The 255,505-nt window shown below is 42.4% G+C and overlaps 4 protein-coding genes and 1 long non-coding RNA gene across 19 annotated transcripts in view; 3 read left to right on the forward strand and 2 right to left on the reverse strand.

Moving 5' to 3' along the window:
- CNDP2 (carnosine dipeptidase 2) overlaps positions 1 to 4,303 on the reverse strand; it is an 18,997-nt gene extending 14,694 nt beyond the window's left edge. The window contains exons 1-2 of one of the 5 annotated variants that reach the window (XM_084973166.1): positions 4,260 to 4,303; positions 1,401 to 1,489 (exon numbers count right to left, since the gene is read on the reverse strand). In XM_084973166.1, the coding sequence (XP_084829292.1) occupies positions 1,401 to 1,460 (60 nt within the window). In that variant the 5' untranslated portion in view covers positions 1,461 to 1,489; positions 4,260 to 4,303. Of the gene's footprint in view, positions 1 to 1,400; positions 1,668 to 3,889 lie in introns of all 5 variants that reach the window. The other 4 variants (NM_001243707.1, XM_021062445.2, XM_021062486.2 and 1 more) reach the window with 4 other exon arrangements.
- Positions 4,304 to 30,769: 26,466 nt separating this feature from the next.
- DIPK1C (divergent protein kinase domain 1C) lies at positions 30,770 to 49,790 on the forward strand. 4 transcript variants are annotated; one of them, XM_084976981.1, is made up of 5 exons: positions 30,770 to 30,877; positions 33,725 to 33,828; positions 36,991 to 37,671; positions 42,319 to 42,483; positions 47,209 to 49,790. In XM_084976981.1, the coding sequence occupies exons 2-5, from the start codon at positions 33,787 to 33,789 to the stop codon at positions 47,410 to 47,412; spliced, it is 1,092 nt and encodes a 363-aa protein (XP_084833107.1). In that variant the 5' UTR covers positions 30,770 to 30,877; positions 33,725 to 33,786; the 3' UTR covers positions 47,413 to 49,790. The 4 variants fall into 4 exon arrangements, with proteins under 4 accessions (XP_084833107.1, XP_084833093.1, XP_084833100.1 ...); XM_084976967.1 differs by lacking the exon at positions 30,770 to 30,877 and adding an exon at positions 31,368 to 31,607 and having other exon boundaries at positions 33,722 to 33,828; XM_084976974.1 differs by lacking the exon at positions 30,770 to 30,877 and adding an exon at positions 31,368 to 31,607.
- A 10,058-nt stretch (positions 49,791 to 59,848) lies between these two features.
- C1H18orf63 (chromosome 1 C18orf63 homolog) lies at positions 59,849 to 145,096 on the reverse strand. 5 transcript variants are annotated; one of them, XR_014815728.1, is made up of 18 exons: positions 144,860 to 145,096; positions 143,759 to 143,819; positions 141,325 to 141,492; positions 138,947 to 139,025; positions 136,484 to 136,540; positions 127,892 to 128,003; positions 126,967 to 127,008; positions 125,783 to 125,859; positions 118,587 to 118,696; positions 117,672 to 117,768; positions 117,477 to 117,562; positions 115,831 to 116,014; positions 107,920 to 108,936; positions 107,635 to 107,724; positions 106,092 to 106,192; positions 88,630 to 88,731; positions 79,104 to 79,238; positions 59,849 to 61,944 (listed from the first exon to the last, which is right to left on the reverse strand). XR_014815728.1 is itself a non-coding variant. In XM_013993265.3 (15 exons), the coding sequence occupies exons 3-14, from the start codon at positions 141,456 to 141,458 to the stop codon at positions 107,668 to 107,670; spliced, it is 2,052 nt and encodes a 683-aa protein (XP_013848719.3). In that variant the 5' UTR covers positions 141,459 to 141,492; positions 143,759 to 143,819; positions 144,860 to 145,096; the 3' UTR covers positions 103,676 to 106,192; positions 107,635 to 107,667. The 5 variants fall into 5 exon arrangements, 4 of the variants coding, with proteins under 4 accessions (XP_013848719.3, XP_084833082.1, XP_084833074.1 ...); XM_013993265.3 differs by lacking the exons at positions 59,849 to 61,944; positions 79,104 to 79,238; positions 88,630 to 88,731 and having other exon boundaries at positions 103,676 to 106,192; XM_084976956.1 differs by lacking the exons at positions 59,849 to 61,944; positions 79,104 to 79,238; positions 88,630 to 88,731; ... (1 more) ...; positions 107,635 to 107,724; positions 107,920 to 108,936 and adding an exon at positions 113,119 to 114,305.
- Positions 145,097 to 157,688: 12,592 nt separating this feature from the next.
- Positions 157,689 to 193,239, forward strand: CYB5A (cytochrome b5 type A). Of its 2 annotated transcripts, none has more exon segments than NM_001001770.1 (5): positions 157,689 to 157,893; positions 183,619 to 183,747; positions 185,877 to 185,906; positions 189,976 to 190,010; positions 191,909 to 193,234. In NM_001001770.1, coding segments are annotated over 5 exon segments (405 nt in total). In that variant the 5' UTR covers positions 157,689 to 157,764; the 3' UTR covers positions 191,991 to 193,234.
- Positions 193,240 to 204,078: 10,839 nt separating this feature from the next.
- Positions 204,079 to 242,078, forward strand: LOC146406822 (uncharacterized). 3 transcript variants are annotated; one of them, XR_014815747.1, is made up of 6 exons: positions 204,079 to 204,237; positions 206,042 to 206,104; positions 210,802 to 210,917; positions 212,063 to 212,282; positions 239,101 to 239,370; positions 240,435 to 242,078. It is a non-coding gene; the product is annotated as an uncharacterized LOC146406822 (long non-coding RNA). The 3 variants fall into 3 exon arrangements; XR_014815752.1 differs by lacking the exon at positions 206,042 to 206,104; XR_014815750.1 differs by lacking the exons at positions 210,802 to 210,917; positions 212,063 to 212,282.
- Positions 242,079 to 255,505: the final 13,427 nt, after the last annotated feature.

Consider the following 255,505-nt stretch of genomic DNA (forward strand, 5'->3'; position numbering starts at 1 on the left):
GTATGTCCTGACCCTGGACCAGGAACTATAAGCAGGACCGAAAATCCTTAACCACAACAAAGCACGACATGAGTGCAAAATGTACAAAGTTCCATAAACACATCAGTAGCTGAACCTAACAAAATTGCAACTGAAAGATACAGGAAATACCCAAATTTTCACAGTCCTAAGCAGCTTATTTATCATACTGACAATGGCCAAGTTCTCTGAAACATAAGTTTTAGAATGGGAACTATAAAGATTTCGTCTGAAATAGGACTATCAAAAATAATTTTAAAGCATGGTTCTTTAAGTTAATTTAACATCAAGAAACATTAATACGAGTTCCCACCATGGCACAGTGGTTAACGAATCCAACTGGGAACCATGAGGCTGCGGGTTCGATTCCTGGCCTTGTTCAGTGGGTTTAGGATCTGGTGTTGCCGTGAGCTGTGGTGTGGGTCTCAGACGCGGCTCGGATCCCATGTTGCTGTGGCTCTGGCGTAGGCCGGTGGCTACAGCTCTGATTAGACCCCTAGCCTGGGAACCTCCATATGCCGCAGGAGTGGCTCAAGAAAAGGCAAAAAAAAAAAAAAAAAAAAAGAAAAGAAACATTAATAGGTAACATTATCAAGTCATTTAAAACATGTTAAATGAAAAATAGTTCTTAATCTATATCTACCACAAAAATAAACAAAAATCTTGAATTAGCTTTGCTATTTCTAGAAACATGTATTAAGATTTTCTTTCAAAAGCCAAGAGTAACTTAAATACTGTAATGAGAAGGCAGAGGAAAAGACCTCTAGGAGTTCCCGTCGTGGCACAGCGGAAATGAATCCGACTAGGAACCATAAGGTTGCAGGTTCGATCCCCGGCCTCGCTCATTGGGTTAAGGATCCAGCGTTGCCATCAGCTGTGGTGTAAGTTGCAGACGTGGCTCAGATCTGGCATGGCTGTGGCTGTGGTGTAGGCTGGCAGCTGTAGCTCCAATTAGACCCCTAGCCTGGGAACCTCCATATGCCACGGTTGGGGCCCTAAAAAGACCTCTAGACAATCCCCATTTTTTAGTTACCTTTTTTTGTGTGGTGAGAACACCTAAATCTACTCTCAGGAACTTGCAAGCACCACACAGGGCTGTGAACTGTAACCACCATGCCGTGCACTGGACCCTAGAACTCACTCACCCTGCAAATGAAAGCTGAACCCTTAGGCCAACATCTCCCTGATTCCCTGCCCCAGTCCTGACACCCACCCTTCTACCCTCTGCTTCTCTGGGTTCAACTTTTTCAGTATCTGTCTTTCTCCACCTAGACAATATTTTTAAGACTTGATTAGAACGGCATAATTCTTATTAGCCTCTTGAACATTTCTCTGAGTTCCATGAGACTAACTGCACTTTATTAGAACAAATATTCCCTTACCTTAATGTAGCGATCCTGATTCTCATCAATGTACTTAAACAGAGCAGCGAGGGCTGGCATCTTTCCCCCCGACGCAGACCTTGGAGATTCTAGGAAGGAAGAACAACCTGTCCGTGCAGTCTCGAGAAAGGACTGGGAGGCACTTGTTCAGGATCAGAAACTGGACTCCACCCACCGCCAGCACTTTGAAGCAGTCACGAGGATTCCAGGAAGTGACCTCGGCAGAGACAAGGGCTCTAGGAAGCAGTCATAGGCTCAGGCTGATCTCTTTTTTTCAGAAGGAAAATGTACAAAGAATCACGTTTCAGAATGGCAGGTAATTGAAGGAAGGGCCCCAGGGGAAGATAATCTGATGGAAATTAAAAGGAGGTACTTCCCAGTAGCACTGACACACCGACATTTTAAAATACTTTCTAAAATTTAGTTTTTCTCTCTTAAAGCACACAGAGAACTTTCCCTTATTATCACCACAAAGGAAATAATCTCTCCAAGGCTCCCAGCAAAAATGTCACATCTGTCTGCACACCACAAGCCGACAACACAGTAAATAAGGCCCAAGGAGGGAACGTGGATTTGGTTTAGAGAAACTAACAACCAGAGTCCAGAAACCACCAAGACAGCGTGGGAAACTCCACTGAGGTCTGATGAAAATAAAGAAATGTCTGGCCTCCCACGGGCATTTTCTAACTCCAGTGTGAGACCCATTATGTCATGCTCCACCATACAGATTCAGGGGAAAAGAAATCATTTGATTCATCATCTTTAAAAACTGCAATCAAGACGAAACAAAGATAATAATCCCAGAAATGGGGCTTTCAAAATTGGTTCTCCCCCACTTCCTTCAATGGACAACTCAGATTCCATCAAATGGCAAAACCCAAACCTCAGCACTGACTGAAAGGAGTTCAGTGACTCCTTTCAGAGCAAATTCAGCACTGCAGGGACAGGAAGAATTTCACAACTGCAGCTGTGGAGTCACAAGACCCTACCACATCCATGTAGCTCTGAAGTGGGACACCAGAGAAGTGGCTGTGTATGGACACACCGAATTACAGAGAATTTTCTTCTTGGTAGAGGATTCTGAAGTGACTTCTAAACAGAGGACAGACTTTGTCCACTGAGATAGTAAGCTTGGTAGCTGCTCAACAGATCAAGGATGTGCAGCTTGAGTTTAGTAAAGGCAATCCTCTTCCAACAACCACAACAGAGCATGAAACAGTTAAATATCTCCCTGCCAACTCAGATTGTTTCAGCCTTTTGGAAGACAAGGTTCATAAATGCATACACTGCATAGAAGTCAGATTTTCAATCATAAAGGAAAACCTATTTAGCAGAACAATATGCTACACCAGATACTCTTCATTTGAGTTCCTGGTCATTACACAGCACAAATTCCATGCTCACTGTGATATATTCTCATTAGCATTATGCTTTTTGCAGCCCAGTTAACCAATCGCCTTCCAGCTAAAGTCAAATATATAGCTATCTAAGTTGAATCTTTAACCAAAGGAGAGTAAACAGAGACTGGATTATTCAGCTCTTCCTGCCACCTCACCAGGTGGAAAAACAACATCTCTGAACTGCTAACTGGGTCAGAGAGGTTAGGCCAGAGCCCCTTTCTCCCTCCCATGCACAGTTATTCCTGTTTCACCAACTGGCCAGTACCAAAGCCATTACAACGGACTACTTTTTTCTGGGGGGCTAAGGTGGGGGGACTTGCACCATGACATGCAGAAGCTCCCAGAATCCCCACCACAGCAATGACTTGAGCCACAGCAGTAACAACGCCAGATACTTAACCTGCTGAGCCAGGAGGGAACTCTAAATGGGGACCACTTTTATATGCCCTGGTGAACCCCATTTATTAGGGTAAAAGCATTGAGTTGGAGTGAACAAAAGCAAACCCTATTGTCTGGAAGTAAACACCAGCCTCACTCCCTTCTTGGAATCTAAGGTTCCTGGGGAGTAAAGTAACTTCAACACTGAAACTCCAGTGAGGGGAAGAAGGGCTGGTGGTACCACCTGGAACCACCCAGCAATCCCTACAAAGATTCTTTCAGTTCTGAGGCTCCATCCTGACCTCCTTAATTCAAGGCACATGCAAAAGTAAAGGGACTCTTGAATGAGGGCTTCAGCTCTGTGTAAAAACCACTGCAACAGGAGTAGGAACCTCTGATTTGCTCAATCTAGAACTTTAATCCCAAACATACAGTTCTACAAAATTATTCCTCACCACCCCTCCCTGCAAACACCAGGGATGACAAAGGCATAAATAAAATCTCCGCCGGGTCGCTGAGTCAGCACCAGGTTCCCGCGCGGGCGAGGGCGGGTCGGAGGCCCAAGGACTCAGGACAGGCCGACGCAGGACCAAGCATCACTCCCGGAGACTGCCTCAGGGCAGCCACGTGCAACCTCCCAGCCTTAAGTGAGGGTGGAGACCCTGACCCCGGGCCTCCGACCCTGAGCGCAGGCCGTCCTGCAACACCAACCTCAGGCCTCCGCCAAAGGTCTCTGCAGCCGAGAGACAGGCTTTAGTTTTCTGCGGGCCTCACTGTTGCGGAGGGCGGGGGTGGGGAGGGGTTGCTCACAGGCGGGTCAGTGTGCGTCCTCCCCGCCGCCGCCCCGGACCCCATTCTGACTGGAGCGGGCCGCATTCTGAGTGGACGCCCTCTTCTCCCGTCAGGGCCGGCCACAGGCCCCTCAGAGCTGGCCTGGTCCCTGGCCCGCCGCGCAGCGACCGGTCTCCCCTGCCTGCCGGGAGGCGGCCTGGACCCCACGCTCCCGGCCTCGGCCCTGCTCCCGCCGCCTGCAGGAACCTCCCTGTCCACAGGGACCTCCTTCCCCGGGAAGGCCGCTCACCAGCCAGCTGCTACAGCTCGGGTTCCGCACCACGTGTCTCGGTCACGCCCCCTGTGCGGGCCCGCCCCGCAGCCGCCCCATCCACCAATCCCAGACCTCGACCGGAGCACTGGCGTATCCCCGCCTCGCCGCCGTGCAGTCCGCCAATCCCGGACCTGGCCGGAAACTGCGCCGCCCCGCCCTCCGCTGTTCGGAGCGCGGCGCCGGCAGGAGGCGAGGCTGAGACCTGGGAGGCCAGGGCTTAAAAGCGCGAGCCCCGGCGGCGATCTACTTTGGTCTTCCGCCTTTTGCCTCAACCGTGGGGTTGGAGAGGTAGTGTTTTGTGTGAAGTGGTCCGGGATTGAGGTGCCCACACCCCCCTACCCAGAGTCCCCATTCCCGCGGGTTCCTGAAGCATGTTTTCCTGGTCACACAGGTTTCCGTTTCACGTATCTTTGGCACTTTGTTCACCAAGCCTTCACCGTTACTAAGAGGAATTATTTTAGTATTTAGATCCAGTAATCCTAGGAATTAATGAAGAAAGTAGACCCACCATTTACTTATTGAGCGTCTACTATTTCTCCGAGGGTGTGATTATCTCCTTTAGAGCATCACCCAAAAAATTTGGGAAAGATTTTACCCTTCCCATATTCTATGTTGTTGTTGTAGTTTTAATGACAATTTTATAGTTGGAATGGATGTAGTTCCTCACATCCTGTAAATATTTTTAAATAAGATTACTTAAATTTTTACATGGTTTGTTTTTCCCTTGAAATTCTGTTTTCATCAATATCCGTTGCAGAATTTTTTTTAATTGCAGCATTTCATTTATAAATCATTAAATATCATTTATACTTGATACTATTAATGATACTGTTATACTTTTATACATTTGTACAATATGTATAAAAATTTAAATCAGTATTTACTTTCCTGTAACTAGAAAATTCTGTTAATTTTTTTCTCTTCTAGATTAAATTCTTATTACAATTATTAGTAGTACATGATTGATTAAAAACCACCTACATATATTATACACTTTTGTAAGTAATTTGAATTTATTGGACATATATCCTTCACTCAAATCTATTAGGCTTTAAAAAAATTAGTTCGGCTATCTATAAATGAGATTCTTGATGGAATGAGACTGAATTTGGTGAAAAACATGGCAAAAAGTGATTTAGAGTAAAATCTGTAACACATTACCTGTTTATTAAAATTTTACGGGTATGTGGTGGTACTAAATAAGAGCAAAGAGGAAGCTTGGGTACAAGTAAAAAGTGAATATGCCCACAACATTGTAAATCAATATACTTTAATAAAAGATAAAATTAAAACTGAATATGCATTTACAGTACCTAATAATCATTTGAGAAACGTTAATGAAAATATTTCTCCTGCAAATCTGAATAAAAGTTAAGAAAATGCAAATTTTTATCTTGATGTAGAACCCTTATATTTGAAAATATAATGTTAATTGTCAGCAGATGGAACTTTCTACCTCCTGCCCTTGAAAGAAAGCAAAATATGCAACAGACAGGTGGCCTTGAGTAAGGAGGCATTCTCTAATAGCATACTTTCAAATTGTATTTCAAATTGCCCTTTCGTTTGGAGAATTTTGGCTTTTAAAGAATTAGTACAGAACTTAGAACATGCCTGGCATTGAGTATCTTGATCTCTTCAGGCTGCTATGACAAAAATACCAAAAACTGAGTAGCTTATAAACAACAGAAATTTGTTTCTTCTGATCTGGAGGCTGGAAGTCCAAGATCAAGCTGCTACCAGATTCAGTGAGCTAGCTTCTCATAGATGGGGGTGGTCTTTTCAACATAAGCAGAAAGTTCTCTGGGGTCTCTTTTGTAAGGACACTAACCCCATTCATGAAGACTCTGTGAATAGATGTGAAATTTGGGCAGCTGGAATTGGTGATCTTAAAACTTTTGGATCCTTCTTTAAAAGTCTTCTGCCCCTGGCTATTTCTGTCTGAAGACCCCTGCCTTACAAAGCGGCTCATATTTAAACCCAAGGGTGCGCATCTGAATATCTCCAGCAGGCGGCACTGCAATCCATTCCTTCTTGAGTAAAGGATGCTTTGCAGATTGCTCCCTAGCCACAAACCTGATTCCTCACAGGTTACACTTTGCTCCAGGGTAAGGACCATAGCCAGTGTGTCTTCTGAGCCCCCAGTTAGGCTCTTAGATCCCAGGGAGAGAGGGAAGCACGCAGGGGCTTGGTAGAGGTGCCCAGGGACAGCTGGGTGCCTCGAGGGCCAGTGTTCCCTCAGATGACTCACTGTCACCTGGGGAGTCCACAGCATTGGTGCCTGTTTTGTGTCCTCCATGAGTCTGCTTCCACTTTCTGCTCAAGTTGAAATTTGTCTCAAGTTGAAATTTCCCCAAAGAGAGAACAGTTGGTTTAGTAAGCCACCATTTGGAATCAGTTCACCTGCAGGGCAGAAGGCCTGGCCAGGTTCCTACCTCTCCTGCCTCTGAGTCAGTTCCCTTGGGTGGCACCTGAGCTGGCCAAGGGGTCGACATCATAGCTCAGCGGGTGCTAGGTGCTGCAGGAACCCCAGAGACAGGCATGGTCTAGGCTTGACTAAGGACGGGGCAACTTGACTGTGAAAGGGGGCCCTGCTTGGCCTGCTCTCCAGCCTCAGAGGATGAGTAAGACAAGTATTCAATGTACTCTGTATATAATTTACTGTATGTATCACTTTGCTGCTGATGCTGGAAGCCGGATGTGCAGGGTTGTGGAACGGGGAGGCAGAGCATTGTGACTCTTCTCCCAGGTCACTACACGCATAAGATACACCTTGTTCAAGAGGACAATCTGAGGCAGCAGAGGAAAGGACAAAAGAAAGAATAGCTTTGCATATACATTCACCGTCCACACACTCTCCCAGTTCTTAGTGAGCACCTACTGTGCGCTGGGCACTAGGCTCATTCGGGACTTGCAACCCATTCTGTTACAGTTTGTGCAACACAACTGCAACTTTCAGAACACTTTCCCAGAGTGTTAGGTTGTGAAGGTCTGTGTGGCACTCTCTGGGCTTCTGAATAAATGCATAAAATTCTATTTTTGAAAGTGATAAATGTACATAAATAAATCTAACACCTTGGCGACTGCATCCAAGGCAAAAAAGTATGACTTCCCCCACCCCACCCATCCCCTTTCCCCTGGCAAAATGTGAATACAAACCACAGTTTCTGCCATATACACAGTCCTTGGACAGAAGGAGAAAAAAGCCCCCTCCCCCCAATTTTCTAGATTTTGAGAGCCTATGACCTGTTACTACATGGATACTTGACAGCTGTTTATTTTTTATTTTTTAATTTTTGTGGGTTCCTGGGCCGGGGATAGAACCTGCTCGACAGCAGTGTCCCAAGCCACAGCAGTGACAATGCCAAATCCTTACCCTGATGAGCCACCAGGGAACTCCGGTGACAGCAGTTTAAAGAGCCTAAAAATTGGTTTTACATTATCAGGTACCCTTGAACGAAATGTTTAGATTTAGTCTGAAATGAAATTGAAGTCACCTCCCTTTAGGTTTCTTGCATTGATTAAATCTAGAGAAAATGCATAAACCCTCATTTAAAAGGATCATTTCTAAAGTATGCAATGTTTAATCATTCACAAGTCAGATTTCCATTCTTTATTTTATTTGATCTTCACAGCAAATATTGAGGCAGAATTTTTTTCCCCGCTATGTCCTGCTACCTTTCTGTTTACTTTTATTCAACCTGTGATAAGCTGTGGGTGGGGTGGGGATGACAAAGAGGAGTGATGTCCTCTGTCTACAGTTGTGACAGCATTGCCTTGATTCTTTCCCAAATGCTGAAAGACAATGGAACCCATGAATTGCTGCCTTTTTTGGGGAAAAAAAAAAAAGGTATATGATTCTCAACATACAAAAAAGTTAACTTGGGCAGAATTTCCGAAAGTTTCCTGTTTTATTATGGTAAGAATATTTAAAATGAAATCTAACCTCTGGAAAGATTCGTAAGTGTGCAAATAGGCACTATGTTGATCTCTAGGGTTTACTAATCTTGCATAACTGAAACTTAACCCACTGAATTACAGCTTCTCATTTTCCCCTATCCAGCCCTGGCAATCACCCATCTACTCTCAGTTTCTCTGAGTCTGACATTGTTGATGCCTCATCAAGTGAAATCATACCATCTTCATCCTTTTGTGTCTGGCTTCTTCCACCTAACATACTGTCCTTAACTTCATCTTTCTGTTGTACACCAAAGGGTAGGATTTCCTTTTTTATGGCTGAATAATATTCTCTTACACATATGTACCACATTTTCTTTATCTATTCTTCTGTCAATAACATTTATCTTGTTTCTAAAGCTGAAAAATAGAAGTACCATACGACCCATCATTCCCATTTCAGGTATTTATCCAAAAAAACTGAAACTGGAATCTTAGAAGAGATATTTGTACTTACATGTTCACTGCAGCATTATTCCAAAATAATGGAATTCCAAGATGTGGAAAAAATTAAGTGTTTTAATTACCACTTGGCATTTTTAAGTACAGACCTCACAGAGTCCTTTATTTGTGCCAGCACAGGGAGTGAGTTTTGGGAATTCATGGCCCTCGGTCATAGCACGCCATGGTGGAAAGGTCTGGAACAAGGGACAAGGAGGACTGGTTATCAAGTTTACTTTCCAGGGTTCTGCTTACACATATACCTTCACCATGAAACGCGTTCAATAAAAATGATTTATCTTTCCTTTCAGTCATTTGCGTCTATTCCATTCTAATAATGTGTGGCAATTTCCACACTGTTGTGAGAACTTCACACTGATTTTGGAGCTTTGTCACTAATAATGCTGCTTGTAATTTGCCATGTTTTATAAGGTGACAAACTGTCAGGGCTCACCTGTGAGCTGGTGATGAGTCTTTTGGGTTTATACCATCTCTCTTTGGCTGCAAAGATACCTTTATTCATTTCTCAATTATATATATACATATATATTTTTTTACTTTTAATTTTTTTTTTGTCTTTTTGCCATTTCTTGGGCCGCTCCCTCGGCAAATGGAGGTTCCCAGGCTAGGGGTCGAATCGGAGCTGTAGCCATCGGCCTACGCCAGAGCCACAGCAACATGGGATCTGAGCTGTGTCTGTGACCTACACCACAGCTCACGGCAACACCGGATCCCCAACCCACTGAGCAAGGCCAGGGATCGAACCTGCAACCTCATGGTTCCTAGTCAGATTTGTTAACCACTGCTCCACGACGGGAACCATAAGGTTACAGGTTCGATCCCTGGCCTCACCCAGTGGGTTAAGGATCCAGCGCTGCCGTGAGCTGTGGTGTAGGTCACAGACACAGCTCAGATCCCATGTTGCTGTGGCTCTGGCGTAGGCCGATGGCTACAGCTCCGATTCGACCCCTAGCCTGGGAACCTCCATATGCCAAGGGAGCGGCCCAAGAAATGGCAAAAAGACAAAAATAAATAAATAAATATCCAAATATTTAAGGATTACTTTACTAATTAATCAAGTAAAAACTTTTCAATGTTTAAGCCTACTCCCACATTCCCCATCTTCCACTAATTATCGAGAAACTCTGAATGCTGAGTTTAATTAAAAGCACGCAACACTTGTTGTTGCTTATTTCAGATTAAAAATAAAGGTTATAAAACATAATTGAAATGTGTTTGCTCACCAGAAATTATACCCACTTACCAATAAGTCACAGTAGATTTCCGCCCAAGCAGTTCTCTAAATACACCTTCTATTTTGTGGTCCATGATTGGTTACATCTTCACCTTTTTCTAAGGCAGCACAGTTAAGGGTTTCCATTTCCTTTTGTTGTTCATTTGTTTGTTTTGACTCTCTGACTCTCCAGTTGGACGCTCTAGTGAGATTTTACTTTCCTATTTGAGGAGCAAAGTGTATACTTTGGGATTTTTAAAAACTCATGATTCGTTTATATTTCATTGACAGTTTGAGGCTATTCTCCCAGTTTGTTTTTTAAGTAAGGGGGGGGGGAAACACCAACAAAATCTCCTGTTTCAGAACATAAACAGCTTCCCTGTATAAGCAAATGGAAATTGAAACAGTCTAACATTCCAGCAAATATCAAGAGTTCTGTGCCTTTGGGGTGATCTGTCCAAGGCTGGGGGAATAGCTGGGCAGGGGAGGCAAAGCCCACTAAACAATTCTCTAAATTTACTGCACAGAATCTGCAAACAGACTGAAAGTTTCCAGTTTCCTTTTTTTTTTCTTTCCGCTTTTTAGGGCTGCACCAGAGGCATATAGAGTTTCCCAGCCTATGGGTCTAACCGGAGCTATAGCTGCTGGCCTACACCACGGCCACAGCAACGCCAGATCCAAGTCATGCCTGTGACCTACACCACAGCTCACAGCAACGCTGGGTCTTTAACCCAAGGGCAAGGGATGGAGCCCACAGCCTCATGGTTCCTAGTCGGATTCATTTCCGCAGCACCACGATGGGAACTCCTCAGTTTCTTTTTTGAGAAAAGCCAAATAACCAAGTGTACAGAGAAACATTCGTTTAGGTGAGAGAATTTTCTGTGCACCTTCAGCGCGTGCAGAAAACTTCTGCAAGGCCAATGGCCCAGAGGTGTGCTCAGTTAGTCTAGGTCAAGTCAGTGGCTACCTCTCCTGCACCATTTGCTTAAGGTCTTACCTCTGACTGTGAAGCCAAGGCTGTGGCAAAAACTTGAGGCATCAACACAGGACGGGGAGGTGTTTTCCTCTTTCAGGACCACAGTACACACAGCCATCCTGAGACTATTTCTTAGCAGCACTTACTTACATGCGTGTTAAGTATGTGGGGCTCCGGTGGCAAATTGCCACAAACTAGGTGGCTGCAAACAACCAAAGTGCATTGGCTCACACTCTCTGGTGGCTAGAAGTCAGAAATCCATGTATCAAGGCATCAGCAGGGATGTAATGGAGGCTCCACGGAGTGTCCTTCCTTGCCCCTCCCAGCATCTGGTGCTCCTGGACTTCTTGGGGCTCCCTGGCTCATAGCACCCCTCTCATCTCTGCCTCTGTCTTCCTGTGGCCTCCTCTGTGTGCATACCTGTGGGGGTCTCCTCATAAAGACACCAGTCCCTGGATTTAGGCCACCCCACCCCAGTCAGTAAGACCTTATCTTAATTAATCACATGTGCAAAAATGGTATTTCCAAATAAGGCCCAGCTTTGGGATTCGAGGTAGACACGAATTTGGTGTCACGACTCAAGCCAGTAAGCATGCATTTCACCATCATGTACCGTGTGCACAGTACAAGCACCACACTGAGTGTCCCTGTCCTCCCAGGATGCCACAGCTGACCTCATGCCCGATGGCTCACAATACCTCTCTCCCAGGTTGCTCTCTACCACTCAGCCCAACAGACACCACAATATCCATGTCCAGAGCAGTATTTTTGTTTGTTTGTCTTTTTAGGGCCACATCCACGGCATATGGAGGTTCCCAGGCTAGGGGTCGAACAAGAGCTGTAGCTGCTGGCCTTAACCACAGTCACAGCAACACGGGACCCAAGCCTCGTCTGCAACCTACACCACAGCTCACGGCAACTGCCAGATCCATAACCCACTGAGCAAGGCCAGAGATCAAATCTGCGTCCTCATGGATGCTAGTCAGGCTCATTACTGCTGAGCCACAACAGGAACTCCTCAGAGCAGTTTTTTGATGTCTACTGTTCCTCCAGAAGGAAGAAGAGAAATAGAAAATGGGGAAATGGGGAAAAGAATACCGAGCAGAGAGAAGCATCGAGGCAAGGAGAGCACAGGGCAAGCCCGGGCTGTTGGGCTCACAATGGCTGTGTGGCACCAAGCCATGAGACCTTCCCTTCCTCCGGGCCTGCATGCACTTCCGGAGCCTAAAAGTGCAGGTGGAATGATGCCAGAGATGGAGTTTTCTGGTGATTTTACTCAAATGGATTTTTGCTCATCATCACCCCAGGTATGTCAGGAGCAGGCCCAGGAGCTCCGGGAAGATAAAGTTTTCCTGCCCACTTTCTAGAACCCAGTGAATGTGGAGCATGTACCCCCATCCCCCGAGGGTAAAGGCTACCACAGGTCATGCATGAAGAGAATGCAACTGAGGGTGGACCTCGAGCAGGTACCTGCCAAGTGGCCTCCCAGAGCTTCCCATTCAGGCCTAATGGGAAGATATTTGCCTTGAAATTAGTGACATTCAAGGCTCAAGGCACCTCTCCTACAGGCTCTGCTACATAAGTACCTGCTTTGGGGCCTGATTTTTCTTCTCACCTCTCTGTTCCTTTTCTCAAAGACGCCCCCCTCAGAGTTCCTGTTGTGGCTCAGTGGTTAGTGAACATGACTAGCATCCATGAGGACGTGGGTTTGATCCCTGACCTCACTCAGTGGATTAACGATTCAGCGTTGCTGTGGCTGTGGCTGTGGTGTAGGCTGGCAGCTACAGCTCCAATGGGACCCCTAGCCCGGGAACCTCCATGTGCTGCGGGTATGGCCTTTAAAAAAAAAAAAAAAAAAGACCCTCTAAATTCCAGGACCTCAGGTCCCACAGACCTGGTGCAGCCTGGCTAAGGAGGGAGGCGGAGCAGCCCAGGGCCACCAGACAGGATGCTTGAGGTCCCGCTCCACCACCACAGGCCTGGATCCCAGCTGCTGCCTGAAGCCCCATCCAGAGCACATGTGGGCTTCATTCCCGAGGTGTCTGTCATTCCCCTCACGATTTGTCTATTTTTAAAAGCCCATTTAGCTCTTCACAGCACTTAATTTTACAGAAAATAGAATGGAAAAAATCATGTGTACAGGCAGTTCCACTGTTACTTTTAGCTTGGCCTCGATTATCTTCAGAGCTATCTCAGTTTACTGACACCCCATTGGGAAGCTCTAGAAAACACGGCATCTGACTGCCATTCCAGTATAGCTGGCGGGAATGGGAGCTGAGCCCCAGGACTCCCAAAGCTCCCAGTTTGCTTACCGGTGAGGCTGCATTGCCAGGAGAGGCTGCTGGGGAGAGAGGCGGATTTCTGTCCACTTGGGGAGGGTGAGGGGTAGGAGCTGAAGGACCCAAAGCCCAGCTCTTCCCTCGGCACACCTCCTTCAGGATCAGGGGCTGAGATTCCTAGGCAAGGCCTTCATCCTGGGAGCTGTGGATCCAGTGAGGATCCAGGCAGGTGGGGGTGCGGGGGGAGGGAGGGCTCTATGTGCAGGTGGGCTCTGAGCATCTGTGGGAAAGGAGCAAGGACCTAACCAGGTGGACTTGCTTTCCTGTAGGCATGTGCTGCTCCAGGGCTGGGAGAGGCCATTCTCCTGCCTACAACCCCAGGCCAGCAGCACCCCAGCTCCTGAGCCCTTGACATCAGCTTCCCGAGGGGACACTGGTGCCCTCGTGATGGGTGAGAGTTTGCTGAGGGATTCTGCAGGCAGAGTGATAAGACAAGAGATGTCAGAGCTGAAGAAAACCATGGAGCTCTGGGGTTGCCTGCAGCCTGTGGAAAGTGTGGGACCCTGAAGACACTGAGAAGTAACTGGCACCATGAGGTGAGCATTTATAGCATCAAGCAGATGGGAGAACTGTGCCACAGTAACCCAGAGAGAGAGGAAGGGCACCTTGTTTTATATTCAGTGTCTGCTAAGAACCCAGCACATAAGGCCAACATGAATAGGAACTTCTTTTTCAGTCTAGTGGGTTTAAGAGTTTCCTCAGTTCAATCAAAGACAAGTTTCCAATTAAACCTTTTAATTGCAGGTGGGGTTGCACTATTAAATGCTGCTGGGAACCCTGAACAAAGTTTTATGTCTTTGGAAAGCATTTGTTTCCTGTTGGGTGAACATGGGCTAGATAAATTAAACACTGCATTCAAAGACATCATTGACTCATGGATTATCTTGCAGGTCTTCAAACTGTAAACAGTTGCCATCACTCACAATTCAAGTATCATTATTCACTGTTTATAAAGGGAAAAAAAAAAAAGGAATTGGAACTTGGAACTTGGAACTTGATTTTGTGGATGTAAGGAACTCATCCTTAAATTAACCCATGACAAATTTTTGCTAAATGTCGAAGCGCTCAGGTTTCCCTCTGGGTCTGCGGAGAGTCTTTAGGAGACTATTGAAACCCACCTGCTTTCAGCACCTGCCCTTTACATTCTCATAGTAAAAGAAGAGTGTGCTAGTTTCCCCTGGCTACTACAGCAATACTGCCTTAGGGACTTAAAACAGCAATTCCTTCTCTTACAGGCCTTTAGGTCAGATGTCTAAAATCAGGGTGTCAGCCGGGCTGGTTCCTCGGGGGCCTCGGAGAAGAATCCAAGTCATTGCCTTTTCCAGTTTCTGGAGGCTGCCCTTGGCCCGTGGCCCCTTCCTCCTTCTTCAAGTGCATCACACCAGCACCTGGTTTCTTGTCACATTTCCTTTTCCTGACTTTGACCATCTTGCCTTCCTTCTACAAGGATTCTTGTCATTGCATCAGGCCCTGGGATAGTTCAGGACCATCTCCTCATCTCAAAAGCTTTCCCTCAGAGTTCTCGTTGTGGCTCAGTGGTTAACGAATTCGACTAGGAACCATGAGGTTGTGGGTTCGATCCCTGGCCTTGCTCAGTGGGTTAAGGATCTGGTGCTGCCGTGAACTGTGGTGTAGGTTGCAAACACGGTTCGGATCCTGGGTTACTGTGGTATAGGCTGGTGGCTAAGGCTCTGATTGGACCCCTAGCCTGGGAATCTTCATATGCCATGGGAGCGGCCCTAGAAAAGGCAAAAAGACACACAAAAAAAAGCCTTCCCTTAGTCACACCTGCAGAGTCACATTTTCCAGGGAGGGTGACACACCGCAGTTTCCAGAGCTAAGGATGTGGACACCTGTGTGTGCATGTGTGTGTGTGTGCGCGCACACTGGGGGAGAGCAATTATCAGCCTCCCACCACATGTGAGTTATCCTGGGAAATGAACAAACTCAGATCAAAGACCCATCTTAAAAGTCCAACACTGCAGCATCCAGAGCCCCACATGGGGAACATGTTCCTGCCTGGCAAGTTCAGCTTAGCCAGGGGCTGCTTACTTTTCACTTTGCTCCCATGGGTGGAGAAACGAGAGAAGGGGCTGGGACAAGAATGACCTATTTCCAAAGTTTTCTATGGGCCAGATGTGGACCCTGCAGAAGGGAACCCAACTGGATCCTGTTGAGAGAGAATATACCCAAGAAAACCACCTGGAGGAGAGCTCCTGGAATAGGGCAGGCAGTAAAGTACAAGCTGCAGAGGGAGTATCAGATGATCTGGGAAATTGTGGGTCGAGGCTGCGGCCCTGGGAAAATTACCACCAAAGAGCTCATGAAAGTATCTCTCTCTCTCTCTCTCTTTTTTTTGGTCATTTCTTGGGCCACTCCCGTGGCACATGGAGGTTCCCAAGCTAGGGGTCGAATTGGAGCTGTAGCCACTGGCCTATACCAGAGCCACAGCAACGCGGGATCTGACCGCATCTGCAACCTACACCACAGCTCACGGCAACACCAGGTCCTTAACCCACTGAGCAAGGCCAGGGATCGAACCCGCAACCTCATGGTTCCTAGTCGGATTCGTTTACCCCTGCGACACGGCGGGAACTCCCCAATAACACCTCTTGAGGAACGAAATCAGCATTTAAAGTGTCATATCTCAAGGGCTCCAATGTCAAATGACAATGGTCCTCACCAAGTAAGGCCTCTTCCTGCAGAGGCCACCCTACACATGCAAGAGCCGCCCTGTGGGCTGTTGCAGTGCAGGACCTGCAGCAGGATTTTTCACCTTTCCTCCACAATGAAAGAAATAAGGAACTAATAAATGAAGATAATTCGGGAGAGGTACAAATGTGTGGAAATTAAACAACACTCTTCTTATTGACCAAAGAAGAAATCATAAGAAAGTTATAAAACACTGTGAGATGAATTAAAACCACAACATGCCAAAACTTATGGGCTGCAACTAAAGCAGTAAAAGGAGAGAAATGTGTAGCTGTAAATGCCATATTTAAGAAGAAAAAAGGGAGTTCCCGTCGTGGCGCAGTGGTTAATGAATCCGACTAGGAACCATGAGGTTGCGGGTTTGATCCCTGGCCTTGCTCAGTGGGTTATGGATCCGGCGTTGCCGTGAGCTGTGGTGTAGGTTGCAGATGCGGCTCGGATCCCGCGTTGCTGTGGCTCTGGCGTAGGCCGGTGGCTACAGCTCCGATTCGACCCCTAGCCTGGGAACCTCCATATGCCGTGGGATCGGCCCAAAGAAATAGAAAGAAAAAAAAAAAAAAAAAAAAAGAAGAAGAAGAAGAAAAAAGATCTCAAATCAATAACTTAATCTTCTACCTTAAGAGATAAGAAAAAGGAAATTAAGCAAAATCTAAAGCAGAAGAAAGGAAACAATTAGACATATAACTATAAATAAATGAAGTAAAGAATAGAATAACAAAGAGAAAATCAACAAAACCAAAATATGGTTCTTTGGAAAGACCAGTAAAATCAACAATCTTTAGCAAGACTGACCAAGATAAAAAGAGAGATGATGTATACTGTTAAAATTGGGAATAAAAGAGGGGACATCACTACCGATTCTACAGAAATGAAAAGGATGGTAAAGGAATACTATGCACAGCTGCATGACAATGAGTTAGATGACCTATATTAAATGGACAAATCCCTATGGAGGCAGAAACCATTGGAAATGACTCTAGAAGAAATAGAAGATCTGAATATACCTGTAATAAGAGACTGAAATTAGTCATTAATAATTTTAAAACTTCCCACATAGAAAAGCCCAAGTTGGCTTCACTGGTGGTTTCAACCATATATTAAAAGAAAAATGAAAATCAGCCCTTCATAGCTCTTTTCTCCCTCCAAAAAAAGGAAGAGGAGGAAATACTTTCAGTATCATTCTATAAGGCCAGTATTTCCCTGACACCAAAACCAGACAAAGGTTACATGGAAAAAAATTACAGACCAATATACGTTGTGGTATACTGACACTAGAACCCTCAAAAAACTAGCCAACCAAATCTAGCAATATGCAAAAAGAAGATTGTGGGTAGAGTGAACAAGATGCTTCAGAGCTTTCATATGTATACTATATATCTATATAAAGATGTATGTATTTATAGCCTTAAATACTTATATCTTTTTAAAAACATCATCTCTCTTTTTATCTTGGTCAGTCTTGCTAAAGATTGTTGATTTTACTGGTCTTTCCAAAGAACCATATTTTGGTTTTGTTGATTTTCTCTTTGTTATTCTATTCTTTACTTCATTTATTTATAGTTATATGTCTAATATATGTATTTATAGCCTTAAATACTTATATCTTTTTAAAAGCAGAACTCCTTTTTAAAAGGAGTTCCCGTTGTGATGCAGTGGTTAAGGAATCTGACTAGGAACCATGAGGTTTTGGGTTTGATCCCTGGCCTTGCTCAGTGGGTTAAGGATCTGGCGTTGCCACGAGCTGTGGTGTAGGTCGAAGATGAGGCTTGGATCCCACATTGCTGTGGCTCTGGTGTAGGCCGGTGGCTACAACTCCGATTAGACCCCTAGCCTGTGAACCTCCACATGCCACAGGTGAGGCCCTAGAAAAGGCAAAAAGACCAAAAAAAAAAAAAAAAGAAAGTAAAAGTGAGCTAAGTTTAAGAAATTAGAAAAAATCAACTATAGTTCAATTAAAAAGATGTTAGGACAAGAACAAGAGAACTCCAAAAAATCTAAAAAGGGAGATAATAAGCCAAAGACCATATATTACCAGAAAGAAAACAAAGCCATAAGAAGATTTGGCAATAATATCAAGCCAAATGTTGTTCCTTTAAAGCTTCTGGTAGATTCCTTAAAGAAAAAGAAGAGCAGTTGTAAATAAATAATGTTATAAATGAAAAAGAAGATGAGACTAGACAGAGGAGCTATCAGAAGCTATAATGATTTACTATATGTGGCAAGAAAAAATAGATAGCCCAAATAATACTGTAACTATTACAGAAAAGTAGAAGTAATTAAAAATCTTCTCACAAGAGAATAGAATATGCAAAAAAATTCTGCCAACTTTTCAAGAAACAGATCATTCCAATCTTATACAAACTCTCCCAGAACGAAATGGTCTCCAAATCATTTTATGAGTTCAGTGTAATTTTGATACCAATACCAGATAAAACAGTATGTAAAAAGGAAATCAGAGCCTTATTTTACTCATGAATATAGATGAATAGCTCTAATAATATATTAATGACTGAATCTGTGTATAAAAAGATAACAGGATATGTCAAGTTGGAGTCACAGGAATTCAAAGATTCTTTAATACTTTCATATCCATACATTTGATTTACTACATTGAGATCAATTGATCTATATGAATATATCAATAGATGCAGAAAAAAGCATATGATAAAATTCAACATCCACTCATGATAAAAAGCACCTTAACTTGATAAAAAATATCTGTAAAAAACTTACAACATAAATCATTGTAAGTGGCAAACTAATACAATTCTTCCTTCTAAAGGTAGAAACAACAATATGTGGAAACAAAAGGATCTGTGTGTGGAAAATACAGAATCTATATGCTGCAAACTAAAAATGTGATGAAAGAAATCAAAGAATGCCAAATAACTGGTGAAATACATTGTATGCATGGGTTGGAAGACTCAATATTGTAAATACGTCAAATCTTCCCAAAACAATCAGCAGACTGAATGAAATCACAAGCAAGATCCCAGCATGATTATTTTGCAGATATAATTTAATTTTAAAATTTGCAAAGGAAGGTGAAAGAATTAGAATATTCAAGTCAACTTTGAAGAAGAAGAAAGTTGGAGGAATCACACTTCCCTATGTTATGACTTACTATAAAGACAACAGTAATTACAACAGTATATATTGGCAAAGGGATAAGGACATAGATCAACAGAAGAGAACAGAGTCTAGAATTAGGTCACATTAAATATGGCCAAGGAAATTTTTGACAATAGCAAAAAAGAAATTCAATGGAAACTTTTCAAAAAATGGTGTTAGAGGAGTTCCCTTGTGGCTCAGAGGATTCAGAATCAGATGTTGTCACTGTTGTGGCTCAAGTTGCTGCTGTGGCCCAGGTGTGATCCCTGGCCCGGGAACTTCTGCATACTGAGATGCAGCCAAAAAAAAAAAAAAAAAAAAGGTATTAGAACAACTGGAAATGCATATGCAGAAAAGGGACCTCATGCTTAGACTTTATTCAAAAATTAACAAGACGGAAATCAGCTCTTAGGAGAAAGAAAAGACAAGCTCCTTACTGGGAGAAAATACTTACACACCACATATCCATTGAAGGACTTTTATCTAGAATTTGTAAAGAACTATCAAATTCAACAGTTAAGAAAACTTAGTTAAAAATTGGGGAAAGACTTGAACAGACTCTTTGCTAAGGAAGATCTATAGATAGCAAATAAGCACATAAAAGGGTGTTCAACATCATTAGAGGTTTGGGAAATGCAATCTAAGGCCGCAGTGTGTTGACTACAAGCCTTAGTTGGTTCTTCACAACAATGTTGTCTCAGACTATAAATTCCAAGAGGGCATTTTTCCCTGTTGCTGGAATAAACAAATATTTACAATCACAGGTCCTAGAGAGGATGCAGATGCCCTGGAACTCTCAGCATTCTGGTGATGAAACATTGTACAGCTACTTTGGAAGACAACTTGGCAATTTCTTATGAGGTTCAACAGTCCCATTCCTAGGTAAAGCAGTAAAAAAAAAAAAAAAAAAGTATGTTCACACAAAAACCTGGACATGACTATTTATAGCAGATCTGTTCATATTCACCCCAACCTGGAAACAACTCAAATGTTTTTCAGCAAGTGGATAGATAAACTGCAGTACTCCACACAATGGACTATGCTACAATAATAAAATGAATAAATTATTGACACATGCAGCTATCTACATGAATCTAAAAAGCAATATGTTGAGTGAAAGTTGCTAGTCTCAAAAATGTGTGGTTCCATTTCTATGACATTCTCAAAAGGACAAAACTCAATGATTACCTGGAGATGTTGGTTTTTTTTTTTTTTTTTTGGATGATGGAACTATTCTGTATATACAGGGACATGACTCTACACATGTGTGAAAATTCATAGAATGGTACACATGCCCACCCAAAAGTTAGTTCCACTGTATGTTGATTTTTTTTTTTTTTTTTTTTTTTGGTCTTTTTAGGGCTGAACCTGTGGCGTATGGAAGTTCCCAGGCTAGTGGTCCAATCGGAGCTGTAGCTGCCAGCCTACACCAAAGCCACAGCAACATGGGATCCAAGCCTCGTCTGTGGCCTACACCACAGCTTACAGCAACGCCGGATTCTTGACCCACTGAGCGAGGCCAGAGATTGAATCCTTGTCCTTGTGGATATTAGTTGGGATTGCTACCACTGAGTCACGAGGGGAACTCCTATATGTTGATTTAAAAATCAAACCGTAGGAGTTCCTGTCGTGGCTCAGTGGTTAACGAATCCGACTAGGAACCATGAGGTTGCAGGTTTGATCCCTGGCCTCGCTCAGTGGGTTAAGGATCCAGTGTTGCTGTGAGCTCTGGTGTAGGCCGGCGGCTACAGCTCCGATTAGACCCCTAGCCTGGGAACCTCTATATGCCTCGGGAGCAGCCCTAGAAAAGGAAAAAAAAAAAAAAAGACCAAAAAAAACCCTCAAACCATAGACTATAAGATCAGTTGGAACTTGCACAGATGATTATTACCAAGTGCTTTCCAAGATAGGTAACAGCAAGGCCTTTATTATAGCAGGATTCCTTAAAGCTTCCAATACCAGTTATCCGTTTTCTTCAGTTATACAAATAAAAGATCTGATTTAGTCACAGGGAAAAAAAATAATGTAGGAGTAGGACATGGATGCCTGCTACTATTGCTTCTAAACAACACTGAGAAGAGGTCCACAAAAATTAAAGACAGAAGGATTGGAAGGGAGGAAGTCAACCATCATTAAGCAGGAGAGGAGGAAGAGTAAGATATATGAAGAAAACAGATTGCACCCCCACCTCAGCACAGATGTCTGGTCTGAGGCTAACTTGAGCCCAGAAAGGAGGGGATTTGTAAACGAACTCTGGGGCTCTCCTCTTAAACAGGAGGAGACTCTTTACTACTTATAAAATAGGCTATTTTTCAGCATCGAAAGTGACTAAGCTGTGAGAATTGCCAAAAATGTTAGGAGCCAGGAGTATTGAAAACACTACGCTATGGAAGAAAACACCCACCCAGAAATCTGCTTTTTGATTGCTCTGTCCCAATACAAGCTAATTGGTTATGCTGGTGAGATGCTCATAATGTGACAGAAGCAACAAAGCTGTGGGGGCCAGGACCAGCTCTGAGGCTCTCCCCCGTACCCCCGTTCATTGCACCTACCACCCACTCTTGCTGAAAGCAGCAGGAAAAGCAGGCAACTTCCCAACTCAAAGCAAAGAAAACCAGTACCTTCCTGGTCTTCTTGGAATTTACAATCTAAGACAACAGTGATGTGAAAGGGCAAGCAAGGCTTAGAGACAGCTAACTAAGCAGATCATCCCCATTAAAACCACAATCTCTAAAAGCACAAGGGTAAGTGCACTTGGCAGAGGAGTGAGTGAGTAAGGGAAAAAAATTATATGACAAAATGAAAAGACCTTGGCAATGAGACTGGAAAGGGAGTTGAGGGAGTGCTGAGGAAACCTGCCAGCAAGGGAAGTAGGTGAGTTAATTGGTCTGCACAAGGAAAGGCAACTTTTTTTCCCCTTTTGGCTAAAGTTATTTGATTATTTGCATTGACTACCATTTGTTGTATGAGATTTTCTTCCTGAGTAATCCTGTGCCTTGGCAAGCATGAAAAATACAGTTTTTGTAACTTCTTAGAAAAGCATTACTGGTATATGTTAGTTGCAATCCAAACAGCCATAGTCTGCATTTTACAGAGAATCCGTTTTCTGACTTCACAGAAGAAAACACGATTTATCAGAATGCTAGCTTTCATTATTACTTAATATTTTCCTTTATTAACAATCATGCATTCTAGTAGTTCCTGTCATGGCGTGGCAGAAACAAATCTGTCTAGAAACCATGAGGTCTCTGGTTCAATCCCTGGCCTCACTCAATGGGTTAAGGATCTGGTGTTGCCTTGAGCTGTGGTGTAGGTCGCAGACACAGCTCAGTTCTGATGTTGCTGTGGCTGTGGTGTAGGCTGGCAGCTGTAACTCCGATTGGACCCCTAGCCTGGGAACCTCCATTTGCTGCAAGTGCTGCCCTGAAAAAAACAAACAAACAAACAAACAAAACCATGCATTCTAGCAGGGATCCACCTTCAAACAGTACATCCACCTTCATAGCAGCATTATTTGCAATAGCCAGAAGGTGAGATCAACCCATGTATCTGTTGAAAGATGAATGGATAAGCAAAATGTGGCCTATCCATACAACAGAATATTATTCATGCAAAGGTAGAAGTTCAGACTCACTCTGCAACAAGGATGAACTTTGAAGACATTATGCTCTGTGAAATAAGCCAGACACAAAAGGGTAAAGGGTTCCATTTATGAGGTACCTGGAGTAGTCAACTTGATAGAGACAGAATGCAGAAGAGTGGTTGCCAGGGTCTGGGGAAAGGGAGGAATTGGGGTTATTATTTAATGAGGACAGAGTTTCAGTTTAGGAAGATAAAAAGTTCTGGAGATGAATGGTGGTGTTTGTTGCACAACAAAGTGAAGGTACTTAGTGCCACTGAATTGTACACTTTAAAATGGTTAAAATGGGAGTTCCCGTCGTGGCGCAGTGGTTAACGAATCCGACTAGGAACCATGAGGTTGCGGGTTCGATCCCTGCCCTTGCTCAGTGGGTTAACGATCCGGCGTCGCCGTGAGCTGTGGTGTAGGTTGCAGATGCGGCTTGGATCCTGTGTTGCTGTGGCTCTGGCGTAGGGCAGTGGCTACAGCTCCGATTGGACCCCTAGCCTGGGAACCTCCATATGCCGCGGGAGCGGCCCAAAGGAATAGCAAAAAGACAAAAAAAAAAAAAAAAAAAAAAAAAACACCAAAAACCCAAAAAACAAAATGGTTAAAATGGCAAAATTCACATTATATGTATTTTACCATAATAAAAAATTATGTTCTGCATGTAACTTTTGGTTCATTTATCCAGTCACATGCTGAAGGACATCTTGGTTGCTTCTAAGTGTTGGCAATCATGAATAAAGCTGCTATGAACTTCCACATGCAGATTTTTGTGTGGACATAAATCCTTTGAGAAAATACCAAGGAGCTCAATTGTTGGATCATTTGGTCAGAATATGTTTAATTTTATAAGAAACTCCCAAACTGTCTTTCAAAGTGGATGGAACTTTTTCACATTCTCACTAGCAATGAATGAGAGTTCCTATTACTCCACATCATCATTAGCATTTGGTTTTATCAGTGCTTTGAATTTTGGCCATTCTAATAGGTGTTTAGTGATTTCTCGTTGTTTTAATTTACTGTCCCCCAAGGACATATGATGTTGAGAGCATTTTTCAATGGGGGTTGTAAGCACATGCTTAGGACACATGGATGGCACAAAACCTCAAAATATTTGTTGAAAGTACTTAATTTTACTTTGGAAATTTCATGAGAACAATGGAATAATCATTATGGGAAAGCCAAATCTGTTAGCCTTCTACGCAGTTGATTTATGGCTGAGGATTATTTTGACGCTGACTGAGTTTGGGGGTGGTGGTGCCACCACCCTTTCAGTGCTTTGGGCCATTGGAGGCCTTCGCTGGCCCTCTCAGACTTCACATCCAGCTAGGAAGTCCTAGCCAGGCTTCTGTGCAATGTCCCTTCCTCTCTCCAAAGGCTGCCTCAAGCCCCACCTCCATGGAGCTGTGAGTTACTTTCCTGGACAAGGAAGCTGACTGTCATGCTCCAGCTGCACGGTCGCTCGATGGCTCCATGAATGCTGTCTGCAGGGGGCGTCTACCCTCCCCAGGCCCTCTGTCTGCACCTCCATGTCTTCTCTGTGGAGCCCTCCAGTCTTCCTTCATCCCTGGTGGCCTCAGCTCAGCCCTCAAGACTCATGTCCAGTGCCACCTCCTCAGGGTCAGGGTGTCACCTGACTTCTTTCCTCTGAATACCTGGCGGGGGGGGGGGAGGCAGGGGGGAGGTGTTTTACACACCTGGTTCTCCCACTGATCAGGGACATCTTTTTTTTTTTTTTTTGTCTTTTTAGAGCTGCACCCACGGCATATGGAGGTTCCCAGGCGAGGGGTTGAACTGGACCTGTAGCTGCAGGCCTATGCCACAGCCACAGCAACACGGGATCGTAGCCATATTTGCGACCTACACCACAGTTCACAGCTGTGCCACATCCTTAATCCACTGAGCGAGGTCAGGGATCGAACCCTCATCCTCATGGATACTAGTCAAGTTCTCAACCATGAGAGAACTGAGCTGAGAGAGCTGAGCCATGACGGAAACTCCCAGGGACATCATGAGGGGAGAGCAGCATCCATCATCTTCAAGCCCTCAGCAGCGAGCCTGATACTCTGAGGAGGAAATGGTGGCTGAGGCTAGAGAAGGCCATGAAACACTTTCTGGGGAGCAGTGCTCAGGTGGCACAACCTCTTCAACACAGTAATGGGATCTTTTACTCACAAGGCCACCACTGTCTTCCAACAGCATTTGGAGAGCCAGTATTAACTGGGGTGAGGAGAGATGGAGGTGACAACACCCTGGCTTCTCATGTGCTGACAACCAATAACCCAGGTGAGAAGAATCTAATTCCACAACTCCCCATATTTTCAGGATATGTGTTTGGCAAAGCAGCTGCAGCCAAGGCGTCAGGCTTGTCCAACTTTAGCGACCTTGACCAATCAGAGTTAAGGGCCTTCTGCTTTCATCTGCTGGTGAAAGACACCCACTTAATTGGACCCAGTTCTGAGTCCAGTGAGCAGCTGTAGCTGTAGACTATTTCAGGCAAGCTTACCTGGTCAGGGTGGAACGTGCTCCTTATAGAAGTGCATGCCATTTGCCAAAAGGGAAATAAATTCTGGAATGTCCTTAGAACCCTTGTGAGGACTCCCAAGACCAAATCACATGACACATTTTTTTCCTTGTGAGGAGTTTTCACATGAACAGAACAGGCCCCCATCCTCAGAGCCCCCCCATCCTCAGAGCCCCCTTCATTCCTCAGAACCTGGCATCCTCAGAGCCTCCCCAGCCCCCATCCTCAGAACACCATCCTCAGAGCCCCTATCCTCAGAGCCCAGCATCCTCAGGGGGGAGAACCTCCTTTTCCCCAGCTGCTCTGACAGAGCCTGAGCACCTCGTCCCTCTCCTCTGGCTGGCTGGGGGCTCAGCCCAACCTTGCCACGGGGAGACTGTTGCTTTCCCCATTGGGTTTTCTGATGAGCCTCTCCCCCTGCATATGAGGAAAAAACCACAGGGACTGAGTGTGAGAGGGTTTGGTTTCCTAGGAAAATCTGGGGTATGTGCTGCAAAGTGAAGGGTACAGGGCAAGGGAAAGGATGGCTTCTCCTATGACTTCTTTCCTATCAACACAGACTTCACAGTTTAGAAAACCAAACCCTATGACACACATTTAGGAAACTTGTAGCTTGTTGCTATTATAAACTGTGCGTAAAGAAAATCCCGGGGTTCCTGTCGTGGCTCAGTGGTTAACGAATCCGACTAAGAACCGTGAGGTTTCAGGTTCAATCCCTGGCCTTGCTCAGTGGGTTAAGGATCCAGCGTTGCCGTGAGCTGTGGTGTAGGTCGGAGAGGATCCCACGTTGCTGTGGCTCTGGGGTAGGCCAGTGGCTACATCTCCGATTAGACCCCTAGCCTGGGAACCTCTTTTTGCCGCAGAAGCGGCCCTAGAAAAGGCAAAAAGACAAAAACAAAAACAAAATAAAAAAAAAAAAAAGAAAGAAAGAAAATCCCAACCATATCCTTCGACAACTCTTAATTCTCCTAAATCTGGGTAAAACAGCTATTGAACTTTATGAACAAGATGATTCTGTGACTCAAGGCAAAACTGTGAGAGAAGCCCCACTTTCTCCCTAAACACTCTAAGCTCCTGTCTCCTCACCTCTTGGACCCCAGGCCTCTAGCTGTAAAGGACCCCAGGGAGACCCAGATCCCCACCCCCACCCCAGGCTGGTCCTTCCAAACACAACTCTCACTTTCTTTCTTCTTTTTTTTTTGCCTTTTCTAGGGCCGCACCCATAGCATATGGAAGTTCCCAGGCTAGGGGTCCAATTGGAGCTGTAGCCACCAGCCTAGCCAGAGCCACAGCAACGCAGGATCCGAGCCTCATCTGCAACCTACACCACAGCTTATGGTAACGCCGGATCCTTAACCCACTGAGCGAGGCCAGGGATTGAACCCACAACCCCATGGTTCCTAGTCAGATTCATTAACCACTGAGCCACAATGGGAAGTCCCCACAACCCTCACTTTCAAATGGGGCTGATTTCTCTCTGGAAGAAAGCAAGGTAAGTATCTGGATAAAGTAAAACCCCAAGCAGCTGAGCTTCCTCGAGTGTGAGGTGAGTTTGAGGGAGACATTTCTGAGTGGGGAGGACGGTTGGTTGGCTCTCATTTTCTTTGGGCTCGCCTCCCATCTCCCACCCCATAAACCCAGGTGATCAGAAATATGCCCACTTTGGCAAGGTGGCCTCTTTTGTGCACTTCTACTGTTGTGCCAGTGTGGTGGCTGCTGATGGGATGGGGCAAAGGAGACTGTGGCAAAGCTAGGCATGAGCTAAACTCTTGTTCTGACTATAATTTTGCAAATGGCTGGAAATGTTGATAGATGTTTGAGACTTTCTTTGCTTGAGGCAGGACACTTCAATAAATGATTGTGAGAAGTACAGATAGCCCATCTGCTCACTTCTAAAGTGGGCAATTTCAACATCGAAACAGGAATTAGACTAGCACACCTTGAAGCGGATGAGTCAGTCTCCAACACTGTCACTCCCATGAACAGAGCATACTAAAAAAGGCCGGGAAAATTGTATGAGCTAATGTCTGGGAATATATCGAGTTATATACAAATACAGGTATATCTGTTGTTGTCAAAGTCCTTTTGGAAGAAAAGTTTTTTTTTTTTTTGTTTTTGTTTTTGTTTTTTGCTTTTTAGGGCTGCACCCGAAGCATATGGAGGTTCCCAGGCTAGGGGTCCAATCAGAGCTGCACCTGCCAACCTAGATCACAGCCATAGCAACACCAGATCCTGAACCCACTGAGCGAGGCCAGGGATCGAACCCGCCACCTCATGGTTCCTAGTCAGATATGTTCCCAGTGCACCACGACAGGAATTTCGGAAGAAAAGTACTTTTATAAGCTCATAGAAATGTAGTAGAATTGAGCATTAATAAACCTATTTGTCTGGTATAATCAGAGTCAAAACTATAGAATATTACTTTTTTTTTTTTCCAAGAAAGGTCAACAAGCAAAAGATTCCTATTCTGTTCTCAGTAACAAGTTCAACTGTCAATAGATGAATTCCGAAACCAAAGGATATGTTCAAACATATTCCTAACCCAGTGATATGTCTGGATTGCTCCATTCAGCCTCAGGAAATCAGAAAAATATTTATGCGGTTTTTAAATTTATGTATTAAAAGCACTTTCTCAAGAAAAATTCCACAGGGTGCTCAAGGTTTTCTGATATTTCAGAGGAAAAGATAAGACACTCATTCTTCAGCAGATCTTGAAGAACCTCCTTTGATTCAGGCACCAGATGAGGTGCTGGAATTACAAAGGAAATAAGACAGAGTCCTTAACCTCAAGTAGCCTCTAGTCTAATGGAAGGAATGAGTGAATAAATACAGTTAGGCTAAGTGCTTAGCTAAGACAGACACACTTGGCTGTGGTGGTGCCCGAGTGTGGGCACAGGGCCCTGGAGCCCCAGGTCCCATTTATCTGGCTCACAGGACTTTTTGCCTCTTGTGGTTATAAAGATGCACATTTCCATCTCCTTCAAGACACAGGAAAATTACCTTGTGAATTTCTGTGTGAATAGAGTATGATTGGCAGGATCATTGTACTCTGCCAGTTATAATGTTACAACTTCAGTTTTCAGTTTGGGTAATGGAGTAGAGAAAAGTGGTTCTTGGATTTCATATAATTTTTTTAAGGAGTCAAAGACTATTCAGATCAACACGGTGTGAAAGCCTGCACTGGGCCATGCCACTTCCCCAGCTCTGCCCAGACCCTAATCCAGACCTGTAGGCCCTCTGCTAGGCCAGAGGAGCCTGCCAGTCATTGGGAATTACCTGCTGGTGATACCAGGAGGCAGGACTCCTGGGAGGTGAGACCAAACTCATTTTTGTTTGTTTGTTAAGACAAAGCTTCACCTTTTATTGTTAATGTAATTATTTGTTTAGTTGTTTTCAGCTCCAGAGGAATACCTAGTACAGAGGATACAGCTGGCCTGTAAGGGACCTTCATGTGGATCCCCAACCCCACCCTTTGGACTGGTTATTTTAAAAGGTGCCCCCTATGCTCAGATGGAGCCCCAAGGAAAGGGCCTGGTGGCCTGAGCTCTGGTGGACTTCAGCCCCATCCACCCCTCTACAGCTCTGTGCACTGTGCAAACTGCACAATGGGGTGGCAGCTGATTCTATATTCTAAGCGTTTTGTTTTGGCTCTAGAGAGGACTATAACTTCTGTTTTAAAACAATGCTGGGAGTTCCCGTGGTGGCGCAGCGGTTAACGAATCCGACTAGGAACCATGAGGTTGCGGGTTCGGTCCCTGCCCTTGCTCAGTGGGTTAACGAATCTGGCGTTGCCGTGAGCTGTGGTGTAGGTTGCAGATGCGGCTCGGATCCCGCGTTGCTGTGGCTCTGGCGTAGGCCGGTGGCTACAGCTCCGATTCAACCTCTAGCCTGGGAACCTCCATATGCCGGGGGAGCAGCCCAAGAAATAGCAACAACAACAACAAAAAAGACAAAAGACAAAAAAAAAAAAAAAAAAAAAAAACAATGCTGGAGTTCCCGTTGTGGCTCAGTGGTTAATGAATCTGACTAGAAACCATGAGGTTGAATGTTCGATCCCTGGCCTTGCTCAGTGGGTTAAGGATCCAGAGTTGCCCTGAGCTGTGGTGTACGTTGCAGACGAGGCTCGGATCCCGAGTTGCTGTGCTTCTGGTGTAGGCCGGCAGCTACAGCTCTGATTAGAACCCCTAGCCTGGGAACCTCCATATGCTTCAGGAGCAGCCCTGGAGAAGGTAAAAAGACAAACAAACAAACAAACAAACAAATAAAACAATGCTGATGTATGTCAACTGCATTTCAATTAAAAAATGCTAAATGTTCTAAAGGATCTCTTTATTGTAGGATTATCATTTTCTTTTCTTTAGTATACTTGTCTTTATAAAATGCCAAAAGAAGTGTGATTAATAATGTATTTTTTTTTTGAAACTTACAAAAGTAAAACTTTGCAAATCCTAATGTTGATTTTGATTTCATGTACTGCTTTTCTGCCATGTCTTTTGTTCCTAGGTTTTAAAAGCTAAGTGGTAACAATTCTTTATCTCCTTCCTTGTCCTCTCCCTGCCCCCCCACCCCCACCTTCTTTGAAAGGGAATCAGCTTTACACCAATAAGTCAAGATTTTAGAGCAATGTCCTAGGATGCCTTGTTTGCTTCACAACTATTTTGAAAGGTGATGACCTTGATTTAATACAGCCAGATTAGGGAAATACTGCCCTGTAGTGTTTCCGGTTGGGTGTGCCCTAGGGGCGGGGTGGAGGTGGGAGAGCTGGTCTCACAGAATGAACTCCAACAGGCACTATTGTTACCAACAGAGCTATCCTCAAATCCCAAGTGTCTGTTGCATGAGGTAGTAGAGCACCAAGTGTTCCTTAGAGCTGAGCGTTTAATTTGATGTTTCTTAATTCCTGGAGACTTCCACCGCTGAGCCATGAAACAAAGTTAAACCAGTGAGCTGCAGAACAGACAAGGCTAAGACGCCAGTTCTTAAGGGATAATTACAGGATGCTTAATCAGGGCGAGAGTAATTCCTGTTATCCCCCCTTCCCCCCTCCTCGCACTGCACTCCCCTGTAAGGGGTGGGGAATATGTGAAATTTTGGCAGAGGGCAGTCAGGTAGGGCGTCTGGGATGGGCAGGCTGTATAATAGGCTTTGAATAAGCTTTTGTTGAGTGAATGCAGGAGCCTCTGGGGCGAGGCAGCTTTCAGAGGCCTTCAGCTGTGACAGTTCACCCGCCCAGGGCTCTCTCTTTAGGGGAGCAATGCTTTTAGGGATCGGAGAAGAGCTGGGGTGGGGTGGGGAGGGCTGGCAAGAACCAGGGACTGCTCTCTTGGCCAGGGCGCCTGCCTATTTTATATGTCGACTGCGACTGATTATCAAAGGATGGGTTACAAATACACATAACACAAATTTAGATACATTCAGTGAACAACTTCTCCTCGGCAGGGGTAAGGAAAACTTTTAAAAAGTGCGGTGCTTTTTTTCCCCCTGGAAAAGATGCCCTGGACTTTTTGGCGGCCCAGGCGACGGCGGTTGGATTCCGGAGCTGCCTGGGAAGGGAAAGCGGGGGTCGTCACGACATTCTCAGACTGTCCTGGACCGCGGATTCAGATCTCACCCTGGGGAATGCTCGGAGGAGACCCGAGTAGGGGCCGACAAAGAGGAGGGAGGGCCCTAGAAGAGAGGTAAATATGAGTTGGGGGACAGAACCGCAGCCCAGAGCATCCAGGGGTCTAAGGTGTAAAGGGACAGAGTGCCGGGGCCCTGAGCAGCCGCCCGGAGAAGGGGCGAGAGCTTGTCTGAATTAAAGAAGAGCGCGACGGAGAAGCCAGGAGTTTAAAACCGGGGGGGGGGGGGGGGGGAGAGGACGCGACTGAATCTACTCTGATTCTGTTCAAGAGGGGAGGTGGTTTTCTTAGGGGAAAGGTGCAATAAAAGAAAAAGTGGAAATGGCGACGGGGTGCAGTGGATGCGGCAGGGCGTCCCAAGCCCGGGCACCCCCCTGGCTCCTAGGTGCTTGGGCGGGTGCGGGTTGTGGGACACCCCACCCCACCCGCAGGACAGGACAGGCGTCTGAGACCCGGAGGCCTCTCCTCCCATCCCCTCGCGCTGACTCTCCTTTGCGTCCCCTCCCCCGCCCAGCCACCGGGCCGCAGAGACGCCAAGCTCAGACGCGAGCGCTGGGCGCGGGTCGCGGGCGGGCGAGGTGGTCTGATCATGGCCCGGGGGTTGAACGCGCGGGGCCGGCCCGGGAGGTGCGGGCTGCGTGGGCGGTGTAGGCTGGGCGCGCTGCTGGCTTGCGCCGCGTGGACCGCGGGCTGGGTGCTGGCGGCCGCGCTGCTGCTCCGCATGCACCCGGGCGTCCTCTCCGAGCGCTGCACAGACGAGAAGAGCCGGCGCATCCTGGCCGCGCTGGTAGGTCCTGCCGCCGCTCTGCCTCGCGCCGCGCACCCTTGAGGCAGAAGTGGGCTCCTCCGCGGGCCCCGGGAGCCGGGGACTCGGGCGCGGCCATGGATCCACGGGGAGAGGGCGGTCCAACACCGTGCGTGGAATGCCCGACGCGCACCACCCGGTCTTCAGTACGGTACTCTGTCCAGGAGTACTCTGTGCGCGGGGGGATGCCTTTCCCCATTTCGCCCAAGTTGGTCCTTTGTCCCAAGAGTTTTCTTGCCAGACTGTTCTCCCGCCGTCCCCGAGCCCTCGCTCCTAAAGAAGTTTTGCCGGTCTGGTCAGAGTCCCCCGACTCGGACTGCGGGCTCCGGGTCCGGCCCAGTGAAGCCTTGGGCAGGATGGGGACCACGCCTCTGCCTCTGGGGTCCCGTTCTCTTGCTCAGCCTCTGATCGGTCATTCTAACCTCGGCTACACCTTGCTAAGCCCATGCAGACGGCTAGTGGAGCCTCCCTGCACCCCAAAGCCTCGCCCCCCCCACCCCTTTTCCCGGAGCGGTGTGTGGGACCCAAGACAGAATGCATTCAGGCGAGCGGAGCGCGAGGCCCTGGGGCCCTAACGGCTTCCTAACAGGGGAGGCCTGAGCGCTGCTTACCTGAGCCTGGTAATTAGGGGAGAGAAAGAAATACTGGGCCCCAGATGCGCACTAGTTGATTCGAACCTTGGCTGCTCCTTAGTTGCTCTGTTAGGTTCTAGAGATTAGATGCATTAAGAGACTTTGATAGAAGTAGGAATTCCTAAAAGGAAGGCTGAGAAAAGTTAAGGTACCAGCCATTGCAGTTACATTAAGTGATTATTCACTTCCTAAAATAGTGACCATCTGAGCACTTGGTGTGAAGGGTGATCTCTTTTCTGAGAAATCTTCAAGAAATGCATGGGAAGTTTTCAGTCCAATTGCTTACATATGGGTGAGCTTTTTGAAATTGTAAGTTTTTCAAAACGTGGTAACATAAAGGCTTTCAAGTAAATGATTATTTTTTTAAGTGACATTGAAAAAATTAAAGAAATGAGATGAAATGGACAAGCTAAACCAAATCATTTTCCCTGAGTCTGACATGGCCTGATGAATTGATAATGTTGGTGAGACATTCATTCATCCATTCCCTCCATCCTGTCTATCAATCATCTATCATCCGTCTATCAATCTATCTATTCACTGTTACACTGAAGTTCTGCCAAGTTTTCTTTAAGTTGAAGGAGCTCATTGTATTTCTCAGTAACTCATCTAAAAATTCCTTTCACTGATAAAGTTTATTTCCCTCTATTTTAGGGAGACTGACTAATTATAGTAAGAATTAATAGTTTGTTAAGGATGGACTACCCATTTACAAAAATAATAGTCTTTTAGATTAAAATAGAAAAATAGAAAAATAGAAAAACAAACCCTGTTTTTTACCTTTGGTTCAGTGAGAGGAGGCCTAATGGAAATGAAATAGCCTAATGTAACTTAAGTAATTGCTAATCATAACTTTTCCAGCATTCCAGCTCATAAATTAAAACCAATTCTGTTTGGAGGCTTTACCAGTATATCTCCCATGCCAGCCATCTGGGCCTTTTTTAGTCTGACATAAAGCTGAAGAGATAGGTTCTGCCTCTGAAGGCTCTCAATCTCTCCTGCTGCCAAAAGAACAAATGATTTGAAGTGCCATGTCTGTCTGCCTGAGGTCCATGTGACATGGCCTCAGTGACTGACTTTGGGGAGCATCATTTGGAGGCTCCGTCTGAAGCAGCTGTTTCTCTTGCCATGTTCAGATCTGACTTCCCTCTCTACCCTCTCCATTCTGCATTTGCCGATGGGAGCCCCCTACAGTCCCGTGGCTCCCTTTTACCCAGGACACTGTGAACTAGACTGAGGTATGAATAGGACCCCAGTCTCCACATCCCAGACTCTGCTGGGCCCTGGCTGCCACGCAGAGGCTGGTATTGTGGCATTGTGGCCTCCCAGGACTGAATCAAGCCTCTGTCTCTCAGCTCCCGAGCACTCTGAATTCATTCTGCCTGGCTTTTATCCTTAATAATAAAACTGGCTGTTATTTTTCTGACTGGCCTCCAGACTCTCATTAGCTTTCACTCTGAATAGCAGGGCACCGAAGGAGTGCAGCTGAGCCCGAGGGAGCCCTTCTCTCCGGCGGCAGAGCCAAGAGAATGGTGGTAAACCTCTTGAGTGTGGCTGGGCCCTCCCACCAGGTAGGTGGCACTGCTGGCCTGCGGGGGAATTTGTAATAAAGTTGAGGGGCTGGTTAGGAGCTGGGAGTCAGTCGCACCTGGTGGCCCTCAGCCTCACCCCACTTCCAGAGGGGCCCACCACACTCCACACTCAAGATGGGGAGTTGGAAGAGCCAACTGGAATGGTTCCAGGGTCAAGCCCAGGGTCTTCCAGCTTTGGAATTTTCTAGGCAGACAGCAGCCCTCCTCTTTACTGTGGCTTTTTAGTACACTGCATAATCAAGACATCCTGAGAGGTGTCTAGAGCCCCATTTCCAGGGAACTGTGTCAGGAGGCTGTGCCAGGCCGAGGACCGTTGGGCCTGATCCCATCTACAAGCCCGACTTCCGGTTCTGCAGGCCGAGCACTTCCCACAGCAGTAGGGGGGACACTAGCTCTGGGCAAGCTCTGTGCTGAGTAGTTTCACATGTGTCATTTCCTTTAATCCCAGAGAACCTCTGAGGCAGTGCTTCTGCTCTCCCCATTTCACAGATGGTGAAACCAAGAGAGGTGAAGTAATTTGTTGGGATTCACAGTTACTGTGTCATGGGGCCAGGATGTGACTCTGCAAGTAGAGACCCCATGTCAGTAATTGGCTTTTCCATGACTGAAAAACCCTAAGTAACAAGTGGGCATTCTTAACCCTTCCATAGCACATCACTGTCAAAGCATCTCAAAAAGATTCCCACAGACTCTGTTATTCAAAAGGTTTAACTCCCTTTTGGCTAGTGAGGTCTCAAAGTGACTTAATGTAGTTGCCTACATCAGTGATTTCTTTTTAATAGAGCAGCATGATCTTTCTTTGTTCTGATAGAAACCTAAGGCCGCAGAGGGACTACAGCAAACAGGGCACATACCCAGAATGAGTTTACAGCAGGTAACGATGCTGCTGCTATTTTCCTGAGTGCTTTGGCTGTGACTGTAACATCCATACACTAAGGGTTGCATAGTGGCCTGGCCAACCGCTCTGAGACTCTGCAATGCCTGCAGAAGGACTGCCCTGGAGGAACTCCATTGTGAGATGTGAACGTTGCTAACCACACGGGAACTTAATGCTCTTTAAAGACAAAAACAAACACACAAAAGAAAACCCAGCCCTAAGACATGACCTCTGAGACCCTGTCACCGGTTTCCCAGACTAGAGGGGACAGGTTTTGTTTTTGCCTAAGAACCGTGATACAAGCCAGAGAGGTTCTAAGTAACCACCGCTAAGAACACGTCCTATAGGAATCGCTGGGAGTGTGTGTTAGTAATCTACAAGAAATATGAATCCACTGTGAGTTTCATTAATGAAAAAATACCAGTTAATGAGACTTTAACTTTTTTTTCCTCCACTGTATTTTAAAATCTGATACCTGTAGATTTTGTATGCACACCAATTTGGGTACAGAAATGTGCCTCATACTGGCAGCTGAGCCCTCCTCATATTCAGAGAAAAGTGATTTTTTTTTTTCTGTCTTTTTAGGGCCGCACCCTCGGCATATGGAGATTCCCAGGGTAGGGGTTGGGTCAGAGCTGTAGCTGCCGGTCTACACCACAGCCACAGCAATGTGGGATCCCAGCCGCATCTGCAATCTACACCACAGCTCACGGCAGCTCTGGATCCTTAACCCACTGAGCAAGGCCAGGGATCAAACCCTAAGTCTTCATGGATACTAGTTGGGTTCATTAACCACTGAGCCATGACAAGAACTCTTGAAAAGTGATTTTTTTTTTAATGGAGTTAAAGTATATAAACCACTTCTATTGAGTTAAAAAAAATTAGCTACCTCAATAGGACATGCTGCTAATAAAACAACTTCACTATTGTTTCCAATGTGACAATTTTTAATTGGCTTGTAAACTTGTAATTTGTACTTTAAACTTACTGTCATTTAAATGCTGAGCTAAGTCTTTCTCTGAGTGTAGCAGGCACAGGCATGCAAAAAGATCCTGCAGACTCGCTCCAACACTGGTAACCCAAAGAGCTACAGTGGACAGATTTTACATTCCATATCAGAAGAGTAGGAACTGATAGGTCAGAAACACTTCATCATAAAGGGTGATGACAAAGAACAGCTCTGTGCATAGTTTGCTTTAGTATAAACTATCTCCTATGACAAATGACATACCTGGACCACGGAAAGTTATGTCAGAAACCTGGGGCATCACCTATGGTAGCTGCCTGTATGGAAGAAAGATGCTTTGGTTGGGGAAACAGATGGAGTTAGAAAATATGCTCAACCCCTAATAAAAATGGGTCTAGAGGTTTAGGTTTCCTAAAAGAGAAGAGAATAATATTTCTCCTCTTCAATGGGTTTCACGCCAGTGTCTCCGGCTCCCACACTAGCATCCAAAGGGCAGAGCCTAGCTGCACTATCCTCTCAGGAGGCATGTTTGTAGTGTGGTGGTGGTGGTGGGGTCACCCCATTCCCCATGTAGCATGAGGGCCTGAGGGCCTGAAGTTTAGGAGAAGTTCCCATCCGAGGGTCCCTGGGTGCCTTCCTTCTTCCCCACTGCCAGCAACCAAACACTCCCTTCACTTCCAGAACTTACCCTACGGGGCCTCTTCTGAAGGGTGACCCTGGTGCCTCCCCACCACCAGCCACAAGGCCTATTCTAGCTCCTGTTTCCTGTGGGGGGCTCTCCAACCCTACCATCCTCCCAGAGCCTGCGGGCCTTACAGCCACACCACTTCCCGTCAAAAACCATGGGCTTGGAGAACAGGCCTGAAGGGAGGGTCATTCCTTTGGTCACTGGGACTGCACCTCCTGAAGTCAGGCCGAGCTGCACTTGGCTGGAGGTTAAAGGCTTTCCAGGTGACCCTGAGATGAGGCCAAGAGTTGAGAACCACTGGCCTTGCCAAGTCCTTCACTGACAGTGGTGGAAACTGAATCCCATGCAAAGGCCTTTGCCCGCATCACCCAGCTGGATGGGAGGCCTGCTTCCTAAGGCCTGGTCCCAGGCCTGATGGGGAAACAACCGTGAGACTCTTTCAAGTCCCTCACTTCAATGTTCCTCTCCGACCCAAGCAGCCCTGTGGTTCATCATCCTTAGGGTTCTCTCCACAGCTGCCAGGAGCACCTGGGTACAGGGACCAGTCCCATGCCCTTTCAGGCCAACCCCTCCCTGGCCCAGTGTGACTGACTTTCCCCTTCCTTCCAGTGCCGCGACTACCTGGGCGGTGCACTTGGGGGCGACCTCTGCGAGGACCTGTGTGTGGCGGGCCGGCTGAGGTACCAGCGCTGCCTTTACTATGAGCGGGGCAAGAAGGTGCTGCAGGCTGACTGGCGCGGCCGGCCTGTGGTCCTCAAGTCCAAGGAGGAGGCCTTCTCCAGCTTCCCACCACTTGGCCTCCTGGATGACCAGCCTGAAGATGAGGACAGCAGCCGGGGGTTCTCAGAGGCAGAGCTCCTCCCACTGGTGGTGGGGGAGGTCAAGAGCGCGCTGGGCCTGGAGCTGGCCAACGGCAGTCTGGGGCACCTGGGGCTGGGGTGGCCGGGCCCCCGGCTGCGGGGCCAGCTGGCCAGCCTGTGGGCGCTGCTGCAGCAGGAGGAGTTTGTCCTGCTCAGCCTGCTGCGCGGCCTCAGCCCGCACGCCCCGCCTGTGCTAGGTTCCTGCGGCCATTTCTATGCTGTGGAGCATCTGGCTGCAGGCAGCCCCCGCCACCGGGCCCTCTTCCCCCTGGACGGTGTGTCCCAGGGAGGCCGGGGCCAGGCCCGGGCAGTCAGCGGCGTGGCACTCAGCTTCTTGGACATGGTCAGCCATTTCGACCACGACTTTTCCCACCGCCTGCACCTCTGTGACATCAAACCCGAAAACTTTGCCATCAGGAATGACTTCACGGTGAGTGACACTGGGGACACATGTTTATCATGTGTAGGATGGATGTCAAGTCTGAGTGTTCATTTTTTTTTTTCCTTTCTTTTTAGCGCTGCATCAGCGGCATATGGAGGTTCCCAGGCTAAGGGTCCAATCAGAGCTGTAGCTGCTGGTCTACACCACAGCCATGCCAGATCCGAGCCACGTCTGCGACCTATACCACAGCTCACAGCCTGATCCTTAACCCACTAAGCGAGGTCAGGGATCAAACTTGCAACCTCATGGTTCCTAGTCGGATTCGTTTCCGCTGAGCCATGACGGGAACTCCAGGTCTGAGTGTTCATAAACAAGAGGGTTTATGAACCTTCTAGCCTAGGACAACTCCAACCTGTCAAGCCTGTGAGGGTGCCTGAGAGAATGCAAAGGACACAGGTACCTGCCACCCCAGGAACAGGAGCATGAGGCATTTTGTCTTCCTTGAGGTTGTTCAGGTTTCTCCAAAGCACTCTTCTTAGCACCTTCGTAGAGCTAATTTGAAAGCAACCTCTTTCTTTGTGTAGAAAACAAACTTCAGGAGTTGAGGAGCCTCAGGAAGGATGGCCTTTAGGGGCTCTTGTACAAACACCCAGTGGGGACACTGTTTTCAGTGATGATGGGCAACTTTTTCTAATACGTTCTTCCCTGAGAGAAGAAAGAGGCTGCAGTTAGCTTCGCTTCCGTGAGTAAAATTTCGACAGGGACACGTGGAGGCCTGGTGCCTCCCCCATGGGAAAACTGCCCAGGGGACATGTCAGCCTCTGCACTGCTCTGCAGAAGGCATATGAGTTTTATGTCCCACTCCAGGCAGTACAGGTGTACAAAGAATTACCTGAGGTGGAGAACAGCAGCAGGAGGACTTCAGTGTTTCACTATACGATCCCCGCCCAGGTTCCTGCAGCTAAGGGAAGCTGGCATCTCAGATGAACACTACAGGCATCACCGGTCATTGCATGGGGTCACTCCTCTGCTGCAGTGAGTTACTCCTTACTCTCACATAAAAGGGCTAGCTTTCCTCCCGCCACCTCAGTAGGCTGGTCATTGTGGCTCTTTACGCTCTTCATCATAGTTAAAAACATTAAGGGAAAAAAGGAAGATACTAATACTGCCAGCCATGGGCTTCCATGGCAGATTGCACAGGAATGCCTTCTTAAAAGAGCCTGAAATCTAGAAAGTGACACTTGCCACCACTTCTCCACAATCAAGTCTCTGTCACTGTGAAAGGCAATACAGCATCCTCCCAGAACTGCTTTGTCCTTACGCACTGTTCCAGCTTGCCCAGAGAGGCTGAGAGGCTCCAAGTGCGGAAGGGAAATAGTGGAGAGGTTCTGGGCAGTTCCAGGAGGGTCCATGTGCTGGCATGAGTTTTGAAGGCACTCAACCTTGCCTGCAGTACCCTGGACTCCGCTCAACCCCTCCAGAGGAGCTATGAGTGGGAGGGATCCCAGACTCACTTAGCTTATTGCTTAGAGCTGAGATCCTGTCGAAGGCTTCCCTCCATGGTGAGCAGGGGGATTAGATATTGAACATGAAGGCCATCTGGGGGACATGGCCACCTTAGGCCCTGGGAGAGGAGGTGTGCTGTCCAAAGAGCCAAGGCTGTGGCCAGTTCCTTTCATCATTTGATCGTGTCTGCTCATCCAGAAAGGTCATGGAGTGTGTGTGAGGAACTCAACAGGTGCGACGAAGCTGAGGGCACTGAGAGGCTAACTGGGCTGGATTCCCAGGAAAGGCTTGAGGAAGCCAGTGGGGCTGACACGTCTTCCCCAGGAGGGGGCAACATGGGACCTCCCTGCCTTATGTCCACTGGAATTGTGCCTTCCGGGATCCTGAACACAACAGGCATGAAATATTTGTTCCATGAAACTCTGACAGCCCTGAACGCTGTGGGCCCTGGTGCTGGAGCCCTTGGGCCCTTCCCTCTGCCCAAGCACTTGCTTGTGAGACTGGGAGGGAAGGACAAAGGATTCCCCTGTGCCACCCCAGCATTACTGACCTTTCTTACAGACATTGAGGTTCACAAAGTGAGTTTTACCTATGATTTCACAACTTTTAAGTGAAAACCAGCATCAGCATCACCGGAGAAGCTGTTAGAAATGCAAATTCTTTGACTCCACCCAGCCTCCCACACCAAGTCTGCAACAGGGAGTGGGATGTAGCTGTCTGTGTTTTAAAAGCAAGCCCTCCAGGTGATGCTGATGCGTGCTTACTGTGAGAACTTGCAAGCTAAGGGACCAGCAAGTAGGCCCCCCTTTGGCCCAGGCTGTGGTGTTGCCCAGGTGGAAGGAGGTTGTGTCCTTCAGGTGACAGACAGCTAAGAATTCATGACTCACAGTCACTCACTTTCTCCAGGTCCCCTTCGCAGGTCTTGAGAATTTGTCCAGTGGCTGCAAACGAACCAGGAAAACATCCTTACTTCATGCTCCCAAACTATTGCCAGCAAGTGCTCTTTTCAAACAGATAATGTTTCCTATTCAGGAGGCACAATTTTTAGTGGAGAATGAAATAATCCTTACTAATCCTTTTTAATCTGATGCCAAGTCTAAAGATGATGCAAGTTAGGTAATTTTGTGCAGGAAGAATTTTATGATTCTCCTGATGTTATCTAAGAAACCCCACACAGGTTTTTCTGTTCATTTTGTTACTGTTCTTATTTTAGGTTCATAGAGTTATGCTTACAGTAGCTGCAATCCATTCTACATCATCACCAAAAATTAAAAAATAAATTTGGCTCTTCCTGGGAGATGGAAGAGAGATGTATCAGGGAGCTGAAATTCCACCAGGGGTCCTAGGGAAGCTGGGGAGACAGCAAGGAACTATTGAAAGAAGAGAAGGATCTTGCAGCCCCAAAAATAAATTATGCAAGACAAGAGACTTATTAGCATAGCCTAATACATTTTTGGTGTATTAACCAGTATAAATAATGAAATGAGCTTTTTTTTTTTGGCTAAGTAATGAGATAGGAAGAAATTGATTAAAATGATCATTTCTGTTTGTGATGCCTGAATTAGTCATTTGGCAAAGCTCTTAAATAGGAAAAATGTTCCCTGTTCTTTATTGTCATTAGTCTCTACATATTTTGAAATAAATTATTTTCTCTCCTCTGCTTTACTGAATAATCTCCAAGAAACTTTATTGCCTTCCTGTATGAACCCTGAAGAAAAAACAAAGATAACAGCCTGGGAAGTGCCTCACAACTCTCATAACATTGAGAAGAAAATGAACCCTTTTTTGAGGTGCTACCAAAGGGAGGGGGCTAATAATTAGAGGTTGACCTGTGAAGGCTTGTGAAGTGCCACAGACTCCAGCAAATTCATCAAGTCTTCTAATAGCTCTTTAATACCTTGAAGCTATACACTGCTTGATTTGGGCAGAGTCCAGGTTTTTGCTCTTTTTTTTTTTTTTTTCTTTTTTTGCTATTTCTTGGACCGCTCCCGCGGCATATGGAGGTTCCCAGGCTAGGGGTTGAATCGGAGCTGCAGCCACCGGCCTACGCCAGAGCCACAGCAACACTGGATCCGAGCCACGTCTGCAACCTACACCACAGCTCACGGCAACGCTGGATCGTTAACCCACTGAGCAAGTGCGGGGACCGAACCCGCAACCTCATGGTTCCTAGTTGGATTCGTTAACCACTGCGCCACGACGGGAACTCCTGCTCTTTTTTAAAATTTATTTATTTTTTTTAATTCAGGTGGTGGAGGAAAATCTGCATAATTTAGATGTTATTTTTTTCTGGTTTTGAAGCCAGGAAGATAAATCTGAAGTTCTAGGGGGTTGTTTTCATGCTGACAGTGGGACTTAGTTTTTGATGCTGTTGGATCAGGGTCCATAGGTATCAACTCTACTTTGAGAACTTTGGCTCTGCCACTTCCCCATCAGCTGGAAACCAGTCCACTCAGGTAACAGGCCATAAATAGACAAGGTGGATCCATCGCACCCACAACATGCTCCTTGAATGAGGTTTCTTTTTGTTGCTTATATTCACAGGGATAGATTAGCTGTGTCTAACAGCTTTTATATTTCTGAGTCTTGAATGTCAGAAATCACAGTGATAAAGCAATGGAGGGAAAATCATTCTTAAGATATTTCAGAGATTCAACTTTTAAATATGAGAAAAATTTTAAAGAGGAAGAGTGATACTAGTTCCGAATTCTAGGCTTTCATTAGTAACAACAAAGGTATTTTTTGCAGTTAAAGTCTTTAAGTACAGTCTGTGCCAGTCTGTGTGTCCCCAGCACAGCCTGGCTCCTTTTCCCCGCTGGAAGAGTTTTGTGCACCCACACACCTGTGGGACACCTGCACCCACAAATGGAAATGGGGGTGCTGCACAGGCTCCCTCTCTGCTTAGCTAAGAAGGGGTCCTCTTTTTTTTTTGGCTGCACCTGTGGCATATGAAGGTGTAAGTTCCCAGGCTAGGGATTGAATCTGAGCCACAGCTGAGGCAATGCTGGATCCTTAACCCACTGCGCTGGGCCAGGGATCAAACCCGCATCTCTGCAGAGACCCAAGCTGCTGCAGTTAGATCCTTAACCCAGTGAGCCAGCTTCTCACTGGGTTAAGGATCTGACTGCAGATAGCCATGTGCTGTTTCTATTTTAGGTGGTGGCTATTTTTTCCTTTTTTTTTTTTTAGGTGGTGGCTATTGACGTAGACATGGCCTTTTTTGAACCTAAAATGAGGGAAATTCTTGAGCAGAACTGTACGAGAGATGAAGACTGCAATTTCTTTGACTGTTTTTCAAAGTGTGATTTGCAAGTACACAGGTGTGGAGCTCAGAGAGCCAACAGCAACCTGCAGGTGAGCAATGCTGCCAAACCAGTGGGGTCCCTGTCCTGTATAGGGGGCCCTGTTCTCTCTGGCTACCTCCGTCTGCCCGGTGATGTAGTGAAGGCTGGCACCCATTCCCTGCCACCTGGGCTCAGTGTGTGCAGTAGGCAGGGGAAGTGGGAGAAGGGGGTCTTTTGCTTTTTGCTGTCTACCGCAGGGTTGTTGGTCAAGGGACCCCATGGGCTAATGCACGGTGTCCCCAGCACAGCTGTGACTGTGCTCCCCAGCAGCTACAGGGCGCTTGGGTAGCTCTTCTCTCTGGGTCTAATTTCTGAATCTACACACATACACAGTGAGCACCCAGAGGCTGATCCACCAAGGATAAGAATGGAAAGGGGGCAAAGCAGTCCTGAAAACTGGCCAAATCAGAGATGCTGGGCAGACATCAAAGTCCTGACAGGTGAGGGCTTAGGGCTAGTGGGTGGTTAACAGAGGGAGAAAGTGAGCATCCCACGTCCAGGAGACCAGAGATCCAGCTCTCAGATCCAGTCTGGAGTTAGTAAGACCCAGGTACAGAGCTGAAGACCCCAGCAGTAGAAAGGCATCTCCCTTCTTTGGGCAGAAGCTGTCTGCTCCTGGCCTCACTCCAGACGCTCAGGTGTGTGTGGATGAGCACGAGCTCACAGGGGCTGATTACAACCAAGAAGAGGTCATGGCAGGAAGCTGGGCTCACCTCCACCACTGCTGATCTAAGCTCTAGCCTCAACTTTTCTACTTTTTATCCTCCTATCCAGTCCACTCCCAGTCTCACCTCCGTGCAGTCTGTTCCTCCCCACAGTCCTCCAGCCCGTAAGACCAATTATCCCCAGTGTAGACCTGTGATACAGACTTAGAGCAGGCCAGAGCCTAGAGGCACGTCATGCCACCACAGAGGACTGACCTGGGAGACCTGGACAGCTGTGGTTAACCTGGAGGTCCTGGACCAGGTCGGAAGCCCTGAGGTGATGTGGTCTTGGCAGCCCTGCATCGCAGCTTCTTTAACTTAACTTGGACCCAGAGGCTCTGAGAGTCTGCAGTGCAGTCATTCTTCTTCAACTATGAGAACAAGATGTTTCTGCTAGAGCGTCAACCTCCCCGGGACCTCATTCCACAAAGTGGGAATGTTAACACCTGCCCTCTGCAGCACAGTGGGGGACTCAGTTATATCCTTAATATATAAAGGGCTTTCACAGAACCGTTAAGAGGCAAGAAGCACAAACATATAAAACTGGCAAGAGAACATGTAACAAATACACAGGAGATAAAATGCAGATGGCCAGAGAATCTGGAAAATATTTAATTTTACTATTCAAAGACATGTGAATTCGAAACCAGCAATAATGGAAATTCCTATTGTGTCTCAGCAGGTTAAGGACTTGGCATTGTCTTTGTGAAGATTCGGGTTCAATCCCTGGCCTCACTCAGTGGGTTAAGGATGCAGTGTTGCCACAACCTGCAGCATAGTTCACAAATGTGGCTCGGATCTGGTATTGCTGTGGCTGTGGCGTAGGCCTGCAGCTGCAGCTCCAATCCAACCCCTAGCCCAGGAACTTTCATGTGTCACAGGTATAGCTATAAAAAGAAAAAAAAAAAAAGAAGAAAAAAGAAAAGACCCCAGCAATAATAGGAGTTCTTGCTGTGGTGTAGCAGGTTTCAGGATCCAGTATTGTCTCTGTGGTGGTTCAGGTTGCTGCTGAGGCTTGGGTTTGATCCCTGGTTCAGAAACTTCCATATGCCATGGGTACGGCCAAAATAACAACAACAACAACAACAAACACCTCAAAAAACAAACAAACAAAAAACCCCAGCAATAATAATTTTTTTTTTTTTTACTTTTAACTATTGGAAATAGTTGTTAAAATGCTATTAATTAATAGGTGAGGCTTCAGGGAAATAAATAAGTGTCTATATTGTTAACATGATTCTAAAACTCTACATCTCTCTGGAGGGTAGGTGACTGTTAGAAATATTCACTCTTTTTAGCTGTGCAAGTTCATTTGTACACATATCTGATTACTGCCTTTAAGCAAAGAACTAGAAATGAAATTATGCTTCCTTAAGGATATGAGAAAATATGAAGCATTCAGGAAGTGAAAAAATGCCTTGTTTTGCCTGTGTCTGAGGTATGTGGAAGTTTCCAGATCAGGGATAGAACCCATACCACAGCAGCAACTCAAGCCACTGCAGAGACAGATCCTTAACCTGCTGTGCCACAAGGAACTCCCATTTTTTCCTATATTTTATAAATTTTCTACAGTTGTATGTATTACTTTCATAACTTAAACTTTTACTCAAAAACAAAACCAAAAAAAACCTGCCCTGCATCAATTAACAGATCAAAGGAACAGAATTTTTTAAAGTTGCAGGAATAGACCTAATGCCATATAGGCATCTAGTATGTGATAAAGATAGCCTTTCAGGCAAGTGGAAGGGAAGCTGGGTTATACAGTGAGTGGTACTGGTAAAGTGGGTGTTTGGAAACAACAAATAATCAAATTAACTCCTGTTTCACCCCTTATATCAAATGAAACTCCAGATGGTACAAAAATTTACATTTTAAAAAATGAAATCCTAAATGTTCCAGAAAAAAAAAAAGAGAGAATTAAAAATATTATCCTAGAGCTTGGAAGGCCTTTCTAATTACAGAACTAAGCTCAGAGGCTATAAGAAGTACAACTGACAAATTTAATCATCTTTAAAAAAATCCACATGGCAAAACCAAAACAAAATTATAAGAGGTATAAGCAAATTTAAAAATTAAGTGAGAAAATTGGCAAAATACTTGCAATTAGTCTTACAGACAGAGTAGAGGACAGAGGTGGCTCTTATTCCCCAGGTGCTGAGACTCAGAGTCCCCCAGGATCGTCTCTGGCCCACCTGGGATTCTTCACCACGGTTACCCCACATCCCAAAAGCAGTGTCTAGTGACTGGTCAGTCGGGGAGAGGGGAAATGCAAAGCCCAGTCCCCTGGCCTCTATAAGGAAAAACTCTGTAGACCATTCTGGCACCAGAAGTTACCTTCCCCCTCAGTTCTATGGAAAGATAGTTCCTGGGAATGCCCCTCAATAAATCCTTGCATGCAAACGTCCATCTTATAGTCTGCTCCCCAGGAAACCAACCTAAGCAAGAAGCTAATGTCCTTGATATATAAAAAGCAGTTACAAATCAATATGAAAAAGGCCAGCAGTCTAAAGAAATGTGGGCAAAGTATATCAACTTAACTAAAAACTTCACTAAAAAGAGAGCACAAATACTTTCAACTTGACTGATAAGAACAACACGAATTAATCCATTTTCATCCATCAGCTGGCAAAAATGAAAGACAACACACATGTTGAGGGCATGGGGGAAGCATTCTTGTCAAACACTGCTGTGAGAGTGTAACTCCATACAGCTTTCATGGGGTCAGTCTGGCAATATCTATTAAAACAAAAAAAAATGCACATACCCCTTGGCCCAGAAGTTTCATTTCTAGAAATCCAGTCACATGAAAATGAAAATGACATATCTGCAAGATATTTACTGCAGCATTTTTCATAATAGCAAAAGTTAGTGAAGAACCTAAATTTCCACCAACAGGGACCTAGCTAAATAATTTATGATAAAGTTACATGTTCAAGGTACAGCTATTAAAACAAATGGAATATCCTTATCAGAATTGATTTGGAAGGCTCTCTCTGGTATCTGGTTAAATGGAAACTGAGGCTATAGAATAGTGTGGGTAATATACTCCCATCTGTGTAAAAGTAAAAGAACAAGGAAATGCATATATATGCATAAATTCTCCCTAAGGACTTTCAAGGAAGTGGTTGCCTCTCAGGGCCAGGAGCTGAGTGTCTGGCTGTCAGGAGTGGGATGGAGACAAGATTACAGTCTACCTTTTGGGACATTTTCAAGTTTTGCACCTAGAAATGTATTATCAACTCAAAAAAGGAGATAATTTGTTTTTAAATAGAATCCTCATCCTTGCAGGAGTTGGGAAAGAGAAGTTCAAGTTATTTATCTCTATGAAACAGCAGCTCTATAAAACTGACCCATTTGTTAAATGTCTAATGTAAACTGTGAAGTAGAAAAATAGAGCAGCATATTAACTATGCAGCTCTCAGTCCAGCCCTCCCAAGAAGGAGGAAACTCTGAACGCTGTAAAACAGCACATTTAAGTTGAGAATGTAATGAGATCTCTGCATTAGTCAATTCCATACCCAATGAGAATGAAAGGCGGTGAGATAGCGGCTTGATTTTTCTCCTAAAATAGCACATCTCAAAGGCTCCTCTGCAGCTTTTCCTTCCAATGTACCTTTTCTGCAGCGAGCCTCAAAATACTATCACATTTGCTGCTCCTTCTCACCATCGCGTCCTCCGACCTTCAGCACAGCCTGGCCAGGTGATGATCACTGCCACCTACATAAGGCTCAGGAGCATGGTGACCGATGGGCTGGCGGTCTCAAGCCTAACCAGGGCCCACTCCTTACCCAGCAGTTCCCGCCTGTGACTTTCTGCTCTTTACTCTCGGCAGGGTCTCCTGTCCTTTCCGAGTGTAGCCCAGGCCATCCCCACGGGCCCTGAGGCTGGGAAGGGCATCTTCACCGCCCCCGGAGGCGGCTAAGGGTCCCGGCGGGAGGCCACGGGTCTCCAGGAGACCTGGTAGGGGTTGCGGGGCGCAGGGGGAGCAGGGAGACCTGCTGGCCTGGCCTAACAGTTCCCTCTGCCCCCAGGTCGTCTGTGACAAGATATTCCGCCACTGGTTCTCCTCCGCGCCCAGCAGCCCCGCCATCTCCCTGCCTCTTCGGCTGCAGCTGCGGGAGGCGGTGCAGGAGTGCGCGGCCCCCGGGACCCAGGCGGCGGCGCCCCGCGTGTTCTGGAAGCTTCGGCACCTCCTCCAGGCCGCGCTGCGGGAGCTACAGGAGGAGGATCAATAGCCGCTCTGGCCTCTCGGAGGCTCCTCTGGAAAGTGGTCCCGCGTCAAGAGAGGAGTGAGTCCAGGCTCGGGAAGCCCCCGTCTCGGACACCGTGTGAGGAGCGGATCCCCGCGGCCTTCCTCCTCTCCCGGCTTGATTCCTCTGCTGTGAAGCCACCGCCGCTCTCTGACCTCTCACTCTTTGGAAGTGACATGGGGGGTGGGGCGCAGCAGCTGTGTGTGAGCAAGAGTTGCAGCCGGGCCCCTAAGGACCTGCCCGAGTGCCAGAGTGTGCGTGCACGTGTGTGCGCAAGGGCAAGTGAGTGTATGTGAGGGCGAGTGCGCGTGAGTGAGGGTGAGAGTGCACCTGTGAGAGGTGTGCAGGTGTGTGAGTGTGCCTGACTGTGTGCCCCTGTGTGGGAGGCGCTGCGCTTCCGAGCAGGGAAGGTGCTTCCTCCGGCGTGTCTGCTGGGACCAGGCCTCGGTTGCCAAGAAGAGTCGCCTTTCTCCTGGAGTTGAGTACAATGAAACAAGTCTAATCTTCGGGACATGTAATTTGTAATGGCCAGTGTGTTGACGTATAGTTTTGTTTTGTTTTTTTGAAGAATGCATGGATTTTCAGGACTGTTAAGTGTAATAAGTATTTATCCCAGTACCTCTTACTTCCTAGCAGGGGTGGCAGGCTTAGGAGTTCCAAGGTGGAGCCAGGGCCTGGTGATTGGGCCTCAGGGCAGGGTGATGACCAGCCCCTCTCTGTGGGTTGAGTGGAGACCAGGCCACAGGTGGCTCCTCACAGGTTGGCATATTTGCTTCCAGGGGGTTCCCAAAGACCCTCTCCTGCAAGAGACCAAAAGGGAGGAAACCACATGCTGGTCACTCCCCTGGTCAAGCAGGTAGATCCCTGTGGAGCCGGCTAGACCTCTGCCTACTTCGATGGAGGTTCCGGTTCTAGTCCACATCCTGGGGCAGCGAGAGCTCAGCAAACAACCACAGGCCATCCTTAAGGAAAACCTAGAAAGGCGCAAGGAGTGGATAAGGAATTCTGTTGGCTTATGAATAGGAGACAAACTAATCTGAAGTCTTAAAATATTACAAATGGACAAATTCTAAGTATTTCTCTGTCCTTGCCTAGCCCCTTTCTGATGCAGGGAAGGGGAAACTGCCCACTTGTGCTTGTTCAGCTGCATTTCCTGGCTGTGCATCTGTCTGCACCTCTACTCACCGGCAGGAAGCACGTCTGAGGCAGAGCATCCTCTAAGGCCCCCCATTTCTAAGTTAGTGACTTCTCAACACTGGGGGGGAAGGACCCCTCCCCCCCCATCACCACTGGCATTATCCACATGACTATGAATTTCATCCAGGGCCCCCTCTAAACATATATATGAATAACTCGCTTTGCCTAATATTAGGAAAAAAAACTCATGTTAGTCACTTTTGTGGCAGAAATAAATTAAGGAGTTCCTGCTGTGGCTCAGCAGGTTAAGAACCCAATTAGTATCCATGAGGATGCGGGTTTGATCCCTGGCCCTGCTCAGTGAGTTAAGGATCCAGCATAGCTAGTGAGCTGTGGTATAGGTCACAGATGCGGCTTGGGTCCGGAGTTGTTGTGGCTGTGGTATAGGCCAGCAGCTGCAGCTCCGATTCGACACCTGACCTGGGAACTTCCATTTGTCATGGGTGCGGCCTTGAAAAGGAAGAAAAAAAAAAAAAAAAGTAAACTAAAATGTGCCACCGAGGCCTGGATTAGATTCTTAAAGAAGAGACTTGGCTTCTGTATGCTGGGCAGAGGCTCCGTTTCTCCCAAGATGTGCTACGTGAGGTTGTGTCTGTAGTGGTGAGGGTCTTACCGAACCTCAAGACCCTCTGGTCAGGTTCCTCTAAGGCAGGTGTGAAACAGAGGCTGGGGGAGGGCAGGAGGCATAGGGGCTTTGCTGTCTGTGCCTTTAAACAGTTGGTTTTTGCATTGTGAGGGCAAATGGGTCTCCTGTGGTTAACCTGGGATTACAGCCCTTCCTTGGCCTTGGTCTGAGCTAACCTTCCAGGCAGCAAAGGGAAAAGATTCCTTTTCATTTCAACTAAAATGGAAACAAATGTTTATGCTTGTTATGGAGGCTGTGCAATATGTAATTACCCAACACAATAGCATTTTTATTGAAGAGAGCAGTTTATTCCTTCCCCTGTGTCTGACTACCCTTCTCCCTATCTGTCTCTATCTCTGTCTCTCTCTCACACATACACCCCATGCCCCTTTCCCATCCTGCCTGGAGAATTCATCTAAGGCAGTCTCTTAGACTGCGGTCAAATTCTGTTCTTGTTTTTGTTTTTTTCAGTTTTCAAACTCTTGCAAAATACTGCTTTTATATAATAAACAAACATGGTATCTGTATTTAATATTTTTAATATAAGTGAGATTGTTTTTTGCTTATCTGATTGAACATCCACCCAACTTGTAGGGGAAAAAGTCTGCCTAAATGATTTTTGTTTTGTTTTAATAGCACACATAGTAGATAGAACATGCTCAGAAGTGTGTTGATGGGACTCGAAAAAGATATTATAAAGTGAGCTCAGCAAGTACAGAGTATTCCTTTTAAAGTTTTCTCCAAATTAAAGCAAATGTTTAGTTCATCTCCAATCCCTCACCAGAAGTCAATTTTCATAATTTATCTTGATAAATTATGTTTAAAAATATTTTGATGAAATGACTCCAGATTTTATGCCCTCTTGGATTATAGATGACAAACCTTAACTACACAGAAATTGTAGGAACTGCAGGCCAAGGGCTATGACCACATGAGACCTGGAACTGGTCCACAAGGGGTGGACATCTTGGCAATGTCACATGGCCACAGATGTTTTTAACCCTCTTTTCAATTCTTATCTCCTCACAGGAAGCGAGTAGCTAGCAGATCACAGATATGCCACCTCTGAGAAGTCCTCTAGGCTTGCCTCCCATGGGTCCTCCCCCCATGTTTAGCACCAACCATCTGGGAACACAAGGGACAAATGCCCAGGATGTTAAATTATTGGAGGTATAGCTATTTTTAAAACTTTATATGGAAGCTATTCTTCGTGCAGCCGGGATGGGAGAGTTAGGCTGGAAATTTCTGAAACCAATGACCTTATAGAGAAATGGTAATGTTTACTGTGCTGGCACCTACAGTTTAGGTGAACACATGCCACTGTGGCTCATAACATACAGATCTGTCCCGCCTTTTGGGTTCTGAAATCTGTGTTGAAGGCCCTGATTACCTGACTTTGGCCTTACTCCCACTCCTTGTGTTTTTCCAGCAGATGCTATTTCATTCTTCTTACAGATTGCTGAAGTGAAGTTCCATGAGAAATCCTATGGGAAAATGTTAAGAGCAAATGCATTTTGCTGGGCCCACTTTGAGTTTCTTGGTGGGGCAACTGCTTGATCAGGAGTTCCAGTTTTTCTTCCTGTCTTTGAGAGAAGGTTCCAGGCTTCAGAAACATGCCCACCCCTCTCTTTGCCTCTTCCTCCAGATGCACCAGGTTCAGCTGTTTTCTATCTCCTCTTCTAAAACTGCTAGCATCCACTGTATTTCTCACAGGTCTATGGTATTTTGGTATAGCAACCTGAACTAAGACAGTGTCCCTCCCCTTAACGCTGCCCTTGACCTTGTCCTTAACCCAGCCTGAGACCAGTGGGTTCAGCAATGCAGGTGTGAGTAGCAGAGAGCCTGCCAGAGTGTCAACAGAGCAATGTCAGGGTGGCCAGAGCCACTGACCCCTCAGCGCACAAGGTCCCTCCTGGGCAGAGCCAGCAGCAACTTGCTTGTCGGAAATGTCATTGGCTGTGAAGAAAGGAGCCAGCTGCTCCCAGTAAGTCTGAACCAATGAGAGGGTTGCCTGTAGGAAGGGTCTCTTCCTCATTTGCTTGGCTCCACATCCTGTGTGTCTCCACGAAGACAGTATGGAACTCCCTGTTAGCGTCTGTGCTGCCTCTTGCGTGTTGGGAGGCTTAGACCCTGCAAAAGCCTCCTTGCATTGATGCTCCTTGCAAGGCTGCTTTCCTACCATGTCTATTTGCCCTCAGTGGCCTGAGCTTGCTCATGCTTCAAGAAGACCTGTAAGCCAGGGCTGTGTACAGAGATCAGGGAGACGCTCGTGGCACTTAGCTATGGTTAAGGAAGGAAGCTGGGGTATACAGCCTCACTTGATTTATTTGTCCTTTATTTTCCCCTAGTAGAACCCTTAGAGGAGTAGATGGTAAGCATTGTAGTTATCAAGCAAGAGTCAGGACAAGTCAGTTCAGGTTTTCAAAATGTATTAACATGAAAAGTATACAATTAAAGCATTCACAGTCATTTTCTGGGAAGGAACACACTTACTGGAAATTACAACTGCCTTGGCAAACGTGAGGTGATTGGTCAAGCACATTTGCGGATAACAAAGAAACATGCACATTCAGAGAACTTTCTGGAGAAAAGCACTGTGAGAAACACACCATTCTTCATTTTTATGTTGTTCCAAAGCAGCCTGTCATCTGGATAGGTTTTCACAAGAGGAGTGAATTTTCTCTTAGCCATCTTAAATTATTTTCTCTCTTTAGTCCCAGCTTTATTTTATTGTCCTGTGTCAGGACATACAAATTGACTTGGGTTTGAATTAAAGTGAGTATGTGCTTATTGGAAGCCTCCTGAACTTGGTGCCAGAAGCCTGGGGTTAATGGTTCTGGTTCTCATGCTCTAGTTGTGTAACTTTAGATGAGGCAATTACCTTCTGCCTCAATTTTCTCACCTGCAAAATGTGATATAAATGTTCTTCAGGGAACTGCATGAGATAAAGTAGGGGAAAAGAGCCTGTGAAGTTGGCTGGGGATTAATGCACAGATGCAAATATTTCCCTCTAAAATACATGCATTTTAACCCACTTTAACCATTTAAATCAATCCCCCTTTGGCCCATGCTGCTGAAGAGGGCTTTCCAAAGATCAAGGACAGAGCAGAAAGGGGTCAGGGCTGGTGGGGTCTGCTGGATGCGGCCCTTTTTGGGGCTGGCTAGAGAAGAGCTGGAAAAGGCGTTCCTTGATAGGCACAGAAAGTTTCTCTACTTACTACTATTTTTTTTAACTCCCCAAAGTCAGGTTTTCTCTCATCTTTTCAGTCTGAGACTGAAAGGACCTCTTCTCTTGTGTCAAGAGTAAGGCCTGGCTCATAGAAAACATGCTGAAAAGTGTAGCTGGTTACAATTACGATTCTATCACTGTTGCAACTTCTACAAAAGCCACTTGTACTGTAACTACTATTGAGAATTGGCCCCAGACAATCCTACAGGGAAAAATGCTACTTTGGACCCAATCTGGCACAAGGCAGGGTCTCGGTCACAAACTTGGAGCTGGCAGAGCGTTGGAACCTTAGTCATCCATGCAGCCCCTCTGAATAAGATTGGTTGACACAAAACTGAGGAGTAATATTTCTCCATGAATTGTCCTAGGATCATCTGGAGGCTTCTGCGAAATGCAAATGCCTGGATCTGTAATCAGGGTCTGTGGGGCTAAGGCTGCCCCCAACCCCCTGCTCCCTGATGTACCTCAGAAGCTCAGAAGCAGCTTCTGTGTGTATAATTGTGAAGGCTGTGACCAGCTGGCTCCCCAGGAGCCTTGGCTGGAGTGTGATGCTTACAGCTGGTCTTTGTCCAAGCAAGCTCCTCTGAGCTGCAGGGCCTTTAGTTGGCTTTTCTAGAAAGGATCATCTTTACATAAAATAATGGCCTGCTCACCAACTGCTTTCGCATAATAGACATAGAGGTACAACTTCTGTCCCTCCAACTTCTATTTCTTCTATTACTTAAGTCAATTGTCACAGCCCCTGTTTGCCAAACTCCTGACTGGTGGTCCAGGAGTGTCACTGCTCTGACCCTTCAGCTGCCGATATTAGCAGAGAAAGTGCCATCTTTTCCCCATTTCATTGTGAAGCACCCCCTAAGACAGCTCCTTGCTCCCTCTCTTTCACAGTCCAAAGAGAGTGCCCTAAGCTCGGCACAAGGACAGAAAATATGCAGTCACCCACTCAGCATGTGATCATTAATTGAGAAAGATTTTCCCCACTCCATTGAGCTCATTCCGACCCATTTACTCTCTCTCACGATGTGCCCTGAAAGAAATTTCCGGTCTGCAGCAAACTGATTCTAGGACACTTACCAGTTGTCCCATTTAAAAACACGTCTCAAGGAACTGTGTGATCATTTTTAATGGCTGTAGAGGGCTTTTCCCATGGATGCTTTTCCTCCCGTTCTTAGCAGGATCAGTCTCCTCCCTCACATTCCTCAAGACTGTTGGTGTTTGATCTGGTTTTCCAGATGACATGAAACTCAGGGCCACTTGTCCCTTCTCACACGTTTCTCTTCTGAGCAGGGGTAGGTTCTGGAAATATCTGCCTATCTGGAGAGGACCTGGCTGGCCCGGATCCTTACCTTCCTTCAAACCATGTCTTCCAGGCATAACCCTCTTTCAGAGAGCTGGAAAGACAGGTCTAGTTTCTACCCCTGAGCAGTCCTTTTTTTTTTTTGCTTTTTTAGGGCTGCACCTGCAGCGTATGGAGGTTCCCAGGCTAGGGGTCAAATTGGAGTTACAGCTGCTGGCTTACACCATAGCCACAGCAATGCAGTATCTGAGCTGTGTCTGTGACCTGCACCACAGCTCAGGGTAACACTGGATCCTTAACCCACTGAGTGATGACAGGGTTCAAACCTGCAACCTCATGATTACTAGTCAGATTCGTTTCCTCTGTGCCACGACAGGAACTCCCCCTGAGCAATGCTTTTATCACAGTGCTTCTTCCACTGGAAGATAGCATATTTGTCCCAAACCTCCTCTCTTCAGACTCTCAGTGCTTCAAACCTTCCTTCATTGCTACTATTTTCCTCTTCCCTAATTGCTTTTCCTTTTATTCTCCCTACAAGCCTTTGAAGGCAGGAGGATGAAACTGGAGAGGTCTAATAAGGAGTCCTGTAATTCTGAGAAAGCTACAGAATTCTTCAAATTAGTGCTTCTCATCAATGCTTAGACTCACTATGAAAAATTCCTGCTTAACTTCTGCTGTATCTTTAATTTTGCTATTTCCAAGCCCCTGCCTGCCAGGCCTTCCCCTGATCCCACCAGGCGTGGGGTGCTGTGGTTGGTCTGTTATGCAGAGACCAGCATGGGCCTGGGGGACTGCTCTGGGAGAAGTGGCCACTTTGTGGGCAGCGGGGCCAGTTCCCCCCAATGGGGAATGCAAGTGCACTTTCACAGAGTTATAACACTGGTGGCAGTAGAGGGGTCGAGTCCCTCTTCAATGCAGAGTGTCCTGTTTTGAGTATGTAATGTCATAGGGCTTCAGTTCTATGAAGGCAAATGACAAAGCTTTTATAGGCAATTCTTATTTATTGCATTTTTTCACACTCATTTCTGGACAGAGTTCTGTGCATCTGGGGCCATGCCTCGTACCCACACAGTTTTCTACACAGGCGCTGATTTCTACAGCAACACCTGAGAAAGAAAGAGGCAGAGAGCAGGCAGGAAGGTTGCAGCTCACACTTGAAGAATAAAAGAATTAAAGGCGATGCACTCAGTGGATTTTTTTTTCTTGTGGTAAAATATATACAGCATTAAATTTACCATTTTTAGGTGCACAATTCAGCAGCACTAGGCACACTGATGGTGTTGTGTCACCATCACCACTATCCATTTCCAGATCTTTCTCATCATCCCAAACTCAAACTCTGGACCCACTGAGCACAGACTCCCCTCCCCTGTCATGTCTCTGTGACCCTGAGGACTCTAGGAACCTCCTATGAGCAGAATTCTATAGTATTTGTCTTTCGTGTCTGGCACACTTCACCCACCATAATGTCCTTAAGGTTCGTCCATGTTGTACCTGTGTCAGAATTTCCTTCTTTTTCATGGAAGAGTAGTTTTCCAGTGTGTGGATACCCCACACCCCTATAGATCCGAGGTTGATCCCCAGGTTGGTATCAAAGGCCTGAATTGATGTCTGGTTCCACCTTGAGCCGACCTCCAATGAGCTGGGGCAAGGTCTTGAACCTCCTGTAACCAAAGGCAATAACCCCAGGTCTGCATCAGGCCTTCCAGCAAGGGGAGGTCCATGATAAATCTTCACACAGGGTTTTCTGGTGCCCCTTCCAGGACCTCAAACCTCCATATTTGTCCCAGTTTTCCCCACTTTCCTCAGGCCTGTGGTGAAAAAAGGCAACATACAGCAAAGCCCTTCTTAAGATTTACTCCCACTTTATGCAGTTCCATGATGCCTCATCTCCTCCCAGCACTCTGGTGAATCCAGCATGGCTGGGAGCCTGGAGGAGGTGCTGACTCAGGCCTGGGCCCTAATGGTATGGCTGGAGGGCCTGGGGCTGAAACCACCAAGGAACATCTCTGGATCTGACTATAAGAAAGACCCTCTGACATGGGAGGGTGGGCCGCAGAGGACATGGGACACAGGAGACCCCTGAAGGCCTGATCTGGGTGGTAGCTTTGCCACCAGAGAAAGGGGCACATGCTTGGGTCAGAATTGAGAAGTAGATGGGGTTCGATGGCTGATTTGTTCAGGGCTGAGGGCAGTATTTGGTGAGGGGTTCAGAAACGAGAAGGAAAAGCTGGTGCCGGTGCCAGAGGGGCTGGAATGATTCCAGGATTTTGCCTCCTGAGCTCGAAGGGCCATACAAATCCAGGGAGAGTGGATGCAAACAGTGTGCAGAAGGCAAGAGAAACACAGCATGAGCTTTCTAATCTTCACCCAGACAAGAGAAGAGTAAGGATAAACAGGTCTTCCTTGAGGTAAGGAAGGCGCTTCCTCAGGAGAGAAACTTCTACTGAGTAAGAATTCAGCACCAGCGTGAGAAGCTGAATCACCTACCAGTTAACTCAGTCAGTGCTAGAAAATACCAGATAGACACTAGCATCTGTGCACAAGTGCCTGTCAAAACAGTGGACAGAGGGCAGGCCATAGACCTGCCTCTCACATACACACACACATGCGCGCGTGCATGCGCACACACACACACACACACACACAAACGTGTACGGTAGAGAGAAGTTCCCCTGAGGATTGAAAGAGAAAGGGGAACAAAGGAATTTACCATTACTGTCTAGATGAGTGGGACTAGATGTCATGTCAACTTCATAAGAATTAAGAAGTCAGGGAGGTAAGTTTCTTATTCTCTCCATTTCACAGGTGAGAAGATTCAGTGTCCCTGAGGTGAAGGGACTTGGTCCAAATCCCAGAGCTGGTGACAGATGGAATGGGTGCAAGATCTGGGGACATCAAGGCCTGCACCTCCTGCTCTGCTGTGTTCACAACTCAGGCATGCACCACCTACTTAGCTGAATTACTAATAGTGAACTACTTCATTTGCACCTTCGTATTTATTTTATTTTCAAACACATGTAACTAGTAATATAGTAAAAGAGGAAACCAAAAACAAATAACTCAAATCTTTCTAGCAGTCAAGTTAGGAGCCCAGTGATGAAGATGACACTGAACAAGGCTGGGAACCATGGAGGTGTGACAAAGAGAAGGGTCATCTCCAGGGGTCCAGGTCTGCCACCCGCTGGCCCCCCTTGACACACACATGAATTAAGATGAGGATCCCTGGTCTGCTCCTCTGCAAATTGAGACTTGTGCCTGCTCAGGGTCTACTGGGCTGAGGCAGTGTGCACCCTGGCACGGTGGGTGGGCCACACACAGCAGTAACACCTGTCACTCCTCTGTATCACTCACCATGAAGCAGGGTCATGCCTTGTGTGAGTGCTCTGTAAACACTGGCTTATTTAATTCTCATCACAACAGTAAGGCTGGATGAGAAAACAACATGTGAGGTCAAATCCAAATTCTGTCCAAGGCCAAAAACCCTGGTCTTTTGACCTTTGCCTCCCCTGGATTGAGATAAAATGCTTCATCAAAGTCCACCTACACATCATGTGTGTGGCCAATGGTGGCCAGGACTCCAGGACTTCAGAGAGCTCCGGGGGCCTCTGAGCTAAGTGCCAGCAAATGCTCCTCTCAGGGGCCTCTCTCACGGGGAACCACTCTGCAGCTCTAGGGCATTTTGGGTGCACAGGGTGCTCCAAGCAGTGCTGATGAACTCAGACTCCTAGGAGGTCCAGGATGCGGGCCTGACCACCAGGCTGTGCTGGGAGGACAGGGCTGGCAGAGTGAAGACTGGGAGCAGCCGGGGTATGTGTCTGCAGGATGCGGGCTCCCTCACAGACCTGCCGGCTTACAGGACCATGCAGGACCTGGCAAAATCATGCTCCCTTTATCCCATCCGCATCTACCAAGCATCTTAGTCAGAGCACCACAGGTTCTGAGACATGAAGAAAAGGCCATAGTAGAGCAAGGCCTAATGTAATTTCAGCACTGACTATGGGTCAGGCATTGGGAAAACACTTCACATATACTAGTCATTTAATCATCTAGATTCTAACGGAGAGGGGTTACTAACATGCACATCACCCAGAGTTGCAGCCTAGGGTATAGAAAGGCCAGTTATGTGCCTGGACTCACACAGCTCATAAGTGATAGGATTGGTGCCTGGGCCCTGGGCTGTCTGGCTCCAAAGCTTCCAGACTGAGCAGCAGTCATTATCAGATGCTGCTCCTGAGATAAGGGAGTTCAACATTCTCCGTAGAAAGGAACAAAATAATAGTGAGACTGGCCCATGGTCAAAGGCTGAGATTGCTACCTTGTGTGAGGCTTGCTTCTCCAGGTTGGGTTGGCAGGAGGAAAACCAAGGTGGGGAGAACACAGCGACTGTACCAGGGGATTTTGGTTCTGAGTCCTCCTCCACAGAAGCTGGGTTCCCAGGGGTCTCCTCATGCTCTTTGAAGGCTGGGAAGTTCTGCTGTTGCCACCCATCACGGCTCCTCTCACCAGTGCATCTTTAGTTGCCTCCGGCCCTGCCCCTCTGGCCAGGATGGTGAGCATCAAGGACTGGATGCAACTGTGTGCCGCCATCTGGGTACCAGATTGGTAAGACAGGGCTGTGGGCAGGGGAGCTGTGGGAAGGAGAGCTCTGTGTAGGACAAGCACAGAGCCAGAGCTGCAGCATAAGGTTCCAGGGCTAAGATGGGACCTTCCTGAGGTTTACCGGGGTTGGGGACCAGTGTGTCCTGCTGGGGTGGGGAAGCATCGGCACTCCAAGCGGGTTCTGAAAGATATGGAAAGACGGGCAGTGGGAACAGGAGTGTGGCCAGGTGGTTGTGTTGTGAGGGGAGGGGGAACACGGGGATGCAATGGAGGCCCCTCTCACAACCTGATGAGCCCCCACTCCCAGGCTCTGTTTGGAAGAGTCTGAGAGAACCGGGGGAGGGGACACCCAGCACAGGTGGAGTTTTGTCTAATTTTGGAGAAGATGCCTTCTATGAAAAAAAAATTGATTACCTCCTACTCCTTAGTGAGGGCATCAGAGTCATTTAGAACAGGAGGCTTTGGCGTCCACAGACAGTGGTGAAAGGGCAAAGAGGCAAAGCTATTTGTAAAGACCTGAAGTGTAGCTGACCTGAGTTATGAGAGCTGCGAATACCCCAGAAGACAGGGGTGCGAAACACATGCAGCATCTACACTAAGAAAGGGTGTAGCCCAGAGCACAACTCAGAGTTCCGCTTTTCAAAATAAAGTAATTTATGCAGCCTCCTGGAGGGAAAATGGCCAAATTCTCTCTCTCTGTTTTGGATGCACCCACAGCATGTGAAAGTTCCTGGGCCAGGGAGCAAACCCGTGCCATAGCAGAGGCTACAGAGTCCTTAACCACTAGATCGCCAGGGAACTCCAAATTCTCTTCTTTAATAGCATAACAATGTATAACTTTTTATTTTTATTTAGGGTCACACCCACGGCATATGAAAGTTCCCAGGCTAGGGGTTGAATCGGAGCTGTAGCTGCCGGCCTATACCACAGTCACAGCAATGCCAGATCTGACCCATGTCTGTGACCTACACCACAGCTCATGGCAACGCTGGATCCTTAACTCACTGAGCGAGGCCAGGGATCAAACCCGAATCTTCGGGGATACTAGCTGGGTTCTTAAACCAGGGAACCGCAGTGGGAACTCCCAATGCATCACTTTAAAGGTAGAGTCATGTGGGTCATTTGGGGGTATTTACAACCTAGTTTGCTGAGGGCAAGAGTGTGCCCCCTGCTTGCTTGGTCCTGCTGGCCTCCAGGAGCAGGCCACCCTCCTGTGCTCCTTCCCTTCTGCATCTTAGGTGGTGGGGACAACAGGGTCTGGGCTGGACTGGGGCATGAGCATTTCCAGCTGCATCTGTTAAGCACATCCTCAGGCTAGCATCTGCAGCAAAGGCCTCTGGTGCCCCCACTTTTGTGTCCCCTCTGGGGTAGGGCCTCTGGGTGCTCACCACCTGCTGCCCTCCACCACCCAGGGGAGGTGTCCTCTAGAGACCCTTAAATGACAACAGCAAGCTGCAGAACACCTGGCATATTACAGTCCAATTTTTTTTTTAATTTTTAAAATTTGAAATATAATTGGCATATAACATTGTATGTTTAAGGTATACAACATGTTGATTCACTGCATTTATATATTATACTATGATCACCGCTGTAGTGTTAGCTAACACTTCTATCATGTTACATAATTACCGTTTCTTTTTTTGGTGGGAACAATTAAGATCTAGTCTTTTGGCATACAATTCAATTTTTGTTGAAGAAAAAAAGCACATCTGTGTGCATGTGTGTATAAATGTATATTTGAGTATATTTATGTACATACAAATACATGTATTTAAAACTCTGAAAGTATACGCACAAAACTACTGAATGTGATTATCTCTGGGAGAGGGAGGGAAGAATAGACATTCACTTAAATTATATTCTGCATTGTTTCTGATTTTTTTTGTAATAATTATTTTGGTAATTAAAAATCAATAACAAATATATTTTTAAAAGTCAAATTTTCAAAGTTTTCCAAGAGTCAGTTTTCAAAGTTTCCCAGGGAAACTTATTTTGAACTGTTAAATTTAATAAGATTATGGGCCAAGGCCTTGGAAAAAAATACAAGTCTATAAAAATCAAGGTTATTTTTGCTCAAATCCTTAGTACAGAACCGTTCCGTGAGTTGGGAAGCAAAGCAACTCTGCTCTCACACTCAAAATATGTGCTCTCTATCTTTGTATAGCATAAGGGGTATGTTGACATTTGTTTTCATGGAAGGGGTTTGATTTCATGTTTTCTGAAACTTAGAATTTATATTTATGAATATGACCCTACATGAACACAGCTTCTATGTAGGTTATGCTCATAGTTTGAGAGAAAACTGCATTATTTGAACCTACTGCTCATTTTGGAAGCTTTAAAGTTCAAGGCACTATTTACTAAAATATGTTGACTGGATGGAATTTGACTTTACTTCTGAGATTGCCCTTTTTGTTTCACAGTTTTCTCAAGGAATTAACCTATTTTATTTTTTTCTGACAAATAGATTACATACCTAAATATAAGTAGAGATAAATGATACGTCTTTAAATTCCTCTCTCGCCACAAAGACTGGGCAAGTTTCTGATTGCTGGTATCACATAATTGGAGTTGTCAAGGCTTCTCTTAAAACTTTCAAGATACAGGGAGAAAAAAAACCAGACAGAAGTTCCCATTGTGGCTCAGTGGTAATGAACCCCACTAGTATCCATGATGATTTGATCCCTGGCCCCGGTCAGTGGGTTAAAGGATCTGGCATTGCCATGAGCTGTGGGTGTAAGTCACAGAAGCAGCTCGGATCTGGCATTGCTATGGCTGTAGCATACGCCGGAGGCTACAGCTCCAACTCAACCCCTAGCACTTCCATGTGCTGCAAGTGTAGCCCTCAAAAAAGAAAAAAAGACAAAAGCAACAAGAACAACAATAAAGAACCAAACCAGACATGGAGACAAAGAAAGCAGGCATGTAAAACTTTAAAGGCAATTCACCAAAAGTATCTTTGGGAACTTTGATACCTTAATTTTCTTAGTTTTGGTTTTTGATTTTCCTGCTTGGGGGTTCTTGAGAGCATATATTTACTTCCAAACCCAAAGGCTGTACCATAGTGATCCCTCTGAAACACTTTCTGGACTGAGGAGAGGGATGACTGAGCACATCTGTCTGGGTCCAGCATTAGCTGGTGTGCAGGAGTCACCTGGAAATGAACACCAGCATATCTGCATCTTGGCCATACCTTTGTTCTTGGATCCATCTTTGTGATTCTGTTTTCCAAAGTTTCACTTCGTGGGGTTGGAACCTCCGCACAGGGGAACCATTATGCGAGGGCCTCACGGGAGGACAGGAAGCACTGTATGGTGACTTGGAAAGTCCATGGAGGGTGGGTAAAGAACTTTCTACTGGAGGTCAGTGGTGCAACTAATTTCAGGCCCATTGGCAAGGGCCTCAGAAGACAGCTGTTCCTGCTGCTGCTTCTCAGGGTCCAGATGGGCTCATAATAAATTCTAATGTGATTTTTCTTGGATTGCAAAGGCCTGAGATTGGTGATGAAGTTGTCAGTGCAGCCATCTCCTCTCCAGCTTGACTAAACCTCCTCTTCAGCTGAGTCTGAAGATTAAAATGAGAGGCCCACTTTCAACAAATAAGTAGCCAGAGCTTTAGGTGCCTGCTCTAAGGAAATAGCTGGAATGTGTTACGTTTGGAGAGAGAGGTTATTATCTTAGTTATCCATCCGGCCGTAGACCCATCTATCCATCCATCACCTATCTATATCTATCATCTATCTATCTATCCTAACATATGATAGAATTTCCTTTAAAAAATACTTTGTACAGGAGTTCCTGTTGTGGTGCAGCGGAAACAAACCCAACTAGTATTCATAAGGATGCAAGTTCAATCCCTGGCCTCGCTCAGTGGGTCAGGGATCCCATGTAGGTGTGAGCTGTGGTGTGGGTCCCAGATTCGGCTCGGATCCCAAGGTGCTGTGGCTGTGGTGTAGGCTGGCAGCTCTAGCTCTGACTTAACCCCTAGCCTAGGAACTTCCATATGCCACAGGTGCAGCCCTAAAAAAAAGAAGAAGAAAAAATGCTTGTACAGTACAGAAGTTAAAAAGAAAATCTTAAGTGAATGGTACTATCTGGGGGAAACAAAACCCACAGAGACACTGAAAGTCTAAATGATAGAAACCTTTCAAACTCAGTGCCATGTCCTCATAAACGCGCTGGTGGGGTCTTTCAGCCAACATGCTTACAGAGCACTCAGTGTTCCTGAGAGGAGAGAAGGGAAGAAGGGAAGAGTCCCGGGAACAGGAATGACATCCTCCTCAACCCCTCTCCCCACCTCTGAAGTGTCTTTTAAAAATGCAAACCCTCCATGTATAAGTGAAAGAACAATCACACTCTCTCAATTTCCCGTTTCCCTCTCCTATTTCCCAGCTGAAGAGGATGGCCCTGCCCCCTAGGCTTTGTGAGAAATAGGCTCATTTCTTCAGCCCAAGGAAGCACAATATGAAAAGCCTTGGGGTGGGCGTGGGGGTGATCAAATGCATTGAGACAAGGTGCAGTAACGCACCCACCCCGATGTCATCATGGCCTTGCAAATTGCGGAGTTCTTAGGAAAATGTTTGCATTGTTCTGTTTGGATTTGACTCTGTTGCGCCTCACTGAGGTCAAACTTGGGAGCGTGTGGGCATGTGTGTACATGTGTGTGTCTGTATGTTGTGCCAATCAGTACCAGCTTGATGCTCAGAAGAAAAGGTTGATGAGACCTTGAGGGGACCACCAAGGGGGCCCAAGCTAGCCTAGCCTGTTCTAACCCTCAGGGCAAGTTCTACAGGGCAAACAACAGCAGGGGGACAGGTACTACAGAAGGGGGACAGGTAGCCCCTCGTTGAGGATGGGTTTTGGGCCAGGGAAGCTCTGTGAGGAGAGAAGGGGTAAGCCTCTGAAGGCCTTAGTCTGTTTTGGGTGCTCTTCCCCTTGGACCTCTAGAGGTGGTGCCATCTTGCTCTGTTGAAAACAATCTCCTTCTTTCACCTTGTAATTAATTCCCTTTAGTGGTTCAGGAGCATCTTCTTCCACTTCACAGGTGGTAGTGTGGAGAATGGGGGGTTGGGGCAAGAGAGCAGGCCAGCGTCTCCCTCTGCTTTGCCTGGGAGAGGAGCCTGTGGTGTACCCAAGTCTAGGAAGGGAGTTCTGGGCAGAAACTGAAGAGGGAGGGGCACCAGTAGAGAAACAGCTCCAGCAGGGCCTGCGGAGGGGAGAGAGGGTAGCCCCTGGAGGAACAACTGAGTTTGACATTTAGAGTGGAAACACTTCAAACTTTTTGGTCCACTATGAGGGGACCCCAATAAGTCAATTAGCAACTGTAAATAACATAGAATGGGTGGCCAGCAAAACCACCCATTTGAAGTCCCTGGGAGGAAAAGAGATGTTCACACATAGCTGGCAGAACAAGTATTGAAAGGGCTCTTGCCAAAAGGACCTAATTTCTGGTGATGTGATAACAAGCTTAGTGGATAATGGGTACTTTTCTGCTTCTTTTGAGCACTTGTGGCCTCTCCATAAAACCTGTCTCAGGGAAAACCAGCTAGTTTTATATACATAGATTACAGTTCTATTGGCTCCTATTTTTTCCCTCAGTGAAATCATACAAGAAATAATCATTAATAGCTCAATGCCAAGGCAGGAGGAAGTATTGATCTGAAGAAAGCACTTTTCTCAATTGATCCCAGGTTTGGAAATTGAAATTGACATTATGCCTTCTGATTCCTTGGAAGAAATAAATGGGAATCAATAAAAGAAGACTCAATGAGGCCTAAACAAAGAAATTGGTTGGGAAAGAAAAAATTTTAAAGTAAATGAAAAATGGTGGAGACACTTGAGCAGGTAAAGAGGAGCGTGCTCTACAGAAAGACTGACAGTCGAATGAGACCCTTTCTGGATGCCTAATGCAACATGATTGGGGTCCACCCCTCATTCCTAAGGGACAGCCAGCATCCCCAGCATGCATGGGTGCTTTGTGCTCATGGCAGCTCTACCCTGAAGGTTTCTTGACCGAGTTCACTGACTCAGGGCTGAAGCTCATCTACGTTAATAACCCAGCACTGGTAAGCAGCTTCCTCCACTCTCAAATGGAGACTGCCTACAATCTGTTATGGCAAAATTCACTGATAAGGAGACTAGAGTTTCCTTAGGCCTGTGAAGGAATTCTGCTGGTCCTGCATGTTTCTATTTCTTTCTTTCTTTTTTTTTCATTTTAGGGCCACACCCTTGGCACATGGAAGTTTCAGGCCAGGGGTCTAATCGGAGCTGCAGCCGCCAGCCTGCACCACAGCCACAGCAACCCAGGATCCGAGTCACATCTGAGACCTACACCACAGTTACGGCAACGCCAGATCCTTAACCTGCTGAGTGAGGCCAGGGATTGAACCGCATTCTTAGGAATACTAATCGGGTTCATTATCACTGAGCCACAATGAGAACTCTTCTGCATGTCTCTAAGGTAGATGGTTTGGGAGCAGTGAGGCAGGAGAGGCCCTCTGTACACAGTTCTGATGGGTCCCCTATTCCTTGCTAGCTCAATAATCCCCATTCAACCACCTTCCTAAAACCCAATAACGATCTCATCATTTTTCTGCTTTAAAATCCAAGTTGCCTCGGAAAAAGTCCAAGTGCTGGCTGGGATAACATAGGTTACTGTGAGCTGCTGGAGCTAGTCTGCACTGAACTGAATCATGCTAGCTCTGCAGCAAGCCATGTCATTAAAAAAATAAAATAAAAAAACCCCTTTATTTCTTGGAGTTGTTTTAGGTTCACAGCAAAACTGAGCAGAAAGGACAGAGAGTTCCCATATACTCCCTGCCCTTAAATGCAATCTCTGCCACTATAAACATCCCCTACCCTGGGTGGTGCTTTTATTATAACTGATGAACCAGCATCCACTCATCATTATAACCAAAGTCCACAGTTTACATTAGGGTTCACTTTATGGGTTTTGACAAATGTGCAATGACATGTATCCACTTTCACAGTATCATACAGAGTAGTTTCATTGCTCTAAAGATCTTCAGTGATCCCCTTACTCGCACAGGGAATAAGGGGACCTTGGAGGGGGATGCAAGTAGGAGCCATAAGGTTGATGGGTAGATTGGGGTCAGGGCTAGATGGGAAGAAGGTCAAAGAAGAAAAGGATGGATTGAGTTTCCTTATCCTCAAGAGGAGAAATCAAACACAGTGGCCCACCCATTTAGGGAGCCTTTCAGATTGGTGGTGACAAGATGGGATGACCCAGGTTGGATTAAGGGCAGGGGTTTTTATGTGTTTATTCACTTCTATGTTCCTGACACATAGCAGGTGCTCAATTAGCATCTTGGATGAAAGAGCTAGGCTTAACTAGAGAATAAGGAACCTAGCTGAGCATGATGGAGGGTTTCCCTGCCTCTGGAACTGGTCATGAAATCCTATCTCTGGAAGCAAACGAGTCTCTGGAGGCAGGCCCAATTCAACACACACGTCTTGAGTGGTAGACGTGCAGGGTGTTCATCAGTGACTAAACAGTTTTTTAAATATTATGTGATCCAGGAAAGTGGCAGATGCACAATTAGCTATAAAAACAGAGTGAGGCTTTGTTCTTAGAAGTGGGGATGTTGGCGCAGTGTTTCCCCCAACTGGCTGAGCATGAGGCTCTTCAAGACAGCACATGCACAAGATCTGTCCAGTCCCAAAGCTTCTAAATCAGACTCTCTGGAGGTGACTCTGGAATCCTTCCTTACCCCAACCTTTTTTAAAAGCTTCCCCAAGTGGTTCTGATGATCAGCTGGGTTGGTTTGCCAAAGGTTGGTACAGAAAAACCATCAAGTGGGACGTCTTTGAAAACTGATGCTAGTAAGTTCTTTGTGGAGGTGGGGGTCAACCTCATACTAGTAAGCTGAGGCTGACTCTGACGGGAGGGGAAGGGAGGATGCCCCTCACAAAACTGCCCTTCATTCTGCCCAATAATCTGCACTCTGGGGCTTAATCCCCGATCCCAGGGACTCGCCGCCACAGAAGCAAATACTGCATTTCCAGGGAATAAACTATCATACAATATGCCTGCATTTGTTTCCTGTGGCCACTGTAACAAACTATCACAAATTTAGTGACTTAACACAAATTTACTGCCTTACAGTTCTGCAGGCCAGAAGTCCAAAGTGTTTCCTCCGGCTGGAGTCTAGGTGTGGCAGCCTAGTCTGCCCAAGCCCCAGGGAGAATCCCCTTCCTCACCTCCTCCAGCATCTGGTGGCTGCTGCCTGCCTCGGCTGGTGGCTACATCCCTCCCATCTCAGTCGGCATGGTCACCTTGCCTCCTCTTCTTCTGTGGTCTGATTTCTTTCTGCTTCCTTCCCATAGGGACACTTATGATTCCATTAGGGCCACCAGATAATCTCCAGGTTCTTAATTTGATCACAGCTGTGAAGTGCCTTTTGCAGGTTCCAGGAACTAGGACATGGGCATTTGGGGGGGAGTGTCACTACTCAGTGCACCCCAACACTGGTCTGAGTGAAGGCCCATATGCAGCCAGGTAGCAAGTTCACTAACTTCCTAAACTGAACCAAAATCAGCTGCATGGAGCATTCTGTTCGATGAGAAGGAGAATTGTAGAGCTGAGGAGAGCTGGGCTGTGCAACAAAGGCAGAGGCTGCTGGGTTCCGCTGGAGCTTAGTGGACTCTGGACTCTGGGCAGGGATACATCCGAGGGTCCTGCTCCACTTACCTCCATGTGTGATGGGGATGCTCGTGGCAAAGGACAGTGGTGACCGTTTGGGGTCATATGGTAGGAATTTATCACCATTATCACTTCGACCCGTTCATGAAGATTGTTTCTGCACTGAGCTATCAAGTTCCCAAAAGGAAATACTTGCTTTTCACTTTGTTTAGGTCGTCCTTTTAACCTAGAGCCATGCTGCTCTGAGAAACTTTATTGTTCTGCAAAGCAAGAGTTCACTAATGTGAGGGGTAGGGGTAGTTTCTAAGCACCACAGCTGCACGGGTTGAAATGGAGACCAGCAGGTTACAAATCACTGCAAGCCCGTGCACATGTCTTTCCGGTGAGGTCGAAAGGAAAGGAGTACTTTTAAAAAGCACCTCAAGACTATGAATAGAAGGTCATAGAACTTAAAAGTACTATTTGAAAAGAGACATTCTTTTCCTTAAAGCATTACATGAACAATTTTTTTGTCTAACACCAAATAAATCCATTTAAGATGAAAAACTCCTTGGACGTGAGTGTCTGTGCCCTGCTCTGTGAGTGTGTGGGAACGTTTTCTCTCGAGAGCATCCCAAAGGGCACATGACTGTGGGACCGGCATGAAGCCAGGAGGAGAAACTGGGGGAGGCTAACCACCAGCAGGGCCCCCCCAGGTCTGTGGGAAAGGGGGTGCTGGGATGAGATGGGGGGTGCCTGGCCCTGTTTCCTGTGGCCTGAGCTCACCTACATGACCCAGGGAGCTCACCATGCATGTGGCTTCAGTGGGAGCTGCCTAGGGTGCTAAAGACTGGGTGCTATTGACCAGGTGGTAACCTGTGTATGGTCAGGCTGTCCAAAGATGGCTGTTCTCTGGCCCTCTAGACATCCCCGCTCACCAGTCCCTGCCCTACCCGAGTGCTTGTCCCCTGCCCCAGCTGGTGACTGTTCTAATCCTTAGGCCAGAACAGCTCCACCTGCTAGTTTATGAAAGGGAAATATCTGCCCTGATGGTCATTAACCTGAGGGGCTGGGAGGGATGTGCCCCAGATGCTGGTTTCCGGGTAACTGATGAGCTCAGCTGGTGTCCAGTCCGCTGTAAACGGTAGCCGCTTCTCTCCAGCAGGGAAGACTGCTGCCATGTCCTGCCTGCTGTCTGCTATACCTGGTGGGGTGTCACTCCAGGAGCCTTTCTTTCAAACATGTGTTAGACCCTTTGTCCAGTATGCCACTGATGTTTCTGTCAACTCCTTAGTCTTGAGGCTGGGCAACTACAAGGCTTGCAGGCTGGTGGGGTGCAGCCCAACACCTTGAACAAAACACTACCTCTTTGAGCTTCATTTTTGTTAGTTTTTGTTTTCTAAGGCAGAATCCAGTGCCCCTAAACTTCATAGGGGTCTAAAAGCAATAAGGCAAAGTGCTGAAGTATACAGGTGAATTCAAAGCATGTCACAACTTGTGGACGTGTGGCTCAGTTTCCTGGCCTGAGATCAGATGTGGTGACCCCTGAGAGGCACTGGGGACAACACCCACCAAGTCGCCAGGGCCCTGAGCATGTGCGGCTGTCCACACCTGGCACTACACAGTGCCTGGCATGGGGGTGGTGCTGAAATGAAGGTTAACAGTGACTGTGACAGCATCTTTAAGACCAGAGCACTCCAGGGACAGGGCCTGGCAGAGGCAAGGATGGCTGTTCCTGTCCCTAGACTTGGTATTCCTGCCTAGGAAATGCCCCTCCCACCTGTCTCAGGGCTGCATTGATGGTTATTGTCGCACACAATATGGATCACAAGGACTGTTATTTCAACCTAAACCAAGAGATGTGGTAATCATGGGGGACACCCCACCATACAACTGACACGGCTCTGAAGTGGGGAGTGGGGCACTGGGCCCTTCCTCTATCTGCCCCTCCCGCCTGTTGTCCTGGTTTGGGTCTGGCCTGCAGAATTGCTTGAGGGGGCTGTGGCTCCAAGGCTGAAGTACCTGGAGGACTCATGACTCCCTGTGCAGTGACTTGATCTGGGGCCTTCTGCACCCTGGCTCTGTGCACAGGAGATTTTAGTCAGAAAGAGGCCCTGCGGCTAGACTCCAACAACAACATCAGAGAGAGGCCCTGGGGCTCGGCCATCGTCCAAGTCAAATGACAGAAATCAGGGAAATGTCGAGGCCAGGCTGCAGGGTCAAGAGGAGCAATGCCACAGGGCCATTTGGAGCCGACTGAGAGACCCACTTGGGACTCAGCTAATACCATTTGCATCATTAAGGAGTCTCATCAATACAGCTTGTCGGATTACAAATGAGTCTTACACAGGGCTTCACCTGCAATGGTTCCTGAGTGGGTTACAGGACCATGTCCACCTGAAAGAAATTAAAGTATATTTTATGGATTCTCCATTGTGGCTTAGTGGATACGAACCCATGTATCCATAAGGATGTGGGTTCGATTCCTGGCCTCACTCAGTGGGATAAGGATCCAACATTGCTGTGAGCTGAGGTGTAGGTCACAGACACAGCTTGGATCTGGCATGGCTATGGCTATGGCTGTTGCTGTGCCCAGCAGCTGCAGCTCTGATTCAACCCCTAGCCTGGGAACTTCTATACGTCATGGGTGTATAGAAAAAAAAAAAAAAAAGCATATTTTACAAGGGACAAACCTTGAAATGTACTGATGATCCACCCAGCAGGCCCTCAGCATGGCGAGCCCTGCAGTCTTTGAATGCTCTCAACTAGCACTGGCAACAGGAAAACAAGCACTTGTGGGGCTGCTTCCCAGGTTTTAACTCTCATTGATCTCAGGATCCACTCACTCTTCTTACCTGGACATGAGCCAACCTACACACCACTTGGCCTCATGGCTACTGCTGCTCCAGGGGCTCTGTGGGCACTCCTACCCCCGCCTTCCAGGAGCCCCACCAACCTTGGAGTAGCAAAGGCCAAGGGGACCCTGACCTTGACTTCAGGGGCCTGCCAGTGTACTCCTTTACTTGTAGGAAAACCTGTGCCCAGAAAGGATTTCTGTCAAGATTACGATCCCCCAGCTTGCACAGAGGTACCCTCTTGTAAATAGAAGGATCATGGGAATCTCCATCTTTGGAACTGTGTGTGTCTTCTTCACTCCAGGCTCCTTCATTCCAGGGCTGTCCCAGAGCTTGGCTTAGGATGATACGGAAAAGCTAATTTTTAGCACAGAGACTTAGGCTCAATGAGCAGAAGGAATGTTCCCTATTTCAGCAGTTGGAGACAGGCCTCTAGAGTAAAGCCCAGATCTGAAGATGAGCAACGATCAGGATAAAACATGCTCCAGGATTTTACAGCTGTTTCCTCCCATTCAGCTGCTGTAACAGAATTCCACAGACCAGGGTGGGTGGGCTTATAAAGCACAGACATTTATTTCTCACAGTTCTGGAGGATGGAAGTCCAAGATCAGGCAGATTCTGTGTGTGGTAAGGACCCACCTCCTGGTTCACAGTCAGCTATCTTCTCACTGTGTCTTCATGTGGTGGAAGAGGCAAGGGAGATCTCTTGGGGTCTCTTTTATAAGGGTACTAATCTCACCCATGAGGGCTCCATCCTCATGACCTATCACATCCCAAGGGCACCTCCTAATACATCACCTTGAAGGTTAGGTTTCAACTTGTGAATTTAGGGGGACACAAATATTCAGCCTATAGCAATATCCTCTTTTAAATGTTAATCCTGGAAGCTTCAGTCTGTGTGCAGATTTCAAGAAGGACAGCCTTCCTAGAGCAAGAACCATGATGACATTTATGGCCTCGCACGGGCTCTGTGTGTGGCTGAGAGAAAGTGCCAGAGATGGAACAAGCAACCCTGCTCGTCAAGGAGCCTGCTGGATAGTCACACTTGGGCTTCGCCCCCTCAACCTTGGTGACAAACACATCCTGCTTGTGGACCCCAGAGCAGGGCGCTAATCCCTCTCCTTGGATGGGGAATAATTGGGCATCAATACTGTCACCTGAGCCCCTGAGTCAGCACATGCATAATGAGCTTCCTTCAGCAGCAGTGAAGGTGGAAGGCAATCAAAATCAGTTGGTGGAAAACACTTTCAAAAGGCTCTTTCCCTCCCTTCCCCCTTCTCTGTTTTCTTCTTTCTCCTCTGTCTCAGTTCTGCTCTCCTCTGCTCCCAATCGAGGTCATAGACTGTCATGTGGAGACTGGCTGGGACCCTACCAGCCAAAGATCTCCTTTCTCCTGACCCCGCAGGGTCACTATGCAGTGCCCACAGGGAGAAAAAACACACCCAGTGTCTTCATCTCCCGAACTGGATACCCTGCACAATGGCTGGGCCACCCGCTGAGAGCTGCTTAAAGCTATTTGGGTCATCAATTAGATCAAAGAGGCATTTATAGTCCCAGTGAATGCTTGCTCTGAATAGATGTGAAAACAGCTTTTGCTAGAGTCCCAGAGTCCCAGAATCCCAGGGTTGGGAAGGGCCTAAAACTCTACAGTCTAGTGGCTCAGCTCAGCTGATGGCTGGAGTCCCTCTGGCAACATCCCTGCCAGGTTATCCAGTCAATATTTGAACTCTTCTAATGCCCAGGAGCTCATTACCATCCAAGGAGGCCCACTGGACATTTTAATTGGTGTACAAATTCCTCCTATGAGTCAAAATCAGTTTCCATTTAGCCTCCTGCCCTTTAACCTCATTTTACCACAGAGGCCATGCCCGTGTATAATGTCTCCTTTCTCTTCTACACTCATTTGTTCTGCAAACATTTAGAAGGTTCCAGAGAGCAGCAGGGTTCAAAATCATGGATGTGGGGCAAACCTCAGATAGGATTCCAGCTTTTTTTTTTTTTTTTTTTGGCTGATGACCTTGGGCAAGTGACTTAATCATACTGGGTCCAGTCTGTATTTCCAAGTGGGGTTAAAAACAAACCAACTTCAAGATGTTATAAGCAACAGAGAAGATGTGTGTGAAGCGTGAGCAGAGAGCAGCTGCTGTCCAAGCATGCAGGCCAGGCCTGGCACACTGTTGGATTCCGGAACTCAAAGAAAATGCAGAGACTGCCATTCCTCACAGTCCAGAGGAGCAGAACAGTTTTCAGGCTTGAAGAAGGAACTGCTGGCTCTAAAGACAGCATCCTTGGGTTTTTGTATCAAGCTGGACTTAATCATTTTGTTAATAGAGAATTCCATTTCTGCCCCCTGATCTCAGCCTTCTGCTCAACATGACACGGTGGATGGAGCTGATATGAGAAGCACCCCCCACACCCCTCCTGTAATGACCCCATGCCAAACACACAAAAATGCTCAATAAAACAACAACACATTTGGAAATTCAGATCCAGGCTGAAAATCCCTCAGTGTCAGAAAGAAGGGAACTCAAAGCCACAGCTGAGAATCAGGATGGAAACCTAGTAGCCTGTGGGCCCCACAGAACTCTGCCTTTACCTGCAAAAAAGGAAGGAGAGGAGACACAGGTGACCTCTCTCCCACACTTGGCACAAGCTGGGATTTGACATTCACTGGGGAGCCAGGGACAGACCCCAGAGCAGGGAGCTAATTACCTTGAGGGTTAGGGGTGAGCAGGGATAGGATACTTCTGTCCCTCTGGCTGGGGACATGGCTCAGAAGCAAGCCACTCACTATAGGTCATGGGTGCAGGAAGAGTCAGCAGATTCTGGGCCACCTGTAGGGGTAGAGTCTGAATAGCCCCATCTACAAGGTGCAGAAAGCCTGAGCTGAGGAGTTAACATGTGAATCTGGTCCAGAAATGATGAAACCCAGGGAGCCCCAAGGGATGGCCCCCCATCCCGGGGCAGGTGCAGGACTGCACGTGGAGACAGCTCATACCAAAGTCAATTTCACAGCCAAACAGTACACATCATGTGAAAAAACAAAGCAACGCCTGAGAGTAAGCAGATGCAGTGACTGGGATAAAGAACCTCCTGGGAAGCACCAATGACAGAACAATCTGGAAGAGACATCATCATAAATATGCCTGAAATCTCAAAAGGGAGGGGAGGCAATGCAACAAGTGCAGGAAGATTTAGAAAGGAACAAGTAGAAACTCTAGGAATAAGAAATATGGTTATTACCTTGAAAACTAAATAAATGGGCAACATAACAAGGTAGATGTCACTGCAGAGACCATAAATGAATTGGAAGATAGATCTGAAGAAGTCACCTTACAGCATAGAGAGTTAAAGAGAAGGAAAATATGAGATCTTAAGCAACAGGGAGGACAGAATGAAAACTTTCAACACATATCTACAGGATATGTCAACTGGCTTGGAAAGGAAAGATCCCACAAGGTTTCTTTCAGAAGAAAGGAATGCAGAAGACAGGGAAGGTGAACTATGTGAAGAAATAAAGACTAAGGATTTTCAGAACTTAAGAAAGACCTAAGTTCAAGCTGAAGAAGCACACAATGTCCTGAACCAGAAAAATAAAAACAACTCCACATTAGACTAATCATAAGGAAAAAGTGGAATATCAAAGATAAACAAACTTCAGAGAAAAATCATACATCTCTTACAAAGGAATGACCACTGGACTAAAAACAGACTTCTCAGCAGTAGTAATAAGTGCCAGTAAACAATGTTTCGAGAAAATAATTGTCAGTTTAGAATTCCATATTCGGCTACCTTATCATTCAAGAATGAGGGTAAAGTAATATTTTCAGTCTAAGACATTTGCCAGGATAAGTCCTTTCTGAAAGAATTACTAAAGGATGTATCCAATGAGAATAACATTCAGTGGGGGATGCAGGACCTAATTTGTTTAAAATGGGCGAATTTGGAGAAACTTAAAAACAAGGTGGAACTAAAATAACTGACAAAAAATAATGCGAAAAAATGGGAAGGAATTGGGAACAAAGATATTTTAAGGAAGTGCTTTTATTCCAGAAAATGATAGAACTTTTAACTACATTTAACTCTGAGTGATGAGAATGAACTGCAGATGATTTGACTGATGGAGAAACATACTGTGCAAAGGGAGAGAAAAGAATTAAGCTTACTTACTAAAATTTAAATAAATTACATTGGGAAATTCACATCAACCAGACCTTGGTTGGGGTGGGGGGGAACCCAAGCTATTAACCTGTTATTAAATTGGAATTCCAGTCTCCTGTTTCAATAATACATGTTCAAATGGATTCTGACCATCTGGATGCAACTCAAGGAAAACGTGAGCTGTGTTTGCTTAGTTCAGCTAAGGAGAATGGCAACGTTGGTGTTCACACTCCCCAGTATTTGATGAGGGACTGGGGGATGTATGATGGACTTCATGGTAGAGGCTGTTTGAGACGCAGTCCAGTGACAACTCATCAGAGGGCAATCCCTGCCAACCACTTTCCTAAAGATACTGTGACCATTAAGTAGGAAAGGGAGAGATACTGATTGCCAGATACTGCTGATCAATGATTGGAGTAGAATCAGCATTAGATAATAAGTTAACATACAGTATCTCCCCATTGTCGTATCTTCCCTTGCATTTATTATTGCTTGGAATAGCTCCAGAAACCAGAGTCTCTTAGATTAGAAAAGGCGGAAGCCTTGTCCTTCAGAGCTGTATGATTCAGAGTGATCCAGGTAGAATATTCCAGAGTGTTGAGCATACCCAGAGGGGCATATAAATATGGGGTTAACATTTAGAGCTTTTTAAGAATGCAGTTGTCCAGTGTGTGTTCTGGCTGCAGCATCATCCTGACTCTTGTTCATGCCTCAAGACTCAGTTCCCAGGTGACCCCACCTCCAGAAGCCCCTGAGAGCCCTCCCCTCCAGAATCAATTGCATTTTCCTTCATAGTCTCCTAAACTTTTTGCGTTCCCTTGCTGCTGCTTCGTCACATTAGTAACTCACACAGGGATGACTGGGCTTCCCTTCTTGCCTTCGTTCCACTCCCCTGTTGAGGCCAAACTAAGTGCATCAGAGACTGCTTGGGTGGCCCTCAATGGCCACCAATTGCTACCAAGTATGTCCCTGTGGGGTCTCGTGTCATTTTCCCACATTTTAGATCATAATTAATGGCTCACATCTTTCTAGCCACTCCACTTCCCATCCCCTATCTCACAGAATTGCCACCTGCATTCCTTTTGACCAGCACGGCAACTAGCAGTTTGTGGAACAAATGATGGGTAGAGCTCAACTCAGTAACAGCTGGTCCTCTTTCCTGTTGCCACACTTCCTATTGCAGCCTCCAAAGCCAATGAAGTCTGATATCTTTGCCACATAAAGAACTGGCTGAAGCATGGCTATGCTCTGAGCCCCTGGGAGTTCTTCACTCCTCTTGACCTGCACTCAGGGGGCTGTATATTTCCTCCTTTTGGTTTCCTTCTAAATGGGGAGCAGGAGAGGGAGGACCAGCTTCAATTGGTTGGTAAGCTACACATTTTGAAGCAAATGTATAACAGGGTTTCACATATTTCTGTGGGCTTTGCTCTGTGCTTTTGTTGGCTTTATCCCAAGCCTCTTGGGCAATTATTTTTGGCTCATTCAGTGAATGGCTTTAAATCAATTTCTTCTGTCCTGAATGCTTAATATAGGGCTTGTCTGCATGTAGTATTCATAGTACTATTGGAAAGTGTCCCTTGTTAATAAATCTTTCTGTCCCTAACTCAGTTCCCTGCTCTTAGGTGCTGCACAATCTATTTGCCTGGCCAGATGAGAATTCTAAGTGGGTTCTCCCTGGAGCAGCTGTTTCTCAGATCCCATTTCCATGGGTGGGGGAAGCTCTGAAAAATACTGTACTAGAATTTCCACAGTATTTAATTTATTCAGATTAACATAAGGCCTCTTAAGTCCTAGAGATTTCTGGACAACAATGGAAATGAAGGGGCCAACTACATGTTTTGGGAATGAAGAAAACCCTTGGGCAGGGCTACTCACACTGCAAACAGAAACCCAGGTCAGTGTCCCCCTCCTTTGGTGGGGAAAGATTATTGTGCCCAGGCCCTGCTCAGGTCCAGGCATGGGGGCTTCAGGCTGCTTCACATATTCTAATTCCCTCTCCCTCTGTGTCAGTTTCCTATTGCTGCTATAGCAAGTTACCACACCTTAATTCTTGAAACAGCACACATTAATTTTCATAGGGTTCTGGAGATGTCTGAGATGGGTCCTAAGGGCTAAATGAAGGTGTTGTCAGGATCCTGTTGTTTCTGGAGGCTCTGGGGAGCCTTGCTCTTTCCAGTACCGGAGGCCACCCCATTCCTTGGCTCATGGCTCTTTCCTCTATCTTTAAAGTCAGAAACATAGCATCTTCAAATCTCTCTCTCTCATCTCCTTCACTGACTCCCTCTTTCCCTTAGAAGGGCCTTATGGAGTTCCCGCTATGGGGCAGTGGGATTGGTAGCATCTTGGGAGCACTGGGATACAGGTTCAATCCCTAGCCCAGCACAGTGGGTTAAGGACCCAGCGTTGCCACAGCTGCAGCTCAAGTTGTAATTGAGGCTTGAATCTGATCCCTGGCCATGGAACTCCATGTGCTTCAGAGTAGCCAAAAAGAAAGAAAGAAAAAGAAAAAAAAAAAGAAAGGCCCTTGTGATTACATTGGACCCACTCGCACATTCTGAGATAATGCCTCCATCTCAAGACTCTTAACTTCATCATGTCTGCAAAGTACTTTATTCCCTATAAGGTAACATACTCAAAAGTTTCCAGTGGCATCTTTGAGGGGTCATCATTCTGGCCCACTGTGAGATCCTGAAGCTCAGGCCTATGTTGATGCTTCTAGTTTCCACTCCTCCCACCCCCACATCTAATGTGGCCAGCACTACCCCCAACAGCAGGATAGCTGGTAAGCATTAACTGAGTCTGATAAAGACTTCTCTTGGCCATTGATTTTCCTCTGCAGAATGATGGCTGCACTGTCTTCAGAGGAAGCACTTCCTTCTCTCTGCCTTCTCTGGTTTTTATCTTTACTTCTCTATTATGAACTTCCACCTCATTTTCACAATTTTTTAAAATTGTTGTCTTTTTAGGGCTGTGCCCATGGCACACAGAGGTTCCCAGGCTAGGGGGTGAATTGGAGCTGTAGCTGCCAGCCTACACCACAGCCAAGCAACACGAGATCCGAGCCATGTCTGTGACCTATACCACAGCTCATGGCAACCCTGGATCCCTAACCCAATGAGGAAGGCCAGGTATTGAATTGCATCCTCATGGTTACTAGTCAGATTCATTTCCGCTGGGCCATGATGGGAACTCCAATTTTCACGATTTTTGATTGCATGAGAAGCCCCCACACAGAGGAAAGGGAGGAGAAGGACCAGTAATGGAGGGACAATGTTTTTTTCTGGCTCTACTTCCTATACGCAGTTGTGGATAGAGTTAGGAGGTTTGGTGGAAAGTTGGGCAGCCTGGAACCAGATTTTTTAAGCACAAGAATGTGCTAGAGTGTCAAATCATTTCTGCATCTACTGCTTTTTTCTCTTATTAGACAGGGCTCTTTAAAATTCTCTGTTTTTCCCTAAAAAAATAACAGCCCTTCCATATTTCAGGACTGGAAAGACAAGATAAGCTTAGCGGTTGTTTAGGAAGCGTAGATTCTGCGATTAGGAAGCAGAAAAAGAACAAGTTGCTTGGGGAGCTCGAGATTCTCAATAGGAATAGATGAACATGACTCTATCTTAAAAGTGACAGTTCCAAAGCCTAGGAACTTTCTTTTAAAACAAACCCCAAAGCAGTTCATACTCTTTTTCACCTTAAAAGCTGTCCCCCAACCCCAATGGTTTGGCAGAAATCACTTTAAATACAGTGAACAGACCACATGGGGTGGAAGGGTCTTTTGGGTCCCCAGACCACAGTCCCAGCAGGTGTTGTCTTCCTTGCAACAACACATGATTCTCGGATGTCAGTTGATGAGATCCACCCAGTTCTGATGCCTTCTACCCAGAAAGAGAGAACCAAATTCCATAGGCTAAGGTCTCAGCCCCATAAGACCTCCCTCTACTTCAGATGTCAATCCCAAGTCCTGTGCTTTTGGGTTTGTTTGTTTTGTTTTTGTCTTTTTAGGGCTGCACCTACGGCATATGGAAGTTCCCAGGCTAGGGGTCGGATCAGAGCTGGCTACAGCTGCCAGCCTATACCACAGCCACAGCAACACCAGATCTGAGCCACATTTTTGACCTACACTACAGCTCACCACAAAGCCGGATTCACAAGCCACTGAGCAAGGCCAGGGATTGAACCTATGTCCTCATGAGTACTAGTGGGGCTCATTACCACTGAGCCATCATAGGAACTCCCCAGGTCCTATGCTTTTGACCTACTGGCTACAAATCAGAGGTTCCCACAACCTTCTCCTCAGGTTCTGTTAATTTGCTAGAATGGATCATGGAACTCAGGAAACCTGTTTTCTCACTAGATCATCGATTTATCATAAAAGAATGTTAAAGGGTACGAATCAGCAGCCAGATGAAAAGATACATTGGGGAAGGTACTGGGGAGGGTCATGGCACTTCTCTCCCCCGAATCTCTACCTGTTCACCAACCCGGTGCTCCTCAAACCCTGTCCCTTTGGGTTTTATGGAAGCTTCACTACCCAAACATGATTGATTACATCAATGGCACTGGCAATTGATTCAACCTTCAGGCCCTCTCCCCTCCCCAGAAATCAAAGGGCAGAGCTGAAAGTTTCCTTTCCCCATCACGAGGTTCTCATGGCAACCAGCGCCACTCCTGGGTGGGATCCAAAAGTCACCTTCTGTTTTCGGGATCTGAGAACAAGAGACCAAATATTATCCCACTGCCCTTGTCACTCAAGGAATTCCAAGGGTTTGGAGCTGTGAGCCAGGAATTGTGGATGAATGACCAAATATATATTTTATACCTGAATGGTTAAATATATTTTTCCTATAAATCACAATATTGCAGGTGGGAACAGCAGCACATGCCATGGTTCAAATCTGGTGCTTATCAGCCAGTGAGTAAAGACAGAAGGCAGGTTTAGATGTTCTTATAAGCACAGAATGTTACCTGCGCTTCCAGTCCAGTGGTTCTTAGAATGCCCTGGTCCCTGGACCAGCTGCTGCAACATCACCTGGAAACCTGCAAGAAATGTGGGTCTCAGCCCAGACTTACATGTTTGAGAACCATCCTCGTACAGTACCATCAAGGAGTCTGGACTATAGGAGCCGCTGCATCTTTAGGGCCAGCTTCCACTGTCTGAGCCGAGCCATTCAAGGACAGGATCCCTCTTCCTGCCTTCCCCAATCCCTGCGAATACATAGAATTCCACAATTAGAATGCATTCCTTTCATGTGAAGCATTACCTCCATTAAAATACAGAAAATGGAGAAACACTTTCACTTATGCTGTACTCTTTCTGGGGCTGCCAGGGCATCCTCAGACCCATAGCTGAAGTTAATCACAGCTCCTGCAAGGACACTTTGTGTCATTTAAAGGACTATGGCCCTCCAAATTATTTTAATGTTATAGAATGAGATGAAAAAGTATAAGGAAGTTGGGGTTTACCATGTTGGAAAAAAATAATACAAGAAATCTGCTCATTCTACGTACAAAAGTTTACCAGAGTGAGGGGTTTCCTTCTTCTGTTGCTAATGGGGTGGAGAGTTGCAGATAAACCCTTGATTCTGGGTTTATACCCAGTTTTGTCCTGAGGAAGTGCCCCCCCCTAAATTTTACACAAGGAGGCAAACCTGAAAACTTGGAGAGTTCTGATCTCCCTCACCTATATGATACTTGTGGAAATTACCAGTTTAACTTTTCTGGAGCAGAACTACCTTCTCATGGGAGAGGTGCTGAGAAATACATATCTGAAAAGCATTTACAATTGCCTTTTGCAACTGCAGGGCACTTCTAAGGTTTGAATACTTGCTAATCATTGTTTTCCCCAGGCTCTTAATTTCTCCAGGTGCCGGAGACATGTAAGATTAAAGTAAACGCTAATAAATACCTGGAGTGCTGTGTTTTTAATGTTGAGACATTAACTGTGTTATTTCAAGTTGGGAAACATGAGACCACAATACAACTGGAACCCTAAGTGCTCAACCACACTCTCCTTGGAAGCTCTTATTATAGACATAAGTAACAGTGTTTCTTGACAATGCGCCCAAAGACCTGGGGCTGGCAAACGTTTGCAAGTCTAAGAAATAAGAAAACGTTATGTGTTACAGTCCTGAAGCATTTCCTTCCTTTGTTTCTCATGGGGTTGGGTACTGCCACTTGTCCTCCAGAGCTTGTCGCACAGCAAGGTGCTCATCAATACTCTGAATGCACGACCCTGGCCTCCTTGAGCTGGTTCTGTCACCTGTGTTTAGTTCAGGAAGGCAAGTCAGCTTCCAGGTTAGGGGACAGTGGATTTAGGATTCACTGTGGGGAGGTTTGTTAAGCGATGTAAGTTGGGAACCTGTGACACAAGTATTCATATTTTAGGATTTTACTCTTGAGCTGGTTAGCTTCCCTAGGAAAGTACTTTTCAGTCTCTTGCCTGAAAGACTTAGGCTTGGTGCTAGAGTTCTGGGAGCAACATGGAGGAAGAAAGATGAGGATCACTGTGCCCAGCGGGGTACTCCAGAGAACCTATAAGAGATTATCTATCTATCTATCTCTATAGATAATATGGGACACTGATCACAGTATAAAGTTAAGCTGGAAAAAAAGCAAACTGCAAGATTATCAGAACACGATGATGAGAATGAAACAAAATCCACATAAAAAGCAAAAGAAAAACTACAAAAACCATAACAGTTGTGTTATGGTAGTGAGATTATGGTAGTTTTTCCCATTTATTTTCTAAACTTACTGTAATATATCATAAAGCTTATACAGCATTTTACACAAAACACATATTCTCTCAATAAATATTTATAGAAATTGTGTTAGATGGCTTAACTTGTCCTAATGTAGGCATTCTTCCCTTAAATAATTCTCTGGTGGCTTTATTTAGCAAATCAAAATAACCAAATCCCAAATGCTAGACCTTTTGCCATTTGTAATTCTCACACCTAATTGAAAGAATATGTGAAACGTGCAGTAATATGAGGCACACTGTCTGTGCTCTCAGAGGACCACTGCCTGAGCAGAGGAAGCAGTTTCTCTCCAAGTCTGCCTTTGCCTTAGTGCTCTGGGCTCCCGTATTAGTTTGGGGCCCTGGTCTGGATTCTGGGTAATTTTATGCAGCAATGCTCCATAGACTTATCCCAGAAATGAGGTCCCCTGTAGCCTATGGGACTTTCTATTAGAAGGTGGGCAGGCTGCACAAGGATTCGTTCCTTCTCCCCACTGTCTAGGGAAATGTGTGACAGTCAAAGATTAATTGTTAGGGTTGAGGGATCCAAGTAGGAAGGTGAAAAATAAGGGGAGAGAATTTGTCAGTGGGTGTCAGATGATAAATGAAAGAAAGAGGAACCAAGTTTCCTATCACAAGGCTGAGCAAACGCTTTTTGAAAAGAGCCTATTTGACTCCGGAATAGACTTTGACACCAATTAGATCCTGAAATATTAAATCCTGAAAATCATAGTCATTTCTTTCCAGGTTTCAAACTCTGTCACAATAAAGGGCAGGAAAGTACCAGTAAGCATCATTTGTCTGGATGGCAGGCCTGCACTGTGCCTGGGAACAGAATTTGAAAGCCTTGGTCTTGCCGTTGGAGAAGGCAGCTTCCATGTGTACCCTCCTCAAGTTAAGCAAGCACCGTTCATTAGGGAGTCCAGCTGTGTTGTCTCCATTGCTTTTCTGGCTGAGAAATAGTTTACTCCCCAAACTCTAGGCTACAAGCCCCAACCCCAAACTGGCATCCTCAGTTTGAACATCAGAGTCAGTGATTATATCTGTTGGGGATTCTCAAACTCAATTTGACAAAAGAAGACCAAAGGCACTGGTTTGGGCAACCACTGTCATGAAGAATGCACTAGTGCTTTGACAACCCTTATCCAGGCTGATACAATTAATCAGCAGAGACTGAAGGACACTTTCAGGCCTATGCTATCTGGACCCATAGTAGGTCCACATGGATTGAGTTTTGTGCATTTATCTGAAGTGCTATCCAGCCTCTCTGCCACCTGAGATGGAGTTGTACAGTATAAATGCACCTCAATTCACACAGTAGATGTGCTGTGCTCTGAAAACTTGTGTGAATCCAACCAAGTCTCTGAACACAGCTTGGATTTTCCAGTTTCTGAATCTGCTATTTCATCTGCATTTCCATGTATTAAAACCCAGTGCATTCTCCAAGGCACACCTGTAGCCTCTCTTCCCTGTGGCACTTCCCCAGCCAGCTTAGCACAGCCCATGTGTTCAAACTGGTCCCAGGAAAGCCCAAGGGCTGGGGCATTTATGGTTCCCTGAATCCAAAATTTGAAAGCCTTCCCGACCTCTTCGTATTTTGTCATTGATTAACATTTTGCTAGTATTGTCTTGTAGGTGCCTACATATTTGTATCTAATATCTTATGTAATTCGAATTAATAGGAAAGATATTAATACAAGACAGAGACGATACAGAGAAGTGGATGTAGGAAGTGGGATGACTTCATAGTTTGTTGATCCCATCACACCTCTAAGCCCTTGTCACAAACTGCCCCAGTAATAGTCCTTCATTGTTGTTCATCCTGTGAATAGGCCTTACGCTGGCTGCAAAGCTAAAAATGAAAGGCAAGTATCTAATTTATGCAACCAGTTGAATTATCACAATAAATGGCATATCTAAAAGCAATTCATTTCAGGATTTCTGAAGGTTTTCTTTTTTATTGTTTTTCGCTTTTTGTCTTTTTGTCTTTTTAGGGCCACACCCGCGGCATGTGGAGGTTCCCAGGGTAGGGGTCCAATCAGAGCTACAGCTGCTGGCCTACACCAGAGCCACAGCAACATGGGATCCAAGCCACGTCTGCAACCAACACCACAGCTCACAGCAACGCCAGATCATTGACCCACTGAGTGAGGCCAGGGATTGTACCCATGTTCTCATGGATGCTAGTTGGGTTTGTTAATTGCTAAGCCACAGTGGGAACTCCTGAAGTTTTTTGTTTTTTTGTTTTTTTTTTAATGTTTCCTCATTTTTATGCTGGGAGCAAAAGGAAAATCAAATAAGACAAGGATCTGCCCTTAAGGAGCTGATGGCCTGGAAGGCAGTAAGCCTGAGTAACTTTAAGAGGAGGGACAGCATCTCAAATTCCACGGAACTGAGTGGACACAAGGGAGAAGAAGCGGGAGGTGCCAGGGTTGGATTTTAATTGATGCCATACTGAGAAACACATTTCTGGCCAAGGAAAGATTCACAAAGGTACAGAGTGAAAATGCAAGGAGTTGGAATTAAGGGGGCTTGGCAAGCAATGAGGTCAGAGAAATGAAGCTTGTAGGGTGAGCCAAGAACTTTGGACAATCCTCTGAAAGTGTTAGAGGGGTAATCAAGATTATAAATCTGGAAAATGGAAATATTAAACCTTAGAATGACTGACCACTCAGCCTGCAGTGTAAGAATGCATCAGGTTTGGGGGTCAGGACTAGAGATGTGAACTAGTTTGGGAGCAATCCAGGTAAAACGTGGTGAGTTAGAACTCAGGCTGTAGCAGGAAAATGGAGAGAAAGGGATATATATATATATTATATATACATTATATATTACCACTGTCATGTAATTATATACAACTAAATATAAATATGTATGTATTTGTCTAGTGTATAGAATATATAATAATATATGTAATATTATGCACCGGCCTGAGTTTCTACCTCCTAAAGGCAGGGACAGGGGGCTGGCAAAGTCTCCAGGCTTCCTTGGACCTGCTGCAATAGGCAGCCAGAGGGTGTGGCCCCCTTAGAGGCAGCAGGGCTTCAGCAAGCTTTGCTGGACATGCAGGGTTGTGGCCAATACCCCACATAGGAACCCTCCTGACGACAGGCTGCAGCTGCAGCCAAGGCGGGAAGGGGGCTAACTGCCCAGGGCAGCATGAGGACATAGGCTTTTGTCTTTTTGCCCTCTATGTCTTCTCTGTCCCTTCTCAGAGAAGTTGCCCCCATCATTTTCCCCACACACCACCCCGGACCCCAGCACACACACGTGTGCATACACACAAGCACACACATACAACATGCAAATCCTCAAGGGTCATGACTCTAGCCTGTACTGTGGGAGGACAAAGGCTATGACTCAAATGTGAGATTTACATCTTAAAATAAATATGACTGAATCTTAACCCACATGAAATTTATGAAAACTTAAAGTGACCTAGCAGTTGCGGGATGGACTTCCCACATCAGTCAGGAAGCCTGTCAGCTGGTTAAAAGAGGAAAGGTCTGACAATGCAACAATAGCAGTTCTGGGGTATCAGTGTGTATAAAGCAAGTGGAATCTGATTGCCAACCTGGTTCCCGAAGTGAATGGATAAGCTAGTATTTCTAAAAACTACTCACTCCTCTACCCATTGGCAGGTGACCTGTCCCCCAACCAGCAAAGGTGCAGAATCTCATAAGCAAGGAGGATTCAGAAATTGTTTCTTGTTACTTTATTCCCCAAAAGCCCCAAGCCATGGCCCTTCAAATGTGGTTATTCCTTCTTACCTGGGTTAGTTCCCCAAATATAAGGAGGGTAGCAGTTCTCAATTTATAGTAAGCCTCTTTTGTTCTTTTTAAATTTAATTTAATTTTTGCTTTTTAGGGCCACACCTGCAGCATATGGAAGTTCTCAAGCTAGGGGTCGAATCGGAGTTATAGCCGCTGGCCTACGACACAGCCACAGCAGTGCAGGATCCAAGGTGCATCTGAGATCTATACCACAGCTCACGGCAATGCGGGATCCTTGACCCACTGAGCAAGCAGGCCAGGGATAGAACCTGCATCCTCATGGATCCTAGTTGGGTTTGTTAACCGCTGGGCCATGAAGGGAAATCTTTTTTTTTTTTTTTTAATTAATTTTGTTTTTTGTTTGTTTGTTTTGCTTTTTAGGGATGCTATAGTAAGCTTCTTTTGGAAGTTGTTTCTAACAGGACTGGCCTTGGTGACCCATGCAAGAAGCTCGTCTTTGTCTGAAAACAGTTCCTAGGCAAGAAACTCACAGCTGCCACTCACTACCAAATTAGTTTGATTCTCAGTCAGAGGTGACTGGGTGATCAGTCGAATTTCTCATGTGTTGCAACAACTGTCACAGGCCAGTGGGAATGCAGGAAGGCTTGGGCTGAGAATTGGGTTTAGAATTATAAATAATTATAAATAATTATAAATAATTCCAAACCCAAGCACCAACAATACCACTGAATGCTGTTTCTACACTCTAAAAACTCAGAAGACAACACACTGGTACAGTGACGACCTTTCTTTTCCCAGTAACTCCCAGCAAAAGACCCGACTTTAAAGTTCCCCCCAATCCTTCCACAACTGGTTCATCTGTGTTTCTAGCTAACGGCAAGAAACACCAGAGTTCATCTTGCTTTGTGGCTTGCGGGCTCAGTCACTCGATCACAGGATTATTTGTACTCAAGAGTATTGAAGGCCTTTGTTTAAGACCCTGGGTTACATTTCACATTACTTCTCACCTAGGATTACAATTCACAGTGAACTAACGTTCATAGGACCTTGTGCACAGTAGGTCCTCAATGAGTATTTGGTGAATGAATGGATACAGGACACTGGGGAATGTGGTTCCCTGCTGTTGGATCCAACTGTTGAATATATTCACTTTAGTTTTTTCTACACTGCCATCTCTTACCTCTTATTTGCAGCACGGTAATGTCACTTTTCTGTGGCTAGAGGGAAAGCAGATGTGAAAAACAAAATTCTTAAGAGGCCACACACTTTGGGGGAGGGGAGTTTGAAATGCATGTCTTCCTTCTTCTCTTTACCACTTATTTACAAAATTTACCAAATACTCAATGATATAGTCACCATGAATAAAGTCCAAAGTCCTTTTAATATTCCTAATTTGGACCTTAATCCACCATCACAACCTTCATTCCTACCAACCCCACTCTAGACAATCTAGTCTAAACCCTGCCCACAAACAGGTCTGTAATTTTCCAACAACATGCTTGCAAATGTCCTTCTTTTGCCTCGTCTACCCACTTCCCACGGCTTTCCTCAAGTGTTAAGGTCACAGAGCAGTCTTCTCCAACTATCCCAGACAGAGGGCAGATCCCAGGAGGAATCTTTGTCCTCTAAACTCCTGGAGTACTTATTGCCTCTGCCACTCATTAGTTTATATTAGGTATGCTGTGTGTCAAAGTTATTTTTTCCCCCATGTGAATACATCCTGTAGAACAGTCCACATTTTTCTATAGCTGAGTTGGAGAAAATGTAACTCTTGCAATGCTGTAACTCCTGGGTGATAGTGGTCAGAAAATACACCTTAGTTTTCCCAGCTCAGGGTCTTTTGACTTCAACACTATTAGCATTTGGGTGGATAACTCCATTGTCTGAGGCAACAGACTCAATGGCATGTCTCACTGGATCCCAATCCATAAATTCCACCATTGCTTTTTTTTTTTTTTTTTTTTTTTTTTTTGTCTTTTTGCTTTTTCTAGGGCCGCTCCCATGGCATGAGGAGGTTCCCAGGCTAGGGGTCTAATCAGAGCTGTAGCCGCCAGCCTACACCAGAGCCACAGCAATGTGGGATCCGAGCCACGTCTGCAACCCACACCACAGCTCACGGCAACGCCAGATCCTTAACCCACTGAGCAAGGCCAGGGATCGAACCCGCAACGTCATGGTTCCTAGTTGGATTCGTTAACCACTGAGCCACAAAGGGAATTCCACACCATTGCTTTCTTAAAAGCACACTGTTTTCTAGATTTCTTCTATATAATCATTTTAGCATAAACTGTCCAGCTCCTACAATATCTACTTTGGGCCAAATCCATCTGGAGAATAGATAGGAATTGCTCAAAGGAAAGCCAGTAAAAACTTTTTTAAAGTACAAAGGCAAACTAAAATGAACAATTCTGAACTGTAAGCGTGGTTGATAGTGACATTTATAAACTAATCTTGGAGTTCCTGTTGTGGCTCTGTGGAAACGAATCTGACTAGCATCCATAAGGACACAGGTTTGATCTCTGGCCTTGCTCAGAGGGTTAGGATCCGGCGTTGCTGTGAGCTGCGGTGTAGGTAGCAGATGTGGCTCAGATCTGACGTTGCTGTGGCTGTGACATAGGCTGATGGCTATGGCTCTGATTTGACCGGTAGCCTAGGAACCTCCATATGCCTTGGGTGGGGCCCTAAAAAAGACCAAAAAAAAAAAAAAATCTTATTTTAGAAAACTTGATTAAAAGCCCTCCGTGATCATGGCAGGGGCCATGGTGACCTTGGGCAGCTGGTGACTGGTGAGTGATGTTACACGAGCTGGGCCAGTAGTCTAAGTAGTGACAGATTCTCATTTGGAGAGAAGGTGTGTTGTTGCCCTGGTTTAGCAGCCTCGTGGGATGTGGAGCTTCCCAGTATTCATTAAAGAGACTAAAGAAATGTATGACATCTTCTCTCACTGGGCTGTGGTTAAGTAAGGACGTGTGGAATTCAAAACTGGGGGCTGATGGAAAAATGAAATAAAATGTGAGGGTGATTGCTGGAGCAGAACTTCTCACTGCGTCAACAGAGGCAAAATGTAATCTTCTCAGATGTGGGACATATGTGGCTGGCAATTTCCAGTTCAGGAGTGTGGGTAGACATGGTTTTAAGTATCCCCCAAAGAAATAACCATCAAAAGAGAACAGAAAGTGCCCTCAGGCTGTTGTATATTATTTGAAGTTGTTGCAGGCTTCCATGTGACTTCTTAACCTGCTTCATTCACAGCCCTTCTCTAGCCCAATTCCTCTTTCAAAGTACAAAATTCTGAATGGCAGAAAAAATTATCCTTGTTTTCTTCCTTTTAAATACCATTAAATTCCCCAGAACTTGTGACTTTAAGGACTTTACAGGAATTCAAATTACCTATGGTGGAATTTCTTCACCTATTTTTATTAACTGACTCCTTTGGTTGTTAGTTCACAAGGCTGAGACCTGCACAGGGTTTCCCAAGGACATCTACGATCTGACTAAGGGGATTCCATCTCTTGGTTAACAAGAGAAATGACCACTGTCTTAAAACTTACTAGAATCTCAATATTGTAAGAATGAAGTTGAACAAGCTCTTAGTTGAACTTTCCAGATGCTTTTACAATTAGAGAAAGGGAGAATGTAGAAGGATTAGGCGCTGGCATTAGACATCAATAGGTACCACCTGAATTCAGAGGCTGTTTTTATGTTTTAATTACTTACGGAAAGCAAGGCAGAATCTATACTTCCCAGCCCTTCTCCACTGAGCAATAGTATCAAAACACTATGACCCTGGGTGAGACCAGATGTACAAAGAGAGATGAAGAGAAAATAGAAAAAACCTGCAATTTCCTGCCTCTCAAGAGATAAGACGTTGAATTTGCCTTTGAAGTTAAATGTCTTTTTTTCTGGGAAGCCACCCAATGGAGAAATACCCTCTTCTAGGAAGGTGATATTTGAAACCATGTGGCTCTGGCTCCAAGGAGCTAAACTCCTCTGCATAATAATATAAAGGGTATAATTATTGTGGTTAGAGTCACTTTTCTGCAGATTGTGCTTCTTTAGAGTAATTTTCTTTCCCAAATATGGATTTACACTTCAATGTGCCAATGTTAAAATTATTGCTTACTTTTGTGATGTTAATGCATTGTTCCTCAAAGGCAATGTTGAGAAAAGATCCCCAGTCTGCAAGAAATCCATGCAGGCCTGACCTTCTCTTCACTTCTCTGCACTAGAGGAGAGACCATTGAAAAAGAAAAAAGAGAAAGAAGGAAAAGTCAGAATGGCAAGGTATGGCCACATAAAAAGGGAAAAGAATTGACTGGGCTTTGGGTGGCTCAGTACATACACCAATTACCAGTCTAGAAAACAAGTCTAAGTAAATTTAAAATAAATGACCATAGCAGAATTACTAGAAAGCAATAACAGAAAAACATCTGAAAACATCATAAATATTTGGAAATTAAACTTCTAAATAGAAATATGGAAGTATTTTAAACTGAAAAAGATGAAATCACAAGTCAAAATTATGAGATGCAGCTAAATCAGTGCTTTGAGGGACATTATATTAGAAAAGAGAAAGACCTAGCATCAGTATTCTAAGCTTACACCACATTTGTTAATCACTAAGTCCCGTCAGTTCTACTTCCTAAATATTTCTTAGTTTACTTCTCTCCATCATGCTATCTCAGCCTCCTAACAGATCTCCATATCCAGTCTTGCCTTCCTCTCACCCCAGATCTTCTATTTCTTCTGTTCAGCAGCATCTCTCATTACTTCCTCCTTGCATTCCAGCCTCACTGATCTTCTTGAGTTTCTTAGAGTTATCATACCTTCCTCTGGGTCTTTTCAGACATGTTCCTAGACCACTCTTTTACCTCCAGGCCACATTATTAGCTTCCACACATGGAAAAATCCTACCTTAAACTTCTCTTCTTTCTGGAAGCCCTGCTGCTGCTATAGATAGCTTCTACTATAGCTCATTGTACTTCCTTTGTGGTAGCATTTAACATCTCTTTATCACCCATTTAATTGCCTCTTTTTCCTGACTGCTTGGGGGAGACTAGATGAAGTCTTCTACATCTGATATTGTATATCTGGCCACTAACACAATTCCTGGAACATAGTAGGAGCAAACTAAATATTTGACAAATGAGTGAAAACCTATTTTAGTAGAAATATGACCACCAGGTTTGTGGTTACAAGTCAATGAGGTCATGACTTGGGGATTACAGCTTTCAGTCAACATTGGTTTTTTCCCCAGCATCCACTTATTCTTCCAGTTTAACAATGGCCCTGAATTCTCTTTGGGGATCCATGTGGTTCCTGGGAAGCATATACTTACCCTGGCTCCAGCAGTTACATAAATATTCACGATTGAGAAAGCCGATCTGCTCTTGTGGTTTCTACTACTTGAAACTACAATTTCTCAATTAAATGAGTTACTGGGACTCCCTATAAGGCTTCGGGGCCCTCCCATTTCATCATCTTCCTGTCATGAGAAGTACTGGGTGAAGTTCTCTGGCAGTGTTCCTGTCATGATTCTTTGGAAGGACTATTTAGAAGGATCTGGGTGATTGCCTAATGCCCTAGAAAGAGCATAAGCAATAACTTGGCACATGTTCGAATGAAACATGTCTAATGTCATGAAGAAGGTGAAACAGATAAGAATAATAAAGGAAAACCAAAGTGGAATTAACCTAAATTTAAATAGTATCACTCCCATGATATTTTTTGCATAGAGCAAGCAAATGGAAATGGCTGTCTGGCCGAAAGAGAAAATGCTGTGTCTTATTCCATCTATTTTTTTCCTTTTTTTCTATTTTCTAAAATAACATGAATTGTCTTTTCCACAATATAAATAATTCATGTTTATTATGGACAATTTGGGCATTTAAAAATGTATATAAAGAAATGGATCTCCCCAAACAATACACAGCGTAACCACTGATAATGTCTTTTTTTGGTAATGTTCTGATGCATTTTCTTTCATAAGTTTTTGCACATGGAATATAGATGAATATTTTCCTTTTCAAAATTCAAGTGTATGTTTTTCGTATATTGCTTTTGTCTATGTAAATTATGACCCCCAAAAGTAATTTTTAAAACCTTCCATTTTGTGGATATGCTGTGATTTTTAAAAAATTTTTGTTAAAGTGTAGTTGATTTGCAATATTGTGCAATTTCTGCTGTATAGCAAAGTGACACAGTCATAAATACATACATATACATATATATATATATATATATATGTATATGTATACATTCTTTTTCTTATATTCTTCTCCCAGGAGATTGGATATAGTTCCTTGTGCTGTACAGTAGGACCACATTGCTTATCCATTCTAAAGTTAATAGTTTGCATCTACTAAACCCAAACTCCCAGTCCATCCCACTCCCCTGCTGTAATTTTTTTTCCATTTTTTTTATTACTCAAATGAATTTATCACATCTGTCGTTGTATAATGATCATAACAATCTGATTTCACAGGATTTCCATCCCACAGCCCAAGCACATCCCCCACCCCCAAAACTGTCTCCTCTGGAGACCATTAAGTTTTTTCAATGTCTGTGAGTCAGCATCTGTTCTGAAAAGAAGTTCTGTCTGTCCTTTCTTCAGATTCCATATGTCAGTGAAAGCATTTGATGTTGGTGTCTCATTGTATGGCTGACTTCACTTAGCATGATAGTGTCTAGGTCCATCCATGTTGCTAAAAATGCTGGTATTCCGTTCTTTTTGATGGATGAGTAATCTTCCATTGTGTATATGTACCACATCTTCTGGATCCACTCCTCTGTCGATGGACATTTAGGTTGTTTCCACGTCTTGGCTATTGTAAATAGTGCTGCAATGAACACTGGAGTTCATGTGTCTTTTCCAGTCATGGTTTTCTCTGGATAGATGCCCCAGGAGTGGGACTGCTGGATCAAATGGTAGTTCTATTTTTAGTTTTCTGAGGAATCTCCATACTGCTTTCCACAGTGGTTGCACCAATTTACAATCCCACCAACAGTGTACTAAGGTTCCTTTTTCTCCGTACCCTCTCCAGCACTTCTTGTTTGTAGACTTTTGGATGATGGCCATTCTGGCTGGCGTAAGGTGCTACCTCATTGTGGTTTTGATTTGCATTTCTCTAATAATGAGTGACGCTGAACATCTTTTCATGTGTTTCTCGGCCATCTGTATGTCTTCTTTGGAGAATTGTCTGTTTAGATCTTCTGCCCATTTTTTGATGGGGTTGTTTGTTTTTTTGGTATGGAGCTGCAGAAGTTGTTTATAAATTTTGGAGATTAATCCTGTGTCAGTCAATTCACTTGCAAAGATTTTCTCCCATTCTATGGGTTGTCTTTTTGTGTTGTTTAGGGTTTCCTTTGCTGTGCAGAATCTTTGAAGTTTGAGTAGGTCCCATTTGTTTATTTTTCTTTTTATTGTCAATACTTTGACAGGTGGATCTGAGAAGATGTTGCTGTCGTTTATGTCAGAGTGGGTTTGGCCTATGTTTTCCTCTAAGAGTTTGATAGTGTCTGGTCTTATATATAGGTCTTTTAATCCATTTGGAGTTTAATTTTGTGTATGGTGTTAGGGAGTGTTCCAATTTCATTCTTTTCCATGTGGCTGTCCAGTTTTCCCAGCACCACTTATTGAACAAGCTGTCCTTTCTCCATTGTATAGTCTTGCTTCCTTTGTCATAGATTAGTTGGCTGTAAGTGCATGTGTTTAATTCTGGCCTTTCTATCCTGTTCCACTGATCTATATGTCTGTCTTTGTACCAGTACCATGCAGTTTTGATGACTGTTGCTTTGTAGTATAGTCTGAAGTCTGGGAGCCTGATTCCTCCAGCTCCATTTTTCTTTTTCAGGATGTCTTTGGCTATTCTGGGTCTTTTGTACTTTCAAACAAACTTCAAAATATTTTGTTCAAGTTCTGTGAAAAATGTCCTTGGTAATTTGATAGGGATTGCATTGAATCTGAATATTGCCTTGGGTAGTATAGTCATTTTGATAATATTAACTCTTCCAATCCACGAGCATGGTATATCTTTCCATCTCTTTGTGTCATCTTTGATTTCTTTCATCAGTGGCTTGTAGTTTTCAGAGTACAGGTCTTTTGTTTCTTTAGGTAGGTTTACTCCTAGGTATTTTATTCTTTTGGATGCGATGGTAAACGGGATTGCTTCCCTGATTTCTCTTTCTGATCTTTCATTGTCAGTATATAGCCATGCAGTCAATTTCTGTGTATTAATTTTGTATCCTGTGACTTTGCCAAATTCGTGGATAAGCTCTAACAGTTTTCTGGTAGAGTCTTTAGGATTCTCTAGGTATAGTATCATGTCATCTGCAAATAGCGATAGTTTTACTTCTTCCTTTCCAATTTGGATTCCTTTTATTTCTTTTACTTCTCTGATTGCTGTGGCTAGGACTTCCAGAACTATGTTGAAGAGTAGTGGTGAGAGTGGCCATCCTTGTCTTGTTCCTGATATCAGTGGGAATTTGTTCAGCTTTTCACCATTGAGAATGATGTTCGCTGTGGGTTTGTCGTACATGGCCTTTATCATGTTGAGGTAGGTTCCCGTTATGTCCACTTTCTGAAGGGTTTTTATCAGAAATGGGTGTTGGATTTTGTCAAAGGCTTTTTCTGCGTCTATTGAGAGGATCATGTGATTTTTATTCTTCAGTTTGTTAATGTGGTGTATCACACTGATGGATTTGTGGATATTGAAGAACCCTTGCATCCCTGGGATAAATCTCACTTGATCATGATGTACAATCCTTTTAATGTATTGTTGGATGTGGTTTGCTAGTATTTTGTTGAGGATTTTTGCATCGATGTTTATCAGTGATATTGGCCTGTAGTTTTCTTTTTTTGTGGTGTCTTTGTCTGGTTTTGGTACCAGGGTGACAGTGGCCTCATAGAATGAGTTTGGGAGTATCCCTTCCTCTGCAATTTTTTGAAACAGTTTCAGAAGGAGAGGTGTTAGCTCTTCTCTAAATGTTTGATAGAATTCGCCTGTGAAGCCATCTGGTCCTGGACTTTTGTTTGTTGGAAGTTTTCTAATCACAGTTTCAATTTCAGTTCTTGTGATGGGTCCATTCATCTTTTCTATTTCATCTTGGTTTAGTCTTGGAAGATTGTACTTTTATAAAAATTTGTCCATTTCTTCTAGGTTTTCCATTTTATTGGCATATAGTTGCATATAGTAGTCTCTTATGATCCTTTGTATTTCTGTCATGTCCGTTGTTACTTCTCCTTTTTCATTTCTAATTTTATTGATTAGAGTCCTCTCTCTTTTTTGCTTGATAAGTCTGGCTAGGGGGTTATAAATTTTGTTGATCTTTTCAAAGAACCAGCTTTTCGTTTCATTGATCTTTTCTATGGTTTTCTTTGTTTGTATTTCATTGATTTCTGCTCTGATCTTTATGGTTTCTTTCCTTCTACTAACTTTAAGTCTTGTCTGTTCTTCTCTCTCAAGCTGCTTTAAATGTAAATTTAGCTTGTTTATTTGGGCTTTTTCTTGTTTCCTGAGGTGGGCTTGTATTGCTATAAACTTTCCTCTTAGAACGGCTTTTGCTGCATCCCATAGGTTTTGGAGTGTTGTATCTTTGTTGTCATTTGCTGCTAGGTATTTTTAAATTTCCTCTTTGATTTCTTCAGTGATCCATTGGTTGTTTAGTAGCATGTTGTTGAGTCTCCACGTGTTTGTGTTTTTTGCAGTTTTTTTCTTGTTGTTGATTTCCAGTTGTATAGCATTGTGGTCAGAAAAAATGCTTGATATGATTTCAATTTTCTTAAAGTTACTGAGGTTGGATTTGTAGCCCAGGATATGATCAATCTTAGAGAATGTTCCATGTGCACTTGAGAAGAATGTGTATTCTGTTGCTTTCGGATGGAATGTCCTATAAATATCTATTAAGTCCCTCTGGTCTAATGCATCATTCAGGGCCTGTGTTTCCTTATTGATTTTCTGTCTGGTTGATCTGTCCATTGCTGTAAGTGGGGTGTTAAAGTGTCCCCCACTGTTATTGTGTTATTGTTGATTTGTCCTTTTAAGGTTGTAGCAGTGGTGAACCTATGTTGGGTGCATAGATATTTAAAATTGTCATGTCTTCTTCTTGGATTGATCCTTTGATCATTATGTAATGTCCCTCTTTGTCCCTGAAAATATTCTTCATTTTAAAGTCTATTTTGTCTGATATGAATATTGCTACTCCAGCTTTCTTTTGATCCCTGTTTGCATGAAATATTTTCTTCCATCCTCTCACTTTCAATTTGTATGTGTCCCTAGAAGTGAAGTGGGTCTCTTGAAGACAGCATATATATGGGTCTTGTTTTTGTATCCATTCAGCCAGTCTCTGTCTTTTGGTTGGGGCATTTAGTCCATTAACATTTAAAGTAATTATTGATATGTATGTTCTTATTGCCATTTTATTAATTACTTTGGATTTGTTTTTGCCGCTCTTTTTCCTTTCCTTCTTCTCTTGTTCTTTTCTGCCTATAGAAGTTCCTTTAGTATTTGTTGTACGTCTGGTTTAGTGTTGCTGAATTCTCTCAGCTTTTGCTTATCTGTGAAGGTTTTGATTTGTCCTTCAAATCTGAATGAGAGCCTTGCTGGGTAGAGTAATCTTGGTTGGAGGTTTTTTCCTTTCATCACATTGAGTATATCATGCCACTCCCTTCTGGCCTGCAGAGTTTCTGTTGAAAAATCTGCCGATAGCCTTATCGGGGTTCCTTTGTATGTTATTTGTTTTTTTTCCCTAGCTGCTTTCAAGATTTTCTCTTTGTCTTTAATTTTGGTCAGTTTGATTAGTATGTGTCTCGGGGTGTTCCTCCTTTGGTTTATTTTATATGGTACTCGTTGTGCTTCCTGGATTTGAGTGAGTGATTCCTTACCCATGTTAGGGAAGTTTTCGACTATTATCTCTTGGAATATTTTTTCTGTCTCCTCTCTTTCTTCTCCTTCTGGCACCCCTATAATATGGATGTTGGTGCCTTTCACGTTGTCCCAGAGTTCTCTGAGACTCTCTTCATTTGTTTTCAATCTTTTTTCTCTTTTCTGTTCTGCATCCGTAATTTCCACTAATCTGTCCTCCACCTCGCTTATTCGTTCTTCTGCCTCCTGTATTCTGCTGTTAGCTGCTTCTAGTGAATTTTTTATTTCAGTTATTGTATTTTGCATCTCTTCTTGTTTCAGTTTTATATCTTGTATCTCTTTGGTCAGTGTTTCCTGTAAGTTATCCATTTTTGCCTCCAGTTTATTTCCAATGTCTTGCATCTTCTTCAGCATCAACAATCTAAAGTCTTTTTCCTGGAGGCTGAGAATCTCCTCATGGCTTAACTGTTTTTTTGGGGTTTTTTCTTTCTCCCGCATCTGAGTTATAGTTCTCTGCCTTTTCATTTTTATAGGTTTTTGGTGTGGTGACCTTTTTACAGATAATAGAGTTGTAGCCTCTCTTACTTCTGATGTCTGCCCCCCTGTGGCTGAAGTCGGTATGGGGGCTTGGTGTAGGCTTCCTGATGGGAGGGGCTGATGCCTGCCCTCTGGTAGGAGGAGCCCATTCTAATCCCTCTGGTGGGTGGGGCTTAGTCTCTGGTTGGGATTAGAGGCAGCTGTGTGCCTGAGGGGTCTTTAGGCAGCCTGTTTACTGAGGGGTGGGGCTGTGATCTCACCTGGGTTGTTTGGCCTGGGGCTTCTCAGCAGCTGGCTGATGGTGGGGCCAGATTTTCCCAAAAGGGCCACCTCCAGAGAAAGACACTGCTGCTGAATATTCCCGAAAGCTTTGCTTTCAATGTCCTTCCCTCACAACAAGCCACATTCACCCCTGTTTTCCCAGGAAGGTCCTCCAAGAACTGCAGTCAGGTTTGACCCAGATTCCCTTGGAGACTTTGCTTTGCCCTGGGACTCAGTGCACGTGAAAGTCTGTGTGCGCCTTTTAAGAATGGGGTCTCTGTTTCCCCCAGTCCTGTGGAGCTCCTGCACACAAGCCCCAGTGGCCTTTAATGCCAGATGCTCCGGGGCGCTTTCTCCCTGTGCCAGATCCCCATACATGAGAGTTTGATGTGTGGCTCAGAACTCTCACTCCTGTAGGTGAGTCTCTGTGAACCAGTTAGTTTCCAGTCTGTGGAGCTCCCACCCAGGAGGTATGGGGTTTTTTATATCATGAAATCACCCCTCCTACCTCTTGATGTGCCCTCCTCTTTTTCTTCTGGAGTAGGGTATCTTTTTTAAGGTTTCTGGTCCATTTTGGTGAAGTGTGCTCAGTCTTTAGTTGTGAATTTTGTTGTTTTTAGGAGAGAAGTTGAGCTCCAGTCCTTCTATTCTGCCATCTTAATCCCGTCTCTGCTTGCAGAGTCCCCCTGCTGTAATTTTTAAGATAGTATTCTCCTATTGTGGAACATGGAGGTTGTTTCCCAGAGTTTCCTGTTAGAAATTACTCTATAATGAGCATATTAAATATAAATCTTTGTGAGCACCTTTGCTCAATTCACAAGTTTACTCTTCCTCGTGTGTTGGGGTCCTCTCAGACTTTCTCAAAGGCTTTCTCCTTTCATGGCCACCCTGCTATGCCACTGTTTCTCTCTCTAGAGGAATCTTCCCATCAGCACGTAAACGTTCTCTAACCTCTTCCATCTTCAATAAACAAAGCCCTCCTCTCACCAGATATCCCTCTCTAGCTCCCAGCTGTATTTCTTCTTCCCTTCATTGATCTTGATCACAGTCTCCACTTTCTAACCTCCATATTCACTTGCATCCACTCTGGTTAGGTATCATCCTCCACTTAGGTAAAGTGGTTTTTTCTAAGGATACCATCTATCTATCCTTACTTTGTCCTCATCTGATCTGACCTCAGACATTCCTTCCAGAAAGTCTCATCTCCATGCTTCTATATACCAGCCTTTTGGTACTCTTTATGCTTCCACATCCTTTGCTACCTTTTCTCCCTCAGCTTGTCCCCAAACTGTTGGGGGTACCTGAGGGTAAGATCTTGGACCTCTTCCCTTGTATACTTCCTCTAGGAGTCTTAACCTATCCCAGGATTCTAACTACCAGGGATATGCCAACTACTCCAAACTTACTTCTCCAGATTCACAGATCCAACTGCCTACCAGGTACTCCCCCTGGATGTCTATTTAGCATCTCAAACCTAACACTGCCACAATAAAAACATTTATTTTCTCTACTGCTTCCCCTAGCATTCTGCATCATGGTAACTCCCTCTGTCCTTCCCCTAGCCTTCTGCATCTCAGTAACGCCCATGACTAGTTGCCTTGTTTTTCAAGGTAAAAATGTAGGATTCCAGCTAGACTGCTCTCTTTTTCTTACCCTTCATATCCAATCCACCTCTCTCTATCTTGAAAATACTTCTGAGTCAGTCAAATCTCTCCATATCCAATATTCCTTATCTAAGCCTCTACTATTTCTTGCCTGGACAACCACAGCAGCCTCCTCATTGCTCTCCAGGCCTTATGTTTTGTCCCCGATATAACCCATTCTCCATGCATCACCCAGAGAGGCCTCTTCACCAGACTTCAATTGCATCTACCTTTACATGATGTCCAAATGATCTGACTTTTGCTACCTTTTAGATCTCTTACCACTCTCCCATGGGTTCCCAATGCCCTACCCACTGGACCTTCTTGCTCTTCATCTAGACCACTACAAGACTTCTCTCCCTGGAGCCTCTGTATATTGATCCTTCTCTTTGGAACACTCTTCTGACAATCCTCACATCTCCTTCCAAGATTCAGCTCAAATGTCACTTTCGCAATTGCTGGCTCTGCCTTCACATATCAACTCCAGAGTTGAGAAACTCGCATATGTGAAAATCACACACAAAACAAATCAAAACAAACAAAAAATTCCAGCCAGATATAATCCAAAGTCCATCAACAGCATAATGGATAGATGATGGTATGTTCATACAGTGAAATAGTAGATCAAAAGGAAAATGAATAAGCAACAAGTAGGGCACTGACATGGTTGAACCTCAAAACCATGTTGAATGAAAGAAAAAAGCCACCAAAGAATAATCTAGTATTGTCAATTTCTATGACATTAAAATATATTGTGTAACTATATGGAAAAGCATGAGAATGATTAATAAACTATTCAAGAGCATGGTTTCTTCCCTAGGGATAGAAAGGGAATGTGATCAGAAGGAGGGGTTTATGAAGCTTCTGAGGTACTGAATTGCACATAGATACTTTACAACTCTTGAATACATGATATTTTCACAATGTGCTTTTTGTTTGTTTTTTTTTAAGAGCAAGATGGGACTAGAAAGCAACATGTTTGTCTTTTCCTCATAATTATGACAATAATGTGAACCACCTTTACTCCATATACCTTGGTTCCCTCACTGTTATGTGAAGAAACTGGACTTGTTGGTCAGGATCTCTTTCTGGTCTTACATTCTGTCATTCAGCAAAGAGCAGGCCGGTTTGAAGGAACCTTAGAGGGCATTTGGTCTATCTCCACATTTTCCAGAAGAATTACCAGTTAATTAAAGCCAGTCCAGGCAAAAGTGACAGAACTTGATTTGGAAATCCCACTCTCCCCTTCTCAGGAAGAAATTACACGGCTCTGTTATACAATCATCTTTAAATCTCTGAAAGCTCTTCCTTGGGAGTTATACAAAACCTCAATACTTTGGGGCCTCTTTTGAAACATTGAGACATACACCCAGGCTTGCAAAGTTTTGGGAGACTAAGTCTAAATGGAGCTGTAAGAAACATCACGGGTCCCAACATTCAGATGGAACGCTATACCTTTTCCTAGAGCACAGTGGGGCAGAGATGCCACAGGTCATATGTGTATGTAGAGGAAACAGCAAGGAATGTTGGGCTAGTGCTCTCCTTGGCCAAAGAATATCTTTGTCAAATTGATACTGCAAATACAATATACTCAATGATCTCTCAAAGGAGAATCCATCTGTTGTGTGTTAATGTTCCTATATGACAAGGAAACTCAAAACCATGTTTCAACATAAATATTTTCTGATAATATAGAGCAAGCATTCTGCTTCTCATATAGCCCCTAGAATTGAACTGCCCTTGAAATCAGGTTAACTAGAACTAAATTTAATCATTGTGCAACCCGATTGGGTATATGAAACCTGGGGTATTGAATATCCTACTTTATGTTGTTTTCATTCTCAATTTCATCTAGTTATTTCCTTAGGGACCACAGAGCCATAGTAGGCAGCAAAGTAATGAAATGTGGTAAATTTGGTTAAAGAGAAATATGACTAAAAATACTTTCCTTTGTTTCATCTCAGCAGCCTCATATATAACATGGCTTACTTTAGTTTACAAAGTACTAAAACTGGTTCTTACGAGGAAAAAGGCAGGCTAAATTTACTGCTCTGGGAAACAGAGCTTACTCAATTTTATAACATATAAAAGTTCTTTGTTTTATAGATATGCCATTAAGGTCTAGGTCGTAATCATTAACTGCCTTTTATACTGGGTGCCAAAGTCAGCTCAGTGAATGTGGAGATCTTCTGAGGCAGTAGATCACAAGGTGCTAGGGAAAGCGCGGCAGTCCTACAGCTTCACCATCTACAAAGCAATTGCGTGGGCTGGGAGGGTCAGCAGGGAAATCTGTTAACACCAACTTGACTCTGGAAACCTTGATCATGATCTCTGAGGAGACAGGCCTTTCTGCTGATACCTGAGAGCAGTTTATACAGATTTCTGAAATAGTTCCCAGTGCAGTAAACTGGGAAGACTCCTGGGTGCTGACCCAAACCATTTAAGAGTGATGCACAAGAGAAACAGAAGAGAAGGGGGAAGAAACTCCCTTCCTATACACCCTGGTTCCTGAAGGGCTTTTTCAAATTTACAAGCTCCGTGTACCACTCCCAATCCCTCACTCTCCACTTTGAGATGCACTGAATGAAATAAGAAATGTTCCTACAGGGGGTGGGTTTACATGGAAGCAGAGGAGAGAAAAGATCGAGAATAACTAACTGAAGAAAGGTTTGTATCTTGGGCAAGTGAGCATGTAAGTGCTTTTAAGACATTAGAGCAATGTGTGTCTTAAAGGACTATTGTGAATGCTGTGAAACATTTAGAATACTGCTTGGAAACACAAAGAGAGTTCAATGTATGTTACAACTCTTGTAGCTGCAGTCTGTTACCATCCAAAAACAAACACATTAAGGTACCTCCAAAGGAAGAAAATGCTAAGTGAACTGCAGCACCCTAGGAGGTTTAATAGAAACTAGTTCCATAAAACTACTCTTTTTACAAGTGGGGGCATTCCTATACTGCATTCAATGACAATACAACATATTTTTTTTTACTCCAAAATAGAAAACTTTTCATTTTCATTGTAAAACAACTATTTAAAAATACAGGAGTTTCTGCTGCAGCAGAGTGGGTTAAGAATCCAATTGCAGTGGCTCCTGTCACTGCAGAGTGAGGGTTTGATCCGTGGCCTGGGAACTTCCCTATGCTGTGAGTGCGGGCACTAAAAAATAAAAAAAAATAAAAAAAAAAAGAGGAGTTCCCGTCGTGGAGCAGTGGTTAACGAATCTGACTAGAAACCATGAGGTTGCGGGTTCGGTCCCTGCCCTTGCTCAGTGGGTTAAGGATCCGGCGTTGCCGTGAGCTGTGGTGTAGGTTGCAGACGTGGCTCGGATCCCGTGTTGCTGTGACTCTGGCGTAGGCCAATGGCTACAGCTCCGATTAGACCCCTAGCCGGGGAACCTCCATATGCCGCGGGAGCGGCCCAAAGAAATAGCAAAAAAACAGAAAAACAAACAAACAAAAAAACAAAAAAAAAAAAGAAAGAAAGAAAGAAAAAAAAAGAATTCAAATAATTCAGACATGTATAAAATAGAAAGCAAAAATCGCTCATATTTCATTCTTTCCAAAGATAACTATTTTTAATAGTTAAGCATATATTTTTCCAGACACTGTCTATGCCTACATACACTTAACAAAATAAAAATCAGTTCATACCACATAGTTTTGCAACTTGCATTTCTATTTAACTGCGAATCATGAGCAAATTTTTAGTAGTGTGGTTGGGAACCATTATAAGGATACAACACTGTTTTGATAAGTATCTGTAGTGTTTTCAATTTTTTCACTACCAAAAACGTTAACAATCATGTGTACATACAGTTGACATCTTATCCAATAATTTTGTGAGGATAAACCCCTAGAAATTGAACTGCTGCATGGAAAAGCATGAAGAAATATCCTAAACCACATTATTCTGGGCGGGAACAGATGAGCCTCATGGGACTAAACAACCTTGTGAATCCCACAACTTGTGCTGCATTACCATTGCGCTTTGCCCTAACCACACATTCCCACAACCCTCCTAAAGCAGCTCATTCTGCTTTCAAGCCATTGTTACATTCTGAGAGCCCTGGGCATCCACCGTCATCCTTCAGAGAACTGTCACAGAGCAGCTGTTATGAACTACAACCTTTTTTACTAACTTTTGGCCCCAAAGCCAAGACCCTTCAGGCTTGTGTGTGAAGGTTTTTGTTAGTTTTGTATTATTTCTCTCGAAATAAAACAAACACACCTATGAAATAGAATAACCCATATATTGAGAAGTGCATAAACATATAGGTGCAGTTCAATAAAGAATTATAAAGTCAATGCCTGTATAACTATCACTGAGGACAAGAAGTAAAACAGATATTACCACTGTTCCAGAAGGACTTCCCTACCACCCCTACCATCTAACTGCCCCAGTCATAATTCCTTCCCTCCATCCCTCATGAGGCACCACTGCACTGGATTTTTAAATGATAATATCTTTGCTTTTCTTTATAATTTTTACATTTATATATGCATCCTTAGACAACATGACTCAATTTTTCCTGTCTTTGGACTACACATGAATGTAAACTCATTCATGTCTTGCTTCCTTATGTTTCTAAGATTTAGACTGTGTTTGAGCTTTTATGAACAGTAATAGTATAAAATCTTTTATGTATTGCCCCATTTCTGGACTCTGTTCCAGTGGTTTGTTAATCTGCATACCACTACCATATTGTTTTAATTATTACAGCTTTGTATAAATCTTGCTATCTGGAGAGCAAGCTCTCCCTTTTTGTTTTTCTCTAAGAGTCCTTGTTTATTCTTGACTTTTGCATTCCCATATCCATTTCACAATATGCTTATCAAGTTCTGAAACAAACATGTTCAAATATGAATCAAAATTGCATTCAATCTTTCCATTACTGAGTTCCAATCTATGAACATGACACATTTACTTGGATATTTTCTAATATAATTCAATAAAGTTTAGTTTTCTCCCTAAAGGTTTTGGTATTTCTGATAATTTTATATTTCTGCTATTACATTAAATTCTTGGTTTGAGGTTTCTTAGATCACCTTGGTGATATGAGTTTGGGCAGAAATCCACTGTGGGCCCTTTACAAGGATTTTTTTGCCTATTCTTTTCCCACTAAGGCAGTACACCCCCATGGCACTCTGAGGGTGGAGCAAATGCAGCTAGTTACTGATGGCTTACCTTTACCATGGGCACAGCCTTCAGGGCTCCAGCAAAGTGTGTGTGCTGCAGGGTGTGGCTGGCCCTTCAAGTCAGGCTCTCTGTCCTTGCATGCTCTGGACTTTTAAATTTCTGCTCCCTTCACTCCTCAACATCATCATCATGAAAACACAGCTCTGTTTCAAATCTGGATTATCATATATCTTAAGAGCAAAAGTGATTCTATTTACCTTTCTGTTTTTTTCTTAGGGTTTTGACTCCTTCACCTTTATGTCCTTGCTCAAGAAAGCCTACGTAAACCATGTCCCTTACCTTGCTCTATTTTTTTTCTACACTTGTCACTTTCTAATACATTATATAATTTATTTATTTGTTCTGTTTTCTTGTCTATCTCTCCCTGCTAGTGTTCACTGATACATCCCAAGGATCACACTAGCTCTTGGCACATAGCAAATACTAAATAAATGTCTGTTGCATGAAGGCATGAAAGACTTTGAGAATAAGAGTTTTGTTAAATGGTGAGAATCTAAAATAGTTTACATGGGCTTAGCAGCAAATGTTTGTGAAGAAATGGAACCACAGAGGTAAAAGAATTTGTAACTTATGGAAGCCTTTGCATTCCTATATATAGTTACCCTGACACAGAAAAATATACTTACTTGAAAATTTTAATTAAAAATAAGACACTGTGACACTATGTAGGATATAATGCGAATATTTTAAGCACCAATAAATAATGACATGACATCTTTAAACATTTTTAAATACTGACCATTCTCAAGCAACAACAAATAACCAATACATTATTAGTTCCAGCATAATAACTAATGTGCAATTTGAAAAAAAGCAAAAACTGTTAGTGAACTGGTTAGTCAGATAAAAGCTAGTCATTGACTAACCCATATTTTTAACTTATTTGCTATGTAAGCAACAAATAAAATAATTATGTAATATGTAATCATAGTAATATATAATAAAATATAAATAAATATTAATATAGGAAGCAATTCTGTGAAATTTAAAATATGAAAGGTATACAACAAGCATTTTTATATTTCTATGAATATAAGTTTTAGCATTAATTTTGGCATATTTATTTTTTAAATGCAATGGCCAGTCTTTTAAGATTCTGTATGTAGGCAAACATAAAATCATTTATCTATGGTTTTAAAATTATGATGGTTCTAAAACCAACATAAAATTGGAATGTGAAGAATGATTTGAGGCCAAGGTGATAATTATTCTATGATACATATAAATTACCCAAAATTTAAACAAGGAAGTACAATTAGTTTTCCTTATTTGGATGTGGAATTATTTTGGCTTTCAAAATTATAAACTTTAAAACAAAGTAAAATCTTCATTGATTTCTCCAGTGAATTTTTTATTTATTTTTATTTTTTTGGTCTTTTTAGGGCTGCACTCGTGGCACATGGAAGTTCCCAGGCTAGGGGTCTAATCCAAGCTGTAGATGCCAGCCCACGACACAGCCAAAGCAACACCAGATCCAACCTGCACCTGCGACCTACACCACAGCTCAAGACAATGCTGGATCTCTAACCCACTGAGTGAGGCCAGGGATTAAACCTGCATCCTCATGGATACTAGTCGAGTTTGGTACTGCTGAGCCACAATGGGAACTCTCCAGTGAATTTCAGCATGACAATTTGGTCTGGAATCTTGCCTTTGAACATGTATTAGTAAATAATCAGTCTATGAAGCTTTTTAGTAAATCATACATATACTGATATATGTATATATGTTACTTGTGTACATATTTTATGGTAAATATTTCAATATGGTAAATATTATAAGATGAAAAATAAACCTACTTTACACCAGTAAATAGCCTGATCCTAACATAAGCAGACTTTGCCATGTAAGTTAACATTTATCTAAATACTTTCCTATTAACTCTAAGTTTTAGACACTAATTAAATGGAGGAGGAGCTATCAAGATTATTCATATAGGAGTTCCTGTCGTGGCGCAGTGGTTGACGAATCCGACTAGGAACCATGAGGTTGCGGGTTCGATCCCTGGCCTTGCTCAGTGGGTCAAGGTTCCGGCGTTGCCCTGAGCTGTGGTGTAGGTCGCAGACGCGGCTCGGATCCTGCGTTGCTGTGGCTCTGGCATAGGCTGGCAGCTACAGCTCCGATTTGACCCCTAGCCTGGAAACCTTCATATGCCGTGGGAGCAGCCCAAGAAATGGCAAAAAGACAAAAAAAAAAAAAAAAAAAAAAAGATTATTCATATAAAAATTGGAAGATATTACATACTTCTTAAGCAGTGGATTTATCTTTTTAAATTATTTTGCTAAGTGCAATAGTAAAATAAGTCTTTATTACCTGGGGTATGATAAATGGACAGTAGCAGGAAGGCAGCCTATACATGCAACAGGGGGGACACTGGTTTCAAGAATAAGTACATGCTGTAGATGACTAAGTGACCAGATACACATCCCTATTAAGGGCACTTCCATAAAAAAATATGTACTATTTTTTACTGCAGTCTACTAGTTATCTAACATATTATTTTAGAAAGAGAAAGCACACTCAAAATAGGCTTTAAACCAGATGTATTTCCCTATAAAAACATTAAAAATTATAAAATAGAGATAATTCTGAAAAAATGTTTACCATAAAGGTATGTAGTAAATTAATTAAAAAGGTACATTTTCAAGAATAAGAATTATATTTACAGTTTTGAAGTAGAGTTTTTGTTCATTTTTGCCTTAAATTGAAGTAGCAAAAGCAGCAAATCATATTAAAAAATTTTAAGTTCCACTTATATTTGTCTTTCTGCTCACTCTGTTTTATTTAATGAAAGATTATTTCAGTGGAAAATTTATGAAGATTTTTGGTTTCTTTTAAATATCTTACCACAATAATTATAACTCATTTATACATTAAACATCTAAAATGTTTGAAAGCCAGAATAATACTAGTTAGGAGAGAAACTCCATTTCTGTTTCCCTCCCTTTTTTTTTCCAGTGTACGGAAGCACTTGAAGTTGTTACAGTGAAATGTTGGAAACAATTTAAATGACAATCAGTAGGGGAAGTTATATATACAATATATCCACATGCAACAGAATACTATGCAACTATGAAAAAACCTGTTGAGTGAAAAAAGAGTTTCCAAAGCAGGGTATGGAGCCTGATTCCATGTTCACAGAAGTGTGTGCGAGGTGTCCATCAATGTTCAGAGTGGTTATCTCTGCAAAGAGGAATCACAAGTGTTTTTTTTTTTTTTCTGTTTTGGTTTTTTCTTTTTCCCTTTTTTCTTGAAACTGTTTTGTATTACTTAAAATTTTTATAGGGGTATATATGAATTTTATATTTAGGGAAAATTCTTTTCTATAATGATATCCTATGATTTGTTTTCCCATTATGTTATTCTTTCTAGCTGATGGAATGATTTTTTTTTTTTTTTTTTTTTTGTCTTTTTGCCTTTTCTTGAGCTGCTCCCGCAGCATATGGAGGTTCCCAGGCTAGGGGTCTAATTGGAGCTGTAGCCACCGGCCTAAGCCACAGCCACAGCAACTCAGGATCTGAGCCGCGTCTGCGACCCACACCATAGACCACGGCAAAGTCGGATCCTTAACCCACTGAGCAAGGCCGGGGAATGAACCCACAACCTCATGGCTCCTAGTCGGATTTGTTAACCACTGTGCCACGACGGGAACTCCCGGAATGATTTTTTCATTGTAAAAAATCATTTGGTTCTTAAGTAATTCAAAGTGGGAAAGTGCTATCTTTCTAAAACAATATGAAATCTAGAGTAGATATCATTTATTTAAAAAAAATGAAAATAAAAAATTTTAAGGCATTCTAGAACATACATCTTTCCCCAACCACCTACTTACTACATATAGTAAGACATCAAAAACTACATGAAACCTAACATTATAAAATATATAAGAATAGAATTATGTACCTTTTGGTTCAGACTAAAAATTCTATTAATTATAGAAAAAAATTGGAGGAGAAAAGAAGAAACATTCTCTAGATTGTTCATAAAAAATTTGAATTGAGGAGTTCCCACTGTGGCTCAGTGGTAACAAACCCAACTAGTATCCATGAGCATGTGGGTTCAATCCCTGGCCTTGCTCAGTGGGTTAAGGATCCAGCATTGCTGTGAGCTATGGTTTAGGTCACAGACTAGGCTTGGATCCCACATTGCTGTGGCTCTGGCGTAGACTTAGCATTATCAGCTAAATCTCAAGTTTAAGTTTAGCCAGCACTGCAAAAATTTTTGGAGTAAACTTTAACTTAATGATTAGCTTCTGAGACACCATTTAAGGTTAATTATCTTGGATGAGAGTCCAAAAGGTAGATGTCCTAATGGCTGTGGAATTTTCCATCTTTAGGCAGTCTGCTGCTGCCCCGCCCTCTCTACAAAGGCCCCAGAACAGAGTGGGTGGGAGCTAGTGATTGGTCCTCTCTACCTCATCCATTTTTAGAGGCCTTACAACATATAGCAGTTGCTGTTTACAGTCCTTAGTCAAGGGTTGTACTATCCCCGCCATTTTCTATATCCTTGCTGATTTTCAGACTTTAAGGAATTCTTTGGTACACAAGATTGGGGATCCCTAAACCTGGCAATTCCAATTTGGACAGCATAATAAAAAATAAAGCAGAAGATATCACCTAAATTACCTGGTGGATATTTCCTTCTTTCACATCCATGTCCTAAGCTTTAGAAATGACGAGAGATTTCTTAGGTTTTGATTTGTCCAAGTTACGTATCTGTAACCAGATTGAAGAATCACATTTTGTTATAAATTAAGGGTATATACTTGCAGTTGTGTTTGAATAGAATCTTTTTCTTAATGTGTTTCTAGAAGTCCTTGGACGAATAATTTAAATATTTATTTTGGGGGTTTTAAAGGTCTATCACATGATAAATATCCCCAGATTAAAATTTAAAAAATTTTTCTTTACCTGGTTCCTAGAACTGGATTGTCCATGACGGATAGTACTAGAATGAGGCCTCTTTGGAGTTTTTGAAGATTCCTGACATAATTCTCTTTTAGACCTGTGGGGTATTCTGCTTACTATTAATTGGTGGTTACTTACATCATCTTCTTTAGTTTGATCAACTGCTTGTTGATGTAGCAGTTGGGGATCTTCTGTTTCTGTGTCTGATTCAAAAATGTATGGTTGCCTTTTCACTTTTAGTGAATTGTGGCCTTTCCTTAAGATTTGTGTTTTATATTTGCTTGTCAAATTTTCTTTCCCAGTTGCTTGGAAGTCAACAGCACTTTTTATTACACCTAAATTATTATTTGACACCTGAAATACTGAACTATTAGATAGTTGTTTACTTTCATTTAAACTCACAGGCAATGATTTTACACTAGAAGCATAGGACTCAGTGTTTTCATAGGACTCAGTGTTTTTTTCTTGCAGAGATCTAGAAGTCTTTGGATTTACATTTCTAGCAGTCATCTGAATGCTGCGATTACATCTTTTTTTTATAACTGGATCTAAATTCAGTTTGTCATCCTGGATCACACTAGTTTTGAGTGAAAACAACTTAGGTTCTATAACAATATGCTGTTTTCTTTTCAGGTTCTCGGGTTTTAAGATATTTTTGTTCATTTGTATTGGTTGATTTTTGAAAACTGGTATGAATTTAGGAGCAATATTATGTTGGGAGCCAACATTTATGTCTTGCATTGGAGTATTTCCTCTGTTGAGCTTTGGTACTTCCAAATGTACTTGTGCTGCCTTGTCAGACAGGGATTTCTTTCTGTTTTGAACAGATTCTCGCTGGAGGTGCAAAGCTGAGGACACGCAGGGCTTTGGCTGGCTGACTGAAAGCTCCACCTTGTGGTGCATGGCTACTGAACACTGTAGAAGACTTTGAGCTGGGGGGGATCTTATGGAAGGTGCCTGAGCCAGAGAGGACCTGAACTTTTGTTTAGTGGTTAGATTGGGCGGCCTGACTTTGTTTTCCTGAAAGGATAAAGGTTAGAAATTTAGAAAATGCAATAATGTCCTTAATGGAAAAGCAATGATATAAAATACCATCAGAATAAGAATATAAAGTAACACTATAATATATACAACAGGTAAAGAAAAACAAAAACCAAATGAGCTTTATTGAGGACTTGTGAATTTTTTTTTTTCTTTTTGCCTTTTGTCTTTTTAGGGCTGCACTCGAGGCATATGGATGTTCCCAGGCTAGGGGTCTAATCAGAGCTGTAGTGGCCAGCCTACATCATAGCCACAGCCACGCCAGATCCGAGCCACATCTGTGACCCACACCACAGCTCACAGCAACGCCGGATCCTCAACCCACTGAATAAGGCCAGGGATCGAACCGGCAACCTCAGTGTTCCTAGCCTGATTCGTCTCCTGCTGAGCCACGATGGGAACTCCAGGACATGTGACTATTTCTTATGATCTGTATCCTTCTTCGGACATCATCCTTTTAATATTTTAGGATGAAGTTGTATTCCAAATTCTATATAAATCAACTATAAAAACTTTACACTTAACTACTATCATTATCTTCCAAATGTGCGCATGTTGCTGTCTCCCTCAGAAGTCTTTTCCTCTTCTCCCCATTTTTTCCCCTCTCAGCTTCCCAGTTAGTATTTATCACAAAAAAAAAAAAAAAAATAGGACAAGGTAGCACTATTAGTGTGTAAGTTCAACCTCCCTAGGTAGACACTAGATTTTTTGAAGGTAGGAACCATGAGTTACTTATCCTTACATCCTTCACATTCTTAAATCCTTCACACAGTTACTAACAAAATACTTATTCAAAGAGAGTATAATGGAAAGGTGATTGTAACTATACTAGGCCTTTCGGAATAAGTAGGATTTTGACACTATAGCAGTGACTATGTCTTAATCATTTTGTATTCTCATTGCCTACCAAAGTGCCTGGTACCTGGCAGCAATTTAGCAAGTATTTGTCAAGTTGACTTGTCAGATACATCAAAGAGAAACAAGCGTTTGTAGTCTTTTTTAAAATTTTTGGTAAAAACATATAAAGCATAAATGTATCTTTTTATCCATTTTTAAGCTTACAATTTAGTGGCATTAAGTACAATGCCCATTGTACTGTTGTTGTGTAACCATCACCACTATCTATTTCCAAAACTTTTTCTTTATCCTAATAGAAACTTTGTAGTCTTTAAGCAATAACTCCATTTTTTTCTCCTCATAGCTCTGGTAAACTCTATACTACTTTCGTCTCTATGATTTTGCCCACTCTAAGTACTCCATATAAGTGGAATCACAATATTTATCCTTTTCATTTAGCTTTTCAAGGCTTATCCATGTTGTAGCATTTGTCAGAATTTCTTTTATTTTTATGGCTGAATGACATTCCATTGTATGTGTGTGCCATACTTATCTATTCATCTGTTGCTGGGACGCATTTATAGTCCTTTAAAATACAGTTAATACTATTAAGTCTTAGTGTCTGTAAAAGAGTGACCTGTGACAATAACTTGAAACACTGAACACAGATTCTTTCCTCATACTCCAACATAAAAAACACACAGATTCACAACTTGAAACCTGCTAACAGCGTAGCTCTGGAGAGACTGAGGGGATGGAATTCTTCTTCTTAAGACTATATCCACACAACTATAGATGTGATAAATTCATTTGAGTAATAAAAAAAAATTTAAAAAAAAGACTATATGCACAAGGGAGCTAGAAGAAAATCTTGCACACCATCTGTGTCAAGATACCATATGAGACCAGCAATCTTAGACCAATCTGGGTCAAGAAGTTAATGCCTCCCTTCTCCCCTCCATTGCTCAGCTGTGACTCTGTAATGGATGTGATGGATACGGTGGACTGGTGTTCAACATTCCTTCCCACCTTCCTTCTAGCATTCCTTCTAGAGCCCAGAAATCTAGAATGAACGTTTCCTCCTTTGCTCCTAGGGTTCAGTATGTGATTTAAGATCACCCAATCAGGTGCACTCATATAATATTTTGAAGGAAGAAGTAAAGTAAAGTACAGCCATATTCTAAGTTTCTTAGGAAAAGTTTACTTATGAATGCTTTGGTTTTTCTGTTGGAGAGTTAGCTGAAGCCTAAAAGTGTCTACTCACCAGCTTTGTAGGTATCTGGAAACAGAGCTTAGGGCCCTCATTCTCTTGATGTGTACCATATTAGGTAAACACACCAGATGCACTTTACCACACACCACTGCCCTTACCATACACAGGCTTTCCCCTGCAGATAGATACTATTATGGGGAGAATGATTCCTAAATTTGAATGAAATACCACATCAAAAAGATGTTTTGTCAGAACTGACGGAATCATCTTAAAGATTCTAGATTGATTTTTTTTCCATTTGAAGAAAAAAACAGTTCAAGAATTAAGTTGAAATCAACTACAGAAAATCAAAGAACAGCCATTTTTGGACTATTTGGTTTCAGAAACCATAGAAACTTTTAAACAACATACCCACTCCTTGAGATACCAAAAGAAAAACTCATTCTAGGCAGATTCATATCAGAAAAGATTACTTGTATTTTGACTTAAAAATTATCTAGAATATGTGTCTGAAATGTGTTTATATTACACCCTCTTCCATATTTATCTGTCTCTCAGGAATATGCATCTGATGGAAATAATTTCCAAGAGCTTGTTTTGCCCCCTAGCCTGTCAATATATTATTTACTCATTCTTTCAATTTCTAAAATATAGTAAATAGCCCAAAGGGGGAAACCTCTAGGTTTACATTCAAAATTTTTAAAAAGACTACAACAAGGGCCTATGTAAACAGCAGATGAAATCATAAATAATTCACAGAACTTAAAATACTTAACTGGCCAACAAACCAAAGCTTTGTGAAGTCATAACCTAACAAAAAGCATATGTTCACCATATTATTATCATTGTTCTACCAGATGTCACTAGCAAATGAGGCTTAGTTGAGTTTTAATTTCTAGAACTTTACATACGCTTTATATAACTTTGTACATTAACATAAAATTATAGAGGAAAACCAAAAGCTTTGATCTATTATAATCTATTATTTAGATATGAATGGATATCTAATGGATGCCTAGAATTAAGGAAATGATTACATGAAGCTTGACGATTGACCATAATAATGGGTCAAATGTGTTTTATCTATTAAATAGATTAATTTTAATTAGATTAAATTGATCAAATGCATTTTATCTGTTTCTATGCCTTGCACCACCTCAGTATTTTTTGATTAAAGTTGAACCAGGACTCAATTAAGCTTAGATTTAACTACAGGTTTGTAGGCAATATGGGACATGGAAGAATGAGTTAAGTTTAAAACACATGACTCAACAAGGAAGCAATCATTCAAACGCAAAATATGGGACATTTCCCAGGGCAAATGATCCAGTTTTCCCAGTAAATAATTGGAATAAATAAAAGGGAAGAGAGTTTCATAGAATAAAAGAGATATAAAAGATATAACGACCAACTTAAAGAGAACTTGCTTGGATTCTGATTTAAACGAAACCTATAAATCTTTGAGATGAATCGGGAATTGGAGTGTGAACTGGTATTAGATGATATTAATGAATTACTGTTAAATAATTTTTTAACAAAAGCTCTTATCAGAAAAGATGCATACTAAAGTTTTTTGGTTTTGTTTTTGTCTTTCTGCCTTTTCTAGGGCCACACCTGTGGCATATGGAGGTTCCAAGGCTAGGGTTCTAATCAGAGCTGTAGCTGCCAGTCTACGCCAGAGCCACAGCAATGTGGGATCCGAGCTGAGTCTCGGCCTACACCACAGCTCATGGCAATGCCGGATCCTTAACCCACTGAGCAAGGCCAGGGATCGAACCCGCAACCTCATGGTTCCTAGTCAGATTCGTTAACCACTGCACCACCACAGGAATTACGCATACTAAAGTTTTTACAGGTTAAATAACAACATATCTTGGATGTGTTTTAAAATACTAGTTTACCTCCCCACCCCAAAAACATGTCAAGGAGGAGGCGAATGATGGGCATATAAGAGTACAGTAATTTCTTTTATATATCTTCAAGAATTTCCATATATTTTTTTTTAAAGCTACTTTGGCTAAAACATTCCTGACAATTTACTTTTTTTTTAGGTTGGTTGAGTTTTATCAAGTAGTCTTGATCAATTTATTTTTCACTTTTTAAACTTATTCTTTTTAGCACTGCATGAATCTTAGAGCTAACATGAGGTTGTAGCAATAATAGGAACTAACATTTACTGAGAGCTCGTTAAGTACAAAAAAACTGTTCCAAGTAAGATAATCTAACCCCAAACAAGAGCTTAATGAAGTACTGCAAAGGAAATGGTGATGTGCTGCCCAGATCTCCTTCAAGGAAGGGCTGTTCTCTCACTGCGGGGGTGCTGTCAGCAAATCAACTTTGGGAATCAATCCCTGCAGAGACTGCCTCATTTATGGAGACCCACCTTGCCCTAGAACTCTCCTTGCCCTAGAACTTGCCCTGGGTGATCCAAACCCAAAAACAAATGGAAGAACCACTGTGATAGGCCACAGATAGCCTCAGTGCTCTTCAGAAGGTTGGCCATGGTTATCTGACACCTGCTTTGCTTCTAACATCTCCCTTTACCCAATCTTCTTCCTTCCTTGCCTTTTGTAGGTGTTCATTCCAAGGGCGGTTCTAAATAACACCACATGCACTGGATTCCATTTCAGAGTAGGCCTCCTAGAGAGCCCAATTTGTGTCGACTGCTGTTATTACTACCACATCATACCCCGTTTTACAACTGTGGAAACTTCAGGCACAGGGAGATCAAATAATTTGCCCAAGATTATACAAGCAGTAAGGGATTCAAAACTAGGCAGCCCATCTCTAGAGCCTGAGCTCTTAACCACAAATCTAAACTTTTTCCAGTTCTAGGACTAAGAATCTGATACTCTGGGTTCATTTTAATTTTACAATGTATTTAACTGTGTGGCTTCAGTTAAATTACTGGAATGTGGTAAGCTTCAGTTTCTTCTGCAAAATTGAGAAAACAATTTTTTATCCCAAGAGTCTATTTTGATGATTAAGTGAGAATACACATGAAAGTAGTTGGCACACAGAAAGGACTCAATAAAACTGAGTAGGAGAAATTCTTTTTGTCAAGGTTCCAATTGTCAGGAGCAACATATAAGACCGGAATGTCCAAATAAGTGTTATTTTACATTTAGAAGTCAATTTTCACAAATATATTGTCTTGATTCATCATTTCCAAGACAGACATGGCCTGAATATATTAGGTATTCAATAAGTATATTCAAATAATGCTAGATGTAATGACATATCTTCTAAATTCCTCATATTTGGGCTTGGCCAACAAGTACTTTTAAAAATATTATGTCTGAAAAAAAAAAAAGACAGAAATATTATGTCTGAAAAAAATGTTAAGATTCATTATGATAAAGATGTCAATTGGTATTTGTCCATCCATACTCCCTGATAAGGAAATGGCCTTGCCTATAGCACCTGATATCTTGGCTGTCATGTTTTTATAGCATTTATATGAGATGTCAGCCCTACCCCAAGGATACCAAATCCACATGCTGGTCAGTACTAGACAGATGATGTGACCCGGCCTGAAAAGATAAAAAGGGTTCTGTCAGATACTGGCTCTGTTGAATTTTACTTGAGGATTATAAAGAGAATGAAGCAAGTAGCATGCCATAGCAGCAAAGCTGAAAAAATAACGAGGCATACTCTTTGAGCCATAGCAAATCAACACCGAGTGAAAGCTGAAATCACCAGAGCAGTGGAAGCTACAATAAACACAGAACAGTAGTAAGTCAAGAAAGGAGACGGAGAAGAGAAAAATATTCAAATAATTCATATTATATTTCAAACTATTCATATTATATTTCAAACTGTTCAAATTATTCAAACTTTTGTCTTTCTTTTTGATGAAAACACATCGGTCAATTAAAAGAAAGATCACTGCTGAAAATTTTAAGTTAAATTCCCTTTTGTTCTTCAAAAGCTTCCCTTTTGTTTTCTTTTGAGAAAGAAATCTTACTCTATTGAGTGTGAAAACAGGCCACCATATTTTCTTCATCAATATTGTTTATTATACTTTATCTCATAAATAAGATTTCACTTAGCATATCATCTTACAATGAAAATACTGCCAAATTAATTCAATTTCTATGAATGGAATTATCCAAGTGCTTTTTCAAGCAATCAGACTGGGCATAATTTCTAAGAAAACTTGGAGTTGTATGAGGTTAATGTTTCCATACTTCCTACAAGATTTTTTTTTTTTTCTGTCATTTGTCTTTTTAGGGCTGCCCCTGCAGCATATGGAGGTTCCCAGGCTAGGGGTCTAATCTGAGCTATAGCTGCCAGCCTGCACCACAGCCACAGCCATGCCAGATCCGAGCCGCGTCTGCGACCTACACCACAGCTCACAGCAACGCTGGATCCTTAAGCCACTGAGCGAGGCCAGGGATCGAACCTGCAACCTCATGGTTCCTAGTCAGATTCGTTTCCACTGAACCATGATGGGAACTCCACTACAAGATCATTTATTCATTTATTCTTTGAAAAAACATTTAATGAACACATTTTATGTACCAGCACTTGGAATAAGAAGATGAATATGCTCTCTGCCCTCCAAGAAGATGTGCTAAATTAGAAGAAATAGACCAATAGACAATACTATTATAAGACCAACTTAATACTTATACTTCATAAAGAATGGCAGTGACAAAAGATTAAGTACAATCATAACAAATAGTATTAAGGAAACACTGAACTGAGAGGAAAAGACATAGCACAATAGGTTAGGTAGTCCACCCCTGAAGACAAGAGATTTAAGTAATGTAGGTGCTTTCCCTGTTTTAGAGGACTTGGAAGGACATGAAATCTCTTACCTGCAGATGCAGTTTAGTTAGTTCTTGTGTGTGGTAGCATGGTTTAGTTGTCATCTTTATGGGAAATCCACATATATGGGGCAGTTTAGATTTTAAATCTGAAAGAAAACTTTTCAAAACACCTTCCACATCTACCCTTGGAAAAAATTGTATGGGCTGACTTCTGATGCAACTGAGAGGGTATCTGAACAATGTTAAAGAACAATGGAATATTTTTTGTAGATAAGAGATAGCATTTTTTTTTTTTTTTGTCTTTTTGCTATTTCTTTGGGCCGCTCCCGTGGCATATGGAGGTTCCCAGGCTAGGGGTCGAATTGGAGCTGTAGCCACAGGCCTATACCAGAGCCACAGCAACGCAGGATCCGAGCCGTGTCTGCAACCTACACCACAGCTCACGCCCACGCCAGATCGTTAACCCACTGAGCACGGGCAGGGACTGAACCCACAACCTCATGGTTTCTAGTCGGATTCATTAACCACTGCGCCACGATGGGAACTCCTCCAAGAGATAGCATTTTTTAATGGAAGTAAAAAGGTCTTAAAATCATAACTGCTAAAAAGACACACATAACTAAATCCTAACTATTTTATATATTGCTATTCCATATTATCCAAAGCTATAAAGCATGTTTTCTCACAGGGATCTTAATTTCTTTTAACATCCATAATAAAGACAACTCACAGTACCCTCACTATACGGCTTTCTACATAGACTGGCAAACTAAGATATCTCAAAAATGATTTTTAAAAAAGATACTATGATCTTTATAGGTTATAAAAATAAGGGTTTATATTAAACAATAAACAGGTTGCATCTCCAAGAGCAGTAACAATTCAGTACAGGAAAATAATACATACAGATTATATTCAAACTTGGAACACAGTTCTTTAAGAACAGTTACTTTTTCTGATGAAAAATATTCTGAAGACTTGGAATGTCTTGGCATTTGATGAAGGCGAATAACTTAAACCTGTTAACCTCAATCTCAACCTCAACAATGTGGATTAGGAAATAGAATACAGAAAGAAAACACTAAGCTCCTTCCTCTTCTATTTGGAAACTCCAGTGGGTCAGAATACAAAGACAGGAATGGTGAAATCAGTACTAATGAAGGTGAAAGAGTTTCACCCGAGCACTTGTGCTCTTTTCATGTGCAGAATTTTAAAATAACATTAAGAAAAAATATTTTCTTAAATCAACAGGGTGATTTAAAAATCCTCTGAACTTTGCCTGTAAAGTTAAATCTCTTCAAAAAGAAAATTTCATTAAAATGAAATTCTACCTTTTCAGAAATAAGATTCAAAAGGCCATGGGAGGGAGCCCTTGACTAAGGAAAATCCTACAATTATTTTCTTACTTTCTACTAGGAATTATATACACATTTTTCTATCTAAAGTTTCTTCTGTCTAAATTGTTGCAGTAGCATTTAAGGAGGAAAATACCATTACTGAGCTTAACTTCAAATAAAAATAGGAACATTCTAAGGAAAACGAAACAAAATAAAAAAACAATGCTCATTTGGATAAAAAGAAGTAGAGGGAAAGTAATTTCATGTGAACTTAGAGAAAGTTGAAAATAGTCACAACATCAGGGGCAGGAGTAAGCCTGGATCACATGGTGGGCAGAGAGCATCTGTAAAGGATACGTGAAGATCCTTTCTCCTATCATTTTGAAGTAGATGCTGCAGTATATTTTGGTAGTTCCACAATCTACTGGAAGTTTATAGCCATACTGAAAATTAAGAACAAAGCTGAAATTCTCTTCAGAGAAAGCTAAACTAAGTTAAATTACAAGAAAAACCAAATAACTTATACCATTAACACATATTTCTATTCTTTACCAGGTCATCCCAGTGCTTCCGGAAATCTTCATATGAGTGAAAAGGACAGTCAGGGGGTATGGTGTGAAGAATATTTACTATTTGTCCCATTTTCATACTATGAGAAAAAAGAGTTGGGAAAATATTATGAGATAAAGTTTAACTATGTAATTTGGAAAGTATTCAAAAACTTTAGCAATCATCAACACATAATAAGCTACTCATTTGCTCCCAGTTCTAAGATAACACTGTATTACATTATTAACAACCAAAATTGTTTGGAAAAACTAAGTTGAGCTGATGCAAATGTATTCCAGTTATAAACACAAAATAATGACTAATACAATGTTGCCACACAGAGGTATACCTGGTAACTGCTATAATTTTAGGGAAAAGTCTGTTAAGAGTTGACTGAATCAGAGTCAAATTTATGTTCCTTATCTACCTTTTCTGTGCTTCAATGATAAAGTTATTATGCATATGCTGCTATTTAAAGTTCTTTTTCCTAAGCAGGTTAAAATTTCATGCCAATAGTCATATTTATGTTAATAAGACATTTTTCCCCTGAAGATAGTATAAACTTAAAAACTAGCTCATATAAAATGATAATGACAATTATATATACAAGTTTATAAGGTTCTATTGATATTATTATAATAGTTGTGGTTTCATAATGAGATATCTAGAAATTCTACTATTTTAAAACTAAGCCTAGTAAAAATGTAAATGTATAATAAAATTATTTTAGTGATTTGATAAAGGAAATCAATGGCTTCTGTAAGTATGACAGTACTGTCATACTTTTAAAAAGGTATAATTCAGTTTCAAAAATTCACAAACATGGTTTATACTTTTGCACATATCAATGTTGAAGCAAAATAAGAGAAAACTATTATATCCTGAACCCATCCTAGATACTACAAATTGAAATCTTACCTTGGCAAAACGTAGCACCAGTTGTTTAAAATCAAATGTCCCTCAATAACAGCATTCCTGTTAGTTTCAAAATCCTTTATAATATTCTGAGAAATATCAAATTCTCTCAGCTTTTAATAGAAATAAGATTTTAAGGCATAAGTTCTCAAAAGAATTTGGTAAACAAAAAGAAACAGTAAAAAACACAGACTTATTACATGTACAGTTAAATAAAGTAGTTTCAAAGGTTAAGTTGCACTGAATCATACATAACGACTTTATATAATGTAATCAATGTTTCAGCCCACTCTGTTTCTCCTCTATACAACACAACAAATTTTTTTTTCAGGCTTTCCCTCTTATCTTCCAAACTCAAACTCATATTTTGTACTTTGAACTGGTTTTTAGTTTACTTATGTTAATTTTTTTCTGTCCAAAGGAAGTCATCTTGACATTTTGTCAGAATAGCATCTTTAATTTAAAAAAAATTTTTTTTTAACTGGAGAGTGGATTAGGGAATTATACCTCTATCTGGTCTTTTGGAGGGGAGAGGACAGAGTCAATACTCCCCCTCTGCTTCTGTATCCCTTTCCATGTCCTGGAATGATTTTTTTCTAGTCCTCAGGTGACCTATCTATAGGATATTTAAGCCTATAGGCATCCAACAACAATCTGCCACTTACAGTTTTCTCATCTGGGAAGTGTTCCTGTGAGGGCATTTTCTTACAGTGAGCCAAAGATTGGACAGACCTCAAGTGAGGTGGAAAATAAAGTATTAATTTGTGAGAGGACATTGTATCATGATTAGAGAGAATCCCTAGATTCCTTACCGTCATACATCTTTTGGGAAACAACATTCTAACTTAATAGCCTACTGCTTTTCAATGAACTCCAGCTAACCTGGCCACTTTTTCATTGCCTGCACAAGTCATAAGCATTTTAACAATGCACTGGCTTAAAATATTGCCCCCTCCTCCCGATTTACCTGAGTTTTTACCAATACGAGCCGCAGGGGCCTAGATTAGATCCTTCTCTTCCACATTTGATGATTTATCCTTTTCTGAATTCCCACTGCATTTATTAGACTAATGGAAATGGGGAACAGGGCAGAGTAAAAAGCCATGGAGATGGGAAGAAGATGATGATTAAGTGCTGGTCATGTTGTGAGGACACCAAGAATGAAAAGACACCTACTATGCTGTGCTTTGGAGATAAATCTTGTGCTGTGATGTTCTGTGCTTAAGAGATTAGTTGACTAAGCTATGTGATAAGAAAAAGATGGTCAGTGCAGTAATGGCTCTAGCTATCAGAAAAGACTGACTACAGGTAGATGAATAAATTATTTAAGGGAAAACAGAACCTGAACTGAATTCACAAAAGGTAGATATCAGGTCCAAACATTCACAGTTATGAGTTTTCACATACACCTACTTACACATATCTTGAGTTTATATCCTTCTGAGTATTTTCTATACTTTACAGAGACTAAAGCCAATTGCTGCAGGGATCTCCATGATCGTAGCACTTAATGTCTACATTGGTCTTTCTCAAGAGTTTTCTGAGTATCAGCAAACCACCCAACTATTCACCACATACCCCAACAGACTCTGATTTATCTATCATTTATTAACACTTTGCATTTATTTACTTAAATGTTTATTAGGCCCTTGCATTTATTTCCTTAACAAATATTTATAATGTGACCTTATGTGAACAAAGGTACTCAATAAATAACACTTCCTTCTTATAATGCCAATTAAAGAATTTGGACTTTACTTTCTCCAGGCAATGTTGAGATACTAGAGTGTTGGTTGGGACCTCTGTTTTAGAAAGAGAATTCTGTTGACATTGTAAGGAAGAATTAATTAGAGAGTAAACAAGAAGGGGAAATGCTGGAAACAGGAAGGTGAATGTGCAAACTGTTTTTATAGCTCAGGCAAAGGAAAGGAGTCTAAATTGGGGCAATGGAAATGAAGACAGAGAAGAGATTTCAGAGACCAAGGTAGGCTAGTAAAAACTGATTAATATAGGAAGCAAGACCCAAAGATGATTTTGAAGTCTCTAACCGGGTAATTTATTGGCTGTTGACGCCAATAACCAAAAGAACAAATTCAAAGGAGGAAGAGAGTTGTGGTTGGGGAGGGTAACAATAATTTGGTTTCAGACACAACTGGGTCTGAGTATAATTAGTAAATTCATGTGAATGTATCCAAGAAAGGACAGACAAGCTGAAATTATATAAGAATGTTTGGGAATATCATTATATAGGTTCACCATTGGAATAGTTGAGCCTGTTAAGAAAAAGAGGTTTGAAAATGAAACTCTAGACACCAGCAACATTTACAGTGTGATAAGAGAAAGAAGAACCATGAATGAATAGAGGAGATTCTGGGGAAAAAAACAAAACAAAACAATAGTTTCAGAGAAATCTAAAAAAGAACTTATTTCAAGAAGGAAAGGAAAGAAAACTGTGTCAAAGTTCCAAAGTCTTCAAATATGAATTCCCTCAGACATCTCCTTTTCCTCTGGACACCTAAAAGAAATGTAGTTCCTATGACAATTATTTTGATATTCCACTGCCAAAACTACTCTTTAACTGTTGTGTTTTTTCCTCTCTAATGTTTATTAGGTATATATTTTTGCAAGGCTCTACAGGATATACAAAATTGAGCCAAGGAACCTAAGGCTAGGTGGAGGAAGTATGATGTAGTGTAGTAGAAAGAATAGAGACACTAAGTATAAATCCTAAATCTCTTATTTACCTTTATGTCCTAGAGCAAGTCACTTAAACTGTCTCAATTTATTTATAAAATAATAGCCATCCTTCTGAACCTCTGTTATGTACACAATGTATTTTATCCCTTAACCTCTTAACATTGTATGAGGTAAAAATCATAACACCCAATTTATAAGAACATTGAGATACAAGGAGATTAAGCAACATGCCCAAAGAAGCACTGCTATTAAGTGCAGAACTGGGCCTTTTAATGTAGTTATAAGCCTATAGTTACCATGGCAGGCTCCAATGATTTAAAAAAAAAAAAGAGTAAGACACAGACCCTTCCTTCCAAGTTTAATGAGACTTCTAAGTTTAATGAGACTTTTGTGTAGACAAGAATGTGTGATAAACATGGCCAGGGTTGCTGAGAGAGATGAGCCTTGGGAGTTGTAAAAATCTTCACAGAGGGGTGATATCTGAGATAAGCCTTGAAACATGAGTGGGAAGATAAACCAGAGAAAGGGCTTTATAAGCTTGGAGAACAGAATGAGAAAATATGTGGAAGTATGAAAGACCATGTTATCTTTGAGTAGTTTGGCTACCTAGAGAGCAGTGATGGGAGATGAGGCAATACATAAAGCAGATTTGGCTCAACTTGTATATCATGCTAAAAAAATGAGACTTCACCTTCTAGATAATGGAAGCCATGGTAGATTTTTAATAGGGGAAGTAAAAGTGTAGAAGATGAACTAGAAAGGAGAGAGATGGTAAATATTCTCCCCCTCACCTTTATTCTCCCTCCAGACCTAAAACCAATACTAGATTTTGATAAAAGGAAAGTTCAATCCAATGATCATTTAATTTCTACTGGGAACAAAAGTAAATATGGCAGGACTCAGACTCTCAAAGAAATTACAACTTACTAGGAACACAGACATGTATGAAACTAATTTTTATAGCAGTCTGGATGTGAAAAATGACACATCAAAAATATAAGTGGAGTTCCTGCTGTGGTGCAGTGGGAACGAATCTGACTAGTATCCATAAGGATGTGGGTTTGATCCCTAGACTCGCTCAGTTGGTCAGTGATCCGGCATTGCTGGAGTGTAGACTGCAGATGCAGCACAGATTCCCCGTTGCTGTGGCTGTGGCTGTGGCATAGGCCAGCAGAGGTAGCTCTGATTCGACCCCTAGCCTGGGAACTTCCATATGCTGCAGGTGCAGCCCTAAAAAGAAGGAAAAAAAAAAAGTGTAAGTAAAATGAGAGTTGGAGGAACTGATGAACAATTAGACTTAGGGAATCAATGTAAATAAACTGAACAAGTATTTGTTGAGTGTATAATGTTGAAGAGAAAGGAGAAGTGCATCTTCCTCATTGGTGTTTGCTTCCACATTGAGAAAGCTCTACTAACATATATTCCTGATGTTATTCTGCTACTTCATTCACTCTTCCCCAGGCCAGATAGGGTGACTTATCTGGTTGGTAAAATTGGGACAGCTCCTCTTGGGAGCTGACCTCCAGCAAAAGAGTGGTATTCTGCATTCTCTCAGTCATATTGAGAATGGTGCCTGATCTCCTAAGGACATCTGTGGGTTTCTCTTACTGCCATAAGCAGGTGGGTCAATCAACCTAATTTTAGGGTTCAGATAGGTCATATTCTCTAACAGCAGATTTTATCAGTGATTAAAAGTGTCATCATATATCTGTTAAAATAAATACAACGGAGATCAAATTTGAAAATTCCTTAGGCAGACAAAACCAGTTAAGCCACAAAGGCAATACATAATTTAGTTTCACAAGCAAAATTTAACTTGATTATTTCTTATAAATGCCTCCAAAAATCATAAATGAAACTTAGTTTTCCAAAATGGCATGATAATAACTTTTAACCAATCCCCTGTCATTTGAAAACCCCACTGCTATTACCAATGTTATAACCATAAAATAGCTTCCGCATTTTTGCTATACAAGCTGTCCTGTAACAGTACACCTTTGATTTTCTATTTTTTTGAGTCTCTTATTTATCTTTAAATGTTATTTTATTTTTTAAATTATTTCCCCAATATAATTTTTTTTTCTACTGTATAGCATGGTGACCCAGTTACACATACATGATTTTCATTCCACTGTTGGTTTGAAGACTCCCAGTTCACAAACTGTTCTTTTATGAACAATAAACATTTAATAAATATGATTTTGACTAATCTTGATTTTATTTTTAAATTTTTTTTGCTTTTTAGGGCTGCATCTGCAGCAGGTGGAAGTTCCCAGGCTAGGGGTCAATTTGGAGCTATAGCTGCTGGCCTACACCACAGCCACAGCAAGGCGGGGTCTGAGCCACATCTGTGACCTACACCACAGCTCATGGCAATGCCGGATCCCTAACCCACTTGAGCAAGGTCAGGGATTGAACCTGCATCCTCATGGATCCTAGTCGGGTTCGTTAAATGCTGAGCCACGAAAAGAACTCTCAATTTTATTTTTTAACATAGCCCAGTTCATACACATTGGGCTAGTATCCCATTAGGTTAGTGTCCCTTTCACTCTCGAAAGTGTTCATCTGGATGATAAATTATATTCTCATCCTAGTAATAAAAGTAGTATTCTGATCTCTATCTGTCTTACTCTTATTATTCTCTAATTGGTTCAAAACTGAGGTATATAAAACAGAAGTATCATCTGCAGAAAATTCAAAGGGTAGTAAGACGCAATAATAGTCCTGAAGAAGCTTATTAAAAAGCAAGTTGGGGATGTAAAAATGAGTATAAATCTAAAACTACAAATAAGTATGTGAGCATGGGGAAGAATAGCGTGAAGGTTGAAAAAGAATGTGAGAGATTACATTGGGTCTGGAGCTTTGGGAAGGTTCCTCATCAGTACAAGGTATTCATGTTATGATGCCTATTCTGTTACAGAGAAGAACAACCCTGAAATGTACATGATAACCCATTCTCAAGGTTCTGCCTCCCTATCTTGACCTTTAAGGATGTAACACTTTTCATTAATATGAAGATAAAAAGTTTGGAACAGAAAATAACATTTATCTTGGAGGTTTACAAGAACACTGTGACTTGATTTTTATGGACAGCTGCAAGGACAAAGGATTCTGGCACCAAGAAGTTTGCATCAATCAGCCATACCGCCTTCCCTTTTAATATAAAAAAAGCCTAAATTCTAGCTCAGGGAGGATGGTTCTCTGGGACACAAGTCCATCATCTTCTCATTTTGCTGGCTTTCCAAATAAAGTTTCTATTATAAAGTGCCCCAAAGCTTCATCTTTTGATTTATTGGCTTGTCGTGCAGCAAGCAGTATGAGCTTGGACTTGTTAGCAATTCCAGTTATCTATATTCAGGTCAGTTTTCCTACTGGCTTATATAACTCTTGAGGGCTAGAAAATAAACCCAATTCATTTTTTATTTGTCTATTGCCTCAATACACTAGGTAATCAAAAAATCAAAGAGAAATGAATAGAGTAGTATTTGAGCTGGCCTGTAAAGAATGAGCAGAATGTATAGCCACAGTGCTTATAAGGGCACTCTAAGCAAAGAAAGAGATAGTTATCTGTCCTAACACAATTTTGTAAGTCAGCTATACTTCAATAAAACTTATTAAGAAAAAAAAAAAGAAAGAACAAGAAAAACAAAACACAAAAAATAAATCTATAATTAAAAATAAAAAGTTATCTGTCCTAAGCCTGTGGTTTCTCAACCTGGATATTATTTGACAATTTGGGCTAGAAAACTCTTTGTGGGGGTGGGGGTGTGGCTGCTGTCCTGGGTACTGCAGAATATTTAGTAGCATCTGGGCCTCCACCCACTAAATGCCAGTAGCAACACACTGCTCCCACTTTGCAACAACCAAAACTTTCTCAGGATAATTACAAATGTCTTACAGTGAACAAAATTACTCATTTTGCCTTCTACCTTTGTCTATTGAGAACCACTGTCATAGAAGAAGGAAAATAACATTTATTGAGTTATCATTTATGTGTAAGATTCTATGCTGGCTACTGTGAGCATTAGCAAAATAAAAGTATCTTCCTAAGAAGGCAAAAAGTGTTATATGTAAAAAAAAAAAATAGGTGCAAAAAAAAAAAAAAAAACCAAACCCTATCATAATGCTAATGGGGGGATATCACATTTAGTATGAGTTGAAATAGCACTTTTAATATTTGGAAGTGAAAGAAGAGGCAGGAAGTGAGTGCTGAGGCAGAGCAGGGTTGTGTTGTCTTGAGTGCAACCTAAAAAGACTTTTGAGCAAGGTTGTAATATAACTAGATCTGTGTTAAATTGACAGAATGCTATTTTCTTTGGGTAAATAGATTTAGGGTAATATCAATATATCAAGTATTAGATAATACATATTTTGATAATAAAAAACTTCCTTATCACTCTTGTTAAAATTAAAACCTACTAGCATATCAGTAATAATAATACATATACTAACTATATAGTAAGTATAGTAAGGCTAATTATGTAAGTCAAAATATGTGGTACCTGAGGTGGTGGCAGTCTGATTGTGTAAGCTTCTATACTTAGACAAACTTGAGTTTCTGTTACATTGATGCCTAATACTGAAAATAAAATATTTAACTGTGAAATTTCTGGAATTATTACTCCATCATATCAAATTAAGTATTGAGTAACAAAAAATTAATTTATTTAAGCTAGAAACTCAATTAAGAATGGACTTTTTTATACATAGTAAAATTCAAATAATCACCGTATAATATCTGATGGTCTGCAGATGAGACATTTAAGCCAACTTAAACAGAAAACCAGAGCAAAGAAGGCAAGTAGGCTTCAGCTTGAAAATCAACTCAGATCAAATAGTTTGTAGATTTTACGTGCTAGTCAGGGATTTAAGGCTATGGCCAAATGGTGGTAAAAGTTACCTTGACTGAGCATAACATCTATTGGGCTTGGGTTTTCTACCTATCTGCTATCTCTGGACTAGAAAAGCAGTACAATACAGCCATATACATCAATGAAAGAATTAGATTAGACCACATCATAAACTATATTTTAACTGTATCTTTAGACAACTTTTTTTTAAGGAGAAAAAGGATCATGTACTCATAAGAAATAAAGCTTTTACTTACAACTGTACTAAAGAATTCTTACGATATAGTTCTGGAAACTATACATTAAAAGTGCCTGCAGAATTAAAATTCTTCTTAGTCATAATTTTTTTTTTTTTTTTTTTTTAGGGCCATACCCGCAGCATATGGAAGTTTCCAGGTTAGGGGTCAAATCAGAGCTATAGCTGCAGGTCTACGCCACAGCCACAGCAATGCCAGATCCGAGCCTTGTCTGTGACCTACACTGGCAGCTCTTGGCAATGCCAGATCCCTAACCTACGGAGCAAGGCCAGGGGTTGAACCTGCATCCTCATGGATACCAGTCAGGTTCACTACCTCTGAGCCACACTGAGAACTCCTGTCATAATTTAAGTAGAGAAATTAAAAATATAGCTTTTACTCCAATTAAGAAAAGTGAAATTTTCCCATGTAAGTAGGATATATATTTTGAACCAAAGCTGAGTGAAACTGATTATAACAGTATCTGATTAAAATTCTGATATAACTTAATCACATGATTACAGTAATCCAATAATCTGTAACATTTTTAATAATGTTATTACATTAATGATTTATCTATTAACATGCATTTTTACTTACCAACAGCTCTTTGCTTTCCCATCTGAGAAAGGAACTCTCTTCCTTAAAAAAATTCACAGGATATGCCATATTATTATAACTCACAAATCATATTTAATATAACTTTTTTAAGTGACATTATCAAAGCTAAAGAAAATGCTTTCTAATGTAGTTTTATACAAATGAATATCTGATGACAGCTCAGAGAAAAAATACTCAAAAAAAGATCTCTTCAGGGGGTTTCCACTGTGGCTCAGTAGGTTAAGAACCTGACTAGTATCCATGAGGACGTGGGTTCAATCCCTGCCCTTGCTCAATGGGTTAAAGATCCAGCATTGCCACTGCAGTGTAGGTTGCAGATGCAGCTCAGATCTGGTGTTGCTGTGGCTATGCAGTAGGCTAGCAGCTGCAGCTCCAAAATTAGACCCCTAGGCCAGGAGCTTCCATATGCCACAGGTGCAGCTCATAAAAGCAAAAAATTCTTCAATTAAAAGAGGCGGAAATAGCTAGTTCTTCCCTCAAATATTTATTCCTGGTGTAAAATACATAGAAAACAGTCAAATCGCAACACAAAATTCAGATTAGAGATTTGATTCCAACAATATTGAAAATTTGTGTTCATTTTATTATAATGCTCCATAACATATATTTATTCCTTTTTAAACATTAGGTATTATGTAATAAAAAACATTTTCTTCAAAGAAACATCAGGAAGCCTCTGGATATAATACCTAAGTAAGGAGATGACACTTATATTGTTGTGGGCTTGCTTGAGAATGCTTGGTTGAGGCTAAAAAAAAAATCTTGAGTTAAAAACAGACGTACCTTGAATGAATGGGAACTTGAGTAATATACAAATATGACTTTAAAAAAAAAAAAACACAGATGTACCTAATAGAAGTAATTTAGCTCAGAAAGTTCCAATGACTAAAAGAGATAAAGTCACCTTGCACCAAGAGATGGCCAGTTTTATTCCAGGCTGGAGAAAGTCTAGCCATGAGTGAATATGAAAGGCAGTTTTGAAGAATTACAGGAATTACCCGTTGTGGAGTTTCCACCTAAAAAATATTAAAGCACAATGTGGGCAAATTCACAGCAATTGGTATGTTTCTATAAACTCATAAATCACCACCTACCAAACTGGGCTATACTGGGTATGATTTCACTACAGCAAATCTATCTGGTTCTAAAGTTAGAAGAAGTGTTAAAATATATTCACTTTGAAACTATGACTATAATGGCCAAATTCTACCTGTTTATCCTGGCTTTTAGAGCTCCTGTGCTAGAACCTTAAACTTTACTTGGTATTCTTCTCAGCACAAAGGGAATAAGACCAGAACTATACTGCAATATTTTTCATTATTGTTCACTCTAGTTCAAGATCAGAAAACAATTAAATGTTTACATGGGCACACATGTAGCCAGCAGAGTATCTCTACTTGTACAGGATTTTATTTATATACTTAATTTTATTTTATTATTTTATTTTATTTTTTTGGCTGTGGTGTGCTGCAGCTTGATGTGGGATCTCAGTTCCCAGGCCAGGGGCTGAACCAAGGCTGCAGTGGGGAAAAGCCCTGAGTCCTAACCACTAGACCATCAGGGAACCCTCTGTACAGAATTTTTAAAGATCAGAACTTTAGCTTATGACAATAAGAGGTAATGGAATCCAGATGTAATCTTCCACTTGAAATAACTAAAAAACTGGTTAAGTTATACAAAACAATGGTTCACAAGATATAGGAGATCAAGTAACAAAGAAAAGAAATCCCTAAGAAAAGGGAAACCCATGATTACCCCAGCATATTGATTAAAGGTTTCCAGGCTGCAGTGAAGGGAGGGGGAATCCCTGGGTTGAACAAACAGGACTGAGAGCCGTGGAGGCCAAGGGAGCTAGAGCAGGGGCAAAGTATTAAGAGAAGAGAGCTGCACAGAGAGAAAACTCTGAGATCAGCAGAGTCCCTCCTTGAGTATTAAGTTGCACATGGAACTGCACATGCATATGAGGAAACTACTCAGGGTGGGGATGGGGGGGTGGGGGAGGGTTGGGGGGGGAAACCAGGGCTGTTTGCTCTACAAACATCCTTGCAGATATACCCCAGAAGAAAAAGCTGCCACTGCCTTTGCTAGTGAGAGATGGAGAAAAGGGAGAGAGCCAAGGAAAACTTTTTCCAAATATTATCTACTGTTTTTTTGAAATATAGTTTATGTACAATACTATGTTAGCTTCTGACTTTATATTTGCATATATTATGAAATGATAATAATAACAAATATAAATATCCATCTGTCCCCATAGTTATTACATTATTATTGACAATATTCCTTATGCTATATATTACATCCCCATAGCTTATTTATTTTATAACTGAAGGTTTATCTTAGATCCAGATTAAACCATTCAAACCACCAACCCTCTTATCATTCTGGAATGCTGACTGCCCAATATTTTAACTTTGTTATCTTCAACCCACACCCTATCTTGGAACATTCTCAGCCTTTCCTCCTACCCTTCCCATGACCCTATCTTGGAACTTCTGCATCCTCTCCTCCTATGCCTCCAGTGTAGCCTGATGCTAACCTTGGCACAGGTTACCTTGGCCGCAAGCCCCTATAAAACCTGCTAGCCCCCTAATGCTGGGGAGCTTGAGACTCTCAGTGCTCCTGGCCATTTGCTGGTCAATAAACCTACTTGAAGCCTCAACACTCTGGGCTCCCTACCTCTATTTGCTTCAGCTACAAACCCACAACCCTTTCTCACTCTAACAGTTTGTACCTCTTAATCCCCTTTACCCATTCCTCACTCCTAGTAACCACTCCTTTGTTCTCTGAGTCTGTTTTTATTTTGTTTTGTTTGTTTTTTAGATTCTACATATAAGTGAGACCATATGGTATTTGTCTTTGTCTGACTAAATTCACTTTGCCTAATACCCTCTAGATCCATCCATGCTGTCGTAAACGGCAGTATTTCATTTTTTAAAATGGCTGATTTAATATTCCGTGTGTGTGTGTGCATGCGCACATGTGTGTTCTTTATCCATTCATCTATCAATGGACCCTTAGGTTGCCATCCCTTGTTTATGTTCCATTTTGGCTTCTGGTAAGTTTTCCCAGGATGCAAGTAATTAATCTGTTGGTGGGGGATGGGATCAAATCTGTTCAATTTCTCTCATAGAGAATGTATTTAAAGCTACTATTAATAGAACTCCAAGCAGTAGTATGAGGCCAACCTGCAAGCTTGACCTTTAACATGTCCCCAGGGTCCCTGATCCAATCAGCTGAACAAATCCCATAAACTATCAAGATCTATGTTAGAAAGCCAAATGACTTTCTCCTAGATTCTGTATTGACTTTCCCCTTAGTCTGAGGCATTAACCCAGATACAGCAGGATGTATTAGCACTACCCAGCCTTGGCATGCAAAGAGGAAGTCTGGGGTAATTTTATCATCTATAACCATCCTGACTGGTGACCTAGATTCCTTCTAGGCAAATATGGTGTCACTGATTATTTTAGCTAAAGTCAGGGGCAAATTCTGTGCCATGTTTTATCAATAAATGGGAATATAGTAGCTTAACAACATATATGACTAAATTAACATTTATAGACTACTTGACACAAAAACAACAGAATACACATTCTGTTCAAGTGGCCAAGGAACATTTACTAAGATAGACCATATTCTGGGCCATAAAACAAATCTTAGTAAATTTAAAAAGAAAGATAAATACCATATGATATTATTTATATGCGGGATCTAAAATATGGCACAGATGAACCTATCCACAGAACAGAAATAGACTCATAGACATGAAGAAAAGACTTATAGTTGCCAAGACGGGGAGGGAGTAGGATGGACTGAGGAGTCTGGGATTAGTAGATGCAAACTATTACATTTAGAATGGATAAGCAATGATGTCCTGCTGTATAGCATGGGGAACTATATCCATCACTTGGAATAGAAAATGATAGAACATGAGAAAAGGAATGTATATATATCTATGACTGGGTCACTTTGCTATACAGTAGAAACTGACAGAACACTGTAAATCAACTATAATAAAAACATTTAAAAACACAAAAAATAAAAATATAAAGTTTCAAGTTGTGTAAAACATGTTCTTTAGGTACAATTAAATTAGAAATAACAGAGAGACCCCTAGAAAATCCCCAAATATGTGGAAACCCTAAACCTAACCCTAACTATTTCTAACTAACCCATAGATCAATGGGGAATTAGAAGGTATTAACAGGAATTCCCGTTGTGGCAGAGTGGAAACAAATCCGACTAGGAACCATAAGCTTGTGGGTTCAATCCCTGTCCTTGCTCAGTGGGTTAAGGATCTGGTGTTGCTGTGAGCTGTGGTATAGGTTGCAGACTCGACTCAGATCTGGTGTGGCTTGTGGCTGTGGTGTAGGCTGGCAGCTATAGCTCCAATTCGACTCCTAGCCTGGGAATTTCCATATGCCATGAGTGCAGCCCTAAAAAAAAAAAAAGAAAGAAAGAAAAAGAAATTATTAATAGAGGAAAATCAAAGCATGTATTCAGGAGAAAGTTTATAGTACTAAATTTCTCTATATTAGAAAAGAAGAAAGATCTCAAATTGATGACCTCAGCTTTTACCTTAAGAAACTAGAAAAAGAAGAGCAAACTAAACCCAAAATAACCACAGGAAAGAATAAAGACGGAAATGAAAATCAGTAAGATACAGAGTAGTGAAACAGGAGTTCCCATTGTGGTGCAGCAGAAATGAATCTGACTAGGAACCATGAGGTTGAGGGTCTGATTCCTGACCTTGTTCAGTGGGTTAAGGATCTGGCATTGCCGTGAGCTGTGGTGTAGGTGACAGATGCAGCTTGGATCTGGTGTTGCTGTGGCTCTGGTGTAGGCTGGCAGCTGTATCTCCCATTGGACCCCCTAGGCTGGGAACTTCCATATGCCATGGGTGCGGCCCTAAAAATACAAAACAACAACAACAGCAAAAAACCCCAAACAAACAGGAACCAGAATAGTGAAACAACAAAGAAAAATCAAGGAAACCAAAAGCTTGTTCTTTGAGATCAGTAAGATTGTAAGCCTCCAGCAAGACTGATCAGGGAGGCAAAAACAAACAAACAAAGAAAAAAACAGGACACACATTACCAATATCAGGAATGAGAGAGGTGACATCACTACAGATTTTATGGCAGAGGAAAATAAGGGGATATTAGAAGTAATCTTATGTTGGAGTTCCCATTGTGGCTCCGCAGAAATGAATCTGACTAGCACCCATGAGGATACAGGTTCAACCCCTGACCTTGCTTAGTAGGTTAAGGATCCAGGGTTGCTGTGAGCTGTGTGTAGGTCACATACGTGGCTTGGAGCTGGTGTTGCTATGGCTGCAGTATAGGCCAGTGGCTACAGCTCCGATTCTACACATAGCCTGGGAACCTCCATATGCCATAGGTACAACCCTAAAAAGAGAGATAAATAAATAAACAGAAGTAACTTTACATCAACAAGTTTTCCAACTTAGATAAAATGTATATATTTCTTGACATAGATAACTTGAATAGTTTTATTATCTACTAAAGAAATTGCAATTATAGTTAAAAACAGTTAAAAACAATCAGACAGGAGTTCCCGTCGTGGCGCAGTGGTTAACGAATCTGACTAGGAACCATGAGGTTGCAGGTTCGGTCCCTGCCCTTGCTCAGTGGGTTAATGATCCGGCGTTGCCATGAGCTGTGGTGTAGGTTGCAGACTCGCTCGGATCCCGCGTTGCTGTGGCTCTGGCGTAGGCTGGTGGCTATGGCTCCGATTCGACCCCTAGCCTGGGAACCTCCATATGCCGCAGGGGCGGTCCAAGAAATAGCAAAAAAGACAAAAAAAACCCCCCAAAAAACAAAAAAACAATCAGACAAGAACTCCAGACCTAGATAACTTGATTGGTGAATTTACCAAACATTTAAGGAAGAAATAATAAAAACTCTTTATTAACTCCAGAAAAATAAAAATAAAAACAAGGGAATTATTCCTACTTTAAGATTACTGAGGGCAGGGAGTTTATGTCTGCTTCATAGCTTTATCTGCAGAAATAAAGTGCTCAGTATATTATAGATGTTCAAAAAATAGCTGCTGTGATTAGATACTTTTACTTTTCATGAAGGAAGTATCCCTATAAAGAAATATTGAGCATAATTGTGAAGCCTCGACAAGAGTTGGGAAGCAGGTCCTGCTGGAACAAAGCTCAGGAATAACAAGGAATTCAGGATCTGGAGGTCTGGTGAAGGGCACAAAACATATTTACTTAGTAGGAATGAGGAACTGGGATACATGGAAAATTGCCAAGATTATAAACAAAAAGATTTTAAACATTTTGGACATGGAACAGTTTGAAGGGATAAAGTCAAGGTGTGAATTAGGAGATGGGATTAAGATGGGGAACAAAACAACAACAACAACAACAAAATTGCTGTAGGCTTCCTGATGGGAGGGACTGATGCCTGCCCACTGGTAGGTGGAGCTGATTCTAAACCCTCTGGTGGGTGGGGCTTTGTCTCTGGATGGGAGCTCAACCTCTCTCCTAAAAACAACAAGATTCACAACTAAAGTCTGAGCAATCTTCAACCAAATGGACCAGAAACCTTAAAAAAGATACCCTACTCCAGAAGAAAAAGAGGAGGGCACATCAAGAGGTAGGAGGGGCAATTACACGATATAAACAAACCCATACCTACTGGGTGGGAGCTCCACAGACTGGAAACTAACTGGTTTACAGAGACTCACCTACAGAAGTGAGAGTTCTGAGCCCCTCATCAAACTCCCACATGTGGGGATCTGGCACTGGGAGAAAGAGCATCTGGCATTGAAGGCCAGTGGGGGTTGTGTGCAGGAGCTCCACAGGACTGGGGGAAATGGAGACTCCATTCTTAAAAGGCACACACAGACTTTCACGTGCACTGGGTCCCAGGGCAGAGCAAAGTCTCCATAGGAATCTGGGTCAAACCTGACTGCAGTTCTTGGAGGACCTCCTGGGAAAACAGGGGTGAATGTGGCTTGTTGTGAGGGAAGGACACTGAAGGCAAAGCTCTTGGGAATATTCAGCAGCCCTGCCTTTCTCTGGAGGTGGCCCTTTTGGGAAAATCTGGCCCCGCCTGTCAGTCAGTGCTGAGAAGCCCCAGGCCAAACAACAATCCTGGTGGGATCACAGCCCTGCCCCTCAGTAAACAGGCTACCTAAAGACCCCTCAGGCACACAGCTGCCTCTAATCCCAACCAGAGACAAAGCCTCACCCACCAGAGGGTTTAGAATCAGCTCCACCTACCAGTGGGCAAGCATCAGTCCCTCCCATCAGGAAGCCTACAGCAAGCCCCCATACCTACTTCAGCCACAAGGGGGGCAGACACCAGAACCCTTCTCTTGCAGGGAGAAAATCAGTTATGTCAGGATGTGGCTCTAAGGTAAAAGAGGAGGAGAAGAGAGCAAGGAGATATGCAGCTTCCAATCTTCACCTGTTTGGGCAAGTGGGGAACAGGTACAAGCGACCTGAACTCCTAAACATTCTGCACAGTAGTCTGACCCTTGAGGTGTGCTTGGGGAGGACAGATAGCCTCTAAGTCCCCAGGAACACACTGAACCTGGAGGGCTCTGGGCTGTCTGCTGTGATGAACTAGGAGGCGTTCTCATCCAATCCCCTCCCCACCAACCTCGGGGTTCTGTTTGGTCCACCTCTGTGTTTACATGCTGAAATCACCTCTCCTAAATATTTTAACAGTTGACTCTGTGAACTGGAGATGAGCACCTGCCATCTGCCTTTACATGGACTGAATCATGAGCTACTGCAGCTGCCAACTCTCAACACCCCCTGAGAGGAGCTCAGGGTGGAGATCAGGAGTGAGGCACTGTGTGCTCTGGGAAAACTGACAGGTCTTCAGATTTGTTAGATATTTTCAGGAGAAGATTTTATGAGCCCAATTCTTGCATTTCCTCATATCCACAAAAACACTTAAAATCCTTCACGGTGATGTCTGTTCCTTATTGCTAGCAGTAGCCTTCACTAGACTAGCAGCAACTTCCGTAAAATGTGTGCGTGGTTGCATGAACCTCCCCTTCCATCAAAATCTTGTATACACTGACATTCTCCCACCCCCGCGCACGCCTCTTTGGAGCAGTATTTCAGAACTATCTGAAATGCCGCTTCCTGGGCTATAGTCCTCATTTGCCCCAAATAAAACTTAAGTCTAGAAAGAAAAAAAAAAAAGTCAAGGTGTGAATTAAAAGGCTAGATGAAAATATATCAAAAAGTGTTTTTATTGTATAAGGACTCTGAGTGACATGTTTATTTTTATTTTTTCTTATAATCTTAAGATACATAAAATGATAGTACTTGGTACAAATATCCTTTAATTCAATATTAAAATGTTATCTATTCTCATGCTCAGAAAATAACTGTATTGATCTTTATAATTCTTCTCTAAAATCATACCGTATCTAATCTTTTTATAAAAGATTTGTCAAAAAACAGTATGACTGTGACCTTTAATATATTAATACAAAGATTAAATTCTCCAAGAGCAGACTAGTAAGACAGCAAAGGCATCTCCACTAAACCATGAGCTACTTCCCACAATAAAGAACAGAATTTTGTAGGGATCTCTAGAAGACCTAGGTTCTAGTTTTGGGTGAATGACATACTGTAAATTTGGTTCTCATAGTTCATAAATGACCTTTTGAAGATAAGCAGATTCCTTAGATGACCAAAGGCTTGTCTGAGCAAAAAGATTCAACTAAAATCCTCCCTCACTGAGTCTACAGAATACTACTTCCCTTCAGATTGTGAATGATGGCAAAAAACGACTTTCAGGTTATGCAAAAATTTCTCAGTGAACTGCAAAGCCATCTCCAGGTATTACTGAGGCCTTATCATCCTCCGAGAACTTAAAGAAAGTATCTTGGAGATGACCAAAAAATTCATAATCTCAAATCCCACCAGATCAGGAACAGAGGCTATCAGTGATGCCTGGATGGCCTGCTAAAATAACTAAGAATACAGTGTCTCAGAGATCCATGCAGAGACATGAAGAGAGCTCCAGCAAAGTCTCCATAGCCTGAGTAACTGAGAAATGAGACAACTTCAAGTATTCATTATTTTCTTTGCTAAGACTCAGGCATTCATCACCATGGGGAATACAATCCTTGCTGTTTTGTTCCTCCACTTATTCACTATATGATTATGGACAATATTTTCCCTCTCTGGGTTCCATTTTCTTCATCTGTAAAAATGAGGATATTCACTTCTTAAAAGATATAAACAGTAAATGAAATTATGCCACATAAAGTGTCCACAAGAAAGTACCCAGCAAAATTAAGCTTCTTTCCCTCTTTCTCTACTAAATATGCACAAAATAATTGTTCTGGGGAAAAAAATGTTGGGTTCTTTCACAAGCACAGTAATAACTTAGGAGAAAGATACTAAAATTTTGTTTACTAACAAAAGAAGTTGAATACAAAATCAATATAAACAATATCTAGAATTATTATTCTTTTAAAAACTTACCTTAGCTCCATATTTTTCAATACAGGCATTAAGTTTTCCAGCTTGATAAAACGGTATCTATAACAAAAATCCACATTTATAAAAAGGACTTAGTATAAATATACTAAATAATGCATTACATAAAATGCATTAATTTAAACATTATACAGCACAGCATAGCAGAGGGCCACCATCCTAAACAGTTCCTATGCCCTGGAGAAAGAAGCAGATGATAATCATTCTCTTCCTGAAACAGAATCAGTGGGTACATTGTCAAATCAAGGAAAGCCTTTCTGGGAGTGACCTGAATCCAGAAACCATATAAAGGAAAAGGCCAACAAATTTCATATAATAAATATTTAATACCTTTCTTAATAAACAATAATTTCTCAGATGTGAATAAGGAAAATGGACACAAGCAGAAGATCAAAGAAAGTTCAAAAGGCCAAGGTGTTCCAACAAACCAATGAAAGAAATTAAAAGAAGACATTATTTTAATCACAGATTGACAAACATGCAAAGGTTGCTAATACCCAGTATTTGTGCGAATGTGGAAATATAGTTTCTCTCAAACACTGTTTAATGGAGTTTCCGTCGTGGTGCAGTGGTTAACGAATCCAACTAGGAACCATGAGGTTGTGGGTTCGATCCCTGGCCTTGCTCAGTGGCTCAGTGGGTTAAGGATCTGGCATTGCCGTGAGCTGTGGTGTAGGTCGCAGACGCAGCTCAGGTCCTGCACTGCTGTGGCTCTGGCGTAGGCCAGTGGCTACAGCTCCGATTAGACCCCCAGCCTGGGAACCTCCAGATGTCTCAGGAGCAGCCCTAGAAAAGACAAAAAAAAAAAAAAAAAACCAAAAAATAAATAAATAAATAAAAAACAAAACAAAAAAAAAACCCCACTGTTTATTAAGTGTAATCTAGTACAAGCTTTTCAGAGCACAATTTAGCAGCATGTAGATTATAGTTTAAAATGTGGTGTAATCCTACATTTAAGAATTTAACCCATAGAAACTACCGGACAAATAAAAATCATACAATTTCCATGCTTTCTGAAGCTTTGTTTGTAATAGCACAAGACTAAAAACTCAGATGTGCATTAGAAAATAATAAATTATTATACACCCATACAATGAAATAGTTCACTGACTTAAAAAAGAAGTAAAATATATGTGCTGACATAGAACAATAGGAGAGGCTGTTAAAGAGTAAATGAAAGGTAAGTTTGAAAATAGTATGTATATGGAGTTCCCGTCGTGGCTCAGTGGTTAACGAATCCAACTAGGAACCATGAGGTTGCGGGTTCGATCCCTGGCCTTGCTCAGTGGGTTAAGGATCCAGCATTGCTGTGAGCTGTGGTATAGGTTGCAGACATGGCTTGCATCCTGTGTTGCTCTGGTGTAGGCTGGCTGCTACAGCTCTGATTCGACCCCTAGCCTGGGAACCTCCATATGCTGCAGGAGCAGCCCAAGAAATGGAAAAAAGATTAAAAAAAAAAAAAAAAGAAAAAAGAAAGAAAATAGTATGTATAATAATCCCATTTTCTAATATTTTAAAATATTTTTGTAAAACTTTTCATAGCATGTAATATATTTGTAAGAAAGTAAAACATTTTTAAATGGCTAATTTCCTCTCTTATTATTCTTGCTAAGATTAGTATACTAGAATTTCCTAAAATTCTAAAACAATGTACTCCTTGTTTCATAAATTTTTCAGGTAGAAAAGAACACAAATAAGAGACATTACTATCTACTTGTTCACCAACAGCCTTCTTTCTTAAAAATTATATTTAGAATGAGATGACAAAAGATGGACAAATAATCACATAACCTAAAAAAAAAAAAAAAAAAGACCTGAAAATTTTGGATGGTCCATCAGCATTGTTAATAAATACTGATTTCACTGGATTCTGGGGAATTAAAATCTCGCTACAAGAGGATTTTCAGAAAGATTTTTGACAAAAGCTCAGGATAATATGACTTTTATAAAGATTCTTGTACTTACCATTCCCAGTTATATACGGCACTAGGAAAATATATTTCTTGTTCTAATTGTACTAATTAAAAATTTTTAAATGAAATTTCCAAATTAAAAAATAACCTGTTAACCTAAGTTCTTTAAAAAAATTGGAGATTTGTTTGAATAAGAAATTTATTTTATATTAAATACAATTCTAAAGAATAAAATATAGGAAAAGGATTAAGTCTGTGCTATATTAAAAAATTATGCTACAACATATTTTACTCATTGTAGTCTTTATCTTAACATTAATGACCAAGAAAACTATATATGAATTTAGAGCCATAAAAATGGATCTTAAATATCAGGTATATAAAGTTTGTTAATGGTTTGATCAAACTACAACACGGTATAATTTCTCTTCATAAACCATATTCAATTTGAGCTATAATTAATACCTATATTAATGTTTATCAATATTGCTCTCAATAACTAGTGATAATACTTTATAAATGTTAAAATACTAACCGCCATCACCACCCAAATTTGGGTAAATATTCCAGGTACAGGTGATGTAAGGATATCTTGGTGCAAAAACAGCAATTGCCTGTGGAGATGAAATGCATTAATTTGAAAGTGAACTGCCCACTATCTGATTTTACTTTATCAGAACATCTAAAAATTGCTTAGTTCCAATCAAAAGTTTTCAGTTTATTCTAGGTAAGAAGAAACTGTATTATACATTACTATGTCTCTCCCCACACTTAGCATGGTACCTTGAACATTCTAAGCAATCAGCCAAGATTTGAATTAAGGGAATTATAAAGTTTTAGATAGATATTAATACAAAAACTTGTCTCCATGCATCTTATTCCTAAACTCATCTGTGAAACAAAATTTCTCTTTTAAAATTCCATTTCTATCTTAAGTAGAGACTTGAAAAAGTCTAAATACTACGAAGAATCCAGCTTTCTTAACTCCTGTTTCTTCCATTTTCCTTTCTTTTTATTTTTTAAGTGCTGGTCAGAAGCACTGGAGAAGTCTAAAGATTCACCTATCGGTGAAGTTATCAACAATTTCAATGTCAGAACTACCGACTAGACTCTCTTCCTTCAAAATTGATTGTTTTTTCCAAGCCAGAATGAAGTGGGGAGTGGTTTTAGTTTAGTATTCAATAGCTAAATGAACTTACAACAAAAATCATCACAATTCAAATCACAATCAGTAATTTTGTTGGAAAAGGTGGGAAAAACACAAAAGGGAATAGAGGTTGAAATACAAAAACTCTCAACATGACTAATGATCAAGGAAACAAATTTTAAAAACCAGGAGTGTGTGTGGGTGGGAGAGGGGTGTTACATCAAAAAGTGGATGTGACAACCTACTTCTAGTAGCTTCATTTTTGTTTGAACTCTGGTGCAGCAGGTCTTGTGCAAGGCTGACCTTTGACACAGTCAGATGTCTGCTCTCTCTGTTCCAGCCTCTTTGTCAGTTACTGAGACAATAAGGCAAAACAATCCTCTCCAGGGGCATAGCCACCTTTAATATAAAGGTGAATAGCAGAAAAATCTCTTAAGGTTTTCTACCTATTTGTTTTCCAAAGGGGTCACAAGTTAATGTTCAATAAGGTATCAATTTACACTTTAGCAGAAAGGGTTCAGACTAATGAATGAACTTGAATGGGAAAACTTACAGTGAGGAGAAAAGTTTTGTAAAGAAGAGCAAAATGGAGAACACTCTGAATGTCTTTCTTATTTCAAACCCCTAACAATCTTATGTTTGTTCTGCTCCAAGAAATGCAGTTACAGATATAATCTTGTTATATATTCTAAGATTCTTGAATGCCTCAAACAATTTAATACATGGTGGGTCCTTAATAATCATGGAGTTAAATTTAGGCTTTAATGAAGCTGTTTTTCAAAGACTGTTGGGTCAGATATTTCAGGACAGTTCTTGGAGAAATACTCTTCAGAAATACTCTTATATTGACCCAAAAATTTAAAAATTACACTAGTCGAAAATGTTTACAATATCTCCTAAAGTGCTTCATAAACAGTAAGTAATCAGTATTTACTTATTTATCCAGTATTTATTTATGTTTTGGGAGCCTGGTTTAATTCAATATCTGTAAGATTTTTATTATTTATTTATTTTTGCTTTTTATGGCTGCACCTGCAGCATATGGAGGGTCCCAGGCTAGGGGTCCAATGGGAGATACAGCTGCTGGCTTACACCACAGCCACAGCAACGCCAGATCTGAGCCAAGTCTGTGACCTACACCAAAGCTCATGGCAACACCAGATTCTTAACCCACTGAGCGAGGTCAGGGATCAAACCCGCAACCTCATGGTTCCTAGTTGGATTCATTTCCACTGCACCACAATGGGAACTCCTATAAGATTTTTAAATTAAAATATCACACAAGTCACAAATATAAAAACTCAACAGTGAGATATTCTATCTCAAGTATTTAAGTCCTTACCTAAACATAATTCAATATACTTGGTCAGAACTACAGTGAAATTTTATTTATTTAATTTATTTTTATTTAATTTTTTTGTCTTTTTAGGGCTGCACCCTTGGCCTAAGGAAGTTCCCAGGCGAGTGGTTGAATTGGAGCTGCAGCTGCCCTGCCAGGCCACAGCAACTCTGATCCAAGCTGCATCTGCAACCTTAACAGGATCCTTAACCAACTGAGCAAGGACAGAGATCGAACCTGCATCCTCTGGATGCTAGTCAGGTTCGTTACCACTGAGCCACAACAGGGATTCCTGAATTCCTTTATTTTAATATTATATAAACAGACTGAGAAAATGAGTATTTTGCTTTAAAGGAGATACTACTAAAACAGCTCTTATAGGTCTCAAAAAGTTTGGAAAATCTTAGTTATAAATTTTTTTTTTTACCTGCATATCTTCACCTGTGTACTCCTAATCTCCGTATCTGCCACCCCCTTAATCAATACTATCCTGACAGCACAGAGTTTCTGTAAATCTGGGAGTGTGGTGAAGAACAGTGCTTGCTGCCTAGAATCATTCATATTTTCCTGTTGACTGATGTCTCAGCAATTAGGCCTTTAAAAACAAACAATAAAAAAGTTATGAACTATTTTACCAATAGGTTTTCAATAACCACCCATCACAGAATATTTGATATTGTGTTGGTATAAGATGATAAAAAGTTAGCAAACATCAGTAGTTAAATATTACTAACATTTTACCTCTGAGGTTTTCTGATGATAATCTAGATTTTGGGGGTACAAGTTTTATTAGGATGTAAATCATATAACATACAATTCACCTATTTAAAGTGTACAATTAAATGGTTTTTACTACATGCAAAAAGTTATACAATCATCACAATATATTTTAGAACATTTTCATCACCCTCAAAATATAATCTAGGGTTTTATTTATTTACTTATTTTGCTTTTTTAGGGCCACACCCAGAGCACATGCAAGTTCCCAGGCTAGGGGTCTAATCAAAGCTGCAGCTGCCTGCCTAGACCACATCCACAGCAACACAAGATCTGAGCTGAGCTGAGTCTATGACCTACACCACTGTTCATGGCAACGCCAGATCCCTGACCCACTGAGCAAAGGCAGGGATCAAACATACATCCTCATGGATACTAGTCGGATTCATTTCTGCTGCCCAATGACAGTAACCCCCTAATTTGGGTTTTAAACCTGAAGTTCTATACCACAAACAGAATAATTTGAGTGCAAATAATACCAAAAAATCCAACAATGTATAGTAAATGCCTATTCTGTTCTGGGTACTAGATATGTTACTCCTATATTGTCTTTTTTTTTTTTTTTTTTTTTTTTGCTGTCCTGAGGCATGTGGAGTTCCCCAGCCAGGGATCAGATCCAAGCCAAAGTTTCAACTTATACCACAGCTGTGGCAACTCCGGATCCTATAACACACTGTGCTGGACCTGAGTCTTTCAGCTGCTGAATCCCACTGTGCCAGAGCGGGAATGCCTATATTTTCTTTATTTAACAAATTACTTTTTAAGTTCTTGGTTAATCTTGAGTTCCATATTGTTTTCTGGAAAACAAACTTCTGTCCTATAACAACAACAATTTTAAAAAATTAAACAATAATAATTTAAAAAAATCAAAATGTTTAGCAAAGTCTGCTGTTTCAGGTTCTTTGTAAAGCACTTAAAGTTAAGTAATATATACATATTCCTCCCCTTCACCCCCCATTGCATATGGAGTTCCCAGGCCAGGGATCAGATCCAAGCCACAGTTGTGATCTAAACCACAGCTGCTGCAAAGCCAGATAACTCAATGTGCTGGGTCAGGATCAAACCTGAGTGCCAGCACTCCCAAGAGGCTGCCAATCCCGTTGCGCCACAGTGGGAACTCCTGAGGAATATATTTTTCATCATTTTACATAAAATAAAATGTTTACTGAGATCTCTACATTTTTATCTAATTTCCTTTTCCACTAATTATCTGGCTTTGAGACTTCTATTTCAAACACATTTTTTAGTTGATAATTCACAGGGCATACCTTTGGAGTCTATCTTTTATATAAACAGAAAATTTCAATGTAAAAATAAAGCAAACAATTTAAGCTCAGTTTCTATACTGAACACATATATATCCAGAGAAGATAACTGGCATTCTAGTACTTCAAACTTAAACATCCACATGTTTCTCTGTTTAAGGAGAAAAGTGATAATATATCTGCTCTGGAATCCGAAACGTGACCAGCCTTAGGTCTGATCTCAGTAACCAAATGCCTTTATGCTATCATTTGAAGAATGCTGACAATGTCTATCTGACATCCATACATATTTCTTACCCAAGTACCACAGTGTTTTGAAATTTTCATCATTAAAGATCACTTCGTTCTTCTAAAAGTGGAAGTACTCTTAGAATGGTTAACACAAAGTCACACAAAGTGTTAAAGACCTAACTAATCAAGATGATTTCTGATATTTAAAAAGAAAAGCATTCCTTTCTTCTCTCTACTTTTCTGCTCTCTCTCCTATGTAAAGGCTTATTGTGTGAGAAAATTTTTAAAAGACTTCCAAGGCAAACACAAAATCTACCTCACTGTTTTGCCTAAAATTCACTTCCTCTGAAACATTTGAGTAGGGCATCAATAATGAATGAGGTAAAATATATAACAAAGAACTGGTTATGGTTTAGGCTCTAAGGTACAATGGTGCACATTTTTAATGACAATAGGTCAAACAAATGGGCAAAAGTCTGCAATGTTACTTTCATTCTAAAATACTTTCCACACTAAGATTATTCTACCCAATTTTTCTTTAAATATCTTACAGCAAAATCGCCAAGAAATTCCTGTGAGGAACTTTACCTTTCTCTTGCCAATATTCAAAGACTGATCAGAAAAGTGTATGTAAACAACACCCCTGCACCTGTACAGAAATAGGCAAGAATTTATTCAATTTTATCATTTAGCATCACATTAAAACATTTTTGGCGAAACACAGATATCAAAAGTTTGTTTTCTTTTACTAGACTGTAAGAGAACATTATTCTAAGCCTCAAAACCCAGACATATATGATACATATGGATGTACTGTTAACCTATTGTTCTGAGAACAGCCCCACCACATTTCAGATCTGGTGATAAGTGTTTCCAACAAGCAACAGGTACCTACAAAATTCTACATTTGAGGACATAAAAAAGCTCAAGAGAACCAAACTGTGTGAGGGTCAGGGCTGAGAAGTCAGTGACTGATTCAACTTTCAGCCCACCTGGAGCTTCACTTATTTTTCCTCCGATGAGGACTGGGGGAAACTGACTGGAGATCGGATTTCACGCTGGCTGCACTGATGGCGTCCACCATCAACAGGTAAGTTTACATACACCCCTTGGGGCCTCACTATCTAACCCAAAGCAAGGAATCACAAACATCTGCAAGGCCTTCATTTAGTTTAGATTATTTAAAAGGCGATTATAAATTACCGGTTAAATAACATGCCCCACGGAGTTTCCGTTGTGGCACAGTGGTTAACGAATCCGACTAGGAACCATGAGTTTGCGGGTTCGATCCCTGGCCTTGCTCAGTGGGTTAAGGATCCAGCCTTGCAGTGAGCTGTGGTGTAGGTTGCAGACACGGCTTGGATCCCCCTGTTGCTGTGGCTCTTGTGCAGGCCGGCGGCTACAGCTCCAATTTGACCCCTAGCCTGGGAACCTCCATATGCCTCGGCAGCGCCCCCAAAAATGGCAAAAAAGACAAACAAAACAAAAAAACATGCCCTAAAATTGGAACATGTGGGCCTCCGTGGAAGAATGAATCTCTATCCCTCTCATTTTCCTTTTCGAAAACCAGAAATACCGCCCACCCTGTCCGGCTCCACATTCACCCCCCTCCACAAAGCCAGGCTCTGGCACCCGGCCTATGAGTCCCTTCCTTGCCTGACTGCTTCCTAACGAGCATAAACAACTCACTCGTGAAATGTCTGAAGAACTCTGAAACCAGCTCTTTCAAAGCCAGAGCCTCGGGAGGCAGGAGCACGGTGAGAAAGCGGCCTGCAGCGGCCTAGCCCCCGCGCTCTTTCTCTCTGGTTGCCCCAAGCAGTTGTCTCCTCAGGGCAGGCTCGGCCCACCTCAGCGGCACCAACTTCTCCCGCGCCCCCAGGCCTGCTCTCCTCACAACCCTCCGAGCGGTTCTCGCGCACCACTCCCAGCATTCCCTGGGCGCCCTACAATCCCAGCGTACCCTAAGCGCTCCCAGCATGCCTTGCGTGCCCTAGTATTTCCCGCTAAAACTTTCGAGGTGGGTGCTGGCCAACTGGCGTCCGTTGTTCCATGAAAGAAGAGCAGGCGTTGGCACCCATGGGGCCTGGCTGGAGGACCTTGGTATCTTCCGGAGAGGCAAGCTGCATCCGCGCTTTAGGGCCGCTGTGGAGCCGCAGGTGCCCAAGCCCCACTGACCTCACTGGCAGGGTCTCTGGCCTCAGATGCACAAGTCGGTCCTGATGTCTCCTGGACCGTGGAACTTCCTGAGTGGAGTGGCCTGCAGCGTGGCACGGAGCAGAAGCCTGGAGCAAGGTATTTATTAAGAGCCTGAAGTGGTCCTGAGCTTTTCTAGGAGTTACTCATGGAGCATTGAACAAATAGCATTCCCTGCCCTCATGGAGCTTACATTTTACTTGAGGGTTGGGACATAGATGAAAAAGATAAATGAACAAAATATTGGTCTGGTAGGTGGTGACGAGGGCCCTGAAAAAAAATAAAGAGTGACAGGGAGATGGAATGTTGGGAGAGGCCCTTATGGAGGTCAGGAGACCTCCTGGAGAAGGTGAGGAGTAAGACTGGAAAGTGATGGGAATGGCGGCCATGCTGGTGTCGGGAGAGGAGTTTGTAAGGGAGGGAATGGTGAGGACAAAGGCCTGAGGCAGGAGGGTGACCAGCTGGCTGCAGTGTAGCTGGAAGAAGAGTGACATGAGGCCAGGAGGTTCGAGCTTGGAAAGCCGTGCACGTTGTTAAGGGGGCACCTGGGCTCTGTGCTGAGCATGGATTGATGGGAACAGAGGGACAGAAAGGGCAGTTAGGAAGCTATGTGATCCCGGATTGAGATGATGCTGCTTGGATAAGGGCAGAGGCAGTGGAGGTGATGAGATGGGGTTGCACTGTGGAGCCCCTTTGAAGTTAGGTCTAATAGGTTTGGATATGGATTGGTGTGGGATCTGAGAGAAAGGAGTCAAACACAACTCCAGGGTTTTTGTGCTAAGGACTTGGGAGGATGGTGTTGCCATTAACTGAAAGAGAAGACTGGGGAGAAGGAAAAGTTTGGGGATGAAAATCAGGAGTTCAGTTTTGGACGTGATGACATTGAGAAGTGAAGAGGAGTTCTAGGGAAAGATTTGTATGTAATAGGTGGTATTTAAAACCGCTAGACCAGAACAGATCTCAAAAGAGAGTGAGAGTAGAAAGAAAAGTCATCCTCATACTGAATTTGAGAGACTCCAACATAAGTTCAGGGAGATGAGGAGGAACTGCATGGGTGGGATGTCAGGAGATTTTTATTAAGATTTGTCTCTTTCAACTTCACATCTTTCCAGGTTGGAAAAATTATACTGTGAAAGAATGAGTTTTTATATTGTGTTTAATGTTTGACCTATTAGAGTAACTTAGTCATTTTATTTGAAAAATTAGTTTTGCCTACGAGGAATGTTTGTAGATATCCTAACTCGGTAACGAAGTGCTCAATACTCATATATTGATTGGTTATTTACAATCACAACTGTGAGATCATAAGAAGTGATTAATTATTACAAGGTTGGTGAGTAAAATCAGCCTCCTGTGACAGTTTATAACATTAAGTAAACAAAATACAGTCTTCTGAAACAAACATTGTAACAATTATAATGTCCTAAACTTAACATTAAGTCTGAAGCTCTTTGTCAGCAAACTTTGGAATTAATAAAACAAATCTTTGACGATTACAGAAAAGCTCTTTATTTTATTTGGTATATACACATAGGGAAAAAAACTTTATAAAGACAAGGCAAAAAATAAATATAGATTCTACTTAAGTTTTATGATAACTGTAGACATTCGTCAGCCTTTCTTTTCTATTTAAATAATGATAAAGCCAAGTGCTCTTCATTTTGAAAAGCACACAATGATAAAGCCAAGTGCTCTTCATTTTGAAAAGCACACATGTTGGAGTCCCCGTCAGGGTGCAGAGGAAACGAATCCGACTAGGAATCATGAAGTTGCGGGTTCAATCCCTGGTCTTGCTCAGTGGGTTAAGGATCCGGCGTGGCCGTGAGCTGTGGTGTAGGTCACAGATTTGGCTCAGATCTGGCGTTGCTGTGGCTGTGGTGTAGACCAGCAGCTGTAGTTCTGATTAGACCCCTAGCCCGGGAATCTCCATATGCAGTGGGTGTGGCCCTAAAAAGCAAAAAAAAAACAAAAAAAAAAGCACATATGTCAATACTTCAGGTTCTCAATTTCTGCCATTGAATTTACAGCCTCTGGCTTCAATAGTAATTTTAACAAAGCAGAATTAAAGGTATTTGAAGTTTTTAGTTATGCCCACATCATCAAACATCCAAGTACTAAATAGTTCAGTTTTCTTCATATAAAAGGTGAAATGTATGGCTTTTATTTAGATCTTGATTTAAATAAACTATAAAAACTATGTATGGGAGTTGCTGCTGTGGTGCAATGGGTTAAGAATCTGACTGAAGCAGCTTGGGTCACTGTGGAGGCAAGGGTTTGATCCCTGGCCAGTGCAGTGGGTTAAATGATCCAGCATTGTGGCAGCTGGGGTTGCAGCTGTTGCTCAGATTCAATCCCTGGTCGGAGGAACTTCCATGTGCCATGGGTGCAAAACAAAAAAAGCCTATGTACAAAACAGTCAGAAATTTGCATACAGACTCTCTCTCTCTCTCTCTCTATATATATATATATACACACACACACACACACATATATATATTTTTTCCTTTTCTAGGGCTGCTTCCTGTGGCATAGGGCGGTTCCCAGGCTAGGAGTCTAAGCACAGCTGTAGCTGCCGGCCTATGCCACAGCCACAGCAACGCGGGATCAGAGCCGTGTCTGTGACCTACACCACAGCTCACGGCAACGCCAGATCCTTAACCCACTGAGTGAGGCCAGGGATCGAACCTGCAACCTCATGGTTCCTAGTCAGATTTGTTAACCACTGTGCCACAACAGGAACTCCCGTACTGACTATATATTTAGTTGTACTAAGGAATTTTTTATTTTCTAGATGGAAAAATAACATCTAAAGATAATACTTATAAGATCCTTATTTCATAATCATGCTGAAATGTTTATGGATGAAATGATATATCTGGGACTTGCTTTCAAATGATCCCTGGGGATATGAGGATGGTGATAAAGAGGAAACAGAATTGACCATGTTTTGATCATTGTTGAAAATGAATGAAGGTTCCTATTATTATCTGTGCTTCTGTGTATTTTACTATCTTCTCTCCTTTTGTGGTGTATTTTTCTAACTTTTTTTTAAATAATAAAACGCATTTTTTTAAAAGAAGATTGTTTTTCAAAAGTAAAATAAAGTGAAATACAGGCCACAAATTGGGAGAAGATATTTTCACAAAAGTAATCCACAAGTGATTAGTTTCCAGATTGTATAATGAACTCTCACAAAGCAATGAAAGTAAGATAGACAGTCATAGAAAAAAGCACAAAATCATGAACAGATGTTTTCTAGAAAGAAGAAAAAGGATGGTTTATAAGCCTATGAAAAGATACTCAACCTCATTAATTATCAAATCTAAGTAAGACCACAATGAGATACCATAGTATTGCCAAAATGCCAAAGGTTAGTAAGGAGTTTCTTTGTGGCACAGTGGATTAAGGATCCAGCACTGTCACTGAAGCGTCTTGGATCACTGCTGTAACTTGGGTTTGATCCCTAACCTGGGAGCTTCCACATGCCCTAGGTGTGGCCAAAAAAATAATAATAATAATAAAATAAAATAAATAAAAAAATTAAAAAATTAAAGGTTAGTAAGGGTGCAGAGTAAGATTTCTCATGTAGGAATTTCTCATGTAGGAATGTAAATTTGAAAATAATGTGATGTAATCTTTTAAAGGTGAATATTATCATACCCTTAGACTTAGAAATTCCTATATACACTTCCCCTAAAGAGACTCTTGCATATGTGCATCAAGAAATATGTATGTAGCACCATTATTTGTTGAATAAAATAAATAACTGCAAACAAACAAAACCCCAAATGTTCAGTGACGGGGAACAGATTAATAAATTGAATTATATTCGCATAATAGGATATTATACAGCAAAGAAAAAATAATGAACTACAGTTATATGCAGCAACATGGATAAATCTTTTAAAATTAAACATGATCATATCCTAAGTAGACACTAATGGTTTTTCGAAAATGATCATGCTTATATACCTACCCCCAGATCTAAAAATATAACGTTATCTATGTCTGGGAGGTCCTCCTCCTGCCCTCTCCTAGCCACTTACTCACTTCCTCCAACGTAACTATTGTCCAAACTGCTAATACCATACATTAATTTTGCTTCTTTTGAAAATTTGTATTAATGGAACCATACAACATGAACTCTCTTGTGTCTGGCTTCTTTTGTAAAGATTATGTTCATGAGATTCATCCACATTATTGAGGATAGCAGTATTTTATTAATTATCATTGCTGGATAGTATTCCATTGTTTTATATTTATCCTTTCTGAGATTGAAGGACAATTAGATTGCTTACAGTTTGGATTTATTATGAGGAGTGCTGCTTAGACCATTCCAGTGCATTTATTTTTTATTTCCTTCTATTGAATATGGATGAATTTTTAAAACATAGTTTTGAACAGAGGAGGAAGTTCCAGAAGACTACATACAGTATAATCCCATTTTTATAAGGCTTAGTAGTTCTCCAAGAAAACTCAATAAATTGTTGATATATCCATATGTGCAAAGCTATTTTTTCCCCCCTAGGGCTGCTCCTCCGGCATATGGAGATTCCCAGGCTAGGGGTCTAATCAGAGCTGTAGCTGCCGGCCTACACCACAGCCACAGCACTGTGGGATCCAAGCCATGTCTGCAACCTACACCACAGCTCACAGCAACGCCAGATCCTTAACCCACTGAGTGAGGCCAGGGATTGAACCTGCAACCTTACTGTTCCTCGTCGGATTCATTAACCACTGAGCCACGATAGGAACTCCCAAAGCTACTTTTTTAATAGGCAAGGAAAAGATAAACACAATTTAGGATAATAATGATTTGAGGGAGGCAGAGGATGGGATATGGGAGGATCCCACAGTCCCCAAGTAAAGTGAAGAGTTTACTGGTGTTCATTTATAGTACTATGCTTTGAAATATATATGCAATCCATTTATATGGATTTACATCATAAATAAATTATGTATCCTGTGAGGAAAGTCTTTCCCTGGATGATCTGACCCAAGATCTAGGTGGAGGTTAGAGCTTGGTTCAGCATTCACCTTGGCCTGAAATATGAAGAATGTAAATGTCTGAGATTGTATTTGTGGGTTGATTATAATAAGCTGCCCTCAGAGAGAGATTGAGACTTGGAAGTATAGGTCCCTAAAAAGGGTCTTCACTGGGTGCACACCTCACAGTTACTTGAAATTTGAGAATCAGATACTTTTTGAATTGGCATCACTGCTTTGTTTATTAAAGGTGAATGAACTATGTCAGGCTCTCATAGAGGATAATTATTTTTTGCTATCCTTCAGCAAAGTTCACTTGAGTGTTCTGGCCCTGCTGTAAGAAAGCAAAGAAAGGGCTCTCTCCATACTTATACCAGAGTGTTGAGAAGAGTAGGGTGGTGGGGAGTGGTATCAGTAATCAGAATCAGGCTAAGAAGGCTATGGAGGGATGCAGTTGCATACCTGGAGACTAATGTTTACTTCCTTCTAGCATCAACCTTAGAGGTCCTAGACGGTTTTTTTTTTTTTTTTCTTCAGTAGGAGGCTGTATTTCTGACTCCCAGAAAGCCTGGGGTTTATACCTTTTGAGAATTCATTGCCTTCTCCATCAGTCATGTTGCTTGTATACTTAAATAGATGCATCAAGCACCTTGGAGTGGTACTAGATCCACACAGCTATTCATTTTAAACTATTTCATGCTGCTGCTGCATTTAGCTTTTCTTCTCCCATTTCCTAGACTGGTGAAGAAATAAAACAGTTTTTTGTTTTGTTTTTTAGGGCTGCACCCGAAGCATATGGAGGTTCCTGGGCTAGGTGAGTGTCAAATCGGAGCTACAGCTGCCAGCCCATGCCACAGCCACAGCCACAGCCACACCAGGTCTGAGCTGCGTTTGCGACCTACACCACAGCTCATGGCAATGCTGGATCGTTAACCCACTGAGTGAGGCCAGGGATTAAACCCGCGACCTTACAGTTCCTGTCTGGATTTGTTTCTGCTGCACCACGACAGGAACTCCCATAAAACAGCTTTACTTTTAGTAGTGTTACTGAGCCAGGTCTGACATGCAACAAGCCAAATGATGAGACCCTGAGGTTTGCAGCAGAGAAAGGATTTATTCTTAAGGCCATCAAGTGAGGAGGTGAGAGAACAAACCTAAAATCCACTTCTCCAAAGGTTGAGGGGCTTGGGATATTCATGGGATGAAGCTGAGGTGTTAGGAGCATGGAGAGCATGAGGAAAGGTGATTTGGGACAAGAAAAAGGTGAGGTAATCATCCTTGTGCAGCTAAACTACAGGCTTCTTCATGGGACATGTGCTCAGAAAATGATGGCATTAACATGTTCTGAGGGTGGAGTTTTTGGCTTTCTGACATCAAAAGGTCACCAAATGACTAGAGCTTGAACCGGACACAGCTGACTCCAGTTTCCTAATAAGTAACTTGGGCAAACATTTCTTATTCTTAAGGCTGTGTGACACTTGGGAGACATGCAAGTTTTTGTAAAAACAACTAAAGCAAGCTGGATCAGTGACACGAAGTTGCAGGTGTAATGGACCAACTGATCAGTACCCTTGGTTTCAGTAGATGCCCTGGGAAATATTTAAAAATTGGTTAATATTCTCTGGTCACAGATAAATTAATCCACATTTCTCAGTATGATTATAGTATAATTATGATTCTTTCAAGTACTTACATGCCATCTTTTTTAACCACATTTATACTGTTATTTATTCAAAAATATTTATTGAGCATGTGATGAGTGCCAAGCACTATACTAAGCTCTGGAGATACAAATTGGACTAACCATTCCTGTCCTTGAGGAACTCCTGGTCCAGTGAGAAAGACAGACAGGTAGACCAATGGTGTAGTGAGTGCATGACAGAGTTGACTCGAATAAAGGAGCATACAGGGAACTAGTTGGAGGGGAAGGGGACAGTGAGCATGTGCCTCCTCAACAGTTGACTTCTAAGCTGAGTCAAAAAAGGTCCTGAGTGCGTGCCCAGGGTAAAGGAAGTAGGAGAAAGGAGGGCAAGAGGTAAACTTAAGGTAAGAGGAAAGAAAGGGTGTTTCTGTTGTGGCTCAGTGGTTTAAGAATCCAACTAGTATCCATGAGGGCATTATGCCTATTCCATCTCTGGCCTCACTCAGTGGATCAAAGGATCGGGTTACCAAAAGTTGCGGTGTAGGTCACAAAAGAGGCTAGGATTTGGTGTTGCCCTGGCTGTGGAGAAAGTTGGCAGCTACGGCCCTAAAAAGAGAGGAAAAAAAAGAGGAAAGACAGGGCTTAAGCAAGAGTATGGAGTAGAAGAAAGAATGCCTTTTTGGAGATCTAAAAATAGCTCACTTGCTAGGCTATAAAGATTGAAGGGAAAATGACAAAGGATAAAGCTAGAGAGGCAGATTGTGAATGATCTTGGATGTTCTGGTAAGGAATTCGAACTTTAGTTATTGGGAGACATTGGAAGGTCTTAGGCAAGTAGTAATGTGATCAGATTTTAATTTGGGATCCATTCCTCATGGAAGATGAGTCTGAGGAATTCAAAACTAGAGGCAAGAAGAACCTGTTAGGAAGTTATTGTAAGCAGATAGGCGAGTAATCATGAAAGGCACATCTGGGGGCAATGGTAGTAGGGATAATGAGGCTCCCTGGATGATATCCAGGCTTCTGACTTGGGTGACCTGATGATGATAACACCATCAGCTGTGTGTCATAGAACTGTATGTAATCTTAAACCCTTTATAAAGTTAAATAGGATATCTGGAATTGTCCTGCAGTACAGCAGGTTAAGGCATTGTCACTGTATCGGCATGGGCCACTGCTGTGGTGTAGGATCGATCCCTGGCTCACGAACTTCCACATGCTAAGGCTACAGCAAACAGAGGTTAAATAGGATATCTGGAATTTTCCTTATTTATACCATTTTACTCTTGCTCCATTGTGCTGGAGACAAAGTTTTTTGGTTTTGTTTTGTTTTTTGTTTTTAGGGCCACACCTGTGGCCTATGGAAGTTCCGAGGCTAGGGGTCGAATTCAAGTTGTTGCTGTCAACCTATGCCACAGCCACGGCAACACCAGATCAGGGCCGTGTCTGCAACCTACACCACAGCTGACGGCAACGCTGGATTCTTAACTCACTGAGCGGGGCCAGGGACCGAACCCTTATCCTCATGGATACTAGTTGGATTCATTTCCACTGCACCACAATGGAAACTCCCCAAAAAGATTTTTAAAAAGAAAATTAGTATTGCAACCATGTCCTACAATCAAACATTTAACCTTTTTATTTATCTGCTGCTATTTAAAGATGGACATACAAGGAAAATGTGCCCAAGAATGTATTTATAGTAAGATTACATATAATTAACTTGTCTTTGTCTTAAGTTATTGAGGAAAGTTGTTCTGCCTCAGCAATGAACTTAAGCACTAGCTTTGTTATCAGATTATATCCATTGCTCTCTGCTCCTCATTCTGTCTCTGATATTCAGTTGATTAGAGAGGATCAACTGACATTCTGGTGTTATAAATATACATGGGTAAAAACAACTTCATAAGTGCTTTGTTTTATTTATTTATTTTTTGTCTTTTTGTCTTTTTTTTCTACGGCCCCACCTGACACATATGGAGGTTCCCAGGCTAGGGGTGGAATTGGAGCTGTAACTGCTGGCCTACACCAGAGCCACAGCAATGTGGGATCCAAGCCATGTCTGCGACCTACACCACAGCTCACGACAATGCCGGATCTGAAACCCACTAAGCAAGGCCAGGGATCGAACCCTGCAACCTCATAGTTCCTAGTCGGATTCGCCAACCACCAAGCCACGACGGGAACTCTATAAGTATTTTAAAATGAATGAAAAATTTAAAAATTCAGGAAATTTTGGAAATTATTGCTAATAGATGGGGAATTGTTTGGAAATCAAGTAAATATATGCACTAGAGATACAAATTTTTTTGGAAAAGAAAATTTAACGTATGCTAACATATTTAAAAGATAAATATAATGCAAATTATCCATGTAGATAATTTGGAGTCCTTTTTTGTAGAGTGCCCATTTGTTGAGGGAACTCACTCTCTATGGTTATGACTATATAATGGCAAATTAATTATTTGTGAGTGGGAAGGAAAGAGCTGCTCAAGTGTGTCTTGTGCATGAGTGGCAGAAGGAATTAGAAAAGGAATTAAAAATGTAATAATATGTGTTTATTTTTGCCTTATAGTAGGAGACTGAGTGCTTTCTATAGTATATTTTACTTGAGGAACTTTAGGAGTAGAGTTGGAGGAACTTTAGGAGTAGAGTTGGTTTTCTAAATGTTTATAAAAATTTCTTTGCTGGAGGGGAGGTCAGGAAGGGTTTGTAAATATTTGTATTCCTTTAATTTCTCAGGTTTGTTTCTAAATTTGTCTAAATTTACCTCACCTGGAGCACCTGCCACATAGGATGTTTCCTTATACACTCTGCTTTAGAATAAGGAAGTCTTATTTGGTAATAGCACTTGCTAAAATCTATCGATTGTTTTCTATGTGCCAAACCCTGTACTAAGCATTTATAAGCAGTGGCTTAGAAGAGTTAACTGATTAGGTCAATGTCATGCATAATTTACCAAACCAGGGATAGGATCCAGGTCACTGGCACCAAAGTTTTATTGTTAACCACTTCCTGAGTTATTTGGAACTGGAACTGAAATCTGAAATAGTCTTGACCTTGGATTATAGAGGTAGTCATGCACTGAAGAGATTCATTGTTCTGTCAGAGTCATGGGGAGATTCAGCGGTCTGGAGAACTGTTAGGGAAACAGTATAGGTAATGTAGTTTACTATTTTTAAAGCATTTAAGAAAGTTATAACACTAAGTGCATGTATTTGAAAAAAGGAAAAGTCTTAATAAACTCACACCTTAAGAAAGTAGGAAAAAAAAAAGGAACCGGAAGCAAGTAGAAGGAAAAATTCAGTAAGGAGCAGAAGTCAATGACATTAGGAAAGAAAATAAAAACAATAAAAAGCTAGCTCTTTTTTTTCCGGCTACACCCGAGGCACATGGAGGGTCCCAGGCTAGGGGTCAAATTGGAGATGTAGATGCTGGCCTATGTACACCACAGCCACAGCAACTGGATCCATTCCACGTTTGCGACCTATGCCACAGCTCAGGGCAACGCCAGATCCTTCACCCACTAATTGAGGCCAGCGATTGAACCTGCGTCCTCATGAATGCTAGTCAGATTTGTTTCTGCTGAGCCAGGATGGGAACTGTAAGCTCTTTGGAAAGATAGATAAAACTGACAAACCTCTAGCAAGGCTGACAATAGGGCAATAAAAAGAGAGGTCATATTACTACTACCAGGAATTAAACAGAAGATATCACTACAGACCTTGCAGACATCAAAAGCTAATAAGGGACTACTATGAACAATCCTACACACATAGATTTGATAATTTAGATGAACTGGATCAGTTCCTTGAAAACTACCAACTACCACAACTCACCCAGTTTGAAATAGATTTCAATAGTCTTACAACTACTATGGGAACTAAATCCATAGTTTAAAACTTCCTGAAAAGGAAAAGATAGGGAAAGAGAGGGATAAACTGGGAGTTTGGGATTAGCAGATACAAACTACCATATATATAGATATTTAACCAGAAGGTCCTACTCTATAGCACAGGGAACTATATTCAATATCTTATAATAAGCCATAGTGGAAAAGAATATGAAAAAGAATGTGTGCATATACATATATAACTGAATTACTGTGCTGTACACCCAAAAGCTAACACAACATGGTAAATTAAGTATACTTCAATTTTTTTAAAAAAGAGTATTAAAAATTATACATCATAGAGAAGTGTGATTTATTTCAGAGATGCAAGGCTGGTATAATAATGAAAGTCAATGTATTCCACACTACTCAGCCATAAAAAAGAATGAAATAATGCCATTTGCAGCAACATGGATGCAATTAGAGGTTATACTAAGTAAGTCAGAAAGACAAATACCATATGATATCACTTACATGTGGAATCTAAAATATGGCACAAATGAACCTCTCTACCAAACAGAAACAGACTCACTGACATAGAGGCCACACTTGTGGTTGCCAACGGGGAGAGGGAGGGAGTGGGATGGACTGGGAGTTTGGGGTTAGTACATTCAAATTACTACATTTAGAATGGATAAGCAGTGAGGTCCTGTGTAGCATAGGAAACTATATCCAATCTCTTGGGATAGACCATAATGGAAGATAACATAAGAAAAGGAAAGTATATATATATGTATGATTGGGTCACTTTGATGTACACCAGAAATTAGCACAACATTGTAAATCAACCACACTTCTAAAAAAGATCAACCCCCCCCAAAAAAAAACAAGAAAGAAAATCAGTGTATTCCATCATACAAAAAAAGCTAAGGACTATTGGGAATGTCAGCAAAAATGTCTTTTCTACGGCCTTGCATTCCTACAAAGGAGGAGGTAAGCAATGGGACAGGAAAAAAGTATCAGCAGCTAATGTGAAAGAACTGTGCTTAAAATCTTCCTATGGGTGCCAGCTGGGGAGGTACTGTTTTATACTCTTCCAAAAACTGTCAATCATTTAGGATTTATCTTAAACAATATACTGTTGAGAAAAGACAAAGAAGACACTAGTACAAGTATTCGCATAGTCTGGGTCAACAGCGAGATAACTTATGTCCTAAGTTCTTTAGGACGATTTTGCTTTTATAGAACAATTCCCCCGGGTTTGTTTTTCCTGTGAGAATGGGGGCAGTTCTGGGGTGAGGGGAATTGGTCAAGCAATTGGGCAGTAAGTACACTCGTTCTACGGAGGCTAAATGAGAGCACTGGTTGTTTACCACATCTCCTCTCACCGTAACAGATCACCTTGACACTCAGTTCACCCTGACACTAGCAACGGAACGAATTTGTTACAAATTAATGTCCAGGTCTGGCTGATCTGACCTGATTGGGAAATCGCGGCGATTTTGTTGTGTGGTCGTTGCCCTGCCAAGGTGGACACTGCGCCTGCCACAATGAACCCTCCTTCGCCAGCCACTCCACCCCACGGTCCCGGGCTCCCGCATCATCCCCTTCTGCGCAGACTCGAAGGAAGCCCCGCCTCCGCTTACTCCCACAACCGTGAACATGGAGGGCACCTTCGGCAGCCAATTAAAACTCGCATACTGGGCGGGGCGCTTTGGGGCTGGCAGAGAACGTCGGTCGAGCTCGCCCTTTGAGTGACACGAGTTCTGGCCAATCATCGGAGGTCGTGCTTCGGCCGTCCCCCTCTCCTCTGTCTGCCGCCCGGCCCAGTTGGGGAGCTGGGACCAGGGGAATGTCCCGGCCCGAGTTCGCCAGGACTCCCACTCTGTTCCGCTCATCTCTGCCGCTGTCAGCAGGGCCTGAGGTTCGCCGCGTTACGAAATGGCCGAACAGTCCGACAAAGCCGTGAAGTATTACACCCTGGAAGAGATCCAGAAGCACAACAACAGCAAGAGCACCTGGCTAATCCTGCACCACAAAGTGTACGATTTGACCAAATTTTTGGAGGAGGTGAGTTTGTGAGGCAGGATGCTGGCCTAAGTTTGGGGGGTTGCCTGCCAAGACCTGTCGTTTGCAGCATGTCGGGATAGACCTGCACGCCTCTATATCCGCACCTGAGTGTGCGCACCCGGGAGTGTTTGCTGAGTCTGCACACCTGGGAGCGGACCCTGAGTTTGTACACTTGGGTCTGCGTGCCTCCGTGTGCATCCCCGGAAGCTGCACACCTGTGTGTGCACACCTGAGGGCGACCGAGGGTGCGTAAGTTAGTTCTGCGGCTGGATCAGCGGTTTTAGCAGTCTGCAGCCCTCCCTTGTAGGGCAGGGACTGCCTCCGGAGACCCTGCGCGGGCGTGTAAGAAAGAACCATTTTGAACTTAGAGGGAAACTGAATCGCATCTGGAGCTGCCTTCCTAAGAGCTCAACCACGGAAGGATTTTAAAGATCTTTTATCCTTGAGTTTACACAAACCAGGGCTTCATCTAGGACAGGGGTCCTCCCACTTATTATTTCTGGAGTGGATTCCTAATTGGACCCAGTTGGAGATCACCCACCCCGAGAGCTGCTCTCCCCCTGGCACCTACAAGCCAGCCCCACCATCCATGCCCACCATCTAGAAGGCGCCCAGTGATTGTAAAGGTATCTAATGATAACTTCAGTGAGGTACAGTATTGGACTCCTTCGAGTCAGTGTGGCGGGCTGTGTGTGGCTTTGATGAAGAGAGGAAGAGGGACAGAGAAGTAAAAATTGCCAGTGGGACTTGATCCTTAAGCAACTTTGGAAATTGTAAAAATAACTTTGCTTAACTTAGAGGAGAACATTCCTTTGATAAGATTCTTTGCATTAGATTATAATTTTTGCAGTAAATATTGAGTCCCCCCTCCCCCAACTCTGGCTGTGAAGGAGTTTGAGTCACAAATCTTAAATCTTAGTATAACACTCCTTCATTCCCCCAGACAATGAATAGGAATGTTTAGTGGAATTCTTCACATAGTTTGTGAGAAAAATGTAGATAGAGGCCTGGTCTGAGCTGGGTCACAATTTCTATCAAAGGACATTTGTTTTGTAGAGAATGTTTTAAAAAACTTTTAAAGGTTGAAGTTTTTGTTTATTGGTAAGATATTTTACTGTTGTCTTTAGGTGATGTGCCAGAAGGTAAAACAGTGTCCCAATACAGTTAAGAGTGGTTTATAGTAGGGAGTCAGATCTGATCTGGCCCGCCCCTTCTGCTGAGCTATGGAGCTTATTTGCTATTAGAATTTCTTCAGCTAATAATCCTGCATCATATCATCAGATCTAACTGATATCAAATGTCTGTTTAACAGCTGTTCTTCCCAGAGTTCCCGTCGTGGCTCAGTTGTTAACGAATCTGATTAGGAACCATGAGGTTTCGGGTTCGATTCCCAGCCTTGCTTAGTGGGTTAAGCATCCGGCGTTGCCGTGAACTGCGGTCTAGGTCGCAGACACGGCTTGGATCCCATGTTGCTGTGGCTCTTGCGTAGCCGGTGGCTACAGCTCCGATTCGACCCCTAGCCTGGGAACCTCCATATACCACAGGAGCAGCCCAAGAAAATGGCAAAAAGACAAAAAAAAAAAAAAAAAAAAAGCTGTTCTTCTCCCTTCCTATGGTATGTGTAATTTTGGAATTTTAAGATTCAGAGTGTGCTTTCTTTATTTGTGTCTATTAAAAAGAATAGCATATGGGAGTTCCTGTCGTGGTGCAGCAGAAAGGAATCCAACTAGTGTCCATGAAGTTGCAGGTTCTATCCCTGGCCTCTCTCAGTGGGTCGGGGATCCAGTGTTTTGACGTGAGCTGTGGTGTAGGTCACAGATGCGGCTCGGATCCTGAGTTGCTGTAGTTGTGGAGTAGGCTGGAAGCTTTAGCTCTGATCTAACCGCTAGCCTGGGAACTTCCATATGCTGCAGGTGGGGCCCTAAAAAGCAAAAAAAAAAAAAAAAAAAAAGAAAAGAAAAGAAAAAAAATAGCACTTATGAAAAAATAATAGGGTATTTTATGTTACAAAGCATTTGCCATTTTTTCTTTCTTTTTTTGTGGGTTCCGTCTTGTTCAATGTGTTGTGCAGAGGGCCTCCATGGTCTCTCCCAACCAGTTGTCAGTATCACTGCTCCCCCTTCTGTTTTTGTGATAACCGAAAATGTCTCCAACTATTGTCACATGTTCCCTTGGGGACAAAAATGTCACTCCTAGTCAAGAACCATTGCCCGAGGATGTATCTTGCATAATTTTTTATGGGTACGTTTCTCAAAAGGAGATAGGAAGGGAAGATTATTACACTTCACTATAAACCAATTACTTTTACATTTCATTCTTATGAAGCAGTAAAGGGAATTGCACAGTTTTCTAAGCCAAACTGCAAACCAGCTGTTCAGAGGGTGAATTAGTTGACAGCAGATTCCTTTATTTCTCACTCAGTTTTCAAAACTCTCTCTCTACAAGTAGTTTAGGAAGAACACCTCTCAAGTAAAATGTGATGAATCGGTTTATCACTAATATATGATAACTAATACTTACAGTGAGATAACTTAAAAACTACTATTTATAGTGAGGTAAATGAAAACAAGTTTACAGCAGTTCCTGTATGCTTAAGTTTCCTCAATTGCTACTTGGTAAAATGCTCCCCAGAGGAGCCCACCTGTGAGTTGAATTTGGGACACCACTGTTTTCTGGTACTCACACCCTTCCTTCAATTAGTTTATCCGGTATCTGCTGACTTCTTATAGTGGAGACAAGAATTTGAGAGGAAGAGATATCATTTCTACCCTCAGAAACTTCCATTTGAGTAATAACACAGAAAACAATGCTGTGGACGTATGGGGGTTATAACACAGAGAGCTATGTTGTGTGGGCCAGAGCCTAGTTCAGTGGTGGGGATGGGACTGGGGTGGCTGTGTGAGACATCAGCTCTGGGCCTAAAGTCATTGATGACAGACCTGCTCCCAGAGCTGGCCTGGATTAAGAAGAAAACTGGCTGACACTGTGAAATGGGACCAATCAGAAGAATAAAGACATGCAGGAGGACACTTGCCAACCTGTTCTAGCTGGTCATCAGCAGTGCCAGCCTTCCCAGAACATCACATTCTGGGGGTCGTGTGCAGTTTTTACTATCTGTTTTCACTTTCTGTGATCATCTCTGATTAGTGCAGTGTTCTAGTCTTTGGCTTCCTGCCCTCAGCCCAGCTATCCAAGGATTCCCTGCACCTTAAACACACATCTCATTCAGAGACCTACTTGCAGGACACTCAGTGTTTCACTTCCTAGATCCCTCCTGTTCCATTACTTTATTAAGCCAGTGCTATTTACCTCATCCTTTCTTCTGAAACAGAAGGGAGCCTCAAAGATCTGTCTCTCTCCTCTTGCCTTGCCCCCTTTTCTTCCATCAATTTAAAAGCTCCAGAAATTCATGAAGCCTTTACCTGGTAACTAAATAATATCCTACTTTCCCTAATTTACCCAAATATGAAAGAAGTTCCTTGTTTGTTTTTTGGTTTTTGTCTTCCTACCTCCTAAGTGGACTTTCAGTCATTATGGGCTAGATCTCCTTATATATCATAGAAACAAAATAATGCAGGTTAAACATACAGCATATGGTCTGCACAGTAAATGCAAACTCCTCTACCAGTACAGGTCTGGGTTAGGCATGGCTTTCTTTCCATAGCATCGTATGTAGCTGAGTGCTAATATGAAATTCTAGGTAAAGGTATAAATCTGGCAGGTGATGTTGAAACAAAGAGAGTTTTATACAAATTATACCCTTCTGGCTCAAGAACACAGGTGAAGTTTCTAAGTTGTGCAATGAGCTCCACCTCTGGAAATAATGGCCATATTAAGCTGTTTTGTTTTCCAGAGGAGGGTAGACACCTGAGAGGGAGGACTGGCTCCTTTATTGCTGGTGATCTAAGTAGCAGCAGGTGTTTTGTTACTGTCTGATATTGATCTCCAAGGTTGTTAGCCTTGTTGCCTAAGTATTTTGAAATAGGGTTTTTTTTTAGTTTCGTGGGTTTTTTTTTTTTTTTTTTTCCAATTCTGGTTTTTGCATTTACATTTGTGAAGTAGAGTCTTGTCATTCCTGATTATGTTATTAGCAAGGCTAATGATTGTAGAGCTTTGCATGAAAATGTAGGCATTTAGGGCCAGGAGAAAAATTGATTTACTTTTCCCTTTCTGTGATTTTGGGCAGTAAACATTTATTTTTTCAAGTTTTTACAAGTACTGTGGAATAAGAAAAGAAAGTGTCATATAATTAATGGCAGTAATATTAACTTGCTTTCAGTTCAAGTCATTAGATGTTTAATTTGTGAAATAGACATCTTCCTAAAAAAATACCATAAAGCACAATGCCTTTGTGTCAAACTGCCTCTCTCCTTTATGTGACCAAAATGGAAACTGATTTATATAGAACATTTTCTGGTGACCCTGCGATTCTGATGCCCTGTATCTGCATCTTAGATGTTCTTTAACAGCATTCTGCCTTCTAAAGCTGTTGGCTCCTGACTCACTTTTGCTTTCAGAATCTTAGGCAGTGTTCTTTATAGCAGGTTTTGTTGTTTCCCTTGAACATGGCTGCCTACTTTGCAGAGACCAGTGATTCTAAGCCTGTGGAGCATCGATGCCCTGGAGATTCAGGAAAAGAGTTTGGGTACTTGAAATCGGTGTCCTTAGTTCTGAAAAACAGAGGACCCTGTATCTTTACCCTTGGTAGGACTGCCATATTTAGTGCTAAAATCCTACATTTTTGATAATATCCTGAATCTTATACTGAAAAACTGTAATTGCAAATGTCTTTGATGATTGTAAGATGGAAAAGTTATTATCTAACATATGTAGTTTGGTAAAATTCAGAAAGTATGAAATCCATAGGAGGAAAATATAAAGGCATCCTTGGTGGTAAAGGTGGTTCGGGCATCTTGGATAAATAGGCATAAGAGACACATCTCACAATGTACCATGTGGTGGACGTGAGCCTTGGGCAGGGCCTCTTTTATACATTTCTACTCTGTGTGTGTGGTACCTTTTTGCTGCTTTTGGGAAGAGGTTCCAAGAGTGCTTGTGAAGCAACTTTGTTTTGAAAGAGTTTAAAAAAAAAAATCCAACACTTGACATTATTGACTTTTGCTTTCTGTTTATCTTTAAGGCAGTTAGAAGTTCTAACTAAAGAAGGCAGAATGGATTATGCAGGTCAGTTTGGATAAATCAAAGAATAAATTATGCCCATTTCTACTTAATACAGATATCTATTGTGGACTAGAGCTGACAACAATGCTGACAACTAGAGCTGACAACAGCCCTAACCCTCTCACCCTCACCCTAACCCTCTATACACTTTTTTACATGTTGATGCTTATCACAGGGTACCCATGGTGGCCATACTAAGTGACCACAGTAACACAAGGACTCACACACCAGGGAGAGCTTGTTTTCCTCAGGTCTTGGTTCTCTTTAGTAATTGAAGAGACTCGGTTGATTACTACCCATCTCCTCTCTTGATTTATTTGGGTGTGTATTTTTGTCAGAAAAGGAAATGTATGGAAACATTTTTTAGCCCCTTCAGTATATAAATTCTCTTAAAAGTGCAGCTGTAGCAAGTAATATCATGTTTGTCCTAAAATTGGCCATTGTTGTCAGCACTAGTCCATGTTAAAGCACTCGGAAAAATGGCCTGAGGTAGCAACAGACTTAACTGAGGATTTAAGTAGCAGTGGCTCAAAGCCATAAAGTTTTGAACTTGGTTTTTTTTGGGAACAGCCACTTAACTTGTATTTTATTAGCTGGCTGCTTGTGTCTTTCACTGAGTCCTGTGTGGAGACCAGGAGAGTGATGTGGCACTATGTTCACACTGGGTGAATAGAATGTGGCCTGTGTGGCCTGTTGGTCAGTGACCTCTGGTTAGTGAGATCTGATGTCTCGGGGGTGATGGCAGGAGGTCACTTACTTACCCCATGGAATGAATCATGTCTCTAGTCAAGCCCATGAGTTCATCACAGCCAGATGATGGCAATGAACAGGCACTGCTACTGAGAAGACCTGAAAGCAGAATGGACTTGGTGGAGGGTGGCATTAACTGCCTCTGAGCTCAGTCGGGGGCCTTCTGTGTCTGGCATGCTGGGGTGGCAGCATGTGGCCTTTCTGTGACGAAGTCCCCCTGGGTGTGTCAGTTTCTACCTATTTCTTTGAGAATCTGCTATTGGTAACCCTTGGCAGGCTGTTTGGTGAGCTTCACACGGCTGTGTCAAAAAATGGCCAGGATAGGAAGTACATTCAGCCTGCCTTTCCCTCTTTCCATCTTCTTCAGAAAATGTTAAGTAAATGCCGTCCACACTCCCGCCCCTGTGGAAGTCCCCATTGGGTTAGCAGTGAAAGCACTAGCAGTGGACACTTCCTGAACATTGGCTGACATTCAGCATGTGCTTGACAGAATGCCAAATGCTTTTTGTGTGTAAAACTCTTCTTTGCCTTTGTACTTTTAATCCCGGAAACAGTCCTTTCAGATTGTAGGTGGTGGTAGTAGTGCTCACCTTTTTAAAGTAAGAAAAAAGTAGCTTGGGAGGTTCAGTAACTTGCTCAAGTTACACATCCAGTGAGGACCCATACCAAGATTTAAATCAGGGACCAGGACTGCAGTGCTTCTGTTAACTCTGTGACTAGGGCATGAGACCTAAGATAGCTAGAACAGCTTTCAAAGAAAACAGCCACTCAGTTCGGACACAGTTGCTATTTCTTGCCTTGAGATTCCTCCCCCCTGCACACACACATCCTGGGTTCTCCATAGGATCCAAGGAGAAAGCAAAGGGAAGTTGTGACAAAAGAAAAAAGAAAAAGAAAACCTTTGAAAAGCCAAAGCAGATGGCTTTTCTTTCCATCCGCTATCATTTTACTATCGCCTTCTAGAAGGTGAAGGAAACAGCCTTTCCATTTTCCTACAGGGGAGTTTTTAAGTAGAGTTCTGGAGGAATCTTTAAGCATGCAATTTGTTCCCAACACAGATGACATCTGGATGATCTTAAGAATTGTTACTCTTTTGGTTAAGACAGAGATTTTTGGGCATGTGTGTCGCGAGACATGTTTTTCCTATCTTCTTGCTTGATCATCCACTGTTGTGAGACACGTGTGCGAAGAGGTTAAATGTTTTCCAAAGGCCACCTAAATAACTGGCCAGGAAGAGCTTGTTCTGTGTGGAAATCTGATGAGGTTACTACTCTGATAAAATCCTTCTGTGGTTTCAGTCAATCCCCTGCCTGTCCCTTCCCTCTACCTCACTGATTGCATCCTGTGCTCCTAGCTGTGGGTGGTACTGTGTTTCCTTGTCAGCCAACTTCCCTGTCCTATCCCATTTAACTTGTTCCTGGGGGGCCTCAGGAAGTTCTCTCCTCTTTCCTTCATGCTACCATTTTTTTTCCACCTTCCTTTCTTGTTGCTGTAGTTGTTAGACTATCTGTTTCTTCAGGGCACACCTCCTGACATAGTCTTCAGTGGGATTTCACTCGTTGCATCACATTGGCTGTTGCTTTATGAGTTTTCAGTTTAGGTGATATATGTTGCCGTTATGTTAAAGGATGTACTTTCTAGAAGAACGTTAAAAACTTCATTTTGTGAAAACAGTTTGTCATTTTTCTGCTTAGTTCCTTTCCGGGGAACAGGATCAAAATGGCAGAGGACTAAGACGTAGTGCTCACCTTTTCCTGCAAACACATCAAAAAAACCATCTACATGTGGAACGACTGGCACAGAACATCTACTGCTTAGTTCCTTTCCATGGCTTCCCATTGCTTTTAGAGTAAAATTCCATCTCTCTGTCCTGATGTAATAAGCTCTGCACGATCTGGTCCCCTCCTCCCTGTCCCATCTCAGCTGGTAACAGTATCCCCTCATCCAACACACCCAATTGCTCAGGGCCTTTGTGTGTCTCAAACAAGTCAGACTTGTTTCTGCCTTCAAAACTTTGTGCTAGTTTCCCCTCTGCCTGTCACCACCCTCTTTAGGTCCCTGCTTAAAGTTTTTTCCCAGAAAGGAAGAGTTTCTGTCTCATCCTGCAGTGTCAGAGGGTCATGGGCCCTGTGTTTTCCACTTTCCCTTGGCTGTCTGCTCCAGTGTTGTGACTTTAAATGTGCTGACAACTACTGGATTCTATCTTCAGATCACAAAGCCTCCCTCCTATACTTTGGATTCCTGTATGCACAACCCTACTTACACCTCCACTCTGAGATCTCTAATATGCCTCTCAAACCCAGCATGTTCAAGACTAAACTGACCTTCACACAACTTGCTCCACTGCCACCTTCCTCATCTCAGTGATGACAATTCCATCTGATGTCAGGTGGAAAACCCTGGGGTCATGCCTGATCCTGTTCTTCCCGTCACACCCATACTGAATTCCCCAGGACATTCAGTGGGCTTATCTTTAAAATGAAGTCAGAGTCTAATTTCTCTGAGCACCAGCACCTCCCCGCTGCTGTCCCTTACCCCTGACTATGTACTCTCCCAGGAGTAGAGTGACTTTTTAAAATGCCAGATCATATCATTTCTCTGTTTAAACCCTTCAATGGCTAATATATATACCACCCAATTTAAGATTTTGGCTGTAGTTGCAATAATCAAGAGAGTGTGGTCCTAGCAGAGAGACATATTTATAGATCAATAAAACAGAGTAGAGGACCCAGAAATAGACCCATGCAAATACTTCCAACCGATTTTTGACAGATGCAAAAGCAGTTTGATGGAGGAAGGATAGCCTTTTCAACAAATGATTTTGGAACAAATGGACATAAGTAGTCAAAAATATAAATCTTGCACTAAACTTCATGCTTTATATAAAAATTAACCCCAAATAGATTGTAGATCTAAATATAATTTTTTTTTTTTAAATTTTGAAGAGACTTAGGTTTAGGCAAAGAATTCTGAGACACAACAATGAAAGCATGATTCATATAAGAAAAAGTAGATAAATTGGACTTTCTAAAAATTTAAAATTTCTGTTCTTTAAAAGATCCTGTTGGAATTCCCTTTGTGGCACAGCAGAGTTGAATCCGACTAGGAACTGTGAGGTGATGGGTTCAATCCCTGGCCTTGCTCAGTGGGTTAAGGATCCGGTGTTGCTGTGAGCTTGGTGTAGGTCACAGATGCAGCTTGGATTTGGCATTGCTGTGGCTCTGGCGTAGGCTGGCAGCTACAGCTCCGATTGGACCCCTAGCCTGGGAAACTCCATATGCCATGGATGCAGCCCTGAAAAGACCGGGAAAAAAAAAAAAAAAAAAAAAAAAAGATCCTGTTAAGAGGATGAGATGACAGAGCCACTGACTGGAAGAAAACTTTGTCTAATCTTGTATCTGACAAAGGACTTAAATCCAGAATATATAAAGAATTTTCTAACCTCAACAGTAAGGAAACAAATAAGCCAAATAGAAAAATGGAAAAAAGACTTGACTAGACATTTCCTCCAAGAAGATATATGGATGGCAAATAAACATGTGAAAAGATGTCCAACATCATTAGCTGCTAGGAAAATGCAGATTCCTCTACAGTGAGATACTACAACATACCTGTTAGAATGGCTAAAGTAAAAAAATGGTGGTAACCCAAATGCTGGGGAGAGTGTGGAGATACTGAGTCAGTCATGTATTGCTGGTGAGAATGCATGATGGTGGGGACACTCTAGAAATCTATCCATTTTAAAAAGCTGAACATACACTCATGATATGACCCAGCAGTAGCATTCCTTGGCATTTGTGCTCAAGAAATGAAAACTTATGCCCACATTAAAGCCTGTATGCAAATCCCATCAACTAGAACAATGCTGGCACAGAGAGATGACTTGATATTGATTGGTTGAATAATTAAAAGTTTTTGAGTATAAGTATCAGATAACCCACCATTTTTTTTTTTTTTTAACTGTATCTGATACAGAAAGGCTGTTGGGCTGGCAGCTTTATGTGCAAAGCCCCAAAGTGGAAAAAATTCCCATGTTCATCATTGGGTCGGTGATTAGACTGGTATACCCACAGAGGGGATACGACTCAGCATTAAAAGGGGAACAAAGCATCCTGAATTGGCATCAAGAGTACTACACTAAGCAAAAAAAGGGTCTTAAATGATTACACATAGTGTGAATCCATTCTGTGACTTTCTCAGAATGACAAGATCAGATGTGAAGGACAAGACAAGAGGTGACTTCAGAGGGGCAGTACGGGGAGTGCCTTTTTGGTGACAGAATGGTCCTGCATTGTGTGAATCCACATGTGCCACATACCAGGACACAGAGACACACCAACACACACATGCAAGTGTACACAGCCACTCTCTTGAGTCAGTCAGTCTAGTGACTTGTGTCATACCAAGATATTTGCTGGTTTTGACAATATACTGCACTTAAGTAAGATGTCACCCATTGTGGGAATCCGGGTGATGGATACATGGCACCTCTCTGCAGCTGTTTTCAATATAAAGAGTTAAAACAAAAAGCATCTTTATCAGATCCCTTTCTTTTGTGGTTGAAGCCAAGCCTTTAAGGCAGCTAGCTACAAGGTCCCACGTCACTTGGTATGTTGTTCCATCTAATTCTACCTCTGATATCTCATCCCTGCATGTCCTGCGTCAGGCATGCTGGTGCCCTTGCCCTACAAACATACCAGGAACCCTCCCACCATCAGCCCTTTGCACTGGAAGGTTATCCTCCCAGATATCAGCATGCTCCCTCCTTCACTTTCTCAACAGGGCCTCTTCTGATCACCCCCATTTATAGTTGGAAGTTTCCCCACCCCCCTGCACTCCTGACCCTGCTTTGTGTTTTCTTTTTCCTATAGCACATATCACCTTCTAACAGAATGTGTAACCTGTTTATCATGTTTATTGCTTATCTGCCTCCCTTCACTGGAATGTATTTTCTGAGTGCAGGATTTTTTTCTGCTGTATTCCCTGATATATCCCAGCTCAGGAACAATGCTGGCACAAAGAAGAGACTCAATAAAAATAGTTGTTTATTGAGTGAATAAGTAAAAGTTTATAAGTATAAAATATTAGAAAATGCATGCAGAATGGCTTTTCGGCCAGCTTGAATAATTTCCTTATAGCTTGTTTTATTTCTCTCTTGCCTCCAGTTGTCTGTTTTAGCCAATTTTTTAATTCTTAATACCAGCTATAGAAGGAAAAATAGGCCTAATGGTGTTGAGGGAAAAAAAACAAAGGAGAGGACTGGTTCCACCCTCAATTCTCCTTTCCTTCTGCCCTCGGTCTCAAATTATAGCCTGTCCTTGTCCTCTCATCTCTTGGCCATTCTAATTCAAGATGGATCCTAGAGCAGACCGAGGAATAGCCCCTCTTAAGATCATAACCTGTCTGCCACTGCACCCTCAATTTTGTGATTTTGCTTGTTTTTATGAGGAACATTGGGTTGAGTTGGGTCACAAGGCAAGTAGTGTGTGTTCCAACACCTCTCCTGGCCTCATTGTCCCTTGCTTTTCTTGTCCCTCAGAGGTGGCCCTGTCCCTGCTCTTTCCCTTTACCCCATGGTCATTACCTACCTCTCAACTGGGGACTTATGTTCCCTTCAGAGATCAGAGGAATAGTTATGTCGCCAATCAATTCACTTATTTCACCTAATGAGACAAGTTTAGTGATGGTAGAATTAAAAATATTGGTTAGGGCATACTGACTAAATGCAAAATTACATTTGCTTTGTTCTATATTTTAGGCCAAATATTTACTGTCTCAACTCAAGAGCCAAGAATAATTTTGCTTCTCTGTTTTTCAAAGAGAGAAAATTTTAACAGCATTCTGCAGGATAGTTAATGGCTCACAGCTGTATTAGCAGTTCTCAATCTGATGACTTTGAAAAGTTATTTCATATAGAAATTGTTCTTTGTCTTTACAATATGTTGTTTTCAATATGTTGTTTTCTTTATCCTTACAATATGTTGTCGTTTGGCTCTGTGGCTTAGTAGGATTGAGCCACAGAGATCCATTGAAGATGAAGGGCATTGTGGAAAGAAGGGGTCCCTTGGGGTTTTGAGTTTGCTTCTGGACTTGGCTTCATCAGTTTACAGGGACCAGATACCATGTGGGGTTCTGTCTGAGGTTCAGTACTACTTTCTGGCAGTATTGAACGAGGGTGGTGAAAGGGAACTAAATTGATATTGAACATCTATTACAGGCCAAACATTCTATTAATTATATCATTCAATCTTCTCTGTAGTTTAAGGTGGGAGAGGTATTTAATTATGGAGAAATGTAAGCTCAGGAAGATCTAGTACCTTCCTGGGTTGCTCTGCAGGATGCGACAGAGCCAGACCTTGAATTCAGGCTCCTCTGCTTCCAAACCTGGGCTTCTTCTGTAACACAGATGAACGTAGATGTTGCCTGGACGTAGAAGCCGTGGCACCTGGAAAACAAACTGTAACAAATGTGAAGGGGCTTATGGCCAAACACATGATTACGAGGGGTATAACTTAGCATTCTGATAAGCAATATGGGAGAGGGTTACTTATAAAGTAATTGAGAGATGACATGTGCTTAATTCTCCTTTCTAACTGCCTCTCCTAATCCAGTAACAAAAACAAGTGAAAAGATTATCAAACAATGCATTTTTATTAAAGTAAAATCAGTTATTTACAGTGCCTGCAGTGCCTCCAGCATACCATTGTGTCTCTGCCTCTGCGCCTTTGTGTTGTCCCTTTCCTCTGTGTAGAATATCCTCCCACCCCTTTTACCTGTGAATAAACCACTGAAGCTTTCATACTGGAGTCCGAGTGACTCCAGTCCCTTCTTGCCTCTGACTCCCAGGAGGGGAGGTCATCCCTCCTCTGTTGTGCTGTGGCTCTGCACCCGTGCTTATATGTTTAGCTACAGCTTATCTTTATGTCACTAGACTGAGCACAGGGGCCATGACTTACCTATCTTGGAAAACAACCAAGCAGATGTTTTAAGTGAGCAGGTGGGTCTCATAAGCCATCTGGGTGAATGCAAAGGTGGGCCTTGTTTTATATTTCATCCCTTCATCTTCATGGTGAAATGGAGAGAAGTAATTCAGATGGTGCCTGTGAGTCTCTGGTCCCTAAGCGTTAGTGTTCATTGGGAAGGTACACAGAAAGCCCTGAGGCAGTGCAGACACAGGTGCCAGTTCCTCCACCACGTCCACAGGGAGGCCGAGCAGAGCAGAAGTCTAAGGAACCCAACCTGCTTTGAGGCCATCACCCTTTGCCTTCTCAGAAAATCAGCATCTAGAAATGATAGGAAAATTCACCTATCTTATTCTTTTTTCTAAATTCTATGTAAATTGTTTGTACTCCAAACAGTTGTTTTCATTTTTTGGCCTAACTATTGAAGATAATCTCTTTAAATAAATTTTTTTGCCAAGTCATTGCTTATGGACACTCTGATTGTGCTATCTTTTTTGTCTGTGTTAAGTGTTTGGATTGAAAGATCCTATTTAAAACTCTAAAACTGGTGGACTTTGAGTCCACATAACATTACATTTAAGTGAAAGGGTTTTTCTGTAGTTATTGTTTGTTTTTGCTCAGTTAAGCAAGACCTCGGATGGAATGACCTTGACCTGACATGTACTGCGATACTGCAATGTAGTTCTGCATACCCTTCTGGGTTTTTTTGAGGGGGATAGCCTCACAGACAGAGCCAGACAGAGCCATGTGTGTACTCTGAATCTTCCTTAGTTGGTAAGACCCAGGGAAGCAGAGCAAATAGCAGTATTTCTTGGGGTCTAGAAGTGAGAGAGCTTCCCCCACAAGGTCCCAAAAGAGAAATGTATGAAGAAACTTTATTTTTAAGGCATCAAAGTCGCTTTGTTCAAAAAATAAGAACATGGCCGTTTAATTTGCCCATTTGGAAAAGGGAGGGAAGGTTAAACTATAAGACCCCAGAATTCTGGTCCTGCTCCACCATGAACCATTAGTATGACACTGGGCTTAATTTCTCTGGATCCCAGTTTCTCTGTCTGTGAATTTTAGGATATTGGATCTCTGAACTTACAAGATTTTAGCCTTCAGCCTACACTTTTGTGCTAAGATCTCCAGCTGAGTTTTACAAAGCTTTTGATGCGATGCTCACAAAAGAAGTAGAGGATGGCTGGACTTTCGGAAAGCTGAGAGTGGTTTCTTATTAAGGCTAGAGCCTGTGGATAGGTAAGAGGGGAAGAGAGGGGTTTGGAGAGGCCTGAACTATGCTGCCCATGGCATGTCTGCAGAGGTGCTCTGTGTATTTGCATTTTGAGCCCTCTGTTCTAACCGTGATAGGCTTGTTCAGTATTTTGTCTTGTCTTTCTGCTCTTCCAGAACCCACTTGGTCCTTATTTGCCACTTCACACAGGTTCTGAAGACCCTACATAATTTGGTGCATTCTAACCTTCCTGCCTGAACTAGGATTCTCCAGGAAAACAGAACCAATAGGAAACACTTACACATACTTTATATGTATGACAAATTTATTATAAGGAATTGGCTCCGACAGTGATGGAGGGCGATAAGTCCCCCAGTCTGCCATCTGCAAGCCGGAGCCCCAGAAAAGCTGGCGGAGTGATTGTCTGAGTCTGAAGGCCTGAGAACTAGAGAAGCCAATGGTGTAAATCCCAGTCTGAGGGCAGGAGAAGAAGAGATGGGATGTCCCAGCTCAAGAGTGACAGGAAAATAGGAGTGGATTCCTCCTTCCTCCCCTTTTGCTCTGTTCAAGTTCTCTGTGGATTGGATGGTGCCCTTCCACATTGGAGAGGGCCATCTTCTCTACTGAGTCCACTGATTCTAATGCTCATCTCATCCTCAAATACCCTCCCAGACACACCCAGAAATAACATTTCATCCAGGTATCCCTGGGCCCCAGTCAAGCTGACACATAAAATGAACCATCACACAGCCTCGCATATTTTACTTTAATTACACTCACCTCTTCATGCAACCCAAGTACACCATGTGTATTTCAGCCATCAGGCTTTCATTCATGCTCTTATTCTTCTTGAGCTTATTCATCTTTATCCACTTTATCTAAATCCTAACTCTACTAAAACAATCTAAATTATTTTTTTAAGAAGCTCCTACTGTTCGAGGCTTCTACTTTGTTCAGTCAACAGTTGAGATGGTCCCTTAATATTTCTCTGATTGTTTAATGTACATGATGAGCATTGTCCTAATTTGGCTTTAAGTTTCTTGACACTCAGTTATATTTATCCATGTCTTTTATGTGTTCAGGACTTTAATACAGTGCCTGGCACATGGTATTTCTTGACCAAATGATTCATGTAGTAATTAGAATTAAGCTCAGAAGAACCCCCAAATAACCATGCTTGAACAAGGCAATTATTCATCTGTCATAAAGAGATGAGCTTTGCATTCCAAGTCTGGCGTGCTAGTTGCGTTTCATCAGGCCCTCAAGGGCCTACTCTTCTAGCTTTTTTTCATCCATCCCCAGGGTCTGCCCCTCATCTTCATGTTCAAAGGCAACCTTTCCATTCCACACAGCAAGATGAAGCGAGGGATGAAGAGAAATGGGAAAGGGGCACACCACTCTGAAGGGAAGACTTCTGGAAGGTTCTCCTGACATGTCTACTCACATTCCATTAGTTAGAATTTAACCATGTGGCCCACTCAGCTGCAAGTGAAGCTGAGGAAATGTATTTTAGTTTACTGTTTCCCAGCTAAAAGTTTAAGTGGGGAGGTGGAAGGGTCAAAAAATTTGAGGATGAATATTCTAGCAGTGGTATATAAGATGGTTAAGAATGGGTTGAGGAATTAGAAAGGGAAAGGCCGGTTTGACCAGAGCCATGAACTTGATGAGAAATGCTCTTGGGTTTATTTATAAGAATGTAAGCCTTTCTTTTTTACACAAACAAGACCTTTTAACCTTTGACTTTTGAAATTTTATAATTTGTTTTTCCAAAGCCACTAAAATGCAGGAATTCTGGGAGTTAAGTTCAAAGACTAAGCAAGCATATTTTTCTGTGTCAAGCCTAAGAGTATTTCATTTATGAAATTATTTGCATTAAAGAGAAACATAACTAGCAAAAATAATTCCAAAAAGATAATGTAGACCCATTTTTATTTTCTGGGTAGAGAATCTAAGGAACTGTTAATGGCCATAGAAGCAAACAGTAGAAACTCAGGATGGACCTGGAGAGTATTTTCACTTGATAATCAGTTTCCGAATTAATAGTAGTTGTAGACTGAATATTTGAATCTAGAGTGATTCAACATTTTGATTTTACCTACAACATTTTCTTTCTGATTAAGATTATTGCCTTCTTATTAAGAATTTATTTATTGAAAGCATCTGTATCAGAAGGGGCATCTAAGTTTATCATTTTTATTTTCCTGGCTTTTATAGATCCATTTTAGTGTATTATCACTAATATTTACTGTAATGTTAAATATGAAGTGTAATTTTCCTATAATTAAAAAAAATTATCTAGTAGAATCTCAACATCGCATTTATTCCTTTAACATTTTTTTCTCTTTGGCTTCATTCTAAGAAGCATTTGCGACATCACCCTTTTTATGTTGATTTTAACATAAAAAGACTTTATGATTTTAGAATTCTTGGCCTCATAACATATGAAAATGATCCAAGACCTCACCTTCATTGATTGTACTTATTCTATTCCTGAACCCTGATATCTTTGCACTGTTGTGCTCTGGTAAAGCACCTTATGCTGTTTTATCCTGATTTTATTTTTCCCCCCATATTTGGGAATTTGGACTCTTGTTTTTTTTTTGTTTTTTTTTTTGTCTTTTTGCCATTTCTTGGGCTGCTCCCGCGGCATATGGAGGCTCCCAGGCTAGGGGTTGAATCGGAGCTGTAGCCACCGGCCTACGCCAGAGCCACAGCAACGCAGGATCCAAGCCGTGTCTGCAACCTACACCACAGTTCACGGCAACGCCGGATCATTAACCCACTGAGCAAGGGCAGGGACCGAACCCGCAACCTCATGGTTCCTAGTCGGATTCGTTAACCACTGCGCCACGACGGGAACTCCTGGACTCTTGTTTTTATTTGAGAAAGGTTACATGTTGTGTGTGGTGTTGTATGTTTCTCTCTCACTACTGGTTGTTCCTGAAGTGGAGAGTATCCAGGGGTCATAGGGTGAGGTAGGTACACTAAGAAGACCTCCTCAGGACTGGCCTTCATCTCTTGAACAGTGCTAGTGTGACATTGATGGGCCATGGAAGCATTGCCCATCAGTTTGGGGTCATGTTCTTCTTTGCACTGATATAGGGGATAAACCATTAAGCCCCATAGCTTTAAATGGGCCACGTGTCTTCTTGGTAAGATTCTTGGAACTTGGTTGTAAGTGAAGCTTATCATATGGTCTCTGAGGGGAGACTGTGAGTGTGGGGTTAACCCTGATAACTGGTATCTCTCCTGAAGGAGGCAATTCCGAGAGCACTTGAACTCCACCTGCACTGAGTGTTTTTCAGATTAAAGCAAATTTTTACTAGTAGGATGTATTTGGAAAGAGGTAGAGTCAGAGGGCTCATGGCTAGGCCAGCTTCGTAAGTGAAGGGTGACATATCGGTCATTGGGTTTAAGTGTGTGGATTTTTCACAGCAGGTAACTCAACAGTGTTTACCTGAAAACACTGGCATGATACTTATTAATTGAAGGTGAGGTACCTAAAGTAACACAACATTGTGAATCAAATACTTCAATTAAAGTAAAAAGATGAAGTGAGAATCCGGGCTTGTTTCTGTTTGTTAGCATTGTCCAAAGGCCTGTAAATATTGCTTAATTCAGTGTGGCTATTTGGAGTGAAGAAAAATTTATCAAGTTTGTAATATTTTTCTTTCTCTCTTTCTTTTTTTTTTTGAGTTCTCACATTTTTTGGAAAACACGTGATACACCTTTTAGATCATTGAGTACCATGCAAGTTCTGTGAGCATCATTAATTGGGGGTGACCAATTAAATGGGCGACCTCTCTTTCCTGTCAGTCGTTTGTCATGTTGCCATATTGAGGGTTCCTTTGTTACCTATACTCCAACTGGAATGACCTGTCTTCTCCTTAAACTTTGAAATTCACTTAAAACTTTTTGTTTTCTGCCTTATTTGCATTCCTCTCACTTTTGTATGTATTTGGCAGACCTTTGACTTTGATAAATTTTCAAATGCGCAGGTACAGTAACAACTGAATTTCCTGTGTTAAATGAGGTGTAACTGAAAAGCCTAAGAGACCACTTCAGTTCTTTAGAGAGTGTAAAAGGAAGGCTAAAGCCATAAAACATTTATGTTAAAATAATAGAAACCAGAGTGATGTACTCTATAGCATGCTAGCTTTTATTGCCCTGTCATTAAACAGACAAGAACATCTTACTCTCACCCTGTAATGCCCAAGGGTTGGTAAAATGGTAAAAGAGGTCAGGCTTGATCCTCAAACCTGCCACACAGAAGAGCAGTTTGGTCTGAACTGTCTTCAGCTTTTATAGTGGCCTCTCCTTGGATAAGTCTGTTAACAAAAGCAGTTTGGTTTGTGTTAAACTCTTGTTCTAACAGTGACCCTTAACTACGGGCTTCCTCATCCTGAAAGGAGGTACTACCAAAGCTGTGTGGTCGCCTGCAGCTTCTTTCATCATCACACCACACAAAGGAGCACCCTTCTCAGTATACCAAGCTCACCTTTATTCACACACCCACAATAAATGTCTGTGCAAATGAAATGCCTTTTTAGTTTTCACCTAAGTTGTCTCTGTCTCTTGAAAAATGTCATTGTCCATAGGTACACTTTTCAATATGGTAGCTAGTAGACAAAAACGGCTAGTTAAACTTAATAAAGTTTACATAGTTTCTCAGCCCAATTTCAAGTGTTCGGTAGCCAGTTGTGACTAGTGGCCACCATATTGCACCATTTAAGTATAGACTATTTCCATCATTGCCAAAAGTTCTAGGACTATGCAGATTTGGAGCACTTAACTAGAGCAGGTTTTGTGAAGGTGCCACATTTTTATTGTTTGTTTCTATACAGACCAGTCATTTGCGGAATCATTTACACACAATTATAAGCCATTTCTGAAATCACATATTTCTGGGAACCAAGTTTTGAATGTCTGGCAACAAACCCATTGCTTTATTATACTTGACTTTGTCTTTACTTTCATCACCAAAAGGTGACTTTTTAAAGAGCCATTTGTCAAAAAAAAACCCCAAAGCTTTTATCACAGTAGTAGATACTGCATCAAAAATAAGTTGAGAATGATCTAATTGTTGTGTGATAGGAATGCTGGGGCAGCACTCACAGTAGCTAAGTGACACACTTTCCCTTTTGCCCTTAGGAAAGTGATTAAAGTTCTTGCTTCAGCAGTGCCGCATGTTACTATGTTTAGGACCTCTTGAGTCACTCATGAGTAGTGAAAACTGAGGCTGTTATCAGTGAAGGCCAAGGCCTTTTCAGTGTGATTTCTTTAACCTCAAATTAATTTCTTGCTTCTTCAGGATCAAATCATGTCAATTTTTCATGTACTTTCATGTGTCCCGCACAATGCTTTGCATATAGAAGATAGTAAATATTTTGATATAATGAATTACACACCAGTTGAATATGAAATTACATGGTTCCTGAATGGTAAGAACTTTATAGTTCAGGAGAAGGAGAGGGGTGTGAATCAGAACAGTTGGAATGAGAAGGTCACCATCCGTCACTTAACTGGTTGTATATACTAGTTCTAAAACCATTGGTTAATCATTTGTACTTAAATCCTTTATTTATCCAAAATTACTTAAATTTTTTTTGTATTTGCTATGTGCCAGGCATGGAACTAGGTACTGGGCAGCAGTGATGAGCAAAGCAGACCAAAGTCTCTGTCCTCATGAATCTTACAAAGAGATTGATGCAAGTAGAACTTCAGGAGTGCTAAGTGCTATGAAGGAAGATACAGGGAGGGGATAGAGGGCATTTTGTGGGGGTGGGACAGACTTTTTTGGACAGGCAGATCAGCCAAGGGCTCTGAAAAGCTGACATTTGAGCAGAGATAAATGAGGGGACAGATGAAATCCCATAAAGGCTTGGGAGAAGAGCATTCCAGGCCAGAGGCAGGCATGAGGGTTCTGAGATGGGGAGCGATTTGACACATCTGGGGGCCTGTCAGAAGACTGTGTGGCTGGAACTCATACGAGACCCTTATAGGAAGGGGTGAGACTTTGGATATTTACAAATGTGGGGACCTGTCATCTTAAGTCTGTCACTAGACATGTCTGTTTTGCTTTTCTACTTTACCTGTTACCTCTCTCACTTCCACTATGACCAGCCAGCTTAGTTCAGACTAAGCTTACTCCTGAAAATCCTCATTGCATGACGGGGTAAGGAAAGTGGATTATGAGAAGGATTGAGAGGGAGCCTGAGACTAGTTAGGGATAGTTGTGATTGTCCATGCACAAGATGTAAAAGTTCCATTTGGTATGTTACATTTGGGACATGCACTAAACATTGAGTGAATGGGTGAATAGGCTATTGCATGTAGAAGGAGTCAGGAGCTCAGGGGATGTCTCATGAACTGCACTCATTAGAGAACAGATGGTATTCTGGGTTGGAGACCAGGTAACATCATCAGGAGAGCTAGTACAGGTAAAATAAGAGAGCACCAGGACTGGAGAAGATTAGGAGTGGCCAGTGAGGTTGAAGGGAAACTGGAAGAGTCTGTTGTATTGGAATCCATGTGAAGAAAGCACTTCAAGGAAAAGAGATCCACTGTGCCAGCTTTGCTGAAAGCATTTATGCCGTGAGCAGTAGAAAGCCAGTTGCAATTTTAGGACCATTTTAGCCACCATTCAGTTTATACCATAAGTATTTACTGTGTCTTCCTGAAAGTACCCTTAGGAATGGATAGAGGTGTCTCCTGAATTACGGATTATGTCAGTCTTTAACCTTTTAAAATTTATTTCCTGTTTATTTTCCTGCAAATAACCCTTAAATGCAAAAAGATGGCAAAAGTTAAAAGCCATTTCTAGTTATTTTATTGGAATTTTCTGGTTTGTATCTGGGGATTCTCATATGCTGTCAGTGCAAGGTGGGAATTGAGGACCTTATACTAAGAGGAGATTTCATAGAAGCAGACAGGGAGTTACTGACTCATGGATATGTGAACATAGTGAGTATGTGGGGGAGGTGCTCTAGGAACCAGGTTTCCTACCCCCTAAGCCAGGTTTCCTACCCCCTAAACCTGGTTTCCTTCCATGATCCATTCCCAGAAGTTGGCACCATCACCCATTCAATGGTACAGGCCAAAAATCTGCGTCATCATGCAGTGTCTTATCTTGTCTCTCATCCATTCACTCTGACAGAAGTCCTGCCATTCGCTCTGCATTCCACGTTGCCACTAGCCTGCCCTACGCTACCGTCATCTCTTGCTTAGATTATTGTAATGACTTCCCCAGACCCTCCCCTACTCTCATATTTATTGTCCACTCTGAAGACCAAGTTATCTTTTTAAAACTAAATCTGATTTTGTCATTTTCCTTCTTGGAGCCCCTCCATGGCTCCTCATTGCTCACAGGATAAAGGTTGGAATCCCTGAAGAGGCTGTGAGCCTTGTGTGCACACCCCTCCCTCCAGCCTTCCCTTTCTCCTTCCCACAGCGCCTGCTCCGTCTTTTCCTGAACTCGCCACACTCCCTCCACCACAGGACCTTCAAGTATTTGGTGTCTGCCCTCCTTAACTTTTGACTCCCACTCAGTGAAGCCATTCCTGAGTCTTCAATGTTATGTTCTTCAAGCCATTCCTGAGTCTTCAATGTTATGTTCTTCATGGTATCATGATCTTTAGTTTCACAAAGTTGATTTTCATTTGCAGTTGTGTAGCCATGGAGTATTGCTGTTGGAGCCCTAGTGGACTGTAAATCTCCAAGGGTGAGAGCTGTGACTGCCTTTCCTCTTGTATCTGGCACACCTTAGTGTCTGGCACATAGAGACACTCATGTGTATGTGGAGTGATTCAGCACATAATAAAGCCAATGGAAAACGGAATCTTCCTCTGGAGAAATGGCAAATTTTATGATACAAGGATGGCTCTTGTGGGAATTGCTTGTTTTGCCATTGCTACCCCCATTTTGTGCTTCCTGGGTGCTCCTTGTTGTCACCCCTGACGTTCCCTCCAGCTCTTTCTGGGCTCTAGAGCAACTGACTGCCTATTCATGGTGGGATGAACGGAGGTCCCAGTGAGTGGTACTTTACCAGCACAGATTTCTGATAGAGATTTCACCAAAGTTTGACTCAGACTCTTTGGGAGAAGTTCAACTCTTAGGAAGAAATTCGACTCTTTGGGAGAAATTCAACTCTTTCTGTTACTTCTGATTTTGCCTGTGACTAAGCATTTTGGTCTTTTCCTTAATGTTTCAGAAAATCCTCAGATAATTTTGCTTGCCTGTTCTACCACTTTCCTTTTTCGAGGCTTTGCCTTTTCTTTGGGCTACCCCAAATTCTGTAATGTACCCCAAAGATTAGTAGTATGTTTCCAGAGAGCTTATGGACATAAGTGGCAAGCATAGACCATCTATGGGAATAACCACAATGGTGCCAAACACTAGCATTCCCATTTTTCTTTGTCACTTTCAGATGCCAGCAGGTAGAACATTTCCTCTAGTTTTCAAATGTGATAGCTGCTTATTAAAACTGCAGCATAAACTTGCTCATGAGTGAGGGCAGTGACAGGATGAATTGCCCAGGTCCACACCATCATGATTTATACTTAATTTATTTGGCAATGTGTTTCTTTCTGTCTTTCCTGCACATAAGAAACTAGTCTCATATTTTTTATTGTCTTATTGAGACTTGGAATTATTTTGTTCAAAAAAATCAATTGTTAGGCTTTTTTTTAAACTAATTGTTTAAAAAATCCTTAAGGTAGGGCAGAAGTATTTTAGGATGAATTCATTTATACTGTATTTTTTCTTAAACAGTAGTATAACCTGAGATGTTTCATTCTCTTTTTCCTTAGAAAACTGCCTTGTAATGGTTTAGGCAGGGTCTCAATCATAAATAGATACGTACATGCATGCATACACATGCATAATGCATATGCATGCACGCAGAATGCATGCTTGCATACATACTTGTAGACACTTATATTTTGTTTATTGTGCTTGAAAAGAAATTAAGTTGAGGAGTTCCTGTTGGGGCTTAGTGGTTAACGAACCTGACTCGTATCCATGAGGATTCGAGTTTGATCCCTGGCCTTGCTCAGTGGATTAAAGATCCGGTGTTGTCATGAGCTGCAGTGTAGGTTGCAGATGTGGCTTGGATCCTGCTTTGCCATGGCTGTGGTGTAGGCTGGTGGCTACTGCTCCTATTTAACCCTTAGTCTGGGAATCTCCATATGCCATGGGTACGGCCCTAAAAAGACACAAGACAAAAAAAAAAAAAAAGGAAATTAAGTTGAGAAGTTGTACTTTTTAGGTGAAGACTGTTGTGTTGCTACCTATGAAACAGAGTGTTTACTTTCTCCATTTTAGCACTTTAAAGATCAAATTCTGTATTTTTTAAACTTGTATAATTTTATGATTGTTTAAAAATGATCTATGTTTTTAACCTCATTTGAAATTTTCCTTTCAAGATAGGCCGTAATTAGAAAATAATGATTTACTCTGGGAGGTTTGTCTATGATTATGTATCCTTAACAGGAACCAAAAGTTAAGGAACTCATGAGTGAAGCCACCCAAACAGAAAGAACAATAGTCTGAATTTACTTATTTGTGGGTGCTGAGTAAATTAGTCATTTTGTGTCTCCCACGTTGTTGCTTCTGTACTTCTCAGGCTGTGCCCATGAATGAACAGACTGTTCAAGAATTAACAAACCATGTTTGCCATTGCCACAGCCTTGGAGATGCATTGGAGAGCTTCAGGTTGGCTTTCAGAATGAGCCAGTTAACAGCCTGTACCCCCAGGATGGCTTCCTATGTTGAAGTGGACTCTAATATTCTGTGCCCCCAGTGGAAGACTTTTAAATAAGTTCGGAAATGCCTACAGGATATAACAATATATAGCCATTTAAAAGGTCATATTGAGGAGTTCCTGATGTGGCACAATAGGATTGGCGGTATCTGGGGAGTGCTAGGATGCAAGTTCGATCCCTGGCCCCACACAGTGGGTTAAGGGTCCTATGTTGCCACAGCTGTGGTTTAAGTCGCATTTGCAGCTCAGATCTGATCCCTGGCCCAGAAACTCCATATGTCTTGGGGTGGCCAAAAATGAAAAAAAGAAAGAAAGAAGGAAGGAAGGAAAGAAAGAAAGAAAAGTCATATTGAGGAAAGATACTCAGTGATATTGGAAAATATTTAATAAAAAGCTGGACAATATTTATTATGTTAACATATTAATACATTTAATCCTGAAAAACTGTACAAAATAAATACCATTATTTTTCCCAAGTTCACACATAGTAGTAGTAACCACTAGGCAATACTGTCTCTGTACCATGTATTATAATCTGCTTTTTATTTAACAAAACCATATGCATTAGGTAATTATCACAATTTTCTTTAAAAAAATTATTCCCATGTGTGTATATATATACAGGTATATATGCATATGTGTGTATATCCAGCTTTCTCTAGATGGTAGAGATTATGGGTGATTTAGGTGATTTTTATTTTCTTTTTTGTGCTTTCCAATATTTCTGTACTATAGATGAGTAACTTTTACAAATAGAGAAAAAATAAGTAGATTTCTTTAGCACTAGATATGTTTAAACAAGGTAGAAGGAAAAACATTTTAAAACAGCGATTGTCCACACTTTTGCAGTCTTTTGTGCCTTTTAAGTCTTCCATCACTGGGAGAGATTAAGAGCAGCCCACAGTCAGTTGTGTAGGGGAGAATCGTTTTGTCGCATTATTGGACACCTGTAGGCAATGTAATTTTCTCAAGGGCTAGGTGAGTTTGATCTAAGATGCCAAAGCCTTTTCCTTTGCAGAGGTATTTAGGATGATATAAGCAAGCATGTACTGTCTTTGTCCTTGTCTGAGAACCCTTTCCTTTGCCTCAGAGTCTCTAGATGTCCTCATCTGTATGTGTGACTTGTCCATCTCCATCCCTGCATAACAGCCATCCTTGGTTGTACCAATTAAAACAGCTAAGAGCACTGAAATGCTTTGATTCCCCGGAGGCTCTTTCCAGCTCCCTCTCCTCTGTAGAACTAGGCTTTTTCTTCTTTGCTTCTGTTGTTCCCTATCAATAGTATGTCCCTAGGCAGCATCTTTAGCAAGTCACTGCTGCACCTGTTTGCTCTGCTTCTTCTTCCTCCTAGCAAGTAAGTTGTGAAAGAGGCAGGGGGCTCGCCTGTCTATCCAACAGACTAGACATTGCTGTGTACAGGTATACAGAGCACTTTTCAAAGATGAATTATCTCAGGTGTATTAAGGTCACACTTAGAAGAACTCAAAGGTCAAGGTATATGGCTCAACTAAAGATAGATTGAGTAAAGATTGAGAAAGGCTTTTTGAGATTTTGAGGACTTTTTGGGAAAAGCAAAGAGGACATTCCCAAAGGATTAAAAATGTGTACTTAATGCTTTTACTGCCATGCAAATAACTGGGAAATGAATATCTTAATACTGACGAAAGTTTTTCTGCTCTTCCAAGAAGGAAACTGAATACAAAGGAGTTGTTTTCACCCATGTTATTATGAACAAGTGATACTCCCACATTGTCATCTGTAACTTCTGGAGTAGCCTCTTTGCTTAAGTAAATTGGCCACTTCCTTTTAACTCATTTGCCTAGGAAAAATATTTATGTTTGTATCTGTCTTTCCAACAGCATCCTGGTGGGGAAGAAGTCTTAAGGGAACAAGCTGGAGGTGATGCTACTGAAAATTTTGAGGATGTTGGACACTCCACAGATGCTCGAGAGTTGTCCAAAACGTTCATCATTGGGGAGCTGCATCCGGTAAGCACTTTGGGGGCTTTGTTTTTCTTTAAGGCTTACTCAAATCTATAGACTTTCATATTACAAAATTGAAAAAGGAGTAAAGGAGTAAAGCAAAAAACAATTTCTCCTCACTTTAGAACACCATTTTGTCACAAATAAATTGACCAGAAACTTCTTTGCATTTCCTTGGTTGCATTTTTCACTGGCACTTAGAGTCAGAATCCTCTCAACCCAGGGTTATGTCCTGGTGACGGTTTGCCTCAGACTCTGAAGTTTCCCTGAGCAACAGATTTTAGAAGGTGGAAGTATTGACCCAGGGTACTTTTATTTTTTAGTTTTTGACCAAAATATTTTTTTAAAGAAACTCCTTTCTACTTTGATTGCTTTCTAAAAAATGATTTAGAAATTTTTAAAAAAATCAGCTATATTAAATGAATAAACTCTGCCTTCTGTAAAACCCACACATGGTCCTCATTCTTTTCCACCTGAGACCTTGGAGAGCATCATCTTTAGTGTCAATCCATGGACTAACTATGGGAAAACATAGGCCTGTTTTAATTTTTATGTTAACCCAGGGCTGAAATAGGAATTTGGGTCTTTCTGCAGAATTTTAAAATGACCATGTATAACTTTGCTTCTCTGTCACCTGAAGTTATCTAGAATATGAACGCAGACTTGGAATGTGGAGCAGATGGGTGGAGTCCCCTCACCTCTAGAGAGAGCCTGGACCTCTCCTCCAAGCCAGTACCCTTCCTTCCCCTTCCTGCCTCAGGGTACATTACCAGTGGCCAACCTGAAGGGGTGGAGGTGCTGCTAGAAGTGGGCTCTCTAACAAGAAAAAGTAGGCAAACAGCCTCCACCCCAGTGAGCATGCTGAGAAACCATATGACAAACAACCATATGAAAAATTTTATTGTGTACGATCGATTATGCCATGAATGAAGGAAAAGTTGAAGTAGGTCTCAGTGGAAGGTCTGAAAGTAGGAAATCTGTTTTAGAGCAGCTTCCCTCTAGTGGGGAGGTGGGCTTTTTGGTTTTTTGGTTTTTTGGTTTTTTTTTTTTTTTTTTTTGGTTGTAGGAGATGGAACTTTGAGAGTAATTTTCATTTTTTAAGAAAGTTTATTCACCCACACATTTTCATCTTTTACCAAAGTGAAATAGCTTTATGGTAATCAAAGAGGTTTGACGTTAAAATGTTCTATCCTGTTCTGTTCCAAAGCTTGTGGGGAGCAGAGTGGGTGGGCTTTTAGTCTGTGACTACAGCATTTCTGCTTTGCCTGTTAACTGGTCTTACCTGTGATTGACCTTTAGCTGCACTTTATTTTGGACTGGCTGTCCTGGAGATTTGAGTAGATTGTGACTTCACTACAATTGGGAGACTGCAGGGATTCACTGAGGTTACTACAAATTACACACACACACACACACCCCCCTACCTTAAAAGGAATTTCACAGGATAGAAGGGAAGAATCTTGTGAGGTCTCAGCTGCTTCCTGAATTACAGATTAGAATTTGAGTCTAACAATTGTATGTATGGATCAGCATAGAAATATGACTATCACGGTTGCTATTCTGTGGATCAGCCTAGAAATATGACTATTATGGGTGCCATTCTGAACTTTGGAGCTTCAGATCGAAATACCTCTTTTTTTCTTTTTTTTTTTGTCTTTTTGTCTTTTGTTGTTGTTGCTATTTCTTGGGCCGCTCCCGCGGCATATGGAGGCTCCCAGGCTAGGGGTTGAATCGGAGCTGTAGCCACCGGCCTACGCCAGAGCCACAGCAACGCGGGATCCGAGCCGCATCTGCAACCTACACCACACACAGCTCACGGCAACGCCGGATCATTAACCCACTGAGCAAGGGCAGGGACCGAACCCGCAACCTCATGGTTCCTAGTCGGATTCGTTAACCACTGCGCCACGACGGGAACTCCCGAAATACCTCTTGACACTTAATCGGCTATGAATTTTTGCAGTCAGATGGATCAAACTGTATATTTAACAACCTAGATAGAACCTAAAATGCTGATTACTGAATAGTCATTTTTTTTTAATCTCAATAAAAGCAAGCACTTTAGAAATTCTTCTTTTGCAGATGCTTTTCTTTTCACAATGTGCCTCGTTTTTTGTTTTTTTTTTTAATTGCAGGATGACAGATCAAAGATTGCCAAGCCTTCGGTAAGTGTGACCACCTCCAATATCTCTGTGGCTATAATTATATCTTCTCTGTATTTCATACCTGTTGAACTAGAGGGCAAAGGTTACATACTTAGCTGAGGCCAACGCATGTCTTTCTAGGTTAGATGAATATGTAACCTGTTGGCTCAGATTTCTTGTTTTAGCCTGTCATTATATTTCATTAGGATAGCATGTGTATTCTCTTTGTAAAACTCTCAATACTTAAAATGATTTTTTCATCATAAATATCAACAGATGCCTTTTGAAGAGCTACTTTTTATAAGTAGCATTGTGCTTCTCATCTGGTCTCATCTGGAAGGTTTGACACAAGCCTTCTTTTCAGATAACTTAAAATCTGAACAGAATTCTTAATGCTTAAACTTTTGAGGACACTGCCCATGTCAACTTCATCTCCACATCTCTGGGACATAATAGGTGTTCAGTAAGTGTTTGTTGGTTGAATTTAATACTTACTTAATAACTTTTTAATGTATTTTTCCTTAGGAAAGGAAAATAATTCTAATAATGCAAATTTCATGTCCTGGTTCACTAGCTCTTCTCTCTGTGCTGATTAACTCACTTAGATGACTTAGCAACTTTTTTGAGGTTACTTTTTGGACTGCTGAAATTCTGTGATTTTTTTTTTTTTTTTCCTCCAAAGTCTGTCAGGGAAGAAGTAATTTTTCCTGTTAGGTGTTTAGTATGTTGGTAACCTGGTGCATATCATTCAGCTATAGTAAGACAAGGATTTGATAAGGCTTCTTACCTGAACTTAGAACTAATGTAGTTCCAACCATATCCTAAACTATGATGCCTACCAGGAAGAAGCACTACTTAGAGCTAAGGTCTCCTACATAACTGCTTTACCTCTGAGAGACACTCTCTTCTCCTTTAGAACATAAGTGACTTTGCCTACTTCAGAGCAGAACTGGAGAAATGCAGGACAGGAAACTGCCATTTTTCTTAGAGGCTGTAGCAAATACAATGAAAGAAAATACATGACTACTTTTTTTAGAGTTATCTTTTTTGTGCTTCTAGTTTACCAGAAGAAGAGAGTGCCCTTAGAGATTTCTTTTGTTTTGTGTATCTGTATAAACATCCATCTATCCACAAGCTGATAAACACATGCTATGATCTAATTTGTGTGTGTGTGTATGTCTTTTTAGGGTGGCACCCATGGCATACGGAGGTTCCCAGGCTAGGGTCGAATCAGAGCTGTAATTGCTGGCGTACACCACAGCCATAGCCATGCGGGATCTAACCTATACCACAGCTCATGGCAATGCCGGATCCTTAATCCACTGAGCAAGGCCAAGGATTGAATCTGCATCCTCATGGATACTAGTTAGATTTGTTTCCACTGAGCCATGACAGGAACTCCATATGGTCTGAATTTTTGAGATGTTACCTGCTTAAAATATTTGAGTTGTGAAATAAGGTGTACCAAAGACCATTAGCTTGAACCTGCCCAAAGGGAAACATGTTAAGTTGCCAAGTTAAGATATCTATAGACACAAAGATGATGCATTTTTAAGTTAGCAAATCTACATCTATCAAATTTGCCTACATGGAGGATAGCTGTAGTGGCAGTAAACACCTTTTCGTGGTTGCAGTTTTCAAAGCATCGCTGTAAAAGTGACTTGATTTAGTTCTCATGGTATCTTGAGGGATCCATGGACCTACCAGGGGAGGTGAAGACAATGAAGCTCAGCCTTATTCTGAGCTTTGACCTTGTTCAAGGTCACACACTGTAACTATGACTAGCACCCTCCTCAGACTTGGCAGATAGTTGCAAGTCTCTTAACCCTCTGGAGGCTTTAGTCTTCGCATGAAAGACATCACTCCATCAGTAGTAATTTGAGGGAAGCTTTCCCATGAAGGAATGGGCTAAGTTCAAAGAACTTAAAAGTTAGGTGACTTTGATTTGTAAAAGCTTGATGGGCTTTGCATGCATTTATAGATAGCTTATCATGTATTGGTTTAATTGTTCACCTTTTCCTACTTAAATTGAAGATCAAGATCACGGAGTGAACATCATGGAGTGAACAGGAGGCGGAGCCTGTAATAAAGACCATAGTCTTGTTGACAAATTTGTTAGTTATATATGGAAGCCCAACTGAGGCCCCTTAGACTGTTCCTTTTCATTAAAGCACTAAGTGGCGATTCAAACTTGCCTTAAGCATCCCTGGGTTAAGAGCCTCACAGATAATAATCAATCAAAAATGTATATGATCTTTTAAAAAGTTCAGCCCTTTAGAGGATCATTGTTGCTGGTAGTATTGATACACCAGCAAAGCTCTGTACCCCTGTTTTTTGGGGGGATTTTTTTGTTTGTTTTTTTTTGCTATTTAGGGCTGGGCTGTACCTGTGGCATATAGAAGTTCCCAGGCTAGGGGTCAAATCTGAGCTGTAGGTTGCTGTGGCTGAGCAGCCTGTGCCACAGCCATAGCAACACCAGATCCGAGCTGCGTCAGATCACGGCAGTGCCATATCCTTAACTCGCTGAGAGAGGCCAGGGATTGAACCCACATCCTCATAGATCCTAGTCGGGTTCCTTAACTGCTGAGCCACGAAGGGAACTCCCATACCCCTGGTAATGAGGGAATGGAGGAATGCTGGCCAGCCAAGTTTCCATATAGAGTTGTCAGCATGTTTGGTGAAATGCATGTGCACAGTATAACAATGTAACAAATCTATGTTTGCCTTCCATTTACTATTTCAGGCTTAGCTTTCTAGTGTGACAATAACATTTACCTTGAATGAATTGTATTTGTTTCAGAACTGATTGTCTTTCTTCTAATAATGTTTTTGCATTGTCCAATTACTTCTAGTAATCCTTGTTAATTTTATTCATCTACAAAATTTGAAAACTAATCTTGTAGTAGTTCTGAATACTTCCTGTAGTCTCTAAGATTTAATGTTGCTTAAAAAGATAATGAATGTGGAATTTTCTTTTTAAACTATTATTTTTTTCCCTCCTTCTGTGTCAGGAATCTTAAAGGCCATGTTTCCAGGTTGGTGGGTCTCACAACTGCTTTGCTTAGCTCTTCCCTGAAAGGTTTCTGCCTTTTCGAGGGAGTGTCTTTAACTCGCCTTGCTGTGTGTAGCTTTGCCTCACTGCAAATCGCTGATTGTTTTGCTAATGGTTTTTTATCTTGTGATTTGGGAAACTACAGAGAGAAAACTCTCTAATTTATTTATGGCTGCTACCTTCCTTTGACACACTAATACTTTTGCTGGTGTGGAGCTTCAAAAGCACACTTCTTAGGTGTTCCAGCCCAGAAAAGCTTACATCTTACTAGGCCTTAATTATCCCACTGTTCGGGGAAGTTTGTATCTTCCCAGAACCATCCATAGTTTATTACCATGTTACCGACAGGACAACTCTCAGAAAGTGCTGGAAGGTCAAACAGGCCATAATGATGAAAGATCCTGGCATCTGGAGGTTTCTTGGTGGGTAACAATGTGAGGTCAGCCCCTGAGGCATCCTGTGTCTTTCTAGAACTTTCTTACCAGAGTTAAAGAAGCCCAGGAAAGGTGGTTCAGACTGTTACAAATGACACTCATTTTTTTTCTTTTAAATATAATCTGGGTACCACTTTTACTTCATGTGGGATTTAATGAAATAACTGATGTTTTATGGACTGTTTATGCTTTTGAAGAATGAAACTGCTCTCCATAAAGGTAATGATAGGTTCTGTGTATAGTATAAGTGATACCTGTGTTCAGTTTCTGTGTTAAAGTATTTAGATGTCTATTGTGTGCAGAATATTTCAGGTAACCTATTGATTTTTAACATTTTATTTCAAATTATCTAGGTTGTATTATTAAGTAATTTAAATATAGATCATTCTTAATTTTTTTTTCTTTTGAAAAAATGGTGAAATTAGGTATTTAAGTGAAAAAAGGTTATGATGTAATTTTCCCTTTTGACTTTTTTTTTGAAGACTACATTGAATAAAAAGACTGAGTTGAATACACTGTTATGATTTTTGTTTTAAAACAGGTTTTAGGCAATTGAATAAATGTTCAGATGTTCCCTTTAACTTACTTTACTTTTATATTTCAGGAAACTCTTATTACCACTGTTGAATCTAATTCCAGGTATGTGGTAGTTTTCTTTTAAAGCATTACTGTCGTCAGAAGGCTCCTAGAATCAGAGCTGAACTGGAGGCCTCTTTCCTCTGATGCTCAGGTTCCCACTGAGCCCTTCTCAGTGGAAAGGCCAGGGGTCATCTCCATGCAGCACCCAGCCCACTCAGGGCCTTCTGTCCCAAACCGTCAGACAACTCAGCCTGTGGACACTCCTCAGAATGACCCCAGATCTTGCCCTCCAGCTGCATTACCTCAAGGAACAGAACAAATTGAGTCTTCTCTGCCCGTGTCAGCCCTATGGCCTGAGCCATCTTTCAGGCTCTGGGTGAACATCCCATTTCCTTCCTCATTTGATATGTGATCACTTTCTCAAATTGTCATGATTACATCTCCCTAAGTGTGGCTCACTTTTCCCTTGTCCCTTTTCTAGGCTGGCCTAAAGTTGAACCCAGTAATCGATAAGTGTAGCCTGAATCACTTATCCTGGGAACTGGATTTATTTGTTATTACCATCTTTGGCAGTTCTACCATACTGACTTGTATAACTGTCATATGTATATATTTGGACCCAAGCTCAAAGCCACACACTCCTGCTAGTTTTATTTCACCCTGTCAGATTTCACTGCCACAGGCTGCTGGTACATTCCCTGAAGTATTTTCCCTTGCTTTTTCCTGAAATGTCTTGTCTCCTTCTAAATGGAAACTGAAAACCAGCCAAAATGAAAATTGCCCTTGTAATCCTTTTTGAAATTTAAATCTTTATATTGAATTTGATCTTTGAATGGGTTAACATGTGAACAATATTAAAGGATAGAAAGTTTAGACAGAAAATATGTGTATATGTAGGTGTTACCTATCTTTATTCAGATTCTAAAATCTATACATTAATTTCTGTTTTCTAAGAAATAATAGTTTCGTATTGACATTGAAGATCTTCCTAGCTCTGCATCTGATTTGTGTCATCTGTCATTTATGCTTATAGTAAATCAAAATTTCTGTGCATTGGAACTGAACAATGTATAAATTAGGGATTTTCGTGAATTTACATCTGTGGACCACAGATTAAGTAATTTGGCCATGCTATTTCTATTTTTATTTTTCTCTTTTTTGTCTTTTTAGGGCCACACCTGTGGCATATGGAGGTTCCCAGGCTAAGGGTCTAATTGGAGCTGTTGATGCCGGCCTACACCAGAGCCACAGCAACGCCAGATCCGAGCTGCGTCTGTGACCTACACCACAGTTCACAGCAACGCTGGATCCTTAACCCACTGAGCGAGGCCAGGGATTGAACCCACAACCTCATGGTTCCTCGTTGGATTTGTTTCCACTGCGCCAACGATGGGAACTCCCGGGCATGCTATTTCTTAACACATTAAACCTACTACACACTTGTAAAGATTAGATTTTCTAAACAGAATCACAGAATGCCAAGCTGTGGTGCTAGTAGCAACCTTAGTAGTCATATGCGTCAACAACTTAACTTTATGGCTGAGGGGACAGTTACTTACCCTTGGCTGTAGAGCTTGCCAGTGGCTGTCCAGAAATGAGAAACTTGGTCTTCCAGTTCTTAGTTCACTGCCATTTTCAAGGCTGTAACTGGAATAAGGCCTGTTAGGAATACTCATTTTTCTCAATTTATGATATATAACCCAGAGTTGATGTCCTTTCGATGTCATTGTTCCTAGGTGGCATCCAAAGGCTGGAAGGATAGAGCAGTTTGCCAGTATACCAGGGAGGGCATATGTTATACTCCTATCACTTTTAACAATTCAGAGTTATCTTTTCATCCAAAAAGGTTAGAGAGGTAATAAAAAAGCATGCTATGGTGACTTTCATGGTTAAGAGAAGGAGCATTTTGAGTCCTCTGCTTTGAACACCATGCAAATATCACTGCTGTTTCTTTCCAGCTGGTGGACCAACTGGGTGATCCCAGCCATCTCAGCACTGGTTGTATCCCTGATGTATCACTTCTACACATCGGAAAACTAAAAACATTCTCAGAAGCCAATGGAAGAAAAGACTGCTCTGGTCCAGGGAGAAAGAAGCTACCATTAACTGCCTTGATTGACAGAATACTTCACTGGAAAATAATTTCAGTATACCTGTTTCCTTTTCCTCCTGCATTAGTCATAAAACAAATCAAAAAGCACTGTTCTATTCTTTCTACTCCTCAACTTTTAGAGTGTGCCTTTTTATTCATCAGCTTTGTTTTGATGTTCCATCACTACATCATTTGCTTAGTGTGGGCACAATCTTTTAAAACCTATCACATTTGCCTGTCTCTTTGGTGTATAATTGTCTGTAACGTTTGAAATCTGATTATTTGGCAGTCATTTAATATGCTGATCACTCAGACCTGCGTTGTCTGTCTCGTGCGAGGAGGAGCATCCTTGAGTCTCTTACTCTGCTGTTTCATCTAATTGAATAATCAGGTACTACATGTTTCCAATGTAGTTTTTCCCCCCAAGGGAAATATGAAAAGCCCAGAAATAATAGCTTAAAGATTTCTAATAGTTGTTCTACTTGAAAAGTTGAATAGATGATAAAAAGGAAAAATGCCCTATAGGACAGAGAAAAGAGACTCCATCTCTTTGATTAAAAAAACACTAGCAACATCAACAAAAGCCTGTGAACCATGAGAGAACATTACCACTGTCCCTTCTCTCAGCTTAAAAGATGTCATTCCAAAGAGGTTCTCGGTTACAAAGGTTCTAAAGTTTTACAGATTCCTCCTTCAGAGGTGAAAACTGTTTATGTGCTCCTGTAAGGAAATGCTGATTCTCTTAATTTGAAAGACATTGGCACATTTGGAATCTGATTTTTGAAGAAATTTAGCTTCTGGTGATGGGCCATAAGGAACTCTGGTGTGGCTCCAGTGGACTGACTCATCATCTGTCTTCATTTTTCTCAGCCTCATGCTTTTTTTCTTTAAATATGGAAACTTGAGAGATGATTTTATAGAGTTGAAGTACTTCATAGTTAGCAATGATTGTCCATTGGCGTGCTAGATGATTTATGAGCCATGGAGTTCTAGAGAAATAACTAAAACACATTGGAAAGGAATTTTTCTAAATAACAGAGCATCATAGATTTTTATAATCAATGACGTATATCACCCTCTGCCTGGAAGTTAGAGTGAAGTTGGAGGGCGGTGGAGCAGGTGGCTGTGTCGTGTGGGAAAATGCCTGGCAGAGGAATCCTTTGTTCAGATTTTAATAAACATATATCTGAAACAAAATACGCCTCTTGTGGTGGACTTGGAGGGCTCTGACACACATCCCTCTGCATTCTGTTACATCCACAGACAAGTCAGCCGGCTCTGCTGTAATACACTGTCGTGACTGTCATGATGGATATGTCAGTCACTAACTAAAAATGATTCCCGAGACCTCCTTCATTCTGCGTTTTGATGCTGTTGTATCAAGGATTTCCACATAAAGTTCCACAGTTCTTTCTCTGGGATGGGAGAGCAGTCAGTTCACTACTCCAGATGTGATTTTTTAGCGTCATTATGAAAGATGTGTCTGGGGAATGGTACAACCAAAGGGTTTAAGGCAAGAAGTTAGTGCCACGGTGAGCGCACCTGCATTTGTTCTCCCCCCCACCCTCACCCAAGCCCCACAGACAGGAGGGGCTCCTTGGGTTCTTGTGAGGCTTGAAATGGAATGACCACCACACCCACACTCCTCTGAGCAGCCCGCACGTGTAGCCGATGTTTGCATCTGGATCTCGTAGAGGAAAGCTTGCTTTCCATGAGTGTCTTAGAGGCTGACCCAGCCTCCAGACTCGTCTTGCTCTTCTCTGGCTGCACTTGTGTTCACGGTCACCTTATCTGGAGCCCAGTTTGGCCCATATCAGGGTGGGGATCTGTGGTCCTTGGGATAGTACAGAGTTACCTTAGAGGTCAGGGTCCACTGCAGTGCCATCCACATTAGCGAAGGCAGGCTTCCACGTTGTCCCTACTCTCGTATAAGGAGGAGCGGGCATGGAAGTGAGGACATATGGTGGGGATGGGGCTGAACCTCTGTATCTGCTCTCTTCAGTTGCTCAATGGCTGGGCAGACTGGGGAAGAAGCCACAGGAGAGGAAAGTGTTTTATGCAGGAAGCCTGGAGTAAAAATTTGAGAAACAACGAAAAGGATACCAGGGAGTCACATAGTGAGTGGGGGAGGGGAGGAGCGGCTCCATCTGGAGGCATGTTTTGCAGTCAATCAACAGATGATTGTGAATTTGAGAGATCACAAAATCATTATGTAAATTATAAAACAAATGCCAGTCTTATTTGTTTTTTGATTGTCAAATGTGAACATTTCCATCAAGGTAGAAAACAAATTTCCAAGTTGTGGGTGGGAACGATGCATTTGCCTAAGAAAGTCCTAAAAAAATGGAGAAAATAGTAACAGTTGTGTTCCTGCTTCTCTCTACCTGCCTCAGGCCCAGGTATTTTCCTAGTCGCTCCTTTTTCTGACTGAGGGTGATGATGCAGAGTCCCAAGTCATGAAATTCACTGTGAACCAAATAAAGCCTATGTGAAGTTTGGAAGTAGAATATCTTAAGGCTCTTTGTTTTACAGAGTATGGATGGGCCTTTCTGATCCCACAGGTCATCTCTACATCTGGTGGTATCTCAAATCCCTAAGACCAAGCTGAAGTTGACTCAAGGTTTCTGGTTGGCCTTGAACCAGTTGTACTTCCCAGGGTGGAGCTGTGGCAGACTCCACCGTCACCATTCCCTTTAAAGAAAAAAGTGGCCAGTGAAGCAAACTTGCTTGTGTCTGCAGCCTAGGTCCTCCTGAAAAATGATGCAAAATGTGCAATTGCCAGTGTTTTACCTTTAGTCCAAATAATTTAAGAAACCATTAAGATGGCATGTTGTCATTTTTTAGATAAGAATTCTATTTGTTTTGATATTCTTGAAACCATGGGGGAGTTCTGGAAATAACTGAACAATTTAGAAGTTCTACAAGAAAGGATTTGAAATTCCCGTAATAATTTTAAATAACATACTGTGGTGAACGTTCAATAACTTTGAAAACTCTTGTTTCATTACCTAATATTTTATTTCTAAATGAATTTTTTTCACCTTTATGATTATGCTTATCCTGTCAGTAGCTCTTTAGGAAGAAATTGAGAGTTGTCAGATGGAAATATTTAATATTTTTATAAGTAATAGCATTAATTTCACAGTTCACCAGTTCAAGAACACAAATTAAGATTCATAATTATCTTGGAAGAAAACACAGGTGTAGATCTTTATGATTTTGGAGTAGGCAGTGATTTCCTAGATAATGATAGCAAAAGATAAGCTACAGGAGAACTAGACAAACCGAACATCATTAAAATTATGACACAAGTAAGTGAAAAGACAGCACACAGAAGAGAGAAAATATTTGCCAATCTCATAAGAGGCTTTTAAATAACTCTTACAACTCAATAAATAAAAGAGAATAACCCAGGAGTTAGCATTGTGGCTCAGGAGGTTATAAACCTGACTAGTATCCATGAGGATGCAGGTTCAATCCCTGGCCTTGCTCAGTGGGTTAAGGATCCAGCATTGCCTTGACCTGCAGTGTAGTTTGAAGACACGGCTCAGATCCGACATTGCTGTGCCTGTGGTGTAGGCCGGCAGCTATAGCTCCGATTTGACCCCTAACCTGGGAACTTCCATGTGCTATAGGTGTGGCCCTTAAAAAAAAAAAAAAAAAAAAAAAAGTAACCTAATTGAAAAATTGACAAAAGATCTGAATATACACCTCTCCACAGGTGTACAAAGCTGATGGATGAATTGATGTTCAGAAGCATTAGTTATTAGGAAATGAAAGTCAAAACCATGTAAGATACTACTAGTGGGGATTAAGATGGCAGAATAGAAGGACTGGAGCTCAACTTCTCTCCTAAAAAAATTCACAACTAAAGGGTGAGCAATCTTCAACCAAATGGACCAAAAACCTTAAAAAAGATACCCTACTCCAGAAGAAAAAGAGGAGGGCACATCAAGAGGTAGGAGGGGCAATTACACGATATAAACAAACCCATACCTACTGGGTAGGAGCTCCACAGACTGGAAACTAACTGGTTTACAGAGACTCACCTACAGAAGTGAGAGTTCTGAGCCCCGCATCAAACTCCCACATGTGGGGATCTGGCACTGGGAGAAAGAGCCCCTGGAGCATCTGGCATTGAAGGCCAGTGGGGGTTGTGTGCAGGAGCTCCACAGGACTGGGGGAAATGGAGACCCCATTCTTAAAAGGCGCACACAGACTTTCACGTGCACTGGGTCCCAGGGCAGAGCAAAGTCTCCATAGGAATCTGGGTCAAACCTGACTGCAGTTCTTGGAGGACCTCCTGGGAAAACAGGGGTGAATGTGGCTTGTTGTGAGGGAAGGACACTGAAGGCAAAGCTCTTGGGAATATTCAGCAGCCCTGCCTTTCTCTGGAGGTGGCCCTTTTGGGAAAATCTGGCCCCGCCTGTCAGTCAGTGCTGAGAAGCCCCAGGCCAAACAACAATCCTGGTGGGATCACAGCCCCGCCCCTCAGTAAACAGGCTACCTAAAGACCCCTCAGGCACACAGCTGCCTCTAATCCCAACCAGAGACAAAGCCCCACCCACCAGAGGGTTTAGAATCAGCTCCACCTACCAGTGGGCAAGCATCAGTCCCTCCCATCAGGAAGCCTACAGCAAGCCCCTGTACCAACATAATAAGATACTACTTCACACTCACTAAGACCATAATAACAAAAATATGGTGATAGAAAATGCTGACAAAGATGTGGAGAGATTGGAACCCCTGTGCTTTGCTGGTAAGAATATAAAATGGTATAGCCACTGAAAAACATGGCAGTTCCTTAAAAAGTCAAATGTGAAATTGTCTATGACCCAAAAATTCAATATACTTAAGAAAACTGAAAACAGGTACTCATAGAGGTTCCCTTGTGGCACAGTGGGTTGAAAATCCAGCATTGCCTCAGCTGCAGTGCAGGCTGCAACTAACTACAGCATGGGTTCAGCCCCTGGCCCAGGAACTTCCACCTGCCATAGCAGTGGCCAAAACAAAAAACAACAGGTCCTCACACAAAAAGTTGTACATGAAAGTTCATAGCATTATTCATAATAGCCCCAAAGTGGAAACGACTCAAATATTTGTTCATCAACAGATGAATGGATAAACAAGATTGTTATATCCATATAATGGAGAATTATTTGATAATAGAAAGTATATATGCATGCTACAGCATGCCTGAAGCTTGGAAACAGTGTGCTAAGTGAAAGTAGTCCCAAAAGGCCACATACTGTGTGATTCTATTTATATGAAATGCTCAGAATTGGCAAATCTATAGAGATAGGAAGTGGTTGCCTAGGGCTAGGAAAAAGGGTTAAGGAGAAGTTAGAAGTGACTGCTAAGGTGTATGGGCTTTTGGGGGGTAGGGAGGGATAAGAATGTTCTGAAACTAATTGTAGTTTTGTTTGCACATACCCTAAATGTACTAAAATACATTGAATTGTACAGTTAAGTGGGTGAGCAATATGATGTGGGATTATAGTTCAATAGAGCAGTTATTTAAAAAATTCTGCACAATCTCTACCCCCAAGAAATGTCTTCTCCCATGTTTATTATTTCATAAACACCCTGCCAGTTCATGCCAGAAACCGGAGCTCCTCACACCCTCCTCACCCACATCACTTCCTACAATCAACACTCCGTTAAAAGTGGCCTCCTGTAAGATGTGGGATGTAAAGCTAGAAAAGGGACTCTTACTTTTTCATTTTGTATTTTGTGCTTATATATTGTTTGAATGAAAATGTATGACTTTGCTGTTAAAAATAAGACAAGAAGTAGCTCAAATGGCCTGTGTACTCTCTTCCTAAATTGATGTCCTTCCTCCACCTCCAGTGTCACCACCTTAGTTCAGGCCTTCACCTCCTCTCTTCTGAATTTTTGCTGCAAATGCTCCCTGGCTTTTCCTCCTGGATGTGTTCATGCTATTATTTCAGATTCATGGTGTATTCTTTACGCCTCGTCTAATTCCTAGGACTGTGTCTGTTTGCTGACTGAATAACTAAACTAATAAATGACTGAAGTCCCTTAGGTGATTTCCCACTTCTCATCTTTTTCTAATTTCTTATTCCCATTATTGGATTATTCTTACTAAAACACCACTTTGATACCACTCTCGTCCAAAAGGCTTGGTGATGGCACCAAGTCCAAGGTGGTCCTGAAGGCAACTGGCAAAGAGCCTGAAGATTATTGAGCTTTAAGAACTGCAGCCAGAATGCTGGCTCCCAGTTTTGTATATTTGGAGTACAGGTGTGTTTAGCCTCCAGTAATTTCTCAGCAGTGGTGAGAGGTGGAGAAAGATACTCTTAGCATGTGAGATCCTGTTGGCCGGTGAAGCTAGGTTATTTCCTAGATCTTGGAGCCAGTCCAAAGGATGGAGGGGGAGGGAGAAGGAAGGTTATCAATTACAAACAGAAGGGGGGCAAGGCTGGTTACACACCCAGAGGTCAGGGAAGTTCTGTGTTCTTGGGTCTGAGTTTGATTAACTTCTGCTAGCTACTTTTTATCTCTGCCAAGCTGCAGTATCTCATGACATCAGCAAACTTGCCTCAGATCCGAGCCTGTAGCCTCCAAAGCTAATAAAGTTTACTTGGCAGTAAGCCTAGTTCCCCAAAGCTGCCTTTTAACTAAAACCCCAAGTGACACTGTCATCCTGGGGAAACAGTGATTATTTCAGCATTCAAGATTTATCACTGAGGCAGCAATAACTCAAGAAGGCATATTTCTCTTTCTTCTTGGTATGAGCTTAGTCACTGATTTACTCCTAGACACTGAAACCTTGAATAACTCATAGGAGAATTCCCAACAGATACAACTGGGAACATCTCAATGTTTTTGGCTGAAGTTTTCATATATTAGAACAAAATTCTTTCAGGGAAATCATGGAGTAGATTTTTGTCTTTATTTCCAATCTTCACTGCTTGTTATTTTTCTGAGTCACCTGTGCTGAGCATCATGCTTAAACATGTTTGGTTCTCTGTATTTTTCAAGTTGAAACTGGATTCCATAACCCTTCCATTTCTCTCCTCCTGAAGCTCTTCTCTCCAGAGGCAATGTGTGGCCCTCTTCCCCTGTGCATGTCTTTCCTCTAAAGCTCCCCTCCCCAGGGATCCCTGAAGCCCTGTTCCTGCTCAGTTTGCTGAGACATGCCAGGGGAAGAACAAAACAGCTCTGGTGTGTTGCGTCTTGATAAAAATGAATTCCATAATACTCATAGGATTTCCTTTCTTTTATGATTTTGGTTGCCTGTCTCCTCTCCCTATTTTTAGAATGTGGTCAAAGCCCCATTACCTGTGTGGTTGGACCGTTGATTACCCAAAGTCAGATCAAGTGGAAAATCATCATCACTTTAACTTCATTCAAATATTCATTCTTTTGTCAAGTGCTTTTCTTTGAGAGGAGGTCTGTAATATTCAATTAAATATTATAATTGTAGTTACAGATATAGCTACAATAAGTAGACTGGGAACTAAAACAACTGATAAACATACATTTGTGGGGAGTTCCTGTTGTGGCTCAGTGGTTAACGAATCTGACTAGGAATCATGAGGTTGCGGGTTCGATCCCTGGCCTTGCTCAGTGGGTTAAGGATCCGGCGTTGCCATGAGCTGTGGTGTAGGTCGCAGATGCGGCTCGGATCCCGTGTTGCTGTGGCTCTGGTGTAGGCCAGCAGCTATAGCTCCAGTTAGACCCCTAGCCTGGGAACCTCCATATGCCACGGGTGTGGCCCTAGAAAAAGGCAAAAAGACAAAACCAAACCAAACCAAACCATACACTTGAGTGGTTAGAGTCAGGGTGTGTGGGCAGACTCAGTTGAGCGTATCAGTGTGCCAAGGTTAAGAATTTCAAAGGATGAGTAAAGAGAAAACCTGGCGACTAGATTCAGTGGAGAGGGTTGATAGGGCTCCTACTGTAACTTCTAAGATTGAATCTTGCTTTGTTCTTGCCCACCTTGAGCTCAAACTGTGCATTTCCATTTATTCTGTGTGGCAGTGGTACGTGCACCTAGTCAGCCACCATTCTATGGCAGCAGTAGTTGTCTGTTTCTTGGCAGGGGAAACCCAAAGTAAAGAGCCCCCTAGTTACCTCCAGCCCAGCTGAATAGCAACTGAGTTTAAAGGAGTGGCACCTGAAGATTGGGACAGCCAATTTCAACTTCAAAAAGCAGCTCCAGCGGTTGTTAACCCCCCAGATATTACCTGAAACATCTTGTTCATGTGCATGTTTTTTTCTGAAAAGGGTATTAGTATTTTGCTTAAATTCTTAAAGGGACTGTGTTATTCCCCAAAGATCAAGAGCTGCTAGTTATAAGTAAATGGAGGAGAAAGCAACCCTCTTCAGTTCACAGCTGTTCCCTGAAATCCATCCTCCAACCATGCATTGGGTTCCTGCCATGGCTGAGGGACTTAGCCCTGAACTGGACACCACAGTCCTTGCCCTCCGGAAGCTGCATTCTAGTGGGAGATATGCAAAGAATGGGTAAATCAAGAGACATGCATGGAACATCAGTCAGTGAAAAGTATAAAGAATAAAATGGGTCTGAGAAAGGGAAGAGAAGTGTGATTTTAATTAGGTGATTAGGAAATCCTCTGTGGATTGGAGACATCTAGGTGGAGACCTTTAAGAAGTGAGGGAATGAGCCATGCAAATGTTTTGTGAAAAGCCTTCCTGAGATTGGAGACCAGTGCAGAGGCCCTGAGGCAGCAGTGTATATTTGAAGAATGAGGCCAGCCTTGCTTCAACACACATGATCAGATTTGCATTTAGAGGGATCCATCTGGAAATTATAGACAATGGGTGGCCAGGAGCAGGTGCCTAAGTCTAGGAATAAGTACATGTATTTATAAACGCATTTTAATATATTTAGATTTTTCAAAATGGAAATATTAAAATTATAGTTATCTTATACAGATTTATAGAAAAATAAAACATGTAAATAAAAAATATAAAAAAAGAAAATTCTAATTGGTGGCCACCTAAACATAACTACGATTAGCATTTCAAAATACATAGTCTTCCAGAATTTCTTCTCACATTCCTTTAGAAAAGTGGAATCACATTGGAAAGATTTTTTTCACTTAACAATAAACTACAGAACTCTATCAAAAAGCAAAAGGCTTTCTTGTAATTGAATGTGATCCATTATGTGCTATTTTTTTTTTGTGGTAAAATATATTCATCGTTAAGGGAAATTAGCAAGGCCTGCATCGTAGCTTCTCAGCATGTGTTCTGTGGACCAGCAGCATCAGCATAGTCAGCGAGTTTAAGTGCAGAATCTCAGGATCCAGGCTAAAGGTAGAGACGCACTAGCCTCAACTACTGTTACGATTTATGACTCTATTGTTATCCCTATTGTTATATCCCCTATTGTTACCCTCTTATGACTCTGTATTTTCATTCTGAATCTCTATCAGAGACTCACCTACAGCAAATCAAGGAGTTTCCATATATCAGTTTTTGTAGAAAGTCCCAGGGGTACAAAATGATTGAGACCTTCAGGCAAGTGGGAGGAGTTCCAAGGGGTTGGCTTGGGCATTTGGGAGGTGGCCATGCTCTCCAGTGGGATTGAGACACACGCTAAGCCTTCACTGCAAGTGGCCGCCCAAGCCACTGAGTACTTGGGATTGTCCAGAAGAATGTGTGGTGTGAGAAGGTCAGGGAGCAATGGGTGGAACCAGTGTGAGGGGAAGGGGAGGGCAGGACACAGATATGCAGACTTCTCAGTGTAACCACTGTCCCTGGGGTCATGGATAATAGCAGGTGCTGCCCTAATAGCACTTGTGTAGGATTTGCCACGAGCCAAGCACCCTTTGAAGGGTGTTACATTTATGACCTCACCTGATCCTATCGTATACACAGGAGGTATAACCCTGCTATAATCTCTGGGTTAAAGATGAAGCAGCAGAGACAGAGAATTCTCCCAAGGTCACCAACATGTGACAAAGCCAGGACCTGACTCCTGTGAGACTCTCTCTGAGGTCTATGCTTTGAACCAGGGTGTCAGGATTGAGGCTGAAAATTTCCCCTAGAACAGTGATAGAACAGTCGTGCTGGCCTTGTGGAGAAAAAGGGGTGGGAGTGTGTCTGTGGATGGAAGGGAGGGACCACTTTGTCCAGGAGCTTGGCTGTGAGGGGAAGACAGTGATGGGATGGTAGCTAGAGAGGCTGGGCAGGGGCCAGAGGGCTTTTGTGCTTTGTTTTAGCTTAGAGGTGGGAAGTAGGAACACATGTTTCCATGCTGAATGCTGTGTATAGGAGAGGTTGAGGCTGTGGGAGAAAGGGGCTGACTGGCAGCCACAGGTCCCTGGGAGGCTCTGCCTTGGAGAAAGTCCCTCCATTATGAAAGGGCCAAGGTGGGCAGGATGGGAAATGGGGAATTTGGAATTTTCATACCCCTTCTGTTTCCATGAAGTCACCTGAGAGTCAGAGGAGGTAGTAGAGAAGAAAAAGGAATAATAATAACGAGGAATAGAAGAGAGATTTATTTGAGCCAAGCTGAGGACTTGAGCCCCAGGCAACACAATTCAACTGCTTCTGGTAACACCATCCAGATCTGACTTTTGGTGACCAGCCCCCTCATTCTCAGCTCTGTAATATGGGTAGGATTGACCCAACTCCTAAATCCAGGGTGGGCCCTAATTTGCTTGAGCTAAAAAACAAACAAACAAAAACCTTCTCTTGGCCATAGTGGGAAAATAATTGTCTATGTCAGAACTAAAGAGGCAGAAAAGCTAATTGCCAGTGTTTATGGGAAAGTGAAATACCTTCCCTCCTCTATGTGTGCTGTCAGAAGAGACCATTTCTCTTCTCCTGAATGATAGAGTGTAAAGATGTATGTCATGGACTGCTGCAGCCATTTTGGCATCATGTGGTATCTTGGGTCCTGCTGGTGTGGAGACTCATGAGGTTTGGGGATGACCCTGTTCCCATGGAAGACAGATTGGAAGGACTGGGGAATCTGAGTTCTTAGAGACACTGACTTAGCTGCTGGATCATGCCTTTTCCAAATCTATCACGGGTTTTGTTTTTTTGTTTTTTTTTGTTTTTTTTGAGGTCAGACGCCTGTCATACTGCTGATAATCTGACAAATGTTGACCTATTAAAATGGCAGTTTCTTTTGGTTCAACCTGAGAGTTGAAATTCACAAATCCCTATGATTGTCTAAGTCAGTTTGAAGTGAGTTGTAGCTAAGACAAGCTGGAGCTCAAAACCATGCCCCAGGAAATAAGGAGCTTGCTGCAAGACCCCAGATACTGATTGCTCTAGGATGCCTCTGCGGTGCTGTTGCCACCACCCGTCCCTACTGCTGCTAAAACCTGGGCCATATAAGAGATGCCACAGTTTGCTCCTGCAGTGACCACCACGGGCATCTATGGTGATGCCCAAGGAAGGCAGATGAGGGGTGGGCTTGTGTTGACCCAAGGTTTCCATCAGCCCAAGCTTGGGAGGACTATGATTTGGAGCAAATCCCAGCTGAGCTCAGCAAATGGGTGTGAGTTCACAAGCAGAAGCCTCCCTTTATTTGGGAAATGCCCGGGGGCTGAGAGGCTGAGGGGGCCAGAAACCTTTCTTTGAGGAGAGCTGGCTAGCTCACTCTGCTGTGAGTGTTCCCCCTTCTTGAACATCAACATTGCTGAAAACAAGGGTCTTTCCATAGAGGTGTTGAGGATGGATGGCAGGACCTCTGGGTGCTGTGGATGTTTGAATTTTTTAGCTCTAAGTGACTATTTGGGAAGAGCTGGAAGGGCTTTGGATATAGTTAGGTAAATTGGACCAATGCCAGTTTTGTGAGGTGAAGGAAGTTTTTCTAGGTTAGAATAAGCACAACCTGGACTGCTGATTTTTCCTGGTCACATTGCTCAACAAGCTGCTGGCTTCAATTGAAACCATAGTTAGTTAGTATTAACCCATCATGTTTCATCAGGTCACAGGCATCTGCTTAAGGGGGAAGAGGTGTCATAAGTCAGAGTTTGCATATATGCTCTTCCTCCATGTGTCTGTTTTACTCATTTCTCCTGACAGAGCCTCCTCCATTCCTAGCAGAACCAGTAGGAGTTCCTGGGTGGGTGTGGCCCCTGCACCCTGGGCCTCTTCACCACCTGCCCCCGCCACTCTGCTGGGATAGGAGCTGATCTCTGGGAGGGACCACACGGACTGCACTTGTTTCATAAGTCAAAGAAGGTAAATGATTGGCTTTTCTCAGTCTAGCAAATGTTGACAGAGGCCTTTAGTGCTTCTTGTTTTCCCATTCATCAAAGAGTAACTAATAACCATGTGGTGAAGCACATTGTTGACAAACCCTCAGGGCCCACACCTTTCAAATCAGAGGTTCTTTGGTTTTGTGGCTTCATGGTTTTTCACTCAGGGCAAGGTGATTTAATTAAGCTCTGTTGACTAGTCAAAGACAGTCACCTGGCTGTTGATGACATTGGTTGTTTCCAAAATCTGTCCCCAGAAAAAAGTGTACATATTCCTTACTGAGCCAAAGCACAAAGGGGACAGCTCAACTTGTTGGTTTACATACTCAGTTAGGCAATCTCTTGCACTGCCAGGGATCAATGAACTATTGAAATTCATGCACTTTATTCCTAAGGAGTGGAAAACAAAGATTTTCATAGAGTCCAAGCATCTCTTGGCATTCACCTTTCTGATTTGCAGTTAGATTCCCCAAAATTGTGGCAGTGTTTGAGAGTCAGATGACATAGGTAATCTCACTATAACCTCTTCCCCTTAGAGGCTAAAGCCTGAGCCAGCTCTTTCCTGTGCACTGCCTAAGCTGCCTTTTATTCTTGTGTGGGCAAGAGAGAGGAAAAATGATATGTTTAATGCCCAGTTTGCCTGCCTTTAAGGATTGCGCTTAAGTGTAGCCAAATGAGAAAATAATAAACAAGATTTATGTTATAACTTTGCATATGACACCATTGAAATATTATAATTTCCTATGTTATAATCCTCTCACCTGTTGCTATCAAGAAACCATTGACCAAGCTCTTTTTTGAGGAAACATGCTAGAAAGCTTTTCTGGTCCTTTCTAAAATTGTGCAAGTTAGAATGGCAACCTGGAACCAGGAATCTAATTTTAACAACCATGAATCTCCAGTACATAAAACATGATAATAAAATAACAAGTAAAAATACCCATGCTACAAACCAAAAGAGTTTGGAGTTAGATATTGTGAAAGCTGATGTGAGGCTGACCCTTGTTACAGTCAAGTTTCCTGGAGGAGTCCAACAACAGGACTGGTGAGAGGGAAACATCTGACGCCCAGTTTATTGATTTGGACACCGAGTAGTTAAATTGTCATTATTTTGTTCCACTGGTTACACTGGGTTAGAGTTGGGGCAGGAGAATTTCTCCTAGTAAAACTGCTACATTTTATTGCTTCTGTTCAAAACACGCAGAATGGGCTTGTTAGGAAAGCCAGGGATAGTCTTAGAAGAGAGTCATATTTTGCTGTGTGGGATCCATAGGTGGTTTTTCTGATGTTTCTTGTCCTACATATCTGCTCCTTTTAAGTAAAAGCTGAAAGTATTGTGATGAGAAATGACCTTCATTTCAATATAAAATACTAATAATTTGTTGTAGTTTATTAGGTGGTTAATGTTTAAAATCAAGAGTCAATTGAGGAGTTCCCGTCGTGGCACAGTGGTTAACAAATCTGACTAGGAACCATGAGGTTGTGGGTTCGGTCCCTGCCCTTGCTCAGTGGGTTAACGATCTGGCGTTGCCGTGAGCTGTGGTGTAGGTTGCAGACGCGGCTGGGATCCCGCGTTGCTGTGGCTCTGGTGTAGGCTAGTGGCTACAGCTCCGATTCGACCCCTAGCCTGGGAACCTCCATATGCCGCGGGAGCGGCCCAAGAAATAGCAAAAAAAAAAAAAAAAAAAAAAAAAGGAGTCAATTGAAAAAAGTGTACTGGGTTGCTAAGGCTTCTGTAACAAAATACCACAAACTGGGTGGCTTTAACAGAAATTGATTGTTTGCAGTTCCAAAGCTAGAAGACTGAGATGAAGGTGTCAGCAGGGTTGGTCCTCTCTGGGGCCCTTGAGGTAAGATCTGTTCCATGCCTTTCTCCCAGCTTCCAGTGGTTTACTGGTAGCTGGTGTTCTTGGTTTGTATAAGCATCATCCCAATCTCTGCCTTCATCTTCACAGTGTTTTCCTTCAGTGTTTCTGTGTCCTCACAGGCCATTTGAAAAGGACGTCAATCATATTGGATTTGGGCCCACCCTATTCCAGTATGACCTCGTCTTAACCAATCACATCTACAATGACCCTCCTTCCAAATAAGGTTACATTCTAAGGTATTGGAGATTAGGGTTTCAACATGAACTTGAGGAGAAATAATTCCACCCCTGTCAATTAGTAAACCTAATATTGGGCCAAAATTTCAGAGAAAATGTGACCCAGGGCGCATTTTAAAAAATTAATTTTTTAAAGCAGAAAATTACTGTGACAGAAATTGGTTATACACTCATGGGGGGAAGAAAAGCAATAAAAATGAAATAGCCACTGATGTGTCTATCCTTGAAGAGCGGCATTGTGACAGGGGAGCTGCTAGAGGCCGGCTGATCTGGACGTTGTCTGCGGAGGAGCACACTTAGAGCAGTTTAAGGGTAGGTTCTGGAGGTCACCCAGCTTTTTGGGCTCCATCTGGTTCTACGTGTCCTTGCAAAAGCCAGGTAGCCAGGAGCAAGGCAGGTAGAAAGTTGAGGCACATGAAAGAGACCTCAGTTTCAGAGAGCACGGCTCCAAAGTGAGTCAGTGTGCCATGTGTGTTCTACAAATTGCAAAGCACTAGGAGTTGGCAGTGATGACAATGTGAAATTATAATAAAGTAGTCACAGCCCAGGCATGCAGAAATGGAGTCAGGTGGCCATTGATGATCTGGTCTCAGATACATCTCCACACCAGAGAGAGCTTGGAACTTTGTGTGAACTGTACCAAGGACATCACCAGCTGTATTCAGAACACCTGCCAGCTGCAGCCTTAGGGTGTCAAGATCTCCCTTTAAAACTATGCAACCTTTTCAGTCCCCAGCCAATCCTAACTTAACAAGCACTTTCACTTCTTTCCAGCTCCGATGATGATTTTTAAAATTTTTTTTCATTGTTATTTCCCCAATACAATTTTTTTCCCTACTATGCAGCATGGTGATGCAGTTACATATACATGTATACATTATTTTTTTTCTTACATTATCATGCTCCATCATAAGTGACTAAACATAGTTCCCAGTGCTACACAGCAGGATCTCATCACTAATCCATTCCAAAGGCAATAGTCTGCATCTATTAACCCCAAGCTCCCACTCCATCCCCCTCCCCCTTGGCAACCACAAGTCTATTCTCCAAGTCCATGATTTTCTTTTCTGTGGAAAGGTTCATTTGTGCTGTATATTAGATTCCAGATATAAGTGATATCATGTGGTATTTGTCTTTCTCTTTCTGACTTACTTCACTCAGTATGAGAGTCTCTAGTTCCATCCATGTTGCTGCAAATGAATAGACATTTCTCCAAGGGAGATGTACAGATGGCCAACAAGCACATGAAAAAAATGCTCAACATCCCTGATTATTAGAGAAATGCAAATCAAAACTACTATGAGATATCACCTCACACCAATCAGAATAGCTATCATTAATAAGTCCACAAATAACCATGCACAAAAATAAACTCCAAATGGCTGAAAGACTTAAATATACGACAGGACACCATCAAACTCCTAGAAGAAAACATAGGCAAAACACTCTCTGACATCAACATCATGAATATTTTCTCAGGTCAGTCTCTCAAAGCAATAGAAACTAGAGCAAAAATAAACCCATGGGACCTCATCAAACTGAAAAGCTTTTGCACAGCAAAGGAAACCCAAAAGAAAACAAAAAGACAACTTACAGAATGGGAGAAAATAGTTTCAAATGATGCAACTGACAAGGGCTTAATCTCTAGAATATACAAGCAACTTATACAACTCAACAGCAAAAAAACCAATCAATCAATGGAAAAATGGGCAAAAGACCTGAATAGACATTTCTCCAAGGAAGATATACAGATGGCCAACAAACACATGAAAAAATGCTCAACATCGCTGATTATAAGAGAAATGCAAATCAAAACTACCATGAGATACCACCTCACATCAGTCAGAATGGCCATCATTAATAAATCCACAAATAACAAGTGCTGGAGGGGCTGTGGAGAAAAGGGAACCCTCCTGCACTGCTGGTGGGAATGTAAACTGGTACAGCCACTGTGGAGAACAGTTTGGAGATACCTTAGAAATCTATACATAGAACTTCCATATGACCCTGCAATCCCACTCTTGGGCATCTATCCGGACAAAGCTCTACTTAAAAGAGACACATGCACCCGCATGTTCATTGCAGCCCTATTCACAATAGCCAGGACATGGAAACAATCCAAATGTCCATCGACAGATGATTGGATTCGGAAGAGGTGGTATATATATATATACACACAATGGAATACTACTCAGCCATAAAAAAGGATGACATAATGCCATTTGCAGCAACATGGATGGAACTAGAGAATCTCATCCTGAGTGAAATGAGCCAGAAAGACAAAGACAAATACCATATGATATCACTTCTAACTGGAATCTAATATCCAGCACAAATGAACATCTCCTCAGAAAAGAAAATCATGGACTTGGAGAAGAGACTTGTGGTTGCCTGATGGGAGGGGGAGGGAGTGGGAGGGATCGGGAGCTTGGGCTTATCAGACACAACCTAGAATAGATTTATAATGAGATCCTGCTGAATAGCATTGAGAACTATGTCTAGATACTCATGTCGCAACAGAAGAAAGGGTGGGGGAAAAAACTGTAACTGCAATGTATACATCTAAGGATGACCTGACCCCCTTGCTGTACAGTGGGAAAATAAAAAATAAAAAAAAAAAATAAGTCCACAAATAACAAATGCTGAAGGGGGTGTGGAGAAAAGGAAACCCTCTTGCATTGTTAGTGTGAATGTAAGCTGGTACAACCACTATGGAGAACAGTATGGAGGTCCCTTAGAAAACTATACATAGAACTACCATATGACCCAGCAATCCCACTCCTGGGCATATATCCAGACAAAACCTTCCTTGAAAAAGACACATGCACCCGCATGCTCATTGCAGCTCTGTTCACAATAGCCAAGACATGGAACCAACCCAAATGTCCATCGACAGATGATTGGATTAGGAAGATGTGGTATGTATACACAATGGAATTCTATTCAGCCATCAGAAAGAAGAAAATAATGATAATTTTTGATAAACAATTCATGTGAGTAACTGTAGTCTTGTGGGTTTTGCCTTTATAAACTTCCCACATTTTTGTGTTTGTGCCAGAACATAATTCAAATGCTTTTTGAATCTGTGTATCCCAGGCTGCAATTCTAGCAAATGCCAAATAAATACCTTTTTATTTCAGTCAAGTCTTTGTTTCTAAAGTTTAGCTTATCAACAGAATGTAGCCCAGAATGAAATCCTACATGTCTACACTGCTAACATCTTTTCATCAAGGATGGTTTGGGCCACAGGTGGTTTCACTAGGCTCTGCTGTTCTTTCTGAGTTGAAAGCTTCTTACTTGCCTGGCAGTTCCTGTGCAAATGACTCAGCACCTGCTGGGGGAAGAGCTTGGCCAAGAGGTGCCTTGAGGCTAACGGGCAGAGTCAGGCAGGACTGTGGGCACCTGCTCTGCACAGGTGTATGGACAGGTGGATGTCAAACAGCTCCAACCCTAAAGTCACTAGTAGTCAACTGACTAGGTTTCCAGTCTACTTGGAGGAAGGGGTGTTTGTGATGGATGCGATGCTGTGTGTTTTTACTGAAGGCTCTGTACTGTGTTAGTGATTGACAAAGAATTAGCAATTGTAGCTCCTCACAGCTGGGGCTCCCCTCCCCATTAAATCACTTCTAGCGCCAGCAAAGGAGTAAATGATAACAAACCGACCTCATCAAAACTTCCTTTTCACTCTGAAATTTTGACCGTGTTGATTTAAGGGCGCAGAGTTGAGTCAGAGCATCTTAAAGAAAAGGGAGGAGAGTGCAGGTGAATGGTGTTCAGGAGTGGACCTGGTGCAGGCAGCCAGCAGGATCAGAGCCGGCTCCAGGGACGAGTGTCTCCCTGCTTCTGCCCTGTTCTCTCTTTTCACACCCTCATTTCCCCAGTGAGGGTTCCCACCCCATCTTTTCACCTCTGGCTGGCTGATAGGCTTTGCGCTCTCTAGCACAGATGATGAGAGGGCATTTGGGCTCTGCTATCTGTTGGCTAGAGACCTCTGCATCCCATGGATGAGCTTTCCTGGATTGGAGGTCTCAGTGGTCCAGTTTGTGGCCCTGGTCACAGAGTGCAGCCCTAGTGCTTCTTGGTGGAGGTAGTACTGCCTCCTGGGGGTATTTTGGAAATGTGGGGAAGGGGCCCTTTTTGTCTTCTGGCTAATTACTGTACTGAAACATTTACATGTGGAAATTATTATTTAATTATGAATTGCTTTCATTTTATTTTTCCTTTATATTAGATTTAGGTTGTTAGGATGATTCTTTTCAAAGGTGTGTATAAGTGATATCATTTAGGAATCTTATTTCCAATTAAGATGGCTTTACGAAATATTAGTTTTCAAAGGATCAATATGAGGTCTGATAACATTGAGAACCTCTAACTCATGTTTCCTACATATGAATATAAATTGTTTTATTCCAAAAATAATTACATCTTTTAATTATGTTTCAGTGTTGTCTGCTAACATGGAAAAACCTATAGGGTTTTGGGAAGACTCTTCCACCAGAATCCATGCTAAAGTAATGAATCTGTAGTCATCCACAATGAACGTAGGATGAAAGTCACAGGTATGGACTGAGGGGCTAGCTCCTTTTAGCCACTCTGCTGAACTCAGCTGGGCATTCAAGTGCATTCAGGTTAAACAGGATTGGCGGAAAGCATCTGGCAGTGACTGCATGCCTGTTTGATTTTTGCCGTTTCTTATCAGCGTGGTGGTTGTTTACTCTTGATTTCTGCTCTGTCATTTAGACCTTGATACAATCCTTGCTCACACATTGTCATGAACTCTGGTTCAGAGCAGGTGCCCTTTGCAGGGCTGGTGAGTAGCTTACAAAGCCTCTGGTGCAGAATTTGGTCACTTTACTACACAGCATTTTTCATGTGCAGCTCCCAGAGCCTCCTTGCTCATTTCTGCCTGTGTTTGGGGCAGTGAGTCTATGGAGCGGTGTGCTTTCCCTAATTGAGAGCCATCTCCACTCTATAACAGCCTCTGGCCACGTGCACCAGTGGACAAGCACACACTCAGTTCTCATCTGCATAAGAAGTTATCCATCCCCACCACCTCCTTACTCCAGTCGACGCCAGGAATCTCACTGGCCCCTTATCTCACCTTCCCTCCAATACCACAGATGTTCCCTTTGGTCATCTTCATTTTCTCCACATCTGTTCACAGAGCAGAGCGTAAAAGTCAGTTTCCTCCATGAACAGCTGGTGGAGGAGCTACTTAGGTGAACCACAATCTTCCTTCCTGTTAGTCTGCAGTTCAAACAAACCCACATGACAATTGTCCTCTAAGCCCCTGATAACCTGTGACAGGGCTGCCCTGCGGTGTGTCCCCTCTGCCCCCTGCAGGAATGGCATCCCCACTGAGCCTGCCTCTGAAGTGCGCTTGTCACTCTGGAAAGCCTGGGAGGAAGTGGGAGCCTGGACATTCCCCCAAGGAATGCAAGCCCTTTGTCAGCATCCAGCGTTTCTTCTGCGCTTTCTGTGCCTGACAGTAGCAGGTGTCAATTACCTACCCATAAGCCTCATGCCTCCATCATTTCATTTGATCCTCACAGCAGCCCTGCAAGCCAAGTCAGTATCTCATTTACAGAGAAGGAAGTTGAAATTCAGCAAAGCTCAGTGACTTGCATAAGGTCACTTCGCTTTACATGTTAGCTCGGAGGACCCACACATCTCTGACTCTTGTCTTTGCCTTGGCTTCATACAGGTGCAGACTTCTGGGTCCTGCTCTGCTTTCTGCATTGTTTTCCCCTCTGGTGCCCAGCATCTCTACACTTCTCCCTGACAAGCTTCCCTCCATTCTGGCTTATAGATGCTCAGCATTTCTCCTGCACACGTAAAGGGACAGTGATGCGCCACCTTCTAGGATGGGAGCATCGTACAAACTCTCTAAGCACTGGTGGCCTGTAGATTTCACGTCAGTCTGGGTAAGGCAGATATATGATTTTTAAGTTGCAGGGATGTTGGAGCTACACTTGTGTGCTAATTTATGTTGAAATCATATACAAGAGAGGACTTTTGTAGGTTGTAGGTTGTTGTAGGTGCCTGTGGATCTTCACCTCAAAACATATACATGTATTTAAACAAAAAAGATTAAACTAAACATGTCATTTAAACAAAAACATAAACAGGCAATTTTAAGAAGCATTTAGTTTTCTTTGAAAGGCTATAGAATGAACTGAGGTGTGTTTTTGTTTGTTAATGATAAGAATGATTTGAAGCTGATACTTTCTGTAAGATGAACCACCAGGTCCATCAGAAATGAAGGCTGGCAGCCACATAGTGGAAGCCTTGTGCTAACACATTGCTTCCACAACCTTGAAAAAAAGGACCTTGGTTTTCCTGGCATAAATGTATACCAGCTAATCTGTGCCCAGCTGTCAACTCCCTGCAGGGGCCATCTTCTTTCAGCCAAACCTGTGTGATAATTCTTTTCGTCTCTTCCTTTGGAGTTTTGTCACCTGCTAAATGGCACCCAGGAAAATGCCCTTTCTCTCATAGTTCTTATCATCCCATCACCGGGTTTACTACTCCCTGGGTTACTGGATAATTTCTCTGAGTGAAACGTTCCTTACATATTAAGAGCTAATTTGACAATCAGCCACCACCAGGATGAAGGAAATTCTCTAAGAACCCAGTTTCGTCAATAAGTAAATGGGATTTAAAAAGAGGGGGAACTATTGTGGGTTAAAATACTCTTAAAGGATATATCCATTAAGTTGAATGTTAGATGATATGAGGTAATTGGACTATTGCTTTTCATTTTGTCAGAGGTGATAATGGTATTATCCTTACTGTTGGAGATGCTTATTGAAATACATTTATAATTGGTCTTAAAATTTTCTTGCCAAAAAGTGTGGGGATGCAGGGGGTGGTAGATAAAATAAGGCTGGTAGGTGAAGCCACACAGGTTCTTTCATAATTGTGTGTGTGCGCAGTTTTTCATTGTACAGTGTTGAAAAAGAGCACATGGGCTACAATACTCCTTGGTGCCAATGCTGCCAAAGATCTGTGTGCGTGCTCCTTGGATTCACTTCATCAACACAATGACAGATGAGGCATTCAAGTAGCTCCCTGTGATTTCTGCGGGAGTTCACTGCTCTATTTTCTAGTTAAAATAACTTGGAAGCTTGCTGTCCAAAGCCATGGGAAAGATAAAAATCCAAGTGACCTGTGCTTGGGATCAGATTTTGAAAGCTCTCTCTGAGTGTGACTCTCAGTCCTGATAGCTCCAGCTCAGAGCAGTGCCCTTTTGCACCATGAGCCCAGGCCTTTATCATAGTGTCCATATTGATTTTCTTCTCTTGGCCTGAACTCTAGGACTCTTTGTTCTAGTAAGAGACCTTGTTTGATAATGCTGGTTCTGATAAAAACTGATCCTTGGAAATAGATTCTTGGAAATATCACCCCCATGATAGAAATGCACTAATTTGTTCAGTCAGTCAATACATTGTTGAATGCTGTGTCCGCCAAAAGGCCTGGAAGCAAGCCTACCTCAGCAGCAATGAGAACACTTGTACCTGGACCTTGATGTCTAATGCTATTTCCACCAAAAAGAGCCAGGACCCCTTGGGGAAATGGCTGATTTCAGGGCTAGGACAGTGTAGGTCCATGAGTGTGGGGTACCTTATGCTGCAAAATAAGAGTAATTAATAAAAAAAAGATAAGGCCTGTTGGAAGGACACAGAAACCAGCTTGATGGGACACTCATTGGCCAAATGTGGCCCAATTTCAGCATCCAAACAAATAAAGCAATGGTATATAAACCATAGGGAAAAAAAGGAATCCTTGAGTCCATAATGATAATTACATTAAATAAGTGGGAGAGAAAGAAGGGCCCTGTTACAGGAACACCAAGTCCTGGCTGGTAATGCACGGAGGTGACAGAGATGGGCAGTCGTGAGCAGCCATCAAAACAAAGACTTATTCAGGCAAGAATCCTTTATGAATGCTAAGTCCAAGGGGAATATCTTATGAGGATCTGCATATGTGCTGGACCTATGTGTGTCTCCCCAGAGCTTGCTTACTCATGGCAAGGGCTGCAGTAGAACCACACAGTGAAGAAACTGGGCGATGCCTTGATGGGCATTACCATCAAGCGAGAGGCTGATGGACACTATATGTCTGCCCCCAGGATGCACTAAGGACAGAGCTTTGCTTACCTGGCTTACTGGCCAGGAAGGCATCAAACCCTAAATGAGAGCAATTCTGTTTAACAGAAGGGGGAAATTATTCTTCAGAAATGCAGTGTCATAAAAAATAAAAGCAAAGCTGTGGGAATGTTCCAGACTAAAGGTGACTAAAGAGATGTGGCAAATGGATGTAGATCCTAGGTGCTATGTTGTCCTGGGGGGAAATACATTATAAAGGGTATCAGTGGGTCAGCTGGCAAATTCAGAACACAGAGGGCACCCTTACTGGGTGTGGTGATGGGAAGGGGTTGGAGCATTTCTCACAATGGATGCAGTGTGTCCTGTGAGCCCCTGAGGTGCAGGGGCTGGACCGGGTTTGCCGTGCCTGCTGCATGTATATCTGCAGGAGCTACCTCACTCTTGACCCCTCCACGTGTCTCTGTCCTTCCCAGCCGAGCCCAGCCCAGGCCCTCTCCTCTTCTCTAAGTTTTCCTGTGGTGCCAAAGGGTGCAAACTGCTATTCTCACTTAGAATGTGAGCTGCCAACTGGTGGGCTAAAAGGTATGTTTTCTAGCACATATGACATTATTTTAAAGAGTAGTTAATGATTAACTTTCCTTGTTTTGTTTCTTAAGAGTAAGCTGCTTCTTTTAGTGTTCTAGTTCTTAATGTATTTGTTCCCAAAATAGCCATTCTGATAAAGAAGCATATGTAACTGGGTGCATGGTTTTCATTAATAAATGTGTAGTATTTCAACAACACATCACTGGACCACTCTACACCACACTGCAGTTGGGGTGGCCAGCACCACCCAGGGAAGCTTGGGCAGGGCCTAAAGTTCTAGAGAATGACTGGGCACTGCAGCTGATATTTGCCTGGGAGAAAACCTCAATGACGCCTAAGTCCGTGTTGGTGCCCCAGAGTTCCCACACCTCTTGAGGGCAGAGGGCAGAGCAGATGCTGCCTGTGTCTGACACATGTCCTCTCAGCCTACCTGGGATTATCTTAGGCTAGTTCTCCTTGGAGCTGCTGGCTTCTTACATCCCTCTGTCCAAACAAAGATGTTCTCTGGCTCTACCTTGGAACACGGATGGCCTGCTGGTGAGTAGGCTCCAAGTACCAGGGAGGCAATGTTCTAGGATGACTCAGTCAGTGAGGGCAGGAGTGGATGGGCAAATACCAGCCCTCCCCTCTCCAGGGGGCAGTGTTGACCTACGCTCTGCATCCTCACGGAGTCCCTTTGCTTGGGACCATGTCCCTGCCTCACCATGACAACCTTCATGGCCTATCCTCCCTTCCCTGTCTCACTTCCCATGTACACTACTAGAGCATATAGGCTTGTCCCAGGGTCGACCTCTGGGGACCTCTCATTTGAGACACATAGTCTTCTCCAGCAACAACCCAAGTTCATGAACTCAGGTTCCATCAAATGTGTCTGTGCTAATGCTCACAGGTTTATCTTTTCATTTTCCTTTTCAGAAATATTCTAAATAAGTCATCCTTGATAAAATTGTAATAAATTAAAAAAACAAGATATTAAAGTACATACTAACTACTTAAGAAAATTTCTGAGTTAAAAACAAGACTGTTCATGTTAGCACTTTAGCTAGTGCTAACATGTAATGCTGTATAATGTTACTACATGATACTAACAAACCATCTGTAAATATTCTCCCAACAAATATTTTAGGAATTACACTTGTCAGCTCTTAGTTTATTAGAAATTGATATCAAGGACTCTTAACCTAATTTGTCACTATTCACAAATATTGCCTGGTTAAAGGAAGATACTAGCAAAATGTGTACATGTGACACATCATCATTACAGCCATAGGAATTGTCTGTCTCTAGAAAGTGGTTATTGGTGATCGCCTTTTTCTCATTTGTGCATTCGCTTATTGAGCAAGCATTTTTCAAGTGCTGTGTGGTGAAACCACCTGTTACTTGAGACAGAGCCATGAGCACCTAGTGCAGGTGGAGGGCAGGTGCAGGAAGGACGGGAAGTAGCTTGGGATCCCTGCTTTCACAGAGGTTTGCCCCATGGTCCAGGAGAGCCCAGAATACATGGACAAAAGATAAATAAATGTACATGCCATTTCAAGTTCGAAATATTGTGTGCTTTCCTCCCAAAGGAGAGCCAGGGTTCGCCCTGGTCTGGCCTTCTCTCAAACAAAGTTTTCATTTAAAGTACAGTCTGTTACAATCGTGATTGGTATTTCAAGGCATTTTGCAACACAGGTTGGGCTGGTGCAATTGTTCCCAGGACCGACTCACTTCAAGGGCTGGCCAGATGGCTGTTGCCTCATTTTAATCTCCTGTGAGCAAGAGTACATTTCTGGTTCTTGGCAACCTCCACTGGCTGAAGTACAAGGAAGCACCAGATTAGGAGTTGGGAGAGGTGGGATTTGCTTTGACTGTGTGACCTTCAGCACAATCACCCAACTACTTTGGGTGCAGATTGCTTCAATTATTAAGTAATAAATGGTTATGGCCACATCTTGGAGCACAAGAGCCAGTTTAAGGAAGACATGATTGGCAGGTCTCCTTTGAAAAAGGGAAGAAATGGTAACTTTAAAAATCAGAAATTACAACACTGTGTCTGCTTTTGAATGTAACAATCCAGAGCTCTTCTGACAATTGATAGTGTGTGCTTGCAGGTGGCTCCTTATGAGAGGAGGTCACCTCTAAGATCTCTTGAAGCTTTATAAATTTGACCTCCAATATTCTAGCCTCCAGCTGTAGTGACGGTTTGACATTTTTTGAGATACTTGATGTTTCTTGAAATGATATGTACCAGTTGAAAAACAGCTGTTTGAGATCTGTGGGCTGTGTTTACTTCTGAATAGTTCTGAATATACCTGTGAACTTGAGGGTGAATGGGTGAGGTGGCCAGCCCTCTTCCAGCTCTACCCAGAGCAAGTCCACACTTATCTACGTTGTAAGTTAAAGGGATCCGATGTGCCCAGAACATTGCACTGGGGATCATGAACTCCTTATCTGCATAAATATTTGCTTGTTCAGTTTTTTCCTGCATCATCCTTGTTTATTCACATTCCATAGTTCTATTTATCAGTCATGAGAGTTCATTCAGAAGCATTGCCCCAAGTCTTTGCGGTCATTGCATGCCAGAGTGCATCCTTTTGAGCACAATCCACTTTGCATACTTGGGTTCTACTCATCCCAAGCCTGCCATGCAGGGTGCTGGTCCTTGGTAGTTATCAGACTTATTCCTCACTTACCCCATGCTCAACTCTGATTCACTTGATCCTGGCAGGCTCCCTTTCCCAGATTCTCAGAATGGCCAATTCAGCCAGTGGAGACAGAGGTCAGAGATGAGCTGAGCAGGAGGAAGGGAAAAGTGGCAGAGGTTTCCCTCCCTGTTTTTTCTGTGGTGTCTCAGGTAGTAGCTGCACTTTCTCTATGGTACCAGCTCCTGTCAGGCGGGCCTGCCGTGTTTCCCACCTCCCTGGGCTCCAGGAAGCCTACTTCCTTACTTGTCCGTCCACTCAGCATGGTGATGTCTTCTTGTGCGGCTCACCTCTAGCTGGGTCCTTGATTTGGTGTCTCTGCCTTCTCATCACCTGTACAACCACTTCCTTTCATTCGATTCCCTCTATTTTTACATTTTAAATGATCTGTTTTTCAGACTGGCCCCTGACTGATCAAGTTCTTTGTACCAGAATTAGTGCCAGAGTCAGATCTTCAAGATGGGATTATGGGACTAGGCTGCTTCCTTGTTTGAGCACACAGTGGTGCCCTTCCTGCAGGTGGAGGAGGGGAATTGGTCAACTAGGACATGGATTTGTGTTGTGACTGCCCAAACCATCACCTGTTGTTTGAGCTGGGATGCTGGTCAGTTCAAGGCTTTGGGATGCTACCTAGAGACTGTGTTCTGTTGATGCGCCAAGTATAATGATCGCGAGGGTGGTGCTATAGAGTTTCCAAAATGACAGTGGTAGGTTCGCAGCTGGGAGTCTTGAATTAGGCACTATTACATCCAGAGGTTAGCCTTAAGCAATCATTCATTTCTTGCAGCCACAAGGCAGGCATGGCTGAGGATCAGGCCCACTATCTAATTGTGTGGGCTGCAGAAACAACAAATGTACTAAATCTCTTATATTAAATTTGTGACATTGGAGGGAAGAGGTGGGACCTAGGGATTTGGGAAGGACACTTAGTGGACTTTGCTAAGTACCTTGAAGAGCCCTACCCCCAATTCCTCCACCCTGTCTTGCTAGATTTTTCCCTGTCTGAGGAAAGTAGGCTTTCCTCTGTAAGGACTGTGTACTGAAGTCCATTCTCACCACCTGCCTTTGCCTCCAGACCTATGACCACAGTGGTCCCAGCATCCTCTGGTAGGGTGGGGCAGGGAGAAGAATTTCAAATTTTGCTTCCTGAGCAGACAACTTCTGCAACAAACAAGTTTGCTGATTTCTAACTCTAGGAAATTTGTGTGGGAATAGATTCTAAGGGTGTTACCTAGAGGACAGAACATAACTTTGGATGGGACCCAGCAAATTTATTTGTATAGGTGCAGTTCTCTAGGACCCGGGATTTAATGTGCTAGCCGTAGTAGCTGCAGTAGCTGCAGGTGGCCCATTTCTTGGTTGGATGACTGACTACCTTTTAGTGTATGTGGGCTGACATTCATTGAGCTCAGGAGGGACAGCTATTCCATTACAGCCACACTCAGGGAAGGCCCTGAGCATCAAAGGTAAAAGGAATTCCTCCTAGTGAGCAGAATGCCCAGGGGAAGTTGTTCTGATTTTCCACTTTGCATGGGAGAGAAATACCCAGAGGTATGGATCTCCTCTAATTCATGGGCAGTGGCTCAAGGCTATGTGGTATCACTGATTTTAAGAGAGCAGATCAGAGGATGGGTGATTTGGAGATTTGGGAAAGAGTACATGGATGAGGCTCTTGCAAGGGCACAGGATGAGAGAATGCTTTGAACGTTCCATGTAAATGCTCCTCAAAGGATCTCTGCTGCAGAGAAGACACAGCCATGGTTCCATGAAATTGGAAGTCACCTTGATCACCACCTGACTGTCTTGAATTCCTTGTGCCACTGAGCCCACAGGCCAAGGTGGGGAGACTTTCAAAGTTGGGTTTCTTAATCCTATTTCCAAGGGGAAACTTAGGTTTTTATAACCCAGCAAGGACAGGGAGGAGTATGACTGGGTCCAGGGAATCAAAGGGATGTCCTGTAGCAGAGGTCAGTGAAGAAAAACAGCAACCCAACAAACATAGACAGGAACACAAGGGGCTTACCTCCCTCAGGTGGGATGGTTTAGTTCACACCTCCAGGGAAAGAACCTTGACTGGTGAAGACACTGGCCAAAGGCAAGGGGAAGTGGAATGGATAGTAGGAGAAGAAAGTGCTACGTACAGTTGATTCTATTCCTTGACAGTAGTTACAGTCTGTAAAGTTACTGCCAGCACTGAGTCAGTGAAGCTGAATCACTGCCCCTCTGGGAAGCATATAGCATCTGCTTCAGCCTATCAGTACACAGCTTTGTTTTCTGTGGGTTTCTGTTCAAAAATAGCACATTCGCTAGATACTGTTGATGCAATAACATTGACTGCATGGCCAACAGTGCCGTAACTCAGGCCTGAACAAGCTCATGTAATACATGTACTTTCTCCTTTGGCACATCACATCCTTCCTGCGCTCATGACCATCAGACAGCACATCAGCACTACACTTGGGGGCCATTTCAAGTTGAAAAACACCAACAAAAAGCTCCTAAATGGACAAAGGATCAAGATTGCAGAGGAGTAAGACATTGCACTCACCTTCCGCCACAAACACATCAAAAAACCACATCTACAGGTAGAACGATTTGCACAGAACATCTATTCAACACTGGCAGAAGAACTTAAACCTCCCAAAAGGACAATAAACCCTCCACATAACTGGGTAGAATGAAAGAAGAGAGAAAGAGAGGGAGAGGGAGAAAAGGAATAAAGACGGGACTAGCACTCCTGAGCGGGAGCTGTGAAAGAGAAAAGCAACCCACACCCTGGGAAGCCACCTAACTGATGGGGAGATCAGCCAAGATGGAGGGACCTCAAAGTTGCCAAGAAAAAGCACAGAAACTGGACTAAGAAGGGCAAAGCAGAGTGAGGGTTGCACAGATCATCTGCACCACTGCCCCAGACACCACAGCATGAAAGACTCATGTGGGGGTTGGGCACTGAGACTCAGTCTCTGGAGGTCAGTTTTGGGAGGATGATGAGGGTTGGCTGTGTGGAGACAGCCTGAGAGGCTAGGGAGCAATGTTCACAGGTTGGGGAGCAGAATGCCACAGCAGAGTGAATCCAGGAGGAGGTCTGGGCCCACTGGAGAAGCAAGGCTCCATTGTAGAGGAAGGTGAGAGGAGGAAGGATGGGCCACAAAAGAAATCTCTTTCCCTGTGCATGTGCAGGCTCTCAGAGGGTGGGGCACCTCTGATGTAGGCTATGGGTGGTGAGAGGCCAGCCTGGGCCACGGGAGGAGACTGGGTGCCTCTTGTATGGGCTATGGGTGGCTGAGCACCTCTTGCGTGGGTTAAGGGCATTGGGGGGCTAAGCATGACATGGCACCTCTTGTATGAACTACAGGTGGTGGGAACAAACCAGAGCAGTCATCTCAGAAACCAGATGGGGGCATGGCCCACCACCACTAGGGGTCTGTGAACAGGCTCCATCTGTGGCCCCAGTCACCTCAGAGGTTGGCAAAAAAGAGGGCACTGCAACTGAGCACCACATGTTGATGCTCCCACTCCCCTGGGAAAACACCTGCCTGCTGCTGCCAATGCCAAACACTCCAGGCAGTGCCAACACATTCTTGATCACTGTCACTTCCCAGGACCCTGCAACTAGAAGCAGCCTGTACAGCACCTCCCGCATGGGCTAAGCAGGACCAGGTGCTTCTTGCATGGTCTACAGAAACAGGGGCCAACCACCATAATTATCTCTGCCTCCAGAGGTGGGAGTGGCCTGCCACCACTAGGAGTCCATAAACAGGCACCACTTGCAGCCCCAATCACCTCAGAGGGCACCACAAAGAGGGCATTGTGACCAAACACCACCTGTTGTTGCTCTCACTCTCCTGGGAGCTCGAACACCCTGTCACTGCCACTGACAAATGCTCTGGGCACTGCCTAAATCTGCCTGAGACTCATTACCACTTCCCAGGGCCCTGCAACTAGGAGTAGCCTGCACCACCTTCCTGCAGGTCCTTGCTACTGTCAAGAACCCAGCAACCAGGTACTGACTACTAGCCCTACCTATTGTCTCCTTCTCCCTGAAAGCACATTCAGCACCCTGGGAATAACAACCTTCTCACACCTAAGAAAGAGACAGCAAATATCCAAACTCCCATGCCAAAAATAAATAGTAACCCCTCACAAAGTACAAAGGGGTGCTCTTGAATAGAAATAGTCCTCCAAGACTACAGTAGTTGGTTTCCATAAACTCACAGAAAAAGAAAAATATAAGCAAAATGGAGAAGCTCAGGAGCCATTCTCAGTTAAAAGAACAGGAGAATTCAACTGAAGCAGCAAACAATGAAACAGACCTCTGCAGGCTAGCAGACATTAAGTTCAAAAGGGAGACAGTGAAAATACTAAAAGAATTAAGTGTGAATATGAAGGAATTAAGAGTGGATATAAACAGTACTGAACATTACTTTAGAAAGGAACTAGAAAACATAAGGAAGAACCAAGAAAAATTAGAAAATTCATTTGCAGAGACATGATCTGAGTTAAAGGCACTAAAGAGCAGAATGAATAATGCAGAGGAATTACTTAGTGACTTGGAAAATAGAATAATAGAAATCACCCAATCAGGACAGCAAACAGAACATGAAAGAACATGAAAGCAATATAAGAGATCTATGGGATAATATAAAGTGGGCCAATCTAAGCATAATAGGTATTCCAGAAAGAGAAGAAAAACAAAAGGGGATTGAAAATATATTTGAAGAAATTATATCCAAAAACTTTCCAAATCTAAAGGAAACTGATATCAAGATACAGGAAGCACAGAGGATCCCAAACAAGTTGAATCCAAACAGGCCCACACCAAGACATATTATAATAAAAATGGCAAAAGTTAAAGAGAGGATTCTAAAGGCAGCAAGAGAAAAACAAAGTGTTAATTATAAGGGAATCACCATAAGGCTTTCAGCTGATTTCTCTACAGAAACACTACAGTCAGAAAAGAGTGCCAAGATATATTCAAAGTTATAAAAGGGAAAAATTTGCAGCCTAGAATACTCTAGCCAGCAAGAATATCATTTAAAATAAAAGGAGAAATAAAGAATTTCTTTAAGAAACAAAAACTAAAAGAGTACGGCAATACTAAACCTATTCTAAAAGAAATACTAAAAGAGCCTCTCTAAATAAATAAGAATTAAGAAGAAATAGGATGGAGGAAATCAAAATTGGAAAGCAATGACTTAAGTAAGTCAGTAAACAGATCTAAAAGAAAAAAAAAAAAAAACCCTATTGTAAAAGTGACAATAAACACAAGGAATAGCTAAAGAACAAAACATGAAAATGTTAAAAAAGGATTTCAAAATCATAGAATATAGGGAAGGAAAGTATGGAAATCTAGACTATTTTTTTGAATAATGTGTTTGAGCCTATATGATTATCAGGCTAAAGCAAGCAGATAGAGAAAGGGGTTAACATTATTCGAAAAACAGGGCAGCCACAAAACAAAACCAAACATTACATTCACAAAAACTAAAAAGAAAAGTACTCAAGCATAAAATAAATGGAAATCATCCAACCAAAGAAAGAAACAAAGAAAGAACATAGAATCAATGGGAAAACAAGGTTTAAAATGGCAATAAATACATATTTATCAATAATTACCTTAAATGGCAATGGACTGAATGCTGCAATCAAAAGACATAAGTGGCAGATTGGATAAAAAAGCAAGAGCCTACAATATGCTGTCTACAAGAGATTCACCTTAGAGCAAAGGACACATATAAATGGAAAATGAGGGGATTGGAATAGATAATTTATGCCAATGGAAAAGACAGGAAGGCAGGAGTTGAAATACTCATATCAGACAAAATGAAGGCCATATAGAAGGACAAAGAAGGACACTATTTAATGATAAAAAGATTCGTTTAAGAAGAGGATATTACAATTGTCAATATATATGCCCCTAATATAGGAGTACCCAGATACATACAACAAATACTAACACACATAAAAGGAGGAATTGATGGGAATGCAATAATAGTAAGAGACTTTAACACCCCATTCACATCAATGGACAGATCCTTTAGACAGAAAATCAGTAAAGCAACAGAAATCTTAAATGACACAATAGAAAAGTTACTTAATTGACATTTTCAGGACAATCCAAAAAAAATCAGAATATACATTATTTTCAAGTGCATATGGAACATTCTCAAGGATTGACCACATACTGGGGCACAAAACTAAGCTCAACAAATTTGAGTATAGAAATTATTTCAGGAGTTCCCGTCATGACTCAGTGGTTAACAAATCTGACTAGGAATCATGAGATTGTGGATTCGATCCCTGGCCTTGCTCAGTGGGTTAAGGATCCAGCGTTGCTGTGAGCTGTCGTGTAGGTCGCAGATGCGGTTCAGATCCTGCGTTGCTGTGGCTGTGGCATAGGCTGGCAGGTACGGCTTGGATTAGACCCCTAGCCTGGGAACCTCCATATGCCATGGGAGCGGCCCTAGAAAAGGCAAAAAAAAAAAGACAAAAAAAAAAAAAAAAGAAAGAAATTATTTCAAGTATCTTCTCTGACCACAATGGCATGAAACTAGAAATCAACCACAGGAAAAGAAATGAGAAATTAAACAACATGCTACTAAAAAACCAAGAGGTCAACGAGGAGATCAAAAAGGAAATTTAAAAAATACCTTGAGACAAATGATAATGAAGACACAACTACTTAAAATCTATGGGATGCCACAAAAGCAGTGCTTAGAAGGAAGTTCATAGTGATAAAGGCCTTCTTCAAAAAACAAGAAAAATCTCGAATTGAGAACTTAACCCACCACCTAAATGAATTAGAAAAAGAAGAACAAAAAAACCTTAAGTCGGCAGAGGAAGGAAATCATAAAGATCAGAGAGGAAATCAATAAAATAGAGACTCAAAAAACAGTAGAAAAAATCAAGAAAAGCAAGAGCTGATTCTTTGAAAGGGTAAACAAAAGTGACAACTCTCTGGCCAGACTCACCAAGAAGAGGAGGGAAAAAACCCAAATAAACAAAATAAGAAATGAAAAAAGGAGAAATCTCAATGGATACTGTAGAAATACAAAAAACTGGAAGAGAATACTATGAACAAATATATGCCAACAAATTTGACAACCTAGAAGAAATGAACAACTTTCTAGAGACTTACAGCCTACCAAAACTGAATCAAGAAGAAATGGATCAATTGAACAGACCCATCAATAGAAATGAAATTGAATGTGTAATAAAAATACTCCCTACAAAGTCCAGGACCAGATGGCTTCACAGATGAATTCTACCATACATACAAAGAACTTATACCCATCCTTCTTAAACTTTTCCAAAAGGTTGAAGAAGAAGGAACACTTCCAAAGACATACCCAAAGACCATCACCCTAATACCAAAACCAGACAATGATACCAACAAAAAATAAAATTATAGGCCAATAATTTGATGAATATAGGCACAAAAATTCTCAACAAAATTTTAGCCAACCAAATCCAACAACATACAAAAAAGATCATATACCACAACCAAAGTGGGATTCATCCCAGATTCACAAGGGTGGTTCAACACTTGCAAATCAATCAACCTCGTACGTACACCACATTAACAAAAGTCGAAAACCACATGATCATCTCAGTAGATGCAGAAAAAGCATTTCACAAAGTCCAACATCCATACATGATCAAAACTCTTACCAAAGTGGGTAGAGAGGGAACATACCTTAACATAATAAAAGCCATTTATGACAAACCCACAGCAAATATAATACTCAATGGAGAAAAGCTGAAAGCCTGCCCACTAAAATCTGGAACAAGACAAGGATGCCCACTTTTACCATTTTTATTCAACATAGTATTGGAAGTCCTAGCCACAGCAATCAGACAAACAAAAGAAATAAAAGTCATCCAAATAGGAAGAGAAGAGGTAAAATTGTCACTATATGCACATGACACAATCCTATATATAGAAAATCCTAAGCACTCCAAACAAAAACTACTTGAACTGATCAATGAATTCAGCAAAGTAGCAGGATATAAGATTAACATTCAGAAATCTGTTGCATTTCTGTATACTAACAGTGAAATATTAGAACAGGAATATAAAAATAAAATACCTTTTAAAATTGCACTAAAAAAATTAAAACCTGGGAATAAACCTGACCAAAGAGATGAAAGTCTTATATGCTGAGAACTATAAAACATTCATCAAGGAAATTAAAGAGAATTCAAAGAAATCCATGCTCCTGATTTGGAAGAATTAATATTGTAAAAATGGCCATACTGTGCAAAACAATCTACAGATTCAATATAATCCCTATCAAATTACCCATGACATTTTTCACAGAACTACAATGAACAGTCCAAATATTTATATGGAACCACAAAAGAACCAAAATTGCCAAAGCAATCCTGAGGAACAAAAACCAAGCAGGAGGTATAACTCTTCCAGACTTCAGGCAATATTACAAAGCTATAGCAATCAAGACAGTGTGCTGCTGGTACCAAAAGAGTCATACAGATCAATGGACCCAGAAATAAACCCAGACACCTACAGTCAATTAATTTTTGATAAAGAAGGCAAGAATATAAAATGGGGAAAATATAGTCTTTTCAGCAAGTGATGCTGGGAAAACCGGACAGCCTCATGTAAATCGATGAAATGGGAACATACCGTCACACCGTGCACAAAAATAAACTCAAAATGGGTTAAAGACTTAAATGTAAGACAAGATACTATCAAATTCCTAGACGAGAACATAGGCAAAACATTCTCTGACATTAACCTTACAAATGTTTTCTTAGGTCATTCTCCCAAAGCAACAGAAATAAAAGCAAAAATAAACCAATGGGACCTAATCAAACTGACAAGTTTTGCACAGCAAAGGAAACCATAAAAAAAAAAAAAAGAGAGACAATCTATGGAATGGGAGAAAATAATTTCAAATGATGCAACTGACAAGGGCTTAATCTCTAAAGTATACAAACTACTTATACAACTCAACAGCAAAAAAGCCAACAACCCAATTGACAAATGGGCAAAGGCCTGAATAGACATTTCTCCAAAGAAGATATACAGATAGCCAACAAGCACATAAAAAAAAATGCTCAATATTACTAATTATTAGAGAAATGCAAATCAAAACTACAATGAAGTACCATCTCACACCTGTCAGAATGGCCATCATTAACAAGTCAGTAAGTAACAAATGCTGGAGAGGGTATAGAGAAAAGGGAACCCTTCTTCACTGTTGGCAGGAATGTAAATTGGTACAACCACTATGGAAAACAATATGGAGGCACCTTAGAAAACTGTATGTACATCTACCATATGACCCAGAAATCCCACTTTTGGGCATATATCTGGATAAAACTTTCATTAAAAAAGATACATGCACCCGTATGTTCACTGCAGCAGTATTCACAATAGCCAAGGTATGGAAACAACCTAAATGTCCATCGACAAATGAATGGATTAGGAAGATGTGGTATATGTACAAAATGGAATACTACTCCACCATAAAAAAGAACAAAATAATGCCATTTGCAGCAACATGGATGGAACTGGAGACTCTCATACTGAGTGAAATAAGTCAGAAAGAGAAATCCAAGTACCATATGTTATCACTTATATTTGGAATCTAATATATAGCACAAATGAACCTTTCCACAGAAAAGAAACTCATGAACTTGGAGAACAGATTTGTGGTTGCCAAGGGGAAGGGGGTGGGATGGTTTGGGAGTCTGGAGTTATATAGATGGAAACTATTGCATTTGGAGTGGATAAGCAATGAGATCTTACTGTATAGCACAGGGAACTATGTCTAGTCACTTGTGGAACATGCTGGAGGATAATGTGAGAAAAACAATCTATATATTTGTATTCCTGAGTCACTTTGCTGTATCGTGGAAATTGACAAAACATGGTAAATCAACTATAATGGAAAAAATAAAAATCATTTTAAAAAGCCCCTGTATGCACAAAACATGGCACTGATGAGAGCAGAAAAAAGGACATGTGATGGAGTTCCTGTCATGGCACAGCGGAAATGAATCCAACTAGGAACCATGAAGTTGAGGGTTTGATCCCTGACCTTGCTCAGTGGGTTAAGGATCCAGTGTTGCTGTGGCTGTGGCATAGGCCAATGGCTACAGCTCTGATTGGACCCCTAGCCTGGGAACCTCCACATGCTGAAGGTGCGGCCCTAAAAAGAAAAAAGACCAAAAAAAAAAAAAAAAAAAAAAAAAAAAAAGACTCGTGTTTCCAATGTGAGAACTGGAACAAGAGGGCAGAGCGTCCCCTTTCCTACTTCAGCTGAGAAGTCACGTTCTGCTTCCATCCATGAAGGACCATGGGTGCTCTGTGGGCACTGATTTGGGGGCCACGAAAAACTTGTAGTGAGTAGACCAATTTACAAACATGGACCTGGGACAAAGGATTGACTGCATTAACTCTGGCTCAGACAGTTGCCTTTCCCACATACTTTGTGGTTTTATCTTAATGTTTCCTGTGATTGGATGGGTTCTTAACTGCATGGTTAATCAGTCAGTCCCTAGACCACAAGGGTCTTCTGTGGACCTGCTGAGGGAGGTCTTTATGTCTCCTTCCCTTGCAGGGGATGGGGACATCTTCATTTGTATGAAGGATGGCTTCCTCACAATGTGCTGTGAGTTACATGTGGGTGGCAGAGAGAATTGGCTCTAAGGCATTAAACAAGTAATGGGGCTGGTCCTTGCCCATTTGCTGTCACTTCCATCACCTGTCCTCCTGCTGCTCTGCATTACAAGAACACTTACTCTTTTCTCAGATCCCGAGGCTGCTGATCAGACTTAGCTCAGTGGGAGGAGAGAAGCAGGGTGTACTGACCTTGCTCTGTCCGTCACTGTGGCCCTAATTCTGCTGGCAAGGCCTGCAGTCACTCTACCGCCCTATCCTTTGTCCTTCCATCCCTTACCTTGCGTGCTCTGTTTTGCCTTCCTGACCCCTGTGTGGCTGGAGTTCCATTACCTGCTTAGTACATCCACCTGCATTGATACCCTCAGTCATCCATCCTTACTAGGCTGCTGTCCTCCTGAACCCATCCTGGCCAGTGCAATGGTATTACAACTTCATTCTACAATTGAGAAAGAAAAGACCACAGAGCTAATTAAATGTGCAAGGAAGGTCAAACCCAGGTCTTCAGACCCCAATGCCAGAGACATCCTATAGACCAGACCATCTCAAGTCCAGTAAAATTGAAAGCTGGACAGGAATCATTCAATGCTCCCATTGTCATATATGTCAGAACTCCAAATGTTTTGGTTTGGACACATAATATGATTTAAATAAATCAGATTGAGAGAAAAGAAGAAAGCAAATTGTTTTATGGAGTTCCCGTTTTGGCTCAGCAGTAACGAACTCAAGTGGTATCCAGGAGGATATGGGTTCAATCCCTGGCTTTGCTCAGTGGGTTAAGGATCTGGTATTGTTGTGAGCTCTGGTGTAGGTTGCAGATGCAGCTCAGATTCCAAGTTGTTGTGGCTGTGGTGTAGGCCAGGAGCTGCAGCTCCGATTTGACCCCTAGCCTGGAAACTTCTATATGCTGCAGGTGTGGCCCTAAAAAGCAAAAAAAAAAAAAAAAAAAAAAAAAAAAAATTGTTCTAGATAAATCTTTGATACCTATCCCTCCTTATTAGTAAAGACTGGCTTTTTTTGTTTGTTTTTGTCTTTTTGGCCTTTTCTAGGTCTGCTCTCGCGGCATGTGGAGGTTTCCAGGCTAGGGGTCGAATCAGAGCTGTAGCCGCCGGCCTACGCCAGAGCCACAGCAACATGGGATCCGAGCTGCATCTGCAATCTACACCACAGCTCACGACAATGCCAGATCCTTAACCCACTGAGCAAGGCCAGGGATCAAACCTGAAACCTCAATGTTCCTAGTCGGATTCGTTAACCACTGCGCCACGATGGGAACTCCGAGTAAAGACTGGCTTTGAATGCATATTTCTGAAAAGATCATAAAGGACAATAGAATGAATGTGGTCTGTGAGATATAATCACTTCTTGATGTAGAAACTCAGCTTTTGAATATTTAAAAATATTTCATCTTATCACATTCTCCATTCCTGGGACAAGGCTCCCATGCACGCACCTCCATGCCCTTGCAGCCTCCTGTCCATCTGGTGGCCAGTGTGAGGAGCAGTCCCAATTAAGCAGGGCATCCTGTATTTTATCCCAAATTTAATCAAATGAAAATCAATCCAAGTTAGTTATGGTTTTTAAAAATTATTTCTTGAATAGGTTTTGCAGCAAGAACCATAATACTTTTTGAAATTTGTCTTCTTTTTCATTTTGCCCACTGCTTGGTTAAGATACTAGAGATCAATTTAATGGCCAAAGAGTACTCATAAGTTAAATATTCATTTACTCATGCATTATTCTTAATAAAGAGAATAGAGCTTTACTAAATTAAACTTTCAGATCAGAAGTAAATTCAGAAGAGGGCCTTTGCTTTTTGGGGTATGTGGGTATGTACATTTTAAACACAGTCTGTTGAAGTGGCAAAAGACATGCTTCTTATTAAGTTCTGCTGTCCTGAGTTGGTTTTTTGCTGTCCTTGTAGTACATGCAGCTCCTGAATTATCAGTGCAGTGGTTTCTGTTTGGAAGACTAAGATTACAAAAGCATTTAATGTTTTTTGAAACTCCAGTTTTATAAAGTTTTTTCATTGCTCCTTTGTAACTTTAATGAAGCAGTATTTTCAGCTTTATCTACCTTTTTGGCAACTGAGAAGGTTTGAAGGTGCAATAATGCCATGTTTTGATCACCTGGGGGGAAGGGTTGACATTAGGTAAACTGTGAAGAAATCTTAGCTTGAAAATATGTGAATGCAAAAAAGAAAGCAGTAATTAGGTTAATTAGTAATTAGCAGCAGCAGGTGTTTAAAGCAGAAGTGGAGGAGAAGGCAGGCACTTTTACTGATTCATGTGTTTACATAACGATTTAGAGGTAGGCTTAGGCCTTAGGGATGCCTCTACCTGCTAAACATTGGTGTATCTTGCGGGGACACCTGAGTAACATCTCTAGGATGTTTTCAGCCCATTTCTGAATAGCTTTTGTATCATGAACCATAATACACCCAGCAAGATCATGTGGGTCTCTCCAGCCTGTAGGGAGGCCTGAATGCACAGAGAAACATCCAGAATTCCCTCCTAGGGTCCAGGAAAGAAAGGGAGCAGCCCCACTTCCATCCTGCAGGCTCATGGTCCAAGGGGAGCGTTTGGCATGGATGATCCAGCTGGCAGCCCGAGGGCTTGGCCAGCCTCTGGTGGAGCCAGCTCAGCACCTGGTCACTTGCCAGTTGCAAAGCCTTGCCTTGCCCCACACTGCCTGGGAGGGCCTGGTCCACATTCACTCCTAGAGGGGACTGTGACCCGAGTCAACCCTGGAAGGAAGTGCGTGGAGTTCCTGGACCGTAGGATGTTGGCAATGGTGGTGTTGGGAGGTGTCCTAGCTGCCCTCTGGGCTGAACCTAATTTTTTTTTTTTTTTTAAACAGTTGCTTTATTCCAGGGGCCCTTATAGTGACTTTCAATTCAGTGCCTTCCTGTGGTATCTTTTGTGGAGCTTTGGAAAAGCACACTTGTTGTGGGGATATGGCCAGAGGGCCACTGAGAGGCCTCGACTCCAGGTGGGCTCTGGCTGGGTAACAGTGGGTGCTCGGCATGGTCCTTGGGCTGTATTAGCCCAGACCTGATTTAAGTGTTTACACTTGGAGCCATGCGGCCTGAGTTCAGACGCAGGCTTTGTCCCTTACCAGTGGGGTGACCATCGGTGATTTTATAAACGCTTTGTGTCTGAGTTTCCTCTTTCACAGAAAAAAAATCACTTTTTCAAGAAAAAGTGATGGAGCCTCCATCTTACAGTCATTGTGAGAAGTCAATGAGTTAGTTCCAGTAGTGTTTGGAGCATTGCGTGGTATTTAACAAGTGTTCGATAAATGTTAGCTCTTATCAGGGTTTTGGTAGTAAGGTGATGTTTATCTTGGCATGAGTTCTGTGTCAGAATTTTAGCATGTTCAGATTGATGAAATCTAAACAATGAACCATCATTTAGAGAACATTCCTTGAAGGTATACATGCTTTATCTGCAATTTTTGTTGGTGTGTATATTTTAAATACAGTACATGATGTATTTTTTTAACAGCTTTATTGAGATGTAGCTCGCATATCAATACATGCTCTATTCTGAGAGCGGAAAATATTCTAAATCTGGAATACTGGCCAAGACTGAAATAATGAGACTGTTATTATATATGCACATCTAAAAACAGGATTTCTTTTATATATCATGTCTTACAGAGCTATGTCTGGTTATTTTGACATATAACTGCATTTTCAGAAGAAACATGAATTACACAGCAGATGCCGGTTCAAATTAAACATTTGGTAATTCTGTTACTTCACTGTGTCTCTCCTATGAAGATCTTTAATTCTGAGTGCTTGCAGCATAGTAAGATTATATCACCTTACCGATGTTTACAAGAACCTTAGTAAAATGATTATTAAACACTCAACATTTTTATTATCAAATGTGGGCACTCATTTTCTTACTCTGCTTTTGCTTCTGGCACTCAGTGGAACTGAGCAGACATGAATAGGGACTGTTTCACTGTTCACTGTTTACTGAACCAAACTGATGGGCCTTGTCTTTTCCAGGCTTTTTAATTTCTGCCATTTGATTGACATGCTGCCCTCTTTTGATTATGTATCATGGACTTAGAAGTAATATTCCCATATCACACAAAGGGTATAGTTTTTCTGATAGGTGCCCTTCCTCATGCTTCCATACCAATTTATTTTTGGTTGACAATCCTCAAGATCTTAAAACATCTGCTCTTTGGAAAGGAAAAACTAAATGTCCCACAATTTGACTCCTGCTGATAATCCCCTGGTGTCAATGTCTGTGTGAACTGCTACTGTGCTTTTTCTCCTGCTCCCATCCCAATCACTGTTATACAATAAATTTTTCTGGAAGGGATTCCTGGGTGCTCAGTCATAGCCAATGAAAGACAAGATTTTTACTAATCTCACGGCTTAGAGAAAAAGTGAGTGACTCATTCCCAGGCCACCTAAGCATGGCAGCTTTTAGTCTCCAGAAGTTCAAAAGTGCTCTTAAAACCTAAAGACTGTGACCAATGAATGACCTCTTATTAAGTTTCATCTAAAAAATAACATTGATAAGATCAAGGTCTACTTCATTGCATCTCATAGAGAATTTCTTATACTTGAGTGACGTTATTCACATTAAAAAACCTGAAAATATTTATAATTTTATTTTAAAGCTCTTCTTTCTTTAACTTCATTTTCAAGGACTTAATTCTTCTTGTCCTGCTGTTAATTCTGTAGGCCTCTAATTATTCATAATAACTGTGATATTATATTTTTGATGAATTGTTAACTAATTTAATTGGATAACTGAAACTCCTTCATTGTGTCTCATCTGTAATTTGAATTTATTACAATTATTATCATTATAAATTTAACATTGTGGAAAACTGAAGGTAAATAATACTTGCCATATTTGGATTTCCAAAATGAAAATAAATTAGAGTAATACATGTTTACCATCAAACAGTTAATAGAACATAACTGATCATGGATGTCTTAGAGAGTGGTAAGTACTATGCTATGTATATGTCTCCTTGTTACAGTGGGGAATGTGGATGTTAATTATCTCAGTTGTTCTGATGAAGAAACTGAGGTTCTAAAGGGCCAGGTCACTCAGTGGCAGTGTAAGACGGCTCTCAAGAAGGACCAGGTCTTCTGATCAATGGATCCTCAGCACCCAGTTGTAAGCCCTGAAATATGCTAGGTGTGCCTTGAATGGCTATTGAAGGAGAGATGTTTCTGAATAGCTGGTTTCAACCTAGAGTTCTCCTAATGAAAAAGGTATAAAAAACTGAGTTTTCTATGTCTGACCTCAGAAAGTTGTCTCAAAGAAAATAAACACCCCAGATCAGCTTACTTCCTGGTCACGTTTGGATACCCATGTGATGGATGTCTGTACATTGCAAGGTGAGGACCATGCCCCCTCTTTCCCATCCTCACCCCCAACTTGCCATTTACTTGGGGGATGGTTCCCCTTCTCCCTGCGATTCTGGTTCCAACCATGTGGCTCTGGCGGAGTCGATGGGCTCCCACTGAGACCAGAGGTAGTGTTCCTGGGATGGCTGTCTCCCAGGGCTTCTAGGAGAGCTGGTCCCTGAGTTTGGAGGCTGTGGACTGGGTGGGGAGGCTGGGCATTCTGGCTGATTCTGGGCAGAGAAGGAAGGAAGGAGGTAGGTGTTCTGAGAGCAAACCCAGCCAGAGTGCAGAGAGAAGGTTTCTGGTGCTGCCGAGCCAGGCCCATGTAACCCTGAGGCCCCACCACATCTGCGACCTCCCTAACATCTGGCTGTTCAAGCCTGGACTCCAGGCACTATTCAGTTTCTCCCAGGCCTAAACTTGCTTGAGCTAGTGTCTGACATCTGATGCTTATAAGCTTGGCCTGCGCAAGATGGAATCATTCCACATGGTGTCAGTTTTACTCCTGAACAGCATCCAGACAGGCATGTGTCCTGTGTCTGACCTGAGAAACCTGGTAGCACATGGAAGGTGAGCAGATGCAGAAGAGAAGGGATCTGGGCAACAGAGGGGATGCTTGTCCTGTGGCAGGTCTTCTGATAACCCTGGTTCTCAGGTCTGCAGCACACAAGCTGACCACGTCCCACTTCCCAGGGTTCTTTTTTCTAGAGTCTGTGCAGCTTGTAACCCTCCCAAGCACATTTCTTAGTGTAACAGCATCCTTCTTAATTTACACACATTTTTAAAACGTAAGTTTAAAAAATCCCAGCTTCATAGTGGTCTAAATGAAAATATAAAATTGTAAGATATTTAAAGGGTACATTGGGTGATTTGATATACATATACATACATATATGTTGTATATCATATATATACGTAACCACCACCTCATGTGTTTATCTTGTGTCTGTAAGAACAATTAAGTTCTAAGTTCTTAGCAAATGTTGATTATATAGCACAATGTTGTCTACTGTAGTCAGCATGTTGGCCCTCTGACCCTCAGACGCTATTCGTCTTATGCCTAAAAATGTACCCTTTTACCAGCCTCTCCCTATTTCCCTCAACCCTCAGCCCCTGAACCACTTTTCTGCTATTTCTATGAGTTTGACCTAAAAAAAATTCCACAGATATGTGACACCATGTAGTATTAGCCTTTCCCTGACTTCCCTTAGTATAATGTCCTCAAAATCCATTCATGTTGTCACCAACAGGTACATGAAAAGGAACATCACTAGCCATCAGGGAAATGCAAATCAAAACCACAATGAGACATCACCTCACACCTAGAAGGATAGCTACCATCAAAGAAAAGAGAGAGGAGTGTCAATGAGAGTGTAAGGAGCAGTTCCCACGATGGTGTAGTGGAAATGAATCTGACTAGGAACCATGAGGTTGCGGTTCGATCCCTGGCCTCGCTCAGTAGGTTAAGGATCTGGTGTTGCTGTGAGCTGTGGTGTAGGTTGCAGACGTGGCTCAGATCTGCCATTGCTGTGGCTCCAGCCTAGGCTGGCAGCAACAGCTCTGATTAGACCCCTAGCCTGGGAACCTCCATATGCCTTGGGTGTGGCTCTAAAAGACAAAAAGACAAAAAAAAAAAAAAAAGAGGGTGTGAGGAAAAGGGAGTCCTGGTACACTGTTGATGGGTTGTAAATTGGTGCCGTCACTATGGAAAACAGTATGTAGTTTCCTCAAAAACTTAAAAAATAGAACTGCTGTATCATCGGGACGTTCCACTTCTGGGTTTATACCCAAAAGGGAATGGAAACAGAATATGGAAGAGTTATCTGCACTCCATGCTCATTGCTGTATTATTCAGAACAGCCATGATATGGAAACAACCTAAGTGTTTGTCATTGGATGAATGGATAAAGAAAATGTGGTGTGTGTGTGTGTGTGTGTGTGTGTGTACATATAATATTATACAGGCATGAGAAAGAAAAAAATCCTATCATTTGTGAAAACATGTTTTTTTTTTAAATTCAACTATTAAATTACATTTTAAGATAAGTTGAGGAATTCCCATTGTCATACAGCAGAAATGAATCTGACTGATATCCATGAGGATCTGGGTTCGCTCCCTGGCCTTGCTCAGTGGGTTAAGGATCCAGCACTTCCATGAGCTGTGGTGTAGATCATATACATGGCTCAGATCCTGCGTTGCTTTGGCTGTGGTGTAGGGCCAGCAGCTGTAGCTCCAATTTGACCCCTAGCCTGGGAACTTCCATATGCCACGGGGCACCCGTCAAAAAAAAAGAAAAAAAAAAAAGAAAAATCTAAAACTCCAACTTATTTGGATGTATTCTCTATTTCTTAATAAAAATTCCACGTAAGGACTCTTTCCCCTCATCAGTGCGTGAGATCCACAAAGCTAAGGCGCAGTGTTTAGGGATTTGCCTGCTGCCTGAATTTCAGTGTCTGTATAGTCATGACTTTTGTTCATGAGAGAATTTTTCTCTGGGGGAGACTTTCACCATTATAAGTTATCTAACTGCTCAGTTGTAGCAAATTACCATTTTGCCCTGATACATTAATTTGCTCCCAATAGTACCTTTTATATTTGGATGTGTTTGCATTTTAATATAAGTTGGATACTTTCTCTCAAAACCTGGCAAAGAACAGAGACAACTCTTGAACATTTTTGAGATGTTCTTGTTGGAACAGCACAACTTGTGAGGTACCACCAGCTCAGGGGCTAGTCTTTTGGGGTTCCTGGACCCCAAATCTTGGATTCCTGCTGCCATAGAAGCCAGAGCTGAAGAGGACTTGGAGATCATCTGGCTGGTATCCCTTGTTTTACAGACCTGTCACTGGATGCTGGGAGGGGACCAGCCCCCGGTCCCTCTGCCATCACAGGGCAGGACAACCAGCTCAGTGGCTTCTTTACAAACTTCCCAGGCCAAGCTGGCTGGGACTTGGGCCAATGGAAGCATCTAGTCACAGCTCAGCCCTCAAATCTCTCCTGCAAGGTGAGACTCAGGGAGAAGGAGCCCACAGTTTTGTGTAGTTTGTGCATTTTAAATCAGATTAGCTAACACCCAGTAACTCTTACCTTGAGTTCTCAGGTGACAGCAAGTTTATCAAAGCCCTTCCTAAAGGTATTCATACTCCCAGCCCCTGGGGAAGAGGGAAGAAAAGGGAGGATACCTAACACTTTGCTTTTACTTCTATCACTGCATTTGATCCTCATGACCAGCTCGGTGACATGAAGTAACAACACTGCTAGGATGAAGTACCCAAGACAGCCAGTCCTTCACAGTCCATGGGCCAGAGGTCCCAAATCAGGGCATTAGTGGGCCTGGCTCCCTTTGTGGGGGAGGCTTCCTGCCTCTTCTTGTGACAAGCCGGGGTGTCCTTGGCTTGTGGACACATGACTCCAATCTGTGTCTTTCTCTTCCCTGTGTCTGTTTGTCCTCTCCTCTTGTCAGAAGGACACCAGTCACAGGAGGTAGGGCCCACCCTGAGCCAGTGTGACCTCTATTAACTTACATATTAACCACATCTGCAAAGACTGTTTCCAAATAAGGCCACATTCACATATCCTTTTGGGGGACAATTAACCCCCAACAGTGACCATCATTTTATAGATGAATGAGCCAATATGTGGGGCAGTTAATTCCTTTTCTTGGGTTTTAGTTTGTAAGAGGCAGAGGCAGGATTCCATCCAGGTAGAGCCAGTGCCCTTCATGCCAGGAGGGGTTGCCCACCTAGTGGCTCCACCAGCCTCCTGTACCGCTGCAGTCTGCCCCTGCCTGCAGCACACACACAGAAGCTCCTCCACAACAAACTCCGGGAGGATCCCACAGTATTCGGTTATAAGGGAAGGTGCTAACACAGCCTGGGTCAGGGAGAGACACCCCCTCCCCCATGCAGGAAGACAGGTGGGTGGTGCCCAGCTGCACCCTGCAGGCCCTGGGAACCCTCATAGGGCCGGCTGAGTGCTCCCGGGGACAGAAGTTACAGTGGACATCACAGAAATACAAAGGATCGTAAGAGACTAGTACAAGCAATCTATGCCAATAAAATGGACAACCTAGAAGAAATGGACACATTCTAGAAAGATACAATCTTCCAAGACTAAATCAGGAGGAATTAGAAAAGATGACTGGACAGATCACATGGCTGAGATTGAAACTGTGATTAAAAAACTCCCAACAAAAATCCAGGACCAGATGGCTTCACAGGTGAATTCTATCAAACATTTAGAGACATGTTAACACCTATCCTCTGAAACTACTCCAAAAAATATGCAGAGGAGGAACCCTCCCAAACTCATTCTATGAGGCCACAATCACCCTAATACCAAATCCAAACAAAGATACCACAAAAGAAGAAAGGAAAATTATAGGCCAAGAGCCTTTTATTCTGTGATGGTGATTTTAGTAAATCAGGTGAGGAAGGGAAAGGAGGCAAGGTACTTGACTTAACAAATATCCTAGTGAAGATGCATAGATACCCGGACCCTGCACTTCTCCCAGGAAAGATGGCCTGAGGTAGAGGTTTTCTTCCAAACAAGATTTTTTGGGGGTGGGGGGGCCCACCCACGGTGTGCAGAAGTTCCTGGACCTAACCCTAACCTACCCCTAACCCTAACCTAACCCTAACCCTAACCCTAACCCTAACCCTTGCCATAGCAGTGAGCCGAGCCACAGCAGTGACAACACTGGATAAGAAGGGATATATATGTATGTATATATATTGGCAGTGTTGCTATAAATGATTTGATCAGCTTCCCTTCCCTTTTCTATTCCACTTGGCAGGAATCTGAGTAATTTATAAACACTGAATTTCAACTTTTCCTTCCCCATGGATTTAAAAAATTTTTTTTTCTCATGGATTTTGGCTAAATTGAGCGCTCCTTACATTAAACACTTGAGAGAAAATCAGGAAACCTACTTATTTGAGTTTTGCGAACAAAGAAAGAAGTGGCACTTTCTGTCCCAGCCCCTCTCCAGGCCCCAGGGAAGACCTGTAAGCATCTTGCTTTCTACTGGACCAAGAGCAGAAGGCGGCTGGCAGAGCTTCACCCTGTTAGCTGAGAATCTGAACCATTTTTATGGAGCCCCTCTGCTCTTGACCTGTAGGGAAGAATCTGCTTCTCTCCCATCTCTTCCTCTCATCGCAGGGGCTTATCTCCTTCAAGACTGGTTGAGGGAGTGAGAGAGCCTGAGTGCTGTTAGCACAGTGCATGATTGTTGTGAAATAAGATGATTATAGTGAGACAGGCTTTCTTACCTCACTATGCTGACTGTTGCACACCACGCATGACTGTACGACTCTTACTTTGCTTTCCAGGAAGAATAATAATAATGATTGTTGGTTGATACTTGCGGAGCCCAGAATGTTCTGAGTTCTGCTCCCTCGTTGCTTTCTTCCTGGGAAAGTTTTGAAGAGGAGGCTGCAAACATCCCTGGTTTACAGATGAGGAAACAGAGCCACCAAGAGACTGAGGAACTTATTCCAATCTCTGTTAACAAGCACACTTTCAACCACCGTGAGGCTCCTTCTGCAGGAAGCTTCCCAACATCCAAGGTGACATCTGCCTGCTTTTCCTCATCATCCAAGGTAAAATAATTACAAATGAGTTTTTAGAGTTTCTATAGCTCTCTGGGTTCTCTGATAGCCCATCTAGCTTGCCATCTCGTTTCTGCTTCTGCTCCTCTCCGCAGGCAATGAAAACCTCCCCTCAGACAGCTGGGGGGAACATCTTAAGAAAGGCCAGACCAGCACAGCCATGAGGCATCCCACCTTCCTAGGGTGTTGGGATTTTAGAGAGGACAGTGGTCAGTGGGCCCATAGCTCTCAAATCAGTGTGTGTGCATTAGCTCTGTGTCTGTTGTGGAGGGGACTATGGAAACACTTGGCAAGTGAAAGCTCTGGTCCTCTTGCCAGTTCAGTAAGTTCTTTGCCTCACTGACACAAATGCTTCTGAAAGGTCCCCCACATTGGCATAAGGCTTTTCCATTTCTACTCTGTACTTTCTAATTGTAATATTTACAGATTACAAGCCTTTCCTTTGGACTAGATAAGCACCAAACTGCAGAAGAAATAGATGAAATTCAAAACTAAAGAAAACATAATCCCAGGAACAAAGAGCCCATTTTTAGAGGCAGAAGGATACTATGTTTAACCTTGGAATGCAGCATCTAAAAATCTCTCTCTTATCTCTTGGACCTCTAGCTCCATCACTGAGGTTTTACCCTCTGGCAGCCCTGAGCATTTTCTTCATTAACATGCCCATCAAATGTTAGACAGTCATCCTCAGGCTTCATGAACTTGTTCACGTGGGCGAGCTAAGCTGAGCTTTCTTCAGGAGAAGTTTCTCTGTGTCAACAGAACAGGCTAGTGATATAAATACAATTTCAACTGTGTTTCTAAACACTGAAGCCATGGCTAGAATGCTTTCAAGTGCCCTCAAGTATGCCAGAAGCATAGTTTATGTGTCACTTGCTGGTCATTCCTGTGCATTCATCAGCTCAAGTCCCTAAGTGTGGGAAGTGTGCCCTGATTGCAGTTATTATCTATAACTGTTAGGACCCACATTGGATGTGCACTTACATTTATTATTCTCAGACTTTGTATTACTTCACATTGCCTTTTCCCAACCCCTCGCCTTTGATGTTCTCCAGACTCCTCTTTGGCAACCTGCGTGTTATCTGAGTTCAAAGGTCTGCTGACATTTCCACCTCAACCCTCCTGGCCATTCAGAAACCAGATCCTGTTGATTGTACTCCTCGAACTCATCCTCTCTTGGTGGCAAATCTCCACGATGGCCCCAGCCGAGCCCCTGCCATTCTCCTGGACCTTTGCTGCTGTGTCCACTGCCTCCTCCTGACCCAGCTGAAAGGGCGGCCTCACGTTTCCCCTTTATGCAGCTGTGTACAAGGGACACAAAAATGACAACATGTGGATCTCACCTTTAAGGAGCTTCCAGTTTCAGCTCATCCTCTGTGTCATGGCCAGAGAGACCCTTTCCTGCCCACCCACACACAACATATGGCACCTGGGCCTCCCTTCTGTCCACACTCTCCACTCGGGTAGACTCTCCGGCTCCATCTAAGCACCTACAGTGGTGTTTGCAGGTCTCTAGCATCCACTTCCTGCCAGGCCGAGCCAGTCACTGTGGCCAGGTCAGCTCCCTCAGCTGAGCCACCTGGGCCACAGCCCAACCCCCAGGCCACAGCCCAACCCCCAGGCCTCTGGGCCCCACAGCTGCGCTGAGTTCAGGGTGGGGTGGGGGAGGTGGCCCTTTGTGTCTGCAGCTTGTGCACCACTGCTATCTGAGCTCTGGAGCTGCCTGCTTATCTAAGTGAACGTATCCCCAGGCCCTGCTCCCCAGGCCCAGAGGTGGCTCACAGAGCTGGACTGTGTCCTCACGCTGGCCTTCCTTTGGGGTGCCCTCAGTCAGTGTGTCCTGTCCTTTCTCACCTTAGGTCCCTCTTGTGCTTAGTGTCCGCAAATACCTCCTATTCTGGTCACGTGCTTCCTGCCTGGAGACTTAGCCGCAACTGCTACCCCAGGAAGATCTCTCCAGGAGCCTGAACCACCAGTTCTGGAGGACCCCTGCCCCAGCTGTGTGTCTCTCACCCCAGCTGTGTGTCCCCTGTATGGCTTTGTCAGTGTTTCCACTGCTCTTCTCTCCCTCTGCCTACAAACCCTCATTGGCCCAGGATTGGGAGTTGGGGGAGGTACCCCCACTGCTCTGACCAATTGAGCCACAATCGGTCAGATGTGGTTTTCCAGATGGGTCTCTGCACCCAGGTGACTCTGCCCTGGGTTTACTGTCCTGGGAGCTCCCAGGTCAGAGCGGCTGAACCAAGGCCTCTGGGCTCAGAAGTCCCATGTCTGCTCTCTGATCTGAGCTGGCTTGGGGCCCAGGGCAGGGGGACGAAGGGCAGCATCCTGACTTTTGGACTAGCAAACATTTCATTTAATGATTCTGTCACCTCCTTGTTGTGCCAAAGAGAAGAGAAGACATGTCTCCTTCACCACACAGGACACATACCATGACACCAGCCTGACCGGATCCCTCTGGCTTCTTAAAGCAGGAGCAGAGGGAGGGTCCCCGTCAGACTACATGGCATGGCTTTTGGAGAAAATATATTTTGTTTTTGCCTTTTCTAAAATTAAAAATAACTTTTAAAGGGTTTCACAAAGTGAAGTTTCTTACAGTGTTTGATAGGTTCCTTTAGCTCTCTAGTGCGGTCAGGTCTTGGGATGACCCTGGTTTTTCATTTGTTTGTTTTCTGTAATAAATTCCAATGGTGAACAAATCTCTTGAGAGAGTGTGGGGGTGATTTTGGAATCCCTAACTCTCAAGCAATAAACACAAGAAAATCACCCCTAACTCTCAAGTAATAAACACAACAATAGTGTACAGGTTGCCTCACTCCGAACAAGAAATGGCCTGCTGTTTTATATCGGGTCATAGTTCACACTCCCACTGTGAATTTTTTACTATTCTAAGTCATCTATTTCTTTCTTCTTTCTTTCTTTCTTTCTTTCTTTTCTTTCTTTCTTTCTTTCTTTCTTACTATTCTAAGTCATCTCTCTCTTTCTCTCTCTCTCTCTCTCTTTCTTTCCTTTTCTTTTCTTTTCTTTTTTTGGCTTCTTAGGGCCACACTGGGGCATATAGAGGTTCCCAGGCTAGGGGTCCAATTGGAGCTACAGCTGCCGGCCTACACCACAGCCACAGCCACGCCATATCGGAGACGCATCTGTGACCTACACTGGAGGTGTAGGCAATGCCGGATCCTTAACCCCCGGAGCAAAGCCAGGGATCGAACCCGCAACCTCATGGTTCCTAGTAGGATTCGTTTCCGCTGTGCCACGATGGGAACTCCTCATCTATTCTTTTTTTTTTTTTGTCTTTTTGCTATTTCTTGGGCTGCTCCAGCGGCTATGGAGGTTCCCAGGCTAGGGGTCGAATGGGAGATGTAGCCACCGGCCTATGCCAGAGCCACAGCAACGTGGGATCCGAGCCGCGTCTGCAACCTACACCACAGCTCACGGCAACGCCGGATCGTCAACCCACTGAGCAAGGGCAGGGATCGAACCCACAACCTCATGGTTCCTAGTCGGATTCGTTAACCACTGCACCACGACGGGAACTCCTCATCTATTCTTGAAGACAAGGATTAACTCTTGCTCAGCTTAGTGGCCTCAATGTCCAGCACAGACTTTTACAGAATACACGCTGCAGCGTTTAAATATCTGCTGAATTCATGGAAGCTGTGTGAATAACTTTGTACTTTAAATTTAATTGGATTTCCTAGGGGATCTTGCGATTGAAATGAATACTATATATAGAATGAATACTAAAGAGACCAAATCTTTAAAAGACTATGTAAAGAAACAATTGCCTTAACAGAATGCCTTTATAGGGTTAAGTACCAATTTACTGAATTTCATGAACTGAAATTCATTTTAGCGGGTGTCCGTGGCCCTCTGGTGGCCGCAAAGGGTCAAAGCATCCGTTCTGGTCTCAGGAAACCTCCCTTAAGATGACTGATCAGAGAGAAGTGGGGCAGAACAGAACCCAGGAAGCCAAAATTTTCCAGCAGCAAAGGTGTGATCTACTTCAACAGGAGCTTGGCCTTTTATGGGACTCCCTGTTACCCTCCCTCTGTTTAAAAAACTAAGAAACAAAGACCCTAAAGTCTTAGGTGCCTGGGAAGCAAAAGCTAGAGTAACCTCTTTTGAGCAAATAGAATTCTGAGCATATTGGTGCCACTTCCTGAAAGTTAAACACAGCCCAATACAGAGGGAAGTGAGTCCTGTCTTCTCTACCTGCTTTTCTCACGTCTGCGCTGGGCCGACTGGAAAGATAAGGGTAACAGTCATTGCGCTGTATGTTTCAGAATATTATAGACGGACAGCTTTGTTTCCATTTCCCAATTTCCATTATGTGAAATTGCTCTTTTTAAGCGGTTAATCATTCTGGATCTGGGAAAGCTGTCAGTGTACTTGTGTTCACAAAGGGCAATCAGCAGTGTGTTCCTTTCCCTTAGGGCCCAGGGAGGAGGTGAGGAGGGGGAGGCCCTTACCTACAGCACACACTTTTGGGGATATGTGTGCCACAAACGCAGTAATCAAGATAACATTTTAATGAAATATTTTGAAACTCAAAATTAATGCAAAATACCCATGACAAATAAAATGTCAATGTGTTAGGTAAAGACAGGGACAGTAGAACTGATTTTTCTTTCCCTGTCAGCCTCCAGTGCGGCTCGGCTAGGCACTGCTTTCTCATTGCTGGCTTTTGTTAAGAAGCAATGTCTTCGAGTGGCTGAGGGCCCACCTCTGAAGCTGAGACACCTGGGTTTCACCAGATGCTGCTACTTACTAGCCGCATGACATTGGGCGAAGCTCATCAGGTGGGAACTTAAGCGTGAAGAATCCTTGCAGGCTGGGTGGGACAGAGGAGAGATTGGGGTGAGAGAGGGATGAGGCCCACTCCATTAATGCTGAATTTGAAGACGGAGGATGGGGACCAGGAGTCAGTCATGGGATGGGAGAGGCCCCTAGACTAAGCTGGGAATGGCTCCCAATGACAAGCAGTAAAAAAGAGTGACTTTCGTCCTACAACCTCAAGGAATTGAATTTGCCTACAATCAAATGAGCAAGAGAACAGCTTCTCCCTAGAGCCCACAGGAAGGATCATGGCCCTGCTGACACCTGATGTTCACCAGGTAAGAACCATGTTGGACTGATGACCCACAGAATGTCAGATAATAGATCTGTGCTGTTTTAAGTCATTAGGTTTGTGGAAATTTGTTATGGCAACCATAGAAAATGAATCCTTTCCGAATGGTGGAGGTTGGGGTGTTGTCATGGTTTGCCAACATCTACAGGTGCTGGCAGGTAATACAAGGCGATGACACCACACTGGTGAGTGTGGGGTTTGTGGGCAGGCATCAATGTTGTCTGCCAGAGTTCTCAGTGAACAAGATGGAAACACAAACACACACATGCACACACACACACACACACGTATGCACATGTGCACACACAAAGGGGAGCAATGTGAGAGCAGCAATCAGACATATATTTCTTTTTAAAAACCACCTACGTATAATTTCAAAGTTTACCAGTAGGTCACCATAAATGGAATGATTGTCCAAGTCCCAGGATTGTTAGGAGGGCTGTTCCAGATGCAGATGGAATATGGCTTATCTTATGGACACGGTTTTACCTTTTTGCTTGATTGGACTGTATTTCAATTAGTCACTCTTAAAGGGCTTGTACAGTGATGCTAAATAACTTGATATTGATTTCCTCCTGTCTGTTTTGAGGTGGGGAGTGAGAACGACTGTAAGAGTTAAAGGACACTGATAAAATAAGAGCCAAATAGTTATAGCTGTGAGACAGGTAGTGCCAGACTATCTACTTTGGACAGAAACCTACTTACCCTCGGGCAGTGCAAGCAGGTATTTCTTGAATCCAGAGAGAAGCCCCAAGTCATCAAGTATCTCATGCTAACTATTTATAGCACTTTGTCCTTTTTTAAAAAAAAAAATTTTTTTTTCTCTTTTCATTCTACCAGTTCCATTAATAGTCTTAGCCACTCCTATGGCATCAATATTTATACGTCTTTTCCAAATCTTTTTGGAAGAAAGCATTTTCCAAATATTCAGCCAGTCTATATTCTTTATTCAATATTTCCACCTAGATACCCCATAGTTATTTCGAAACTTAATACAGCCAAAATGGGACTCATTATTTCTATCCCCAAATTCTGTTAGCCTTAGCTTTGCCTATCTGTTTCTCCCCTTTGTATCATTTGATGAAGGACTTGAGTCCGTTTATAAAAATACATATACTACCAAAGGTCAACATAAGTCATTGAATATAGTCTAGCCAAAAGGGAATTATTAAAAGCAAGCAGGTAACATTAGCACACAGAAACGAGTACTAATTGATCCTCTGAAAATGATTAAATGAGTCTCAGATTTAGCCCTAAGCTTCCTAGCAGCCAAAGAGAATCTGGAACCACACTCAGTTATAAGATTTGTTAGCTGCCCAATATTCCAACCAACTCAATTTCCAACATAGGGTTTCCTGCTTTGACCTGAGTGAAATTTCACCCAACCAAGGGGAGCTTTCTATGACGCGGTTAATGATGCCCTTGGGGCCTCTATTAAAATATTCAGTTTCCTAGATCCTTGTGCAAACAGAGTGAACATGTGACCCAGTTCTGGTTTAAGGAGATACAGGCAGAAGCCGCTGCTAAAGGCACCTCTTTCCAAATAAAAAGAGGCTTTTTAAGGACAAGGCTCTTCTGCTTCCCCTCTGCCTGGGGCCATCATGTGTCTCATGGTTAAGAAGATGGAGCAGAAAGACTGAAGGACCTTGGGTCCACAAAGGCAGCTAGAAACACTGGGGTTATTCCTGCTTGTTGACCTATAAACTCCTTACATATGAAAAATAACCTTGTTTAAGCCACGTTTTTAGAGTTATTACTTGCACCTGAACACAATCCTAATTGATAAACTATTCCTATGATAAATACTGTGTTAGTTTCTAGGGCAACCACTACAAATGACCACAGACATGGTGGCTTAAAACAGCAGGTTCTCCTCTCAGTTCTGGAGGCAGGAGGTCTGAAGCTAGGGTGTTAGGGCCATGCTGCCACTGGGGGCTCTGGGAAGGATCCTTCCTTGCCTCCTGCAGGTTCTGGTGGTTCCAGGTGTACCTTGGTGTTCCTCAGCTGGCACCTAATTAACTTTCAACCCTGCCTCCATCTTCACATGATCATTTCTCTCTGTGCCTTTGTGTCCTCCTCTGTCTCTATAAGGACATGAATCATTCAGTATGACCTCTGGATGACTTAACTAATTATAACTGCAAAGATCTATTTACAAATAAGATCACATGCTGAGGTTCCAACTGGACAGGAATTTGGGGGGGACACCAACACAGTGCAAATACCATATCAATCTTTGTGTGGTTCCCATTCTTGCTGACTGTTGCCCACGAAGGCAGGATGGAAGACTGTAGACCCCACATGCCACATGCAGTTCTGATATTCAGTGGAAAAATAATTGGATGGGAAAGTGGCAAATTGTGGTTGCCCCTCAGGATTAATTTCACACCCCCACAACTCAGTAACCATGCTGTGTGAGTTCATGTAGACCCAAACCCAGCTCTAGTTGTGGGCACTGTTTACAGTGATGGTTCAGGCATCAACTAGACTTTTTCCTTAAACCATTCAGTCCATTGCTTTACTCTGGCCATAGAGATTCAAGGGGGTGTGTGGTCTATACGGGTGCAGAGAATGAAGATTTGGTGGTTGGAGAAAGAGATGTTCTTTATCCCTCTGTACATAGAAGAGGAAGCAGGTTCTGATACTGTTGGCAGATGTATTTCAGGTTTGAGAAGGCCATCCCTGGGATCAAGTTGACAGTTATCTGAGGTCACAGGCTATGTTCCATCTTGTCCATGGGAACTAGCTACCAGGTCACACTCCCCAACAGCCTCCCCACTGCCCTACAGCTGCTACACGCTCTCTGCTGTCCCTTTAGACACAGAGATGGAAAAGCCACAGAAAGACCACTTAAGGACTTCCTTCTTTATTATACTCCGAAGAACATTATTTTCTCTGGCCATTTTTTTAATCCTCTAAAACTAATTCTGATTTTAGATTGGCAGTTGTCAACTGTGGGAGGAGACAGTGAGTGTGAATATTCTTTAAAAGCTCCCCAGGAATTCCCTGGTGGCTCAGTGAATTAAGGATCCAGGGTTGTTACTACAGAATGAGATTGCACTTGTGTACTTATGGGGATCAATCCCCAGCAACAGTCGAGAGGGAGAAAAAGAGCCACACAATGGGAATAGTAAAGAGAGAGCGAGACCACACGTGTATTTGCATTTCCACAGAAAGAATGAGGAGAGACTGTGGGATGGGCAGCTGAGGGAGCAGGGTGGTGAGCACAGCCTTTCCTGACACCAAGCAGCTTGCTTGCTTGCTTGCTTGCTTCTTTTTTGTTTTCAGGGCTGCACCTTCGAGTTCCAGGGGGTAGAGGTCGAATGAGGTGCAGCTGCCAGTCAACACTGCAGCTCTTGGCAATGCTGGATCCTTAACCCACTGAGTGAGGCTAGGGCTTGAACCCGAGTCCTCATGGATACTAGTTGGGTTCATAACCTGCTGAAACACAATGGGAACTCCCTAACACCAGGCATCTTTCTGCAGCCTCTGTACTTCGGTGCAGTTTGCTCTGCTCTGTTCTCACTCATTTCCTGTGCCCATTTTCAGGGGCCTTGCTCTAGACCCCTATATATCCTTTACATGTCTACCAGGGCAGCAGGAGAGTCAAAGTTGCTGAAAAATTAAAAGCTTTTAAAATGCTATTCTCTTGCATTTTTCCTTTTTTATTACATACAAAATTGGCATAGAATACCATGCTGATGTGGATATATGATATGCACTCAATAAACAGCTGTTGCTTTTTCTTTTGCTATCCCCATGTGTTAAGATTTTTGTATGTGTGTGAAAAGCTAAAGAAAATAAATCCTTTAGTTTATTTTATATGCCTGTTAAAAGCTAAATTACAGTAGTCAATGCATACTTAGAAGTCCATAACAGCCACTGGAGTAGCTCAGTTTGCCCAGTTACATAGCCCCCAGCTCCCTGGGTTTCAGCCCCTGACTACCTCCAGCCCAGCAAGAATTAGTAGAAGAGACCCTTCTTTTTTATTTTATTTTATTTTATTTTATTTTATTTTTTGCTTTTTAGGGCCACACCCTCGGCATATGGGGCTCCCAGGCCATGGGTCGAATTGGAGCTGTAGCTGCCGGCCTACACCACAGCCAAGGCAACGCAGTATCTGAGCTGCATCTGTCACCTACACCACAGCTCACAGCAATGCCAGATCCTTAACCCACTGAGTGAAGCCAGGGATCCAACCTGCGTACTCATGGATGTTAGTCAGATTTGCTAACCACGGAGCCACAAGGGGAACTCCAGAACAATTAGAGTTTAATTTGGAATATTACTTTTTATCAACAATAAATTAAAATATATAAAGTCATTCTATGTAAATTATATAAATCAAATTGCTGAGCCCAATTGGAGGTTTACAAAATTAATCAAAATAATTAGGAACTCAGAGTCCCTGGGATATAATAATTATCTGAATGTATTTTTGTCTCTTTTCACTTTTCCAGCATTTTGTGAAATTTGTCAGTTATAGTGGAGAAGGAAGCAGATGGCGGTAGTAAATTCAGCTTCAACCTTTGTTAACTATGTGACGTGTTTTCCCTAACATTTCATTTATTATCTCCAAATATTCAATGATAACATTTTTTCTGTTTCTTCTCTAGTAGCTTTCAGTCTTTTCTGATTCTAAGTTTTATTTTCTGATACCTGGGAAATATTTTATCTTAGAAATGATGACATTATAACAACATGCTTCTAAATTTTAATAGCATTTAATGATCCCCTTGATGAATTTAGTACATTATTATGTAATGTATGTAACTTATTTACATATAATCCTTGCCTTGTGGGTTATTTTTTTTTATTTTTTATTTTTTTGGCTATTTCTTGGGCCGCTACCGTGGCATATGGAGGTTCCCAGGCTAGGGGTCGAATCGGAGATGCAGCCACCAGCCTACGCCAGAGCCACAGCAATGTGGGATCCGAGCCGCGTCTGCAACCTACACCACAGCTCACGGCAACGCCGGATCCTTAACCCACTGAGCAAGGGCAGGGATCGAACCCACAACCTCATGGTTCCTAGTCGGATTCGTTAACCACTGCACCACGACGGGAACTCCAGCCTTGTGGGTTATTATGGCAAATGGAAATGTTATTGCATCGTGATTTGTCACAGTGAAAGTGACAGACAGAAGACTCAAAGTGGCTTCTCAGCAACCATGCAGGTAAATACTCCTGAGAAGTGCAGCATGAGGCAGTATACCCTTCATCCATCTCACCCCAGTGGGAGGTTCTTCGTAAGTTTTACAATGTTTGCTACTCAGGATATTAGCTTGAATCAATTACTGTGATCAAATGTAGTCCTTCTTAGTAAAATGAAGCAGAATTTACATTTTATATATATAGTATCCTCTTATACATCATAGATATTTAATATAGTCATTATAGACTATATGCTATATATCATATATCATAATTTATATATTTATTACATATTATATAATACAATAGAATTATATAATTTTATAATTATATGATTATATTGTATTATATATTATACAATATAATGTGTAATATATAATAAATATATAAATTATGATATATCTATCCCATTAGAATAATAGTTTATTTCCATCATCAGAAAGTTGTCATAACACATTACTCTTTCTTAGAACAAGAAAGTGGTTGTTGGAAGTGGTTATAAATGTAAAAAATGCCCATTTTGGGGTTAAAATTATAGTGAGAATATAAAACATTTTAACATAATGCAGGTGTCTAGGATGGGAACGGTGGCCCTGAGTGTGACGCTGAGGCCTGCACCCAGCGGCTTGCACCAAACTCCCCTCCCCCGGGCCAAGGCATGGGTTGCATCCCTGTCTAAAATGCCCTCTTCCTCTCCTCCCTGCATCACTCCTACTCATTCTTTTGTTCTCAGTTTAGTTATCAGCACCCGTAGGCTGACATCTCCATGCCCCCAGGCCATGTTTTACACTCTGGTGATGGCCAGTGTCCTTCCCACTCATATGTGTGATTTCCTCCAGGACAAGGTGAATTCTTTCTCACCTTTTTGTTCCTGGGACTCAGTCTAAAACCTGTGCAGTGTAGACATTCAAAGTTTGTGGAATAGATGAAGAGGATTTGGGTCTCACTAGAAAGGTCTTCATTTCCTTATTGATAATGTCTCTTATTATGAATTATTTCTGCCACTTCTTTTAGATTTTGGTGCTTAGCCTCTTCTCTGATTTTTTTATTATTTATTTATTTATTTATTTATTTATTTGCTTTTTGCTTTTCAGGGCTACACCCATGGCATAGAGAGGTTCCCAGGCTAGGGGCTGAATCAACGCAGGATCCAAGCTGAGTCTGCAACCCATACCACAGCTCACTGCAACGCCAGATCCTTAACCCACTGAGCAAGGCCAGGGGTCAAACCTGCATCCTCATGGCTGCTGGTCAGTTTCGTTAACCACTGAGCCACAATGGGAACTCCTCTTCTCTGATTTTGAGATATTCTCTGTAGCCTTGATTGTTGGAATAGAAACTATCATATTTGTTTTTTGGCAGCACCTGTGGCATGTGGAATTTTCCAAGGCAGGAATTGAACCCTTGTTACAGCAGTGACTTCAGCCACTGCAGTGACATTGCTGGATCCTTATCCTGCTGTGCCAGAAGAGAATTCTGAAACTATCATTTTTAAAAAGCCACTTGAGGAAGATGAATCAATGAAATATTTGTTCTGTATTCTCTGTGGATACACTTGTCTCTCCTGCATTGCTGTGGCTGTGGTGTAGGCTGGCAGCTACAGCTCTGATTGGACCTCTAGCCTGGGAACCTCCATATGCCATGGGTGCGACCCTAAAAAAGACCAAAAAAAAAAAAAAAAAAAAAAAAAAAAACAAAAAACAACAAAAACAAGAAGAAGAAAGGAGTGAGTAGGTGTAGGTGTGGGGGCCATCAGCAAGTCCTAGTAGAACAAAGCGGTGTGAGAAAAGGAGTGTTATGGCAGAGGGTCTACTTATGACAGGAGGAGCATGTGTGGCCCTTCATTAAGGCCACCTGTCCTGCAGAGCAGTGGGGACTAATCATGCCTTGGTGTAACATCCCTGCTCTATGGCCCCATGGAATGGTCCTATGCAGTTGGGCTTTTCTCCCATGGAATGAGATATCTTTAGGGGACAGAGGGAAGATACATATAAAATTCAGAAGAGTAATGGACAGAATCTGATGGGCCAAAACTACACTACTGGTTCAAGTTCTTTATCTCATGAGCGTAAAGACACTTGCACCCCGTGGGGCCATGGCTTCTTTCTGCTGTGCATCGTGCTCCGTTTCTACCTTTTAATTTTTCAGTCTTTTTATTTCTCTCCACCATCTGTTCCCTAAAGCTGAAGAACATTTGTGTACAGATGAGAATTTCCTCAAGTGAGGCAGAACAGACAGCAGGCCATAAATAGTTTATACTTTCCAGGATCATTTTTTTTCAGTGTATTAAGAATTCATGCCAACAGTTGATAATGGGTTATCTGAAGAATGCTTTGCTTGGCAGAACATTTATCTTGGGAAAGGATAGGAAGAAAGAACTTGAGTAAATTCAGAGCTGAGATTTCAAAGTGCAAGAGCAACATTTAATTCATCCTGGTAGACTCACCTAGCTATTAACAACATTTCAAATCCTCCTCTCTATTTATTTTTAACAATTTATTTGGAAACAGTCTCCAACATACAGAAAAGTTGCAAATAAGTGCGATAACAAAGAACTCCTTTTTTCTTACACCATGGGAGAATAAGCTGTTGACATGATGTACATTGTTACTAAATCCTTCCTTGCATATTTCCTACAGACAAGGATATTCTCCTACTTGTATGTGCTGGATCGAGTCTCCTCAAAATTCACATGTTGAATTCCTAACCTCCAGGAGCTTAGAACATGACTGTATTTGGAGATAGGATCATGAAAGAGGTGATTAAGTTGAAACAAGTTTGTATGGGTGAGCCCTAATCCAATATGGTGACCTTATAGGTAGAAATTGGGACACAGACAAACGCAAAGATGACCAGAAAGGACAGGGGGAAGATAGCCATCTACAAGCCAATGAGAGAGGCCTCAGAATGACCAACTCTGCCAATACCTTGACTTCTTGTTCTAGGATTTTGGGAAAGTAGGTTTGTTGTTTAGTCACTTAATCTGTGGTGCTTTGTTATGGCAGCACTTGCAAACTCATACACCTACAAGCCACAGTACATAGTACATATATGTGTTGAATCCATTTTCATTTCTACATCTGTCCACGTGCATTAGCAGTTGTGGGTTCTCCCTGCACCTCCATCTCTGATCAAACAACACAAGGATCATTCTTAGTTTTTCCCCTTTCCTGTTTGCAGCTCTTGTCTCCAGCAGTGTCCTTGACTTATAGTGGTCCCCCAATCTCGACCTCCATCTTCAATGGCCTGCCTTCCTCTGGTGCCTGTCTCGTCTCTTAGAAGGATGCTCTCACTGGGTGTGGGGCCTACCCTAACCCGGTATGATCACATCTCAGTCCTTACCTTAATTACATCTTCTCAGAGCCAATTTCCAATTAAGGTCACATTCTGAGGTTCCAGGTGAACGTGAGTTTTGGGGACAATCTTTAACTTGATACAGGCTCAGCGTGGGGCTTGTCTTTGATTCCGGACATCCAAGGTCAGCTCTGACACATCTCCATCAGGCCACTGTTCTTACCCACAATCCCACTCCGAGTGAGATGCTGATGTTCACTCTCGCTCTCATGGCTCACTGGACACTTGGAGGAGGCACAAGCATGGGTACCATTCTCGTCTCCAGTCCTGAACTGTGCAAAATCCAGTAGGCTCAGCTGCCTGTTCTGTATCCACATGCCTGCTACTGAAATCCATCATGTCCAGTATGAACTCATTTTTACTCTGTCCTTTAGTCCGCTGCCAGCCAGGGCTACCTCCCAGCTCCTCCACTGTGTCAGAGGCATCTTTATTCTTAGGCTAAAAATCTTAGGATCATCTATGATCTTGCAATTTGAGAATTTATGGCAATGAAAGAGAAGCAACATGCCTACCAACTTGGCTGATTGGGGAAGGAAATTATGGTGGAGACTTTCCTTTTAAGGTATATTCCCTTTGGGTAAATTATGAGTTAGCCTAGAGTTGCTAAATAATGTGTTATCGGGAGTTCCTGTCATGGCTCAGTGGTTAACGAATCTGACTAGGAACCATGAGGTTGCAGGTTCGATCCCTGGCCTTCCTCAGTGGGTTGAGGATCCGGTGTTGCCGTGAGCTGTGGTGTAGGTTACAGACATGGTTCAGATCCCGCATGGCTATGGCTCTGGCGTAGGCCGGCGGCTACAGCTCCGATTCAACCCCTAGCCTGGGAACCTCCATATGCTGCGGGGGTGGCCCTAGAAAAGGAAAATAAATAAATAAATAATGTGTTATCATAAATTATTGTATTGTTCGCAGCTCCTATAAAAATAACTAAAGTTTTTGCTACTCTACAAGTATTTAAAAACCAGGACCAATGACTATCACTAACTACAGGGAAGGTCATTTGTAGAGGGAAAATAATAAGAAAACAAGAATATTTTTTAAAATGGCATTTGATAAAGTGGAGGGAGATGAAAGGCACATTAAAAAATTTTTTTTTCTCTAAATACCATTGTGGTGGTGTTGAGATTTTTCCCAATTTCTTATTTCTACATTGTTTTTTTGGCACCTTGACACTGCATACTTCAGTTGTATGTGTTAGACTGTCCCTGAAAAGATAAAATTGAATTATTGTGGTCACATACTTCCACTGTATAGAAAAAAATGTGGCATTGGAGTTCCCGTCATGGTGCGGTGGTTAACGAATCCGACTAGGAACCATGAGGTTGTGGGTTCGATCCCTGCCCTTGCTCAGTGGGTTGACGATCCGGTGTTGCCGTGAGCTGTGGTGCAGGTTGCAGACGCGGCTCGGATCACGCATTGCTGTGGCTCTGGTGTAGGCTGGTGGCTATGGCTCCGGTTAGACCCCTAGCCTGGGAATCTCCATATGCCACGGGAGCGGCCCAAGAAATAGCAAAAAGGCAAAAAGGCAAAAAAAAAAAAAAAAAAAAAAAAAGTGGCATTGATTCCAAAACTTCTGGTTTGGGTCACTGTGAATAGTTATTTTTGAACAAAGGCAAGCAGCTGAAGCAGTAATTGCATATCATATTTACAAGCTTCCTATATTCCAAGCCTCATACTCAGTTGGACATGTGTATTCACCTCTGACCCTTATGCTCCTTGGTCTCTATGTCACCTGCAGATAGAGTGACACTTAGGGAAGCTAAGATTATCCATGTCACTCAGGCGCGGCAGTGGCAGAACAAGGATTCCCTTTCTGGTCTATGAAAGCTCTAAAGCTGTGCCCACAGCTTCTTGGCCATAAAACATTTACTGATTTTCAGATCATAGTTTAACACGATTTTGATGTTTATGGTACTGTCAAGATTTCTCAGACATCTTTTCTAAAGAGTAGAAATGTAGGTTGTCTGATAATTCATTTCCACAATGTTCCCGCAGCCCAATGCCTCTGGAGGAGCATCTTTCTCCTGCCAGCCAGCCGGCTCAGCCTCCTGGTCTAGCCCACAGGGTGGGAGTGTGAGGTTGGAGCCCGACCCCCAACTCCTCATGTTTCAGAGACTGGGTAGCTGCTACCCTGACAGGTGAAAGCAATCTCAGGGCAGAACAGAACCAGACTCCTGCACAAAAAGTCACAGCAATGAATAAGGGCAGTTGGGAGATGATAATCATGATGATAAAAGAAAATGTTCTGGAGTTCCCGTCGTGGCGCAGTGGTTAACGAATCCGACTAGGAACCATGAGGTTGCAGGTTCGATCCCTGCCCTTGCTCAGTGTGTTAACGATCCGGCGTTGCCGTGAGCTGTGGTGTAGGTTGCAGATGCGGCTCGGATCCCGCGTTGCTGTGGCTCTGGCGTAGGCTGGCAGCTACAGCTCCGATTGGACCCATAGCCTTGGAACCTCCATATGCCGTGGGAGCGGCCCAAGAAATGG

Source organism: Sus scrofa, chromosome 1, assembly GCF_054392235.1.
Source record: "Sus scrofa isolate SSC_HxYL_T2T_F1_AM1 chromosome 1, Sscrofa_HxYL_maternal_Yorkshire_Landrace_v2.0, whole genome shotgun sequence".
NCBI lineage: Eukaryota > Metazoa > Chordata > Mammalia > Artiodactyla > Suidae > Sus > Sus scrofa.

What these genes read in the sequence shown, in the direction of transcription:
- DIPK1C (XM_021099166.2), top strand. Translation starts at nt 31,410, where the DNA reads ATGGCCCGGGGGTTGAACGCGCGGGGCCGGCCCGGGAGGTGCGGGCTG. An exon ending in GGCGCATCCTGGCCGCGCTG is followed by an intron (nt 31,608 to 36,990) that starts GTAGGTCCTGCC and finishes CCTTCCTTCCAG; the next exon opens with TGCCGCGACTACCTGGGCGG. An exon ending in GAGCCAACAGCAACCTGCAG is followed by an intron (nt 42,484 to 47,208) that starts GTGAGCAATGCT and finishes CTCTGCCCCCAG; the next exon opens with GTCGTCTGTGACAAGATATT.
- C1H18orf63 (XM_013993265.3), bottom strand. Translation starts at nt 141,458, where the DNA reads ATGAATGATTCTAGGCAGCAAGCACTGTTCTTCACCACACTCCCAGAT. An exon ending in TCAGACTGCCACCACCTCAG is followed by an intron (nt 118,697 to 125,782) that starts GTACCACATATT and finishes TTCTATTAAAAG; the next exon opens with CTGAGAGAATTTGATATTTC. An exon ending in GGAAGCACTGGGATGACCTG is followed by an intron (nt 117,563 to 117,671) that starts GTAAAGAATAGA and finishes CTTAATTTTCAG; the next exon opens with TATGGCTATAAACTTCCAGT.